This window comes from Balaenoptera acutorostrata, chromosome 6 (assembly GCF_949987535.1).
Source record: "Balaenoptera acutorostrata chromosome 6, mBalAcu1.1, whole genome shotgun sequence".
NCBI lineage: Eukaryota > Metazoa > Chordata > Mammalia > Artiodactyla > Balaenopteridae > Balaenoptera > Balaenoptera acutorostrata.
In genome coordinates this window covers 106,848,439-107,136,796 of record NC_080069.1, presented here as the reverse complement: position 1 = coordinate 107,136,796, position 288,358 = coordinate 106,848,439, and the positions used below count along the sequence as shown (strand labels likewise).

The 288,358-nt window shown below is 39.6% G+C and overlaps 1 protein-coding gene and 1 pseudogene across 1 annotated transcript; one reads left to right on the top strand and one right to left on the bottom strand.

The window, feature by feature from the left end:
• The first annotated feature begins 47,238 nt into the window (after positions 1 to 47,238).
• On the top strand, positions 47,239 to 244,698 carry LOC130708502 (uncharacterized). The gene is made up of 4 exons (XM_057549166.1): positions 47,239 to 47,250; positions 72,870 to 73,335; positions 78,097 to 78,235; positions 243,587 to 244,698. The coding sequence occupies exons 1-4, from the start codon at positions 47,239 to 47,241 to the stop codon at positions 243,723 to 243,725; spliced, it is 756 nt and encodes a 251-aa protein (XP_057405149.1). The 3' UTR covers positions 243,726 to 244,698.
• On the bottom strand, positions 207,894 to 208,369 carry LOC103016795 (acyl carrier protein, mitochondrial-like; annotated as a pseudogene).
• Positions 244,699 to 288,358: the final 43,660 nt, after the last annotated feature.

Sequence of the window (288,358 nt, the reverse complement as noted above, 5' to 3'; positions counted from 1 at the left end):
GATTAAACTGATACTAAGAGAGGAAAGATGGTCAAATCAGGTTCACCTGGCTGGTAGCCGGTAGAACCAAACTTGGAATCTCAGGATGTCTGAATCTGAAATCAAGTCTTGATTGACCAGTATGGGCACTAAGAAAGAAGAGAGAAAGAAAGGCTGAACTAGTTTGGGAAGGCTTTATGAAAGAGATAACATATGCACTAGGTATGAAAGATGAGTAAGAAGAGTTTGGGATGGCCAAAAAGCACAGGAAGAGATGCTCAACATCACTAATTATTAGAGAAATGCAAATCAAAACTACAATGAGTTATCACCTCACACCGGTCAGAATGGCCATCATCAAAAAGTCAACAAACGATAAATGCTGGAGAGGGTGTGGAGAAAAGGGAACCCTCTTGCACTGTTGGTGGGAATGTAAACTAGTACAGCCACCATACAGAACAGTATGGAGGTTCCTTAAGAAACGAAAAATAGAGCTACCATACGATTGAGCAAACCCACTCCTGGGCATATATGCGGAGAAAATCGTAATTCGAAAGGATACGTCTACCCCAATGTTCGTTGCAGCACTATTTACAATAGTCAGGACATGGAAGCAACCTAAATGTCCATCAACAGAAGAATGGATAAAGAAGATGTGGTACGTATATACAATGGAATATTACTCAGCCATATAAAAAAGAATGAAATAATGCCATTTGCAGCAACGTGGATGGACCTAGAGATTGTCAGAGTGAAGTAAGTCAGACAAAGACAAATATCATGTGATATAGCTTATATGTGGAATCTAAAAAAAAGGGTACAAATGAACTTATGTACAAAACAGAAATAGAGTTACAGATGCAGAAAACAAACTTATGGTTTCCAGGAAGTAAGGGGGGGAGGAATAAATTGGGAGACTGTGATTGACATACACACACTACTACCTATAAAACAGATAACTAATAAGGACCTACTGTATAGCATAGGGAACTTTACTCAACACTCTGTAATGGCCTATATGGGAAAAGAATCTAAAACAGAATGGATATATGTGTATGTATAACTGATTCACTTTGCTGTACACCTGAAACTAATACAACATTGTAAATTAACTATACTCCAATAAAAATTTAAAAAAAAATAAAAGAGTTTGGTTTTAGTAGAATTGAGAAAGACAAAGCAACGTAACGGAGGACTTCCTATCCCTTCACAAAACGTACTAACCCAGTTTCTGCATATTCCATGCCTGTTGATACATGGTGAAGAACACCTCCTGAAACTCAGCCACTTGCCTTGCTTCCTAGCCACAGAGGTCCTGCTGATGGCTCATAATATCCTTATGGTTACAAAGTCCAGCTATGACCTCTCCCCAGCTGAGAGCTTGGCTTTGGTCATAACCTCCATTGGGTCCGCCATAGTTAGAGCCACAGGAGCTTAAGCTATGATAGGACCCACACAGCCTTTGGCTCCATAGACAGGCTGGGTGGTCCAACCCAGAGGTAATGCCCACAGGAAGGACTTTTATCAATGAAAAACAGAAGGTTGCAAGGCTGCCAGTAGATAAATGCCTTTTTTCCGTTTTTCCATTCTACCTTTGACAGGCTGTTCTGAGATGTCCTGGTTCCACGTGGAACCTCTCTGGAGAGGTCCTAAGTGGCAAAGCAATCAGCTGCACTTTCATGAGAAGCTGTGACCAACTTGTTAACACACTACCCTGTAATAACTTTCCCTTGAAATACCTACTTTGCTTGTTTCTAGAATATCAAACTCTCCTTGACCTTTCTTGTCCTTTTGATTCACATCTTCTCAGTCTCCTTTGCTAGGTTCTCCTCATTAGAACTTCTGAACATCGAAATGCCCAGGTTTCAGCCTTTGAAACTTTTCTCATCCAGACTCAATTATTTTTTTGGTGGCTGGCGGGGGGGGGGGGGGGTGATAGCCCTATTGCTAATGAATCTCAAACATACTTCTCCAGTCCAGACCTGCTTTGTAGACTTCAGACTTGTGTATTCAGCCAACTGCCTGATCAGTATCTCCACATGGACATCCAATCAGCATCGCAAATTTAACATGTCTAAAACCAAATTATCTGTCTTCTCCACATACACTCCACAAGCAAACAAATCTCTCCTGCACTTTCCCCATCTCAGAAAATAACCTTTCCAACCTGCTGATACTGGAGTCATTTTTGACACTTTCCCCCCTCACCTTTTCTCCGTACCCCCATCCCCATTTCTAATGCGTCAGCTAATACAGAATGAATCCACTTCTCTTCCTTCTTCAGCTTTTATTCTGCAGAACAGTCCAAGGTGCCATTTTCTCTCACTGAATTATTACAGCAGCTTCCTAGCTAGTCTCTTTTCTGCCACCCTCTCCCCCTATTTTCAACTCAGCAGACTGAGTGGTTCTTTTAGAACATAAATCATATGACATCTCTCCTTAGCTTAAAAAACATCTTAAATTTTCCATCCTACGCAGAGCAGAAGCCAGTCCTCGAAATGACCTACAAAGCTCTCTTTGATCAGCCTCCCCAAGACTTCAATATCTTTTTCTTTTCTCTCTCCACAACAGTTCCCTTGGTCTCCTTGACTGTCCTCAAACATGGCCCCCTTGCTTTCATCTCAGGGCCTTTGCACTTGCCATTCCTCAGCCAGAGGAAATGTACCCTAGATATATGCCTGGCTCACTTTCCCACCTCCTCAGGGCTCTGCTCAAACACCTCTTCTCAACAAGGCCCATCGTGACCATCCCACTTAACATTGCCATAGAATCCTTTTCCCCTTTCCCAGCTTTGTTTTTCTGTATAACACTTCTCCGAACCGACACGCTATGTATTTTACTTATTTCTGTGGTTTACTGTCTATATCCAACCCCTAATAGTAAGCATCACGAGTCTGGGGTCCCACTTAACATTGCCATAGAATCCTTTTCCTCTTTCCCAGCTTTGTTTTTCTGTATAACACTTCTCCGAACCGACATGCTATGTATTTTACTTATTTCTGTGGTTTACTGTCTATATCCAACCCCTAATAGTAAGCATCACGAGTCTGGGGTCCTCCCTCACCCTTATATTCCCAGCCCTGTAACAGGAAGGTGCTTGATAGACATTTGTGGAATAAGTGAGCACCTATTTACCCTGCATCCTCTGTGATTTTCTTCCCTTTGGGATCAGTGTTTCCCACCTGCTGAGGTCATGAGAAGGGTGTAGAAAAACGCCTTTGTGGTCATCACTTGCGGCTTAAAGCCCAGGCAGAAGATGCATCTCTCATGTGTAGGAAAATACAGCACATCCTCTGCAACAACAACCACAACTCTCACCAACATGGGCATAGCTTGCAGACTCACAGGGTAGGCAAGGCCTTCCCAAGTAGCCACTATACTGTGCTGGTTGCCATGAATTACAGAGTGCCACTTGTGCATGCAAGAGGAAAGGAGCAGTAGTTGGGAAAGGCTTTACTTTTTCATTTGAGCCAAGTCTTAATGTGGTATTTCAATAAGCAAAAATGAGATGGAAAGGGGGACATTCCATGTGAGAAAAATAAATAAAAGGATTATTGCCCTGGGAAGAGGGGACCTGGCAGGGATGGATCTGGGAAGCCATGGTTGAGCAGCGAGCTTTTATTCAGGTTCTAAGGGCAGCGCTATGTGTGGGCCCCAGGATGAACAAAGGCCTCATAGAGCTGAGTACTGGGCAACAGGCTGTGGGAAGATCACAATCCAAAATTAAGCATCTATTGCCCGTGTCAGCATTCCAGAAGTCTCTTCACTCTGAGAAAAAAAATATATATAGGAAAAAATATAGGAAAAATATGTGTTTGAGGGAAGTGAACATTATGGCTATGTACATGTGCTGGTTAGGGAAGATGGAAAAAAAAAAGCAAGCTTTATTATTATCATTATTATTATTATTACTAATATTTAAATGGCAATTCCTGGCTGTGTTGAGCAAAGGATTCTTGTATGAATGGCCTTCAATAATTATAGATACACATCTGGGCTTTCCTGCCTCACATCAGTTTATAGAGAATCGCACTTATAATTTACTGATCACTACTCCCATCCCCTCACCCTTTAAAGTTTGGGAAAGTTAATGCAATTTCCACAGGACAAACAACTTACCAAAAAATACACAGTGTGGCTCTGCTAGTGAACTGATGCACTAGTGGAAGCAGAGCACGCACAGTTCATCAAAACACAGCCTCTGCCCTCAACAGACAAAAGGATCCAGAACCGGAAGATCTGAATTTTGAACCTCAGCCCTGTTGATCTTTAGCTGTGTGAACACAGGCACCCTTCCTAATCTCAATCTGCCCTTCTGTAAAAATGCGGATCACACTAAGACAATTACTAGGAAGACCCAAAGATGAGAAAGTGCTTTGCAAATTGTTTATCTCAGTTTGTGTTCTTGTTGAGGTGCTCCTTATGCTTCAGTGTTTCTGTCTCCTCCCAACTGTTCCCATTGAGAGAGAGTGGATTTAATGTAGGCTCTGGTTTGAGTTCCCTCTGTCTTCCTCCCAAAAGCTGCAGCAACCTGCGGTCCTCAAAGAAAGAAGAGGAGAAGATAAGGGAGGTGCCTAGAACCACATCTCCAGCTCTCCCTTCAGTGAACACAGTGGATGTTTGCAGGCACAGACATTCATGGAGATTGCAAGGACAAGACCTACATAATCCACATGCTATTTATACCTCCTCAGCCTCTTCTTCAAGGACCAAACACAGTAACAACCTAATACGCCTTTGGGGGAAAATAAATATTTTCACGGGCTTGATACAGCTGTCTTTTAAAAAAATATTTAATTATAAAAAATTCATAGATAAACAGATAAAAGATTGATATCCATAACATACAAAGAACAAGAAAAATTAATAAAAGTAAGTCAATTAAAATGGGCAAAGGTTACGAATAGCTAATTCACAAAAGAGAAAAACTTAATAGCCAATAATGGCCTAAAATTTAGGGAAATCTGCTCTACCTCACCAGTAATCAGGGACAAGTAAAACAAAAACAGAAACCAACATCTATAACATCAAAACAGACCCCTTTACATTCATCAGCTCATCAAAAATCAAAACGTCTGACATATTCTTCTGATAATTCAATAGAGTCTAATCATCCTGAGTCCTATGTATTTTAGTCACTTTAAAAAAAACCTCGGAATCTTCTGTGGTAAAAGAGGTCAGGGGGCACTATGATTTTGTTTACATAAAGTTTTCCATTTACTTGCAAAGTCTTGCCCTTTACTTTGTAAATTATTCACTCCACAGCCAGCTCTGGGCACAGTCAAATTAAAAACTTCACTGATCCCATGTTTGCTTACCAAAGGTTTTTTCTTTCCCCACCCTCAACCTCATCGATCACTCTGGATATTTGTAGGTTAGGAAAACCTAACCGGGGTGTTGTTACCAGTTGCCATGGACTCTGAGGTTTGCCTATTCCATGCATTGAGACAAAAATGAAATTTTTCATTAATAATAATTGATTTTGTTCACATCACTTCAATTTTCCATGTTTTAAGGTACTTTCTAAAAGGACCGTTTTCCCTGCATTAAGAGACACTGGGCTCGGTGACCTCTTAGATTTCTTGCAACTTTATGAGCCGACTCCATAGCTTTCCAAATGCTCTTTTATTATTTTAAACATAGTATTTAATGAGAAGTTAGAGGACTTGGGGGGAGGATTGGCAGAGAGGGAGAGAAGGGTGGAGAAGGTCAAGTGGTCCCAATTGTGTGCTGGAATCCTGTAAAAGCAGCCTTGGGTCCCAGATGAAACCTATAGAGGGTTTAAATAGTAGCATGTGCTTTGCCAGAACACATATCTCAGTCTCCACATCAGGCCTGCAGCCTTGGGAGGTGGGGCCGTTGTCAAAACCCTAGATGCACATGTAGACTTTCTTCCAGAGTCCCCTGGGAACCTGTGCTACAGGATCAATCATCCTGTCCCAACATGGGACATCCCCTCAAAGTCCTGTCTCCCCGGTGTTAGAATGGGTACCACCTGCACAGCCATGCCGGGATACCATTCCCTGCTGCTTAGAAGAGGCTGCTGGGACACACATTTTGCTCCGTGCACATCTGGGGGTTGTGTCAGAGCCTTGGGAGGAAAGATCAAGCTCTTTGAAAACGGGATTATATTTGTGTCTGTTTCCCCAGCTTCCTAGAGAGTGGGGTAGGATGAAAACGGGGAGAGGGAAGACATGGCCAAAGCCAGAATTACTGGATGGGAGTCAGAAGAATTCCTTATTTCCATGAAAAAAATGGGAATAACAAAAGGCTCATCACAATTCCTGGTACATAGTAATAGCTCAATAAATAGTAGTTATTTAAAAATAGCAGGTGGTAGGTAAATCCATGAGGGCAAGGCTGTACCTCTGTACCTTACACATTATCCTTCTTACTGTTATAGGCACTTAATAACTATTCATTGAACAGCTAAATGAATAAACAAAAGAGTATGAATTCTGGACTTCTCTCTGCCAATTAAGTCAACGTGAGACTTGGAGAAAGTAACTTTCTCTTCCTGGGACTCAGCTTCCTCCTCTGTATACTAAAGGAGGACATTATAATCTCATGGCTCCAGACCACAGTCCCATCACAATGCTCCCTGCCCCACTAGTCCGAACAATTCAGTCCTGATTTCTTAGTCTCACTGACAGAACCTTCTACGTCCCTCTGTTATATTTTCCATTTTATTTCTCACTAGCCTCCTACAAGGCGAATCGATCTAATCACGACCTTCTAAATTTCCTATGCATTTCTTGCCCCTAGTTCTTTGGCTCACAGTACTTACCCTAAGGGCTTTCTTCTCTTTTCTTCACACAGCTGACTTTTTCTCGTTATTCAAGTTTCAGCATCAATCACTTTCTTCAGGGAATACCATTCACCACCCTCTCCCATCCTGCATACCTAGGGTGGGATAGAGACGCCTCTATTGTGCTGGCAAAGATCCTGGAGCTGACCCCTAATTTGGCATGGTGCACTTTAATTGTGATTCTCTTTTTGTGTATTTTTTCCTTTTGAGACCAGTGACTATTTTATCCTCCTCTGTGTCCCCAAAGACTTCCCAGTGCCTTTATCATAATAGATGCTCAATAAAGTTTTCCTGAACTCAACTGTTATCTTCTGCATGCCACTGGGAAGAAATTTCCAGTCATTATTTTAGAATGAGTTCACATGAATCTTCACAAAAATGAGTTATTTTTACAAAGTCTTGGAAGACAGTTATATAAAAGACTTTCTTCACACATTGTCCAGATAAAGAAACACATAGGGAATGTTTCAAAGTCTGGATGTTAAAAATAATCTATCATTCTATGGTAAGCCGAAATGATATTACAAAGAAATGTCAATGCATTAAAGTGGAAAGTCAATTATACTTGACATAAATGTGTCTTAAACACAAGCTCTGCCACTTAATTTAGGTCCCTGCCTTCTCTTGGAGGCAGTACTATCCAGTAGAAATAATACTGATTTCGGCATGATGCAAATCTGGTTTCACTTCGTATATGCATCTTCGTGTAACTCTGTGAACACATGAAATGTATTTATATTCTTTAAGCTCAGTTATCTCATCTATATCATGGCCTAATTAAATGTAACACATGGGGTGTTCTAATATTTTATGAAATCCTGTAAAGAATTTAGCATAGTATACCTCATATGAAATTCATATTGCCCCCCCCCTGTTTTTTGAATTGATTTATTTGTTTGTTTGTTTATTTATTTTTGGCTGCATTGAGTCTTCGTTGCTGCATGCGGACTTTCTCTAGTTGCGGCGAGCGCAGGCTACTCTTTGTTGTGGTGCTCTGGCTTCTCATTGCGGTGGCTTCTCTTGTTGTGGAGCACAGGCTCTAGGTGCGTGGGCTTCAGTAGTTGTGGCACGCGGGCTCAGTAGTTGTGGCTTGTGGGCTCTAGAGCACAGGCTCAGTAGTTGTGGTGCACGGGCTTAGTTGCTCCGTGGCATGCAGGATCCGCCCGGACCAGGACTCAAACCCGGGTCCCCTGCACTGGCAGGTGGATTCTTAACCACTGCATCACCAGGGAAGTCCCCCACTCCACCCCCCATTTATAAAATGAAGATCTTGGGGCAGAATGCATCTAAGGCTTTAGCCATGTCTATGAAGATGGTATGCCCAATTACTGGCAATAGATGACATTCAATATACACCTGTTAATGAAAATGGTGGCACTGGTGGTGGTGGTGGTGGCATTGGTGGTGGTTGCAGAGGAGGAGGAAGAGAACAATTAAATTGTTATAGAAAGATGAAAAAATGTAAGGATTTTTTTAAGGAGCATAAAATGTGATACCCATGTTGCTGAGACAAAGCGAGTGCTATCACTGGGAAATATTTCTTAGTGTTTACAGCCCAGAACAGTCCTAGTGGATTTTGTCTGTACCAAAGGATACCATAAGAGGAAGTGGGATGAGGCTGCTTTCATCATGATTTAAAAAGGCGGGTCAACATCTCTTAGGATGAAGTGCTCTATACTTGTGAATTTCTTGGAATTCCAAGGTGGCCATGGCTTTTCTTTCTGTGACCCAAGGCAGCATAACTGCAAGGGTCTCAACTAGATTTCCTGATTTAGGTTCAAAAGTCTGATTTTTTTAAAAAATAGCTCATGAAAGTTAAAAATAGCCAAGACTTGACTTCAGGGAATTGCCCTTTAAAAAGTATTATTTCTTTAGAAAGTGCCACATGTCTGGTTTTCTCCATGTCATCACTGGCATGACCATTTTTGAAGGCTTAGTAATAACACTCCTTTTAAACTTTAGTCTCAGTGATGAGGCTCCTTTAGGAGAGAACCGAAGGCTCCTTATTTAATTCTTAAACTGAAGAGCATGGGGGAAAATTTTTGCTTGATATATGCTACAGAATCAGCTAATGGTGCAGCAAAAACTAGCCTTGAGAGGCAGTCAAGTCTGCTTGTGCACTGGTTTTTAGAATTGGGGAATATGCATGTCAACAATTTAGGACTTTGCTTTGCCTTGACTATTTGGTTTAATAATTTCATCAGCCATTTCTTTGTCTGTTTGATCTCTTCTAATTCATTTTGTGTTTCTTTCACATGTTATGACATTAAAAACCAACATGTCAAAATGGACTATAGATGCCTTAGGCACAAATTTTTCTTTTTCAGTTTTTTTTTCTTGTTTCTGATTATGTAAGGAACAAAGGCCTAATGGAGAAAATGTGAAAAATAAAGGAAAATTTAAGATAAATATAAAACATCCATCTATCACCAACCACAAGCATGTGTACACACATGTACACACCCACCTCTGCTACACACACACAATATTATAAGTATATTGGTCTATTTCTTCCTAGTTTTTATTCTGTGTTTTTTTTTTCCTCTTTACATACTGCTCGTATAATTTTATATTCAGATTTGTCTGCTTGCATTGTATTGGGTTTTTTTTTCTAACCTCAGATGACACATATAATTGAGTCAATATTACTCTTTATTTCATGGTAATTATCATTGATTCTTTCAAGGCTTCATACTTGTTTTATTTTACTTTATATTTTATGTTCCATTCATTTCCTCTCCTTCCTCCTATTCCCTTTCTTCCCCAAGGCATGCAGACTATTGTATTTGATGTTTCCTTAGATATAGAATCAATCTTGAAAAATATTTTGTGTATACATTTTTCATTTACATAAATAAAATTATGAATTTCCTGTTATTTTATTTTATTGTATTTCTTAATTTATTCAATAAATACTATGTTTTCAATAGCTAACATCATTCCTCTAAGGGCATCTAATTTATTTCTTCTGACTGTAACTACTCCATCATGAGTACCCTCTCCTTTTTAATTTATCCAATCTGCTGGTAATTGACATTTAACTTGGCTCTACTTGCCCACAACCACAGATATTTTATGAGTAAGTTTGTCATGTATGTGCCTTGACTGACCTGTGTATTTAGTAGCACTTTTGACCTCTTACATGTTAATTTTTGAGACTGTTCTCTGTGAAAAAAATTCATATTCTTTCTTGGATATAGGTTCTACATATACCTTTTAGTTTACACATACTAAGTATATTTTTAATAACTTAAAAATATTTTTTCTTATTTTCAAAGTCTACTTGATCTATTAGAGGAATATGTTAAAATCTCAACCTACAAAGTATTCCCACATTTATTTCTCCCTATAGTTCTGCTAGTGCTACTTTATTAATTTTGAGTCTCTCTTAGGTGCATTTATGTTTAAAAATATTGTATCTGTTTGAAATGTTGTTCTTTTAAGTAGCCTTTTCTTGAACTCTTATGTCTACTTTTATCTCAAATTATATTTATCTATTATAAAACTGCTATCTCATCCTCCTGTGCAACCCATCTTCCTCATATGCATGTTTCTGTACCTTTGTGCAGTCTTTATATCCCTTTGTTTAAAAATTTTCTCTGAAAGATAACAAATTGGTGGATCTTGGCATAAGAAATATAATCAGAAAATCTCTGGCTTTTAAGCAGTGAATTTAAACCATATACATTTAATCTATCATCATTATATTGATACAATGTCACTTATTTTTGCAACTTTATTTTGTACTTTTTATTTGCCATGCTTTCTTTTCCTTTTCATTTCTCCTTTCAAACTGTCCAATGCTGGATTTTGAAAGTTTTTTTTTTTTTGCTGTTTTTGAAAGTTACACATTCTATTGAATTTTTTCAGATAGTTAGAATCAGTTTATTAAAATTTGTAATTATTTTGTTTTCATTTTCTCATCAATTCTTAAGAATTTCAATGTGTATATCTTCCTTTGATCAAGACAAACACTTTAGCCCATTCTCTTCTTCCTTGAGCTTGCCCTCACTACTCCCTCACCGAATCATATTGAGTTTTAGTCTGAATTACTATATATTTCCCTTTTTCTTCTATTTTTATATGTGAGAGATTTTTCACTAAGAACTTTTGCTAAGGTAATTAATATTGTTCCCCAGTTCTTCCACAGATAAGTAATTATCTACTTGTTGTAATACTGCTTATAAAAGTGTCCTCAAAAAAAAAATGTGTCTTCAAAGGTAGTATTTTTGCATTAAAATTCTGAGCCTTTGTATGCCTAAGATTAAGTGTATTTTATTTCTGCATTTGAATTTGATATACAGATGCTTTTTTTAAAAACACTTTGAAAATATTTCTCCACTCTCCTCTTGAATCTAGTACTACATACAGAATGTTGATTTCAACCTGATTTCCTATTCCCTTGTAAGTCATGTATTTTTATTCTAGAATTGGATAGAATTCTCTCTTCTTCTGAAGTTTTTATTTGCATTGTACTATAACTAGTTATTTCTTTGTTTCTCCTTTGTGTTGATTTCTTTACCCATGTTATTTAGTACTCAGAATTTTCTATTTGAAATACTTCTTTAAAAAATTGGATTTTTTTTCACAGAACTAGAACAAATAATCCTAAAATTTATATGGGACCACAGAAGACCCAGAGTTGCCAAAGCAATCCTGAGGAAAAAGAACAAAGCATGAGGCATAACCCTCCCAGACTTCAGACAATACTGCTAAGCTACAGTAATCAAAACAGCATGGTATTGGCACAAAAACAAACATATTGATCAATGGAACAATACAGAAAGCCCAGAAATAAACCCACACACCTACAGTCAATTAATCTTCGACAAAGGAGGCAAGAACATACAATGGAGAAAAAACACCTCTTCAGCAAGTGGTGTTGGGAAAGCTGGACAGCTGCATGTAAATCACTTAAGTTAGAACACACCTTCACACTATACACAAAAATAAACTCAAGATGGCTTAAAGACTTAACTGTAAGACTTGACACCATAAAACTCCTATAAGAGAACATAGGCAGGCCACTCTTTGACATAAATCACAGCAATATTTTTTCGGATCCAGCTCCTACCATAATGGAAACAAAAACAAAAATAAACAAATGTGACTTAATTAAACTTATAAGCTTTTGCATATTAAAGGAAACCATAGACAAAATGAAAAGACAACCTACAGAATGGGAGAAAATATTTACAAATGATGTGACCATAAAGGGATTAATTTCCAAAATATACAAACAGCTCATACAGCTCAATATCAAAAAAACAAACCACCCAAGCAAAAAGTGGGTAGAAGACCTAAATAGAAATTTCTCCAAAGAAGGCATACAGATGGGCAACAGGCACACGAAAAGATGCTCAACATCACTAATTATTAGAGAAATGAAAATCAAAACAATAATGAGGTATCACCTCACACCGGTCAGAATGGCCATCATCAACTCTACAAATAATAAATGCTGGAGACAGTGTGGAGAAAAGGGAACTCTCCTACACTGTTAGTGGGAATGTAAATTGGTGCAGCCAATGTGGAAAACTGTATGAAGGTTCCTTAAAAAACTAAAGATAGAACTACCATATGATCCAGCCATCACACTACTGGGCATATATCTGGAAAAACTCTAACTGAAAAAGATACATGCACCCCAATGTTCAAAGCAGCTCTATTTACAATAGCCAACACACACACACACACACACACACACACACACTGGAATATTACTCAGCTATAAAAAAAGAATGAAATAGGGCTTCACTGGTGGCACAGAGGTTAGGAATCCACCTGCCAATGCAGGGGACACGGTTTCAAGCCCTGGTCCAGGAAGATCCCACATGCCGCGGAGCACCTAAGCCCGAGCACCACAACTACTAAGCCTATGCTCTAGAGCCCGCGAGCCACAACTACGGAGCCCACATGCCACAACTACTGAAGCCTGTGCGCCTAGAACACGTGCTCCACAACAAGAGAAGCCACTGCAATGAGAAGCCTGTGCACCGCAACTAAGAGTAGCCCCCGCTCGCCACAACTAGAGAAGCCCGCGCGCAGCAACAAAGGCCCAACGCAGCCAGAAATAAATAAATAAATATAAATTTTTTAAAAAAATGAAATAATGCCAATTTCTATGAACCTAGAAATTATCATACTAAGTGAAGTAAGACAGAGAAAGATAAATATCATATGATATCGCTTGTACGTGGAATCTAAAAAATGATGCAAATGAACTTATTTACAAAATGGAAACATACTCATAGACATAGAAAACAAACTCATGGCTACCAAAGGGGAAAGGTGGGGGAGGAATAAACTAGGTGTTTGGAATTAGCAGATATACACTACTGTATATAAAATAAACAGCAAGGTTCTACTGTATAGCACAGGGAACTATATTCAATATCTTGCTATAGACTATAATGGAAAAGAATCTGAATCACTTTGCTGCACACCAGAAACTAACACAACATTGTAAACAAACTGTATTTTGATTAAAAAAAATGGGAGACTTTCTCAATTGTTATTTCTTCAAATATGACATCCTCTCCATTTTTCTTCCTTCCTGGTACTCCTATTATGTGAATATTAATACTCCTGCTTTTTTTTCCTTCACATTTCTTCCCTTAAAATAATATTTTTTATCTTTTATCATTGTCTATGCCTTCTAGGAATTGTCTTTGATCTGATTTTCCAATGAACTACTTTACTCTTCACTGCATCCATTCTGTCATTCACTCATTATGAGAATTCTATTTCAATTATTTTATTTTGCCCACCTGATATCTCAGTTTTTTAAAAGAATTTATTTTCTTGCTTTTGTTCCTAATAGACTTTTACTCTGGGTATGGCGTTTTACGCTCATGTCTACATTTCCAAGCAGCTCCAAGCTTCATGAAGGTAGAGGCCATGTCTTATTCACCCACTTCTATATGCCAGTGCCTGATAAACACAAGAAATTCGAACAATATATCCTAAATTAGCTAAATTTCTGACTGAAAGAAAAGATAAATTGTATTCATTATGTAGCTTTTCAAATGTTTTGATGAATCTTTAGCATTTTCAAATCCCATTTATTAATTAGTGGCAAGGTGTTCTAAAATTTATTCTACTAAAATTTTATCTGTTGATGAGTCTGCTGTACCTAGAATAGTGCCTGACATACAGCAGTGGCTCAAAAGGTATTTTCTGAGTGATATATGAACGAACAAAAGATAATTCCATGAAATTGTTCCATGGTATATACTAGGCTGAATGGTGGCCCTGAAAAGGATATGCCTACTTCCTCACCCCTGGAACCTGTGAATGTTACCTTATAAGGTTAAAAAACAAAAAATGAATACTAACTTATATCACAAAAGATGTAACTAAGTTAAGAACTGGGGAAGGAGGAGCTTGTCCTGGATTAGCTAGGTGGGCCCTAAATCCAGTGACAAATACACGAGTGGGTCAGAGGGACATTCAACAGACACACACGCAGGAGGTGGCAATGGGACCAGGAAAAGCAGGATTGGAGTGATGCAGCCCCACACCAAGGAATACAAACAGCCACCAGAAGCTGGAAGAGCTAAAGAACAGATTCTCCCCTACAGGTTCCATAGGAAAGCTGGCTCTGCCGATACACTGATTTTAGACTTGTAGATACCAGAATTGTGTGAGAATCAGTTTCTATGGTTATAAGCCACTAAGCCTGTGGTAATGTGTTGCAGCCACAGGACACTAATAAGCATGCTAAAATGTTTGGGGAGTCCTTTATACAATGGTCCCTCTCCCCATCATTTTGAAATTTATAATACACATTAACATACTTAAATATCTCTAAAGTCCTCTGAGTTTAAGTCAGTGCTTCCAAAACTTTTTAAAAACTGCTGTGCCTTCCTTCCCTCTTTCCTTATAACATTTACAGCCTGTGTGACTATGGTTTTGCAGAATTCACTTTGAAGAATACTGAATTAAATATTCTTTGCCCTAAGAATAGGTCAAAAATAGTTGCAAAGTCATGACATATTTTTTCTCATTTTTAAAACAATCGGTACGTTGTTAGTGATAACCATTATTGTGGAATTCATGTTTTCAACAGCAAAATGGACTTTGTAAGATATCATACATAAATTGGGACAAAATGAATGAATAATCTGAAAATTTTAGGTGAATTCCATTACTGCTACCTGAAATTTCACAAACGTTAATAACATTCTGTAGAGCACATAGGTCTGCACATTTCTTATAACACTGCCCCAACAAACAAATACTTTTATTACTGCCATTGACCTAAAGACATCAGACTGTTACTCCAAAAAGCAGCTAACTGAAAAGTGCACTTAATCTACATATCCATTACAGTTCACAATAAATTAAGTAGGGATAAGTATTTAAGTAAGGACAAAAACTTCTAATCCCTATTCACTGCATTTTGGGAAGAAGGCGTATTTTAAAGCCAGAAATGTAAAGGATGAAATGCAGCAAAGTGTTGTCAAGCATCTCTTAAATCAAAACAACCGCTTATTCATTCACTTAATATTTTTTTGGACAAATCTTTGTTGAGATGCCCTTCTATATGACAGGCATTGTGCAAGGGTCTGACTTCATAAACAAACGGTGGAAAACAATTTAAGAAAACATTGTCTAGTTAATTCCAAACATTAATGTTTGGGAAAACTGAGGTTTAGACATACAGAGAAACTTGCCAACAGTCACACAGTGATTTAATAGAAAAACAGGCTTGAATTGTAATAATATTAATTTATTAATCCTACTGACATAATGCAGATATAATCAGTTTATGTTAAGGCTAAGAACAGATCTAAATGCTACCCTTGGATTTTACCCAGTCATTTAAAATGTATTGATGCTTTTTTATTGTCCAGTAAATGGCTTATCTTGGTGAACGTCTATGTACACATGAAAAGAATGTGTTTTCTGTTGTTGGGTGGAGTGGTCTATAAATGCCAATTAGAATGACTGTTAATAGTGTTGTTTGAGTCTTCTACATTCTTACTGATTTTCTGTCTACATGTTCAATCAGACTAAAAGAGGAATGTTAAAATCTCCAGCATGGATTTGTATGTTTCTCTCTTCGTTCCTATCAGTTGATCCCGTGCATATTAAAACTGTTATTTCGAGAATGCACATTTAGGATTGTTAAGTCTTCTAGGTGAACTGACTTGACTGCCTTTATTATTATAAAGTGTCCCTCTTTATCTTTAGAAATTTCTGTTTTTCTACAGTCTATATTGACCAATATTAGCATAGCCACTCTAGTTGTCTTATAGTAAATGTTTGCTTTGTATATATTTTTATACTTTAACTTTCATACATTTTACTTATACTTTTATGTTTTACACTTTTAGTTTTTGGCCTATATATTTTTTTAAACTTAAAGTGGGTTACTTGTTAAATAAACTCACAGGACTGGCAGTAAGCAATCGGTTGGATCTTACTTGTTCTAATATGATGATCTCCAATTTTTTATTGGAGTGTTTTTATCTTTAGATCATTTATGTTAAATGTAACTGTTGATATGTTTGGGTTTAAGTCTATCATGTTGGAATGTGTCTTTTTTCTTTTTTTCCTTTTTTTCCTTTTCTGCCTTATCTTGGAGTAAATGAATACTTTTTAGGATTACTTTTTGTCTCCAGTATTGGCTACATCATATCACTCATTTTATTTTCTTTAGTCCTTGCTCTAAGGTTTACAGTATGCCTCTACCTTATTACAGTCACCATCAAATAGTTATTATACCAAGGCACAGTCTCTAGTATCCTTTTCCCTTCTTTACCTCGTTAATTCCTAGCTTTCCTTGAAAACTCAGTTCAGGTATCACTTATTCCTTTCTCCTAAATATAGTCGTTTCTCCTCCTCTGTTTACCCAAATCTTCTTGTACTCATAATTCTAGTTCCTTTGTTTACTGGACATAACCTTGGGTAAATACTCAATCTCTGCATAGTTGGTTCCTTTCACATCTTTAAAACAAGAACACACCCACCTTTTGGGGTCATTACATGTACTGAGGTCAATACAAGATATTCCACTTAAAATGTGTTAGCTATTATTATTATCCTATATTATTATAGACTCTGTTGCATGTATTGTAATTCTATTTACTGCTCTATTTTCTACTTGATATGGACTGCAGTTCTGTGACTTAATTTTGTTGTATCCTTAGTACCAAAATGGGATGGGGTTCAGTAAATCTCACTTCGTAACTCAAGGAGAAGGTCTTCATTAGGAATCAAGAGACCCAGCCTTGTAACTGACCTGCCATGGGATCTTAGTCAAATCACTTCCCTTTCTAGGAATGTTTGCATTGGAAGATGGTTAAGGTCCCTTCTAATTATATGACACTATTAAATACATCAAACTATACAGGATGAGATGTTTTGGTGATTTCATATTTTTTTCAAAGCATTTATTCCAACTCCAGGGTCTGATGTCACCCAAGTACAGGCTTTCAGAAGTTTCCTGGTAAATCTGGGAGCCCCACATGCTGAGTGGAGTGAACGTTACTTAAGCTAATAACTCTAACAGTCTCAGTCCTAACTACTTACCAGTTCAAGACTTGGAAGTACATTGTTCCTGCTGTTTCAGCAAAACCTGAGAGGACTGTTTATGATTTAGGGTTTCAAAGTCACAGATAGGGAAACTGTCATCTGTATTTTTTACACGTAAAAGTGACCACAGGGCTTCCCTGGTGGCGCAGTGGTTGAGAATCTGCCTGCCAATGCAGGGGACACGAGTTCGAGCCCTGGTCTGGGAGGATCCCACATGCCCCGGAGCGGCTGGGCCCGTGAGCCACAACTACTGAGCCTGCGTGTCTGGAGCCTGTGCTCCGCAACGAGAGAGGCCGCGGCGGTGAGAGGCCCGCGCACCGCGATGAGGAGTGGCCCCCGCTTGCCACAACTGGAGAAAGCCCTCACACAGAAACGAAGAGACAACACAGCCAAAAATAAATAAATAAATTAAAAAAAAAAAAAAAAAAGTGACCACAAATTGAGCTGACAGAATGAATAAAGCTCCATTTCTCAGTTATTCTGTGTCCCATCTCCAGCAACCTGAGTTTGTTTGTTTTTTTAATTAAGAACTTCCCTGAACTAAAACTGTTGAGACATTGACAACTGCCGGCAGAAGGGGTATTTTCCAGTGACAGTGGAGCAAAAGATGCAGTTGCCCCTTGTGGAAAATTCCAAGAACTTGTGCATGATATTTTGAATCAAGCAGACCTGACCAAGTTCTGCATGACTGAGATCTGTCACTCAGCGGTTGGGAAATTTATGATCATCTCTATGCCTCGGTTACCACGTCTGTAAAGTGGAGATAATATCTACCTTGTATGATTGCTGGAAGAATTAAATAAAATATATTCAAAAGCTCTTGTCCAACTGTAAATTACCAACAAACATAAATTATAGTTAACTGAGAGAGTCAAACTTTGATTTGCATATTTAGCATCTTTACAAACCACATAATTCCAGTTTTTACTCATGGGATATAGATTATATTGAAATAATGTAAATTTTGTTTAAACATTTTAGAGCTGACAGGGCTTTGGGGACATTTTTGTGAATGGAAATTTTCACTGTCCTGGAATGAAGACAAGCAGAGGGAATTGGGTTTATTCTAATTTTTTTGCTCCACTGTGTTTTCTAGAACTTGAGGTGGGGAGGAGAGCTGTGTTGATTAAACACACACACACACATAATTTTATCCTTCAATTTTATACAGTTGTCCTATTTCTCCTAAACATGAAGGGAAGAAAATCAAAGAAAGCTCTATCATGCCTTGGTTGTAAATCAGAGGCAGTCATCGCAATCCCATATGGTGGTTGTGAGTAATGAATGAGCTGGGTTCATGTGACTAGAGCTTTGTCAACAGTCACATTATGCACAACAGTGCATATGTCGTGGAGGCAGATATAGGGCATGAAGACTCATCAAAGCTCTGACGTAAATACCCCGAGTTCACATCAGCCTCTGCTTCTCTGCCTGATCCTTCTTGCAGGATCCAGGACCTACCTCTTACAGTCTCAAAGTTTCAGTCCCTGTGGCTATAAACTGTGATATTCCCCCTTGCCTTGCAGGACTGTCACGAGAAGGAAGCAAGAAGATGAATATAACCTCGCTCTGCAACTGGCAGGATGTCCTGTAAATGTACGGTAAAGAGTGGGCTCTATGCTAATTACAAGAAAAGCAGAGGGCCCCCTGAAATTAGTTGGGGAATTATTCTCCCCTTTACTGAAGCCTTGAAGAGCCAACAGCAGGGCTCTGCCACCAAAGACACAGAGGCGGAGCCCATCACTAAGCAGCAGCTTTCACACCCTGTCTCCAGAGCACTGCGTTTCTCAGCCTGACGATCTCACAAGTGCAATCAGCCACGAAGAAGAAACAAGCGTTGCTGCAAAGATGAGTTCCTCTGCAAGAACAATCCGGCACTGTTGGTCCATCCTGGACTGACGGCAAGCACCATTCCCTCCCTGAGTCTCAGCTGTGTCGATTCACACAAAAGAAAGGGATAAATGAAACAAAATTTCTGCTCTGAGTCCTCAGCCATCCCTGACTTAAAAAGAGGAAAGGAGGCAAACAAAAGGAAGGATGTAACTAGCCTCTCCGCTGGGAATGCAGCTCTCTTTAATATTCATATGGGTGACATTCATTGGCAATAAATGCAGACACCCATTTTAATGAAATATTAGGAACAGAATAAGAACACCCAGGAACTTGACAATACAAAGGATGTGCTAAGAACTCTGTGTCTGTTATATGGGCTATTTTCTGTCCCATCCATGGAAAACTACTTTAAACCTCTTGCCTTTTGTTTCTGTTTTCTGTGTTTATAGACGCATGATACCTTTGTTTTGTACAATGAGCTCTTCAAAGACCCAGTCCAGGTCTTCTTCACCTCCTTATTGCCCTGCTTAGCACAGGAAAGGGTACGAAGAACTTGCATGGGGGCTGCTACGGGGGACCACACAGTTCTGGCCACCACTCTTCAGAAAGGACACTGGGACACTGGAGTAAGACGGATTTGTGCCTGGAAACCATGTCACGTGAGCAACTAGTGAAAGAATGGAAAAGGCTCTAAACTAGGAGAATGGAAGGTGGGCTGGGGATGACAGGCAGCATGAGAACTGGTCAGCAAAACTCCTTGTGGCTGGAGAGACCTAACCTAGAGCACAGTCAGAGGAAGGAAGGATTCTGTACCCATACCTTGTAAATGGACAGTTTAATTTAGCACCCTCTCCAAGTTTGGTGGGTTTTCATACTATGGGATTTTTACCTGAAGGGATTTTTAAATTTTGGATCAGAAAATCTGATCTGCTGTTGAACATCACTCTGAGAAATGCAGGGTCCCAAGTGAGGTCCTTTGGCTTATATGAGCATTAAAATATACAACAACAACGAAGTTTCATCTGGGCACATGATATGTTTTTTTCATTTTTCCTCCTGAGAATCACTGAATTTTCCTCTGATGGAAGATAATTTTTCTAAAACAGCATGATGGCATTTCTTTCTCCCTCAAGTCCCAACCTCAGAGCTTTCCAAAGAATACACATTCCAGATTCAGTCATCAGGGACCCCTCATTGGACAGCCAATGTTTTGGTACAAAGGAACCCAAACAGAAGCAATGGGGGAGAAGTTTCAATTGCTAACAAGTCTCATGAGGGGAGGGTGTTAGATGATCTAGAACTATAGGATGTCAGGCTTTGAGTGAATTTTAGACACAGGGACCTGAGACCTAAAGAAAAATGACTTTCCCAAGGTGCCTCAGAGAGTGAGGGGATGAGGGGGTATTCCCCGTGTAATATAACAGTAGTGATGTCGCAAGTCCCATCCAGGGGAATGGGCTCTGCCATTGGACTTCAGAAGCCACTTGGCTTCCCCAAGAATCAGAAACAAAGCTGGACCCTGAATTCTGGGGAGGAACCAAAGACGGGGGAAGGAGGAAGGAATTTCAAACATCCTTGTTCAAACCCCACAGTTTCCCTAAGTCAGTGAGTGAGGTAACAGTAAATACATGAAAGCAGAGCATCTACTCAGTACCAAACACAAGGCCAGGCTCCCAGCAGACGCACAGCCCAGCCTCTGGACCTGGTAGGGTCTCAATAACCATGTATTAACTGAATAAATGAGAGATCAAGAGAAAAGTAATTTTTGCCCATTAACTTCTAGAAATCTAGTCTGAAGATGAAAAAACTATAAAGAGGAAGGAACCTAACATGTATTAGGAATCATAAATCAATACTCCATAAACTGATTCCAGGATCTTGTATGTGGCAAGTAAAGTAGGTACAATCCCTGCCCTTGAGGCATTTACATTCTAATTTCTTTTACCCACTTGAATCAAGGAAATTATTCTTTAGAAAATCACACTGATATATTTCATACTTTGCTAAACTGAAGGGATATATTTCATTATCTGGGTACCTAACAATGGGTCATGCATTTTCCTGCCTGATTAGCACTTGAGAGACTTACACTCTACACTGTAACTCCCCAGGCAGGTTACGCCTTGTCTCTGAGCCTCAGTGTGACCATCTGTAGAATGAGCAGATGGGGATATATGTCCTCTTAATTCCCAGGTGTGCAGTGACAGAGCCTCACCTGGGAGCGGGAAGGAGGTTTGCGGTATTTCACTTTAATCTGCAATGCCACCTTGTGGTTATCAACAAGGACGGCACTAGGGACAGGCAAGAGGCTGTGTGTCAGAAGATGACCAAGGGCAGGGAGCGCTTACCCTTCCCTCCCCATGAGACTGGATCCAATGAATGGGATACAGGCATTTTCTTTCAAGTCCAAGTCTCAGAGCCCTTGGAAGGCTCATCCAGCTTAGAAATACTAAGAGTGTCCTCTCATAACAGTTTGGGGCTGCCCGGAGGCTTGGAAAACGTGTCTGCCCCCATCACTCCACACTTACATGCCTTTCCTTATGTCTGCAGGACAATGACAGATGGAACGAGGCCGGGGCAAGACACTGGAGACAGAGACAGAAGGGAGAGGAGCCAGTTCTCCAGGCCAAACTCCTCTCACTCAGGCTATGGGGAAAGTATGTCATTGTTGTTTCCAGGGTCCAGGAGGTCTGAACATTTTCAAGCTTCTGATTCCATTTATTTCTTCTTATAACCACTTTTTTTTTTCTCATGGATACATTATAAAATGGAATTGTTATATCCCAGGAAGGCCATATACCAAGTCCCTGGCCTCAGTCACATACCAGTCAACCCTAATTCTGTGATATCCTAGTTCCAAACACCATGCTGCTGATTAGAATGTACTACATATGAAACTCTCAGTCGAGTGAACTCAAGTATATTTGCATGTGGATAGCAAAGAGACTAGGCTTGGAGGAGGAGAGAGAGCCAGTTTGAAACTATCTGGTCCCTAAAAAAACACAAGAACTCTGAACGTTCATACTTCAGGATGCGAAGTGATATTGCACAACAAAACAACAATGCTGATAACAAAAAAACAGTGAAGGCATCCTCACTCTGTGCTTGGCACTGAGCTAAGCGCTTAACATGCATTATTTTATTTAATCCCCATATTACCATTATGAGGTAACTAGTTTTATTATTCTAATTTTTATAGTGGGAAAAAAAAACAAGGTTTAGTAAGGAGAAAGTAACTTACAGTCTCCCAGCTTGGAAGTGGTGTCACCAGGATTTCAACCGCTGTCTCTTCTAACTCCAGCTCGTAAGCTCTGACGATACCCAGAAGAGCATGAGGCAGGGAATGAATACAAAGACTTCTGTTCTGGTTGTCACTCCATCACCTTGAGAGCTGGGACAATTACTCAACATCTCCAGCCTCTGGTTTCCTTAGATCTAGAAAAGAGATGATGCAACAATAACAGATTGAAGGCAAAACTCTGGATCAGATCATGCTATCAAGTTCTTTCTAAAATCTAGCATCCAACATGATACATTGGTGGGGATTGAGTAAACCAGCACCCTATAAGGGAATTCAGGTTACCAATTTGTTCTCTTTGTTCTGAAATCTGTTAAATATTTGAATTCGAAAAATTGACCCTCCATTTCATCCTGGCTCCCATCTCCCTGTACTGTCTTGTGGCAGGTCAGTTGCCTACCTGAACTTGGTGGACATGTGAGCCTGTGACTCCTGGTTTAAGCCAAATTCAAGGTTTCATATGTTGGTAATCAGAGGGCAGGCCATTGTAGATGATAACCTCACTGCCAAGCTGCCTCTAGTACTGTTTATTATTATTATTATTATTATTATTATTATTATTATTATTAAAGGGCATGTCTCAAACTCTGTTTTCTGCTCTGGGTAGCTTATGAGCAACTCAGGCTGAGTTTATAGTACTGCAGAAAATATTCTGACCTAGATTTCAGAAGACCTGAAATCTACTCTAAATTGTGTGATTCTGGACAAACTTAGGAATCTCCCTGAGCTTCAACTTCCCCATTCATGGGAGGTGTAGAGTAAATCTTGCAATTTTCTGTGTCCCTGAAAAACTGATCCTTTCATTCTGATTGGTTAAGCACTAGCTGTCTATTTTCACTCTACATTTGGGTTGTATTTTTTAAATACCTAGGTCCCACATTTAGACATTTAATGGACTCATGCATCTGTATTTTTTTTAAAGCTCCCCAGGAGATTCTGATGTGTAGTCAAGATTGAGAACCACAGCACTAAAGGGTGCATTTTGAAACAGTTTACCTTTCTCATACAGGACATAGAAAGGTTACAAATAAAACTGCCCAAAGTTAAAAAAAATTAAGTGATATGTTCAAAATCAAACCTAGGGCTGTCTAACTCCAAACCAAGGTTCTTTTCCATTATACCCACCATGGTATAGTACTTAAAGCACCCAATCTTTCCTTAGAACAAACACACTTAAAATACTTTTTAAAATGCTCAACAGTATAAACAATTTGTAGCTTGTAAAAATAGTTATGCTGTGGCTTTTCTTATTTTTATAGCTCCCAGCAGAAATATAGATGATATTCTCTAAGTCAGTCTTTCTAATCCCTTAGGTTTCAGGACTTTATATCCATTTGCTAGACAGTCCTCAAAGTAAAGAGAGAGGCTACAACTAGGTGGATAGAGTGAAGGAAAGGCCTGCTGACTTCCAACAGTTAGCTGATTCTTACATACAAACTGAAAACACAAGAGCACCTTTTAGATTTTCTAATCAATTAAAAGTCCAGATTATCACCATCCAAGGAAAGAGAAATGGCTCAGAAGTCAGTTTCTGCCAACATCTGCAGCTTTCAGCCACTCTATTCCCAGCTTTGGGTTCCAAATCCATCCGTCAAGTCACACCAGCCCATTTGCAAGCGCTACCTGGCTTCACAACAACACTTTTCTTCATCACATTTACTAAGTAATAGAAAATGAGTTATAGTCATTAGAGAATATAAAAATTGTTTTCACTCAAGTGTCCAAATGAGCCTCTTTGGCTAGAACATGAAAAAGGAACCCTGGCTGACTTCTCTCTGTGCCCGACAACTGTGCCAGAAGGTAGGGCGTGTTGGGCAGTCCTTTCTGGAAGATTAGCTCAGCACTTAAGATAATTAAGTTTACTCCTTAAGATTTGTTTGTTGAGCGTCAAATATATGTCTTGCCCTGTGTGAGAACGGTGTGACTTTGGACCAGGTACCTAATGTGTGTGCCTTTTTTTCCTCATCTTTGAGATGGGTATAATAATGTCTATATCACAATGATGTGAGTGACAAATATTAAAGCTCTGTCAAATGTAAAACAACTTTTGCAAAGTATCTTTCACTTATTATACCTTTTCTGTCCCTAGAACTATATTTTAGATGGAGTCATTTTTATGCAATGGACAATTGTCTATCTGATGCAATTCAAAGTTCCTAACTCACAAGGGGGCCTTAAGTTTCCCCCTTGCCATTATGATCGATGTTTTGTTCTATGTGGCCCTGATACAGGCATTAAACATCTATTTTTTGATCTAATCCCTCAGAATCTTGGGCTCCTTTCTTCATCTCCTTATGTTAATTCTCAGTGCAACATTAATGAACCTTAGGGATATAAACCTTTCCAAGGAAGTGGTTTGTATTCACATGGAATTACAGATCTTAGACTTGGGTGACTCTTTAGAGTAACCTGGTCTAATTTTCCACCTACTCTGGAAGAATCTTGGATTGTTTAGCTGGAGAGATAGTCCATTGGAACTATTTGCATATATTTCAAATTTTGATGTCGAAGAGACATCACACCCACTGTCTGAGATGAATGGATTAAAGACTAAGTGACAGATTGTAATCATTAGAACTCTGATATGTTGGCATGGGCTGTTTGGGAATTCATTGGGTCCTCTGTCTCTGCAAATACTTAAGTGAAAGTTATATTAAATTATTAAATTATGTTAGGCATGTTATATGCTGGGCTGAAGTGATTCAGTTGTAACTCACAGCATTCAATATACATATCTTTGGTTTGTCCTTCCAGATACACTTTCTGCTCTTCTCCACCCTTATGTGTGCCCCAAATGTCTTATCTCTCTGGGATTCCTTTCCTTGTCTTCTAGCTTTAGGGTAGATTCATCCAGATTAGAGGAAGAAAGAAGCATGAAATCAGGGAATTGATTCCTCCCTGCTTACAGGCATGGGCTGGCTGTGTTCTCTGGATGATGGCCACAGCTCCTTTCTGACAGCCTTCCCCCTCTGTGTGGGCATCTGTGTCTTAGGACACCCAAAGTACTCTGTCCTCCCACCCCTTCAGTTCTAGGTGTGATGCAGGCACCCTACTGGCACTAGACCCAGAGGGCTGCACTAAAGCTTGGGATTTCCCTATACCCCATCCTCACCTTTGTCAAAAGTTTCTTTATCATATTCTCCTCAAATTACCCATCCTTCTTTCTACCGGGACTCTGATAAAGTAGAATAAAAAATAAAAGGGGAGAACATAGAATCTAAGACATAAGAAGACCTCAAAAGTTTCCCCTTTTCCTTTTAGCATTTTCTCTAAGCCTCATAGGTTACAAGTGAGACCCAGAGAAGAAAAGTGACACAGGAAATCCATGGCAGGGCCAGGATTCAGAATTTATATTTCCTGACCTGAGATCAGATACCTCAAACCTCTCCCCCGATGCCTCTCTGAATACTAAAGAAGAATTTGTTGAAAAGTAATCCATTTCCAACCTGGTAAATGCTACGTAGGCCGGGTCATCAAGGTTAACACCCTCTGTGATAAATCATGTTGATGGCATGCACCCTTTACAGGACGTGATGAGAGTGGCACTTCATCTCTGAGGTCTTCCTCTCCAAAGCCCCAAACCCCAGTTTAACCATGAGAAAAAGATCAGACAAATCCACATTGAGGGACATTCTACACAATGCCTGACTAGTATTCCTCAAAACTGTCAAGGTCATCAAAAACAAGGAAAGTCTGAGAAATTGTCACAGGACAGAGTCATCTAAAGAGACTTGCCAACTAAATGTGATGTGGTATCCTGAAAGGAATTCTCAAACAGGAAAAGGATATTAAGGAAAACTGATGAAATCTAAATAAAGGGTGGCATTTAATTAATAATAATGTACCAATATTAGTTTCTTATTTGTGACAAATGAATCCTAGTAAGAGAAGATGTTAATAATAGGAGAAAATGGGTAAATGACATGCAGGAGCTGTCTGTACCATCTTTGAAATTTTTATGTAAATCTAAAACTATTCTTTAAAAAAGTAAGTTACCACTGTTCTCTGAAATAGGACCTTGATGTGAAGTGCCTGAACACCTCCCCTCCCCACCAAATCAATAAAAGACTATGCAGGAAAAAAGTCAATTTCAAGGTTTAAGTAGGAAAAAATATTTTAGAGTACAAATTCTGAAAAAAATTCTATTTCAGAAGACATTATGAGACACAAAAGCACATAAAAACTCTTTCTAAAGCATAGATCTTTACAAACCATGGATCTAAAATAATGTCACATGTAATTAGTTTTCACTGTTTGGTAATAGTATTATTTTTTTGTAAACTGAAGAGAGAGAATTGGGGGGATGGCAGAGAAATAAAACACATCCAAACCCAGATAACATATATGTCTGTACCTCAGCCTACGAAGGTCAAATATATTTTTATCCATATTTTGAATTCTCAGAATTTGGGGTTTGTATTCTTTAAACCAAAACCTATCAACGTTAACCTTCTGGTGTTAGAAAGGAAAGAAAAAAATTTTTAATGTATATTTTTAAAAGAAAATATCAAATATCCTATAGAAAAATCACATTTTGTGAATTAAATCTAGGGATTCAGTTTCCCTTAAATTGCACCTGGGATTTAAAAAATCAACGGAGAGTGTTTGGCCAAATACATTCGGGATTATATAGAATCTGAAATGAAACCAACCCCAAATTCTTCAAGATGTAGATACAGTTCTGAAACTAGTCTGAATTTCCTTATTTGCCTCTGGCATGAGAAGGTCTAAGAATCCTACAGTTCACCTGCTTGTCTGGGCAAGGAGTGGGGTTTCTATAAATCCAAAAGCGTGGAAGAACGTTGGGAGGAGAAAAGACAAAGGATGGAGGGAGGAACTGTGAAGGAGAGGAGAGAGACAGAATAAAACTCTAACGCCTGACTTGGCAATATGTTATTCAGGTATCTGATGAGTACCTGATATGCCTCTAGGGTTCTGATAAAGGCTAGAGGCATGTTAAGGAGGGTGGGTATATAATCTATCTCTAAAGGAGGAGGTTTCTGAGGGTGAAAGAGAAAGCTACTCATAATTACACTATGGCAAAGATGTAAACCAAAACCTTCTGGAGAAAAGCAAGACATACAGACCCTCTAGGTATAAGAAACAATATATTAGTATTCCTCAAAATGTGAAATAAAAGAGTGCCATTAAGTTTAAAAACACCACTTTGGGGCTTCCCTGGTGGCGCAGTGGTTGAGAATCTGCCTGCCAATGCAGGGGACACGGGTTCGAGCCCTGGTCTGGGAAGATCTCACATGCCGCGGAGCAACTAGGCCCGTGAGCCACAACTACTGAGCCTGCGCGTCTGGAGCCTGTGCTCCACAACAAGAGAGGCCGCGACAGTGAGAGGCCCGCGCACCGCGACGAAGAGTGGCCCCCACTCGCCGCAACTAGAGAAAGCCCTCGCACAGAAACGAAGACCCAACACAGCCATAAATAAATTAAAAAAATAAAAATTAAAAAATTAAAATTAAAATTAAAAAAAAAAAACACACACCACTTTGTCATACTCATCACAGCAACATCCTAGGGGTTGTCAGAAAACCTTCTTCTTTTCCCTTTGATGAAATGCTTTGGGCAGCACGTCCACGTTCCTCATGTAAACTTTGATGGTTTGTGCCATAATGTGTATGTCTCATATATGGTGCAGCATCTGGGCAAGCCACGTGCCTTGATGAGTTTCAGTTTCCTCTTCTCTAAAATGGAACAATAAATCTCTCCTTCTCAGGGTGGCTCTGAGGACCAGTAGCAGTGCTTGTAAAGTTTTCAGCATATTAGGAGGCATGTAATAATTGACAGTTCCCAAGGTTTTTGACAAAGTTGTCACCAAAATCAGTCTGTTCTTTTCATTCATTGATTCATTGCTTCACTCATTCATTCCTCACTTATCCATTCATTCAATGAATATTTACTGGATACAGTCTGTGTTTCAGGGACTATGGTAGATAATGGTGACAAAATGGTGAGTGGTACCATCACAGTTTGCCCGCTGGAGCTCATGTTGCAGACTTGCAAGTTAGTCACTCACTTCATAGGGCTATGAAAGAAAATTAGAGAGCTATGGGACTTTGTGTCAGAGGAGCCTGCCTTAGGCTATGAGAGAACTCTTCCTGGAGGTAAGGAAGACTAAACTAAGATCTGGAAGATAAGAAGGACTTATCTGGGTGAAGTGGGTACAAGGAGAGAGGGATTTTCCTGTCTATAGAACCACTTGGACAAAAGCATGGTAGGAGAGCTTGGTGTCCTCCACCACATTCAGTCCTCTGCCTCTCTGAACCAGCTAACTGGTTATCCAGCAAATCTACCTTAGTAAAAGAGGATTAAGTCACAAAACTGTAGAATTCTAGAAATGAGAAATTCTGTGTTTCAGAAAGGGTATTATACTAAATGGCTATTTAAGTTCCTTTTAATCTTGGAAGGAATTAAAAGACGAAAATGCAATAGGTGAGAAAATTACACGATGGCCATGACATTTTGAGGATTTCAGTCTAACAGTAAAGATGTTACCTCTGAGATGAAGGTAAGGGAGCGACTGCAGGTGGAGAGAATGACTTGGAAGCCGCTGTGATACTGTGAGCATGAAAAGACAAAGGTTTCATCTAGTTCTATGACATTGGAAAGGAGAAGGGAACCACAATTAAAAATACCAAATATGAAGACAATACCATGCTATATACTGTCTAATAACCTTGAGTAGTAACTCTTTATCCTCACTGTAAAATGGAGATATTACTTATCTCATATTTTTTTAAACATTTAATGAGATAACACAACATAATATGATTTAAAATAACCCCTGGCACATAGAAGTTACCTAAACATACTAGCAATTGCAATTTAATATTTTACACAGGACTTTACAGTTTTCAATATATTTACTCCATATAATGCAGCCCTTAATCGTCACTATCAAAACAGTATTAGGCCATTTTACAGGTGGGAAATACGAGACCCAGGTAATCAATAACTTACTTGTGCAGCCTTTAAATGTTATGACTAAGACCTATACGGTAGTCCGCCCTTATCCTCAGGAGCTTTATTTCAAGAGCCCCAGTGGATGCTTGAAACCATGAATAGTATCCTGTATATACTGTTATTTCCTATACACAAAACAAAGTTTAATTTATGAATTAGGAAGAGAAAGAAATTAACAACCAGAATAAAAACATAGAACAATTATAATGATATACTATGATAAAAGTTGTGTGAAGGTGGTCCCTCTCTCTCTCTCAAAATGTCTTACTGTGTTATATTGGTACTGACCCTAATCATGATGATAATGATGATGATGATGGTGATGACGATGATGATGATGATGATGATGGTGATGATGGTGGTGATGATGATGATGGTGATGATGATGATGATGATGATGATGGTGATGATGGTGATGATGGTGATGATGGTGATGGTGATGATGGTGATGGTGATGATGGTGATGATGGTGATGGTGATGGTGATGATGATGATGATGATGATGATGATGATGGTGATGGTGATGGTGATGGTGATGATGATGATGATGATGGTGATGATGGTGATGATGATGATGATGATGATGATGGTGGTGATGATGGTGGTGATGATGGTGATGATGATGATGGTGATGTGAGATGCCACATAATGTAAGAGTTCACCTGTCCTTTCATGTCTCAGGCTCTGGTGCCTCCTTCGCAGTTTTATGAATGAAGTTTCTGATTTCATCACAACTGAAGACTTGGTTTGGATGGTATCCTCTCTCCTTAATTAACTTCAACATGGTGGCAGCAGCTTCTTCCTAGACACACATTGCCTCTCCAGCAATTTTTTAGGTTTCCAGTCCAAACCTATTTCTGAATCTATGTAACCATCCTTAAAGGCTTGGTGCCCCTTGTTTCAGGCAAAACATGTTGCTGTCAATTGGGACTTGTTTTCCGTTTATGTTTTCCATCCACAAATTGCACTCCTTTCCCATCTTAACTAAGCACTTATCATGCATTGTGGCCATAACTTTTGTAGTTTCAGGTATGACAGCCAAACTAGCACAAATTTATTTTTCCTTCTTCACACTTTCATTGATAGAAGATTCATTCTTACTGTAGGTCTTAGCAACCTCAGCATATGATTTTTCTCTTTCCTTATTAAGTCGAGAATTTTAATCTTTTCACTTAATGAAAGCACTTTACAACTTGTCTTTGGCATATTCAAATTGCCAGCATCGTTACTCATGTGCTTCAGGGCCATTATTAAATGAAATAAGTGTTACTTGAGCACAAGCACTGCGATACCGCACAGCTGATCTGATAACCTAGATGGCTACTAAGTGACTAACGGACAGGATACTCTGGATAAAGGGATACTCCAGATGGAGCAGGATGGCCCGATACTTCACCACACTACTCAGAATGGTGCAAAATTTAAAACTTATGAATTGTTTATTTCTGGAATTTTTCATGTAATGTTGCCAAATCATGGTTGATCATGGGTAACTGAAACCTCAGAAAGCAAAACCTCAGATAAGGGAGGACTATTGCAATTCCAAATCTTTTTTCCACTATGCCATTCTGCCTCCCCCAGATCAGAGACATGGGAGTTGAGAATTCTCAAGAATGCCACCATATTATTATATGTTCTCTGGGAACTACATTTAGTAGTTTTACAATTTAATGTATATCAAATTTAATCTCAAATAATCTGCATTACAGCCAAATTTGATTCACATTCAATTCAAGGTTAGTTGAATTCTTGGATGTGCAACCTAGGAATACGATACAAAGGGCTGACCACTATCCAGATTTAGAACATTTCAATCACTCCAAAAATATCCCTTGTGTCTCTCTCTGTAGGCTTAACTTTTCTGGACATTTCGTATGAATTGAACATACAATAGGTGGTCTTTTATGTCTGGCTGTTTTCACATAGCATTTTTTTTTTTTTTTTATAGTTTGACACTTTATGAAGTTAAATATACAACTGCCATATGACCCTCCAGTTCCACTCCTGGGCATTTACCCTAGAGAAATAAAAATTTAAGTTCACATAAAACCTGTTACATGAATAGTTATGGCAGGTCTATACAGTGAATGGATAAACAAATTGTTGCACATTCATACAGTGAAATACTACTCAGCAATAAAAGGAATGAACTTCATACATGCATCAACTTGGATGAATCTCCAAGGCATTATGCCAAGTGAAAAAAAGCCAGTCTCAAAAAGTTAAACACTGTGTGATTGCTTTGATGGTGGCACTCTCACAAAGACAAAACTATACTGACAGATCAGTGGTGGCCAGGGGTAGAGAGGGGGTATGACTGTGAAGGGACAGCCCAAGGGAGATATTCTGGGGTGATGAAGCTCTTCCATATCCTGATTGTGGTTACACAAATCTATCTCTATGTGTATCAACGTCATTGAACTGTACACTAATAAAGGTCAATTTTACTGCATGTTAGATTGAAAATGCAATAAAAACAACGATGTCATCACACACTCACTAGAATGGCTAAAATTTAAAAACCTGTTTGGAGTCAGGTATTTGGATAATGTCCTTCAATTTAGGTTTGTGTAATGTTTTTCCCATACTTAGACTGAGATTACAGGTTTGGGGGAAGAACGTCCAGAGGTGAAGTGCACGTTTCATCACATCTTATCAGGGAGTACATCATGTCAACATGATTTGTCACTAGTAATGTTAACCTTGATCACCTGGCCAAGGTACTGTTGGCTTTTCCTGGGGAGGGATCTGAACCTATACCCCAGTTGGCTGGCAGGGAGCAGGAGAGGTCCCGAGCTTAGCCCTGACATAGCCAGAAAGCGGACAGACCAGAGGCAGTCAGGCCTCATCTCAGAGAATACTCCTGTGAAGGTCGGAAGTGGGGCCCCTTGCTGACACCTGCTCTGCTCACCCCCATGCCCAGCTTCTGCTTTAGGGTGTTTGAGATTCCTGGCAAATCAAGGGCCTGCTGCCTCCCACTCTCCATCCTGCTCTGGGCAGCCAGAGCTACCCCACAATCTAAATCATATCACATCTCTCAGATCGACATCCTCCGACAGGTTCCCATGGCTCTTAGGATGAAATCCAAATCTCTCACTCAGATGTCCAAGCCCTGCCTGGTCCGCTTCTGCCCCCCTCACACTCTCCCTCATGCCTCCCCGACTCCAGCCACAGGGCTCTCGCTCCCGCTCCTGGAACACACAAACCTCTCTCCCAACTCAGGACCTCTGCACTTGCTGCTCCCCTGCCTGGAACTCTTTCATTTCCCGCAGATCTCCCCATGGCTAACTCATCCTGCAAATCTCAGCTCCAGTGGCCCCTCTGCAGAGAGCTTTCTCTTTTTCCACTTCTCCTAGGTGCCCCTCCTTCCTTCTAGTTATTCCCTTCATAGTCATTGGCCCACTCTGAAGTCACCTAGTTTATTTGGCTGTTGATCCTCCATCTCCCCCGTGAATTGAGAGCCACAGCCTTGTCTGCCTTGGTCACCACTTGTTCCCCGGGGGCTGAACACAGGGCCCAGCACACAGTAAGTTGCTAAATTCAAATATGTTCAGTGAATTAATAAATCCTGCCTTCTGCATGCCTGGAACCAATGAGAGGTCCAATCAGGAATATAGTATACTTGCAGCATAATGTTTCTGAAGTTATCTACTTGGTAGTATATATCAATGGTTTGTTATTGCTGAATAATATTCCGTTATACAGATATATCACATTTTGTTTACTCATTCACCAGTTTATAGACATTTCCATTGTTTCCATGTCTGGGCTGTTATTAATAATGCTATTATGGGGCTTCCCTGGTTAAGAATGGTGCAGTGGTTAAGAATCCGCCTGCCAATACAGGAGACACGGGTTCGAGCCCTGGCCCGGGAAGATCTCACATGCCGTGGAGCAACTAAGCCCGTGTGCCACAACTACTGAGCCTGAGCTCTAGAGCCCACAAGCCACAACTACTGAGCCCACGTGCCACAACTACAGAAGCCTGCACACCTAGAGCCCATGCTCTGCAACAAGAGAAGCCACGGCAATGAGAAGCCCGCGCACCGCAATGAAGAGTAGCCCCGGCTCACCGCAACTAGAGAAAGCCCGTGCACAGCAACAAAGACCCAACGCAGCCAAAAGTAAATAAATAAAATAAATAAATAAATTTATTTAAAAAAATAATGCTATTATGAATGTTCACATGCAAGTCTGTGTGACAGATGTTTATATTTCTTTTGGGTATTTGAACCAGAGTAGAATTGCTGGGTTGTCAAAGTAGAATTGCTGAGTCATACAGTAAGTTTATGTATAACTTAAGAAACTGCCATACTGGTTTACAAAGTGACTGCACCACTTGACATTACCAGCAGTATAGGAAGATCTCCATTTTTCCACATCCTCACTGACACCTATTATTGTCTGTCTTTTTGATTATAGACATTGTAGTGGATGTATAGTGGTATCTCATTACGATTTCCATTTGTGTTTCCCTAATGACTAACAATGTTAAGCATATTTTCCTGTGCTTATTGGCCACTTATTTATTTTATTTGATAAAACGTCTATTCAAATATTTTGCCCATTTTAATTGGATTGTTTGTCATCTTATTATTGAGTTCCATAAGTTCTGGAAAAAAAGTCCTTTAACAGATATCAGATTGCAAATATTTTCCCCAAGTCCATAACTTGCATTTTCATTTTCATAATCTTTTCTTGCTGTAAAAATATTTTAATTTTTATGAAGTCTAATTAATTAATTTTATTTTCTTTTATGGGTCATGCTTTTGATGTCATATCTATGAACTTTTTACTCAATCCAAAGTCATGAAAATTTCTCCCTAGGTTTTCTTCAAGAATTTTTATAGTTTTAGCTCTTATATTTGTCTATCGATTTCAAGTTGTTTCTTGTGTGTGATATAAGAAAAGGGTTGAAATTTGTCATTTAGTGGTTAGAGTTATATATTTTTTTTTCCCTCTTTTCTTGAGTCAGCTTAGTTTCATTGTGTTAGTCCTTTCAAGAATACAATTACATCGTTTCTTTGTTTTCATTTTCCTTGTTTTGCTTTTATTTTCTTTCTTCTACACTTTTTCTAATTTTTTTAATTCAATGCTGTCTCATTTGTTTTCAGTTTTACTGAGGTATAATTAACAAAAACTGTATATATTTAAGGTGTACAACTTGATGTTGTGACAGATGTATACATCGTGAAATAAGCACCACAATCATGCTAATTAACATATCCATCACCATACCTAATTACCACTTTCTTTCCTTTCCTTCCTTCCTTCCCTCCCTCCCTCCCTCTCTCTTTCTTTCTTTCTTTTTCTTTTTCTGTGGGAACAATTAATAACCACCCTCTAAGCAAATACAACATTGTACTGTTAACCATAGTTATCATGGTATACATTAGATCCACAGAACTTATTTTTAACTGAAAGTTTATATCTTCTGACCAACATCTCTCTTTCTCCCAACCCCTAGTCCCTGGGCAACCACCATTCAATTCTCTGCTTCTATTTTGACCATTTTAAATTCCATGTATAAGTGAGATCATGCAGTGTTTTTCTTTCTGTATCTGGCTCATTTCACTTTGCATGATGTCCTCCAGGGTCTTCCATGTTGTCATAAATGGCAGGAGTTCCTTCTATTGCATTTATTTATAATCTTCTTTTCTTAATGATGACTATAAATTTTCCCCTAATCACTGCTTTAGCCATATCACACAAGATTGAATAATGCATGTTATCACTGTGGTTTAGTTCTCAGTGTCCTGGTTTCCATTATGCTTTCTTAACTGATAATTTAATTAATTTTAGTTTCCTAAATGTATAAGAAGGACTTTGATTATCTTTTGTTACTGATTTCTATTTGGCTTGCAGTGTGGTCACATAATATGGTTTTTTGATATCAGGTCTTTATACTTGCTTAGAACTCCTGTGTGCACTAGTTTATGAAACATTCTTTAAGGACATTTCATATGCTTATTTATTCTTTTTATTTTCTTTGCTTGCCAGTTTCTGACAGAAGTAAATTAAAATCTCCCACTATAATTATGATTGTATCATTCTGTCATTATTATGTTAATTATTACTTTACATATTTTGAAGTTCTGATGTTAAGGACATACATGTTCAAGAGTCTTATTCTGGGGGATTATCACTTTATTATTAACTAATGCACTTTTTAATCCCTAAAAAGCCTTTTTGCCTTAAAGCTCTTTCCGTGTAAAACTAATTTCCTTATTCCAGCTTTCTTTTGGCTCTATATGCCTGTGTATCTCATTCTATCTTTTTATTACTCACATTCCTCTGTTTTTTGTTTTTTACTTGAATTTCTTATATACAACATTTAGCTGTCATTTTAAAAAATCCATTCTGAGAATTTCTGTCCTTAATCGGGTAAAATAAATATTGTCACGTTAATGGTGATTACTGACTTTTTGAGTTCACGTCTGTTATTCTGCTATGTGTTCTGTATGTAATATGTGTTTCCTTTGTTTTTCTTTTCTTGCTTCCTGCCTTCATTTGGGTTGATGAAATTTTGTTTATTCTCTTATTTCCTCTAATAGTTTTGAAGGTACGTGTGTGAAGGTACATATACACTATATGTATGCGTAAACACTATCTATATGGCATTTCTGTTTTTTGGCGTTTACTTTTAAAATTTAAGATGCATATATAACAACAGTCTAAGGCTTATCAATGTCTTTAAACTCCCACTAAATGATTCAAAGAGCCTAGAATATTTTATCTTATTCATATTATTACCCCATCTTTCATGTTACTGTTTTGGAATAGTTTGTTTTCACCTTATTTCTAATTACCTCAATTAAGTTAATATTGTTTCTGTTTCTTTTTATTTAGATTTATTTACATATCAAGTAACTTCTTTATTCATTATTATTTTTTGTCATCTCTAATTCCTTCTCTACACAACTTGCAACTTTCTGAAATACAATCTTTAGCAACACTTTTTGGTGATGATTTGTAAATCTTCAGTCTTTGCTGAAAATATATTCAATTTATTATCAATCTTGAATAACTCTGAGGTCTTATAGAATCACTGGCTTAAAATTACTATCCTTTGGCATGTCAAATATATTATTTCATTCTAGTCTCTACTGTTGCTGCTAAGTCTACTGAACATCTAGTTTCTGTTTTTGTTTTTGAGATTACTTTTTTCCTTTGCTTTGTAAGACTTTTACTGTGTCTATGGTTTTTAAGTGTATGTTTATTTCAATTTTTCCTCTTTAGGACTCACTGTATTTCTTTAACTTACATCTTATACCTCTCTCTGATTCTGAAAAATTTATAGCTATTGTCTCTTTAATTTTCACTTGTTTTCTTGCCATGGATTATCTGTCTTCTTTTTCTGGGATTTCTATTCATTCATTCATCCTTTCAGCAAATATTTCTAGAGTACCTTCTATGTGCCACATACTATTTTAGACTGTTAATAATATATTCCTAATATAAAATACTGAAACTTCTAATTTTCTGATCCATAACTCTTAACCTCTTTTTTCTTTACTTACATCTACTTATATCTCTGTGCTTCCATCTAGGTAACTTGACCTTTTTTATCTTCCAGGTCTTTACTTCTCTCTTTCACTATGACTAATCTGTTTAACCCAGACATTGAGTTTTTTTAAAATTTAAGATTATATACATTTTTTTGTTTTACAATACCTATTTTTTAATTCTAATTATTCATTTTTGATAAGTTCTTGTTCTATTTTAATTTGCTTCCTTCTATGTTCTCTTTAATCATTTAAAATGTGTTTATTTGATAGCCTCTTTCTTACGTTCTGTAATTTCAGTGTCTTGGGGTATTAATTTTATGCTTTGTTGTTTCTGTTGATCTTCTATGTGGTAGATCATTTCCTCAAGTAATTTGTATTTTCAGATTATGTGTTTGTTTTTCGTGGTGGTCTTTCCCCCACACTCTATCTCCTCTGTCAATGGGAGACACATGTCCTCTGGGTCTTGCAAGTGTCTTCACAGTGTGGTTTCTTTTATTTGTTTCTGCCAAAACCATGGGGTTTATGGTCTTAGAGTGTTTTTTGCATTATTTCCCTCCTTGTGATCCCTACTCCATGTGAATAATGTATATTCTGACCCAAAATCCACGCATGGCACATGCTAGATTTTTCAATTTCTCAATGTAGATGCATTTTTTTCCTCCATGAGCACAGGCAGAAGATGAGTTCTCTTGCTACTTTATTGGACTTGTAGGAAGATTTCTGTCCCCTTATTAGATGGATTCTGCAATCTTTCAGGGCCCTGGCTTTATTTACAGCACATAAAGTTCCCAGTTTCCTGCAGTCATAACTCCATACTTCCTGTTTCTACAGAGAGTTCAATTCCTATCTTGTCTGTTACCTTTTTAAGCCACCACTGCATTAACTTGAAAGCATATGCATTTGGCTTAGATCTACCTCTTAATTCTTATCCTTAAGAATTTATTTCTTTTGATCTTAGTTATTGATTAGCATATTACTGTTGTTGTTATAATTAATGCAGCATCTCTATGTGTTCAGAGTATCTGTGGGTCTCTGAAGGCTCAGCCCATGATATTGCAAGAGGTGGGAAGTCAGGCCAGAAGGAAAAACAAAAAACAAAAAAACCCACTAAGTTTTTAGCACCCTCATCACAGAGCCAGGTCTCCTGGCTCTTGGCTTAGTGTTGGTAATTCCACCATAGAATGAATATCCACATGCCTTATTTACTTTATACTTCCTTCCCCGACAACTTATATTTACTGATGTTTTACATTTCTGCCTTTGTCACCACATTCCTTCCCATTATTTTTTTCAAATGAATGTTTCTTAAGCCAATGCTTTATAAAATTGCAGTGCATAATATTTCATCTTTAAAGCAGTGGTCACAGCTCTGCAGGGTGCTGTGTAATAATGTAATAGCCAGTAATATATACAGTACAATAAGAAATCCCCCAGCTCAGTTCCAGGATGGCACTTGAAAATCTAGGAGAATAAATTTCCAGAAGGCACAGACTATTTGATATGTAATCTTACAAAAAGAGAACTACATTGTCTAATGTAGTAGCCATTATTTGAACATTTAAAGCTACTAAGACTGAGGAACTACATTTTAAAATGGTAATTAATTTTAATTAATTTAAATTTTAAGTTAACAATGGATGTTCAATTCAATTATTGAAAATGTTCAATAATGTTTCAAAGACAAAGTATTTTAAAAAGTATGCAAAATATTTGACATATTGACATACTATTTTAGATATAGTGAGTTAATAATATGTGTTATTAAAATAATTTTGTTTACTTGTTACTTATTTTGCTTGTTTAATTTTGCTTTTTTTTAATGTGGATACTAGAAAATGTAAAATGATATATGTAGTATGCATTATATTTCTAATGGACAGAGTTGATGTAGAACATAGGCCACTTAGTTATTTTTATCTATCTATCTAAGTATCATCTATCTATCTATCCAACTATCTATCAATCCATCTATTTCCTGAGCACTAAAAGTTTAATACCTGGACTTGTAAAATCCTTGAATAAATCATACAATTTTTAATTGATTTTATATTCCCAGTGTCTAACAATTATAATTGTTCATAATTGTCGTCTTTTGAGCAGTTGCTATATTTTAGCCACTTTGCTTTACTATTTTCCTTAATTCTATGTATTCAAGTAGCATTGAACCTTTAAGATAGCCCACTGATATAGGAAACTTTAGTATATCTCAATTTTACATACAAGAAAATTAAGGCACATATGGAAAAAAAACTCTTCAGTCATCATTTTTCTAGTCAGTGATAGAGCTCAGGTCTCCAACCCTGAATGATAATTTTCACCCAGGTGACAGGTGCTCTTTAACACAGGTGTGGTCATCTGGGCTCTGCATGGGCATTTATGGGACGGGAGTTTATAGTAACACACAGGGGCAGAAGTGAGAACAAGGAACAATGGGTCACCTGGACAAGTGTTTTCAATCAGTAAGTGCCAATAAGTTAAATACTCAATATTGTTTTCTTTTTACTTTGAATCTTACATTTAGTGTTTGTGGTGACCTAGCTTGTGTCTAGAGAAGATGCTGGTCTTTCTAATAGATTGCTGCATCTTGGGGTTTGCTGTGATCAAGGAAAACAAAACAAAACAGCAACTTCCCTGATGGTCCAGTGGTAAGGAATCCGCCTTCCAATGCTGGGGACATGGGTTCAATCCCTGGTCGGGGAAGTAAGATCCCACATGCCACAAGGCAACTAAGCCCTTGCACCACAACTACTGAGCCCATGCACCTCAACAAGGGAGCCCGCGTGCTGCAAACTACATAGCCCATGCGCTCTGGAGCCCACGCGCCTCAACTAGAGAGAGAAAACCTGCACACCACAATGAAAGATCCCACATGCCTCAACAAAGATCCCACATGCCACAACTAAGACCCGACACAGCCCCAAAAAAAGAAGTTAATATGTTCCTGATACATAATACATGCCAAAAATCTATGCTAAGTGCTGAGCATGCGTTATTTCATCTCATCTTGACCTAAGACTTGTGGTATTATTATTATCAGCTCCCTTTTATACACAAGAATATTGAAGCCCAGAGAAGTTCAGCAACATATGGAAGACTGTATTATTCCAGGTAGAAGCAGGGTATTAATCTAGTTTCATCCCCTTCCGGAACAAAAATTTTTCTGCTCTCTGATATAGTGAGATGTACCAGATGCTCTCAAAATTCTGGGTGCAATGCATCTGAAACTTGTTTAACAGAGTGTAGCCCAATGTTGATTTAATAAATTGCATCTCCTGGAGGGGGATGTTGCTGATAAGTTGAGGTTCACCCTGTATTAATTTCCTACTAATGCTGTTATAAATTATTACAAACTTGGTAGCTTAAAACAACACACATTTATTTTTCTACAGTTCTAGGGTTCAGAAGTCTGAAATCAGTTTCACTGGGTCAAAACCAAGATGCCAGCATGGTTGTGCCACCTTGGGAAGTTCTCCGGGGAGAATCCATTTCCTTGGTTACCCCAACCTGTAGAGCTGCATTTCTGGGTTCATGACCCATTCCTCCAGCTTCAAAGCCAGCAGCACAGCATCTTTACATCTCTGTTTCATCATCACACCACCTTCTCCTCTTCTGTCTGAGGTCAAATCTCCTTCTGCCTCCTTCTTATAGAACCACTGTGATTACATTTAGAGCACACCTGGCTAATGTGGGATACTCTCTCCATCTCAAGATCCTGAACCACATGGATCAAATCCCTGTTACCATATGAAGTAACGTTCATAGCTTTTGGGGGTTAGGACATGGACATCTGGGGGAGCTGTTATCTAGCCTACTACATACACCTAAAAATAGTACCTATCTGTGCAAGCCCATGATTTCCAAAATAGTCATAAAAGTGAGCATAGAAGAATCTTTTAGACAAGGCTAGATTCTAAGTAGCTGTGCAGAAGTCCATCTATTACATGTCCAAAATATTGCTAAACATCCATGTAAAGTGAAGTTTCACAGGAGAACCAGAGATGTTGACAGCATTAAATCTGAATCTTATTGTTTCCTGTCAACTCTTAAAATATATATCCAAAGATGTTTCCATCTTGGCTGTCTTCATCATAAAATGTAAAAGTGTGCTACATCAGAGTGCATATGACATAAACCAATTAAAAAGAGTATGGATGATTTCATGTGACTATTTCATCTGCTTGGATATAGTCAGTGTACTTTTGTTCTGGTGAGCAGCTTTTTAAGAAAAAAAAAACTATGAACCTATATAATGTGAAATTTCTTTAGTAGAGGAGCTTCTGTACTTGTAACAGTAAACTTGTAGTAAGACACTTATTGAAAAGATGTAGACTGATTATAACACTTAAGATCTTGTCAGGCAAATAAGACATTATGCTTATTCAATCTAGTGAGAAATGCATAATTTATCTTAAACCATCTTGCTCCCATATAGGACTTTTACATGTTTCATGGTACAGTTATGCTATACCCAAATGATCCTCATAAATATCTTTGGTATAGGTAGAACAAATATTATCCCAGTTTGGGGAAAAAAAAAAAAAAGGCTACTAAGAGACAGAAAAATTCAGGTTAGTTTTCACCCAAGGTTTCTAGGCTAGTTACACCCAGAGAGAGACCAGAACACAGATCTTGCAGTTTCTAGTTCCTACTTCTGTATGTTCTCTTTTAAACTTTCCTCCTACTTAAGCCATACTGATGTAACTTAATTTACCGCATATTTTCTCTAGTGTAATTTAAACATTCTGTTTACTTGTCTTAAAGGAATGGGAAGTTCTATTATTAGGGAGAAACAGAGACTCACAGAATTCAATGTATTCAACACAGATATTCACTTGGTCTTTTTATCAATATCTTTATATATTCAGGGGATTCAACTCATTGGCTCAAATATAACCTTCTCAGGAAATCTTACTCAATTTCTTTTCCATCAAGCTTATAGTACTATACACTATGTAGTTTTTGTGTGTGTGCATAAATAGGTTATATATGTATATATACATATACAGATATGTATAATTTATCTGTTGTCTGTGCCCCTATGCTAGAATGCAATCTCCATGAAGGCAGTGATTTTTGTATCTTTAGTTTAATAATTTATTCCACTGTCTAGAATTGAACTTGATCCATAATAGGTACTCAATAAAAATTTGTTTAAAAAATGAATTAACAAATTCAATTTCTTCTACAGATTCAATGCAATCCCTATCAAATTACCAATGGCATTTTTCACCGAACTAGAACAAAAAAATCTTAAAATTTGTATGGAGACACAAAAGACCTCAAAAAGCCAAAACGATCTTGAGAAAGAAAAATGGAGCTAGAGCAATCAGGCACCCAGACTTCAGGCTATGCTACAAAGCTACAGTCATCAAAACAGTATGGTAGGGCCTTCCCTGGTGGCACAGTGGTTGAGAATCTGCCTGCCAATGCAGGGGACACGGGTTCGAGCCCTGGTCTGGGAAGATCCCACATGCCGCGGAGCGACTAGGCCCGTAAGCCACAGTTGCTGAGCCTGCGCATCTGGAGCCTGTGCTCTGCAACAAGAGAGGTCGCGATAGTGAGAGACCCGCGCACTGCGATGAAGAGTGGCCCCCACTTGCCGCAACTAGAGAAAGCCCTCACACAGAAACGAAGACCCAACACAGCCATAAATAAATAAATAAAATTAAAAAAAAAAAGTTTAAAAACAAAACAAAACAAAAAAAACAGTATGGTACTGTCACAAAAACAGAAATATAGAGCACTGCAACAGGACAGAAAACCCAGAAATATACCCACTCACCTATGGTCAATTAATCTATGACAAAGGAGGCAAGACTATACAATGGAGAAAAGACAGTCTCTTCAGTAGTGGTGCTGGGAAAACTGGACAGCTACATGTAAAAAAATGGAATTAGAACATTCTTTTACATACACAAAAATAAGCTCAAGGGCTTCCCTGGTGGCGCAGTGGTTGAGAATCTGCCTGCCAATGCAGGGGACACGGGTTCGAGCCCTGGTCTGGGAAGATCCCACATGCCACGGAGCAACTGGGCCCGTGAGCCACAACTACTGAGCCTGCGCGTCTGGAGCCTGTGCTCCGCAACAAGAGAGGCCGCGATAGTGAGAGGCCCACGCACCGCAATGAAGAGTGGCCCCCGCTTGCCATAACTAGAGAAAGCCCTCGCACAGAAGTGAAGACCCAACACAGCCATAAATAAATAAATGAATTTAAAAAAAAAAAAAAGCTCAAAATGGATTAACGACCTAAAATTAAGACCAGATACTATAAAACTCTTAGAGCAAAGCACAGGCAGGACACTCTTTGACATAAATCACAGCAATATCTTATTTAACCCACCTCTTACAGTAATGGAAATTAAAAAAAAAAAAACAAATGGGTGGGACCTAATTAAACTCAAAAGCTTTTGCACAGCAAAGGAAACCATAAACAAAATGATAAAAACAACCCACAGAATGGGAGAAAATATTTGCAAACAATGTGACCGACAAGGGATTAATCGCCAAAACTTACAAACAGCTCATGCAGCTCAATATCAAAAAAACCAAAAATCCCAATCAAAAAATGGGCAGAAACCTAAATAGACATTTCGCCAAAGAAGACATACAGATGGCCAAGAGGCACGTGAAAAGATGCTCAACATCGCTAATTATTAGAGAAATGCAGAAATGCAAATCAAAACTACAATGAGATATCACCTCACACCAGTCCGAATGGCCATCATCAAAAAGTCAACAAGTGGGCTTCCCTGGTGGTGCAGTGGTTGAGAATCTGCCTGCTAATGCAGGGCACACAGGTTCGAGCCCTGGCTTGGGTAGATCCCACATGCCGCGGAGCAACTAGGCCCGTGAGCCACAACTACTGAGCCTGCGCGTCTGGAGCCTGTGCTCCGCAACAAGAGAGGCCGTGACAATGAAAGGCCCACACACGGCGATGAAGAGTGGCCCCCGCTCGCCGCAACTGGAGAAAGCCCTCGCACAGAAACGAAGACCCAACACAGCCAAAATAAATTAATTAATTAATAAATTAATTTAAAATATATATATATTTTAAAAAAAAGTCAACAAGTAATAAATGCTGGAGAGGGTGTGGAGAAAAGAGAACCTTTCTATGCTGTTGGTGGGAATGTAAACTGGTGCAGCCACTATGGAAAACAGTATGGAGGTTCCTTAAGAAACTAAAAATAGAGCTACCATATGATCCAGCAATCCTACCGCTGGGCATATATCCAGAGAAAAACATGGTCCGAAAAAAAAAAAAAAATCTACAGACAGTTAATGTGGATGAGAACTAACTGCTGATTGTTGAATAAAGTTATAGAACTGCAAAAAACAAACAACAACAAAAAAGATACATGCACCCCAATGTTCACTGCAGCGCTGTTTACAATAGCCAAGATGTGGAAGCAACCTAAATGTCCATCAACAGAGGAATGGATAAAGAAAATGTGGTACATATCTACAACGGAATATTACTCAGCCATTAAAAAGAATGAAATAATGCCATTCCATGTTGCAGCAACATGGAACATGGATGGACCTGGAGATTATCATACTAAGTGAAGTAAATCAGACAGAAACACAAACATCATATGATATCACTTATATGTGGAATCTAAAAAAAAATGATACAAATGAACTTATTTACAAAACAGAAACAGACTCTGATTTAGAGAATGAACTTATGGTTAGCAGAGGGAAAGGTGGGGAGGGAAGGACAGATTGGGAGTCTGGGATTGATATGTACACACTGCTATATTTAAAATAGATAAACAACAAGGACCTACTGTACAGCACAGGGAATTCTGCTCAATGCTCTGTAATAACCTAAATGGGAAAAGAATTTGAAAAATAGAAACATGTATATGTATAACTGATTCACATTGCTGTACACCTGAAACTAACCCAACATTGTTAATCAACTATACTCCAATATAAAATAAAAAATTTTTTAAATAAAATAAAAATAAATTCAAATTCTTATCCAAATAAATGAGTGTGCCTTTGATAGAAATAATAGTTATGCAAATTGTCTCTTAAATTTTAGAGTATTTTACCCTTAAATGACAATTTTCATATAATTTATTCCCACTGTACAAATAAGAAAACTTTTGCTCATAGAAATGAAATGATGACTTCGGCATGGTCACTTGGTCACTCTATAGTTTGGATATTATAATATTTACGATATATGATACATATGATATGCATATGGATATAATATATACAATAATACATTTAGATATGAATATAAATGGTCCCTCCTCCAACTGTCCTTGATGAATGATTAAAAAACTTCACAGTTGTAGAAGGATCTTTTACCTCTTCTACATACAGGGCAGGATTCATTCTTTTATTGAAATTTAAGAGATAAAAGATAATAGTAGTCTAGGGGGCTAGTTTTGATAGTATAAAATAGGTATTTCTATTAATATTTACCATGGAATAATATGAATTTACAAACTTTCTTTGGATCCTTCTCACCTCCATCACCCCAGCTATGCTTAACTGTTTAGATTCTTTCGGGATAATTATTTGAAATAGAACAGAGATAATTCAGCCAATCCTCATCTTGACCCCACTCATACAGTTGAACTGAGGCTCAACATCAGACACTAATTCTTATCTTCTCAGGAAGAACATAGTGAAATGCTCCATTTGCCAACAATGTCCACATTGATTAATCTCCACTCATGTTGTGGTTAGGTCTGGAGAAAAACATACAGCCATATTTGCATAATTGTTTGTAAACTCATCCTACTCCTCAGTGGGTGCATATTTACACCACGGCTTCATTCAGCTGAGATTAATACTCTCCAGACTGACAGCAAAAGAACTGTAATTACCCATGTAGAGCAACTGTGTTCTTCAAGGGGCGACAAAAAGACCCAGCTCCTTCATTTGACTACATTTCAAGTAAAGGCTATTTTTGTGGAAACTTGTGGCTGATGAAGAGAAATGACAATTATTGAATTCCCAAGGATTTAATAAACTCATTTACATCCTTCCATAACCGAGCAAAAAAGCAAAGCAGGTATTATGTGTCTTATTGTACTACTGAGGAAATTGCGGCTCAGAGAGGTCAAATAATTTGTCAACCTCACACAGCTACTATGTGTTGAACCAAGACTTGAGTGCAGATCAAACTCCAAATTATTTATACTACATCTCAATGCCAATCTGTTATTTTCTTTTCTCCCCCTAAATCCACGTATGCTTTTAAAGAAGGGAAGAGGGTCTGGAGGAATTAACATATGCAGTCTCTGCCTAAGAGTAAATATTCAGTAAACATAGCACTGAAAAGTTTTAAAAGAACTTCAAATTTGGGGGGTACATATATTTATTAAGCATTCATGGTGCTTCTATGTATTTCCTACAATACACAGAAGGCAGCAAACTGTCATCTCTCAATGCCTTTGGGAGTACTTGGGTTCCTCGGGATTAGAATACAAATAAACAAACCAAACAAATACAAAGCACCAAAAAGGTGTTTTTATTTTATCCAAGATATACTATGCAAGGGAGAAGTTAACTGACTGGAACTCAGCTATTGGTGTTCATGTTAATGTTCTAGAAATCTGCTAAGAATATTCTTCCTTTTGAGAGAATTCTGTGCTCATATCATACTAAAAAGCCTGTAAATAAGAGAGAGAAATTTGTAAAGTTCTCATTCTCAGATCAAGCCTGGGAAATGGCTTTACCCAGTGAGTGGAAGCCAGCGAATATGATCATGTTGGAATCAGAGATGAAGAGAGGAAGACGTCTGAAGCCATACTCCTTTTACTACCCACATGGATTCCTCTGACTGGATCACGGAGTTATTGAATTCAACCATGAGAAGGAGTAATGAAAACCCAGACCACAGAAAAACTGTTATTGAATAGCTACTCCCTGTACCACCAATACCACTGGCATCACCTGTAAACCACATCAACACCCTTCACTGCACAATTCACATCAAAAACCATGTAAACACAAGAAAGTAAGGCACATAAATGAGGTGAGTGAAAATTGCTATAAAGAATATATAATAAGGTGATGTGGTAGTAATTTGGGGTAAGGTAAATGTTACTTTAGCTAGGTTGGTCTTGGGCAAAGCTCTCTCAATAGGTGATACTTGGACTTGAATGATTATAAGGGGCTATCCAGGAAATTTTCTGGGAGAATTTTCTAATAGGGGGCTTGGCATGTACAAAGTCCCTGAGTTGGGTATAAGCATAATGTATGCGAGAAACAGAAATAAGGCCATTGTAACAAAGGGAGAGGATGAGAGTAGGTGAGTACTGAGACGGGTCATGGGAGACCTGGTAAGTCAAGGTGATGTCTCATGTTTTATTCCAATTCCATTGGGCTTTGTTGGAGGGATTTAAACAAAGAAGATAGGACATGATTTACACTTTTTAAAAAGGTTTTCTGCTGAACAGAAACTGCAGTAAATTATTGCAAGGGGGTAAGGGCAGTCCCCATGACCAAGAGGAAAAAAAAAAAATTTATTTAGGAGACTTGATCTATCCTGGTGAGAGGGGTGGTCAAGGCAGTAGGCTGGCTGAGGAGTGAAGGATTCACAGTACTTCAGTCCAAGTAGAACATGTCAAATGAGCCTTAGGATGCTATTACCTTTTCTTACATGCTATGAAACATTTGTGCCATGACATATTTGTGTCTTGAATTCAGCCATGAATCTACATGGGACTGCAACATGCACACACAAAAAACAGGAGAGTGATATATTGAGAGAGTGAGATATAAAGAGAAAATTTTAGCCACTTCTTTTTGTCTTGAAAGAGCTTTAGAAGGTGTCAGTGGGGGGTCTTAGAGAACCACAGAAAGATCAAAAGCAACCAAGATGGAAGCACTGGGAGAAAGGAAAAATAAAAAATGAACAGCAAGGTGGTTGGGAAGAGGAATAGAAGAAAGAAAGAAGAAAGAACCAAAATGTATGTGATAGGGGACATGATAGATACCTAGAGCAACAGATATAGGAATTCCTACCTAATCTTAAAATAATGTACCTCAAAGGAACCCTAGATGTCAGAGTTTGGAATACAACCCACAAGAACTACCATTTTCCATGTATTTTTAATATAAAACACATTGTGTTAAGTGTTTTCTACGCCAGATGGGGAAACTGAGACTTTGAGAGGAAATTCAACATGCCCAAAACCCCACAGCCATTAATTTTCCAGTATGAGATTCCAATCCAGATCTGTTCAATCCCAAACCGCTTTTCTCACTATGAATTAGATTTGCCTATTTTTGAACTATACATGAATGGCATCGCATAGCATGAAATCTTTTGTGCCTGGCACATTTCCTCAACATTTCCATGGCTTTGCACATTCCTTTTCACTGCTATATAATATTCTATTTTATAAGTATAACATGTTTTAGGGTTGATGGACACTTGGGATATTCCCAGTTTTATTATTACAAGTCATACTGATATGAACATCGCTGTGCGTATCTTTTGGTGCACATGTTCACTTGTTTCTGTTGGTACACACTTAGCGGTACAATTGCTGAATCATAGGGTATACATATAATCAGCTGTAGGAGATACTGCCAAAGGATGTTCCAAAATGATGTACAAAATCCCTTCATTTTTACAGATGGCACAAGTGAGGTCCTTTGAGAGGAAGGACTTACCAAACAAGAGTGAGCTGGGCCCAGGTTGCCAGCCTTCCAAAACTTAGTTCTGTTTCCAGCACAATGGCTCACTCCCCTTCCCTGTTCTGAACCATTCCAATAAAAACTTGCTCATTCATTTCTATCATTGGTCTTCTGCCTAAATGTTTTCCTTCCTCTTCTCTAAAAATTCAGGATAAAATTCTCTAAGTAATTAATTTAAAAACAACAAAACAAAACGAAAACAGTGTAGCCATTTGTGGAAAGGCTCGCTAATGGAAAACCCAGACAGTTATTGCCATAGGTCTTCAATGTACCTTTGAGTCAGCTGGGATTCCTTAGCAAGTTTTGTTATAAAGATGACTCATTGGCTTTTGACTACACTTGACAATAAGTATCATTTTATTAAAGAAGGAGTAGCGTCATTGTATTAAAGACGTCAGTAGCGTCCCCAAAATCCTATTTCCCCACCACTCTCTTTTTTCTGGACACCATGATTTCTGTATTCACCTCAATGTGAGAGAAGCAGCCAATTCCAGTCATTGCCATAACAAGCCAAAACTTTTATCTCAGCACATTACAGTATAATAAACATATACAGTTCAAAGCCCTACAAAAAGGAACAAAACAAAGTGGATAATTTCATTTCCCAGTGTTTTATTGATTACAGGGAAAACAATTCAATGTGCAAGATCCTAAGTGTGGGTGTGCATGTGCTTTCATTTTAGAAACTGTTCTAAGGGTTATTAACTATTAAAAATCCATAAAAATCACATTGATTTTTATGGACAAGTAGGTAGATACAAGTTTTATGGGATCCCCATCCCTGCTCAAATGTCTGACATTTTAATTTTCCTTCTACTGAAAAGTCTACGTACTATTCTGTTTTTATTACAATCAAATGAAATCCTTGTCCAGTTGTTCCCTCTCTCTCTGAATCTCTTGATGTTCCCTTTGATCAGTAATGTCCCTTTTATATCCAAGATCCTCTAGAAGAGTGATTGGTACTTGGGAAAGTGGGTCTAACACTTACCACATTTATTCAGTTGTTTCAGTCTTTCATTCAACAAATAACTGTTGAGCACTTTCTATGTGCCAAACCTCTAGATGCATCGTTATACTAGATTCACATTTGTATGTGTGTGTAAGTTTGCTTTGAAGGAGAACATTGCCTAACGGAGGTCCATCTTTCTTTGTGATAGCACAGTGAGTAGCTTTGGAAATGTTCCCCACGTGTGTTCGCTGTTTAGTAGACTGTATTAAGAAAATATTTTAGGCAACTTTCAGAGTCAGTGAGAACAAGGGCCAGACTCAGTGATCGGCATTATCTGCTAAGAGAAGTGAGTGGATGGAAGTATGTATCTGCAGCACTGTGTAACTGAATTCTTGCAAAGAAGGATTCAAAAGATCACAGCAGATGAAGAGAGAAAAGCCATGTGTGGGTAGTTTAGCAACCAGGGATCAGACTGCATGTGTCCAAGAATCCAGAAAAATCCTCAGCATGTGAAGCTATTGGGTGGGTCCTGGAGGGATTTGGGACATGCTCACCATCACTTTCATTCCATTCCCATCCTATAACTCCCAAGGAAAAAATATCAGCAAACACTTTACTGAGTATAGCACATTGCAAAGCGGAACTGTGTCAGATTAAAAAGAGATCTGGATGTCTGTCTGTGCGACCTTGGGGAAGTCACACCTTCCCTCCCTGAAACCAGTTTTGCTAAAAGAGGGATTGGAACTTGAGGAGCTCTAAAGATTCTGGAGGAAAGCTGCCTGCTTCTTTCATACAGTCTGCTAAATAATTGGAATGAGGGCTTGAGACACACCTTGAGAGCAAGCAAACTTTCCTCTTTCCAAGAGATGATCTGTAGAAGTTCTCATGGGCCCCTTTTGGGGGGAGTGGTCGGCCCTGCTCAGCAGATGGACCCAGATTGCAGTCAGGGGTTGGTGAGTCATTTGCAACACACTTTAGTCATTCAGGTGCATTTGCATTGGACTCCACAGCTGGGAACGGGCCTCAGACTCAGTGTTTGTTTATTTCCATGGACGATGGATGTCCCAGAGCTTGTTGTGAAATAAGAAATTTATAAATTGTTATGTTCTACTGCTGACAGCCTTCTCCCTTCTCTGGATGATCAGCAGCCTTTCAGACAGTCCCTTGTTCCATTCTAGAAGAAGAAAATTTGTTGGACTGAACACTGGCCAGGTTGTCCTGTCCTAAACTGGAAGCTTAATATCAATTATCTCATTTTACCTTCATAACAGCCCTGTTAGAAAGACATAATTATCCTCATCTTAGAGATGTAAGAATAGAGGCCGAGAAAGTGTAAGAGGCCTGGAAAAGTTCCACAGTGAGGAAGTGTGGAACTAAGATTCAAATCCAGAACTGTCTTTTCCAAACCAATGTTCTTTATCCTAGATTATATAGCTTTTGCCCTGGAAAAGATCACACATTCACACGTTATTTCATGTTGGTTCATTCTGGTTCTCACAATTACCTTCTGAAATTGAGAGGCAATACGAACTTACATCTGAAGGCTGGAGAAATTGCAATGAAAGTTAATATTCGCACTTCCTTTTCATTCTGTTTCTTTCTGTGGAGAGAAACCACCACTATTTATGTTTGTAACTTAGGGCCAAAAATACAGTAGGGCTTCAGAAATGTTTGTGGAACCGAACTAAATTAAATTTGCATCCAATAAGAAGATTATTTTAGAGTTTCTGTTGGTGTCCATTATTGGCGTAATTTGATTTATGGTAATATGCAGAAGCAAGGATATGCTTAGGCGATAATTCAAGGAATGTAGAAATAAAAGAAATACAAAGTAGTTATATCACGGTAACATAAAATTTTCAAAAAATCAGCAATTTCATAGTCCCCATCTTTTACAGGAAATAATTACTGAAATCTTGAGCTACTATGTGAAAACTACGTTGAACAGAAGACTTGCTCTCCAGGATACTGAGGCTCATGATGTCTAGAATCTTTATTGGCACTAAGAAATGACAACTTGTTCAAGCAACTCTCTGCACTTACCCCAAGATAGCTAGATCTATGTATATACCAACCTGTCTACCTATCATCCTACCTACTGTGGAAGGTGTTGACAATATTTTTCATTCACGGTATCTACAATGTTTTCTAGCAGTCCCGTGAATGGAAAAAAAGAAAGAAAGAAAAGGGCAGTTTGAGGACAGGCAGTACTAGAACAAGGTTATATGTATTTGGAAACATGGAGTGTAACTTCGTGACAGAAAACGGCTACTGATGAGGCCCCTGAAGGGAAACAGATGTCTTCATGTCTCTGGCTCACATGACCTCAAAAGAAGTCAGCTCCGAGGCAAAGCATCAGCAATATTTGCATTCTGAAAAAATGCCAGCTCATAGCAGTCTTAATATCAAGTAGTGTTTGCCTGCCATACTTCTTTTTTTTTTTTAATCATTTTAGCTATTCTAGGTCTTTTGCTTTTTCATTTGAATTTCAGAAACAGTTTGTTAATTTCTACAAAAATCCATGCTAGTGTTTTGTATATTGCATTGACTCTATAGGTCAAGTTTGGAAGAATTAATGTCCTAACAACATTGAGCTAAAAAAAATTGAGGGACACCCTCTGCATAGGTTTAGAGAACTTTCTCTATGCAGCTAATTCTCTGTTACTTTGTATTGGAAATTCTAGCCACCTTGGTCTTCTGGGATTCTGAGCTCCATCTCAACTCAGAGAGTCTCTTTGGCTCAGACTGGGTTCCATTTTCTTGCTGCTAGGTCTGGAAACTCTCTCAAGGCAGCAAGCTGTGACAATTACAGGGCTCACATTATTTGTTTGCTGTCTCTGAAGTACCACTGCCCTTCATTGCCTGATGTCTTCAAAACCACTGGTTCATATTTTCTGCTTGCTTTTAGTTTCAGTGGAGTAAGGCAAATATGTTACTCCTTCCTTCTTGGTGGGAAACCAAAGTCATTTAATTATATTTGAATTAAATTTAATAAAATTGAATACAAATATTTACTGTTAGCATATATTTACCACCTTCAATATTGTCTATTCCTTTGTACAGAGGCAAATTTCCCTTTGGCATTATTTTCTGCTCAAAGGATTTTTTTTTTTTTTAAAGGATTTTCTTATTTATTTATTTATTTATTTATTTATTTATTTATTTTTGGCTGTGTTGGGTCTTCGGTTCGTGCGAGGGCTTTCTCCAGTTGCGGCAAGCGGGGGCCACTCTTCATCGCGGTGCGGGGACCGCTCTTCATCGCGGTGCGCGGGCCTTTCTCTATCGCGGCCCCTCCCGTCGCGGGGCACAGGCTCCAGACGCGCAGGCTCAGCAATTGTGGCTCACGGGCCCAGCTGCTCCGCGGCATGTGGGATCTTCCCAGACCAGGGCTCGAACCCGCGTCCCCTGCATTAGCAGGCAGACTCTCAACCACTGCGCCACCAGGGAAACTCTCAAAGGATTTTTTAAAGACATGCCTTCCAGAGGTAGTTGGCTAGAGATGAGTACATTCGGCTTTCTTTTTGTCTGTATAATACTTCATTTTGCTTTAAATTTTTAAATATTTTTTCTGGTTATAAAATTCCAGATTGAAGATTGGCTTTTTTCTTTCATTCAATCCTTAATAATGTTGATTTGTTGTGTTCAGAGTTCCACTTTTCCTGAGGAGTTGTCAGTGTTATACTTGTCTTTGACACTCTGTTTTAAATGTGTTTTTTTTTTTTCCTTCTGTTGCTCTTCAGATTTTTTTTTTTTTAACACTGATTTAAGAAATTTGATGGTGATATGCTTTGGTGTAGTTTTCTTCATAGTTCTTCCACTAAGGGTTTGCTGTGCTTCTCAGATATGTGGGTTTATAGTTTTCATCAAATGTGGATAATTTTCAGTCATTTCTTCGAATACTTTTTTTGTTCTCTCTCCTTGTCTTTGGGAACTCCAATTATACATATATAGCTCACTAGTTACCTGATTATGGTGGTATCTGCCATGTTTAGGCATGGAAAGTAACTCCATTTGCAATTAGTAAGTATCATGTGGGGAGCCCTTTGAAATTATTCAAATGTTCTGTTTCTCATCATCCCTAACTATATAGTATCCACGGATGCATACAATAATTATCACAATAGTTTTGCCAAATGGTAATTTTCTATTTACATCATTCCTTTTACATTTATTAAGTGTAATTGTTTGTGATACACAGAATAATAACTCCCTCCCCTAAAGACATTTACATACTAAACCCCTGTGAATTATAATGTTACATGGCAAGGAAGAAATAAGAGTGCAGATGGAATTATAGTTGCTAATAAGGAGAAGATCCTGAATTATCTAGGTGGTCCAGTGTAATCACATAGGTCCTTTAAGTGAGGAAGAAGGAGGCAGAAGAGTTAGTGTCAGAATGATGTGATGTGAGAAAGATTCTACTGGCCATTCCTGACTTTAATGACATTGTGGGGGGGATTGGTACTCCCCCCTAAGGATGCTGGAAGTCTGTAGAACATGGAAAAGGCAAGAAAACAGATTGTCCCACAGAGCCTCCAGAAAGGAATGCACTCTTGTCAACAACTTGATTTTAGCCCACTGAAACCCATTTCAGACTTCTGACCTCCAGAATTATAAACTTTTAAATTTTAAAATAAATTTGTGGTTTTTAACCTTTTAAATTTGTGGCAATTTGTTACAGTCACAGCCACTATGGAGAACAGTATGGAGGTTCCTTAAGAAACTAAAAATAGAGCTACCATGTGATCTAGCAATCCCACTCCTGGGCTTATATCCAGAGAAAAACATGGTTTGAAAGGATACATGCACCCCAATGTTCATTGCAGCACTGTTTACAATAGTCAAGACATGAAAGCAACCTAAATGTCCATCAACAGATGAATGGATAAAGAAGATGTGGTACATATATACAATGGAATATTACTCAGCCATTAAAATACTGAAATAATGTCATTTGCAGCAACATGGATGGACCTGGAGACTATCATACAAAGTAAATCAGACAGAGAAATACAAGTATCATATGATATTGCTTATATGTGGAATCTTAAAAAAAATGATAAAATGAACTTATGTACAAAACAGAAACAGACTCACAGACTTAGAGAATGAGTTTATGGTTACCAGGGGGAAGGGTGGCAGGGGGAAGGATAGATTAGGAGTTTGGGACTGATGTATACATACTGCTGTATTTAAAATAGATAACCAACAAGGACCTACTGTATAGCACAGGGACCTCTGCTCAATATTCTGTAATAACCTAAATGAGAAAATAATTTGAAAAAGAATAGATACAAGTATACATATAATCGAATCACTCTGCTGTACCCTGAAACTAACAAAACACTGTTAACCAACTATACTCCAATATTAAAAAAAAAAAATCTGAAAAAAAATTAACACTCAGAGGCCAACATATCTGCATGCTCTATCTGGCCTAAGGGTCCCCAGAACGTGACCACTATGTTAGACTGACATGGTTTAAAAATATTCCCTCCCCTCTGGACTCTTTGTGTATCAGTAGCTTAGTTATGCCTTATAGTTGAAAAAAAAAAAAAAAAGACAAGAAACAAAGTTATGAGAACAGGAAAGCTGGAAATTGGGGAGACTCAATGTTTCTTAGGTGTCTCTTGGCCAGAGATAGTGAAATTGTGTGTTTGACATGGACAATTCCATCACAATAGGGCTGGGCCTGATAGGAAAAGTGATTGATATCTCTCATGTATGTACACGGTTTCTATCTATGTATGGGTTTAGACATCAATAAAGCATTTATAAAGACAGAAAAAAAAGAAAATTAATGCATTCCTTCACCATAAGGAAGAGTGACCCCTTTCCTCCATTTATTTATGGACTCACTCATTCATTCATTCACTTGTTCATTTATTACATTAGCATTGACTTATGGACATTTATTTTCTTTCATGGCTTATAATTCAATAATCTCATCTTCTATTTGTTGCCCAAGTCATCCCAGATTTGGCCACTGGGAACCTCTTTAAATTGACTCCTATGTCCTTTCTACAGCTCCATCATTTGATGGAGGCATGTTCTTGCCCTCTAGTTTTGCACCTTTTTAAAAAAAATTTATTTATTTTTGGCTGTGTTGGGTCTTCATTGATGCATGCGGGCTTTCTATAGTTGCAGTGAGCAGGGGCTACTCTTCGTTGCGGTGCGCGGGCCTCTCATTGCAGTGGCTTCTCCTTGTTGCGGAGCACGGGCTCTAGGAGTGCAGGCTTCAGTAGTTGGGGCACGTGGGCTCAGCAGTTGTGGTTCACGGGCTTAGTTGCTCCGCGGCATGTGGGATCTTCCTAGACCAGGGCTCGAACCCATGTCCCCTGCATTGGCAGGCAGATTCTTACCACTGCACCACTAGGGAAGTCCCTAGTTTTGCACTTTTAACCCAATGTTATACTGACTTTTGTGAATAAGATCTTAGATATTTAGTTGCTTTTCAGGATTACTGGTAAAATTGATACTGCCAGAAAAACAGTGTAGTCCACAAAAAGGAAAGATATCAAAAGCCATATAAATTCTCACATCTTTAAAAGCATGATTAAAGCTGTTCACAGTCATTTATCTCTAATGTTTGGAACTGACATAAAAGGTAACCCTGAGTTCTTGAAATGTCCTTACTTCACAATTGGAATTGACATCTTGCACCCATAATTTTGTCTCATAATGCCCTCATGTCAATTTACTTATGTCTTTATTTATCCCGAAAGGAAATCAAAATACTGTACTGAATACTGTCCTGAAAGTGAAAAACAGAATGGTTGTATGAGTCCAGAATGGTGTACGTGTATTGGTTGGTTGCTCTCATGACCGTGTGCCTGATGGGGGGCTGCGGCTGCTCTCACTGCCCAATATCACGAGAGAGCATATTCCTAGACCAGGAAAAGTTCAAAATTTAAAATTCAAAGTGCAGTTCCTACTGAATACATACCGCTTTCGCACCATCCTAAAGTCAAAAAATCATGAGTGAAACCATTGTTAAGTCAGGAACAATCTGTATGTATTGACAGTTTATTGAGGAGTTGACAAGGAGATGAGATATTAGAGGTGACTAAAAATATTTTTAAAATTCATACAGTTCATTTCTATAATTAAAATGTATGTAAATGAGAATATGATATTTGATTTACAAATGGCTTCGCAGAAATACAGGTGTTCTGCAGAACAAGATTTACTTGCAAATGAGAGGAAAATACATACTAATACCTCATACGTATGGTGAATTGTAACTTTCGTAGCCTGCCTTCATTAGTTTTTATGCACTTAAGTAATAATGTATAGGTTATTAGCTTATAATTCTTTGACTATTCCTTTGAAAAAATAAGCCCTCCAGATTTTCCAAAATTTTAGCTCAAAAATTTCACTCAGAAGGGTTTAGGTATTTAAATAAGAGGTGACATCATTGACCTAAAGAGAAATGTCCCAAGACAAAGCACTGGTACTTTCTTGGATAAGAAAATGAAAGACAGAGAGCAGGTCCTTTAAGAAACGAGAAAGAGACAAAGAAACAAGACAGTCTTAGCCACCGTCTGAGGACAGGACAGCTCCAGCAGGCAAGCCCAAATTGGATGATGGCAAATTCAGTGTTTTTTACTCCACTACAGCTGAAGAGAGAGGGAGGAAAATATCATAGGATCCATGGGGAGAGAGCATTCAAGGTGGGTCTAAAAGGATAGGGAGGGTTCTCTGTGGCGAAGAATGGCAGGAGCTTGGCATGCCACACAGAAAGTCAATCTGGAGCAAAAGCACAGATGGAAACTTGGGGCAGTTAATTCAGTCTGACAAGGGTAATGTAAGAATAGAAATGATGGGAACTTGGAATTGTGGATTGAAGCTAGACTGTGACCGGTCTTGAATGACATCCTCAGGGGGTGAGGGGTAGCAACACTGTTTGCCTTTCTGGTATCTATTGCACCCTCTATTGCATCCACATGGTTTACGTTGTTTGGCAAGGGGTTTGTACTGATTCCCCTAAACTAACAGAATACAGTAACCCCACATGCCTTCCTACAGTGTTCAACTCAGAGATGCCGTTAATCTCAAATCTAAGGCAATGAGCTTATGACATCTCTTTAGAGTCAGTGATTGCTTCCTAGGTGGGTCCACAGCTTAAGATGGAGCAATTGGAAGAAATCCTTGACTTGCGTTTGTCTCTTTCTAGCTGGATAGTGTGATGTGGATTTAGGATACCTATGACTGCTTTAAACATGTTGCCAGCATAAAAGAAGCCAGCTAGAGAATAAGACTGACATTTGGACAGGAACCAAGAGAGTAACAGAGAAACAGAGCTAAAGTCCTGATCAAATTGTGCCCAAAGCTCAAATCACCTCCGGGTTTTTCAGGTAAGTGAAGCAATATATTCTCATTACCTTTTAATTTGATAGGTTTGTTATTGTTCCTTGCAGTGAAAGGTGTCCTGATAGACATATTATTCAGAAAATAGAACATCTTTGAAGGTTTTCAAACATGAATATATAGTGATCAGTGTGATATTATAGGAAGAACATTCTGATATTTCAGTTGAAGCTGGATTGGAACAGGCAAGTTTGGAAGGAGAGAAGGGGGAGGGGGAAGTGGGGGAGAGGAAGAGGGAGAGTGTCAGAGAGAATGAGAAAGTGAAAGAAAGAGCACATTGGGGATGATATCACACTAGTTTGGATGAGAGATGAATCCTAACTTTAGGTATGGCAGTATGAATATGGAAAGGCAGAGAAATTGAGAAACATTACCAAAGTTAAATGGAAACATCTCTTCAATGTTGACAGCTAAGTGAGAAATATTATTTTACCCATAATTTATGCTCTGCTCATTTTCCCTCATAAGTGGTAGAGCATGCTAACGTGAATTTCCAACTGAACTATGCATAGAAATTGTTCTTAGCATGGTCCTGGCACGAAGTTAATAATACACAGGACTCCATTATTTTATATTACCCATTGTCCAGTTCCTGGGGCCCAACCATGGTGGGGTGTCAACCATAGGAGTGAGAAGGTAAGGAAAAGGAAAAGGAAAAGGAAAAGAAAGATGGAGAGGGAAGGAGAGAAGATAGGTAGACAGGGGATTCAGGGTTGGCTAGCTTCCATAAACATGTTGATCCCAAATCACCTGACTCGAGGGGGCAACAACAACAATAACCAAAAAACAGTGGAAAAGATAATGAAGACATAGTGAAGATGAGATAATAATACGTAATAATGATGATAATCACAACACAACCTATTATTTGTCAAGATGTTACCATGTGTCAGCCAGTGTGTACACAACGTACATGTTCTAACTTATTCAACCTTTACATCCACCCTATGAACTAATAACGACTAGTAATGACAGTCAGTCGTAGCTAGGTTAAGCAATTTGCTCAAGATCAAACAGCTTTGATGAGTTGGAGCTGGTGTTGAGCACAAGTATGTCTGACCATATGGTTGTAGAAGCCAGATTTTTAAAAGATACCATCTAGATCCTTACCTCCCTAGTTGAATCTCTCACCAAATGTTATTCCAGCTCCAACCTGGGACATTTTTCCTCCCTGGTGCTAGTCTCCTCCACCCATTCCTCTCTTTCCTCAGCTTGAATATCACTTCTCCTGGCATAATTTCCATGACTCCCTGGAACCAGATAGCACCCCCTTTTGTAGAGTTTCCTCCGCCCACCCCCATGATGGTAGTAACTGCTGCACTGTCTGCTTTCTACGTCAGACTGTGGTCTCTGTGAGGGCAGAGACTTGCCTGTTTTGCTCACTGCTTGGCACACCATGAATATTCAATAATTGTGTTGAATGAATGAATGAGGTCAGAAGGGGGTGAGCTGAGGACAGAACGCTATATGTAATAAGGAATGTGTGTGTATGCTTGTGTGGGGACCTTGTTTTCAAAACTGAGATCTGAACAACAGCAAGGATGTGCTTTGGTTGTTTTTTTTTTTAATTCCAGCATCCTGGAGCCTGGCTGGGAGAAGGGGATTTCTGCATTGTGTGGTAAGGTACGTTTATCTTTATGATTCCCACACCTCCTTTCAAAAGGCTAGATCTAGCATGAAGATTTCAACTTCAAGTGGTCTCCAAAGACAGTGTTGGTGATGAGAGCAAGAATTTTCTCCGCGAAAGGGAGTGAATGAAAGCAAGACAAGAAACGGTCAAGGAGAGAATGGGCCAGACAACGCAGTCTCCTTCCACAGGCACTCAAGTAATTAAAATAAAAACAATTACTCATATACACATAGAACAGGTCAGCACATTTTTTCACAGAACAAGGGAAATGCACAACTCCTAAGAGGCAATGATATAAATATTTCAGCTGATAGTACGTCCAGGACCAAGAAGGTAAAATAAACTAGATTTAAACAAACAATTTGACACAGGACTGCAAAAAGGCATTGTGAAATTCTGCAAAATTGCAGATCCGATTTCTCTGGAATATACTTTGGCCTAGCAAAACCTTGACAATTATTCATGTTGGAGGACTAGGCAGAAATGCAGACAATGGGAAAACAAACACTCAATCATCAGGTTTCAGAATGCTGCAGTGTCCAGAAAATGCCTATGTTTGCCTCTTTTTCTCTGAAGTCTAGAACTGGCCTCCTGATCCCTATACCTCCCTATATATATCTTGCCACTAACAATAAATATGGGTTCATGGGAGTGAGGCTAGAAGGACTCACTGGTTGCAATAAGCCTTCTGCCCTCCTATTGGTGAGAACAGAGTCTACACACTCTTGAACCTTATACTGAGTTTGCATTCTGATTTTCCTTGTTGAGAAGTTGCTATGTGCCAGGCCCACAGCCACTCAAAGTTTTAAAACATTTGTAATGAGACCCTGAGTTATGAAGTTGTATTTCTATCTACTGGTCAAACATTCAGCTCATACGTTGAAATTGCACATCTGATTCACACCACTGCTTGCCATCCTTCTATGACCTCCCATTGTCTCCAGGAGAAAGTACAGACTTCTGAGCCTACACAAGAAATTCTCATGCCTCTATCCCTGCTTAAGTCTTTAAGCTCATTTCTCAGAACTGTGTGGAGATTCTCAGCTGGCTGGATTGCCATACACCTGTAGCATTATTGTGACTAATTTCCCACCAATCACACCAGCTCTAATACCTGCCTACCCCATTACCCTTGTCCATCTAGCCAGTTCTGTCTAACCCTTTAGTCTGAGCTCAAGAATTATCTTTTTTCTGAAACCTTTTTCTCACTCTACAGGCAGACCTTGGAAGTCTTCTGTATATACCCAACTTTAGGTTGTTCAGACCTCCACTGATCACCTAGGATACCATATCGTTCCTTTCTACTTACAAGTCAATTTCTTTCCCAAGGCTATGCCTCCTAGGCAAAGGCTGTATATTATTCTTTACTGTGGTCCCAGGGCTCAGCATCCTGCTTAATGCAAAATCAGTGCTCAGCAAACAGTTGTTGACTTCAGAGGCTGGAAGTCCTGCTTTACTTTCCTGATAATTGCAACTTTTGTTCAGTTTTCAATCATTCATTGAATAAATGTTTATTGAGTTTCTACCATGCCAGGTACAGAGGACATAATGGTAAATAAAAATAGGCAAGGGTCCTGTTTTTATGAAGCATACTGCCTGGAGGGGAAGTCAGAAATTATTCCGAAGATCCCAGTGATGAACATACGGCTACAAATACAGCCCTAAAGGAAAGGGTTATTACAGCACTGTGATTGGTGGACCAGTATAGGCTCCATGGAGGAAGTAATGATTGCACTTGGACAGAAGCAATGATTAGACATTAATAATTTGGCATAGGGGTGGGGAGAGGGAGATTATTTCAGAGAAAGGAAGTGGTGATTTCAGAAGTCTTGTAATGAGAGGAAGCATGGTACATTTGAATGAACAGGTACCTGGAAAAGAAAGGTCTAGACCGGTAGTTCTCAACCAGGGGAATTTCCCCCAACCCCAGGGACATTAGGCAAGCTGGAGAAATTTTTAGTTGTCATAACTGGGAGTGAGTACTATCTAGTGGGTAGAGACCAGGGACGCTACTAAGTATCCTAGGGCAGCCCCAAAGAATTATCCAGTCCGACAAGTCAATAGTACCAACGCTGAGACACTCTAATGTAGGGGAATCTGATCGCAAAAATGAGCCTGAGGAGACAGACATGGGCAGACCACGAAAGTCTCTGCAGCCCATGTGAAATAGTTTGGTCATGAAGAATAATAGGGAGCTATTAAAGTATTGAGGGTAGAGAGATGGCATCACCTGGTTTCCCTTTCATTAAAATTACCCAGGCTTCAGTACATGCCAGATGTCTGCATGATCTTGGATCAGAGAGAAACAAGAATAAATGGGAGAGAACGGTCAAGAGACTTTTGAGTATTCAGGCAGGATAAAGTGTTTTGGACTAGCTTTCTCACCCCTATTCTTGTTACCATCCATTCCAGTGCTGATGTTAAGCATCTTCCACTGCTCCTATACCTCATTATATCTTTATTTTTATTTCTTCTTTTTCATTCTCATCTTATCCACAAGAGTGATGTCTGGTTTGAAAGGCCACCATGCCTAAATAGATATTATAGAATATCTATCTTATAGCTGGAAAAGGATCTTTGAAGTCATCTAAATTTTAGTCTGATGCTTAAAAACCCTGAATACTGACAACCATAGGGAGCTTAACATTTCCCAAAGCAGCTCTGTCATTGTGGAGGAGCGCAGCTTACACCACATTCTTGCCAGTCAGTGGTTTACAGGAAGCAGAGGGAATGTCTTCACATGGCATTTAAGTGGTTCGTGAGACATCAGCCAGGTACCTCTCCATTCTTCAACAATTCTCTTTGTGTTTCAACTCTGAGCACAAGCCCTGACTTGTAGCTCTCTTAGTATATCCTCCTGCTACACTGCTCTGTAGTTTGCATATGCTTTTCCTCTGCCAGGAATGCCCTCGTTCTGCTACCCATGTCTGCATGGTAAACCACAAAACATCCTCCACCATGATACTCAGGCATGGCCTACTCTGAAGAGCTTCACCAGAAATCTTTTGTTAATTAACCCGCAACACTGTTCATTGTACCTATGTATCAAAGCAGAATGTGATTTGAAAGTAGAACTATTTTTTTCCTTATTTATCTCTGGTTCTCGGTGCTCTTCACATAGGCTCAGTCATCTGAGAGCAACTTTCAGGGCTGGCATAGATTTAAGAAAGTCTCCTTCCTCCTGTGTGCCTTCAGCCTAAGAAATCTCCCTCAATCCTGCCTCTTATTCTTTGCTGCTGACCACGAGGATTGACCTGGTATTGCTAGGGTAGCAGCTGCCCCTTTTTGTCCCATGGAACTTCATGCTCTGGATGGTCACTATTTTCTGGAGGAAATGCCATCCAGGACTCAGGCTTCAGTTTCCCTTTGGTTTATCACCCGCTCCTGAGACCCCTGTAGAGGCCCAGCATCAACTGTCATTTGCCAAGGAGGGAAAACTAGAGAAGAAGCTAGCGTAATCCGTAGGACAAAGTAGGTTACCTATACGTATCTGTAGACCTAGGCTAAAATCCCACTTATACTTTTTGAAAATGCATAGAATCCTGTGTTTTTCTGTATCCTGTGTGTTTCTGTATCCGGACATGATCTTGAGAGACCAGAACATCAAGGGTCATGTGATCATTACAGTTCCCATTGTGGAGTTCTTGAGCAATAGGCTAAATAAACTCTGTGAATTTTGGAAAGACTCTTACCTCTCCAGGTTTCCATTCTGCTACCTGCAAAATGGAAAAGAGGGGTGTGTGTTCCTGGATTGTTTCTCAATTAGGTCTATTCAAAGAGTTACTGGGTGAGAGCTTCTAAGGATGCTCAAGCCATTGTGATCTTGTGAATCAGAATCTTCACAGGTGGGACTTAATCATTTACATTTGGAGAAACATCTCCAAGTCACGCTGGTGGTCAGCCCTGGCAGAAAGTCAGTAAGCAAGAGTATCTCCAGGGTTTCTGTCATGGGCACCTAAGAACAAAGTCCAAAAAGTTCTAGAGCTGACACATGAATAGAGCACTGAAAACATTCATATGCAGGGCCACTGCTGTAAAATTCCACATCCAAAGGATGTAGAAGTGAGACTAATGCCTCAAATTTCTGCATACAGCTTGGATTATCTGTTAAAATTCTATCTTAATTGATTATCATTTCTTATTTGCTTCTCAGTCACCTAAATATTGTGCTGTTTCCCATAAGTTTCTCCGATTAAATTTTTTTTTCCAGGGAATGCAAACATGCTAAAGAAGTAAAATATTATAGCTAAGAAAATGGGCAAAATGCAGCTGAAAAATTATTGAACTCAAACTCAGTTCAAATTCTGGATCCTGTGGTTACGTGCAAAGTGTTTTGTGGAAAATCAATTTACCTCTATGGGCTTCAATTTTTCATCTGTAAACTGGAAGGATTACCATAGCTCACAGGTTCTTAACTAATGTATGGGTTTCAAAGTATCAATGAATGTAGTGAATTTTTTACATGATTTTATGAATAGTGACGTGTGTGCTTGTCTCACTTCAGTTCTATCTGCAGGAGAAGGTTCATAGGTAAAGTTAATTAAAATTAGGGTCTCAATGAAGACAGTAAATTAAACAGCAATACATGAGTTATAGTATTGCTTACTCTATTATATTCTATAGTTACATTAACCTATTGAGTGCTAATTCAGAAAAATCTTGTACTCTGGATTTGATACATATTGTAGTTATGCAATGCACAGTGATGGGAAGATTTCAAAGTTGTACAAAGTCATTTTGGGATATTAAATTATACAATTCAAACTAAAAGTCCTCTTTGGTGCCTAAAATATTCTATATTTTTGTTCCTATCAATTTATATCACACCAACCATATTTTTGTCGAGTCTCCATAGCATTTGCTACAATGACAATAACAGATCAGCATTAGCTAAGTAACAGAATGAATACATGAAAATAAAAACACTTCTTTTGACAATAATCCCACGTAAGCTGGGAGCATCCCCAATTCTTGGAACAGCCTTAAAGATGGAGTGAGTCATGCCTTGTGAGCTCCTTTTAGGATGAAAGAATCCAGGGGTATTGAGAAAGACGGGCTCCAAGTCACACAGAACAACAACACTGGAGCAGTTAGTTTCTGACCCCACAGCACCGTTAAGGCCAACAGATCAATGCCATTCTCTGCATCCTTCTCCATCACGCCAGTAATATCTCTCAGAAAGGAAAAATGTAACATCTTTTTAGGATTCATTGTGTCATAGGCAGAAGAAAAAACTAATTCATGAAAACATTGCCCTCCCCGTCCTTTCTTCTAGTCAGACTCTCTGGGATAGTCTAGTTCTCACTTTCTAGGTGAGAACCATCCACTGAACCTCTTTCAAGTTCAGTGTTTCTTACTTATAAATGGGGGATGGCTGTAGCTACCTCTTATGTTGTTGGAAAGGTCACTTAGGGCAATGTAAAGTCTTTCTACAGATTGACCTCCAGCAGTGGGTAGGGCACCTTCCACATAACAAGTCTGAGTAATTCTCGTCTGACTACATCCTTTGTCCATCTTCAATGACCAGTTGCCTGTAGGAGCCAGTATCAACTCCAGAATGTCACAGAGAGGATATGCGAGAATATGCACTCATGCAATCCTAAAATTCCACACCAAATTGCCTCTTCTTCCCAATTCTCTCAATTTTGTTACCCTCCTAGAGACCTGCTAATCCTCACAGCCACGTCAACCCTTCCTTCTCACGTTCTCTTAGTACTTTCAGCTGTTTTTCCTCATTTCCTATTTGGCTTCCACGTTCTCCATTGCACCTGAAGAAGTCCCCAGTTCATTGGTCATAGAATTTCTCAGGTCATTAGTCCCAGTTTGTGAAGGGTTTCCCACCTAATCTGGTTTTGAGAACCCACAGTTACCTTATAGGAGGATGAGACCAAGTAGCTCTCATTAGATTCAAAAAGCTAGTAGGGAATAGAGGGAAAACACCGGGATTTCTCAGCTCTTCCAGGCCTGACCCCAGTGACTATCCAATCAAAGTACTTTCTGGCCGCATAACTGGAAACACTGTGAGTCATTTCTCCCTAAGGATTAATAGATATATGCTTAGAGTTGATCAACAGTAAAACCATCAGACCATATTATATTTTTAATAGTGAAATTCATAATGGATGAGTAATAATGAGTAAAAGGTCTTCTGCACCTTTCCAAGAAGCTGAAAATATTACTCTGCTCAAAAATGCCAGAACCCATGATTTTTTTAATACCTTAGTTGAACCTGACCCAATTTCTCTATTTTGATTCATTCTTTTCATTTTTTTAATCATTGTTCATTTATGTGCTCATTAAAAAAAATTGGAGGAAGGGGAGACATCTATTTAAACAGACAGTGTTTACAAATAATAAGATATAGTTTTCCTCCAAGGAGGACAGAATTAGTAGGTGCACACAAATGAATATCAACACAGTGAAATATGTATAATAAGAGACGTGTGCATGATACAAAAATGATATTAATGAGTAGGTGGCCATTTCTTATGGCAGACAGTAAGGAAGGAGTTCCTAATTAGGTGATTTGACTGTTTTTTTGAAAATACAATAATCAAATGATGGAGGAAATTGTGCTGGAGAAGCCACCTGAGACATCACTGTAAAACAAGGTGCGTTATGGAGTTTAGACTTGATCTTCTAGGGGATGGGCAGCTACTGGAAAATATTAAACAGGAAAGAAGCCATTCATGTTCACTCTAACAACCAGTGGGGGACACAGATTAGTGGGAAAGATCTAACAGGCAACAAAAATAGTGTAGGAGTGGTAGCAATAGCTCAGGTTAGGGATGATGGGAGTCAGAACCAGGGAAATGGCAGTAGGTATAAAGAGAAGCTGGTGAAATTTAGGGAGTGACATTGATAGGATGTACTGATTGACATATTTGAGAGGTGAGGCAAGGTAAAACAGAGTATGGATCCCATCCTTATGACTGAAATGTGGTTCTTAGATACAAGCATGGCTCACAATGTCCCATTAAGCTGTTTTTAGTCTCTGACAACATTCCCCAACGGACAAAATAGTATCTTTTCTGAGCTGTAACTCCTTATCTTGTCTTGCTTTGGTCACTGGTGATCTTCCCAAAATAAAATTTTTAAAAAATTAATCTGTCCAGTTTACTTCCATCTGTAAATCCCTTTTTGCCACTCCTTTGCCCTCAGAATTAAGTCCAAGATCCTCAACATGGATTACACATTGCATGATTTGGTCTCTGCCTGTCTTCCCAGCCTCACTTACCAACAGCGAGCTACCCTTTTGTTTCACTTCTGTATCATTGAAAATGCAGTTTCCTTTACCAGGAACCACCCCCCGCCCCCACACACACACACACTGTTGCCTGGCAAACTCCTACTAATGTTCAAAGCACATCTGAAATGTCATGTCCTTTGTGCGTCCTCCCCATCACTCCCACCCCTCAGATGCTGAATTTCTTCCACATCTTCTATCCCTAGACCCTTTGCATCTACTCAATTACAACACACGCTACTCTTATATCTGTGAAAAATATTCATGTAGCCAAACACTACGCCAGTGGCTAGGGATATATTGATGAATAGCACCATCTAAGTTACCATCATCATAGAACTTACTCCTGCTGGGGGTCAGGACATCCTACCCCAAGATATGCCACAGTGGCATACTGACACCAGTTACAGCTGGTGTGGGGTGAAATGCTATTAAAAACAGCAACAAGAACAATACTCTGAACCTCTTCTTTTCCCCTGAAAGCAGGAAATAGATCTCCCATCTGAAGGAACCCTCCCTACCCCAGGAGGATAGAAAGCATCCTTATCACCAGAGTTAGGGAATTCAAGGCTAAGAAAACTGTATAAACAAACTTTGTTACTTCTTCATTAGTTTGCAACCCTAAGCACAAACCCCTGTGTTTTGTTAAATCTTCACAAATAATTGTTAAAATAATTTATATAAATAGCCTGCTTTGGTCACTTTGGAGGTCTTGTTTCTCGACACCTCCATACATACAAATTAAATTTGTTTTTTTCACCTGTTAATCTGTCTTGTGTCAATTTAATTAATCCAGCCAAAGAACCAAGAAGGGTAGAGGAGAAATCTTCCCCTCCTGATACTCCCTAGCAGTAAAGACAAATATTAAACAATTACCAGTTGTGTGGGTTATTAAGAAAAACACTTTGCACTTTGAGAGTACAGACTTGAGCTTAACCAAGCCAATGGTCATTTGTACTGGATTATAACATAATATATTATAATTATAATCATGGAGGAGGGAGTTAGGGTAAACACTTTTCATTTGACATAGATCAATTGAAGGCTAAGAAAATACTAGAACTCAGGGACTACACAGCCACCACCAAGGTCATGATCAAGACCCACTCATTTAAGGCAGGGGCAAGAGCCCTGTGAGGCTGTGATATTTTGATTTATAACAAGAAATATATATATATATATATATATATATATATATAAATATATATTTGGTCTTAGACCCTCTTATTGGCACAGAGCTCCTAAAACCCTTGGACTTTCCTGTGATTAGAGCCATAAAGATTTATTTTGTTATGTTAATAAGGTGACTTTCCAAAATCCCTTAGGTAACCTAAGGAAGGGGGCTGGCTTCCAGGGCAACAAACCACAAGGTTAAAGGGTTGGAAGTTTCAGTACCTCCCACCCCTCAATCTCTAAGCGGGGGAAGCGGGGCTGGAGGTTGAATCAATCATCAATGTCCAATGGGTTAATCAATCATGGCTATGTAAGGCAGCCTCCATAAAAAAACAAAATGACAAGGTTCAGAGAGCATGGGGGTTGCAGAACACGTACACACTGGGAGGGTGATACACCTCAACTCCACAGCAACAGAAACTCCTGCACTGGGGACCCTCCCAGACCTCACCCTATGTATGTCTTCATCTGGCTGTTCATCTGTATCCTTTATGATATCCCGTATTAAACTGGAAAGCATAAGTGTTTCCCTGAGTTCTGTGAGCTGCTCTAGCAAATTAATCAAATGGAAACTCCCACCTATAGCCAATTGGTCAGAAGCACAGGTGATAAACTGGGCTTGCAACGGGTGTCTGAAGTGTATGGGTGTCAGGGAAGGCAGTCTTGTGGGACTGAGCCCTTAATCTGTGGGATCTGAAGCCACCTCCAGACAAATAATGTCAGAAGTGAATTAAATTGCAGGACACCAAACTGGTGTTTCAGAGAATCGCTTGGTGTGGGGAAAAGTCTCCACACATTTGGTGATGAGAAGTGTCAGAAGGGAAGTGTTTTATGTGAGTAGCAGAGACTCACAGGGAGGTAACACCCAGCAGTAAGGAACTGGGCTTTCCCTAAGTAGGAAGGAAAAACCTGAGCCCTAAAACTAGGTTGAAGTTTCTGGGCTGATTAATGTCTGATGCAAAGAAACAGAATTTTGATACAAGTCTGGCCTGACTGACATCTAGAAGCTGCTAAAAATGTTGTCCCTGTGTATGAACTAAGAAGCCTGTAGCTACAGAATGGACTCTCCAGTGCATTCTCTAGGTGGAGATCTGGGAAAGACAAAGCCAAAGGAAATAATTCAAAGCTTGAGAAGGAGTCACGGGTGCATTGCTTATCTCTGCTTGTGGCTCTAGCAGAGAGGAAACTTGCACGAAGATATTGTGTGTGTGTGTGTGTGCGTGTGTGTGTGTGTATGTTAAATGAATGAGGAAATGAATTAAAAGATGTGAACAAATACATGAACTGGAGAATCAAAGGATGAGAAAACTGTGAAAAACAATACAAGTGAAAACATAAATGATCACGTGATTGAGAGTCATGAATTAGTTAATGACTGACTTGACAAAATATAAGTTGATACAGGAATATGTGAATGAATACAAATGAATGAATACATATGGGTGAGGAAGGAGAAGTGAATATGAAAGTAAATGAATATGTGATTGACTAAAGGAATCTACACAAGAAATGTATTAAAATCAATTTTTCCACAAGAAAAATAAAATCCTGCATTTTGTAGGAATTAGTGCTCAGAGAAAGGGTTCGATTTATCTGTCTGTATCAAAGTCATAAATTCTGAACTGTATTCTCCCCTGAAGAAGAGTTTAGTTCTGTGAATGTCTGAGGTTTGACTCTTCTATACCTCCTGAGATTGGGACTTGGGGGCTTCAATAAGATGGCCTTGATTTACTAGCAGAACCTCTTTTCCTACCCAGTCCTGCTGAAATGAGAAAAATGGCAGGAACTGTGGGCTGGGTGTCACCAGGTGAGACCAGGTGGGCTGCCTCCCATGAGGTATTAGACTCACAGACATTAACTAGCAAATGTACACAGGTCTGTTGTTTTAAGCCAAGAAATCCTTTTTTTTTTTCATTGTGAAGAGTAATGTCTTATTCAAATTCAAATGAATGTACACTCTTTTTTCTCTTCTCAAATTTTGCCGAAGATTGAGATATAAACCAAGCACCTCGGTATTCATTTGTATTGAGAAATAGTACTGCCTGGGAACTTCAGTATTCTCATGCAGAATAGTGACTATCAAATGTGGTCTTCTAGTCTTCCACTTTATTATCTCTTGGGATTTGTGATAAAAACAGCCCTACTGAGTCAGTATGTTTGGAAGTATAATCTTGAGTCCTACATTTGAGAACTACTAATGTAGGCTGATCTCTTTGGCAAGTTTTAACTGGAAGATTTATATTGTTTATATTCTTAAGAACTGGTCCTCAGCTACGAGAGCTTGGAAGCCCCACTGCACAGAATTCTTTCAAAGGGAGGTCTGTTGGTTGAATGGCTTTTGAATGGATAAGTTCTCCTCCGTAGATTCCTGTTGATTACAAAGCATCCTTTTGCCTTACTCATCCTTGCTCTGGCCCGAGAATCCTACTCTCCTGTTTTGGTAGATTTTGTTTTTGGCTTGTTTGCTTTATTTTGGGGATTTAAACATATGTGCTCTAATTTAATCTCCTCTTTCTAGTGTTTTAGTGGTTATGCTAATAATTACATACATAATTTACACTAAGTCCTCAGTTAACACATATTATTTTCGTTCCCATGCTGAATAACACCATGGACTTTAAAATACTTTTACTCTTCCCACTCCTTCCCAATACATGTGTTATTGTTGTCCAGTATTTAAGTTGCATCTTGGATGGTTTTTACTTTTTCACCTCAAATTAGACACTATTACTGTTTTTCAGATACTCAGCGTTTGTTTGGGTACGACCAAATGTTTGCTGTTTCTTTGCATCATGGACCTTATTACTGGGAATATGTTTTTCCATATGTACATCCTTTCCAAGTTTCTTTTATGAGAATTTATTCATAATCTATTCATTGTTTACATAAAATGTCTTTATTTCAGCCTGATTCTTAAAGGATGGTTTTGCTGACAATACAATCTAACCAACCAATTTTTTTCAGCACTTTGAAAATATTTTCCCATTTTCTTCAATTACTCTAGCCCTAGTTGATTTCTATTTCTTGTCATTATAATTTAAGTGCCAGCATCCATAGATTTATTTTGATTTGAATTCAAAAAAAATTTTTGATTGAAAGCGTCTACCACATTGGAAAAAACTTAGGATTTTGTTACATAAACTCTCTGATCTGGTTTGCTTTCTCTATAAACTGGAGTTATTAATATATTTTTGATAGAGTTGTGAGAGTTAAATTAGGTGAGTTACTGTAGGTATAATAGTTCCTCAACAAATTGTATTTATTATTAATAGAGAACACTGCATATTTCATTGTAATTATTTCATAGTGTCTCTGCAAGAGTGAGTTCATACAAGGTGTTTAATAAGCACTCAATGATGTAATGTTCAAGGAACCCCAAATTAGTACAAAAATATAAGCAATTTCAACTCTGAAGTGGCTGGACATTCCAGATGCTCTGACATAGGGTAAGAGAACAGGCAAGAATGATACATGTAATGCTCATTGCACTGTAAAACCTGGCCTTGTTGAGTAAAGACATCTGTCAGCTTTTGGCTAACCTTTAGCGTGAAAAATTACCCAGGAGTCCTCTCAAAAACACTACACAAATACATTAGGTTGTATTGCAAATATTAAGTAAAATAAACAAGCTGGTGTTTTTTGAGGGCTTTTTTTGTGTTTTCATAAATCACAACATGCCTTTATTGTTTTTAAATTTAGCAAGTATAACTCCCCTTGGCTTTGGAGGATAATGATGCAATGGTAGTGATTAATACCATAATTATGGCTTAAGTTTCTACAATTTCTTATCCCCTAAAGGTTTCAAAAATCTTGGCTTGCTATCATCTACAGATATTCTGACTACCACATACTTCAAAGATCTATAAAGCTAAAAAACAGCTGCTAATAACCGTGCTTTAATGGAGGCCAGAAACAGAAGAGTCAACTTTACCCAAACACAACTGGAGGCCAGAATTTTGGAGCCAGTATATAATTACCTTTGGACTCCTGGCCCAAGGCTCAAGTTTCAGAAAGAATAATTCTCTTATAAAACATGGAACCATGTAGATTTAAGGGCTGGAAATAATGCCATTCCAATCCCTCCTCTCACAAATGGTGACACTGAGACTCAGTGAAGAAAACGGGCTTATAATAAATTAGTGGCAAAGCTGGGAGGTGGACTCTAAGTAGTCTTACTGTCTTCCTGTTTAATTCTTGATTGCTCTGGACTCCACTCATAGCACCCTTCTTATTGAACCCTGCTCTTTGAAGGTTGGTGCAAGGGATTAGATAAGCCATTTATTCAGTTCACACTGACAGGTGCTCGCAATATGTATCAGAAACAATACACATACTGAGAATCAGAGATGAACTGAATAGAAGCTCTGCCTTCAAGGATTGGAATAATAATAGTTGAAATGTACTGAGGGTTTATTATATGCTGAACAGCGCTCTAACTGTATTACTTACACACACACACACACGTATATGTATATATCCATTCAATGTTCACAGCTACCCTACAAAGGTGACGCACATACTAAGTACTCAGTGCATATTTTCAGAATAATATTGTAGTGTTTCAATTACACTTTTTATTTTGAGAGAACTGTAGATTCACACACGCTTGTAAGAAATAATGCAGATTGATCCCGTGTACTATTTACCTAGTCTCCCTCCATGGTAGCATCTTGCAATAACACAACCATGAAACCGCATTGATACAATCCATCTATATTATTCAGATGTCCAAAGATTTATATGTAACCATTGTGTCACCAGCAAAAGCCGTTCACAATTCCCAGGGAAACAAAAATAGAATCCAGGCAATAAAATAAAGTCTAACCTTTTTTTTTTTTTTTGCTTGTTTGTTTTCCTTTGTGCTTCATCTAGTTTCATTTGCTCATAGGATGCTGCATGCGGAGGCCTCCCTCCACCCGGCACTTCAGACCGGAGCTCCAAACGTGAAACGCTGCTCCCGGACGCTGCCGCTCGCGTCGCGTGCAGAAGCCGCGCGCAGAAGCGCTGCGCGCGGCACTGCGATTCAAGATGGCGGCAGCGGGCCGTGTGCAGAGAGGCTGCGCCCGGCACTGTGGTCTGCAGCTGCGAGCAGCTCAGCTGCACAGGACTGCAAGGCGAGAATGCCAACCCCTCCCCCGCTGATGAGACCGCCTACAAAGCTGATCCCTATAAAGCAGCCCCACCTGCGTGCGTCCTGGCAGGGAGAGCGGGGACTCGACAGCGGGAGCTGGCAACTCTGCCTTCTTCAATCAAGGAATCAAGCTTTCCTCTGCTTCGGAACCAAACTCCAGCTCGTTGCATTGGTGCGAGCACCACCTGGCAGGAGGACGCCTGTTGCGGGCCAACTCGAAAGGGTCAGTAACAATTTGTGTGTGTTTAGATGTATGTAATTTTATCACATACGTAGGTCTGCGTATATACCACCACAGTCAAACAGCAATTTGATACTATGTGTTCCTTATATTGTTCTTTTTTTCCCATTATATTGTCCTTTAATAAACACATCTACTTGCCTCCTCCACCATCTCCAGCCCTAGTCCCTGGAAACCAGTAAACAATTTTTCATCTCCTTAAGTTTACCATTTGAGAATATTATATAAATGGAATCATACGGTGTATAGACTTTGGGGATTCTTTTGTTGTTGTTGTTGTTGTTTTTGCTTGTTTGTTTTTTATTTTGAGATTCATCTGAGTTGTATCAACAGTTACTTTTTTCAATTGCTGAGTCATATTCCATGGTATGGAGATGTACCACAGCTGTTACGAATATCCGTGTACAGTTGGTTTTTTTTTTTTTTTTCTTTAATGTGAACATAAGTTTTCATTCTCAGGGATAAATGCCCAAAGCTACAATTGCTGGGTCATATGGTTGTTGCATGTTTAGTTTAATAAGAAACTGCCAAACTGTTTTCCAGAGTGGCTGTGTCATTTCAGATTTTCACCAGCAACATCTGAGTGATCAGTTTCTCCACATCCTCACCAGCATATAACATTTATTATACTGGTTTTGATCATGTAACTGAGATACAGGATGGTCAAGTAACCCCAATTATTCATTCAATAAATATTTGTTGAGCCAAATACCACTCTATGTGCTAAGGATACAGCAGCAAATAAAACAAAAACCTCTGTCCTTGTGGAACAGATATTCCAGTGAGAAAGACCAGCAATGTATAAAACAAAGGCAAATAGTAAAAACCGCAGAATGTTACACAGCAACGAGCTCTAAGGATTATAACCAAGTAGGGCAAGGGGAATGGGACACTTTGGGCAGCCTTTAAATTTTAAAAAGGGTTTTCTGTGAAGGTGACATTTTAGTAAAGATGAGAGGAAGTGGGACTTCCCTGGTGGCACAGTGGTTAAGAGTCCACCTGCCAATGCAGGGGACACGGGTTCGAGCCCTGGTCCGGGAGGATCCCACATGCCGCAGAGCAACTAAGCCCGTGCACCACAACTACTGAGCCTGCGCTCTAGAGCCCACGAGCCACAACTACTGAAGACCATGCGCCTAGAGCTGGGGGTCCGCAACAAGAGAAGCCACCACAATGAGAAGCCCACGCACCACAAGGTAGAGTAGCCCCTGCTTGCCGCAGCAATGAGGACACAACTCAGCCAAAAATAAATAAACAAATTAATTTTTTAAAATGTTTAAAAAAAAAAAAAGATGAGAGGAAGGGGACCAGCCTCCTGGATATCTGAAGGAAGCACAGGAGGCTGGAGGAATAGCAAGTATAGTAGCCATGCCCCTAACTGCAGGGGATATGGTTCAAGACCCCCCAGTGGAGGCCTGAAATCTTGGCTAGTAGCAAACCCTAAATATACTGTTTTCTCCTATACATACGTACCTATGATAAAGTTTAATTTATAAATTAGGCACAATAAAAGATTAACAACAACAATAATAAAATAGAACAATTATAACAATACACTCTGATAAAAGTTATGTGAATGTGTCTCTTTTTTCCAAATACTGTACTCACACTTTTGGTAATGATGTAAGATGATAAAAAGCCTGTGTGAAGAGGTGAAGTTAGGTGAAGGATGTAGGGCTGCTATTGACCTTCTGATGATACCTCAGGAGAATCATCTGCTTCAGGTGATTTCTTTTTTCTTCACAATTTCACAGGTGGAAGGTTTGCTATAATGGTAGATCTTAGCAACCTCAGCATACAATGTTTTTCTTTCCTTGTTAAGTCAAGAACTTTCATCTTTTCACCTAATGGAAGCACTTTACAGCTTCTCTTTGGCATCTCTGAATTTTCAGCGTCACTTCTCTTGCGCTTTAGGTCATCATTAAGTAAAATAAAGGTTACTTAAACACAAGCACTGTGATACCATGGTAGTCGATCTGATAACCAAGAGGGCTACTCACTAAGGGGTGGGATATGTTGAACAAAGGGAGGAGCCAGGTCCCCGGTAGAACCTCGCGAGATTTCATCATGCCACTCAGAATGGTGCACGATTTAAAACTTATGAATTTTTTATTTCTGGAATTTTCCATTTAATGTTTTCAGACCCATGGTTGACCATGGGTAACTGAAACCAAGGAACGTGAAACCGCAGCTAAGAGGGGGTGGGGGTGGAGGGCTACTGTACACAGCCCCAGTGCTGCAGCCACCTTGGTGAGTTTGAGGGACCTTAAGGAGTCTCTGGAGGCTGGAGCGAGGTGATACAATATGGGACGTAACAGGTGGACAGATCCCATAGGGCCATGTTGGTTTGGGGACTGACTTTGGATTTCATTCTGAATGAGACTGAGAGTCACCAGTGAGTTCTGAGCACAGGAATGACTTCATATGACTGTGTTTTTACAGGATCGTGGTGCCGTCTTTACCCAAGATTCTATAACTGAGGAGTAGAAGAGGCTGCAACGCCTCAGGTTTTAGTAGAGAAGAAAAAATAGCATTTTATGACGAGACCACTTCGTAGGGGACACTGTGGAGATTTTATGAACAAGCTGAAGGAGAGACAAGGAAGGGACCATCTCTACTTGGGAGGAGAGGACGCTTCCTTTGCCTCCCATCTGCCTGCTCATCAGCTTCCAGATGTGGAGCAAAAGCAGTCAGTGATCATTACTACTCCTCTCTCTCCTCTGTCCTTTTTCTGCATCCCACTTCTCTCTGCTTCTCCTCTCTGTCCTCTTCTCTTCTATCCTTCCTCCAAGTCTTTTCTTTAAGGAAACAGGGTTTAGGGCAATCTTTAAATCTGTACTCTAAAGGAACCTCTCTTCTTGCTTTTCTCCTTCTGATAACTTTATCAGAGGGTTATATGTATGAACAAGTAGCTTCTCCCGCTGTCAACACTAGAGGCTCAGAGGATACCTCTTTAAGCTTCATTTTTCTCCATTACAAAGACCCTTTTGCAACCTACTCAGACTACTGGACTGTGAAATGAATCAATTAATAATTGATAATATTAATAATCAAATAATCACTACCTCTCTGGGGGTGTAGTGAAGATCAAAGGAGATAGCATGTGTGAAAATGTTGCTAGATGATTACATGTAAAATGATAACTTACCACTATTTTAATAATAATTGACTGTGCAGTAATTTCAAACTTACAGAAAAGTTACAAGAACAATATGAAGAACATCAGTATCCTTTTCACATGGTGGTGTTTTGCTAGGGATGCTGTAACAAAGTACCACAGACTGGACGGCTTAAACAACAGAAGCTTACTGTCTCAGTTCTGGAGAGACAAAAAGCAAGTCTAAAATCTGAAATCAAGGTGTAGGCAGGGTAGATTCCTTCTGAGGGCTTGTGAAAAAAAGGATCTGTTCCAGTTCTCTCCCCTTGGCTTGCAGATGGTGGTCTTCTCCTTATGTCTCTTTACCTTTCTTCCTTCTATGTGTCTATCTGTGTCCAGATTTCCTCTTCTTATAAAGACATCAGTCATAGTGAATTAAGGCCCACCTTAATGACCTCCCTTTAATTTGATTACCTCTTTCAAGACCCTATCTTGAAATAAGGTCATGTTCTGAGGTTCTGGGGGATAGGACTTCAACATGTGAATTTGGAAAGAGAGAACATCATTCAACCCATGGATTCTCTACCTTTACTCTGTCCTCTCTTCTCTCCCCATACCCATTATCATTAGTCTTTTTCTGAACCATTTGAGAGCAATATCTGATTTAACCATGACTCCTTAATTCTCCAGTGTGTATTTCTCCCAAGCAAAGACACTCTTGCCACACCACCAAACAACCCTCCAAGTCAGAAAATCCACCTTGACACAGGACTACCATCCAATCTACATACCCCATGCAAATTTCACCACTGTCTCAACAGTGTCCTATTTGTTCTTCTGGCCAAGGAACCTCTTCAGGAATATGTTGTTTTAGTTGATAGATCTCACCACTCTCCTGCAGCCTGGAACAGTTGCTTGGCCTTTCTCTGTCCTTTCTCTAACAGTTTTTAAGAGCACAATCTGTTCATTTTGTAGAGCAAACTTCAACCAGAGTCTGCCTGTTATTTCCTTGTGACCTAACACAGGCCACGCTTTCTTGTCAGAAACTCCACAGAAATTACACTGTTTTCTTCTCAGTGACTCACATCAGGAGGCACATGATGTTGACTGGTCCACCAATGGTCATGACAACCTCAATCACCTGGTCATAGTGCTAACTGCCAGATTTCCCTACAGTGAAGTCACCATTTTTCCTTTGTAGTTGATGAGTCCTTGGAGGGCAGATATTCAGAAATTATCCTGGCATCTTGTTATTTCCCGGAACCCCACCCACTGCCTGAGCATCCATTGATGACTTCTGCCTAAATCAACCCCGACCAGGGATGATTGCCAAGTCATGATTTTCCTATTTCCATCATTCCTTCTTCATTTATTAGTTGGCATCTCATTCAAGGAAGAAATATCCCCTCACCCTGTTTATTTATATTTTTATTTGTATCAAGTGTGGACTCATGAATTCCAATTAATTCAATGGGTTGTTATATGTTACTGTCACTATTTATTTTGGTGCTTAGATTGTACCATCTTTGGTCATTGGGAGCACCTTCTGACTCCAGTGTCTTTTGGACATGCTTCATATTCTTTGAGCTTTTCCTTACTTTATGGCAAAACAAGATAACCCATGCTCATCTCTTTCCCTTTTTTAGCTCTGGAAACAACAATTTCTCTAAGGACCCATCATTCCTTCTTGTGGAGGAAGATATTTAGAAGCCAAGATCAGCTGGATATTCAGTGTGTTCATCACTATTTTCCTGTCACTGCTCTAGGAACTCTCAAGGGACAGAGGTAGGAAAATATATATGTATCTATGTATTCGTATGCATGTATGTATATACCTGCACATATATGTATACACATGTATACATATATGTTTAAATGTGTATATATACACACATATACAAGTTCATGGCAATCTCCCTGGCTGTTTTTGAACATCCACAAATTTGTTGTCACTCCTTCCACCAAAGGGTAAGTTGATGTCCCCTTCACTTGAACTGGGTTAACCTGTGACTCATGTGTAATCAGATGATTATGGCAGAAATGATGCTGCATGATTTCTGAGGCCAGGGCAGGAAACGCTATGCAGCTTCTGCCTTGTTCACCAGAATACTTCCACACAAGCCCTGCGCTAGCATGTAAGAAGTTCAACTACCCTGGGGATTCCAGATGATTCCAGCCCCCAGGTCAGGTCACCCCCAGCTGAGGCCCCAGACACCATGGAGCAGGGTCATTCTGTGCCCTCTTGTGCTTGCCTGGATTCCTGACCCACAGGATATGCAAACAGGAAAAGTGATTGTTTTATGCAACTAAATTTCGGGAAGGTCTGTCATATAGCAACGAATAACTAGAGCAACCTCCAGTTCTAATACCTCAAAATTCTATCTAGATTTCTCCCTTTTTATGTTTCCAAATCATTTTTCCAACATTGAGAAAACTGGCTGTCATTATTCTCAACATATTGACTCATTTGCTCAGTCATTTGACTTATTTGCTTAATGTAAGCGATCGTCCCACCATCCTGGTTTCATCTTCACCCCTCCCCCATCTGCTCCCTTGGCCACTAGGCATACGGCTGCCTTCATGCACTGCCCCACTGCACACACACACACGAGCACTTCTGGGCAGCCAGGTGTACTCATGCTGCCATGACTCCATCCCATCCCAGCTCTACTTCCTCAGCTGCAGGGCATGCTTTTGCCTCTGTGAAGAAAAGGGAAGAGAAGAGGGAAGAAGGAAGAGACGTTCTCTTTGTTATTTTTATTTTATTCTAGCTGTAAGGAATCTCATGGTCTAGACTTAGACAACAGTCGGCAAGTTACAGCTATACAGACATTGGTAGAGCTGTGCTGTGGTCCACTGTGCTCCAGTATGTAAAGGACATTTAACTGTAAAACTCATCCTGACTGAACTTCACCATGTATTTCCCTAGCAGTGTTCTCTTCTCTCTGACCTTTAGCTCCTTACTTATCCAGGGGTCTGCTTTTCATTTTACTTGCATCCTCTCTCATTTGAGCTGCCTTTCATTCTCACTTTTCAGTTTGTTAGGCTAGTTTCAAACTGAGGGCAGAGAAGGCTGGTAAGGAGAACGTAGTATACTCTCCTTGGATCACCCTCAGACGTACCTGGACAAGTCTCTAGGAGGGACTGGGGATTACGCAACAGTGGCTGGGAATGAGCGCCAAAGGAATTCTTTTTATTACGCACAAAATGACCCTGTGTTTACAACCTAAAGAGAAGCTCATTTAATACATACGCACTTTGAAAAGGCGAGTGTTGTTTATCAAGTGTGTAGTCTTTCAGTGTGATAGAACTGAATTAGAACGCTGGTTTGCTGTCGTAGTCTCTGACAAATCACTTCCTTCTCTTAGCCTCAGGTTCTTTTTTGACAAAATATACTACTTCTTACCTTATAGAATTTGTACCTAGAAAATTACAGAAGTGTTCTTAGACTTTCTAGTGAGTTTCTTTACAAAGAAAGGGTCACTTGATTAAACCATTTAATCATTAAGTGGTCATTAAACCATTTTTTGGTCACTTGATCCCTGTAAGCTCTATATTGTATGGATTCTTAGTTTGTGCTCATGTGTATTTCCCACTGAATGTTGAGACTAGAGATAATAGGTTCTATCCTCGACTCTAGAGTAAAGCCAAATTCTCAGTGTTTGTCTTTGTATAAGACCCTTCCCACTTGAGGCCCTGAGCTTCCCACATTTATATTGAGAGACTAGACTATCTTAGGTTCCCAAGTCTGAATTCCTATTAGAAATGTCTGGTGAAATTTTAAAAAATACAGATTCCCCTGATGTCACCTAGACTTAATGAATCAGAATATGCACAGTTGGGGCCTGCTTGTTTGTTTTATTCAAAAGAGCTCTGATGTGATTTATGATATAGCCACCCAGCCAAGCCCCGCTAGATGATCCAGAGAATCGTCTTAGAGAGACAGCATGACATGGTAACTGAGAGCTCTGTTCAGGGGACAGATGAGCATAGGTTCAAATATCAGCTCCCCCTGCCCCAGATACTTAGCTGGGTGACCTTGGGCAAGTCATTGAAACATCTTCCAACCTTGTTTGTAACATAGAGATAGTAATACTATGATCCATGCATAATCTCTGGGTTAGCTAAGAGTCCCCCAACAAACATACACGCATGTAATACTTGAAATTGATCAAATTGCTTCCAACTCCCAAATTGGCCTATGGAAGTCCAAGTCCTGCTCAAGGTTTATACGAATCCCTGGAAGATATTTTAGTTTCCCTTGATATGATGCTCTACTTACCTCTTCTCCTCACTGCATTGGTTTAAGCATCGTTTTCTCCTTCAGTTTACATTAACTGTAACAACACAGTCACTCACATTAGCATGCATAAGTTTGGGAGACTCTACTCGAGCATTTGGGGGGCTTCCCTGGAAGGCTGCGCGCAGACCTCTGTCATGAGGCTCTCTGCTTCTCCGTTTCTCTCTTTCTTTTGTTCCCACTCATCCCCTTCATCCTGCAAGGCCTAAAAGCAGGGCATTGGCTGCTTTTCTCAGGTTTTAATACCAAACATACCTATCTAAAGCCATTAAGTTTTCAGAAGAACAAAGCTCTTTCTGTCTGACAGGCTTCCTCCTCCTTTGAACGTACTTGTGGTTTGGGGATAGCAAGCAGACACTCTTGGTTTGCTGTCTGCCTTTGTTTTTGTTCTTGTTCCACATGTAAAGCACTTAGCACAGTTCTGGCATCTGTGGTTCTCTGATCATGTGTGACACAGCTACACAGATGCAGCCCAGCCACTCTTGCCTTCTGGGGATGTTACTTCCTCTATGCCCGCACAGGCAAGCCACATTTCTTTTTATTGGAAACCAGCTGGTATCAACTGCTTTCCTCAAATCCAATTTAGTGTATAAATACAAGCATAGTTGGAGAATGATATCTGAGTACGAGGGGTTCAGAAGTCTAAAATCAGACTCTAAAACAGTGATTGCTAACATTAATTGATTGCCAATCAAGCACTTCCTGTATAATTTCTTTCATCCTTTCAAGTATCTCTGCTTTTTTTTTTTTTTTCCCATAGAAGGAAACAGCCTCAGGGAGATAAAATGGCTGAGTCAGAATTTGAATTCAGAGCATGTTGCTACAAAACCTTGGCTTGTCCTACTGCATCAGATTCTCTTCTAAATAATTAATATAGAGGTCTGATCTTTGTTACATTGCAGAGGGGTTAACTGATCCTAAAAGAAGGGTTATCCACACACACAGAGATCTAATAATGAAATCATTGTAATTTAATGATAATAGTTTCTTTGTTCTTCAATAGTTAAAGCGAACTTTATCTGTAACTTCATAGTGCGTTCCCTTGTCCAAAACATAGGCAATTTAAGAAAGAAAATAAAAAAATGATTCAATGTTTCCCTATATCTTAGTGACTTTATAATAGAACTGATCAACTCTGTGTCTGCTTGTCAGAAAAATGGCAGGAAAAATATAGTTGATTCACATATTTGAAGCCTTATGACTCAAGGAGGTAGCTATAAATATTTATGGCAATTCCTACCTTAACAATTCTTAATATAAACTCATGAAGACTAGCATTGTGCTTAAATTTCTCGCTTGTAATTCAATTTGGAAAAATAACATGTAGTGACGGGAATAAAATGGATACAATACATAGAAAATATATATCAGAAAGATTTTGGTCATAGATACAATAGACACTTATATATTACTTAACAGCCTATAAAATACACAGTTATTAACTCATTCCCTCCCTATAACGACGGAAGTCTTATTATCATCACAGAATGGATGAATGGATGAGAGAACTTAGGCTCAGAAAACCGTGCAGTGCTGCTCAAAATGACACAGTTAGTAAAGGACATATCCAGGAATTAACCATGGAGTCTTTTGTCACTAAACTTTATATTCTCGCCATTATGTCATTTTAGAGCAAAGCAGATAAATAAACAAGGGTAAGGTTTGGCTATAATCTATACAATTTTTCATAGGCCAAACCTCAGGTTAATCAATAGCAAAAAAAAAAAAATCAATAGTTCAATCATTCATTCAATTACTATGTATTTAGTTCTCACAATGTGCCAGGCAAATGGCAGGCATATCCAGGAATGCGCAAGACACAAGGTCCCAAGCTGCATGGAGCTTGCAGACAAAAAGGGAAGGCAACAATAAGTAAGCATAGGATCTGCCCATTTGCAGACCCATTAGAAAGAATAGACAATTAATGTTTAGATCTATGTTGATACAAGTTTCCCACTGTTTTTATCAGCAAATTCTGGGATGAGAGGCAAGGCACCTGGGCACCTGGTAACCCCAAGGTGCCCTGAGCAAGAGTCTGTAGCAGTAGAACAGACATCAGTGAAACGCAGCATCCAGCCTCCTCTCTCGCAGCCCGTGGTCTCTGTCGTCTTATGTCTGACAATGCACCTTTTGTTCAAACATACCAAAGACTGATTTACCCGTGGTTTACCAGAGACTTGTGTAACAAAAACACCTGACACTTTATTGTTTCATTTACTTAGTTTTTAGTCAAAGAAAAAGAAACATATCGGAAACTCTGCAGCCAATAGTCTTTAGAGACTTAGGGAAATCTATGTTCCCGTTTCTAAAAACTTCAACCTTTAATACAGATGAGGTTTCTTAGTTTCAAGGTTTTTTTTTTAATTGAAGTATAGTTGATTTACAATAATTTTACATTAGTTTCAGATGTACAGCATGGTGATTCAGCATTTTTACAGATTATACTCCTTCAAAAGTTATTATAAGATAATGGCTATAATTCCTTGTGCTGTATAATATATCCTTGTTGCTTATCTATTTTATACAGAGTAGTTTGTATCTCTTAATTTACCCCTAACTTGCCCCTCCCATCTTCCCTCTCCCCTCTGGTAACCACTAGATTGTTTTCTATATCTATGAGTCTGTTTCTGTTTTGTTATATACATTCATTTGTATTATTTTTTAGATTCCGCATTTAAGTGATATCATACAGTATTTGTCTTTGACTTATTTCACTAAGCATAATATTCTCTAGGCACTTCCACATTGCTGCAAATGGCAGTTTCATTATTTTTTATGGCTGAGTAATATTCCATTATATATCTTCTTTATCCATTCTTCTGTTTATGGACACCTGGGTTGCTTCCATATGTTGACTATTGTAAATCATGCTGCTGTGAACATTGGGATGCATGTATCTTTTCAAATTAGTTTTCTTGTTTTTTCTGGATATATACCCAGGAGTGGAATTGCTGGATCATATGGTAGTTCTATTTTTAGTTTTTTCAGGAAGTTCCATACAGTTTTCCAAAGTAGCTGCACAAATTTATCAAGTTTTTCTTTTAGTATGTTTTCTTTAATAAATGATTATGCATTAAAATACCTTTTAGGTATTTGATACATGCAGAATAATATATGTAAGCTTTACGTATGCTATAACGCATGATAATATAATCAACAGTTTTGAACTCAGCATCCAATTCAAAGACAAGAACATGACCTTTGATTTACATCGACCAGTGTGTTCCTCCCCATCCATCTCACTGGTTTGTTATTTGTATGGAAATATATTTTAAAAGTCAAAGAGTATTATCCAACTTTTAGCAAATAGTAGCAATCCTTTGCCCCTTTTCATCACCGAGTCTTATTTCCCTGAGATTCACAATTTCAACACTTTCAAAATATTTCTTTGGGTGTTTGCTTCCATTTTTATAAATTATGCAATATATATTTTTAGTCTTAATTTTAGACATTATCCATTGACTTAACTATGATGGTCTGGCTACTGTTTTACAATGTGCTCCATGGTCCATCCTTTGTACCAACACATAAGCACACATATTTTCCTTCCCTTAACTTTTCAAGATAGCTCTGTCACACTTTTAATTAAATAAACATTTCAGTGTTTATATTATTAGACTGTGTAAATATTTTCAAAACTGAGCCATGAAATACAGCATAATTATTTCCTTTCTTTGTATAAATTTTCCTCCCCTTGGGTTAAAAATTATCTTAATAATCCATTTGTTCAGGAACTTTTTTAAGCCTCCAAATATCCACCAGAACAGTAAAATTTTTATTATTTTTGTTTAAAAAATCTATGTATCTATATATCAATCATCTATATGTGTTGGTGTATGTCTGTATATGTATGTATGTATGTGTATAATGTATCTGTTTTTTCTCCTTAGAGATCTCCCTCCTGGAGCCCACCATCCTAATACTAATTGCTCTCCAGGCTTTTCAAACAGCTCTTACATTAGTCATTCCCTTTAACATCATCCTAGGGACGCCTTTTGTCTCATCTTCAGTATAAAAGCTGCTATTTTCTGAATCCCAACCTCATCTTGTTTACATTTTGGTGCCTTATTTTAATGGGGCACATGAGCTTCCTGTGTAAAGTTAATTTTTGAGCCCTTGCACATTTCAACCTGTCCTTATTTTACTTTTACATTTGAATGAGAGTCTAGAAAATCTGATGTTAGAAATTCTTTACCAATTTAAACAGCTTGCTCCATTTTGAGAACTGTGATGACATTTTGATCCCCAGTACTTTGTTTATGAACTTGTTTACTCCCTGAAAATTCTAATGGTCTTGCCAACATCCTCAGTGTTCCTGATCTTCACCATGTTGTGCCTTGATTTGTATTTGTATAAGTATTTCACATACATACACACACACACTTATTTCCTCCCCTCCATTACCTCTGGTCCTTCTTTCTGGAACCTCTATTACTTATTTCTTGGATTTTAGAGTTGATTTTCTAATATTATAACATTTTCCTTTCCTATTTTCCATGTATTTATCTATTGTCTCTACTTTCTGGGATATTTTCTCTACATTATTTTTCAATTCAATTTGAAAATATTTTTGAGGGGCAATTGTGATTTTAATTTCTAATAACATTTTTTGCTCTGAGAGCATTTTTTTATAGCATCATATCCTTGTTTTGTGAATATAATAATTTCTTTTACAAGTATTAAGCCTCTGATTATAGTTTCACATTTTGGGTTTTACCTTTCTTTAGAGTCTGCCTACTAATGCCTGGGAATACTTGACTATCCATTTATATTTAAGGATAAAGAATAAAAATGGGTGGGGTTTGTTGATTTATTGGGTTGCCCTCTTTTTTTTTTTTTTTTTTTTTTTTTTTATTGTGAATAATATTTTATTGGGTTGCCCTCTTTGTATGATGACCTAATCATGACCCGGTGGTTTCAGTGGGATCCTTAAAAGTCATTATCTTCTGTTTATTCCTATCGAGCAGTCAGTACCCCCAGAGAAGAGCTCCCTTCAATCTCCTGTCTGCCTTTTAGTTGGCCAAAGAGGGTAGGGAGGGTGTGGTCACCATCAAGAATATTCACTAAATTCTCTTATTTTCAAAGTGGCATTTCATGTCTACCCTCTCCCTTACTGGCCTTCCCCCTTTAAATCATCCCTCATTCTACATCCTCACATGACAAAATGCCTCCTGCTAGAATCATGAAGGAACAGTTGCCTGGCTGCACAGGGCATGCAAGAGCATCTGGGGCTCTAACTCCTTGTATAGATTCTTGATTAGTCTGGGTTTTTCACCCAATACCTTCCAAGCTACCTAACACCTTCCATTTTTGAGCTTTTCCAGGGTTCTGTGATGCAAATCAGCTTTTTTTTTTTTTAATTAATATCCTTTTTGAAAGGCACTTGGGTTTCAGGATTTTCCAGTTTGTTATGTCAGTTACTACTTCTTCACTTACTTTTCATCTTCCAAGAACTTGTTAATGCCTTTTTTCCAGGTCAACTTGTTTCTGATTAATTTTATTATTATCATTTTCTTGGTGATTCAGAAGGAAACAGAGAAAAAACACATATGCTAAATTAACATTTTAACTGAAAGTCTTCTGCTTTATGTTCATGTAGTATTAATTTGTATGATGTAAATTATATCAATACAGGTTATTTGAATATTATGACTATTGACAAAGATAATATAAATGTATACTTTTCAAAATTGCAGAATGCAGTAGAAATCCTGGAACCCATTCCTTTGCTATTATTTCTTAGAACTACTCTATATAGAGATTTTTAGGTCTCATGTACTTTTTTTTTTAACATCTTTATTGGAGTAGAATTGCTTTACAATGGTGTGTTAGTTTCTGCTTTATAACAAAGTGAATCAGCTATATATATACATATATCCCCATATCTCCTCCCTCTTGCGTCTCCCTCCCACCCTCCCTATCCCACCCCTCAGGTGGACACAAAGCACCGAGCTGATCTCCCTGTGCTATGCGGCTGCTTCCCACTAGCTATCTATTTTACATTTGGTAGTGTATATATGTCCATGCCACTCTCTCACTTCGTCCCAGCTAACACTTCCCACTCCCCATGTCCTCAGGTTAATTCTCTACGTCTGCATCTTTATTCCTGTCCTGCCCTTGGGTTCTTCAGAACCCTGTTTTTTTTGGTTTTTTTTTTTGTTTTTTTAGATTCCATATATATGTGTTAGCATATGGTATTTGTTTTTCTCTTTCTGACTTATGTCACTCTGTATGACAGTCTCTAGATCCACCCACCTCACTACAAATAACTCAATTTTGTTTCTTTTTATGGCTGAATAATATTCCATTGTATATATGTGCCACATCTTCTTTATCCATTCATCTGTCAGTGGACACTTAGGTTGCTTCCATGTCCTGGCAACTGAATACAGTGCTGCAATGAACGTTGTGGTACATGACTCTTTTTGAATTATGGTTTTCTCAGGGTGTATGCCCAGTAGTGGGATGGCTGGGTCGTATGGTAGTTCTATTTTTAGTTTTCTAAGGAACCTCCATACTGTTCTCCATAGTGGTTGTATCAATCTACATTTCCACCAACAGTGCAAGAGGGTTCCCTTTTCTCCACACCCTGTCCAGCATTTATTGTTTGTAGATTTTCTGATGATGCCCATTCTGACTGGTGTGAGGTGATACCTCATTGTAGCTTTGATTTGCATTTCTCTAATGATTAGTGATTTTGAGCATCCTTTCATGTGTTTGTTGGCAATCTGTATATCTTCTTTGGAGAAATGTCTATTTAGGTCTTCTGCCCATTTTTGGATTGGGTTGTTTGTTATTTTGATACTGAGCTGCATGAGCTGCTTGTAAATTTTGGAGATTAATCCTTTGTCAGTTGCTTCATTTGCAAATATTTTCTCCCATTCTGAGGGTTGTCTTTTCATCTTGTTTATGGTTTCCTTTGCTGTGCAAAAGCTTTTAAGTTTCATTAGGTCCCATTTGTTTATTTTTGTTTTTATTTCTGTATCTCTAGGACGTGGGTCAAAAAGGATCTTGCTGTGATTTATGTCATAGAGTGTTCTGCCTATATTTTCCTCTAAGAGTTTTATAGTATCTGGCCTTACATTTAGGTCTTTAATCTATTTTGAGTTTATTTTTTTGTGTACGGTGTGAGGGAGTGTTCTAATTTCATTCTTTTACATGTATCTGTCCAATTTTCCCAGCACCACTTATTGAAGAGGCTGTCTTTTCTCCATTGTATATTCTTGCCTCCTTTATCAAAAATAAGGTGACCATATGTGTGTGGGTTTATCTCTGGGCTTTCTGTCCTGTCCCATTGAGCTATATTTCTGTTTTTGTGCCAGTACCATAGTATCTTGATTCCTGTAGCTTTGTAGTGTAGTCTGAAATCTGGCAGCCTGATTCCTCCAGCTCCAGTTTTCTTTCTCAAGATTGCTTTGGCTATTCGGGGTCTTTTGTGTTTCCATACAAATTGTTGAAATTTTTTGTTCTACTTCTGTGAAAATTGCCATTGGTAGTTTGATAGGGATTGCATTGAATCTGTAGATTGCTTTGGGTAGTAGAGTCATTTTCACAATGTTGATTCTTCCAATCCAAGAACATGGTATATCTCTCCATCTGTTTGTATCATCTTTAATTTCTTTCATCAGTGTCTTATACTTTTCTGCATACAGGTCTTTTTTCTGCTTAGGTAGGTTTATTCCTAGGTATTTTATTCTTTTTGTTGCAATGGTAAATGGGAGTGTTTCCTTAATTTCTCTTTCAGATTTTTCATCATTAGTGTATAGGAATGCAAGAGATTTCTGTGCATTAGTTTTGTATCCTGCTACTTTACCAAATTCCTTGATTAGCTCTAGTAGTTTTCTGGTAGCATCCTTAGGATTCTCTATGTATAGTATCATGTCATCTGCAAACAGTGACAGCTTTACTTCTTCTTTTCTGATTTGGATTCCTTTTATTTCTTTTTCTTCTCTGATTGTTGTGGCTAAAACTTCCAAAACTATGTTGAATAATAGTGGTGACAGTGGACAACCTTGTCTTGTTCCTGATCTTACAGGAAATGGTTTCAGGTTTTCACCATTGAGAATGATGTTGCCTGTGGGTTTGTCACATATGGCCCTTATTATGTTGAGGTAAGTTCCCTCTATGCCTACTTTCTGGAGGGTTTTATCATAAATGTGTGTTGAATTTTGTCAAAAGCTTTTTCTGCACCTATTGAGATGATCATATGGTTTTTCTCCTTTGGTTTATTAATATGGTTTATCACATTGATTGATTTGGATATACTGAAGAATCCTTGCATTCCTTGGATAAACCCAACTTGATCATGGTGTATGATCCTTTTAATGTGCTGTTGGATTCTGTTTGCTAGCTTTTTGTTGAGGATTTTTGCATCTATGTTCATCAGTGATATCGGCCAATAGTTTTCTTTCCTTGTGACATGTTTGTCTGGTTTGGGTATCAGGGTGATGGTGGTCTCGTAGAATGAGTTTGGGAGTGTTCCTCCCTCTGCTATATTTTGAAAGAATTTGAGAAGGGTAGGTGCTGGCTCTTCTCTAAATGTTTGACGGAATTCGCCTGTGAAGCCATCTGGTCCTGGGCTTTTGTTTGTTGGAAGATTTTTAATCACAGTCTCAATTTCAGTGCTTGTGATTGGTCTATTTATATTTTCTATTTCTCCCTGGTTAAGTCTCGGAAGGTTGTGGTTTTCTAAGAATTTGTCGATTTCTTCCATGTTGTGCATTTGATTGGCATATAGTTGCTTGTAGTAATCTCTCATGATCCTTTGTATTTCTGCACTGTCAGTTGTTACTTCTCCTTTTTCATTTCTAATTCTATTGATTTGAGTCTTCTCCCTTTTTTTCTTGATGAGTCTGACTAATAATGGTTTATCAATTTTGTTTATCTTCTCAAAGAACCAGCTTTTAGTTTTATTGATCTTTGCTATCATTTCCTTCATTTCTTTATCATTTATTTCTGAACTGATCTTTATGATTTCTTTCCTTCTGCTAACTTTGGGGTTTCTTTGTTTTTCTTTCTCTAATTGCTCTAGGTGTAAGTTTAGGTTGTTTATTTGAGATGTTTCCTGTTTTTTGAGGTAGGATTTTATTGCTATAAACTTCCCTTTTAGAACTGCTTTTGCTGCATCCCATAAGTTTTGGGTCGTCGTGTTTTCATTGTCATTTGTTTCTAGGTATTTTTTTATTTCTTCTTTGATTTCTTCAGTGATTTCTTGGTTATTTAGTAGTGTACTGTTTAGCCTCCATGTGTTTGTATTTTTTACAGATTTTTTCCTGTAATTGATATCTAGTCTCATAGCACCGTGGTCAGAAAAGATACTTGATACGACTTCAATTTTCTTAAACTTATCGAGGCTTGATTTGTGACCCAAGATATGATCTATCCTGGAGAATGCTCCATGAGAACTTGAGAAGAAAGTGTATTCTGTTGTTTTTGGATGGAATGTCCTATAAATATCAATTAAGTCTACCTTGTTTAATGTATCATTTAAAGCTTGCTTTTCCTTTTTTATTTTCATTTTGGATGATCTGTCCATTGGTGAAAGTGAGGTGTTAAAGTCCCCTACTATGATTGTGTTACTGTCGATTTCCCCTTTTATGGCTGTTAGCATTTGCCTTATGTATTGAGGTGCTCCTATGTTGGGTGCATAAATATTTACAATTGTTACATCTTCTTGGATTGATCCCTTGATCATTATATAGTGTCCTTCTTTGTCTCTTGTAATAGTCTCTATTTTAAAGTCTATTTTGTCTGATATGAGAATTGCTACTCCAGCTTTCTTTTGATTTCCATTTGTATGGAATACCTTTTTCCATCCCCTCACTTTCAGTCTGTATGTGTCCCTGTGTCTGAAGTGGGTCTCTTGTAGACAGCATACGTACGGGTCTTCTTTTTGAACCATTCAGCCAGTCTATGTCTTTTGGTGGGAGCATTTAATCTATTTACATTTAAGGTAATTATCGATATGTATGTTCCTATTACCATTTTCTTAATTGTTTTGGGTTTGTTATTGTAGGTCTTTCCTTCTCTTGTGTTTCCTGCCTAGAGAAGTTCCTTTAGCATTTGTTGTAAAGCTGGTTTGGTGGTGCTGAATTCTCTTAGCTTTTGCTTGTCTATAAAGGTTTTAATTTCTCTGTCAAATCTGTATGAGATCCTTGCTGGGTAGAGTAACCTTGGTTGTAGGTTTTTCCCTTTCATAACTTTAAATATGTCCTGCCACTCCCTTCTCTCTTGCAGAGTTTCTCCTGAAAGATCAGCTGTTAACCTTATGGGGATTCCCTTGGATGTCATTTGTTGTTTTTCCCTTGCTGCTTTTAATATTTTTTCTTTGTGTTTAATTTTTGATAGTTTGATTAATATGTGTCTTGGTGTGTTTCTCCCTGGATTTATCCTGTATGGGACTGTCTGCGCTTCCTGGACTTGAATGACTGTTTCCTTTCCCATATTAGGGAAGTTTTCAACTATAATCTCTGCAAATATTTTCTCAGTCTCTTTCTTTTTCTCTTCTTCTTCTGGGACCCCTATAATTTGAATGTTGGTGTGTTTAATGTTGTCCCAGAGGTCTCTGAGACTGTCCTCAGTTCTTTTCATTCTTTTTTCTTTATTCTGCTCTGTGGTAGTTATTTCCACTATTTTATCTTCCAGGTCACTTATCCATTCTTCTGCCTCAGTTATTCTGCTATTGATTCCTTCTAGAGAATTTTTCCTTTCATTTATTGTGTTGTTCATCATTGTTTGTTTGCTCTTTAGTTCTCCTAGGTCCTTGTTAAATGTTTCTTGTATTTTCTCCATTCTGTTTCCAAGATTTTGGATCATCTTTACTGTCATTACTCTGAATTTTTTTTCAAGTAGACTGCCTATTTCCTCTTCATTTGTTTGTTCTGATGGGTTTTTACCTTGCTCCTTCATCTGCTGTGTGTTTCTGTGTCTTGTCATTTTGCTTAACTTACTGTGTTTGGGGTCTCCTTTTCATAGGCTACAGGTTCGTAGTTCCTGTTGTTTTTGGTATCTGCCCCCAGTGGCTGAGGTTGGTTCAATGGGTTGTGTTGGCTTCCTGGTGGAGGGTACTGGTGCCTGTGTTCTGGTGGATGAGGCTGGATCTTGTCTTTCTGGTGTGCAGGACCGTGTCCGGTGGTGTGTTTTGGGGTGCCTGTGACCTTATTATGATTTTAGGCAGCCTCTCTGCTGATGGGTGGGGTTGTGTTCCTGTTTTGCTAGTTGTTTGGCATAGGGTGTCCAGCACTGTAGCTTGCTCGTCATTGAGTGGAGCTGGGTCTTAGCATTGAGATGGAGATCTCTGGGAGAGCTTTTGCCGTTTGATACTACATGGAGCCGGGAGGTCTCTGGTGGACCAATGTCCTGAACTCAGCTCTCCCACCTCAGAGGCACAGGCCTGACACCCAGCCGGAGCACCAAGACCCTGTCAGCCACATGGCTGGCAGGCAGAGGCCCAAGGGCCTCGAGTGTCCTAGGGAAAATGCCACAAACCGCCTCTTGCTGCATTCTGTGCCACAGGGACCACTGCCTGGCTGACCATTGGTGGAGCCAGACCTGTAACCACCTGCGAGGTCTCATGTACTTTTTCAAAAACACATAACTCAAGCATATTGAAGAAGGAGCACGTGATTTGACAAAAATGCTTGTGAATGTTATGCCATTGACAGTTCAGGGATATGTGAGAATAAGTGGAAAGGAGACCTTGGGAACTGCAGGAGGAGAGGCCTTTCTGAGGAAATGAATAATCATTGAGACATGGAGGGTGAGTAAGGACTGGTCAGGATAACAGGGTTGAGCATGTGTGCACGTGTGCATTTACTGAACGTGTTAGAAAGTACTGGGGAATTAAAGGGCTTCACCCAAAGGCTGACATACTTAGAGTAAATTTGAGATGCTCAGTACAGATGAAGAGCCAAGAGGAACCATTGGAGGATCTTTTTAAAAAGAAGCCTGAAAAAATCAGATTTTAATTTTAGAAATGTTTCTCTAACCAATTTGTGGTTGCTAAGGAGGGAGGGGGTGGGGGAGGGATGGAGTGAGAGTTTGGGACTAGCAGATGTAAACTATTATATATAGGATGGATAAACAACAAGGTCTTACTGTATAGCACAGAGAACTATATTCAATATCCTGTGATAAACCATAATGGAAAGGAAAATGAAAAAGAATACATATTATATATATATGTAACTGAATCACTTTGCTGTAGAGCAGAAATTAACACACATTGTAAATCAACTATACATCAATAAAATGAATTAAAAAGCAAACAATAAAGAAATCAATTTGAATAACAATGATAAAAAAAAGAGATATATCTCTAGCTTTAGAGTACAGAATGAACTACAGAGGGGCAAGTGTAGAGGTTAGAAGTTCAGATAGAAGGCTGCTGTTGATATCCAAGAAGAAAAGGATTGGGTCACAGTATGCTTATGGTGTGCTGGACAGAAATGGATGAATTTTAGAAGTATTAGGTAGATGAATCAAAGGGACTTGTTGATGGATTAGATTTGAGATAAGACAGAGAAAAACTGAAGGTTACTCTCCATTCATTCAATCATTCATTTGGCTTAGAAGCCTGAGTGCAAGTTCCTTTTGAAAGGGAACGTGTATGGTAAAGCATATTGAGATGGTAGATTATCAATAATTTCAATTTAGACATACCTGCAGGTCATTCAAGTTGAAATTTCATGTAAGAAATTGGATGTGCTTTGGAGCCAGGAGTTCTTCCAGACTGCATGTGGCTCTGAAATAATCAGCATAACAGGGTGAAATTGGATCCACAAGAGTAGATGAGATCATTCAAGAAGGGCATGACTATTGAGAAGGAATATGAACCTGGAATTCATCTGTGAGGAAAACCAGCATTTAGAGGACAGCTAGAGGAAGAGAAATCTCCAGGGCAGTTTGAGACAAAGTCACTAGAGAAGTGGAAAGAAACCAAGTCACATGAGTTGTCAACGAAAGAAAGAGAATAGCATGTTTCAAGAAGAAAAGGATGGTCGGGCTTCCCTGGTGGCGCAGTGGTTAAGAATCTGCCTGCCAATGCAGGGGACACGGGTTCGAGCCCTGGTCTGGGAAGATCCCACATGCCGCGGAGCAACTAAGCCCGTGAGCCACAACTACTGAGCCTGCGCGTCTGGAGCCTGTGCTCCACAACAAGAGAGACCGCGACAGTGAGAGGCCCACGCACCATGATGAAGAGTGGCCCCCGCTCGCTGCAACTGGAGAAAGCCCTCGCACAGAAACGAAGACCCAACACAGCCAAAAATAAATAAATAAATAAATTTTAAAAAAGAAGAAAAGGATGGTCAATTAAATAAACAATTGAAAGGTGCCCAAAGATTCAGCAACAGAGAGGTCACTGATGATCTTGTTGAAAGAGTTTCAGTGAAGAGGTGGGAGAAACCTAATTGGAGAGGTTTGAAAAGTGGCTGGGAAATGGAGATACGTAAACAGCTAGTGTAGACGAGATTTTCAAGAAGCTTGGCTAAGGAGAGGGAAGAAAGAACTGGAAGATAGAAGGGGAGGCAAGAGGGAGGAGAAAGAGTTGTTCTAGATTGTTTATAGGGAGAGAATTGAACATGTGTAAAATGTTGGAAAAAGCCAGTGGGGAGGAGGAGGTAGAGAATGCGACAGGGACGTGCATAAAGGAAGGGATCTGAAAAGTCAAGAAAGGATTGGGCGTATGTATTGTGTAGCACAGATATAGAAACTTTCTTTTCCTTTCCTTTCTTTCTTTCTTTTTTTTTGAGATGAACAAGGGAAGTTGGATACATATAAAGCTAAATGTACAGGTCAAGTTTTGAACAGTTGAGGACATTTATTTCTAATGTTTTTATGTAGTTGGCTAAAAGGAACTGAAATAATCTTCTGCAAGTGGGGTGGCAGAGAGAATGTAGAAATTTTGAAATAATTATTGTGGAGAAAAGGAAATGAAAACATAACTGAAATTGCCTTGAAGAGTGAAGGGTTAAATGGAAACAGATGATCATAATTTCATAATGACATCACATGTCTGTGTTGTAGAAAAATGTTGGCTTTGCAGCCACAAAGAGCTGGATTTGAATTCTGCTCAACAGCATGACAGTAAATTAATTAAATTTCCTGAGTCTTCATTTTGTCATCTGTACAATGGGGTAATTTTATCTACTTTGCAGAATTGGGCATTGACAGCCCTTGGCACAGAATAGCTATTATTTTTATTAATACATTTTTTCTTTTGATGACTATCCAAGATGTATTTTGTTCCAAGTTTAAAAAACCATATTCTCCAAAAATTACTAAGGACATTTACTTCTTTCCATATGATTATAAAAAGTAGCTCTGTCAGTGTTTTCCAGTGTATGTTCTTCAGAGATATTAATTCCTTATGATGTTACTATTTACTGAGACAGACCACTTTTAGTGATCAAATGTGTTTGGGAAATGTTTCTTTACATTTACGTTACAGTAAAGAAATCTGTTTCTTTAATATGACTTAGTGTCTTTAACATACCCATGTGCATTATGAATGTTCACAAGAAACATATAATGTGTGACACAATACCCAAGGTTTAGGATCAATATTTTCCTTTTGGAGGGGCAACACAAGGGACCAATGTTCTGTAGAAATCTTCAGTAAAGATTCCTTCTGGCCAGAGACCTCTTTTAAGTTGATAGAGAAGATCATTAAAACCTAATTAATGGTAGAAAAGAGATATCTGCAGCATTATTCACAATAATCAAGATACAGAAACAACTGAATTGTCTGCTGATAAGTGAAGGGATAAAGTAAATGTGAGATGAATATATTATTCATCTATAAAAAAGGAAGTCCTGGAACTTCCCAGGTGGTCCAGTGGCTAAGACTCTGCACTCCCACTGCAGGGGGCCTGGGTTCGATCCCTGGTCAGGGAGCTAAGATCCTATAAGTTGCATGGCTGCACGGCTGCATGGCATGACCAAAAGAAAAAAAAAAAAAAAGAATCTCGAGACCTCGCAGGTGGTTACATGTCCGGCTCCACCAATGGGGATCTAATGTACAGCATGGTGACTATAATTAATAATACTGTATTGTATACTTGAAATTTGCTAAGAAAACACATCTTTAGTGTTCCCATACCAAAAAAAAAAAGATAACTATGTGAGGTGATGGATATGTTAATTAGGTTGTGATAATCATTTCATAATGTATAGGTGTATCAAAACATCATGTTGTGTACCTTAAATACACATAATTTTTATTTGTCAATTTTACCTCAGTGAAGCTGGGGGGAAAATAAGTGGTTAGCATGCTCATTCTTACCACTGAGAATCCCTGATGGGAATCATTAATTTCTAAATTTGTTTGCTGACATGTTTATTCTTTCTCATTTGTCTCTCATGCATGCACTCAGAGGAGTACTGAAGCTGGCTTGTATTGCCCCACAAGAGACTATTGTTAAATTTTCAGGAATTTTGTGAGTCAGCTGATGTCCTGTTGATAGCTTGAAAACAACCATGGTGGGAGTATTTACACCACAGAAATTGGCAAACATGACAGATCCGAGCTTCCTTTTCAGACAGCCCATTGTTGAGCATTTACCAGCACACCACTGAAACTGATTTCAGACAGTACAATATTAAAGTGAATCTGCACTCAAGGGCCTTCCTTTCTGGTGAGGAAAAATAAGAAATGGACCCAAATAAGTATAAAACATGATGGAAAGTGATTCTTAACGCTTAAACAAATAACATTGATGGAAACCTTGCTATGTGTTTGGCATTACTGGAAGTGCTGTTTGTGTATTTTCTATCAAATTCTCAAAACTAACTTGGTGAAGTAGCTGATGTTATTATCCTTGTGTTGTTAATAAAGAAGGAGGCATAGAGAGCATAAATAATTTTTTTAGAAACTATGTAGTTAGTAGGTGGCAGAGTCAGAAGTCTAACTCAGGGTGTCAGAATCTGGCACCCAAGCCACAGACATTGTGTTTGATCACATCTTCCACGCACTTAGAGGTGGTCAGCTAAAGTAGTGTGGGTATTCTGACGTGGGGAAAAGGGAGGACAGAGAGCTCAGGAACATGGCAGCCTTTTGAAAATCCTTCATTTGTGCTTGTAACGCATAGACACAGCCCCTTTTCCCCACCTGCACTCCCTGCACGAGTACAAAGGAGTGAGCTGAGGTGAGCCCTGCCATTAGAGGCCTAAACTCCAATTGTCCTTTTCTCTGGCCTGGAGCCAGATCCCCTGCTCTAGTCCGTGTCGTTTTTCTCTGAGGTATGCACAAAGTAGAGGTTACTTGTGTCACATCTGTTCCTGCTTTGTGGGTCCATTCGGAAAAGAGAAAAAAAATCACTGACTTTATTTTCCAAGAGAGACCCTTTAAGAAAGGCCGGATGCAGGGTGGCCAGGAGGGAAACCTGTGGACGTCCTTAAAAGCAATCTTTTCAGCTTTAGCATTCATAAAGCATACCTTGGCACATGTGTTCAGACTCTAATGACTCCTCCCCGACCCCTGTTCAGGTTTAGAATTTCAGAAACGTCACAATGTTACATTCCTTCTCCGCAAAGGAAATCGGACCACTATGTCTATATTACACACCCAGATGCAAAATCTTCACAGATAGGATTGGCTTTTCTATGGTTTTTCACCAGAACAGCTTCCCACTTTAAAGCAGCCTTGTATTTTTGAGTCCTGGTGTTTTCACTAAAAGGCTTTCTCCTGCTAAGAGCCTTTGTTTGAAATGATAGTGTTTTTTAGGGAGCCTTATTTCTTTGATTCTTCCATATCATGTATTCTCTGTTTTAAAATACTCAAGGTACACAGCTGGATATGGTTATAGGCAAATTCTATGTCTACGTGGCAATTCATATTTGAAATTAAACTGAAAAAATGTGGATAATTTTCAGGGCAGTGTGCGCATGACTCCTTGAAATGGGGCATCCTGTCTGGCTATAGGGCTGATTTCAGAAAAACTGGGTGTTCTTTTCCTCTTCTCTTATGGTGGATTTGTAGTAATTCAGTTAGTAAGTAGACAGGTAAAAACCTCATGGCTGTGTAGAGCAAGCTCCTTTATCCTGGCGGGGAACTGCTAAGCAAGGAGAGTCACGGTAAGACCTCTATTTTCATGAGCCCCCCTCTGATAACTCGGTGGAGTTAGTGGGGAGACCCCGAAAGGAGAGATCAGAGAGAAGAAGAGGAAACAGGACATTACTTACATTCATCACCAAATTAATTAGGAGTGAGTCACTGTCACTCTTGACAGCCCTGCTTGAAACAATCTCTTGACTCTGAACTTTTGTGAAGGGGATGGAACATTCCTGCCTCATTGCCCTGGGTAGCTAATTCTCTTTTTCATGCACTCATCTCTTGTCTTCCCAACTATATACTGGAAGTTCTTTGTGGGCAGGAAATATGCTTTGCAATTATACATGTCCTCCTGTTTAGGCCACTGCTTTCTACTCAAGAAGTATTTTTAAAGTTTGTATTTATTTATTTTTGACAGATAAAAATTGTGTCTATTTAAGGTATGCAGTGTGATGCTTTGATATATGTGTACATGGTGAAATGATTGCCACAATCAAACGAACTAACGTAGCCCTCACTTCCCATAGTCACCATTCTTGGGGGTGGGCGATGGGAAGAACATTTGTGATTTACTGTCTGAGCAAATTTCAAGTAGACATGGTTACCAGCTGTAGTCACCAGGCTGTGCACTAGATCTACAGAATTTATTCATCTTATAACTGAAAGTTTGTACCCTTTGATCAATAGCCCCTCTTTCCCATCACCCTCTAGACTCTGGTAGCTACCATTCTACTCTCTGTTGTTATGAGTTTGACTTTTTTTCTTTTTAGATTCTACATTTAAGTGAGATCAGGATTATTTGGTTAAACGATTACTGGTCATTCTCTCTCTCTCTCTTTCCCTTCCCCCTTTCCCACCCTGTGAACAATCTACACAGAACATCCTTGATGATTTGATATCGGGATACTTCTCAGGTCTCCATTTCCATTTATTTGTTCAGACAGATCTACATATTGGAGAGGAAATGTCTGAGTTTCTATATCCACCTTTGAAACCTCTCTCATAGGACTCATGGCAAATCATTAACCAATTTGTTCCTCAGTGTTCTTGTCTGTTAAATATAATTATTAAACTAGATATATGCTAAGAGCTTGGAACAGTGCCTGGCATGTATTAGGCATTTAATACATATAATTTCCCTTCCCAAATTTTCCTGCAACCTTGTGGTCAGTCCCATGCCAGCTACCTCATCACCTTTTGTCTTTTGGTAGCTCTCATCCTTGCTTTCTTATAAGGAAACAAAATAAATAAATACAAAACAATTGTAACTTCATTTTTAAAAAGACATGTTTGGTTGGGAAAGAATGATGTTTGGTTGGGAAAGAATGATGTTTTGTTGTATTGTACCACCTGATTTTGACAGTTGACTAAAATACAGTGCCATGTCTTCATTTATTGAACCAGTTACTTAGACACGTTTGTGTCCTGCAGCAATCTGAAAACAAATTGATCTTCACTAAGTGGGGTGTGGTTTACCAAAAGAAGAGGGCATTTGGAAAGAGAGTTATGGAGTGCCATTCGTCATGTACTCCTCAGTCAGAATAACCCAGAGGATGCCTGTATGGGTTCATTTACTGAGTACCCATTTATCGAACACCTTCAAGGCTCTAGACCAGGCAGTAGGTGCCACAGGTGACTTTAAGGTAAAAGACAGCGTCTTTAATCCAAAGGTACCCATCCAGTAAGGAAGATAGATGCACAAAAGCAAAATGACAATGCAGTGGAAGGGTTTTCTGCTGTGAACACAGGATGCTTTGGGAACACAGGATAGAAAACAAGACACAGAGGAGGTTTCCTAATGGGTGTGATGAGAATATGAATGGAGGAAATAAAAGCTCATGCAATGTCAGCACTGGGACGACCCTCAGAGGTCATGTGGCCCAAACTTTCCTGCTGGAAACCAGGTAACCGAAGGCTAGAGAAATACCCAAGCTCTCGTGACACATTCCAGGAAGCTGGAATGAGAATCTTCTCAATTTACACATAAGTCTGTGGGATGTGGGCAGATGTTGCAGGTTGGGTTCTCTGGGGGCAGACACTGAGATGCAGTTTAGTATGCAGTATGCTTGTTAGGGATCGATACCTGTGAAAGGCAGAGGGAGGCATGGGATTGATTGAGGGAGAGGTTACACAGCCATGCAGGCCTGGCCAAGGCTCCGCCAGGCCAGAAAGGAACTTGTCGGAGTGTCCCACATTAGGCCAATATGGTGAGATGTAGTACTGGCCTGGCTCAGTCTCTGGGTGCAGACTCTCTCAGGGAGGGTGCAGCCTCTACAAGGCAGTTCTCTGCAGCCAGGTGGGTCCAGGGTTGCTGGCAGGTGGAGGCTCTCTGCTGACTGCATCCCCAGCCCCTGGGTAGCATGACCTTCCTTAAAAGGGGACCCGGGGCAGCACAGAACTGGATTCAACTAATACTAATATTTACTGAAAACTTACTATGTGCCAGACACTGTGTCCAGCCATTTTATATACTTTATCTCATTCAAGCCTCCCAGCCACCTTTTGGGGGAAGTGTTATTATGTCATCTGTAAGTTCACAAATGTATGGGCCAGTTTCTTCATAGCCATGAAAATAAAAGCAAAACCGCCTTTCAAGTGAGCATCCCAAGGAGTTTGGGGCATTTACTAGCATCATCTGTTTCTGAAGTCGGCAACAGACGTTGAAACAATCATTTATCTCAGGAGGGAGCTGAGACTGAATCAGGCTACGGTTTTGTTTAAGACAAACTATCGAATCTGAGTCAAAAGGGCCAATGTCCATGTCAGTTCCATTTCCTCACCTGAGGAGCTTATAGTGATCACTGAGGGAACAGACCATTTTTATCATGCAAACAAGCTCCAACTTTGGGAAGATACCCCTAAAACTGGCCACCCTAATCCCTCCATCCAAATCAGAGATCTTGTCTATAATGTTCTAGACAAGTGGCTTGAATGTTTGGACTGGGCACACACAGCCTCACAGTGTAGCCCCTCCTGGTCATGGTTCTGCTACTCTCTGGAGTCACACACAATCAAAGCGACTTCTCTTCCCTTTGGCTGTCTTTTTAGATAAGTGAGAGCAGCTTTCATACAAACTTCTCTTCTTTCCCCTAAATTGCTAACCCTGGCTCTGGCACTAACTCTGACCTTGGTTCACTCACTCAACCCCTCTCAGGTTTCCTTCCTCATTCCTATGGTGGATATAAGTATATCCACCTAATAGGATTGTGGGCTTAAATGAAACACTGCCTACACATGGCAAGCACTCAATAAACAGGGGTCGTTATCATCAATATTATTAGTCTTACATTTATACTCATGGTAATCCTGATGCTGAATGAATTAGAGAGCACGATACTTTAATTCATATGAACACAGTACTTCAGTTACAAAGATCATTAAGGTACATAAATTTATTTCATTCGTGGATTTTTTTCTTCCAAGTGGAATGTGTGGTGGATCTAGCTATGGTGTCCCAGTCTCTGTGTACATCAGATTGTTTATGAGGTTACAAGAACCCTCTGCATGCTATGGCTTTCTATTTGGCATGTTTAAATACACTGGATCATTTGAATTCACGTCCCCGTACTGTGTGGAAGGAAAATGAGACTTGGAGTGATGACCTCCTCCAAAATCACACACATGCATGGGTCAGGGCCAGTACTTGAATTTAGCAGTGCTCTTTCTTATACACCAGGGACACTTCATAATGTACGGGTTGTGGCCTTCTTGGAAAATCTCATGGACACCCTCCCTGGAGGGAGGGGAACTTGAAATACATACACACACATATTCATTTTTGTTTAATTGCAGGAGGTATATCCACCCTAAAATGAAAATTCCTCACTCAAAGACACTATGGTTAATAGTCTTAGTAATTCTGAAATTAAGCTGGTAGGGAATCATTTCTATGATCTGGCCCCTAGGTAGAGAGAGTAGAATTGGCAAAAACAAAAAACAAAAAAAGACTAACTGGGTAGTGGATCCATTGTAAGAGAGTCAGTGAAACTTGTAGGAAAATTTCACATCTCTTCTATATTAGGCGAGGCTAATATTCTTGGAATAAAGAATGAAATCATGGGCACTCAGAACAGAGCTCCTAATTTTAAAGCTAATGCATGTTCTATTAGGTGCATATGTCAGAACAATTCTGATTCATAACTCCATGAGGCCCAGAGCTATCTGTCCCAGGGGACGGCAGAAATAGAAAAGGAAAAAAAGATGTTTTGTGATGTCTTTGGCCAGGCCTAGACACACAGAAATATTTGTTTGTTTTATATGACTTGCAGTTATTTGAACCATCTTATTCTCTCCATACAAACCTACTAGTATTACCTAAATCCAAGGCATCCTTTTTTCCTTTCTTAATTCTCAATTCTTATATATCCTCCATATAAATCTTGCCGGAACTCAGGACCTCTGACAGAGTTTGCATCTGCAGAACTGGTTAAAAGCCACACCATCAAAACCCAGATAAACATAAGGTTTGGCATTGAGCCTAGGCATCTGCATTTATAATTAGTTGATTCACTGTTTCTGTGGCTCAGTCATGTTTGGGAACGTTCTCTAAGGTATGCCAGTTGGCTTCGTACAGTTCTCTAACCTAGAATGTACTGTGCTAGTTGTTCACAGTAGCTCTTTTTCACCGTGAAAGCCTCAGCACCACTATCTAGCCTTTCACGAGCTTCCACAAGAAGTCCTACTACAGCCAACCTTTTTCATTTGTTAAATATTTTACTGAAGATTTATGAGGTTCTGAGAAAGAGTCATGTAGTATGGCAACAGCTTTTCCCTTGAAATAAACCCATTAGACATATCTCCTCTCCTAAGAGTCCCCTCACCTCCAGCCCCATCTAGGTCACTCCCATCTCTTGATACTAACTCTTCCTCCAAGCAGTGCCAATGTTTTCTCTGGTCTTTCTCTCACCTCAGTTATGTAGAGTAGACTCTTTTTTCCTTATGCTACCTGTTCAGGAACCAGGGATGACTTCCACTATAAAGGGCATCTTTTAAAAAGAAGGATCTCTCCTTCCAAAGCAGTTCATATATCAATTGCCAAGAGAATAATAATCCCTGCAGTTCATTATAGGACTATTCCAGTTATATCCTTCACCTGCCTCACACCTTACATGACCCCACCGTAACCTAAATGATTGATTCTTACCTACACCTGCATGTTACATTGATCTGGGGAGTTTAAAAAAATACTGATGCCTGTGCTCCAATATAGACCATTAACTAAATTTCTGAAGATGAGCCACCAGCATAGGTAGTTTTTAACTGTTCTTCAGATGATTTTGATGTACAGCCAGGGTTCATAGCTACTAATTTTAAAACATTCCTGACACCTGCACTGGCCCTGAGTTCCTTTCATGATTCAGCCTCAACATTCATTCTTAGTTTTATGTCCTTCTTGTTGTTTTATCACATTCTATGTATCAGTCATAACTCTAGTAGGTCTCCTACTAGAAACAAACAAACAAACATTGATCTTTCGAGTGTCAATTATAATGCTTCCGTCAAGTCACTCCCAATTCCCTCTATGAGAAAGCAATCTCCTCTTCTGACCCCTCCACCCCTTTCATTTTATTGATGCCACACTCATCACAAGCCTGTTCTATCTCATGTTAAAGTTTTCATATTCATGTATCTTCCTCTCCATTAGCCCACCAGCATTCTTTATTATAAGGCATTAAAATTAGCATTCGTCTATTTTAGTTGCCATTTTAATACAACCTGAATTTGATGAATAGTCTTATTAGTGGGAAATTTACACATCCGTCACACTACATTTACAACACTTAGCTTCCTGTGCCTTATAGGAGACAGCAAAATTAGGTGTAAAAATGGTGAAACCCAAAATAGGTGATTTCAAAATTGATAGAGATCTTTAAACTTTCGAGCTGAGAGGACCTTAAAGATCACTTACTTGGCTCACCTTATATAGATCAACACGACAAAGACCAGTGAGGGAAAGGAATTTACGAAGCTCATCCAGGCAGTTAGTAGAGAGCTAGGATGAGACCCTGGTAAGCACTATGGTGCTCTCTCTACTTTATCAGGTCCAATAATTTTCATTAAAAACACCCATGGGGCTTCCCTGGTGGCGCAGTGGTTGAGAATCTGCCTGCCAACGCAGGGGACACGGGTTCGAGCCCTGGTCTGGGAGGATCCCACATGCTGCGGAGCAACTGGGCCCGTGAGCCACAACTACTGAGCCTGCGTGTCTGGAGCCTGTGCTCCGCAACAAGAGAGGCCGCGATAGTGAGAGGCCCGCGCACCACGATGAAGAGTGGCCCCCGCTTGCCACAACTAGAGGAAGCCCTCGCACAAAAACGAAGACCCAACACATCCAAAAATAAATAAACAAATAAATTAAATAATTAAAAAAATATCCGTAGACATAGGTACTTCATAGCCCAAGAAATTTTACTCTGAAGGCAACTAGATGACATCATACTCTTCCAGAGGGGGCTGAAGAAAAGTCAGTTTTGATACAGGGAACAGCTACAGGTTCTTTGTCCCTGTTATAACCATCACCCAGCACCCTGATGCACTTTGCATAAAATCTTACTCTTGATACAGCATAATTCATCACAAATACATCTGAATGCATCAAGTAAACATGAGTCAAAATTCCAGTTTAACCTGATGCTTTGAAAGCTTTCCTCAGAACTCAGATGGGTTTTGATGTGTTGTGATTTAGGTGCATGATTTAGCATAAAGAAAATAAGATTAATTAGAGCCTCTATGTCCCAAGCATGACACTAGATGATCTAAGGAAAACCAAGATGTCTATGTCATGGTAAGTGCCATCTTAAAACTTCTAATGTAATTTGGGGAAGACCAACACAAATATTTAATTGCTCTAAAACAAGGCCAACTGACAAGTATAAGAATAAATTATCTGTGAATGTGCGGTGAAGAAAAATCTTTGCGATTTAAAACAAAAATTACCTTCTCAAGACAGCAGAATCTAACAAATGAGGGATGTTTCAGTTGTTCTGAGCATCTTAATGGGTCTAATTATACTAAAAAGGCCTGGAGCTGAGTTCAGGGATAAGAAGTATGAAGACCCAAATCACTCAATTTTCCTAGAGAGCAACATTCTTACCTAGAGCTCTTTTTTTTTTTAAATAAATAAATAAATTTATTTTAAAAAAATCCCTAAGCATCAGCCAGAACCTGCCCTGTGTTCAAACTTGGTCCAATGGCCTGGTTTGGGGCCTCATTCTGACCAATATGCCCATCCTATGCCTATTTTCTTTTTTTTTTTTTTTTTTAACATCTTTATTGTAGTATAATTGCTTTACAATGGTGTGTTAGTTTCTGCTGTATAACAAAGTGAATCAGCTACACATATACATGTATCCCCATATCCCCTCCCTCTTGCATCTCCCTCCCACCCTCCCTATCCCACCGCTCTAGGTGGTCACAAAGCACCGAGCTGATCTCCCTGTGCTATGCGGCTGCTTCCCACTAGCTATTTATTTTACATTTGGTAGTGTATATATGTCCATGCCACTCTCTCACTTCGTCCCAGCTTACCCTGCCCCCTCCCCGTGTCCTCAAGTCCATTCTCTAAGTCTTCACGATTTCCTTCTTTTGGGAGTCTTATCAGAAGTCATAGAACCTGCGTTATTTTCTCTTTAAGTATTTAATTGTCATATGAACCCAGAGAAGCAAAGTGAAGACATTAGTTCAGACCTTAAATAAAACAATAACATTTGAGAAGAGATTGCTCTATGTTATAAATTCAATGCACCAAATTATTGCTTGAATTAATTACCCTTTACCTCAAGGATTTTTTTCAGGTGTACTAACCAAGTCTCTTACCAGGGAAGGGTTTTCTTTCTTACATGCCATTTGCCCTTCTTGATGCTTGTTGAGTTTATGAGGCATTATCTGTTATGATCTCTCAATAAAAGCCTCTGCCTCATACACTGGGCTTTAGTCATGGCTGAAAGCACTATGGAAATTGTTTTTTTTTTTTCTTTTCTACCATTATCATTTATCTTTTCCTTTACTGCCCTAAAGAGGTGCTAACATTGACTCTTAGCAGTGAAGGGCAGTTTTTCTTATCTGGGCCTGGGTTTTAGCATGCTAATGTAAGATATTAGAGTGATGCTAAATTATCCCATTTCTTTAAAAACTGACACATAAAAGGTATTTCACATGGCAGCACCAACCAAATCATATCTGACCCACCCCCACCTCCCCAGTGATATTTATGGAGAAACAGGGTTATTGTTGGCTGGTTGCAGAGAGGAAAGTGTCTTTGTCATATAACTGATATCCCCAGATCCTATAAACATCATGCTCTCTAGAGAGCTATGCTATAGATTCGAGTGAGCTCATGTTTTGTTCACAAATTTTAGGGACTTTGCAAGAGGATTTGGAGTTCTGGATATAAGGCAGTCTTTCTGAACACCAAAGATTCAGGACTGGATGTTTGATTTCCTTTGTCTTTATGAATGCAAGCTCAAATGCCAAGATTTGAATCAGATATCTCAGAAGGCTACTTTTGACTCCTTGAAATGAAATAGAAGAGTGAATTTTACATTGAAAACATCCATAGCCCAAGAAAGTTTACTCGAAAAGCAACCTGATGGCATCATCCTCTGCCATAGGTGGCTGAGAAAAAGTCAGTTTTGATACATGAAACAGCTGCAAGTTCTTTGTCCCTGTCATAACCATCACCAAGCATCCTAATGCACTTTGCATGAAATTCTGCCATTGACACAACCTAATTCGTCACAAACACATCTGAATGCATCAAGTAAACATGAGTCAAAGCTCCAACTTAACTCTATTGTGCGTAAGAATCACCCAAAGAACTTATTGAAGCGCAGATTCTTGGACCCCTAACCAAAAAGATTCTGATTCAGTTGGTCTGGGGTGGGACCCAAGAATTTGTCTTTCTTGGAAGCCTCTAGGTGAGGCAAGTGTGCCCATCCACATATACAAATGATGGCATAGATTATTTAAATTTGGTGACAAAATATAATTTGACCCTTCTTTCAAATACACATTATTTATTTTCTTAATCTCCACCAGATCTAGAATCCTTTTGCAAGGGTTGACATTTTTTAGTTGCTTAAGTTAGTCAAGTATATGGAAGCCTCTTAGATTTTGTACCTGTTTCATCTGTCTGGAACCTGTTTATTTATCTGTTGGTGTGGCTCATTTTTCAAGCTTTAGTTTAAAGGACATTTCTTATGAGAAGCCTTTCCTCACTTCTTTGTATTGCTGAGTTCCCTCTACTGTGTTCCTGTAGCATCCTGGATTTTGTCTATTACTCACTGCTCTGTCATGTTGTTTATTTAATTGTATGTCTAACCACTTAGATTGAAATCTTCATGAACTTCTAGACTTTTTCTAGCAAGCTTACTATTATGTCTTCAAAACCAAGCAATGGGATTAACACATGGTAGTTGCACTATAATTATTTGTTAATTGCCTGAAAGATCTCAAAATTCCACTTAAGGGATAGGAGAATAATTGATGAAGTTCTGGAAAAGAAATAGAACAATGACAGAGCCATACAACCCTTCAGAAATTATCTGGTTCAACTGATCAATTGTATTGCTGGGAAACTGAGACCCAGAGGAAAAAAACAGAACTGGTCGAATATGTTTCAACTAGGGCTCACTTCTTTCTTATCTCTTCTCACTAGCCAGAACTTTATAAAATTTGTACCTCCTTAAAGAGCAGACAAGAATTCTGTGTCCAAATAGAAACTAAATTAAATCCAGGTGACAGAGAGGCTAAACACCTGTATTCTCCAGACTTCTCCACCTCAAGAGAGTATGAAGTGAGGGCACATTGCTATTATGACCTGAAACTGCCTAGCTTATCACTCCTTTGGACATGCAAGACCTCAGTTACCTTTGCTCCCCCCAAATCCCCATGTTATTTCTGAGTGTCATAGGTTGAGTGCCCCAAAAAGCAGACTATCACTGGAGGCATGTGGGTGGTTTATTGAGGAGTGCTCTCAGGAACACCAGTAAAGGAGTGAGGGGAGCAGAACTGGATAGAGAAGTCAACTGCATCTTGGTAACATATGAGGAAGAAATGGAACTCAATTCTCTGGAAGTGGTCAGATATAGAGGGACAATCACCTCCCTTGGTATCACCTTCTATTTTTACTTATTTAACCAAATGTTCACAAGATTGTCCCAAATGACACTGCTTTGGAATAGATTCCTAGAAATTAGTGAGGTTCTGGGAACAAAGGTGCCAAGGCTAAATAAAATATATTGAATACTATGTTGTAGGTCATACATGCATTGTCATTTATTTATCACCATAGATGTATGGAGTTGATTTCATAAGATAGATATTAAATAGCTCTAATTAGTTAGGTAAAAAAAATACTGAGATTAACAAAGGTCATGAATTTTTCTAGAATCTCATGCATCTACCAAGTGGAGTAACTAAAAAACTGAATCTAGATATGTCTAATAGTACAAAACCCCATGGTTTTAACTGGAATCAGTGGCCAAAATGGTGAGGAGACCTGAAACCATGCTGTATAAGAAACAGAAAAATAACCAAGGAGCGGTTAACAAGGAGAGGTTCAGGCTTCTAAGAGAAGGGGAGTCATGATCAGCATTTTGAAGTCTTTGCAAGGCTGTCATCTGTGGAGAGAGATCAGTATTGAGGACCAGGCTTGCAGCAAGGCAATTGGAGCTAATACTAGGATTGGCATCCTAATGATTGGAATTGTTGAAAAATGTGTCAGGGATGCCTGTGGGAGGAACAGTTACATAATTATTAAGCCCTTGTTTTCATCACAGGAGACCTGACTGGGAACATATTATGGTCATCTGCTCAGTGAACTTATGGTTTGATAAGGGCCTCATTGCTGTTGTAGACACTCTAGCTGGACACTATATGGTGGCCCTGCTGGTAGAAAAACTAAGTATCCAGAGAGAATAGTCAGTATCAGCACTACCAAATTGTATTCTGCAAAGTCCAAGTGTTTCCCAGTATGTCAGGAGGTGGCCAGAAGGAAAATGGCTCTGCAGTCAAATGAGTTTGGGAAACATTTAATTAAAATCAAATGCAGGTCTTTTCTGCTAGATGCCTCAGAGCTTTGAACATGGGCATTATGGATCGCTAATGTAGAAGGCACTGATTCATAAACTTACTTGATCAGGAAACCCCTTTCCCATGGAAACCTACTAATATCCAGTTGGGGTAACGCTGGTGAAGTGATGATCTCCGAAGTTCTGTCTCATCGTGAAATTCTGTAATTCCTCAAGCACTAAATGAGTCAGGGAACTTAGAATTTAGTACTAATCTTGAAACAAAGTCACTGTGTTTTCTTAAACAATTTCCTTCCCTTTTCTGAGCCTCAGTGTAGTGTCCCTGGCTGAAAAAAATTATCGCTGAGACTTTTCACCTCCAATATTTTGTGGTGTTATGGAGGCTTCAGGGTATCAAAGAGGAGTTTCACCTAGTTTACAGTTCTCCGGAGCCTGCCTTCATCTGACACTAGTGAGTTTCCAACCTGGTGGCTTTGAGTGAGTGTATATTGTTTTTTGGTTCCTGTTCTGCAGGAGAGCAGCTTGAGGATGGGAAGCCAAAAGGACCTCCCATTCTGAAGGTTTCCAAATTCGTTTTGCAGACCTCAGCGATTCAGAGGGTTTGAAGACACGGCAGAGATGTGCAGTTCTGCGGTTGACCCCTCTCAAACAGTACATAATTCTGAAAAACTTGGAGCTCCTCCATAAAGCCATATTTCAGTTGCACATTTTAGGCATGAGATTTCAGCCAAAAGCCATAATATAACACTGGCGAGGATCTTTTTTTTTCTTGCAAAAATATGCATTTGGACAAAACTTAGGAACCTAAAATTACAGGAATCGAATGTACCTTCTGTGTTAACCAAAGTGCTGCAGATCAAATGACAAATCATAGAAATGTAGAGATTTCCTAGTCCGAAGTCCTATCTAAGACTTGAATCTTCCCTATATCTCTGTGAGGTCATTGCTTAGCTTATTGATCACACTTATTATGAAAACGTGCAATTTCTGAGGCTGACCTAACAAAATCATACTTCTTACCATTAGGACAGCCTCTCTTCTCTTAAAGTATGTCTTCTGTTATACCCATCTGTATTCCCTGCTCAGCATTCTGAGGATACAAGGGAAGAAAATCTGTTCTCTACTCTCTAAATTGACATTGATTTTTGAAGGTGAAAAAATGATCTACCATCTCTAAAAAGAGTTGCAATCTTTCAACATAAACATAACCTGTTCCTTCATTGGAAGTAATGTGAACAGCCAAAATAAAGCACAGTCTTTGAATTCAGAAAGTCCTGCAGTTCTAAAACCTAGTCTTCTACCTGCACACTAATGACCTTGAACTCTATTTAGTGTCCATGAGCTCCAGTTTCTTCACTTTTAAATAATAACTATATCACAGGATTGTCACGAGGAATGAATGAGGGGAAGCACAAGAAGCCTTCTCCGTGGTGAGCAATCTTCTTCTTTTCCCCACTCTGCATTAGCTTTTCTTCTCTTTTTTGCAAACCTGACATGATATGATTTGACTTCATACCCTTTTATCATGCAGGGCTTCTGGTTGTCTCCCAGAAAGCCCAGGGTCTGGAGGGAAACATAATTCCAGGTAAACTGCAGAGCTAGAGTCTTACCTCCACGATTTTGGCCATCGCACTTCTATTAAAGGAAACTACTGTGTAATATTAAAACATTTCAGACACTGTAATGCAGACCAAAGACAGAAGACCTTGAATATTTTTCAATACAATATTAATATTGGTGAGAGTGCCCTGGAGGAAGTCAGAGCAGCCAGTGTGTTTGGACAATGACTGATCTCCTTAAGGATTATTTTATTATGCACTCAGTGTTTTGAAATGCCAATATCTGCAGATGCAGTATGATTACACTGCCTTTTTCATTTCAATTATTCTTTAAGAAGGGTGATCATTTTTCATTATGAAGGAAAAACTTGTACGGTCTGGACAAAGATAACGGAACAGAACAACGAAACATCATCTCTCTGTGAGGTCTGACGTCAGATTTAATCATGCTGGAGCAATGCAGGTTCACTGAACTGGGATGCAGGGGCCTGGCTCTGGCCCTGTCTCTGCCTTGAGTTGACATGTGGCTTTGGGAAGCCAAAGTTTAGCCTTTTGTGATCCTCCGTGTCTCTCGTCTGATCATTAAGGGGCAGGACTAGGTGATGTTTCAAGACAATTTTACCTCTTCATTTCCAGGGTTTATAATAGGAAAGAACTGAATCAGAGGAGCTACACTCAATGGCCAATCCAAGGAGCTTCCCATATAAGGGAGCAGAAAACACCCATTCGATCCTAGAGAAACACTGAAACTGCAGGTGGGGGCTGGGTGCCAGGGAGGCAAAAGTTACCTGTTTCTGGTTTTTTTTTTTTTAGTTTGCATTTTTTTTAACATCTTTATTGGAGTGTAATTGCTTTACAATGGTGTGTTAGTTTCTGCTTTATAACAAAGTGAATCAGTTATACATATACATATGTGGACCTAGAGTCTGTCATACAGAGTGAAGTAAGTCAGAAAGAGAAAAACAAATATCGTATGCTAACACATATATATGGAATCTAAGAAAAAAAAAAAAAGGTCATGAAGAACCTAGGGGCAAGACGGGAATAAAGACACAGACCTACTAAAGAATGGACTTGAGGATATGGGGAGGGGGAAGGGTAAGCTGGGAAAAAGTGAGAGAGTGGCATGGACATATATACACTATCCAACGTAAAATAGTTACCTGTTTTTAATCTGAGAGAGGAAAAAGCAAACTGACCAAGATCTTTGCAAAACAAATTACCTGCCAATCAAGAACCAGAACGTCTGCTCTTGCCTCCCAGGACAGCTGTCTCTGTTCTACCCCTTTGCCCCTGGAAACCACTTAGATATGGGCTCCTGCATTTCTCTTGTCTCATCTGTCTACACTTCTGCATCAATAGGGAGTAAAGATGTAGAAAATGCAGCTATGGCATTCATGACATGTCGTCTTAAGGTGTTATGCTGAAACAGGAAACAATGCTTTGAAATTTAGTTCTTACCTTAGATAACTTTTGTATTTGAAAGTATACCCCCTCTCTTAAAATTATTCTAGAACACTATGAAAATTCTCTCCCAAAACAAACTTTTTTGAGCTGTGTGATATAAACTGCAGATCTATACTTTGAACTTCTCTTACAAAACCTGTTTGATTAAAACTATGAAACAGTGTTGTATAATGGAAAAAAACATAGGAGTAAAGGGGATTCAGGATTTGACTGTTGACTCTGAAGGATAGGAGTTCTGTGACCTTGAAGAAAAATTTCATACAAATAAGCCTATTTCCTTATGTAGTAAGGATATAAAAAGCCTCAGTTTCCTTATGTAAAGAGATAAAATTCCCATGTCACAACGTTGTTTTAAGGCTTAGACGGGATATTAAAATTCCTTGCATAGTGCCTGGTGTACACAGAATCTCAATAAATGCACAATAGGTATTGTAAGTGAGATTTGAACCAAAGCAAAATTGCATAAAACACTACTTCCCATGCCCTTCAGTGAGGCTTATTTAAACCATCTTTAGGTGGAGTTCCTAATCCCAAAGATGTATGTGAAAAAATGTTTCAATTACTTGAATATCACCAGTCTACAAATCAGATTCATCTACTCTTCCTACCTTAAAATTCTTTCATATGATACACTTCGACTGCGTTATCAATTTTGTATTTCCTCTTTTTTTCACCCATAAAAAGAAAATTGTAAAAACTTCACAGCTCAATGACATTAGATGAATTCTTTAAATTCACAAAATTGACATTCACAGAGAGTTGGTAAGGGGATGGTAAGATCCAATTCATATCGCTCAGTCCTTGGGCCAACAGGGAATAGGAAAGAGAAATATTCCTGGTACCCCTAAGTATAAGTGAGTCAAAGCTATGTCAGTATTTGAGCGAAGATTGGAACATAAGCTTGCAACAGTGCAGTTGAACTGGTGGGTGGTGACTTGCAACTTTCCGAACCATCTGCCCAATGAGTGGGTTTTTCAAAGCACAACATTCACTGTTTCTTTCCCCTTTAATGCCTGAAAGTTGCAAGAGGGTGAAAAAAAAAAACACTTATAGAGCTCCAGCTCTGTGTCAGGCTCCATGCCAGGTTTTTTACAATCACCATCTCATTAAATCACCACAAGTACTCAGTCAGTTCGACATTTTGTCGCCCATTTTACAGATGAGAAAATGGGAGCTCAGCGAAAGGAAAGTCACTTTTTTCAAAATCTCATAGCTTGAAAATGTAAGTCTGCCTTAAGCTTAAAATGGTTCTAGTACGATTTGAAATCATAATTCTTGGTTTTCTTGACTGGAATTCTGTTATTGAAGGTTTCGAGCCACGGAGGCCTATAATTAGAGACTGATTTTACTGTCCATTTTGCTATTTTGTTGTCTCACGTGCCACCATTACCATGTCCCTGCTGTTGCTAACCCTTGAACCTTCTTCATGTCTTTGCTTAAATGCCACCTTCTCAACAAGGCCTATGTTGTCCACCACATGAAACTTGTAACAGTTTTGCCAGCTTGCACAGCCCACATACCCTGGCTACATTGTCTTGGTTTCCCACAGGTCTTTTCCGTGTCTAACAAGAAATACATTTTATCTTTTATATTTATTGTTCCTTGTGTCTTCTAGAATACCAGCAACAGAAGAGCAGAGACCCATGTCTACTTTTTTTTCACCAGTGTTTTCCACTCATTTACAACAATGCTGAAAACATAGAAAGAGCTCAGTAATATTTGTTGTATGAATTCCTAATTAAGCATGTCGTTCTATCCATTCTTATCGTAGGTGGCTTCTGAATCCTTCTCAACACACCCTGAGGGTTAACCACTACCATTGGATCTGAGTTGTAATTTTAGCTAAAATTTAAATATTGTACCTTTGTTTCCTTTATGTAAAGTGAAAATGGAGGTGTCACAAGCTGTCAGGAGGACTGAGTTAATGTACGTAAAGTACCTAGCACACCGCATGGTCTGTAGTGCCTGGCACTCAGTTCTTTCTCACTGTTAATTTCTGGCTTTCATTTTTCTGGCCTATAGTACATAAATCTACACAGTTCTAGCTAAAGCACATGTAAGAATCTGTATTATCAAGAGAGTCATCTTGATTTTCCAAACCTATTGCAACCCCATTTAAAAAGCCTCCCATAATCTTTCAAGGCAGAATCATTTGTTTACACATCTTCATGCCCATAGGGTCTGGTATCAATAAGACTTCATGTCTTGTTTCCTGTCATCATTAGCTGCTTTATCTAGAAGACATGAATTCTTCCAGGACAGGGTCTATGCCTTGTTACTTTCTCTACTTCATTTCCTCAGATGGCATCTGACATATAGTACACATTTAGTACATATTTATTTTATGATTAACATTGCTATAGCGTGTTGGTGCAGGACCTGAACATGGAAATTACTAAATTCAATATAGCACATAAAGGGATACTGAGGATCAGAGAAGGGAGATGAATTGAGGAAATCATCCAGCTAGTTTTTATCCAGATAAGCCTAGAACCCAGTTTTACAATCTTGAAGTCGTTTCTGGTATAACATTTTCACTTTTTGTTAGATATGCTTTGACATAATTCATTAACTTGCTCTTCAATTTTCATGTTAACTTTGAGGACACACCTCTGTTAAAAGTGAAGTTTGCATCAGTACTTTCTTTTGGAAACAAATTCCAACTGGATAATTCTGCCTGAGAGGATCAGAATAAATAGTACACAGGATGGACAATTTATAATATCTAGCCTGGGACTGAACTGACTAACCTGTGGGGAAGGCTGAGTCACTAAATCTATCCTGGAATCAAAGAATTTAGAGTTGATTATGTGTGCTTAAGAGGAGAGACACTGTCTTCTTTGAACCTGTTTCTCTCCCAGATTACAGCCAGAGTCTTACATGTACCAGACCCTCATTACAGGTTTGCTGCCTTGAATTGCATCTGGCAGACCCTCCCATCAAGTGTGGGAATCTCTACTCCTTGCTTAATTGCCCAGGGTTCACCCGACTTCAGCTTTCATACATCCAGTTACACTACTGACTGCCTCCAAAGAGTCATTGTAGGGCTATTAGCTGCAGTGAATTGAACTGAGGAATGTCTCATGATAACTTTGACCTACTGGCCAGAGTTCTCTTGTCTGGACCACAGAGCACATCACTTCCCCCACTCTTCTGATGACCATCTGATATTTGGAAATGGTGACCACTGGCTCCCCCCTACCACTCCCACCATGCACATACCAATAGAAGTCATCTCTCCTCCAGGCAAAATGCCCTTCTGGCTTAAGCTATTTTCAATGGGTAGCAAACCAAAAATGTTTGGTCCCTTTCTTTTCTTTGATGGCAAAATCCCTTTGATTTACCATAAAAGATAGTTTTGGGGCTCCCAAAATGAAAGGGTGAGTTGACCAATAACAAGCATATCATTCAATGGTGTCTTTCAAAGACAATCTCATTCCACATCATTTAAGTGGTATGTGGGGAAGGAAAAGGAAAAGGAAATAGCATTTATGGAATGCCTGCTATGTTTTGGTCACATCACATTGATAGAGTCCTGGGGTCTTCACAACAGTCCTTTGAAGTACATATTATTATACCTAATTTTATAGGTGAGAAAACTGAGACTCAGCGGTTTTAAGTAAACCAAACATCTAGAAAATGGTAGAGCTGGAATTTGAACCCAAGCCTGTAGAATTCCTCAGGTTGTTCTCCTGGCATAATGCCCAGCTGTCTCCCGTCTCAGGGTCCACAACTGTGGTCAAAACTCTGCTTTTTTTTTTACTTGTGAATGCCTCCCACGAACCATAAACAATGTGGTCTTCCAGTAAATTCAACGTAAATGTACTAAAAGGGTCACAGCTGGCCAGTTGAATGATGCATCTTGCCCAGTGGTCTGTGTCTGAACATGATCCCAAAGGGCAGGACCATGTGATCATTGATTCTGTGCAGAAGCATGAGGGAAACCCCCAAACTAAAATGCTTACTCAACACTTTAAACTGAGTTGTCTTATGCAGTTTTCCTCTCTATGGATGATGTGACCATTGTCTTGTCACTCATCTTTAGCTACACTTCTTCCACACATCTAAACCCTCACTATTAATTTTGCCTGCAAAAGACTTCTCGTATTTGCAGTCTTCTCCTCATCTCTATTGCAATTGTCCTTATTAAAACTGCCCTCCTCATTCATTCATCCTTACTGCTGTAGTACCTCCTACTTGGTCAACCTAGCTACAGTCATATACACTCAAGTCCATCCTCCAAAGTGCATCAAGAGAGAGATTTCTGAAAGAGATCTGAGTGTGTCACCTCCCTCTTCAAAAATCTTCAGTATTGTTGGGGGAGAACAGTCATATTTCCTTTCTCAGGAGACTTCACTAAAGTAACACATTTGTCATTTACCCTAATTTTACTTTCTCCTTCTTATACAGGAGAAATAAGTAAATCAACTTCTGGATGATAGAGTTTGGCCTACATTTCTTGACTGGGTGAAAGACCATGAAAATTTAGAATTTGCTCGCTCTTCTCTTTCTGCCATGGACCAGGGTGATACTTAGGATCACTGTGACTTAGGATATTCTAAGGTAAGAATGTATACTTTGTAGATTAGAGTTGTCTCTTATCCTGTGAGTTTCAGTCAGCAAGGGTATGTTTTGCTGCAGTAACAAAAGACCCCCAAATCTCAGTGACTTAAAACCACTGACGGTATATGTCCATGGCAGGTGGGCAATAGCATATCTTCATGTCATCATTCCAGGAACCAGGCTGATGGATTAGCTTCTATTTGGACCACTGTTGGTCATCAGGGCAGAAGGAAAGAAAACATAGATACAGTGAACCTCTCATTGGCTCTAATATCTTCCTCTCAGATATATCACTCCTGTTTATCCCACTGGACAACCAAGTCTTTTGATCACACCTGAGTTAAAAAGAATGGGATGTTATATCCTGTCACAGTTAAGGGTACCACAGAGAAGAGCATGGAATATAAGTGAATAGTAACACAGAATACCACACCTGGAGCTCTCTCAAAATCTAGACTGGAGGGTTAATAGGAGAGCATTAGCAAGCCCATTTTGTCCCATACCTTCGCCAAGTCACCTAACAGTATTTAGTCATTAAAAAGAAAGCACTGGCATTTTGAGCTGATGCTCAGAAAGGGGAAGTTATTTGCCTCATTCTGCAAAATTTGTGAACTTCAGAGTAAGGACAAGAAGCTAAAGCTCTTTCCACTAAATAAGATTGTTTCTCAAGCTTCACTGCCCATGTCTGGCACAAAGTAGGTGGCTAGTACATGCCTGTAGAATTGAATCAAATTTATATGACCCACCGGTCAATCTCTCCCTGAAATGCATTTTTTTTTTCCTGTTCAATAAACACACCTTCCACCTGTGTTTTATGGGCTAGGAAACTCCACTGCACGCTTAACACAGAACTTCCACAGTAAATAAATCCCCTATCCTTCATCCCGCCAGTTCAGACACACATTTTGATTCCTATATTGGTGTCATATCACCAGACCAAACAATAAATGAAAAACAGACAAATGTCTTAGGAACAGGAAAAGCCTCCACGTGCCACCCCTCATTCTTGGTTTAATGTTAATCCCAATTCCTTGCTTCTGGGCCAAAAATCTTCTCCCTCAATCCCCAATCCCTTCCCTCTCTGGAAGAAAGACTAGGTATTTCTTGAATTCATTTAGTGTGTTTTTCCTTCTCTTCAGTCGTCTTCCCTAGTAACATCTTCCATATGTCTGTGAGCCATTGTGTGGAAGATCTCTGCCCAGAGTCCTTATTTATTCTGAGCGGATTGGAATGGCAGCCTTAAGTCTGGTATTTCCTCACGTTTGACAGCTTAAATTACAGACTTTGGGTACATTTAACGTAATCCATTCATGTGGAATGGCTGTTGTTCCTCTCATAGTAGTTTGAAAATATAAATATTTACAAACCCCTAAGACAAAAGCTCTTACTGACAAGGTTTCTAAAGCGCAGCTCCAAGGACAGGAACCTTTCCACTTAGAGTTTTCCACTGACAGAGTCTCAATTCTCCTGGGTCATGTGCACTCCATTTAATGCTAATGGAATCACAGTGAAATCACTGGAACTTATCTCTCTACGTGTCCAAAGAGGAAAGGGAACAGAGCACGAACATGGGGGACAGGTTTTCTCAGGAGGATACAGTTAGCTAGCTCCTTTAAGGCTAGCCAGAAATGAAGTCCCTGAAATTGAAGAGAGTGTCTGTTCCTATGGGAATTTCTACTACTTGGTGCCTTCTCTGTTCCAGGCACACATACCATAATTTACTGATAACTCATAATCCATATCTTTGATGTAGAAATAAGACTTTGAGAGATAAATGAGTTCATCCAATGTCAAACACCTAGCAAGTGGAGATTCCAGGGATTTGATTGCAGACTTTGTCCTTTCAGATAAGACTGGAAGGAATAAGAGGGTATTATATGTAAGCTGTCTGAATGCAGAGTTAACAGGTAACACTGGAATAATCTACATTTCTGAACAAATTTCCCTTAGCTACAATAGCGATGTTAGATCTCCTCTATTCATGCCAACTTCCTTTAGCTTATCAACACTTAACTCTCTCTATTCATCCTTTTTAAAGATCTCCATCTATATTAATTGTCACTTGTTTCAGTTGTATATAAGGGAAATAAATAACAATACCTCAAAATAAGACAAAACTTTAGCTCTCCTCTATTTTATAAATTTATTTATTTATTTTTGGCTGCATTGGGTCTTTGTTGCTGTGTGTGGGCTTTCTCTAGCTGCAGCGAGCAGGGGCTACCCTTTGTTGCAGTGTGCGGGCTTCTCATTGTCGTGGCTTCTCTTGTTGTGGAGCATGGGCTCTAGGTGCGCAGGCTTCAGTAGTTGTGGCACGTGAGCTCAGTAGTTGTGGTTCACGGACTCTAGAGCACAGGCTCAGTAGTTGTGGCACGTGGGCTCCGTAGTTGTGGTTCGCGGGCTCTAGAGCACAGGCTCAGTAGTTGTGGCACACGGGCTTAGTTGCTTTTCCCAGACCAGGGCTCAAACCCATGACCCCTGCATTGACAGGTGGATTCTTAACCACTGCACCACCAGGGAAGCCCAGCTCTCCTCTATTTTAAAGTGAGTTGTGGGTTGGAGGTCTGAATTTGGTATGGTGGCTCTATTTATGTCAGAGAACAGGGTCCTTTTACCTCTCCTCTCCAACATCCCTTGAGTATGCACCTCATTCCCATGGACCAAATTGGCTGCTGCAGTGGCATGCATCAAATCTTTGCTCCAAGCATCAGGAAGGAAAAAGAGAAAAAGGAAGGGCACATAGCTTCTCATTTAAGAAGACTTCCTAGAACGACCCTCTACACACTACTTCAGCTTACATATCTTTAGCCAGAACTTTATCCCATTTTGCACCCAAATACATAAGAGAAAATTGGATGGGAAAGGAAATCTTATAGGTGGATGGTAATGTGCTCAGCTGACAGGTGTGGCTCAATGCTGCTGGGGCTGGGACTATGAAAACTGGCCAGGTGACAGACATTGGGACCAAAAATAGAAATCCTAACGTTTGCTCTAGAATTTTTGTCCTGGCTAAAGGAAACTTTAGCAGAATGGATATTGGGAGGCAAGTAAAAGTCTTTGGCTCACCGTATTTCATATCTCAAAGTACCCCTACAGGGAGGTGGAAAGACTGCTGGCTTCAACATCAAACAAACTTGGGTTTCATCCTGTTTCTCTCTGGATAAATGGTTAGACAGGGATACAGATATAATTGAACTATTGGGTTAGCCAAAAAGTTCGTTCGGCTTTTTCCATGATTCCAAATGAACTTTTGGCCGACCCAGTACTTGAAGAATGGAGCCAGATATGAAACCTCTCTCCATCTTCACACAAATCCTATGACAATACATGGTGGATAGTAAGACAGCAGCTTTTATGTATGTATGTATGTACTGATATGTATGCGTGTGTATGTATGTATATATATGTATGTATACATATGTTGGTAATCTAAGTGAGTCAAAGGGCATAAATGGTACAATGTGTTAGAGAGTTAGAGTTCAAGGTCCTAAAGAACCAAAATTTCAGTTCACAAGACCCCAAAGAAAGTGAAAATGCTGAAGCAAAGGCTGAGTCAGTGTTTGCCCTGCTCTAGACCCAAGATGTTATCTTGAGGCAGAAGAAAATGAGGAGCTTGCAGATAAGCCCTTCATCTAGGGAAGGTAGAAAAGAAAGTAGAGTCTTTAGGACTTTGTGTTTTTAAAGTGTTCGTGTGAAAACAAGGCACAGAAATGGCCCCATCTGGGAACATGAACTAGGTGTCCAATCTCTAACCGTGGAGGCCAAAGCCGGTCAAGGAAACCAGCCCTGAGTCCTGGCAATAGAAGGTCCTGAGGGTGCCGGACAGGATGGAGGTAGATGACAAACAATTGAGGAACTGAAGTTTGGCCACATCCTGGAGAATCTGTGGTCAGTGATACATTAATCAGCCTTGGCCTCACAAAGTTTTAATTGGAGTCATTTCCCACAAATGTGGCCAAGAAAACTGTAAAAGAAAAGAAGAGGACAAGAAGGAAGAGAAACCAAAATCATTCAGTGGGGGCCCAGTAGATTCCAGTACCAGAGCAGACAGAACGAAAGCCCATGGGATTTTAATGCTTTTTCTACTTGGATTCTGGAGTCAGAGTTGCATTCATATCCTAGCGCCACTACTTGCTAACTGCAGACACTTGGGTAGTTCTACCCTGTCTCTGATCCCTATTTTGGGGATATTTAAAAAAGAATACTTGCCTCATAGGGTGGTTGTGTGCATTCTATGAGATGAGATATCTGAAAGATCTTTGCAAGCTGCAAAACACAATATTCACGTGAGCATCTAATGTAGTTTCATAATATCCTTCCTTCTAATTCTGACGACTCTGTAACCAATAACTTTCTATACCGTGTCTTCATTCTAATGTGGCCAATTTATATTTTGCACTTTTGGTGGTTTCATAACACTAACAAATTCTTTTCAGTTAGTGGAAGTCAAATCATGATGCCTTATAGCTTAGCTCCTTGTCTGTTGAACAACTTTTGTGGAACGGTGTTATGAATGTTGGTCAAGGTGAAAACCAGCTTTCACAAGGTGACAATGAGGCAAAAACTATAAATTCTAACAATTATTCTACACTCTCTGTCTTAGAGAAAAAGGACTTTAGGAGACTCTGCCAAACTTGACTATAAAATGCAACAGAGTATTTCTACACATGACTGCATACCTTACCGGTAACAAAGAGTGAGAACTCAGAAATCCTAATCCTGATTACATTTGAGTTTGGAATCAATAGGCCTTCCCTGTGTTAGGGGAATATGATAATGTGTTAATGATTTTAAGGCATTAATTTGGTAATGAATGTGGTAAAAAATTAAAAAGCATGCTAAACTTCAAAATGAAATTATAGATTGTATTTTAAAGTTGATATACCATTGAGTCAAAGTAACGTGTTTACATTAAGTTCTTCTAATGATTTTCTTAAAGGTAACGTGGGTATATACCAAATCTAGTAATCTGTGATTTCTCTAATATTCAACCTCTCTTGTATGTCACCCAACTTTAGCTCAGAGAGAGAATGGTGACAATGTAATTTGAAGAAAGTATGGAATGGAAAGCTTTGAAATGGAGAGACTGGGCGCATGAGGAAAATAATATGCGAAGTAAAAGATAAAAGTAATATTGGAGTTAACTTTTAAGTCTAGGCTCTCTTATGAATTTGCTGCGTAACCTTGAGAAAGGTATATATCCTCTGTAAGTCTTAATTTTCTTACCCAAAATATCGTATTCACGATACTCAGTTTTTAGTGCTATTAGGAAGAGTAAAAATGATAGGACATACCAAGAGCAGACAGCCTCCCTTTGATTCTCTCCTCTGCCATATATTACCTGTGTGACCTTGGGAAAATTCTTCACATTTCTGTGCCTCAATTTTTTCATTTATAAAATGGTAAAAATATTAACATCCATATTATTTGAATGGTGTGAGTATTAAGCATGTTAATACATATTAATTCTTAGTGGCTGGTACATATTAAGAGCTAAATAAATGATGGTAAATAATGTCTGTAATACAGCACCTGGCATATATTAAGAGCACAGTCAACTGTAAGTATTATATTAATTCAAGAATATGTTTTCTTTTATAATCATAACACAAGATGGAAAAATTAAACCCATTTCATAGATGAAAGACTAAGGTTTAGCAACTGGTATCTATTGGAATCCCACAAATACCTGAGACCATAACCTAATATCTTCTAAATTCCAAAATTAATTATCACTCCATATAAAGTATTTCAGAAGTCAGGCAGACCCTCTGGTTTCTCTAAGAACATACTATTTCCATTAGAGCTTTCTCACCCCAAATTTCAAGCCCCAAATTGAAAAGGCAAGTTACTGCTATAAACTGACAGTTTGGAATTCATTCCACTTGTCTGAGTTCTTAAGTTTCATATATATGTATATGGAAGTTAAATATATTTTCTTGAATGTGATTTATGAGGACTTTCTGACAAGGTTCAAGAGGATCACTCATAATATACCCCTAGACTGCATGCCATAATCTAAATACTGGAAGGAAAGTTTAGGAAAGCAATTCCCCAAACATTCTCACCATCTGTGAAATCACAGTATCTTGTATTTGAAGCATTGGCCTCAATGATTCAACTTGCCTGAGAATTGAAATTGACTAAAGTTATTATAAGTTTGTGGCTTATCTGGTTTACATTAAATACCCAAAGAGAAACGAATACATCTATGGCGTCAGTGGAAGAGAGAAAAATGGTGTCAGGCTCCAAACCCAGGGGAGGTGGCTCGTCTCAAGGAAAGACTTAAGTAGAATTACTTCCTTTCCTTCTGGGGGACAGAGACAGAAGTCAAATGACTAGGCAGGGAATGAGAGAAAAGTAAGACAAATCTCAGCTTAAAACACTGGCTGACTTTCATGGCCTCTGTTTTGGACTACCTTGATTTAATGGTGTTTTGCATTGTCCACTATTATGAGGGTTTCTTTGCAGATTATGGCACTCTTGGGGCTACAAATTTCAGTAGATCCTTATTGCCAACCAAAACCTTAATGTGCCTTCCAAGGAATCTGTATCAATATACTTCGAGTGGCAGGTAATAGCACACTCAAGTCAAACTGGTTTAAACCATTAAGGGGATTTATTGGCTCATGTAACACAAAAGTCCAGAAATAGCAGTGCTCTCATGTGAAGCTTAATCCATTGACTCAAAAAAACGTTAGGACACAGTTTTTCTCTCTCTTCATTTTTCAGTCTTGTTTTCTCAGTGCCAGATTTATTTTTTAAATTTTTTAAAATTTATTTTTCCTCTGGTCCCAAGATGGCTGTCAGAAGTTCCCAGAGCTTCATGTTTCCTTGTTCACATCCAGTGGGAAGAAAAGAGCATGATCCTATAATACACAATGAATAGAAAGAGGTTTTCTTACATAAAGCCAGTAGAAGGGTGTTTTTTTTAACTCCCTGATTGGTGATATCTCTGAATCAATCATTTTGAAAAAGGGAATGGGATACCCTGATAGGTTTAATCTAAACAAGACCTACCCCCATCAACTGGGAGTGGAGCTAATCCCATCAAATTTTCTTTCTTTTTTTTTTTTAAATTAATTAATTTATTTTTGGCTGCATTGGGTCTCCATTGCTGCGTACAGGCTTTCTCTAGTTGCCGCGAGCAGGGGCTACTCTTCATTGCCGTGTGTGGGCTCTAGGTGTGCAAGCTTCAGTACTTGTGGCTCATGGGCTATAGAGCGCAGGCTCAGTAGTTGTGGCACACGGGCTTAGTTGCTCCACGGCATGTGGGATCTTCCGGGACCGGGGATCAAACCTGTGTCCCCTGCATTGGCAGGCAGATTCTTAACCACTGCACCACCAGGGAAGTCCCCCGTCAAATTTTGAAGGCTCAGAAATGTGGTGGTTGGTGGATTGGATACTTGAGAATCAACCTGTTTCTTAAACTTCTGAATCATTCAATTTTTCCATCCTCACTTCCCACTTTGGATTTTACTTTTCATGCATACATGCATACTGAACTATTTCTAGTTTGACAAACACGGCTTGATCTTTCTTCTTCTGCTCCATTCTACTTTCCTCCTGTAATGCCCCTCTCTTGTCATGTTTTCAAAATCATATCCATCCTTTAAGGTTCTATTCAAACAGTCCCTCCTCCATGATGCTCTTCCATATTATTCTCAGCTGGAGGGTCTCTCTCTCTATCATTTGTTTTCCAACAGCAATGTATATGTCTTGGCTTTCTGAGTCTGATAGCTTCCAACCTTGTATTCTACTGTACTGCATATGTGTCTCTTCTGGATGCTGCAAGTTCTCTGAGAAAGAAGATTGTGTCTCCCTTGTCATTGATTCCCCTTAGAGTACCAAGTACCTGCCCTGAATATTGTAGGGAAATTAGCCAGTGGGTTTTGGAGGTCATTTTTCTGGTGACACACATTCTGTACATTTGTAGTAGTGTCAATAATTCCACTCCTACTTCTTTGAGAAGGTCTAAAGGTTTAGCATTCTGGCAGTTTGCTTATCTAGTAGCCAGTTCTTCACACTTCATAGTGAGCTTGTCAGCTGACAGCAGAAAAGCAAAATCCAGGCAGATTAGCAAGTATTTATTTTTTTACTTTTCAAACTCATCCCTAATACAACAGCCTTGGGACATAAGTCGATGATTCATGGATCAGAATAAAGCAACATTTCCTTTATTTTTCATTCTTTTATTTTTCATAACATCACTCTATTTAGATGAATACTTATACCTGAGAAGGAAAGAAAAAAAAAAAAAAAGAGAGTATTGCATGTTTTCAGAAATGAATGCCAGGCTAAAAATCAAGATCCTCATGCAAGAGGTAAATTGGGGTCATAGACAGACTTAAGCCAACAAATGACCTGATCACATTTGTGTTCACCTTGTTGAGAGCCCTACCAATTTTCTTACCACAGGGCAAAGGGTTCCTTTTCACTCTCAGATTGTACTAATCTTATCTTTAACTGTATCATTCATAGATATCTCAAGAGTAGTACATTTAAAATAAAACAGTGGATTTTTCTCCAGAAATATGTCTCTCCCTCACATCTTTATCTCAACAAATGGCTCCACCATTCACCTTGTTTCTCAAACAAAAAACTTGGAGAGATATCCCTGTCTTTGGCTCTACATACAGATCCATGAGTGGTGTAAATTCTATCTCCACACATATCACTGAATGCATTCAGCTCTCTCTCTCTCTCTCTCTCTCTCTCTCTCTCTCTCTCTCGCCTTGCTGATGGCTAGTGTCTTAATCCAGAAGCCCAGGATGGCTGTGATAGTCATCCCTTTGTGGTTTCCAGGTCCGTTGTTGTCCACCTTTAATCCATTGTCCACACATGGCAATAATCTGGCCCCTGACTCCTCCCAATTCCATCCTCTCCGCTCTTCCCCTCATTCAGCCAGCTCCTAAATCTTGTCCAGCTCTTTCCTCCTTCAGAGCCTCTGGAAATGCCATTCCCTTTACTTGACATGTTCTTCCTTCCACCTGTTCATAAGGCTGCACTTTTTTCTCTTTTGGACCTTGGCTAAAATAGTATCTCTGCAGAATGTCCTTTGCTTACTACCCAATCTAAGTGGTGAGCCCCTGTTAGTCTGAACTTTAATTCCTTGTTCACAGTATTTATCACATATTTGATATGTGTACTTGTTTATTGACTTTATTTTTTTTTTGTATGTTCCTCCCATCAGAATGTAAATTCACAAGGTAAGGATCGTGTCAGCCTTGTTCCCCATTTTATCTCAGCCCCTAACACTGTTGCATGGTCAGGGCTGGATTGAATACCTACTGAATGAAAGGAATTTCTTTTAAGTTCTGCCCATCTATTGTATTTCATAGGACGTTTATTGAGTCTAAGCTCCCCCTGAATATGAAAACAGTGGTAGTTTAAACTAATTTACTATCTAAATAACCAAAGTCTTTTTAAAAAAGGATTATTAAGAACTTTGTGAGATTTATGATTCTGTCACAACCAGGAAACATCCTTGATGAAATTGATGAATGTATCTGAGGCATATCTTGAGAAACAGAATGTTGGAATCTGTGAAAAAATGACAGTTTGTACCTTTATATGGCAAACTAGATTTTGCCAAAGTCTCACAAACCCGCAGAGTCCTTGTGGTCTGAGATATGTCCTTGCAATTCACTCAGTGACACTGGACAGTGTTTTCCAGAGGATGAAAGCATAAGCTTCCAGCTGCTTTTCTAGGTCCTCTTCCTTCTAATCCTTTTCCCTAACAGGGGTTTGCCAAGGTCTAAGCCTACACCCCTTTTACTTCTATTATAATTCTATGCTCTATTTTCATGGGAGAAATTACCCCCTTCTCATGCTTCCCAGTTATCAACTTTCAATTGACAAATCTTAAACCCAAATTTCTAATTTCAGTCACAGCTTCTAATCAGGTCTATTTTCCCATCAGCCTGCAGCATGGATTCCTAATATTGTTCTGCAGACTGGATTCAAACCTGAGCTTGACAAATCTAAATCTATCATACCCACCTCTAAGCCTCAGCTGTACAATTTGCTACTTTCTCCCATCAATGTTTTCTTTGCACATGGCCTTGTATTTCCACCGTATTCATTCCTGCTGTCCATATACCAACACGTGGACATGGGGAATGTTTCTCAACCTCATTTCACACAACTGTAAAGACTGTGCACTGCACAACTCTAGAAAGTGCCATTTATGCTGCAGTCTGTGTGAAGGGTGCCCTCTGGAGTTGTGTCTGGAAGTATTCCTGACTCTTCTACATTCTCCCTCTTCTGTGCCAAACGCAAACCTCTCTACTTTATGGCCACCAAGAAAATGCTGTCGACAGCGTGCTTTGGCCAGTGATGAGGAACTAAAAGTGTCAGAGAATGTCAGGTCCATACCCTGAATTTTCTTTACTGGATTTTGTGAAACCTTTGCCATGTCTTTCTCCTCATGTAGGTTGCTCCATTCTGAAAAGAATGTGCTTATGTAAAGTGTCGTCAATTTATCTCTTACTTCCTTGTATAATCCTCCTATTGTGAGGGCATCAAGCTCAACAAAGAAATGTGAAGCCAAAGAGCAATTATTTCCTGATGGCTCTGCCCAGAGATTTGTCATGGTAGTTGTGCAGTCATAAGACATGGGTTCTCTATGCTGAGCACTTAGATAATATATTTACAGTAGTGATTGGCAGAAGGCTCTCACTCAGAGTCACCCAAGAAAGAAACTCAGAAACAACCTCTGTGACCTGTTGCCTAGCCCAGGACCTGATATTTTGAGGGACCCTCCAAACATACGCTAAGTGAATGAGCTAGAATTACCTTTGCAATGGTGGGAATGTTCTTGTGTAATTATCCCAAATCGAGTGTAACTCAATAGAAGAAATCTGGCTGGGAGACTAACTAGATACATGACAATGGGCAAGTCCTATGATTTTGAAGGGCTTCAAGACTCTTTCATTACAATTTATACCCACTTAGATTTTACATACTTAGATTTGTGACTTTGCAGGATTGGGGTTTTATGAATCTATGTTACCACAACATTTAAGGATATCTGTGGTAAAAAAAATATATATATATTTGAGCACTCATTACAACCAGTTTTTGAAATAGTTTGCATATTACATAATTTATTATCAATATATGCATATTAAACAAATTATTAAAAGAATGAATACAGAAAATCTTTTAAAGTTATTTCTTTATTATTTTATTTTACATTTTTTATCTTCTTTACTATTCCTGGTAAAGATCCTGGCGCATGATAAATAGCCAATAACTTCATGAGTTAATAAATGAACCAATGACTAAAAATTGCATGTCCCATGACTGGTCAGAGCTCTCTGAGGCAATATGTATAGCCTCCACAGAGCCGAGGATAGTCTTCGAGCCACTGTAGCTGTTCTGACTATGTCGACAAAAGGGGAGACACGGCTATAACTGGAACCTGATAGCTAACAATTACTGCAATCACATACTAAATTAAGCTCTGAACTTCCTAAAGGTCAAAGCAGAAGGGTGCACAATGGATTAAATGGATCTCATTGTCTGCTCAAAAACCAACAGAAAAAATTCAGTGTGCGAGGTCATAAGGAGAGATCAAGCAAAGAAGTTCATACTGGGGCATCTCCAAGATCTCTTCCAGCAGGAACTTTCTAGGCTATCTGGCTTTATGGTTTAGAGTATGTCTGTATCTATAATGAGACCAACTTGAAGCAGCTCTGTGATTCAGGATATGTCATTTTAACTGCTACTCTCAGTTTTCCCAGACAGACTCACCCCAGTTCCTTTAGAAACGCTCAGGATGTTTCAGTGTTGCTCAACTACCTGCCTGCGTTCTAGTTATGCTCCCAAATGGGTCTCTTCTCATCCCATTTTTCTCCCCCTCACCAAATCTTGTCCTTCCTGGCTCCCTTGATTTCTCTCTTTTTTTTTTTTTAAATTTAATTTTATTTATTTTTGGCTGCGTTGGGTCTTTGTTGCTGTGCGCAGATTTTTCTCTAGTTGCAGCGAGCAGGGGCTTCTCTTGTTGCGGAGCACAGGCTCTAGGCACGTGGGCTTCAGTAGTTATGGCACGTGGGCTCAGTAGTTGTGGCTCACAGGCTTAGTTGCTCCACAGCATGTGGGGTCTTCCCAGACCAGAGCTCGAACCCGTGTCCACTGCATTGGCAGGCGGATTCTTAACCACTGCGCCACCAGGGAAGCCCAGACTCCCTTGATTTCTTTCTCCCTTCCTAACCTTTTCACCAACATCAGTTGAACACCAGCTATGCGTAGGATCCACATCAGGCAAAATGTCAGTCATATAAAGGTCAGTAAGACATCCCTCTCCCCCCAAGGTGTTCCCCAGCCTTTCACACTTGCTGCTAAAATGTTTGTGCTTATAGGCTACACCTCCCAGAGGTGAGCTGCATGAGAATAGGACAGTGGCTATGTGTTAACAACTGTATCTCCGTTACCCATATCAAATTCCTATTTATTGAACAAATAAATCTAAGCTAATGTCTTAATCCAGTGTTTCCCCAATTATTCTGCAAAACACTAGTCTGTGAATATACTGTTTAAAAAAAAATCCATTGGTCTAATGTGTTTGAGCAATACAACATCCTCCATCTCCTGATAAGAGAGCCATGAACTTATTAAAGACTCTGAGAAGTCCTGTAAGAATGAAATCTATGTTTAGCCCAACTTATGCCAAGTTTATTTGACCTCAGAAATGTATGTGTTTAGTATAACGTCATGTTGGAACTTGCAATCCATGGAAAAGGTCATCAGAGTTAGTGAAGCAAACAATGGGAAGCTGATGGTGGACAGATATGAGGACAGAGAACACTGAGCCAGATCAAAGCTATTCCAGAAGCTTCACCCGACCCTATCAAGCTCAAATAAGGTCTTGTCAATAAATGTGGATTTTGGATTGAAATCAGTATTTTATTGTTACTAGATCCCAGCTGTCTTGTATCCTTCACAGTCCCTAGGACAATGCCCTTCTTAAAGTATTACTAAAAATTGGCTGATTGTACCAAATTATGACCATAAACCAGTTTGGAAACTGTTCTAAACCATTTCCTAAGTTAATTACTAAAGGTGTATATTCAGTCAGTGTTTATATATCGGTGTGGCATTCTAAAATATACTATTATTCTGCTCTTATTTATGACTTTGCAAATAATAGGAAAAGCATACATCAGCCATCCACTTCATTTAGCACTGATGTGCTTCCAAAATAAAAGGGCACTTTCCCTCACTGATCTCAGAGTTTATGGCTTAATGTTACTATTTGAATACATAATTTATAGGGAGAAGACATCTGTGGCGAGTATAAGATATATCTATTTCAAGTTAAAGATCTTCACAGATTAAAAATGGCTTTTGTGACTTGTAACTTCATTTTATTTTGTTTATTGTAATTGCTTTTCTGACTTTAGAAGGGGGGGGATATTTAAAATAAAGTATTCCAAATCTCAGGTCTGCAAGCCATTCCAACAAGAACCATTTTGGAGAAAGTTCACTGTAAAGTTAACTTTGAAAATGACTTAGAAGAAAACTGTGTCCCATAAATGGCATGAACAGTGTTTCGGTTTTTTAGCTCATGATCTCAGAAGGATTCTGGAACAAGAGGGCACATTTTATTTCCAGTTTTAGAGGAAAAAATCATATTAGTTCTACTAAGTATTTATTTTCCATTAGTACTTTCAGGTTTATAAACTGTTCTCATTTGATCCTCCCAGGAGCCTGAATGGTTGGCACAGAAGTAAAAATAGCGACTATTTAGCGGAGATTTACCTCATAGACGCTCAAGCAACCCTAGGAGATAAATTCTATTACTACCATTTTGCAGATGGGGAGAGTGAGGCAAGGGGAAGGGAAGCAACTTTCCTAACCCTAACCCTAATCCCTAACCCTAACCCTAACCCTAACCCTAATCCCTAACCCTAACCCTAACCCTAACCCTAACCCTAACCCTAATCCCTAATCCCTAACCCTAACCCTAATCCTTAACCCTAACCCTAGCCCTAACCCTAACAGCTAGTTTGGGTGACAAGCCGAGGTACAAACCCAGGCAGTCTGGCCCCATAGGTTGTGTTCTTAACCAGTGCACTAGATTGTCTCCTGAAACCGCAGTGATGCTCATTCTTCACAACTCGCATAAAGAAAGATGATATGTTGAACCATGAACATGACAGAATGGCCTCTCGATGGGCAAGGTGTAGTGTAGACGACTCACCCCTAACAGTTCAGAGAACTTTGGGGCCTCTTAGCCTAGCTGAATGGGGCCTCCACTATGGACATAGCTCACCAAATTATGTGTCATCTCAAAGAATCACTTTTTAAGTGCAGGTGCCCCAGAAGTGCCATCTGTGGGACTGACATCGACACACTACTACCTATAAAATAGATAACTAATAAGGACCTACTCTGTAGCACAGGGAGCTCTAGTCAATACTCTGTAATGGCCTATATGGGAAAAGAATCTAAAAAAGTGGATATATGTATATGTATAACTGATTCACTTTGCTATGCACCTAAAACTAACACAACATTGTAAATCAACTATACCCCAATAAAATTTTTTTTAAAAAGATATTCATCATAGCACTATTCATCATGGTTTAAAAAAAGAAACATCCTCCATGTCCAAAAATGTAAAAATGGTTAAATGATTAAATATTTGAATACCACACACACAGAAAAAATAGACAGGAAATAAAAGCCTGGAATGATTTGTGCAAGACCACCGACCTCCTGGATGGAAGAGCTGGGCTTGGAAAGTCAGTCTGCAGATCTCTGAGTCTGGTGTGCCCCCCCACCCCTTTCTATGGCTTCCTTTTCCAACGTTTACCTAAGTCTGTACAGCTATAAGTCCTCTCAGTCTGCCCCTGGCTAGACTTGATCTCTGCCCAACTCCTAGTTTTCTCATCAGAACGATGAGGAGAATCAAGCCTACTCTGCTGAGTGGATTTTGAGAATTAATGATGTGGAAAGAAATATTGTAAAATATTGCTATGAAAATGTACACAGAGCATCACTCCATTTTTCAGAATCACGGTGGCATGCTGTGTTCCACAGAATTCGATTTTCCATGTTACTGAACTATTCATCAGATATAAAATAGATAGAATCTCCCAACATTCTCTAAACTTTTTCACTTACAGTCTTTCTGAACTATACCTATACACTCAAGAGGAACAGATACTAGAATGCACATTCCCTACCTTCAAGAGGTTTGTAGTCAAGTAGAGGCAACTGCCTACACATGTAATCTCAGGCAGGTTACTAAGAGAATAACTGAAAACTGGGGGAGGGTTTCAGGAAAGAGGTTATCACTGAACATAGGTATGAAAGATAGAATTTCAGCAGGCTGAAATGAGGCCAGAGAACATTCATTCCTGATGGAAAGGCTATGTGGACAAAGGCAGGGCAGTGAGAAATGTCAGGCGTGCTCAGGGGATAAATATTAATTTAATGAAAAGATACTCAGGGTTGCTGTACTGTCCAGTGGAAATAAAGTCAAAAGCCAGACTTCAGAAGGCCTGGCATGATGAATTAACAGACATGGATTATTGTTCACAGGAAGGCATTGAGGACTGATACGTTTTGTTGAGCAGAGCACAGTAAAAGCAGAGCAGGAAAAGCTCCATAGGATGCAGTAGTCCATCCAGACTTGGGCAGGGAGACTGGGTACATAAGATTACATGCAAATAAGTGTGGACTAGATTCAAGCAAAGGCAGTGGGCTTGGGAATGAGGGAAGAGGTGAATGGGTCTGACTTTCAGGACACTCTGAATGGATGAATAACCCTATCTCTTATCTGTGGGAGGGGTCAATAAAAGGACTCGTGTGTGTGTGTGTGTGTGTGTGTGTGTGTGTGTGTGTGTGTGTGTGTAAGGGAAAAAAGAGAGAGATAGCTTGCAGTTCATTTTGGCGTAACTACCATTTCATGGGAAAGATCTGGATGCTTCACAACATCATCAATTATTCACCTGGTTTCTGGCAACCTTTCAAAACATCTTTTAGGTTTGTATATTATTTACTCCTTTGCCTTAATGCATCTCTCCTCCTCTGTTAACCCTACCTCAACCCTGAAATGAAACGAAACTGTAATTAATTTTATCATAAAGTCCAGGGAAACGTTTCTCATTTCCTGGAGGGCAGGGACTCTCAACTGCCTGAAGAAATGGAAAATGATTTTTACCGTCTCAAGGAGAAGAAAAACAGCAATTTCCAATTAAGCTGTTTGCTTTCTGTGTTCAGAGGGCGGAGTGGACTGGTTTGGACCTCTTTCTATAACACAGAATTCAAATTATGGGGCAAAGTAGAGGGCACAGAAAGGACATGATACAAGATGATGAGTGACACAGGGGTGTAAGTAAAGTGGCCAGTACAGTGCCTGGCACAGTGTGTGTTGGTGTTTTTCTGTTTTTATCACCCAAAGATTCTGAATATGAATTTGTTGGTTCTGGGACTCTGTGGAGGTCAGACAGATAATCCCATTGAATTATAGGAACAACAAAATACTCCCTCAGGATTCTGGCAACAGATGTCATGATCACTTTTTTCTAACTTCAGGGACCTGGATGCATGAGTGAAGTACCTTTTTTTTATTATTATTATTCAGAAAAAAAAATTAAGCATACAATAATTTGAAAACGTAGTACAAAATGTCCCTGTATACTTTTCACCATACTTTCCCAGATGTTAACATCTTACATAACCTTGGTGCAATTATTAAAATTATGAAATTATGGATGCGACTCTATAAAATAGACTACAGACCTTATATGAAGCTTTCCCCTTGTCCCATGGATGTCCTTTCTCAGGCCCAGGATTCAATCCTGTATTGCACGTTACTTTTAGTTGTCATGCCTCCTTAGTCTCCCCCGATCTGGGGCAATTCCACAGTTTTTTAAATTTTTTTTAAATGATTGTGACACTTTGGAAGAATACAGGATACAGGTCAATCATTTGGTAGAAGGTCTATTATCTACTGTTCTCTCATATTTAAATCCAGAAAATGCATTTCTCTTTATACCTTAACCCATTAATTTTAATTTCTATTGATGAACCTCGCCTGCAACAATTAGTGCCATGGTGTTTACTAAGTGATGATATCCAACTATGCTTCTTCATTTATTAATTGGGATTCTGCTAAGCAAAGAGCTTTACTTTTCTTCCGTTTAGCAATTTATAACTATTAACTTAGATACAGATGATACTTTATGAAGTATTTTTGATGCATTATTTTACCGGGCACTCCATTATCCTGTGAGGTAGCTGGAAGAGACCCTGAGGCTCAGCAACTTGCGTATTTGTCTTCCATCCCCACCAGAGATGATAGGTCCTGGAAAGCAGCGCATTGTGTCTTATTTATTCACCTCTCTGATGTCTAGCAGAGCTACCTGGTACAAATGGAGTGAAAAGGAAACATCGACTGGACAAGATTAAATGGTAAATCCAGGACAGATAGCCAGTCAGTGGGGAGGTCAGGAACCCTCAGTGCATTTTGTGATTCAAGCAGTAAGCATTCAACAAGCATTGAACATCTACTGTATTCTTGGTACTGGGAACACAAAGATAAATAAGGAAATGGCTGTGTTCTCAAGGAACTCACCATCAGTGAAGAGAGATGAATAAACATGCAATTGGGATGTGAAGAGTACGCCGTGGCACAGATACCTTTTGGTATGAAACTCTTCCTTCTGTCCCTCTTCTCCCACTGTGTTTCCCCTATTCTCACCTGTATAAGTCATTCTTAGTCTTTAGGTCTCACTTCAGATGTTGTTTCCTCCTTGAGGATGATCCTGATTCTGTTTGGGTTTGAAGATACTCATTTGGAGTTTGCTATCATACTGTATTTTCTACACCCAAGTATTTTTTTTACACTGCCTAAGTGTTGGAGGTAAAAGGTTGCATACATCCCTGTCTTCCTGGAACACTGGTGGAGAAGACATAGACCACATTACTAATCCTCAGTTTTCCCGCTAAGACAGAAGGGACTAGTCATTAGGAGATCTCAAGTCAACTGGCTTGTTTGGAATCTGTACCCTGCTTCTCTCCAGCCGTATGATTTAGGACAACTTGCTTTAAGCTCTTTTTTTTTTTTTTTTTTTTTTTAAATAAGATTTTTTTTTTTTTTTAATTTTATAGCTACTTTATTTATTTATTTATTTATTTTTGGCTGTGTTGGGTCTTCGGTTCGTGCGAGGGCTTTCTCTGGTTACGGCAAGTGGGGGCCACTCTTCATCGCGGTGCGCGGGCCTTTCACTATCGCGGCGCCTCCCGTTGCGGGGCACAGGCTCCAGACGCGCAGGCTCAGTAGCTGTGGCTCACGGGCCCAGCTGCTCCGTGGCATGTGGGATCTTCCCAGACCAGGGCTCGAACCCGTGTCCCCTGCATTAGCAGGCAGATTCTCAACCACTGCGCCACCAGGGAAGCCCTGCTTTAAGCTCTTAAGTGTCATTTTTCTTTTCTGGAATTTGAGAATAAAAATGACACTCCAAGGTTTGTGGTTAGAATTAATTTGAATATAATAAGTGCAAAGTGCTTGTAAGTGTCTTTTACACTTAGAAAATGCCTGCTAGTTAAGAAAGCACCTATCATTATTCTGTGCTTTAACTAACTACTAGACTCTATAAATCACTGTGATATCTCGTCTACCCCAGCCACTCCACGAGATGTAAACCAGTAGGCAGGAAGAGCACTCCAAAAAGTGCCCCTTTGACCCATGAATCTTTCACCTGACTGCTCCCAATTTCACTTCTAGATTATGGCTCAGTGTCTATCTTCTACCTCTCCCCAGAAAGTTTGATTTCAATATTCTGTTTAAGTCATCTCAATTCCATTATCCTGGCCATTAGGCCAATGAAAATGTAGGCCCAATGACATTAGAGCATCCTTTGGATTTTGATAGCAAGTGTCTATTCCAAAAGGAACACAAATGCCAATCCATACATCTCAGATCCCCAGAATATCAGAGTGGGAAGCAATCTTCCCAGAAGACCTTACTTTACAGATGGATAAAGCTGAGGTCATAAAGTCAGTAATATTACCAGGATTAGAACTAAATCTACCCTTTCCAAAGATTGAATTCTTTCCAACCCATAAATGGGTACATGAAAAAAAAAATCAGATCACTGAACTTACCCATTTTAGACAAATGAGTCCAAATTTTCTTTTAGTATATAGATATGGAAATCTTTGGGAAATGTAAGCCAAGTTTGATGTCTCTTTTGGGACCTATCTCTGAGGATAGAGAAATTAAAGAAAATTTTGGAAATCCCAGTGCTATGGACTGAATTGTTTCCCCCTCCACCCTGCCAAGACTTATGTGTTGAAGCCCTAACTCTCAGTGTGATTGTATTTGGAGATAAGCTCTTTTCGGAGGTTATTAAAATTAAATAAGGTCATAAGGACGGAGCTCTAATCTGATGGGACTGTGGCCTTATAAGAAGAGGAAAAGAGCTTGTTCCCTCTGTCTGTCTGTCTTCCTCTGTGTGTATGCTCTCACCAGAACTGATCACACTGGCACCCTAATCTTGGGTTTCTAGCATCCAGAAGTGTGAGAAAATAAATTTATGTTATTTAAGTCACCCAATCTAAGTTATTTCGTTATGACAACCCAAGTTATCTAAGATACCCAGGATTATATCCCATATGCAGAATGAGTACATTTTAAGTCTTTAACCAATATAGCATATGGTTGACTTACTAGAGACCGGGAATAGGGCATGAATTTGCAATGACTTTTTTTTTCCGATAAGTGCTCTTCAATTCTGCAAGAATTGGTATCAGTGAATTCCAAATGGTAATGCTAGGTGATAGGTGGAAGAAGGGAGGGGGGGCTCAGAAATTATGTTATGTTGTGTTCTCACTGAGAGGGTTAGTGCTCGAAATAATCAGAATTGGGGAGACATGCGAGGCAATGATGGAGAGCCCTTCTTGTATTCCAGCAGCAGACGGGTATGTCTCTCCTCCTACCCTCCCACCGGTACAGAACTGCTCCCAGCGGGACACTGGGATTCCTCACTGTGGTCTAATTTTAAGTGAATCAAATGAGGTGGCACTCTGCCACGTCCCTCTGGAAACTATTCAAAAATCGAGCAGATCTCATCCTTTGAAAATGTTCCCTGAATAATGGAAACATGAGGAAGAGGAATATACTAGAGACCCCGGATGCATCTTTCAACCACAGTGGAATGCAATATGCCAGACACACTTTTACAGTGGTCAGGATGGACGTGGGAAAGATTTTGGAGAATATAACAATAAGGTTTGCTGTCATCTTAAATTGCTTTCACTGCTAGATGCTCTCAAGGATTAAATGACACAGTGCCAGGCACACTGGGAGGGACTCAATCCCATTTCAATCCAGGACATGTAGATATTGTTACATGGCTGCTACCATCTAGGTAAGAGACTAGAGTTTTCTACTTTTCATATAGATATTACACTGTGTTGGAAAGTTTCTAAGAGTTCATCTAGTTCTAAATTGATTTGCTCATTTAAAAGATGGGAAAATTAAGCCCGAGTAGGAGTCTAGGGTAAATTCACACCAGTATGGAGTGCCAGGACCCAGACAAGAATCCACTACATCTAACCTCCATTCAGCTCCTTCTTTACCAAATCTGTGCTGCTTCTTTCCCGAGGAAAAAAATCAAATAGTGCATTGATTCTTCAGGGTAAAGGTTTGCGTTTTGTTTTTATAAGCATATATTGAAGAGACCAAAACTTTAGTAGAAAATGTAAAGCTTTTAGATTTGAGATTTCATATTTCTATTAGAAAAATTAGGGCAATATGTATGCTTCTCTCTTTCTGACATCACTGAGTTGGAGTAAGATTCTGGAGCTAGGAATCAGGCAGAACATGTTCCTCTGATCCTAAACAAATGACTCACAGCACCATGGGAGTACCAGGTTGAAAAACATTAGAAATGCCATCTTACCACCCACCCCGCACCCTGCATACACAGAGGGTAGTAATGTAATGACCTCTGAAATATCTGTCAAGTACCTGTCCCATTTTCTGAGGACCCATCGTATACTAAAACCATCATTTCAATGTTACTAATTTAATTCCAACAGCACCTTATGAAGTAATTGTTATTTTCTATACTTTACAAGTGAGAAAATTGATTCTGAGAGAGATGAAATATTTTGTACAAAGTTCAGGGCAAGTTAGTTGTAGAACTGCTATTCAACCAGGCTTGCTTTCCGCGCCCCCCCCCCCCCCCACCGCCCCAGGGGCACAGATTCTGGTATCAGTTAGAATTGAGTTTGGACCCTGAGTCTTTGCTTTTAAACTGTATAGCCCTGGCCTCACAGCCTGTCTCTTCATCTGGAAGAAAAGAAAGAAAGAAAGGAAGGAAAGAAGGAAGGAAGGAAGGGAGGGAGGGAGGGAGGGAGGGAGGGAGGTAGAAAGGAAAGGAGAAAGAAGGGAGGAAGGGAGAAAAAGGGAGGAAGGAAGGAAGGAAGGAAGAATAAAGGGAGGGAAGGAGGGAGGAGGAAGGAAGGAAGGAAAATAGTACCAAACTCTGAAAGAATCCATGAGAATTGAGTTTGTCTTTGTGAAGTGCTTTCCATGGTACTTAACATGATAAGTGCTCAGTAAACCTTAGGTGTTATTAGTAATATTATACCAACCTATTTTTCTGGGCCATGGTTTGCCCGTTTATGAATGAACATATCTGGACTAGAAGTCTCCAGAGTTTTCCAGCTCTGATCATCTCTGGCTAGATGCTCAACTCTCAAGTAACTGTATTGGTACAGCTCTCAAGCCTGTGTCTAAAACAGTGATGTACATGGTTTGTTCAGCATCTTCAGCCTTCGTTCACTTTGGAAACTCATGATAGGAGGAGCTCTTTTTATCTTTTTTTTTATAAAACCCCCCATGGCAACATAGACAAAATCCACCATTATGCTGCCTCAAAATCAGCCCAAGCATTAGGAAAACAAACAGAGGCTTTCGGGTGTTCGACTAATCAAGATTTCTGCCACTCCTGTCTTAGTGGGATAGGTATTACTAATCAGATTGAGTGACCGGCAGTTCACGTCTGTTCAGTGGGTGAGAAAAGAGAGTTCCATCTGGTGCATTTATTCATTCACGGCCAAGAAGAGAATCCCAGTCCAAAGTAAAAGCAATTCTGCCTCTAGTTGTACCTAATCACCCAGCAGCAGAAAGGCATGTGATGGAGGCGCCTGCCCAGTGTCCGAAAGCAGAGCAGATGTTTCCAATTGCTCCCTCCTTTGTAATTCTACCCTGGAAACAAAAATGTAAAACCTTGAAAATAGTAAGAATACATGAGCCTCACAAAGGGACAAACACAGCAGAAGAAGATGAACAGCATGGGATAAGAGAGTGGCTGCACTGAGAGTCATCCCATGGGAGTATTTAGAAATTATTTTTCCAACCAGATCTGTACCCAGGGACACAATTGCCCCCCTAAATACCTTTCACTTGAGAGGAAAGTATGACAGATTCTATTAAATGCATTTTCTTTTAATGGAAAATAAACCGGATTTCTTTATGAGCCAACACTTGTCTGAGAAGCTCTGATATTCTAACAGATTTGGTTTGCAAGAAGAAAACATCGATTAATCCTAGATATTATACGGGTTTAGCAGTAGTGCTTTAGTAGAGTGCTGAAAGATTTCTGAAGATAACTTGGAATCAGTGTTACCAAATATAAGAGCTAGAAAGAATCTGAAAATTTGAGTGATCAAGTCAATGAAACATACCCATTTTACAGATGGAGAAGCTAAGACATGAAGAAGTTAACTTGCCTAAGATTAGAGAATGAGTCAAAGACAAAATACTACACATACCATCAAATTTAGGCAAACCTGAAACATGTGGGTAGATAATCATATTTATTTGTCTCTTATATAGTTGAGTACATTAATTTGAAATGTGATTAAAACCACTCCAATTCCAACTTTCAGGCTTATATGATCAGTACAACAAGGAAAGAGAATGCTAATTCATGATTGTAATGCCATCTTCTACTTACTTCACCCTTGCTCTGGCATAATATTAAGAAAACAGTCAGCCTAAAATGAGTCTTATGTCAGGTAGGATTGAGCACCTTTGAAAAAAAGGCCAACAGGGAAAAAAGTAAAACATTAAATAAATAAAATGTTTACATTTGCTTCTTGAAAAGAGGCAATCGGTGTCCTCACATAGAATGAACTGCAATTTAAAAATTGCTCTAAGTGATTCAGAATATCTATGTAACATCATGGAATCTCATACTTCAGGAGGACCTTAGATGCTCCTTTTAGGGGCATCCCATCCATCCCATCCAAGTGTGGCATTCATGAAGTGCAGCAGCTCAGCTTTATTTGAAGACTTCCATGGAATCAAAATATGTAACATCCAACACATGTAGCTGATAGTATAGTCTTCCTTATTTTCAGCCAGAGTTGGTCTCTCTGGAGCTGTACTTCTTGGTCATTGCAGGGCCTTCAGTGACCTCTAGAAGCAAGTCCCATTCAACAACTGCCCTTCAGGTATTGAAGACCAGAGATCATGTGCTCCCTAAGTCTTCTTCTTTCCAAACCACCACCCAGTTCTTTCCACTTGGAAATCCTCTACAGTAGTTGGTACTGTGATGGTTAATTTTATGTGTCAACTTGGCTAGGCTATGGTACCCATTTGTTTGGTCAACACCAATCTGGATGTGAATGCCTGGGAGGATATATTTTAGATGTGATTAACATTTAAATCACTAGACTGTCAATAAAGTAAATTATTCTCCATCATGTGGGCGGGCCTCATCCAATCACTTGAAGGCCTTAAGAGCAAAGACTGAGGTTCTCCAAAAGTAGAAGGAACTCTCAAGACTAGAAGATAGAAATTCTGCCTGAGTTTCCAGCTTGCAACCCCGCAGAACTTGACTGCAGTATCAACATCAGCTCTTACCTGAATTTTCAGCCTGTCAGCTTGCCCTAGGGATTTCAGACCCAGAGAGCTCCACATTCACATAAGCCAGTTCCTTAATAACTTTCTCTCTTTCTCCCTAGATCTTTTCATAATCATATTTCTAGCTTGTTGCTCATATTGTGGATAAGACAATGTTAGAAATGGCATTAGCTTGAAAGAAGAATGGAGGGTGTTTCATTTCCCTCTGGTGATGGACATGGCAAAAATAAAAAGCCTCCGCATATATAGGGGTTAAGTGTTTATAAATTATTCTCACAAATGTGTTCTCAGGCGAGCTAGACATTGATTCTATTTTATAGATGACAAATGAAGGTCTGGGGATATAAAATGATTTACCCAAGACCTCTAAGCTCATGAGTGGTAGAACTCCAAGTCTGATACTCTCCCTGCCACCCCTTTCCACGTCTTCCTCTCAATAAGTAGACAGAGGAGCTATAGAGGCAATTCTTCTGGGGCTATGATGCACACGCATGGGAATCTGACCCACTGCAACCAGGAAAGGCAAAAGGAAAGACCTCTGCCAAGGTCAGACCACGCATGGCCTGAGGTTATTATTCACCATTCCAGCCTCAAGAACTCTGCAAGATCAATGAAAGCATACACTGGGAAATAAAAGAGGCATGAGAAAATTTTACAAATTGGCTAGTATTTGTTTCCTGTTGGCTTTTCCAGAACATTCTTGGCACCAGATGAGAGTAATGTGGTAATGCGGTAAAACATCCCTGTGAGATGCTATCCATTTAGAGACAGGGGGGCAGTGAAATACCCTAGCCCTTGATGCCCTAAGGGCTCGTCTGCACTTCCTGAGGTTTTCCTAGTAACCAATGTGGTCGACCTTTTGTCATATCAAATAGGTTTACGTTTTAGAGACTCTCAAGGCATCAAGGTTATGGCACTATCTATATTTCTGCTGCTGGCTCTGATTTGGAAATGCCAATAAAGGAGGTTGGCTTCATGCTTACTAAAGAAAATGTACAAGCTCAATCTTGTCTTATCCTGACTGGCAGAACTGCCCATCATAATATGCATTTCACAGGATTAGAATTAGTAACAAGAAGTCACATTGTACCCTATTTTAAAGAAAACAAGTGTCCAGGCCCTGAACCTGGAAGACAGACTCAATAAGGGAGTTAACCCTCACATTTGAGAAGGATTCTCATGTTATGATGTAATAGCAGCAGCTATGATTTATTGAGCACCTACTATGGGCCATGTATTTTATAGACATTATTTACAATTCTCAATTCTCATAACAACCCTGGAAGGCATGTAGGAGAAAATTGATACTTGGTGAAAGGAAGTAAGTTGCTGAAGATCACATAGCTAGAAAATATCTAACTCAGGCAGGCTTGTCTGGCAGATGTTTCTGCTACTACACTGAAGTATTTCTCTCCAGATCGTATAAAAAACATATTATTTTGCAAGGGAGAAATATCTTTCTCTCTGTTACACACACAGACACACACAAAATACACGCATGCACAGAAATTCTTCCTATAGAATGTAAATGAAATCCTGATAAAAACAGCCGTTTTCTCAAACAAAGTGTATTTATCTTTCAGGACCTAGAAAGTGGCTACAGTTATGTTTGGTGTTCAATTGATATTTGTGAAATTAAAAATGCATCATTTATTACAGTTGACCCAAAGCATTTCATCTAAGACCTTTTCTCTCTACCACCCCGTCAGGTATATTTCTAAAAGAAAAGTCACTAATTCTTTCAACAAGCACGCACAGAGCACGTATTCTCGTGGGAGACGTAGTTCTAGAAACCGGGATACAGATTTATAGGAGAGAGCATGCTAGCTTCTAGAGAGGCAACTGTCTTCTAGGACAGACAGGCTTGTAGACGGATCATATCCAACAGTGTCATTAGTCCTAGGCACGTGCACATGGGGCCGGGAGAGCATTGTGGAGGTCTATATTGATAGCTGTAGAAAGAGATGAAAACCCAAACTGCTTCAGTGCTTGGCCAAATGTAGCATTTTCTTGTTCTCTCATGCTTATTCTCATTCAAAGAGGCCTTTAATTATGTGTGATTCTAGGTTTTCCTCTTAGAACCATAGGACCATGGGATTTGGCAGATTTGTAGATCATTTTAAAATAGATATCTGGTTTGGGCCATAGAATGGGCTAGAGAATTGGAAAGCTCTACTGCTATACAATACTTGGAAACCCTAGATATTATATGAGAGGTCCTTTTAAATACACAGCTGAATTCACAAGAAAATAGGAGAAATTTATAAGCGCGCGCACACACACACACACACACACACACACACACACACACACACACACACACACACACAAATGAAGAAGCAGTTGAGATCCAGAAAATAAGCAAGTAAATGGATGCTGTAGCTGTCCTAGGAAGGTGGGGGGAAATGTGGAGGGCTGTTCTTGGGGTCTTGGTGATACAAGGATCAGGAGAGGAGAATTTGGGCATGCTCATGGGTAGGAGTTGAAATTCAGACCTCTGCAGTAAGCCAGGCCTCTCAAAATTCTACACCTCAGTTAAAGGTGAACTGAACTTGAATTTTCCCTCCTGAGCAAAGGTATCTTTTGTGTCAGTCTGTCCCAGCAGAGCCTGGGAAGTTACTACCCAGTCTAAAGTATGCTGTTATCTCCTTTTTGTGTAACCATCTCTACGTGTTCTGTGTCATTTTCCATTAAAGAAAGTTTCTCTCTCTTGTCCTTGGCTCTCAGTTGAAAAAATATAATGAGCAATTTCATAATGATATGAAGTGCTTTTTGATAAACTTGTCCAAATGCTCATTAGAAGGGTTTGTTCCAATTTACATGCTCTCCATCTGTATATGACAAAGCCCTTTGCTGTCTCTCCTTACTAACTTCTGGGTGTGCTACAAAAAGCAATCTTTGCCAATCTGATAGAATGACATCTTTTAAAATTTAAGGTGCATGTAGTTGTTTTCTTGTGAAGTCAAACACCCCTTCATGTGTGTTTCAGCTGTGTCACTTGTGAATTATTGTTACATGTCTGTGTCAATTTCCATTTTTCAGTCTGACTGCTTTTGTGTTTGTTTTTGTTGTTGATAATTATACTTAATATTTACACAGCATTCATGTCAGTGTCAAGCACCGTTTTCAATGCTTGACTTGCTATTATTCATTTAATCCTTATAATAAATCCTATAGGATAGGTACTGTTGTCCCCATTGGTACAGAGGACAACTTGGAACATTTCATATAAATGATATCATACGTGTTTTTTATGACTGTATTCTTTCACTTAGCAAAATATTTTTATATTACTTTCTCAGCATGAAGATTAATGGACAATGCTAGTTATATAAATTAAATCTTCATACCCACATGATGCTCACATCCATATTTATGGAGTCTGGGGTTGTTACCAATTCCAGTTTCTTGTACCTAGTGGGAAGGCTATTGTTTAGCCAAGCCTCCAAGATGGGAGGCACTGGGAGGGCATAAAGCCCCATAAAAATGGAAAAGGGGTAATCCTCATTCTAAGCAGTGGTATCATTCATAGCAATTTGTTCTTGTGGGTAGTTTGGGGACTGGGAAGTTAAACCCTGGTCTAGGATGTACTGTGTTATCCCTTTCTTTAAGTAAATATCTTTGCATATTTATGTTTTTTTAAAATTAATTAATTAACTTATTTATTTTTGGCCACGTTGGGTCTTTGTTGCTGCGCACGGGCTTTCTCTAGTTGCAGTGAGTGGGGGCTACTCTTCATTGCGGTGCGCGGGCTTCTCATTGCGGTGGCTTCTCGTTGCAGAGCACGGGCTCTAGGCACACAGGCTTCAGTAGTTGTGGCACGCAGGCTCAGTAGTTGTGGCTCATGGGCTAAGTTGCTCTGCGGCATGTGGGATCTTCCCAGACCAGGGATCAAACCCGTGTCCCCTGCATTGGCAGGCAGGTTCTTAACCACTATGCCACCAGGGAAGTCCCTCTGTGTTATTTTTCATTAAGATATCTTTACATTCTCTGGGTCCATTGGTGTCTTTCCTATATGTGTGACAAGCCCAGTGTGAGAATACGAAATATTTTGATGACCTAATTAGCAGATTAATCTGATAGTCATGACAACCCTTATCCAACAATTGGTGAATACCCATTTGTTCACCATTCATTTCTTTGTTAGGTATTTATTTAGCCCCTTCTACTATTAGTCAGTCTTGTAGGAGTATGGGCTATGTGATTGAATAAAATCAAGATCCCTGGCCCAAGAAACTTAAGTTCCAGTGGAAGGAACTTACTTTTTCTTTCCAATTTCATGTGGAACAATTAAACAAATTGAAGTTGTAGAACCTAGCTGACCAATTTAAAGATAGGAAAATAAAATAGAAACGTGAAATGTCATACCCAGAACCACAGAGCGCTCCACCCAGATCTTCTTATGTCTGTCTTACCTCTGGCCACTGCCCGGCACAAGCAGAGAGTCAAAAGTACCTGGGAGTTCATAGCCTTCTCGGGAGGCTCTTACCAGTGACAGACAGGGATGACAGTGTGAAAAATCCAGCTCCTTTGCCTTGAGTGAGGACAAACTGAGGAGTAATATGCTCCAGAGCTCCCTGTGGGATCAGGCTGAGATGGGGACTCACTTGACATCTCACCCTTGCTTGATTTCATCCCATCCCTCTCCTACTTCTCCCTTATCATTCTCTCCTGGGAGCATGTCCTTAATAAATAACACATGCATGAATCCTCATTCCAAACATTGCTTTTGGGAAAGCTGACCTAAGACATAGCATTAGTAAATGGTGGAGCCAGAATTTCTGTATCCGATTTCTGTATCAAAATTTCATACAGTCTCCATACAGAGTGAAGTAAGTCAGAAAGAGAAAAACAAATACCGTATGCTAACACATATATATGGAATCTAAAAAAAAAGGTCATGAAGAACCTAGGGGCAGGACGGGAATAAAAACGCAGACCTACTAGTGAATGGACTTGAGGACACGGGAAGGGGGAAGGGGAAGCTGGGATAAAGTGAGAGAGTGACATGGGCATATATACACTACCAAATGTAAAACCGATAGCTAGTGGGAAGCAGCTGCATAGCACAGGGAGATCAGCTCGGTGCTTTGTGACCACCTAGAGGGGTGGGATAGGGAGGGTGGGAGGGAGGGAGACACAAGAGGGAAGAGATATTGGGGATATATGTATATGTATAGCTGATTCACTTTGTTATAAAGCAGAAACTAACACACCATGGTAAAACAATTATACTCCAATAAAGATGTTAAAAAATTAATTAATTTAAAAATAAATTTAAAAAATTTTTCATACAGTCCCTTTTATACCACAGAGGGGAGGAAAATAAGAGTTAGATAGTTTCCTGTTTTTTGCTTAAGGCCGTGTATCTTGTAAGGGACACAAATCTAGTATTCAAAAACCCAGTGATGTCAGCTGTACCCCATTGCCTTTTAAAACCTATTAGACTTCGAAAACAAACTTATGGTTACCAAAGGGAAACATGTTGGGGTTGGGGGGAGGGATAAATTAAGAGTTTGGGATTAACAAATACACACTACTATATATGAAATAGATAATCAACAAGGACCTATTGTATAGCACAGGGAACTATACTCAATATTATGTAATAACCTATATGGAAAAAGAATCTGAAAAAGAATAGATATATGTATATGTATAAGTGAATCGCTTTGCTGTACACCTGAAACGAACACAACATTTTAAATCAACTATACTCTAAAATAAAATTTCAAAAGAAACTTATCAGAGGGAAGTAAATTTATATCAATGAGCTGCAAAGATTTCTCACAGTCTCCCAATCAGAATTATGTTTATACTCTGAGTCTCAGTTTCTCCATCTATAGCATTAGGACATTGCTGTTTACCTCAATATATTTGTTTATTTAATCAAGTGGAATAACACATGGAGAGTGCTCGGTATAGATCTTAACACACAGCTAGGTGCTCAGAGTATGTTGTCCTTCACCGAAGAGCCAGGGTAAAGAAAAATTAAGCAAATAAGGGCTCCAGTGATCAAAATTGTTTTAACCAACCACAGGATTTTCTTGAAGCAAAGCTGCTATTTCCGGAAAAGTACTGAAAATAACAAATAATCCTGTCAGTTCCCCACACAAAATGGACTGCATCAATGTCTCCACGGACATGATGGGTAAATAAAGGAGCTCATATGTTCAGAAGATTTCTTAATAAACCTCAGCCCCTTCCCAAAGAAGAAAAGCCACGGAAGACAGGCCTGCCACGTTAAAACTGCTGTGACCCCGCCAGCCCTTCCTAACTGCTAACTAGGCAATTCTCAGGAGCCCAGGAAGGAAATCCAGAAGTATATAAACATGAAATGAACCAAGCGTGCAATCGATTTTCTGTTCTCTTTTCTCCCCTTCTGTTTTGTTTTGGTGTGTGTGTGTGTGTGTGTGTGTGTGTGTGTGTGTGTGTGTATGTGTGTGATATTTATTTATTTTTATCATCATCAGGACATTAGTACTCAGAGGGAGGAAAATGCCTCTTGAATGAGATGTTTGTAGGGAAAATTACAAGGGAGAGGATGCTGACTTTGACCGAGCAATGCCCTCTGAGGATTGGGGTGGATCAGAATGGCTTCTCATGTTTTTTCTGCTCCCCTAATGGAAGTAAAATAACAAGATGAAATAGAGGGGATGGAACAGTCGGCAGGAGGATAAATACCAAGGAAGCGATGTAAACACAGCCCCCAATTTCCCCAGCGAGCAAGAGAATGAGGAATGTGTAATTTATCTCTCTTTGCAACCTCTAAGGCAGAATATGGAGCTGCCTTCCTTTGGGAATATCCTCTATAAATAATCAAAGAATTGCAGGACCGGGGTTTGAATGAAGGGAAAGGAACCCAGGAGACTGAAAATTTCTCCAGATTCCAGATCTTCCTGTAACTCTTCTAGGAAGTCTCTCTTGATCCTCCCAAGCAGTGAAAGAACAGGAAGAAGAAGCCCTTTAAAATAGAGGTGCCTGAGTTGTCATTGTGTGTGTCCACTCCCCTTGTTATTTTAGGTTACAAAAATTGATGGCAACTATAGCTAAAATGCTTATTAAGCTTGCCCTGAACTTGCAAGTGAGTATGTAGTGTGGGTTCTAGAATTAAACCACCCAGTTTAAACACTGCATTTATTACTTATTAAGTGTGTTACCTTGAGGAAGTTACTTAACTTCCCCAAGCTTCCGCTTCCTTATCTGTAAAAACTGGAGTGAAACTCATAATAATTCCTGTTTAATGGGATTAACATGGTAATTTACATGAAATTCTTAGCACAATGCCTAGAATGTATTAAGAGCTCCATAAAGCCTAGAGATTAGTCTCGTTGTTATTGTTGCTGTTTAAGTCATTAAAAAAAATAGAAGTAGAATCTATATTCATGTCTCCCATCTTCAAGTTCACCCTTCGTTTTTTCACCACTCTGTCATTTCTAATCTCTTGATTAAGATTTTATGTTTTTTCAGCAAATTTCACTGTTCCAATATATAACACCTGGCGATCTATCTATCTATCTATCTATTATGTATATCTATGAAACAATTAGGTAATAGGTTGCCTGTAGAACTTCGTAGACCAGGCCTCAGCTCATACAAATCCAACATGCTTTAATAAATGTTAACCAGATAAACATGGACCTTTTTCATCCGTATAAAGAATACAGATGGATTTGTCTCAGCAAACGGAGTCAAACATCTCTGACAAAGTGTTCGCTGAATATGAATTGAAATGAGACTGTATTTTTGGAGGGAAGACTTGATCTTCTTTTAGAAAGTGCAGGGCTAAAATGATAAGGGAAGACTTGTGGCCTTTGTACTGGGACTTGAAGAACATGTGGACCTTAGATGAAGGAAGAAACAAAGAGGGCATTCCAGATGGGCCAGCCACATAAGCAGAGGTGTAGAGGGCTAGCAGAACTTGCCCATAAGAATATTCTTTAATCTTTAGGCTTCCGTTTAAAAGTCATTCAGTCAGAAATGCTTTCCTCCATGCCTCCGTTCAATAGTGTTCACCTTTTATTTTCCCCTCTCCTAACATCTTAGAGTTTTCCTTTAAAGCACGTTATTATTATTTAAAACTGAATATATATCCACGTATGTTGAGAAGAGTACAGTGGAGTTTACATGTTTTCAGTTAACAGCAGTCTCCTTCGTTTGCTTTATGAGGGTAGAAATCAGGCCTATTTTTATGTATAGTTGACCTTGGTACCTAGCACCATGACTGCTTGACACATTGTAAGTGCTATTAGACATTTCTTTCCTGAATGAATAAATGAGGGAATGTATTAATGGGACAATCAGGAGACTCACCTGCATAGAGGGAGATGTCGTGATACAGAGAAATTGAAATGGATGAGGAGAAAAACAGATCACTCTGCCCCTGCCCCCCACAAGGACCATAAATAAATCCCTACTCTACTCTGAGTCTCCAGTGTCTTTTATGTAAAGTCAGAGTTGGAGCCTAAGCCAGTGCATGGGTTGTTCTAGGTTTTTATGTTTCTCTAATTCTTTACTTAGAAGTTTTGCACTTTACTAGCTACTACTCATTGGCAAGAACACAGATATGATAGTGCTTTCTAATATGCAGATAGAGGGCAGTGGAGAGTTTCTTTCTTTCTCCATTATACAGGGATCCATTGAGCATCTGCTGTGTACAAGGTCTCAGGGGAGGCAGAGTTGAGTAAAACATGGCCCCTGACTTTGGGTAGCAGAGACAGAGCATGAAAGAGGAGGAAAAGCCTGTGGATGAAAAAGGACAAGAAGAAAGAGGAGGTGGAAGAGAAGGAGAAGAATGAGGGTGAGGAGGAGAAAAAAACATTTTATTGAGTGCGGTGCCAAGTATTTTACCCATCTTATCCCGTGTTACAAATGTTGAAACAGATGATAAACTATGAAGCTGTTGATGGCCTGGATTTATACCAAATCTGACTGCTCATGGCCTTGACCTTGGGGCCTGGACACCCCCCTGCCTGATGAAAACACAAGCAGGTAAAGCGGCAGCTACAGTGACTTGATGAGAACCTTGACCAAGAGCTGTATTATTTGTGTTTTCAGTCCGAGACCAAAGCCCTGCTCCCTGATTCCTCTGGGATCTTCCCCCCAATGCCTCAGCGTGCTCACCCTTCCCCTGCACTTGCCCATAAGGAAAAGGAAAGAAGAACTTCTCACGGCCAACTGCAGGGACAAAGACTTTTTCCCCCGAAAAGGGACCGAAAGAGAGGAAGCTTGCAGAGGCTTGGGCCAAAGACACGGTGGGGAGATGGCAGGAGAGGATCCAAATGAAGCCTGAAGCATTTTGGCTCCACTCCTCAATTCTTCCTTCTCTTCTTTTGCAGCTTTTAAGTTTCATTCACGGGCTTCCCTGGTGGCACAGTGGTTAAGAATCCGCCTGCCAGTGCAGGGGACGCGGGTTCGAGCCCTGGTCCGGGAAGATCCCACATGCCGCGGAGCAACTAAGCCCGTGTGCCACAACTACTGAGCCTGTGCTCTGGAGCCCACGAGCCACAACTACTGAGCCCACGTGCCACAACTACTGAAGCCTGCGTGCCCAGAGCCTGTGCTCCACAACAAGAGAAGCCACCACAATGAGAAGCCCGCGCACCACAATGAAGAGTAGCCCCTGATCTCTGCAACTAGATCTCTGCAACTAGAGAAAGCCTGCACACAGCAACAAAGACTCAACGCAGCCAAAAATAAATTAATTAATTTAAAAAAATTTTTCATTCACTATTTCAGTGGGATGTGGGGATTGAATTGAAGTTGCAGTAATAGAGGTGCCGGAGGCAAACTAACTGTAACTTTTCAGCTTCCAAGGAAGACAATTACCCTAATCTGGTCTGCCATCCCAGCTTCTCCCCCATCAGTGGAAATTCACTGGGTTCAGAGAGCATTCTTGTAGAGGAGAAAAGACACATTGCTTTGTGTGGCTACACTTTGCCTCAAATTCTCCTTTTTCCCATTCATTTGATTTCCCATTGGTTTATCAAGCATGTACCATGCTTCATACAACTAACATTCCTTGAGCCCTTGCTAGATGCTTAGTCAAGAGCATTCGATACATTTGTTTCATTTCATCTGCGCAGTGACCCACATGGAATGTGTGATCATAATCCTTACCTGTCCCAGAGAGTGAAGTAACCTCCTCAGAGTCACAGCTATTAAGAAGAGGAGCCAATATTTGAACTTAGGTTTCCAACTTCACAGCCTGTTCTCTTAATGTGTTAGTATTATACAACCTCTCAACCACAAGCCCTGTGTGTTCATTACCATTCTGTCATTTTTATAAATCTTGAAACCAAGGCACAGAGAGCTGAAGTGATTTGCTGCAGGTTACACAGCTTGAAGGTGGTGTGCCCGAGACAGGAGGTGAACTCTAGACCGTCCAATCTCAGTGTTCATGTGTCCCCATCCCGCCACACTCCACGTGGAAGGTGCTGTGTCAGGGCGGAGGGTGTCCGGGGAGGTTTGTATCTTAAAGAGACCATCCTGACTGGCGCGGGGAGCACCGCCCAGCGCAAGCAGCTTGGACCCTGGGAAGCCAGTCCTTCTCGCCTCCACACCAGGGCAGGGCTGCAAGTTTCTCTTTTCTGATTTCTCCCCACTTCCGGCATGCCCCCAGGTGTTCTTTTCGGTCTGATTTTCACTGTGCGATAAGAAGATGAAAAGGTGTGACTTGACTCAAACACTGAATTCCCCTAGGGATCACCCAAGCGCTTTTGGAGACTCTTGCATTTCCATGATTTCAAGAACTTAACGCTTTTAAGGGCTCTGAAGTAGAAATTAGATGGTCAGGTATGGACCTTCCTTCTTCAAAATTGTTACCAAATCAACATTTGACTTTTAGGGAGGTCACTTTCTGGGTTTCAGTTTCTCAGAACCATTAGGTGAGGGGATTGGATCACATTTGAGCAGTGTTCCTCAACGTTCTGGTAGGCACCAGAATCACCTGGTGTGTGTGTGTGTGTGTGTGTGTGTGTGTGTGTGTGTGTTTTCAGTGTAGATTCCTGCAGCCCCAATTGAGGCTTACTGATCAGAATTTCTAGGACTGAAGTATAAAAATCTGCATTTGAAATAAGCAGCCCAAGTGAGGCCCACTGAAGTTGACCTAAGGACTTAAGAGTCATAGAACGTCATTAATCAACAGAAAGGAAGAAGGAAGAAAAGGAGGAAGGGATCAAGGAAGGGAGGGAGGGAAGGAGGGAGAGTGAGAAGGCAAAGGAAGTTAAATTCGTGAAAATCTTTTCCTGTTGCACCTATGGAGAGAGAAATGGTAAGGTAAGATGGTCGGTGGAGAAGTAAGTAGATGGCTATGAACTGATGAAATTTTTTTTTAAAAAATATTTGTTTATTTATTTATTTTTGGCTGTGTTGGGTCTTCGTTTCTGTGCAAGGGCTTTCTCTAGTTGTGGCAAGTGGGGGCCACTTCATCGCGGTGCACGGGCCTCTCACTATCGCGGCCTCTCCTGTTGCGGAGCACAGGCTCCAGACGCGCAGCCTCAGTAGTTGTGGCTCACGGGCTTAGTTGCTCCGCGGCATGTAGGATCTTCCCAGACCAGGGCTCGAACCCGTGTCCCCTGCATTGGCAGGCAGATTCTCAACCACTGCGCCACCAGGGAAGCCTCCTGAACTGGTGAAATTTTAAGTGTGTGTGCATATATACTGATAGAGAAAGCGGATGTGTGTATATACATATACGTACATGTAGTTCTTAGCGTGGTGTACAAAGCGTAGGAGAGGCAAAGGAAACTGTGGATTTGGCCACTGGATTGGTGTTTCTCAATGACGATGTACTTGGAGCCTCCACGTCCAATTGCCCTCCACCCTCAGACCCTTTTTCAGGACTGGTTACATAATTTGTGGGGCCCACCCAGTGCAAAATGAAAATGCATGGCTCCTTGTTCAGAAATGATTAAGAATTTCAAGCTGACTGTGGCTTGAAATTCTTAGCTCTGCACTTAGCTCTGCACTAAGCATGGGCCCTCCTAAGCCAGGGCGCTGACTGCCCAGGTTGCATATCCCAGAAGCCAGCCCTAGCCCTATTAGGATCAATCATGTCTCATAGCATTTGATGATAACAGTAACAAAGATGCCATTGAGACCATTTTTTTGTCTTTTGTTATATAGAACTCTACCCCTTCTTTTAGATTATTAACTACTTGAGAACAGAGAGGGTTTGCTGTAGTAGTTGTAGACCCAGAACACAATGTAGAGCTTCACATCACAGCTTCTAAATAGGGCTTTGCTAGATTGACTCACAGCAACAAGGGGATGGGAAAAATTACAGCGTGCAGGGTGATTTGAACTGGTTTCTAAAAAGTCTTAAATGCTAGGTCTGTGTGTCTAGATTGTATCCAACAGTCGATAGAGGTCCGTTAAGGATTATTGTCTTGGTTTTGTTTACATGGCTTGAATAGAGTGTAGACACTTTTATTTTTCTGTTTTTCTCCAATGACTAATGATATTGTGATTTATAGGAAAAAATATATCTTTGGTCTTCATCCCTGCCCCCTACTTTCTGGCACAGAGTTCCTAAAACCCTTGGAATTTCCTAATAGATCAGAGTGATCAAGGTATATTTTGTTATGTTAATAAGGTGACTTCTGACCACACCTAAGGGTGGGGCTGACTGCAGTGAGAACTGGCCAGGAGATAAGAGGGTTGGAACGTTCCATCCCATTCGCTGACCTCCTGGGAAGAGAGAGGGGTTAGAGCTTGTGCTCAATTGCCAGTGGCAAATGATTTAATCAAACATGCCTCTGTATTGAAGCTTCCATAAAAAGCCAGTGGACTGGGTACCAAGGGCTTCCAGTAGACTGGGTTCCGAGGTTGGTGAACAAGTGGAGATTTGGGGGCAGAGGCGTACTCTGAGCGCAGGGAAGCTTGTGCCCTTGCCCTGTGCATCACTTCCATCTGGCTATTCTTGAGTTATATTCTTTTATAATAAACTGGTAATCCAGTAAGTGAAATGTTTCTCTGAATTCTGTGAGCCACACTAGCAAATTAATAGAACCCGAGGAGGGGTCTTGGGAGCCTCCTGTGTATAGCCAGTCAGTCAGAAGTACAAGGAACAGCCTGGACTTGCAACTGACTTTGAAGTCCAAGGAGAACATCATGGGAGTCTGCATCCTATAGCCAGTTGGTCAGAAACGTGAGGAATAACCTGGGCTTGCAACAGACATCTGAAGGGAGTCGGGGGCAGTCTTGTGGGACTGAGCCATCAACCTGTGAATCTGATGCCATCTCCAGGTAGAGAGTGTCAGAATTTAATTGAATTATAGGACACCCAGCTGGTGTTGGAGCACTGCTTGAATGTGTAGGGAACCCTGCCCTCCACACATCAGAAATCAAGTACAGGAACCCAGGAGAAAACCTCTGATCTCTTTATATATATAAATGTTTAAATTGCATGCATTATTTTTTTTCCTCTGATATAACTGATATATAGGTTAATTGAACAAAATATAGAACATAGATCAACTATAAAGAAGAGTATAAAAATCACCCATAATCTCACATGAGAACTGTTAATGTTTTAGATTATTTTCTTAAAAAAATTGTAAATACATATACTATTGTATCAGACTCACTCCAGAGATTTATTAACGTCCATTAAGTTAATAAGCCCCTGATGCTATTAATCCTGGAATATGTAACACAGTGTCGGCCAAATAAGAAGCAGCTGGATCCCAAGTCTACTTTGTAATGTAGAGTGTCCTCCCTTGTGACTTTTTTTTTAACCTCTGTTTTTTTTTTTTTTGGCGGTCTTATTTCCCCGACCAGGGATTGAACCCGAGCCCTTGGCAGTGAAAGCGCCAAGTCCTAACCAGTGGACAGCCAGGGAATTCCCTCCCTTGTGACTTTTAAAAAACACTTATGTAGCACTATCCATGAGCCAGCCCTGCCCTCAGTATTTTGAAAATAGTAACTCATTTAACACTAATAACAATTGCATGAGGCAGGTACTATTACTTTATAGATGAAGAACCTGAGGGCTGAGTGGGCTTAAGTAACTCACCCAAGTTCATACTTTAAAGCTCTCATATTTGTTACCATTTTTCATTTTCTCCATCTATGGCATCCTGTTAAGGATAGTGTGGTAGGCAGAATACTAGAAACCCATCGAAGATGTCCACATCCTAATCCCCAATACCTATGAACACATTACCTTACATGGCAAAACAGACCAGAAGTAATAAAAGGATCCTGAGATGGGAAGTCCACCCTGGATTACCTGGGTGAGTCCCATGAAATCATGAGTCTTTATAAGAAGGAGGCAAGAGTGTCAAAGTTAGAGAAAACATGTGATGACAGAAGCAGACGTTGGAGTGATATGGGACCATGAGCCAAGGAATGTAGACAGACTCTAGAAACTATTGTAGGCAAGAAAACAGATTCCCTCCTAGAGCCTCCAGAAGGAATCAGCTCTAGTCACACCTTGATTTTAGCCTTGTAAGACCCTTTTTTCAGATTTCTGACCTCCAGAATATTAAGGTAATAAATCTGTGCTGTTTTAAGTCACTATGTTGGTGGTAATTTGTTAAAGCAGCAATAGGTAACTAATACAGGCAGCACCTAGAATTAATATCCTATGTCTTTGAGTTGTAGGCAGGGCCCCTAAGTGACATTCACAGGTGCTACATAAATCATATTTTATTTTATTTTATTTTATTTTTTAAATTACCACTGACAGCTCTATGAAACCATTTATTATTTTATTTTATTTTATTGATATTTTATTTTATTTTTTTTTTGGCCGCACCACATGGCTTGTGGGATCTTAGTTCCCCGACCAGGGATTGAACCCGGGACCTCAGCGGTGAAAGCGCAGAGTCCTAACCACTGGACCACCAGGGAATTCCCCATAAGTCATATTTTAAATGAGAGGATCTCAACAATATCCACCACTCCTCCATCTCATCTGGTTCTATAAGGACAGATATAGATGATAGATCAATCGATAGATAAAGTATATAGATACACACATATACACACAATATGCACATATATACATACATTCAAGTTTATATGTTTATCTGTCTTTCCATTTATTATTACTTGAGAATTTACTCATGTCATTAAACATTATGTACCAAGACATTTCCTTATGTCTTTAAGTCTCAGCAGATGCTCCAAAGGCCCAGATTATCAGTTACCACCTATTGATGTTGGATAGAGTAAGAGCTATGGAACTGGCTTTGCCACTTGGTTTATCCTCCAGGTGTGGGTACAGAGGAGATGCTAGAGGATTGATTCAGATGGAGGAGACTTCAGAAAATCATTTAAACATCCTGGACTTTGGTGAATATGGAGACAGGAATTTGATTAATTCCTGAAAGGGCCTAACAGGGAGAGACTTGCTGAGGAGTCTTTGGCAACTGGGTGTGGGGCTGGCGTGGCTATGGAGTTCCACTTCCTAGATGGAAGAAGGGCTGTCTGTCCCTGGGGCAGACAAGGGAATAAGCCTCCAGATGTCCTGAAAGGGATTTTATTCAAAGACCTCCTGCAGCATGAGGAGACCCAACAGAGGTGGTCTGTGTTGGGTGGAGGTTTGGGTTGCAGGACTGAAGTGTGGTCAGAAATATTCAGCCATTGGAATCAGAGATCAACAAACGGGAGGGTCCTAGAGTGGGAGAATGCCTAATAACTCCCAAAGCACCTCACAAAGGAAAGAACCAGTCTTTGAACACCTGCCGCCTTTAGTCCAATGTCAGCTTTAAATTGTACTGGTCAACAAGGTTGCCTCTATCCCTATATACCTTGTGAAAATTCTGTAAAAGACATACCCTTCTTCTGGAGGCAGCACAGAACCAGGTGATAAAACAAGGTGATAATTTATAAAAATGTTTCCTTCCCTCAGATGGATGCAGCTCCACACCAGAGTACTTGGTAAGTGTAGCTTCCCAAGCAGAGTGAGCTAGATTCCATGTTCCATTGGCTGGGGACCCTTGTGCAGTATGCAACCTACACAACTGTGTATGGCAGCCCTGGTGGGCAAGTAAGGCATTCTTTGCCTCTTTCTTCTGTCACATCACCCTAGCCCTCTCCATTACAGGAGAAGTCATAGGAGTTATAATAAGTGGGGGAAGTGGAATAGAAGAATGTGATGGGGAAATGGGGAAGAGGAAGATGACAAGTCTGTTTCCTTTTCCCTACATTTTCCAATTTTGTGGACCAAAGCTTGGGAAAAGGAAAAATTTTTTAATTGGCTGAGATTGGCTTTAGTTCCACAATGAGCTGGGAAACAAGATTATTTATTAATACCTGAGAAGGACCAGAGAAACTCTAGAATCCCCCTAGATACAAACCAAGAGTATGAGAAAAATCAGTCTATAGCGTAAGTTAAAGAGGTAATGATAAGAATTACTTTCTACTTGTATCTACAGATCAGTACATTCAATAAAGCAGTTACAAATATTGTAAAACAGATCCTTTTAAATATATTATGAAGAGCTATCAGAAACTATAATGTGTTAATGGCTTGGTCTCCAGGTCTCTTGTTCCCACTTCAGCCACTGCAGGTCTCCTATTATCAGTTTTATTTACTGCATTGCACTTAAATGAAGATTTTCACAGTTGAAAGTATTTGAACATCATTAGCTTAAGACAGAGGTCCCCAACCTTTTTGGCACCAGGGACCGGTTTTGTGGAAGACAATTTTTCCACGGACGACGGGAACCGAGGGTGGGGGGGCGCGGTATGGTTCAGGCGGTAATGCGAGGGATGGGTAGCAATGGGGAGCAGCCGATGAAGCTTCGCTCAGTTGCCCGCCACTCACCTCCCCTGCTGTGCAGCCTGGTTCCTAACAGGACCGGTACCGGTCCGTGGCCTGGGGGTTGGGGACCCCCAACTTAGGACATAATATTTTAACAGCTGCATATGATTAAATATGCCTTTTATTGTAGTTGACTATATACATATTTAACAATCCCTACTGGACAGTAAGATTCTTTTAAGAGTAGAGATTTTATTTTATTTCTCTTTGTGTTTGCAAGACTGACTAGAACATAGGAGATCTCTATACGCTCATCGAATGATTGAACAGTTCTGCTCTGACCTGCCCCATTGGAGTTACAAACGCAATGACAATTTATTTTTTGTCTTTAGGTGTTGAAAAAATTTCAGCTTGATAAGAAGATGGGCTAGATTTTAATCCTTATATTTAATTACATGAAAATAGAGTTTTAATCCATATTCTCTCTAGATATCGGATTTGGTCACACAAAGGCAAGCAGCCTAGGCGACGATAACTCATAACGACTCCAAGTGCCTCCCGGTACTAAGTGTCACTTGTAGCAGGAAATTGGTGATTTTCGGTTGACATGAAGTGGAAAATTATTTCATATGAATTGATGCTGGATGGCTCCATTTTTACTAAGCGCATGCAAAATGGCTCAGTGTGCAGGAAGCATTTAACGCTAAGTGAGCTGACATCGATTGGGCCGTAGGGCAGAGGTTCATAGAAGAATGTGGAAACTGAAAATGACAAGGAAGACCAAAGTTGTCACATCAGATGAATCCAGCATGCCTGCCTTTCAGCCTCTAATTCCTGTGGGATGCCCCGGTAGAAGGGAATGAAGAGGCTCAGCCTCCAAGCTGGTTGTGGAATGTTGTAGAAAGCAGGTGTGGAATTTCATTCTTGTAATTACCCTCCCTCCAAATTCTCATGCCATTGTGTAATCTGGCTTGGGGTTTGCCACTAACCCACTGTATGACCTTGTCCAATTGCTCCTCCTCTCTGGGCATGTTTTCTCATCTGTGCAATATAGGAACTCAAATTGGCCCTTTCAGTGAATTTTTTTTTATATAAACCCTGTGCTAAGTGCTCAAGAAACAGCTTATTAAATGCTCCCCAAATCCCTGCTACATGGGTCCTATCCTTTTCATTTTATAGATGAGAAAATTGTGGCTCAGAGATGTAAACTGATTTGTTCAATGTCAAGTGGCTAGTGCGTGGAGGAATAAGCTTCTAAATCCATGTGTGCCGTATCTTACAGATTGTATTCATCCCAAAACATCATTCTACCCTTAGGATTGACCAAAATGCATACTTGAGCTGCATGCATTTTTTTTCATAGTGGAAGGAACTTGAAGTTAGAAATCTCACTCCTGGATTCAAATTTAAACTTTATTTATTGATCATGGACAAGGCATGCTGATCTGAGCCTCAGTTTTCTCAACTGTGATAGGCAGAAGAATGTCCCCCAAAGATGTCCAGCCCCTAATTCCCAGAGCCTATGAATACATTCCAAGGTAACACGGCAAAAGAGACTTTATGTGATTAAGGTTAAAGATCTTGAGGTGGGGAGATTATTCTAGATGAGTCCTTAGGAATAAAGGAGGAAAACAGAAGAGTAGGCAAGAGAGATACAGTGTAGCAAGATTTGACACCCTGTAGCGGTTTCTGAGACGTGGAGGTCTAAGAGAAGTCCCCAGCAAGGAGACAGAGATCTAAGTGCTATAACCACATGAGACTGAATTGATTCCCCCCCTAGACTATCCAGAAAGGGACACAGGCTTTCAACACCTTGATTTTAGTCCTGTGAGACTCATACCAAACTTCCAACCTGTAGACTGTAAGATAATAAATTTGAGTTGTTTTAAGCCACTAAGGTTATAGTAACTTTTTACAGCAGCAATGGAAAAGGGATGCATCACCTCTAAAGTGAAAATATCAAGCTATCAGAGTCTTCTAGTTTACTAGGGCAAGCATGAGAGCAGGAGTGAGAATGAGAGCCGATGAACTCAGGAGTGAGAGACAGAGAGAGAGAGAGGGCAAAGAGAGCAAGAGCTCTGCTTATGGAGGAAGAGACTTGTGGGAACATCCTGTGATAATAAAACCTAAGGTAACATGGGGCCAGAGGGTTCCTGAATGCTTGTGTTGTAGGAACACTTTCTACTGGGCAGAGTCTAAAAGAAGGACATCATGGCTTATTTTTGGAACTGATTTGAAACAGAAAAGTTCAGAAATAAACTCAAAATCCCTTACCAAAGACAAATTAAATGTGACAAGTAATCTCTAAATTGCTTTTAATCTATCCTACTCTCCCAGGTAGTGACACTGAAGTCTGAACTGAATTACGCTGGATGAAGTTGCCAGACGTGGGAAAAGACAAACACTAATGAATTTAATGTTATTTTTAAAAATTAGGGAAATTTTCTCTGGTTTGAGGAAAAATGAAATAAACTGTAGGTTCTATCATTATCCTTAGCTATAATCCTTTAATTATTTTTTTAATCAAAATATAGTTAATTTACAATGTTGTCCTAGTTTCTGGTGTACAGCAAAGTGATTCAGTTATACATACATATATTCTTTTTCATATTCTTTTCCATTATGGTTTATCACAGGATATTGAGTATAGTTCCCTGTGCAGTACTGTAGGACCTTGTTGTTTATCCATTCTACATATAATAGTTTGCATCTGATAATCCCAAACTCCTATTCCAGCCCTCCTCTAACTCCCTCCCCTTTGGCAACCACAAGTCTATTCTCTATGTCTGTGAGTCTGTTTCTGTTTCGTAGATAGGTTCATTTGTGTCATATTTTAGATTCCACATGCAAGTGATATCATATGGTATTTTTCTTTTTCTTTCTGACTTAACTTCACTTAGTATGATGATCTCTAGTTGCATCCGTGTTGCTGCAAATGGCATTATTTCACTCATTTTTATGGCTGAGTAATATTCCATTGTATACATACACCACATCTTCTTTATCCATTCATCTTTTGATGGGCATTTAGGTTGCTTCCATGTCTTGGCTATTGTAAATAGTGCTGCTATGAACATAGGGGTGCAGGTATCTTTTCGAATTACAGTTTTGTCCAGAGATATTTCCAGTAGTGAGATTGCTGGATCACATGGCAACTCTATTTTTAGTTTTTTGAGGAACCTCCGTACTGTTTTCCATAGTGGCTGCACCATTTTACATTCCCACCACTTAGCTGTAATGCTTTATTGGCTTTGAACCCAACTGTCCAGGGACCTAGAATGGCTAGTGGATGTTTCTAGAGAGAAGGTAGTGTTGCTGTAACAAAGAGTGCTCTGCAGTGGTCTAAGCTCATGCCCAGAGAACCTAGTAGACCTTGGCCTGGCCTCTACACCTCCCTGCCTTTTCTCACTCAGTCCCCTTTGCATTTACATCCCTTGTCCATATTCTCAATCATTGGCAAAATCCTACTCATCCTTCAAGAATCAGTTCAAATGGTACCTGTCTCTGAAGCTTATCAAGTATCATCTAAATGCTTATCACTCCTGAATTTTATCTCTAGCCCAAACCTCTTTGGGAGTCAAATCCATATACTCAATATTCTTTTTGATATCTGTACTTGGAAGTTGCAAAATGTTCATGTCTAAAATACTGACTCTTATTTCACTTCCAACATATTCTACTCCCAATCTCTGCCATTTTAGTAAATGAGGACAAAACCAACTCAGTTGTTAAAGCCAAAATCCTTGAATCATTCTTCATTCCATCTTTTTCTTCACTAGCCACAATCAATCTATTGGTAAGTTTTAATAATTCCCCATTCATTACTTACTCTAAATTGCCTGCATTTCTAATGCCATCACCATAGCCCAATCCAATAACATTTCTTATCTGAACTATAGGCATACCTTGGAGATATTGTGGGTTCAGTTTGAGACCAGGGTAATAAGTGAGCCATATGAATTTTTTGGTTTCCCAGTGCATATAAAAGTTATGTTTACATTGTACTGTAGTCTATTAAGTGTGCAATAGCATTATGTCTAAAAATTAATGTACATGCCTTGATTAAAAAATATCTTATTGCTAAACAATGCGAACCATCATCTAAGCCTTCAGGGAGTCATATAATCTTTCTGCAATAACAAAAGATTATGTTACTTTGCAGTAACATCAAAGATCACTGATCACAGATAACTATAACAAATATAATAATAATGAAAAAGTCTGAAATATTGCAAGAATTACCAAAAATGTGACACAGAGACATAAAGTGAGCAAATGCTGTTGGAAAAATGGCACTCGTAGAATTGTTTGATGTAGGGTTGCCACAGATTTTCAATTTGTAAAAAGCACAGTATCTTAATTTATTATTGCAAAGCTCAGTAAAGTGAAGCACAATAAAATGAGGCACGCCTGTATTTCAGTGGTCCCCAATATTTTTGGCACCAGGGACTGGTTTTGTGGAAGACAGTTTTTCCACGGATGGGGGCAGGAGGGGGATGCTTCAGGTGGCAGTGCAAGCGATGGGGATGAAGCTTTGGGGATGGGGATGGCAGATGAAGCTTTGCTCTGTCCGGCTGCTCACCTCCTGCTGTGAAGCCCGGTTCCTAACAGGCACCGGTCTGAGGCATGGGGGTTGGGGAGCCCTGCTGTATTTGATTAGTCTCCTACCTACCCCTTCTGCTTCCTCGAATGTCCTCTATGATCCATTGTCTACACAGAAGCCAGAGGGACCTCATAAAATATTCATCAGGTTATTTCACTCTTCTGCATAAAATCTTCCCTTGAATGAATGAACTAACCAAGCAAAATTAAGTGATTCCTCCTCTGTTTCTTCTACAGAACTTTCTGTTTGTTGTTCATCTAGTGTTTGTGTAGAAAGCTGACGCTTTGCAATCCCCTTGCAATGTCCTTTCCAATTGTATATCCCTTAGCCCCTGTACTAAGACTTTCAAAGTTGATAGATCTAGCTTAGTGAAAACAAGACTCAGGTGGGGAGGGTTTATAGTATGGATAAGGAATCCAACCAAATTGGTGGAAAATGAAATCCACAGGGTCAGACAGAAAGGTAGCAGCTATACTAGGACTGGCATCTGAGCCTCCTGACTCCCAGTCCAGTGCTGTGCCCACCACACCTCACTAATCCCTGGTCAAAAAGGCATCAGGCAACAGAGTCTTCACCTTAGTGAGTGACATCATGCCTTAGTTCTAAGAGGGCCACCTGTCATTTCCTTCACCAAACACCCAATTCTGTGCTAGTTTCCATTCCAATTAGACACTGTCTGGAAAACATGAAAGGGTGGAATGTTTCTGCACAAGCCCAGAACTCCAAGTTTGTCAAGGAGAATGTGTCCAAAGCACTTAGGTTGTCTGGAAAACACACATAGGTGCTCAAAAGTGTGTGTTTTCAAGGAAAAGGATGGAGGTTTTGGAAGTTGGTTTAGTACAATGGAAGTTTTTGCAAAAAATATGTGGAAAATGATAATCTATGAAGTATCAGAATGAGCTCCAGAGAGATATCTTTCTTATATATCTTTCTCATGGTTTCTGAGAACCATGTAAGCAAGATACCAGGCCAGTTTTTCCAAGGGGCTTCTATTGGCTTTATAAAGTCAATCTTAGCTCCTTAAGACTGTCTGGTCATATATGATTTTATGCATATTCTCAAATGTGACATTCCAGTCAAAGCCTTGGTAATATAACCATGTTTCCAATTGTGTCCTGTTATAAGGAGAACAGATTCTTATTGAACTTATGTGAATAACTATATTGCTATTGAAAATAAGACTACTCAACAAGTTTCTGAATTCTAGAAGGATCAAGTAGGGAGAAAAAGTAAATGTTTCAATTCTATTTATAGAGATATACTTTACAAAATTATTGTAAGTCATAGATAGCTTAAGAGAAAAAGCTTTCCTTAAATCTGGAAAAATAAAACATTAAGGAACCAGCAATGTTTCAAGAAAAGGTTGTGAAAAAAATGATAATCATTCTCATAAATTTATTCAATCCCATATTTTTAATTCTTGTTCTGCTTGAATCAAGTTTTTTCATTATTTCTGGAAATTACTAGGCAGTTCAGTTTTATGATCTTAAAGTTGTCAGAAACCTATATTCTAGAGTACCTGTCAGAGTCCTTTCCATGAATCTCTCTGAAGATGAAGCACCTTTGCAAAAGTATCAGAGTAAAACGATAACTGTCTATAAATGACAAAGACTTTTAGGGACTTCCCTGGCAGTCCAGTGGTTAAGAATCTGAGCTTCCAATGCAGGGGGCACAGTTTCGATCCCTGGTTGGGGAACTAAGATCCCACATGCTGTAGGCTGTGGCAATCAATCAATCAATAAAACAAAATAAAATACTTTTAAAAATGGTCATGGTTAAAGATCTGATGAGAGTTCTTTTGATAAGAAAATGTACTTATTTTCATGACATATGATAATTTAAGATAATAATAGGACAATGAGAGTATTGACAGATTTCTAGAAACTTGAAACAATTTCTGGAATACCTATATTGGTAACATACATCTATGCACATATAACCCAAGAAAGTTAATCATCACTTCTTATTTAACGGTGCTTCCCATGTAATTTAATGTTCCAAATAAACCTAATTATTTTAACATCTCTCTTATATAAGGTGAGAGACAAAACCTTTGAGATGTTCCAGGAGCTCTCTGGGAAATCTCAAAGTTCTTTTGAGGTTAAAAAAAAAAAAAAATCTCCATTTAGAATTTGATTTGGGCAAGTTGTCAAATGTCAAAAGGTTTGAACATTTGACCAAGTAACATCTCAGATAATTATGAAATGATATTTAACTATCTATTTAACTATGACAACAGAAGATGTTAAAGGCAAATACAGAAGGTTACACAGCTATGAATAAAACTTACCTCTTCTAATATTGAGAAGACTGGGCTTTCTTAAGTAATCAAACACCTGATAATGACAACATGAAGAATGATACATTATTTTGATAAGACACAAAATCTTTGCTTTCCGGGTAGATTACCCAAAAGGTAAATACAAAAACAAAAACAAACAAAAAAACCTTTCATAATCTTTTATCAAGAGAAGACCAATAGTCCAAAGGCATGTTGTCATTTTAACAGAGAAAATCAAACTCTGATTTTTGCACCAGTGTACTTTTGATAATAAAACTCATTCTTCAAAAACTTAAATAAATCCATTCCAATTTTAGTCAGCTTGAGCCCACAAACAAACAAACAAACCAAAAAAAAAAAAAAACCCCTCCTTTTTCACAAATCTTCTACAGCTTTTTTTCTCCATTCAGGTTTTGTCCTGTGTTTTTTCTCTCTCTCTCATTTTGGAACAGCTGGTCATTCTACTTTCCCCACCTACTTTTCATACATGGTTGTTTCCTTTCACCCTTATTATTTCTAAATCACTTTAATTAATTTACGTATATTGATTAGAATTCTTAACCATTAGAATCCTTTATTCCTAGTGAAAACCAAGAAGTAAGCAACTGGGGACTGTCTGCTACACTAGCATTCTGTGGATTGGCAAATTATAAATATATTTCACGATTTCTAGAAGTATATTCTTCCTCATAGTAAATTTTTCAATGTGGTACAAAACATTTTTACTAATAGATCCAAATATCTTAAGTTTCTAGGTAAAAGGAAACCTAAAGTGGATAAAACTGTATTCACTAATTAATGTCTCAGTTTTTTATCTTATTTGGAAATAATCTAGATATTCAATGAATACTCATCATTTAACTTATCTCAGTATAACTTTAGAGTTTTAAGTTACCAAAAATATTTTGGAAAATAGTTTAAGTAGACACACCATAAAGACATACCAAACCACACCATACAATCCAGCCATATTTAGCCACAAGTGAGGTACAACCCGTATTTCTGTTTGGCAATACTTTGGGGGCCAACACCATGACAGATGCCAAGCCAAGTTCTCAGGACACAAAATGAGACAAACAAGAAGGCAGTAGCTGTCCTTGGGAAAAAAAAAGCATATATAACTAATGTATTTTTTGTTTGTTTGTTGTTTTCTTTCTTCTTTTTCTTTTTTTCTTTTTTTTTCCCTGCCAATGTGAAATTCTCCCCTCCTCTCTCAACCAGGCATGGCTTTGGTAAGAATTCTTTTCCAGCTTCTGCCAAGTTTTCCAGGATGCCATCTGCAGGCTCCAGGGCAAGTGGGGTGTCCTAGTGGATGTCATCCTGGTCAACAGAAACTGTAGAGGAAGCAATATATTTCTTCCCTACCCTTCATAGTGAGTGCCTAGCTGAGACACCTTTTTCTCTAGGGTACCTTGTAAATGGATAAGCTTATCTAAGACTATTAAAAGTTCTTCTCTGTGGCCACTGTAATTTGAGTATCTTTGGTAAGGATAACCCATTTAAGGTTAGCCTTAAAACAAAATTTTATTCACCTGAGCCTTCACACTGGACCCAGTCGAATTTAATTCAGATCTGGTCCAGTTTCTAAGTTTGACCCAGTCTAACCCCAGACCCAGTCAGGTTTCTAAGTTGGAACCACTCCGACCCCAGGCCTGGTCTGGTTTTTAAGTTGGACCCAGTCCAACTCCAGTGGTTGCTGGACTCTGTCCAGAAAAAAAAAAATAAAAGCACAAATAAAGTCTAAAAATTTATGATGAAAAAGCTGTGGAGCTAGGATCCAGGATCTGAGAGGAACTTACCCACCACCTCCAGAGGCATCAAGGAAGCAGTGAGTTCAAGGAGCTCAGCAGGTACTTACGCCTTGTTGCTCGTTGCTCCTGGGGGCTCTTCAGAGTCTCTTTAGGTTCCTTCTTCCATCACTAGGACTGTTAAAAGATAAACTGATGCACATTAAAATTTTCAGCATTTATTGGAGCAAAAGTCAAGTCAAATTGGGCAGCTCCAAATCAGAAGTAGTTAGGAACGCTCCACCAACAGGAGCTGGGGAGAGACATTTATAGAGAAAAGGCAGAAGTGAAGTAAAGGAATTATTGATTGACTATAGCTTAGAACCTAGTTGGCTATTTGTAATTGAGGGCCTTAACATTTTCTTTCATAAACTTAAGGCATTTACAGGCTTAGATTTTGCTTTGCTTACATAGACTGTCACAGCATTAGAGCCAATTCAGTCTATGTAATGACCTCCTTGTTTACTTGATTTAACAGTGACCACACTTCAGCCAGATGGAGAATAATAAAACTTTGGACTAGAAACTCAGAGACAGCCCTCAAGTTCTGCTCCTATATACCTCAAGCAAGTGACTCAAATTCTCTGAGCCTCTGATCCCCCACTTTTAAAATGAGGAACTCAAACTGTGCCAGAACTCCACAGAGCACATCCCTCAGGACAACACTTTTCAAGACGCTTAAGTACAGAATCTGTGGTAAAATGAGTTTGGTAGATATAATAACACACATAACACTATATGATTCATGATGCATATTAACAATCAAAATCCCTGATAAATCCTTTAGCAGTGAAACTCATTTTTTCCATGGAACCACTTAAAAGCATCCTATAGAAACAAAGTCCTGTAGAATTCTTTGGGAAATGCTGGATGAAGTATTTTCAAATATTTCTTTGGGATTTAATCTATGTCACTGTGAAGAGTACACATGCCTTATGACTTGAGGTTCCAGATACTTAGCTCACATTCAGCATTGGCACTTTTCCAGGAGTTTTTCTTTATTAACCCGACTTTCCACTCTTAGCTAACTGTACCATATATTCACTTCTTTTACATGTATTAATCAGGACCCCTTTAGTCTCTAGTTACAGAAACCTAATTAAACCTATTTAAAAATTCCAAGTGGGATTATAATCTGTCATCTCTTTGACATGGGCACAAAGGTAGAACAATACGTAAATTTCTGGGCAAACACATAAATTGTGCCAAAGGTGGAAAATATTTCAAACAGGTCTGGACATCCATCCATTTGTCCACTTAGTCATTTGGAAAATACGTATTAACAGAATTAAAATAAATGCATTTTGTATTTAGAATGACTTGGTTCAAACTCCGACTCTGGGATGTATAAACAGTTTGATTTTGAGTAAATCAGTTATTTTATCTGATCCCAGCGTCATTTTCCTGAAAGTGAGGGTGATCATACTTACTTTATAGAATTGCAATAAAGACGAAATGAGATATTTGTAAGGTACTGGTGCAAAGACAGGAACAAGTGAAATAGTTTGAACTTATCTTACATGAGGAGGAAGTTGGATGCAAAGATGGAAAAGTTGCTTCCTTTGTCCTTGAGGATCATACACACTTCGGGTGGGAGAGAACCCAAATCACTATGATGCTTAGCAGAGAGAGCCAGATAAATGGAAGGTTTAGGTTGCAGGAGGGCTAATTTCACTTTCTGCAGAAGGAGAGAAATGAGTGCCATGACAGACGTGGGGAGTGCATGTAAATTGCAGCCTGCTTTACCTGTGGAAGGATGGTCAATAGTGAGCCATCACTATGATGTGTTTAAGGTGTGTCAAACAGTGAAAGTTAAACCTCAAACGTGGAACAGGGATTAAAAGACTGAGAATCTTTGAATTGAACTGAGGTGGAGTCAGCAAATGGAACTAATGTATGTCACTATTATGCCTTCTGCTGCTTTGACAGACCTTACTATCAAATCACAGTGTTCTTTTTTATTGATCCAAGATGTAGCCTCGAGATCTTCAGTGACTTCAGTATCAAATGAATGTGATATCTTAGAAGAAATATACCTTTTTAAAGCCTTTTGTTTTAGATAAATATGGAGATGGTAAGTTAAGTTTCCATTTGGTTACCAACTTCAATTAAATGGTAGTGGCTACATCACGTTGTAGAGGATTCTGGAGTTTTGCTCAGGCTTTCGAGAAAGAGAATCATTAGCCTGTTCTAGTGTATTTTCAGAGGTCCTGGGAAAGCATTTTTGTACCCAGATTTGTCTCTCACAAAGCCTAACATCAAATGATTCATTTATTCAAAATGACATGTGCAGCGCTAACTCAATAAACTGAAAATTCTATTCAACTTAGTAAGAGCAACCATAGAACTAATCATGAGATGCCATGAGGGAAACAGAGTGATATCACAACTAGTTTACAGAAAGAGAATGTGTCACAGGATGCTTCAAAGGGAGTAACAGATGAACTGAGCCTTAGAGAAGGAGAAGGGGGAGAGGTTTACGAGATGAGAGAGAAGGAGAGGCATAGTATTCTAGACAGAGGGATTGTCTGAGCAAAGACCAGAAGCCAGAAATACCACAATGTATGAGAGATGGCAGGAAAAGCCAGTTGTGCTAGCTCATAAAGGAGTGGTAGAAATAAAGCTACAAGTAAGCAAGGGCTCGCATCAAAAAGGGTCTTGAATGTCATGCTAAGTGTTTGTACCATTCCATAAAGATGGGAATGATGTAAATAATTAAGGACAGAAGTGACATGATCAGAATTGTGTTAGGAAAAAGATATCACTATGTACAACACACACCAAAGCACCAATTAGAGGGAATAATGGATCTGGAAACAGCAGTCTGGGCTTCTGATTCCTGTTTTGGGACTAAATTATTGCATGGCATTGGGAGGATAGGTTTTCCTTTCTGGATCTTAGTCTCCTCCAATGGAAAATGATTGAGCTGGACAAGGTGATTTCACTGGGCTCTTACACATATAATATTTTATACCAATCTTTGGTAACTGGCTTATTTAATTATCTGTTCCTCAATTTCATCATTTAAATAATAGAATCATCTTTGGGTTTTCTCCCGTGTACAAAGAAAGTTCATGCTATAAATAAGGTTAAAATCATTCTGAAGAACGAGAAAAGCAAAGATGGCAAGTTATCAGTTTGTCTTCTAAATAAATAGCTAGCTCATAGAAAATGGGGAAACTTCAGGTTTAACACGACAAAGAGAGAGTGAGGAAAGAACTGTGTCACCTTTTTCTCAATTTAGAGGTCTGGACCCTCAGAGTCTCAAGAAACTTTATAGACCCCTAGTCCTATGGTTTTTAGTTTCTCTTCCACCATAACCTGGTGGAAAGATAGTTCTTTTATCTCCCGCAGTCAGGGAAATCCCAGTTTTATATACATTTTGAGTACTGAATATCTCTCCTTCCATCCTTCCTTCCTTCTTCTTGCCTCCCATGTGGAATATTCCCTTTCTCACTCCGTGTTATTTTAACAGAACTGGCAAGCATGCAGCCTTGTCTCTTTAACAACAGAGATATGCCATTTCATTGGAATCTCTCAGAATGAAAGAGATAGCGAGTAAGGGTGGGAGGCAGAACTGTTCTCCCTCCCTCTGTCTTCTAGGACCATTTTGCAACCACACGTTGAAGGTCTGGCTGAGAATGAAGCCAAGTAGTTACAGGTACATGAGAGGTGGAGTGATGGATCTCTGATGACAGCTTTTGATCCCTGACTCAGCCATATGTGACATGTTGTACTTTTTTTTTCTCCTGTTTTACTCTCAAGCTTGTTTGAATTCCATTTCTGCCACTTGTAATGTAAAAAGTTTTGAGAAGTCTTTATGTATGAGGATTTCATGTATGACTTTATTTAAGGAAAGATTTTTTCCACTCTTTCTCTGACAATTTGGGAACCACTGATCTCATCCAATGTAACTGCTTACAGAGGAGGTAACTGAAGGAAAATACAATATCATTTTCCCAATGTTACACAGCAAATACATGGCAGAGCTGGTTCCAGAAGGCAAGGTCCATATTTGTTTTATCCCCCATGGCATTCGGAGCTGCTTGTCTCACTGATGTACCTGATACATGCATAGTTCTACCACCCATCTCTACCAAACATCATTGTGACTTACCAAATATTGAGAAATATTTCCACTGTCCAATAGGGAAATATTTGAGGAGGAACATTTATCCATCCCAACAGAGATCAAGCAAAAGACTTCTCACATTAGCCGCACACAGAGTTGTGTTTAGCAATAGAGGAGGAAAACGTGCCCAAATCAACCAGACAGTGTGGAAATGACCTTGCAGGATTCTTGGAAGCCCTTATCCCCAACAGGGGCAGTACTCCTTGGACACTGTTAGTGGCTGTATCATCGTGGTACTGGAGCACCACCTCCTGGCTGTGTTAGAGGTTTCGTTTGCCTTTCTTAGTCAAAGAAGGTCCAATACTTACTAGCAATTTAGGACCTTAGAGCTAGAAGGGCCTTTAGGAATGACCTAGTCTGTTATTTCTATTTTATGGGTGAGGAGACAGACTCAAGAGAGGAAAAGTACCCTTCCCATGACCATAATAGTCAATGAAGAGCAGCCATTGCCTGAGAATCCAAATGTATTGACTCCCTTCCTAGTACCTAATTCTGTGGTTATAAAAATTGAGGATTATTAAGTTTAAGAAACTAAAGCTAGTCCTGGGGTGGTGGTAAAAGTATGTGGGGACAACTTGTAAAATTGAGAGGTGAGTTGGACAGTTGGATCAGAAACAAAAAACAATTGGAATCTATGTAGAAGGAATGGTAGGCATTCTCTTTAGGACACCATCCCAATTCATTATAAATCAGCTTCAAATGTTTCCCAGTCTCATATTACTTTACTCAAAATTTAAATCCCAAGGAGATAAAGACTGATTGGCCTAGCTTGATACACTTGCCAACACATGACAAGAAAGTATGAGCCTCTGACTGATGGTTCCTTTAAGACATTTTAGGAAATACCTCTATAGGGAGAAGTATGTTCCCAAAGGAAAATCGAGTGCTAGTCCCAAAAGAAGGGAGAAGGGAGACAAAAACAACAGATGTCCACTGCAGGAACAAAGCCAAGGATATGACTCAGGCATTTCCAAAGTAGAGCCGTGAAGCATCTACTCATAGGCCACAGCATGTATTCACATTGGGAGAGCTCCCTATGCATCGCAGATGCCTTAGCTCCAAAGCACGGAAAGCCATTAACTGCGCACCTCTAAGTATCTGATGTACTTCTTCCTCAGTATTGTTTGCTCCATTGATCTCCAAATAAGGGCTATTTCACTTTCAACTACAGTTAATGCTTGAACAACTGGGGGAATAAGGGCACCAACCCTCTGCACAGCTGAAAATCCGCATGTAAATTTACAGTTGGCCTTCCCTGTCCACAGTTCTGCATCTGTGGATTCAACCAACTGCTGATCGTGTAGTACTGTCGTACATTTTTGTTATATATGTAGACCTACACAATTCAAATCCATGTTGTTCAAGTGTCAACTGTATTTTAGGACCTGGGGACCAGGTATTATATATAAGACCATTGAATTAATACCTGTGCTGTGGTACTAATAGAAAATGTGAAGGGCTTAATGGAAATGCTCCACAACCACAGTATTTTTTGGGTCTCCTCCTCCAAAAGAGGGATTTATTTACTATGTATAAGACCCCGTTAGGTCAGGGCGTCCCTGCTTTGGCACTGTTGACATTAGGGGCTGGATAATTGTTTATTTTGAGAGGCTGCTCTGTCCCTCGAAGGACATTTAACAGCATCCCTTGCCTCCCCCGACCAGATGCCAGTAGCAACCCCTCAGTCGTGACAGCTAAAAATGTCTCTAAACTTTATCAATTGTCCCCTGGCGGTGGGGGGGTGGGGATGGGAAGGAGATTAGTCCTAGTTGATAACTATTGATCTATATGTTTGGAGATGATCCCAGGGATTCAGGAAATCAATTTAATTTCTGCCTCGGAGGGAGCATTTTATCAGTCAATACCATTCAATAATGGTAGAATGTGTCCTTGAAAGGAGAGAGTTCACTCCATCTCTTGGGATATTAAGCAGAACCTGGGTAAATACTAGTTAGAAATGCAGTAGGGAAAAGAGGGATGTCAGGTAGGTGGGTTTTTTGTTTGTTTGGTTTCATTAATTCCTATAAATGAAAAAATTCAGAATCAGTCATGAGATCATTTTACTTCCGTTCGTTCAGTAGATATGTTCAGTTCTTTTGATTATAAAGAGTCAAATGAGACCCAGTTTAACTCCAGGTAAGCAATTCATGTGTACAGGAAATGGGGGGAAAATGTCATTAAAAATCAAGGTATTTTATAGGGCTTAATACTCCCTCCATCACTCTCTTGCCTTCAGGGAGCTTAGAGTCAGTCTTTGATGTCTTTCTGACCTTTCGGGCTCCCTTTGCTTACATACAGTTATGACTTCCTTAAGAGTTGAATTTGTCCATGACTCATTAAGGCAACTCCAAACTCTTTCTCTAATTAGTAATCTCAGGGATTTAGCTCCTAACTTAAATTTTTCTTCTTTCAGTAATTCCAAGTTCTAATTTCTGAAGAAAAGGAAAAAAAGAAAGAATCTAAAAGGTCAGTTCATGATTTGCACTAGGCAGCTACATAGAAAATTGGTCTGTGTATGGATTGATGGTTGTATTTGTTACTGTGTCTTTGGTTACAAATAACAGAAAACCCTGATTCAATTGACTTAAACAACAAGGTAATTTTACTATCTAGTCATATGAAGTCCTGCAGTAGGGCTTCTCCTGAGTCCTTTAATTCAATATCTCTTTGATGACCTAAGGATCTGGATTCTTTACTTCAGTCTGTTTTGCTGTTCTTGGCATGCTGGGTGTGTTCTAAGGCTACCTCCCCTTCATGATCTTTGTTGTAGCCAATCTAAGCATCTCAACCAAACATGGCTACATCCTGTATAAGAAGACACTAAGTTTTGCTTATAAAGAATGAAGAAACTTTTCCCAGAAGTTCATCAGGAGACTTTCCCACATCGACTTGACATTTCATTTACTGGAATTATGACACATGCCATGCCTAAACGAAATGCTGGCAAAGAGAATGAGATTACTATGATTGGCTTAGGTTTTACTTCTGAGCAGTAGATATAGTCAGCTTTCCTAAAGGACTGATACCTGTACAAACATCAGACTGTGTTACCAAGGAAAAACAAGGTGGACTGGATGTTGGTGGTAATTGTATCTGATTCAGCCAGCTTTGGGTTGAGTAGCCACTTCCTGTCCTTTCTTCTACAGCCAGGCAAGATGAGATGCCATGACACATCCTTGCTGTCCAGCTAACCTATGGATGTGTCTACCCTTGGGTCTGGTACCCACCATAAATCTAGTAAATTGTGCTCGAGGGTTCACGTGGTAGAAAAGGCAGCTTTCTCTGTGGCAGAAACTGTGAATGGGGCATTTTTCTTCAGATGGGGCTTGAGGAGTTGTTAGAACCATGATCCTGTGCCCAGTACAAAATTTTCTCTCCCACTCATTTTCTACATGTCCTCATCTTTCTCATTTATTCAATTATTTGTTTATTAAGCCTGTGTTGAGTACCTACTATGCCAAGCCCTTTGGACACAGAGACGAATAAAACATAGGGCAGAAATAAAGCAGTCCGTGGTCTTGGTGTGGATACAGAAGTGTAAGGGGAGATTTACAAAGGCACCTTACGGTGCTAGTGCAGAAGTATGTCAAAGTGCACATACAAAATTAAAGAGGGCCAACTTTTACAGAGAAGAAGAACCTAGGTAGTAGAGCAGGAGGAAGGCAAAGGTACCAGGACTCCTTAATTCAAGGAATTCTTAATGGAGGTTGCAATGATTAGTAATAGCTTAATGTAGCTAACTACACCAGAAATGTGCAATTCTAGCTAGGATGTTAGCAGTGAACTGGCAAACAGTGGTATTTCTGGAAAAAATAATGAGTTGGTTTATAAAAGATGGTCTTTTTTTTTTTTTTTTTTGCTTCAGTTTTCAGTCTTTAATAAGGCTAAAAGTAATAATGGAATTGTTTTGCATTCTAATACTGCCTCATCATGAATTTTCATATCTGTTAGCAGAATTCATGTTTGATTCAACCCTATGAGTACTACAGCAGAGCTATCTTTATCCCCATTTAAGGTGGTTCTAGAAATGAGATTAATCCCCATCTAATCTAAAATGCGTGCAAGGTAACATAACACAAATAAACACATGAACACGGACTTGAACCCAAGACCTCTGGTTTCCATATCTACTCTTTGTTCTATAACACATGCTGCTTAAAGCACTGTTTCTTGCTTGATAGAAGCAAAGTTAGAGGTTACTAAGTGGAACTAATTGTGACACTCAAGGCCTGTCCAGTTAGTATCAATATTTTAAAAGTTTGATAATTATAAAATCAATGCAAATTGACTTCTTTCAGAAACACATGCGTTGGGTCAAACTCAGCTAAGTGTCCTAGGTAGAAATCATCGGGGTCCTGCTATACTCAATAGATAAAAATAATCTGTAACTAGCATGTCATATCTGTATGTATAAATTGTGTTTTAAAGATATTGGGAGAAAGTTTGCTCTCTTAAAGAGGTTAAATATTGCTGCCTGCCATCCTGTTTACACTGTTAATTTGCTTTCCAAATCCTTTTAGCCAGATAAAGCAAAGGTAAACTTCAGAATAGGCCCTGTACAAATTATCACCAATTCTAAATTAATGAGCTTTTTGCTTTATCTGAGTTGCAGAAAGACTAAACAAATGTGCTGGAATCATATGTTTTCTCTCCATCTGAAGGGCTATCTTCCCTTTTTAGCACTATTTCCTCTCTCAGGAAATTCAAGAGGTCCACTGGTTTAAAAAGTCCAGTGTTTCAGTACGAAATGGACAGCTAGTCCCACCCACTGACTTTCTTTCTTCTACATCCTGACTTTCTTTGTCCCACCCAGTAGGTGACGAAGCCTCACTTATTGATTTAATCTAATTTTTCCATTTCCAAATTCATATTAGACATCATCAAGCACTAATGTAATTGTGTGTGAGGTCTTCTTTTCTCTACATTTGTGTGATGAGAGGAAAAGCTCTTCTCAGTGGAAGTGGCGTCCTACATAGTTTAACTAAAATAGCAATAATTTATTGTGTTCCCTAGCCCATCATCTGGCCCAGTTGAGACCAGCTAAATCCCATTTGTATACTGTTCTTTACCTTCATTTGTGCTAGGACATTGGACCCACTTTTTCCAATTTAGGTATTTTGTAGCAGAAAACATTGGCTCCAGACAGATCCTGCTTTGATCCCAGCTCTGCACCCTCAGGCACGTTACTTCCCCTCATTAGACTCAATTTCCCCATATGTAAAATGAGAGTATTCAATGTGATTAAGATCTCTTCAAAATGTTTTACTTCCACTTCACTAAATTTTTTGTCAAAGTAGTATTAATTGCCCACATAATCACAACTACTCAAATATTGTTCAAGCATTTCCCAGAGCACTTTAGAAAAAGCAGCAGAAATGGTTATCTGCTAAACCCTAGGCCACAGGCATAGGACCCAGTTTATGGTATTCTTTTGCAAAATGTCTCATGATATCCACAGTATAGAAAGCGAACATTGGTTTTGTGGCAGAAAGCAGAATAAACCCTTCTACAGGTGTACAGCAAAGTGATTCGGTTATACATATACATATATTCATTCCAAAAGCAAATTCTTAAAACCAATCAACCACCCAACCAATCGCCAACACTGCCACCAACAACAGAAAACACATCGCTTCAATCACCACCTATTGCACAGGACTTTAACTCCATAGACCCAGGCCAGATTGCTCTCCTGGGCTTCAGTCTTGTGTGCTTGGTGCCTCTCAAATATTTCTACCTGAATATCCCACAAGTACTCCTAACCAGAATGCTCAAAACTGAACCAATTTCTATTCAAACCTCCTCCGTTATCCATGGTGACTTGATGAATGACAAAAACAAGACAAAAGTGTGGGGAATTATTCTTGAGTCCTCTTTCTGTTGCACCTTTTACAAAGAATCATTTCCCAAGTCTTTACACTCCTAACACCTAACATTCTCATATATTTTTATTTTTCTTCCATCTCTAGTATATATATTACCACCATCATCTGTGCAACTGGCTTCTTAATGGTGCCACTCTGTTGATCAGTGAGTTCTCCATATGGCAGCCTCAGATGTGAATGGGATTTTGTTACTTCTCTGCTTAAAACTTCTCAGTGGTTGCAACTGCCTTTTAGATTAAATCCAACTCATTTACATGGCTTTCAGGTCTTGATGAAATCAAGACCTAATCTCTAATTCAGTGTTCTCAAACCTGGCTACACCTTAAAATCACCTGGAAATGTTTGAAAAATAGAGTAAATAGATACATGCCTCCCCTCCTATGCACAAAAATGATGATTTAGTTGGTCTGGGATGAAGTCTCTCATCAGTAGTTATCGAAAAACTCTTCCCTGGTGATTCTGCTGTGCAACCAGGATTGAAACCACTTCTTGAGATCCAGCCTCCTCAGAGCAATTTCAGTTTCCAAACACACTAAGTGTTCCTTTGTCTCTGCATATGCTTTCTCCCAGAACCCTCCTTTCATCCGACTTACTCTTTCTCATGGCTGGACCTCAGATGGAAACATTATACAATGGATATTTATTTATTTACAAATGCAGACAGGCAGGCAGGTAGGCAAGCTGGGCAGTATGGAGAGAAATAGGGAAGTGGGTTAAAAGAGAATAAAAAAGATCTGGACTTGAACCCCCATTCTGTCAGACAGTAAGTGTATTAGGAATATTACTTAAACATACTGAAGCTTGGGTTCATTATTTGTAAAACATAGAGAGTACTCTCTGTTACATAGTTTCTATGGTAATTAAATTTGATAGAATATGTACATTTCACAAAATAGGGACTGGAAGACAACTTTGCTAAAGAGCAATGGCTTTGAAATCATCCAATGCACATAATCAAGTCTTAAGTCATATGCCTAATAGCAATATCACCTATTTTAAGCAAGTTGCCTAAACTCTCTCAGCCTCAGTATCTATAACTCAGTTTAGAGATACCATTATTCAAACATAAAGTTCATAACAAGGATTCAAATATTAATGGAAAACATTTAAAATACATAATAATGTTCTCATGGTCTTTGGTATATGTATTATACATCATTAAAAAGTTAAAAAGAATGTACACGTTTTAGATATTATAATGATTATAATGGAATCCATTATTGTCATTATTATATCCTTATTTGCATAATTTACCCCCACTTTTTTAATATCCTATGTCATTTTACCATAAGAACCTATAAAATATCAGTTACTTGTTTTATGTGAAGCTTTCCACTATAAAGGGAAGTATTTATCCAGCAACTAGTGTTTTTTCGTTGTTGTTGTTTTTTTTTTAATTCGAGTAAAATTGCTTTACAATGTTGTGTTAGTGTCTGCTGTACAATGAAGTGAATCAGCTATATGTATATCTCTATCCCCTCCCTCTTGGACCTCCTTCCCACACCCCCATTCCACCCATCTAGGTCATCACAGAGCCCCGAGCTGAGCTCCCTATGCTATACAGCAGGTTCCCACTAGCTATCTATTGTACACATGGTAGGGTATTTATGTCAAACTTAATCTCCCAATTTGTCCCACCACTAGTGTTTTAACTTGGTATCAGTGGAAGCTCCAAGCAAACATTCTGATGATCAATGCTAGGTTCTGTATCAGACTTCTTATGAAGTCTCTTTATTCTTTTTATCTGACTACTCAGGCTGACTATTAGAGACATTTGAAACATCAATCAGATATTAATACCATCTAGAGATCATGTTGGCTCATAAAATATGTCATTCTTAAAATGACTCAATGTTAAAAGATGCTTGTATGTTGTTTCTGATGTCACATGTTGTGAAATTGGCTGGTTTTCTGGTTGTGAAGTAATGCATTGGTCATGCCCTTGACGCATAACAAGTGGTCTTATTTTTCTGGATTTACAGTTTTTAGAAACTATAAATACACTCTATATGTGTACCTTTTTTTTTTTTTTACCAGATTATGGGAGGAAAATGGAGATGCTTAGGTGTGTATTACAAGATAGTACTTCAAGATGGAGAGTTACACTTTAGATGAAAGGTGTGCTTAGCCAATTTGTAAATGACAGTTTTGTTTGGAAGATGTAGAGAAAATGGTTAGCCATCAGAGTTAATATCCAGAGAAATAGGAATGGAGTGGGACAAGGATAAATCTGTTTCTAACAGAATAATATTTAGCAGAAATAAATTTGAATTCCTTCTGTCAAGTACAAATAAGTGATTCCACAAGAACTGTTTGAGAAGTTGTCTCTAAGCAGGAACACTGATAGAGAGGGCTATGATTAGTTGACACAATCTCAACAAATCAACTGTACCATGTGCCACCAAAAGAATGGGACACAGACATTTATTGTGCACTCTGTTGGATTATTACCTACACTTTATTTAGTCCTCAGAGCAACCATTTGAGACAAGTTTTATTTTATCTATCTTACAGTTGGACAACTGAAGTCTTCAAAAGAGAAAAAAAAATTTACAAGCTTACAGAGTAAGTGGAAAAATCAGAAATAAAAATCCAGTTAAACCTGATCCTTAAATCCTTTCATTCTACTTGGTTTCCTTCTCCTGACAGTCTGATATCCACTTCTAGCAAAGATGGAGTACTAGAGGCACTAAAACAACAACAAACAGACAAAATACATGAGATCATGGTTTTCAAGACACTGGACATTAGGCCAAAAAAATTAGATGAGTCTTATAGTTGCCTCAGTTTACTGTCCTGAGAAGTTTTCTAGGTCATAGCACAAAGAGAGGAAACACAGACAAAGCCCAGTGAACTCTCTGAATTGAGATAATAGACTGGTGAATCCAGAGAGACCAAAGTGGTTAGTGTTCATGGAACAGAATATTGATGAGGAGAGAGCAGTACATGGAGAGAAATTCACAGACATGCAGAGGATCCTTGTCTAGTATTTAATTGACTACTGAACAGGGCTTTCATGTAAAGAAACTACTGAAAGCTGGGAGAAAACAACCAAAAAATTTAGAAGGAACAGTAGTAGATATTCATTCAGGACCAGAAATAGTGCATTTTCCCATTAGCCAGAATAGAAAATCTTGTGATTCATGGGACCTTAGGTAGAAAACAAAAAAGGGTGTTGCCACAGTAGTGGGAAATAATTAGATCTAGACTGAAGATTGTTCTTATCTCAATCAACAAATCTTAAAAGCAAGACATAGCAGGATCATAATATTTCCAACTAACTTAACTGTATCTCAGAAAATAGCTAAATAATATTTACAAGTATATAAATATAACCAGCCCCCAATAAGGTAATATTTACAATGTTCAGAATCCAGGATAAAACTACCAAGCATAAAATGAAACAGAGGGACTTCCCTGGTTGCACAGTGGTTAAGAATCCGCCTTCCAATGCAGGGGACATGGGTTTGAGCCCTGGTCCGGGAAGATCCCACATGCCGCGTGTGCCACAGCTAAGCCCGTGTGTCACAACTACTGAGCCCACATGCCACAACCACTGAAGCTTGTGAGGCTAGAACCCGTGCTCTGCAACAAGAGAAGCCACCGCAATGAGAACCCCACGCACCGCAACAAAGAGTAGCCCCCGCTTGCCGCAACTAGAGAAAGCCCACGAGCAGCAACGAACACCCAATGCAGACAAAAATAAATAAATAAATAAATAAATTTTTAAAAATGGAAGCGAAAAATATGGCTCATAATGAGGAGAAAAATCAATCACCTGAAACCGGTCCAAAACTGACACAGATTTTAAAAGTAGCAGGCAAAGACACTAAAACAGTCAGAAGTCATGCAATAAGACAGGAAAGCAACATCTTTAAAGTAGTGAAATTATAACTTTTAAAAAGTTATAATTTTTAAAAATTATGTCAACCTAGAACCTAGAATTTTATGCAGAGTGAAAATATCTTTGTAAAACAAAGGAAAAATAGACATTTTCAGGCATAGAAAAGCTGAAACAACTCACCACCACTAGACACGAATTAAAAGAAACGTCAAAGGAATTCCTTTAGGCGGTAGGACAATACCAGAAGGAAATATGGATCAACACAAAGGAATGAAGGACACTGGAAATGGCAGCTACATATGAGTTTTTCTTACTATTGAATATTTAAAGCATTTTAAATGATCATTGATTTTTTTTTTGATCATTGATTTTTTTAAACAAAAAATAATAATAATATAATAATGGGATTTATGACATGTAAAAGGAAAATGTATGCCAACAATAAATAAACTTCAGAAGCAGAAAAGTGATACAATATCACTTGAAGGTAGACTGATATGTTAAAATATATATTATACATCCTAAAATAGCAAATTATTATAATTTATGTCAATAAAGGAAATAAATACAATCATAAAATATTCAATTAATTCCAAATAAAGGCAGGGAAAAAAAAAGGGAGCAAAGAACAGATGTGACAAACAGAAAACAAATAGCAATTTAATTAGCAATGATCAATTTAATACTAATCATATCAATTACAGTTTTAATATAAATGATCAAAATACCCTCATTAAAAGTCAAAGATTATAAAACAGATGAGAAATCCTATAAGAAACACAATTTATTAAATATAAAAAGACAAATATGTTAAAATTTGAAAGATGGAAAATGACATACCATGCTAACACTAATTAAAAGAAAGCAAAAGTGACTATATCGATATCAGGATAAGTAGATTTCAGAGTAAAGAATAGTGCAAGGGATAAAGAAAGTCATTCCATACAAGGGGGGATTCATCAAAAGAACATAATAATCCTAAACCTAATAACAGATCTTCAATATACGCAAAGCAAAAATCAAAAGTAATGCCATAAAAAGTAGACAAAAAAGGCAAACAATAAAAACAAAAGAAGCAAACAAAAAAAGAAAACAACCAAACACAAAACCAAAAACCAAAACAAACAATAAAAATACAACTAACAAAAACAAAAGCAAAAGAAAAAAACCACAAAATAAAACAAAAACAACAGCAAAAAATACAGGAAAGAAGCAATAAATAAATAAATAAATTTAATTAAATAAAAAATAAAATAAGAAAGATAAAAATTAAAAAAATTTTTTAAATGTTTAATAAAAATAAATACAATAAATAAAACAACAAGAACAAATTCCTTGGGACCTCCACTACCAGTGTCTTTGCCCCCATGGTGAGCTACAGCAAACCCCCATCTTCCCAGAAGACCCTCCAAACCTCTAGGGAAGTCTCTGGACCCATTGTGGACACTGTGGGGGAAGCTCAGACTCTCACCTGGCCCAACCCCTACATGTACATGCCCACAAAGTCCACAGCTGCTATAGCTAGACGCATCTCAGTTGCGGGAGCACTCACTGTCCATTTAGATGTTCTGCAGGTGCTGAGTTTACCAAGCCAATTGTGGGGGTTTAATCCATGGCTGTGCAGCTTCAGGGAGAGATTTCAGTTCTTCTTCCTTAGTTGCACAGCCCCTGGGGCTTAGCTTTGGTTTCAGCCCCACCTCTGCATGTGGGCCACCCTTAGGTGTCTGCTCCCCTGGGCATATATCTGGAGAAAACTGTAATTCAAAAAGATACATGAACCCCAGTGTTCATTGCAGCACTATTTACAACAGCCAGGACGTGGAAGCAACCTAAATATCCATCAATGGAGAAATGGATAAAGAAGATGTGGTACATATATACAATGGAATATTCCTCAGCCATAAAAAAAGAACAAAATAATGCCATTTGCAGCAACATGGATGGAGCTAGAGATTCTCATACTAAGTGCAGTAAGTCAGACAAAGACAAATATCATATGATACTGCTTATATGTGGAACCTAAGAAAGGGTACAAATGAACTTATCTACAAAACAGAAATAGAGTTACAGATGTAGAAAACAAACTTATGGTTACCAGGGGGTAAGTGGGGGAGGCATAAATTGGAAGATTGGGATTGACATAAACACATGACTATATATAATATAGATAACTAATAAGGACCTACTGTATAGCACAGGTAATGGTCTATATGGGAAAAAAATCTAAAAAAGAGTGGATATATGTATAACAGATTCACTTTGCTGTACACCTGAAACTAACACAATGTTGTAAGTCAACTCTACTCTAATAAAAAAATTTTAAAAAGTAGACAAATCCACGATTATACTTAAAGATATCAACACTCATCTCTCAATAATTAATGGAAGTAGTTGACAGAAAACAGGAACAGATATAAAAGATTTGAGCAAAACTATCAACCGACTTGACTTAACTAACTGACTTTTACAGTACACCACTCAACAACAGAATGATAAACATTCAAGTGCACAAAATTTTTTACCTAGATGGAATACATTCTGGGCCATGAAATAAGTCTCAATAAATTTTAAAAGATTAAATTTATACAAAGTATTGTCTTTTTTTTTTTTTTTTTTTGGATTTTTTGTTTTTTATTGGGTATTCTGGGAAAGTAGAGTACAGAGATAGAATTCACAGTTAACTACTGCTTTTGAAATATGGATGAATTGGTGTCCTGTTTTATATTTGTATATTGATAATTCTTATAACATTATTTGGAAGACAAATCATTGTGTTCACTTGCTGTTAATCTGGAAGTATGCCAAAAATTCATGTATATACACATGTACATGTTAATCAATCGAAACAATTATAATAAGCCATTTGCTTTCTCTAAAGTGATTTCTTTTTTTTTTTTTTCCACACACACACACTGTATTTTATTTTTACAAGAGATAAATAGACTGACACCAAGCATTGTACATGGATGACCACAACAAAAGCAACAATGATTGCAATTACCAAACATGAAACACACTCATACTATGTCATAATATTGACATTCAGTTCAGTAATCCTCCACTGTAACAGCTCCTTTACTTTGCAGTGAAAATTGATTTGTATATTCTTTGCCTCTGAGTCCTTGTGGGATTTTTTTTTTTTAATTCAGACAGAAAGTCACAAAAATTATACTCATCCTCATCAGTTCACTCAGTCCCATGTAATTAATTGTTTTTTTCATCTTGATCTTTTGTTAGCACTTTTATGAGTTCATCAGTTTTTCATTAGAGTTCTGAAAATGCTTATTCATTCAGTTCAGCAGTACAGTCAGTTACCAGAAACCTGTACTTGTCAGAGTCTTTTCCATGAATTTCTTGAAGATGAAACCCTTTTATAGGAACATATTTGCACAATCATCAGAGTACACCCAGAACTGTCTGTAAATGACAGAAGACTTAAAAATGACCATGGTTAAAGATTTGATGAAAGTTCATAATAATGCAGTTGACAAGAAAATTAGTTATTTCTGAGATATACATTTTAAAGTAATAACTAGGATTATTACTTATAACATTATACCAGAACATATAAGATTTTTAGAAGTTTCCTGTAATATCTGAAACATTTATATTAACATATTTCCATACATATTTCCATACAAATACAAATATAAGATTTTTAGAAATTTCATGTAATGTCTGAAACATTTATATTAACATATTTCCATACATATTTCCATACAAATACAAATATAAGATTTTTAGAAATTTCATGTAATGTCTGAAACATTTATATTAACATATTTCCATACAAATAACCCAATGAAAGTTTAGTATTAGTTGTTTTGTTTGTTTTTTTATACTGCAGGTTCTTATTAGGCATCAGTTTTATACACATCAGTGTATACATGTCAATCCCAATCGCCCAATTCAGCACACCACCATCCCCACCTCACCGCAGTTTTCCCCCCTTGGTGTCCATATGTCCATTCTCTACATCTGTGTCTCAACTTCTGCCCTGCAAACTGGCTCATCTGTACCATTTTTCTAGGTTCCACATACATGCATTAATATACAATATTTGTTTCTCTCTTTCTGACTTACTTCACTCTGTATTACAGTCTCTAGATCCATCCACGTCTCAACAAATGGCTCAATTTCGTTCCTTTTTATGGCTGAGTAATATTCCATTGTATATATGTACCACAACTTCTTTATCCATTCGTCTGTTGATGGGCATTTAGGTTGCTTCCATGACCTGGCTATTGTAAATAGTGCTGCAATGAACATTCGTGTGCATGTGTCCTTTTGAATTACGGTTTTCTCTGGGTATATGCCCAGTAGTGGGATTGCTGGGTCATATGGTAATTCTATTTTTAGTTTTTTAAGGAACCTCCATATTGTTCTCCATAGTGGCTGTATCAATTTACATTCCCACCAACAGTGCAAGAGGGTTCCCTTTTCTCCACACCCTCTCCAGCATTTGTTGTTTGTAGATTTTCTGATGATGCCCATTCTAACAGGAGTGAGGTGATACCTCATTGTAGTTTTGATTTGCATTTCTCTAATAATTAGTGATGTTGAGCATCTTTTCATGTGCTTCGTGGCCGTCTGTATGTCTTCTTTGGAGAAATGTCTATTTAGGTCTTCTGCCCATTTTTGGATTGGGGTGTTTGTTTCTTTCATATTGAGCTGAATGAGCTGTTTATATATTTTGGAGATTAATCCTTTGTCCGTTGATTCATTTGCAAATATTTTCTCCCATTCTGAGGGTTGTCTTTTCGTCTTGTTTATGGTTTCCTTTGCTGTGCAAAAGCTTTGAAGTTTCATTAGGTCCCACTTGTTTATTTTTGTTTTTATTTCCATTACTCTAGGAGGTGGATCAAAAAAGATCTTGCTGTGATTTATGTCAAAGAGTGTTCTTCCTATGTTTTCCTCTAAGAGTTTTATAGTGTCCAGTCTTATATTTAGGTCTCTAATCCATTTTGAGTTTATTTTTGTGTATGGTGTTAGGGAGTATTCTAATTTCATTCTTTTACATGTAGCTGTCCAGTTTTCCCAGCACCACTTATTGAAGAGACTGTCTTTTCTCCATTGTATATCTTTGCCTCCTTTGTCATGGATTAGTTGACCATAGGTGCGTGGGTTAATCTCTGGGCTTTCTATCTTGTTCCATTGATCTATGTTTCTGTTTTTGTGCCAGTACCATATTGTCTTGATTACTGTAGCTTTGTAGTATAGTCTGAAGTCAGGGAGTCTGATTCCTCCAGCTCCATTTTTTTGCCTCAAGACTGCTTTGGCTATTCGGGGTCTTTTGTGTCTCCATACAAATTTTAAGATGATTTGTTCTAGCTCCGTAAAATATGCCATTGGTAATTTGATAGGGATTGCATTGAATCTGTAGATTGCTTTGGGTAGTATATTCATTTTCACAATGTTGATTCTTCCAATCCAAGAACATGGTATATCTCTCCATCTGTTGGTATCATCTTTAATTTCTTTCATCAGTGTCTTATAGTTTTCTGCATACAGGTCTTTTGTCTCCCTAGGTAGGTTTATTCCTAGGTATTTTATTCTTTTTGTTGCAATGGTAAATGGGAGTGTTTCCATAATTTCTCTTTCAGATTTTTCATCATTAGTGTATAGGAATGCAAGAGATTTCTGTGCATTAATTTTGTAACCTGCAACTTTACCATATTCATTAATTAGCTCTAGCAGTTTTCTGGTGGCAGTTTTAGGATTCTCTATGTATAGTATCATGTCATCCGCAAACAGTGACAGTTTTACTTCTTCTTTTCCAATTTGTATTCCTTTTATTTCTTTTTCTTCTCTGATTGCCGTGGCTAGGACTTCCAGAACTATGTTGAATAATAGTGGTGAGAGTGGACATCCTTGTCTCGTTCCTGATCTTAGAGGAAATGCTTTCAGTTTTTCACCATTGAGAATGATGTTTGCTGTGGGTTTGTCATATATGGCCTTTATTATGTTGAGGTAGGTTCCCTCTATGCCCACTTTCTGTAGAGTTTTTATCATAAATGGGTGTTGAATTTTGTCAAAAGCTTTTTCTGCATCTATTGAGATGATCATATGGTTTTTCTTCTTCAATTTGTTAATATGGTGTATCACATTGATTGATTTGCGTATATTGAAGAATCCTTGCATCCCTGGGATAAATCCCACTTGATCGTGGTGTATGATCCTTTTAATGTGTTGTTGGATTCTGTTTGCTAGTATTTTGTTAAGGATTTTTGCATCTATATTCATCAGTGATATTGGTCTGTAATTTTCTTTTTTTGTAGTGTCTTTGTCTGCTTTTGGTATCAGGGTGATGGTGGCCTCATAGAATGAGTTTGGGAGTGTTCCTTCCTCTGCAATTTTTTGGAAGAGTTTGAGAAGGATGGGTGTTAGCTCTTCTCTAAATGTTTGATAGAATTCACCTGTGAAGCCATCTGGTCCTGGACTTTTGTTTGTTGGAAGATTTTTAATCACAGTTTCAATTTCATTACTTGTGATTGGTCTGTTCATATTTTCTGTTTCTTCCTGATTCAGTCTTGGAAGGTTATACCTTTCTAAGAATTTGTCCATTTCTTCCAGGTTGTCCATTTTATTGGCATAAAGTTGCTTGTAGTAGTCTCCTAGGATGCTTTGTATTTCTGCGGTGTCTGTTGTAACTTCTCCTTTTTCATTTCTGATTTTATTGATTTGAGTCCTCTCCCTCTTTTTCTTGATGAGTCTGGCTAATGGCTTATCAATTTTGTTTATCTTCTCAAAGAACCAACTTTTAGTTTTATTGATCTTTGCTATTGTTTTCTTTGTTTCTATTTCATTTATTTCTGCTCTGATCTTTATGATTTCTTTCCTTCTGCTAACTTTGGGTTTTGTTTGTTCTTCTTTCTCTAGTTTCTTTAGGTGTAAGGTTAGATTGTTTACTTGAGATTTTTCTTGTTTCTTTAGATAGGCTTGTATAGCTATAAACTTCCCTCTTAGAACCGCTTTTGCTGCATCCCATAGGTTTTGGGTCGTCGTGTTTTCATTGTCATTTGTCTCTAGGTATTTTTTTATTTCCTGTTTGATTTCTTCAGTGATCTCTTGGTTATTTAGTAACGTATTGTTTAGCCTCCATGTGTTTGTCTTTTTTACGTTTTTTTCCCTGTAATTCATTTCTAATCTCATAGCGTTGTGGTCAGAAAAGATGCTTGATATGATTTCAATTTTCTTAAATTTACTGAGGCTTGATTTGTGACCCAAGATGTGATCTATCCTGGAGAATGTTCCGTGCACACTTGAGAAGAACGTGTAATCTGCCGTTTTTGGATGGAATGTCCTATATATATCAATTAAATCTATCTGGTCTATTGTGTCATTTAAAGCTTCTGTTTCCTTATTTATTTTCATTTTGGATGATCTGTCCATTGGTGTAAGTGAGGTGTTAAAGTCCCCCACTATGATTGTGTTACTGTCGATTTCCTCTTTTATAGCTGTTAGCAGTTGCCTTATGTATTGAGGTGCTCCTATGTTGGGTGCATATATATTTATAATTGTTATATCTTCTTCTTGGATTGATCCCTGGATCATTATGTAGTGTCCTTCCTTGTCTCTTGTAACATTCTTTATTTTAAAGTCTATTTTATCTGATATGAGTATAGCTACTCCAGCTTTCTTTTGATTTCCATTTGCATGGAATATCTTTTTCCATCCCCTCACTTTCAGTCTGTATGTGTCCCTAGGTCTGAAGTGGGTCTCTTGTAGACAGCATATATATGGGTCTTGTTTTTGTATCCATTCAGCCAGTCTATGTCTTTTGGTTGGGGCATTTAATCCATTCACTTTTAAGGTAATTATCGATATGTATGTTCCTATGACCATTTTCTTAATTGTTTTGGGTTTGTTTTTGTAGGTCCTTTTCTTCTCTTGTGTTTCCCACTTAGAGAAGTTCCTTTAGCATTTGTTGTAGAGCTGGTTTGGTGGTGCTGAATTCTCTTAGCTTTTGCTTGTCTGTAAAGCTTTTGATTTCTCCATCGAATCTGAATGAGATCCTTGCCGGGTAGAGTAATCTTGGTTGTAGGTTCTTCCCTTTCATCACTTTAAGTATATCATGCCACTCCCTTCTGGCTTGCAGAGTTTCTGCTGAGAAATCAGCTGTTAACCTTATGGGAGTTCCCTTGTATGTTATTTGTCGTTTTTCCCTTGCTGCTTTCAGTAATTTTTCTTTGTCTTTAATTTTTGCCACTTTGATTACTATGTGTCTCGGCGTGTTTCTCCTTGGGTTTATTCTGTATGGGACTCTCTGCGCTTCCTGGACTTGGGTGGCTATTTCCTTTCCCATGTTAGGGAAGTTTTCGACTATAATCTCTTCAAATATTTTTTCGGGTCCTTTCTCTCTCTCTTCTCCTTCTGGGACCCCTATAATGCGAATGTTGTTGTGTTTAATGTTGTCCCAGAGGTCTCTTAGGCTGTCTTCATTTCTTTTCATTCTTTTTTCTTTAGTCTGTTCTGCAGCAGTGAATTCCACCATTCTGTCTTCCAGGTCACTTATCCGTTCTTCTGCCTCAGTTATTCTGCTATTGATTCCTTCTAGTGTAGTTTTCATTTCAGTTATTGTATTGGTCATCTCTGTTTGTTTGTTCTTTAATTCTTCTAGGTCTTTGTTAATCATTTCTTGCATCTTCTCAATCTTTGCCTCCATTCTTATTCCGAGGTCCTGGATCTTCTTCACTATCATTATTCTGAATTCTTTTTCTGGAAGGTTGCCTATCTCCACTTCATTTAGTTGTTTTTCTGGGGTTTTTTCTTGTTCCTTCATCTGGTTCATAGCCCTCTGCCTTTTCATCTTCTCTGTCTTTCTGTAACTGTGGTTTGTGGTCCACAGGCTGCAGGATTGTAGTTTTTCTTGCTTCTGTTGTCTGCCCTCTGGTGGTTGAGGCTATCTAAGAGGCTTGATGGGAGGCTCTGGTGGTGGGTAGAGCTGACTGTTGCTGTGGCGGTCAGAGCTCAGTAAAACCTTAATCCACTTGACTGTTGATGGGTGGGGCTGGGTTCCCTCCCTGTTGCTGTGGCGGTCAGAGCTCAGTAAGACCTTAATCCACTTGACTGTTGATGGGTGGGGCTGGGTTCCCTCCCTGTTGGTTGTTTTGCCTGAGGCAACCCAACACTGGAGCCTACCCGTGCTCTTTGGTGGGGTTAATGGCAGACTCTGGGAGGGCTCACGCCAAGGAGAACTTCCCAGGACCTCTGCTGCCAGTGTCCTTATCCCCACGGTGAAACAGAGCCACCACTTGCCTCGGCAGGAGACCCCCCAATACCAGCAGGTACGTCTGGTTCAGTCTCCCCCAGGGTCACTGCTCCTTCCCCTGGGTCCCGATGCACACATTACTTTGTGTGTGCCCTCCAAGAGTGGGGTCTCTGTTTCCCCCAGTCCTGTCACAGTCCTGCAATCAATTCCCACTAGACTTCAAAGTCTGATTCTCTAGGAATTCCTCCTCCCGTTGCCGGACCCCCAGGTTGGGAAGCCTGACGTGGGGCTCAGAACCTTCACTCCAGTGGGTGGACTTCTGTGGTATAAGTGTTCGCCAGTCTGTGAGTCACCCACCCAGCAGTTATGGGATTTGATTTTACTCTGATTGCGCCCCTCCTACCGTCTCACTGTGGCTTCTCCTCTGTCCTTGGACATGGGGTATCCTCCTTGGTGAAGTCCAGGGTCTTCCTGTCAATGATTGTCCAGCAGCCAGTTGTGATTCTGGAGCTCTCGCAAGAGGGAGTGAGAGCACGTCCTTCTACTCCGCCATCTTGGTTAATCTCTAAAGTGATTTCTTATACTCAGCTCTTAACCATCTACCACAAAGTATTGTCTTTAACCAGAATGGAATTAAATTAGAAAGATCTCCAGAAAATCCAAAGACATTTGGTAAATAACTCACTTCTAAATAACCATAGAAGAAAGAAAAGTAAAAGGTAAATTGGAAAAATTTTGAGCTAAATAAAAATAAAAACACAGTATATCAAAATATGTGAGTTACTTCTAATGCAGTTCTTCAAGGGAGATTTATGGCACTAATACCTTTATTAGGAAAGAAGAATGATCCCAATACCATGACATCATTTCCAGTATTAAAAACTAGAAAAAGAAGAGTATATTGAATCTAAAGTAAGTTGGAGAAAGGACATACTAAAAATCAGCACAGAAATCAATAAATTAGAAAACAGAAAAATGACAGAGATAAATCATTGAATCAAATATCTGCTTCTTTTAGAATATCAATAAAATTGATTAATAACTAGTAAGACTGAAAGATAGAGATAGAAATAGAGAGACAGACACACATCATTTGTGAATGAGAAAATTGACATCATTATAGAGTCTACTGATTTTAAAAGGTCAATAAGGAAATATTATAGCAACTTTATGCTAACAAATTCAACAATTAAATGAAATGGAAAAATTCCCTGAAAGAAAATTCCAAAGTTCATTCAAGAAGAAAAAAGGAAATAATCCATATCTATTAAATAAATTGACTTTGTAGTTAAACATCCCACAGGGAAAACCCCAGTCCCCAGTGGTTTCACTGATGATTCTACCAAACATTTATGGGAACAATAATTGCCATTCTACATGACCTCTTCCAGAAAATTGTAGAGGAGGGACTGTTGCCCAACTCATTCTATGAGGCAAACACTATTCTTATCCAAAAACCAAAAAAGGACATTACAAATAAAAGGAAAACTGCATTCCAGTATCCCTGATGAATATAAATGCAAAATTCTAAATAAATGTTTAGTAAATCAAACAAACAATATGTGACAAAGACAGTGCACAATAACCAAGTGAGGTTTATCCCAGGAATGTCAGGTTAGTTTAACATTTGAAAATAAACTAATATAATTTTTCATATTAACAGACTAAAGGAATAAAAAATATGATCATATCAGTACATGCAGAAAAAGCATTTGACACAAGCATCTATTCCTAATTAAACAAAAGAAAACAAAAACAAACAAACCTCTAAGCAAACTAAAAATAGAAGGTAACTTCCCAATCTGATAACAAATAAAACAAACAACCCTGAAGCTAATATCATACTTAATGGTGAAAGACTGAATGGTTTCCCCTAAGATCTCAAACAAGATAACAATAATTACTCTTATCTTTAATGTTTTACATTGTAGTGGAGGTTGTATGTAGCAAGTGAAATAAGACAAGAAAAAGAAAATAAAAACTCCTAGATTAAAAGGTGAAAATAAACTGCTTAATCTACAGATGACATGATCTTTTAAGTAGAAAATTCAACAAAATCTACACACCCCCATATTTTTTTCCTTTTTAAAATTTATTTATTTTTTATTTATTTATTTTTGGCTGCATTGGGTCTTCATTGCTGCATGCGGGCTTTCTCTAGTTGCGGCGAGCGGGGGCTACTCTTCATTGTAGTGTGCAGGCTTCTCATTGCGGTGGCTTCTCTTGTTGCAGAGCATGGGCTCTAAGTGCACAGGCTTCAGTAGTTGTGGCTCACGGACTCTAGAGCACAGGTTCAGTAGCTGTGGCGCATGGCCTTAGTTGCTCCGTGGCATGTGGGCTCCTCCTGGACCAGGGCTTGAACCTGTGTCCCCTGCATTGGCAGATGGATTCTTAGCCACTGCACCACTAGGGAAGCCCCCCCTTCTATATTTTTTTAAAACTTGAACTTAATAAATTAGATTAGCAAAGTTGCAAGATACAAGAAAAAGGTTTAAAAAATTATATATATATATGAGTGTGTGTGTGTGTGTGTGTGTGTGTGTGTGTGTTTGCAACAAACAGGAATTCAAATTAAAGAAATACTACCATTTACAATACCATTTAAATATGAAATACTTACGAATGAATCTGACAAAAGACCTGTATGCTGCCACTTCCACAACATTGCTGAGAAAATTAAATAAGAACTAAATAAATATAGAAATAATTGTGTTCTGGGTCAAAAACTCAATGTTATTAAAATGTCAGTGCTCCCAAATTGATCTGTAGATTCAATACCATCCCAATAAAAGTTCTAGCAAACATTTTAATAGAAAAATATTTTATAGAAAATATATTTAAATTTATATAAAATTGACAAAGAGGAATTAATTTACTTTGTCATAACAATTCAACTTATGGTTTGGCATTTAAAAGATGTTTTCTTAGTAATTTAATATTTAAATGACAAACTTATTAAGAGCAATAAATTGACATGAAGACAGATTTAAATTCATTAAAAGGCATAACTTTGTCACAGTTGCTGATGACATGTTAGACTTCTTTGAGGTGTTCAAGTTCATATCAGAGGAGACAAGTATTATAAAATATTAGAAGTGGAATCTAGGTGATGGGTATATTGGTGTTGAATTAAAAACTCTTTAAATTTGTTATATTTTATCCTATTTTATTCTTAATTTGGTATTTATATTACTCAGGGTTATCCAGAAAAACAGAACAAATAGGATAGATAGATAGATAGATAGATAGATAGATAGATAGATTTATTATAAGGAATTAACTCATGCAGTTATGGAGGCTGGTAAGTCCTAAGATGTACAGGATAAGTTAGCAAGTTTGAGACCCATGAGAGCCAATGGTTTAGTTCCAGTCTGAGTATCAAGGTCTGAAAACCAGTTAAGCCAGTAGTATAGTTTTAGTCAGAGGGCAGCAGGCTTGAGACTCAGGAAAAGACAATGTTTCAGTTTTTGTGTCTGAAGACACAAAAAAGCAGATGTCCTAGTTTGAAGAGTATCAAGCAGGAAAAGAGCTGATACCCTAGTTCAAAAGCTATCAGGCAAGAAGAATTCTCTCTTATCAGGGAGGATCAGCCTTCTTATTTTATTCATGCCTTCAACTGATTGGATGAGACCCACCCATGTTAGGGAGGGCAATCTGCTTCACTCAGTCTACAGATTTAAATGTTAGTCTCATCAAAAATGCTCTCAGTGGGCTTCCCTGGTGGCACAGTGTTTGGGAATCCGCCTGCCAATGCAGGGGACACGGGTTCAAGCCCTTGTCCGGGAAGATCCCACATGCCGTGGAGCAACTAAGCCTGTGTGCCACAACTACTGAGCCCATGTGCCACAACTACTGAAGCCTGCATGTCTAGACCCCGTGCTCCGCAACAGGAGAGGCCACTGCAATGAGAAGCCTGCACGCCACAACAAAGAGTAGCCCCCGCTCACCCCAAGTAGAGAAAGCCCGCATGCAGCAATGAGGACCCAACACAGCCAAAAATAAATAAATAAATAAATAAATTTTTAAAATGCCCTCAGAATAATGTTTAAGAAAATATCTGGGCACCCCATGGCCCAGTCAAGTTGACTCATGAAATTAACCATCACAGGACTATTAAAGAGACCACCACGCAGTGCCAGGATGCTCTTAAGATGTCATATTTGAGCAGAAACCTGAATGCACTGAAGAAATGAGCCGTGAGACTCTTATGGAAAGAGACTTCCATTCAATTAGAAAGGAAACAACAGTTCCAATGACTGTGAGTCAGAGAGTCCTTAATATGCTTTAGGAATAGCAAGAAGACTGGAGTAGCTTGTATGGGAATGAGTACTGGAAACGGTGATAAAAGAAGTCAGATATAGCCGGGGGTCAGATCATGAATGGCCTTGTAGGACATCAAAAACACATGGATTATATTCTATTTCTGAAAAGTCGGCACTAGAAGATTATGAGCAGAGAAGTGACATGAAGTGCTTTGAGAAAAGACATAAGGGTGAGAGACAAGAACAAAAGCAGGGCGCTCCCTTGAGAGCCTGGTTCTATAATTTAGTTTCATTTCCTTGAAAGGAGAGTACAGAATACACCCTGCTAGTTTGCAGCAAGTGTCCCGGTTTGAATGAGGCTCACCACATGGACAGCCTAGTGTCCCATGTACACCTTCCTTCAGGATTCTGCCCTGAAACATGGAAGTTGACATATGTCAGGGTCATTGACTGTCCTGATCTCAGAGGGCCGTTGCTAACTACCCTCAGGAATTCTTTTGCAACATCAGAAGCTGTAGGCTCATTAGACTCAAAGCATGTGAACCACCACCACAAGTCAACTTTGATTTAGAGCAAAGGAGCTGGCATTGCTTGAAGGTGAGGTCACTGGAATAGGAGCCTTGATGAAGTTTCTCAGAAAGAAAACATTGTGCTGTGTTTGTGTCTCCCTCACATTCCTCCTTCCCTCTTGCCTCGCTTCCCACCACATGTGGGTTGGCTGTTCCCAAGGCCCCAGGGATTGAAGGAAAGTTATTGAGTTTGGAGCATATCAAAGCATCTACACAAAACCAGAGAGAAGCCCCCTTAACCTGGGCACAGTTTTCTAAGGAAAAATACTCCATGTTTGATGGAAGAAAGAGACTGAAAGAGGTAGCAACTTCAGCCTGTTACAGAAAACAACACTTGGTGTGTACTCATGGAATTCACTACATAATAAGGAGGCTAATTCTCCAGCTGTGAGTCAGAGTCTGGCTGATGTAAAGTGATGGAGGGAAAAGCTCCTGGGAGTTTATACACAGGGAGATTTTCCAGGACTCTTTGTCTTATTGACAAAGGCTGGGACCGCAGTTTCAAGATACCTGTGTTTCAGGATCCAGCGGAGTTATGTAAGCCTGAAATGGTCACTTTGTTCCTTTGGCTTCAGTTTTCTCTTCTGTAAAATAAGGGTTGCAATACTATTTCTTCTGTAGGGTGAAAGTGAGGATCAGGATGGGAAAGTGCTTTGTAAACTACAAAGTCGTTGCCAGTGTTGAGTTTGCTTTACTCTCATACCGTTCAACTAATATGTGTCTATATTTATCTTCAAGACTCACTCTGTGTATGGCCCTGTTCTAAGTCTGGAGACTGAACCACAGTGAAGTGCCCAGTCGAGACAGAAACTTAAAATTGTTTTGTTTGCTTATAAAGGTGAAAATAGTGGTAATTTGAAAGGTATACACAGTTTCCCTGGTTCCTTTGGCCTCACCTTAGGAGGCAGTTACTCATTATCTAGCCGCACTCCCTCCTCCAGTCTTTCCATCTCAGAAGATGCTTTCACATGACACCTACCCAATTGCTCAAGTCAAAATTATAGGAGTCATCTTTGATTTCTCTTTCCTTTACCTCTTGCACATCTAGTCTATCACTGAGTCCTGCTTCCTTCACCTGCAGAAAATATCCTGAAATCTCTCCTCCCTGGCCAACTCTACTGCTACCATTCAGACACGAGCCATACTCATCTCTCACCCTGCCTGTCATGATGGCTTTCCAACTGCGTCCTCTGTTTCCACTATTATCATCTACCGTATCTTCTCCAGAGCAGTCAAAAGGATCTTTTAACTATACCATGCCATTTTCTTGCTTAAAAGCCTCAAATTATCTGGATTTCAAGTTCCTTAACATGGCTACTCATGCCCTGCAGGACTGGACTCTGTCTCTAGTCAGAGCTCAGCTCGTCCTCCACATTTTCACTCTGCTCTAGTCATACCAACATTCATTCTGTTCCGTAAGAGCTGATGATTCCCATCTCAGGGCGTTTCCCTAGCTGTTTCCTTTGCCTGAAAGCTTTGAGCCCAGATCTTTGCATGGCTGCCTCCTCTTCTTCTTAGTCAAGTCTCAGTCAAACATCTTGACCTCAGAAATGCTTCTCTGACCACCCAGTCTAAGGACTACCAGCCTAGTCACTTTCTCACTATGCTACCTTTTATTTTCCTGGCATTCATCATTATCTGCAAGTTATCTGGTTTATCTGTTTACATCTTTGTTGTCTGTTTCCACCTATACCAGAAACTCCATGAAAACAGGAATCTTTCTTATTTATCTACTTCCATACTCTACCTGGCTGCCAGTCTCACCTTGACACAGGCATGGAATAGCATCTAGTACAAAAGAACCTCCCAATCAGTTTATTTAGAGTGGATGAAGTAGACCCTTTTATACTGAGAAAATCACTTTATAGCCCCTTTTAGGTATCCACGTAAAACAAAAACTCCAAAAGTCACTCCTAGTTATTCAAGATGACCTCAATTGAACACCACCAACCACCTAATGTAAATTCCTCAGATTTAGATGACAAGTTGATAAGCGCACATATACATACATAATATTTATATATATTTTAAATAAAATCAGGCTTCAGAAAGTTACTTCCCTGGAAAAAATATTCTCCTAAATCATAGAGTGTTCTTGTGGAATTATGAGCAGCTGCATATAGGAGAAGCAGAGTAGATAAAAAAGAATTATAAATAAGGGGTGTGTAGATCTGATAGATTCATCATATTGATCTAGTGGGAAGCTTGTTAGAGAGAGAGAGAGAGAGAGAGAGAAAGAGGACAGAACGGAACTCAGCAGTACAGAGAACATAGAGTGAATTACCCTCACCTAGTATTATTTACCAGTGCATAGAAAAGTACCAAACAATGAAGACTGTCTACTCTACATCAAGGGGCCATAATAACCACTTGTGGGCGAACGTGAAGTTTTCCCTGAAGAGAATGTATAATCCCCTTTGTCAGTCATCCGGGGAGCGATCTAATCCTGTTGCAGAAGATAAGGACTGGGTCAAGAACTCTTTAGAAACTAGGAGGGAAACGTTCCCACTTTTATACGGAGGCAGGCTTCATTAGACTTGGCTGTGATGGGGAGATGCTTAGCAACCCCAGGCAACTGGGATGTGATGGGTGAGGGGGGCGTGCCGGGAACCGGTTCCTGCGTAAGACTGAGAGCTAGGCAAGCATGCCTACATAAGGGACCATCAAGTTGTACTTGACCAGTGGATTTTGAATGAAGCCACTTCTTGGAGCAATTATATGTTACACTCTGTGTCCTATGTCCATTCTGTTATCCTCAATGTCTAAGAGTGTTTCCTCATCCTTGGTCAGAGCAGGAGGTAGAAATGAACCTAGCCCAGTGAGGACAGCTGTGCCCGGTAGAATGGCAGCCTAGTGAGGGTCAAGGCAACCTACAAAGTTAGATAATGTCGCAACCAGATGGTGTGGAAGAAGGAAGGATTTCCCTCTGCCTGTACGTATCAGAGTATAACCTGCAAAGGTCTCTTCAACAGCCAAGAAACACTAGGTGGGGTGGTGTACCACTTTGGGGGTTTAGACTGGTTGGAGTACAGGCTACAATCATTTGGGTATAAAAAGAAGTGTTGCTAATTTTGGAGTCACAGGCTGCTTGTCCAGAGGTAAACAGCTCACATAGAGATGAGAGGACACAGTGACCTTTGGGGAGCTCACCGTTGGCTAAGTAGTTTCAGTCTCTCAGAACCCTCACAATCCTTCCTATGTCCCTCCAGGAGCGAAGTGCAATAGTTGGAAAATAGCTGAGTCCTTCCTAGAGCCTAGCAGAACTCCACATGGAAAGGGGCTTCTGGAAACGTTCCCTAATCCCAGGGAAACACGTTCTTTAGTCTGGAGGGGAAGATCAGGTAAGTCACATCCCAGAGGAGGTCAGTTGCTGGACGTATGTTTAGGCTTATGTTGCTGGTGGGCTCAGCTCCGTGCGTGTGGGACCAGTGCGGCCACGCAGACCCTGCGCTCGGAAGGGCCGCACAATCTGGGTTTAATGCTCCCCAGTCACTGTCTTGAAATCCTTAATTTTTTGTTTGGATTTGTACTGCATAAGTGAAGTCTGATGAGACAATAGATCATGCACCAGGGGCTTGGAGCCTGAGCTCCAAGCAGGCCTCCCCCTCCCAGCCCTGTCCTTTGCCCTCATCATCCAGAATGATGACCAGGTAGTGATGGGCAGGGTGAGGCCCGTGTCCCACTGTTACCCTCTACCTCCTGCGGGGTCCTGAGTGCAGGATGTTTAGGGGTCAAGCACACAGGCTCCGTGGTGAATCTGGGAGGGGCATGGCAGCAGCCTTCCCTGCCCCAGGTTGGCAGCGTCTCTGCCCATTCTGCAGGTGAGTCAGTGGTGGGGGTGAGCCTCTCACCCACCCATGATCCAGGTACCAAGTGTGACCCAGTGTGGAGGTTGCAGTTCTTTGATGGCTGCACACCCCCGGGTGTTGGAGCAGGGGACCCTGGGAAGGGAAGGTTGCATCTCAGCGTCCAGCCAGGGCATGCTACATCAGGCTGGAGGATCCTGCCAACAGCCAGGTGAATACAAAAATGTGTAGCGTGGGGCTCTGTGCACCCAGGAAGGTCTGCGCTCACACTGTGAGTGTCCTCCTGCCAGAGGGAGTGCAGCATTCAGTAGCAAACATAAAACATCCTGACAGCCTGGGAGAGAGACTGTGGAAGAAAGGAAGCTATGTTTTTGTACCTTTAATGGCACTTGTGTCCTGATTTTGAACAAGAAGCCCCACAAATTATATAGCCAGCCCTGGTTGCATGCATAGTTTTTTGACTGTCCAGATCATCTCTGCATTCCTACCCCCAGACTTTACCTGCCCAAGAAGGCAGGGAGACCATTTCTCAAAGGCAGTGACAGGGTTCAGAAGAGTGGTGGGTGAGCAATTGGCAGTTGGGGTTGGAGGATCTCAGCTGAAAGTCTGAAAAGATAAGAACTGTCCCCAAAATTTCGCTTTAGCCTGCTCACTGCACTTTCCAGAAGTGGATAGGAGGGGCGCCTAACTAAAGTCTATCCCTAAAAACAAACCTTCAAAACTATGTGAAGTCAAGACGGTGGCTAAATGTTTCCTTTCCTGTTGGACTGTAGGAATTTTGGGGTGTTTTCCCACCCAGTTATTCCCAACGCAATCTAAAATGTTATACTTGTAAAACTCCAGAATGTCAGAAAAAGGGAAGAAATCAAAGGTTTTCTAGTTCAACTCATGCAATTTACAAACGGGGAGAGTAAATTCTGTACCACTAAGTGAGACAAAACCGTTCAAGGTTGTTAGAATTCATGGGTGAGTAGCAGAATTTAGATAAAGGACTTCTGAGACCTAGTCCAGGGCACTTTCTACTAAATCGGAGTATTTCTTTCTTCCTTTGGAGTGGCTTTTATTTCATGAATATTAGATGTGCCAAAGCCAGCATTTATTTTAAAAAAATTGTCACCATGTATTGAGTGGCTAGTGCCTGGCAGGCACTCATTATTCATGGTTTCTTTTAAGGTCACAACAATCTTGTAAAGATATTATCATGGCAACATTTTACAAGTGAGGATGTGATTTCTTCAAAGAGTAGAAGTTGGGCTTCCCTGGTGGCGCAGTGGTTGGGAGTCTGCCTGCCAATGCAGGAGACGCGGGTTCGAGCCCTGGTCTGGGAGGATCCCACATGCCGCGGAGCGACTAGGCCCGTGAGCCACAACTACTGAGCCTGCGCATCTGGAGCCTGTGCTCCGCAACAAGAGAGGCCGTGACAGTGAGAGGCCCGCGCACCGCGATGAAGAGTGGCCCCCGCTTGCCGCAACTAGAGAAAGCCCTCGCACAGAAACGAAGACCCAACACAGCCAAAAATAAATAAGTAAAATAAAGAATTATTTAAAAAAACAAACAAACAAAAAATACAAACATAATTAACATAGCATTAAAAAAAAAAAAAAAAAAAAAAGAGTAGAAGTTGCATAGTTAGTGTATAAGCTGGGATTCAAATCCAGGTTAGTATAACTCTGAGAGCATTGCAGTAGGTTGAATGGAACCCAAAGGATATGTCTACCTGGAACTTGTGAATGTGACCATATTTGGGAAGAGAGTCTTTGCCGATATAATTAAGCTAAGGATCTTGAGATGAGATCATTCTGGATTACTGGTGAATCCTAAATCCAATGGTAACTGTCCTTATAAAGAGACACAAAAGAAGACACAGACACACAGAGGAGAAGGTGGTGGCAAGATGAAGGCAGAGATTGGAGTGATGTGGGTATAAGGCGAGGAGTGTGAGGTTGCTGGCAGCCCCCTGAAGCTAGGGGAAAAGCCTGGAACAGATTCTTCCTCAGACCCTCCAGAAGGATCCAACACTGCCAACACATTGACTTCAGACTCCTGGCCTCCAGATCTGTAGAGAATAAATTTCTGTTGGTTTAGACCACCAAGTTTGTCATAATTTGTTTCAGCAGTCCTAGGAAATGAATACACCTGTGCTTTTTTTTTCCACATCTTATAGCTTCTTCTATATACTTTTCTTTCTTTAGCTTACTTCCTAGTCTCAAGTAGTCCCTCAACAGGAAGATTCTCTAGGTACCGGTTAGAAAAAGTATTAAAAGAAAATAGCTGATAACTGATGGCTATTTTGCAAGCCCTATCTGGATCCATTGATTCAATTAAACAAGCAAGAGTTCTTAAAATACATTTCCTTGGAAAAATTAGGGGAAGCACCTACGGTGAATTGCAAACCATCGTTCCAGTTGCTTTTTGTAAAAAATGACACAGGCCACTGAAATGATTCATAAATCATGTGATTTTTAATATAGATGATACCGTGCAGAGCTTCTTTGTTTACCAGGACCTTTCTTTCACATGCATGATCTCATTTTGTTCCCATGTGAAGCCTGTATTTCTCATGTTATTTTATTCATGAGAAGACAGTAGTTCAGTGAGTTATCTGCCCAGGATACCATAGCTAATACGTGTCAGAACAGAGACCTAAGCCCAGCTTACTTGCTAAAATGCTTTTACCACTATGAAATAAAAGAATCACTGGCCTTTATGGTACAACCCTTGTTTTAGTGGTGGAGAAGTGACTTGTGCGTTGAACTCTTAGTAGAAGCAGAAGAGAGATCAAAAGACAGCTGAAAGGATTGCACACCAGGCTCTTGCTTTTCTTATTTGGTCTGATGCAGAGCATTTTCTGGATAAAGAGAGATGATTGTGTGAGGCATTGTGGAATTTTAAATTGGGATTCAAGTCATAAAACACCCAGATGTTTTGGAGCAAAGCCTCCGAACATGCTAGAGAATGTATAGTGATGACCACAGCCCAGCCACATTTGAGATGCAGATTTGAAGAGGACCCTCACTTTTCTAGTTTGTTCCAATGGCCAAATTTGGGGTAAAAACTCAAATGGGAGTGGGGGTACACTTTAAAAACGTGTAATATTTATAACATCTTCTATTCATTTTACGTCTTTGCATCCCTATAGCCCTGAGACATAGAAAGTATTGTCATCATTTTTTAGAGGGGACCAGTGACTTACCCAAAGTGACACAGCAAGAAAGATGTAGTAAGACTGGGATTCTAACCCAGATTTACATACCCCCCTTTCCATCAGACTTTGTAATAAAATTGTACTGTAGAGGTGAATTTGATTCCTGCCAATGGACCAGGAGTTTTACAATGTGTCATCTGCAGCGTTGGAACTCAGTGCCCACAAGGAGCTCTGAGTCAAGTTGGGAAAAGGCAGAAGAAAAAAGAAGCCTTAATACAACACCTAAATTACAACTACCATTCTGAATACTTACAATTTCAAAAGGCCATACTTGAGTGTTTACCATGAGCTCTCCACAAGTAAACACTTATTGTGTACCATCCAGGGTGCCAATTAGAAATAAGCAAGTTCTGACTAATAGTCATTAAAACAATACAGGTATTTATTAACTGATTTATCAAGAAGTCTGGTAGTTGACAATTCCAGGGCTGGTTTTGTGGCTCAGTGATGCCATCAAGGACCCAGGATTTCAGGACTTCCCTGGTGGCCCAGTGGTTAAGAATCCACCTGCCAATTCAGGGGACACGGGTTTGAACCCTGGTCCGGGAAGATCCCACATGCTGCAGAGCAACTAAGGCCGTGCAGTACAACTATTGAGCCTGCGCTCTAGAGCCTGCAAACCACAACTACTGAGCCCACGTGCCTAAAGTCCGCACTCTGCAACAAGAGAAGCCAGTGCAATGAGAAGTCTACGCACTGCAATGAAAAGTAGCCCCTGCTCGCCGCAACTAGAGAAAGCCCGTGCACAGCAATGAAGACCCAACGCAGGCAAAAATAAATAAATAAAAATAAATTAATTAATTTAAAAAAGAAAAAAAAGGACCCAGGATTTTATCTATGTGCTTGCTATCTCATGATTTTAAAATGGTTTCTGTAGCACCAGGCCCCAAATGCTCACACTAGTGTCCTAAGGCGGGGGAAAGGGTTCTGTAAAAGGCTCTGTCTTGGGGGCTTCCCTGGTGGCGCAGTGGTTGAGAATCTGCCTGCCAATGCAGGGGACACGGGTTCGAGCCCTGGTATGGGAAGATCCCACATGCCACGGAGCAACTGGGCCCGTGAGCCACAACTACTGAGCCTGCGCGTCTGGAGCCTGTGCTCCGCAACAAGAGAGGCCGCGACAGTGAGAGGCCCGCGCACCGCGATGAAGAGTGGCCCCCGCTTGCCACAACTAGAGAAAGCCCTCGCACAGAAACGAAGACCCAACACAGCCATAAATAAATAAATAAATAAATTTATTAAAAAAAAAAAAAAAAAAAGGCTCTGTCTTTTTATCAGAGACTTAACTCTGTGTCAGGCATTGTGTTTATCTCATTTAATTTTCACACACACACATGCAAATAACATTGAAAAAGTTATAATATTGTCTACACCTTACAGATAAGGCAATCTAAGGATTATTTAATTTGCCCAAGATATGGGCCCAGAATTAAAGCTCAGGTCTAAAATATTCCAAAGGGTGGGCCTTTAACCACCAGAGTGCTATAAAACCACTTTGCTGAAAGCTATAATCCTTCCACGGTGAAATCCAGGCAGCCGTCAGGTGTTTGTAGCCCTGTGACATAGCAGTTGAAACTACTTTTCCCCTTCATTTAGCAGATGAGGGCCCTGCAGCAAAGAAGACAGGGAGTCCTCCCAATTCATCCCACCCTAGACTCCAGCTCAGGTCTCCTGCTCGGCTGTGTAGAAACTTCTCTCTTTATCCCTCCTCAACTTAATTCTATTTCAGTCTAGGAAAGGACAAGACTAAGACGAGCATACACTTTAAATATTCCAGTGGGCAGGTGAGGTGATAGAGGTGCAGTGGGGTGCATTTCTGTCATATCTCAGGCAAGGCTAAAATACCAAGAATTTTCCTCCTTTTCCCATAAAAACATGCCATGAAAGAAACCACTTCAAGATGCTGTTGTCTTGCTATGCAGGAGTCGGGAGTGGGGGGTGGGAGGGAAGAATAAAGGAAGAAAAGAAAGTAAAAGAGCCTAGAATGTCTTTCAATGTATATCAGCAGCAAAACTCCGCCACTCTCTCCCTTTTTTTTTTTAAATTTATTTATTTATTTGTTTTTTTAATTTTTGGCTGTGTTGGGTCTTTGTTCTGTGCGCAGGCTTCTCACTGTCGTGGCTTCTCTTGTTGCAGAGCACAGGCTTTAGAGCGCAGGCTCAGTAGTTGTGGCACACGGGCTTAGTTGCTCCACGGCATGTGGGAATCTTCCCAGGCCAAGGATCAAACCCGTGTCCCCTGCATTGGCAGGCAGATTCCCACCCACTGCGCCACCAGGGAAGCCCCCACTCTCTCCCTTTTAACCACTGCTTACAGCAGAGACTGTTTATCAGTTATCTTGGCTTCTTTCGTAAAGACCTTGACTCCTCTGGCTGGACAAGGGCAAATGAGCCAGAACGGTTTGTTTATGTTTGCCCTGCCTTTAATGTGTCTTCATTTCATTTTCCTTTTTTCTTGTTCTTGGCTATGCTGTTGTCACTTTCTCTGCACCAGATTTTAATACCTTCAAGACTCGTGATTGCTTTGTTTTGATAGTAATATTCAATTAGCGTAGCCCCTAGGGGCCCTCTCCAAAGTCCTGTCTTTCTTGGTGCCTCATCAAATGTAATTTAGGAATTGGGGTGGGTGACGGGGTAGAAGCTAATAAAGAATTATACCACCATAATGGAAAACTTAAGCCAATCATATTTTCACATAAGTTCTGAAAATTTTGAACTATAGGGAGATTGTAGCAGGCATATTGGGTTCTTAAATCAGCCTAATTTGCCAGGCAAATTAGATAATTAACAGAGATCTTCTTAAAGGGTTATTAGCAAAGTTAGAGCTGAACATGTGACAATTACAATACATGTTTTCCTCATAAAACAGCCAACATGATGACTAGTAATTAACCTAGGAGCTGACAGAGCATTATTTCTTCTGTTCCTTTCCCAAATGGAATTGTGCCACAATGACAAGGAAAGCCCAAGAGATGTTGATTTGTTCATATATTTATTATTTATGCCATACCTTTGTCCAAAAACATCTATCTGGCACTCCAATGTTAATAACATCAGTATCAAGAAATCTTATTTATTTCTCATAATCTGTGGTGAGATGATTCCAAGTAATGTCTCCTAGTTGTAGAGACGATATGTCTAGATGTTTTTTCTTAGAACAGGAGGTATAGATGATATTTTTATTAAACGGAAAGTAACTAGTGTTGAGCACATACACTGTGCCAGGCATGGGACTAAGTGTCTTCTATTTATCTCATTTAATTCTTCCAACAACCTTATGAGGTAGTTTTTATTAATCCCATTTTGTGGAGAACGCTGAAGCTTAGAGAAGTAAAATGATTGGAATCAGATTTATCTGATTTGCAAGGCTATGTTCTTCTACATGACAGTGCATATGCACACACACACAAACACACATATGTGTCAATTTGTATTTGTGCTGAAATTCTTCTGATTTGACATAAGGTAGAATATGATGAATGATCCATTTAGTTGCGTTCTTCCAGGATCACACATCTAGAAGTCACCACACACAGACCACACCATTTTAATTTGTGATCCTTCCAGAATACCTAAATGTGTTGGTGAGACACATAAGTTGTCCCTTTTTTCCTAATAAAATGTCAAGTATTTTTACCCAAGTTTACAAAGGGGTCCCATAGTGCAGTAGCTAATGAAGCATGTCTCAAGATGGCTTTGCCCTAATGAGACAGATTTTAGGGACCATTCTCAATACAGATAAGGTACTGCCAGAGCTGAGGATATCACCAAATTCTTGTTACACATCAAAACTTTTATACTCGGGGTTTATATTTCCATCCCCAGGTATAGAAAGACCAAACATTCCCAATATATACTTTCTTTTTGAGGGAGTTTACAAGTAACAGTTGTATATATTTAAGGTGTACATAATGGTTTGATGTATATATGCATAGTGAAATGCTTACTACAGTCAAGCTAATTAACATATCTCCCCACTTAGTTACCCCTTTTTCCCCTTTTTTATGCATAGAGCATCTGAAATACACTCTCTTAGAAAATCTCCAATATTAAGTTTATTATTATCTATAGTCATCATGCTGTATATTAAATCTTTATACTTATTCATCCTACACAGCTGCAAATTTGTACCCTTTGACTAATATCTCCCCATTTCCCCCAACTCTCTGCCATTGGTAACCACCGTTCTACTCTCTGCTTCTATGTATTTGACTTTTTATGTTCTACGTATAAGTGAGATCATGCAGTTTTTTCTTTCTTTGTCTGGCTTATTTCAGTTAGCATAATGTCCTCCAGATTCATCTATGTTGTCACAAATCGCAGGATTTCCTTCTTTTTACAGCCTGAATAATATCCTATTCTAGCTAGCTAGCTAGCCAGATACAAATATTACATTTTCTTTATCCATTCATCTGTGAAGGTACACTTAGATTGTTTCCATATCTTGGCTACTGTGAATAATGCTACAATTAAAATGGAAGTGCAGATATCTCTTCAATATAGTGATTTTATTTCCTTTGGATATATACCCAGAAGTGGGATTGCTGGATCATATAGTAGTTCTATTTTTAAGTTTTTGAGGAACCCCTATACTTTTCCCATAATGGTTGTACCAATTTATATTCCTACCAACAGTGTACAAGAGTTCCCTTTTCTCCACATCCTCACGAACACTTGTTATCCTTTGTCTCTTTGATAATAATCAACCTAACAGGTATCTCATTGTCATTTTGATTTGCATTTCCCTGATGGTTAGTGAGCATCTTTTCATATACCTATCGGCCATTTGTATGTATTCTTTGGAAAAATATCTATTCAAGTACTTTGCCCCCTTTTTTTTTGTTTGTTTGGTTTTATAGATTTATTTTCAAAGGGCAAAACACTTAAGACGATTTAAGTACAAGTCTAAACAGAATTACTCCATCAAAGTCAGCAATGATGCAGAAATGTGTTCTCACTTCCAGACACTCACCAGCATCTTCTGAGTCTTCTCTCAGTGAAGAAAAGGGGTGTGAAACCCACAGCCAATATCATTCTCGATGGTGAAAAACTGAAAGCATTTCCTCTAATATCAGGAACAAGACAAGGTTGTCCACTCTTGCCACTGTTATTCAACGTAGTTTTGGAAATTTTGGCCACAGCAATCAGAGAAGAAAAAGAAATAAAAGGAATCCAAATCAGAAAAGAAGAAGTAAAGCTATCACTGTTTGCAGATGACATGATACTATACATAGAGAATCCTAAAGATGCTACCAGAAAACTACGAGAGCTAATCAATGTATTTGGTAAAGTAGCAGGATACAAAATTAATGCACAGAAATCTCTTGCATTCCTATACACTAATGATGAAAAATCTGAAAGAGAAATTAAGGAAACACTCCCATTTACCATTTCAACAAAAAGAATAATATACCTAGGAATAAACCTACCTAAGGAGACAAAAGACCTGTATGCAGAAAACTGTAAGACACTGATGAAAGAAATTAAAGATGATACAAACAGAGCTATACCATGTTCTTGGATTGGAAGAATCAACATTGTGAAAATGACTATACTACCCAAAGCAATCTACAGATTCAATGCAATCCTATCAAACTACCAATGGTATTCTTCATAGAACTATAATAAAAAATTTCACAATTTGTATGGAAACACAAAAGACCCCGAATAGCCAAAGCAAACTTGAGAAGAAAAACGGAGCTGGAGGAATCAGGCTCCCTGACTTCAGACTATACTACAAAGCTACAGGAATCAAGACAGTATGGTACTGGCACAAAAACAGAAATATAGATCAATGGAACAGGATAGACAGCCCAGGGATAAACCTACACACATATGGTCACCTTATCTTTGATAAAGGAGGCAAGAATATGCAATGGAGAAAAGACAGCCTCTTCAATAAGTGGTGCTGGGAAGACTGGACAGCTACATGTAAAAGAATGAAATTAGAACACTCCCTAACACCATGCACAAAAATAAACTGAAAATGGATTAATGACCTAAATGTAAGGCCAGATACTATAAAACTCTTAGAGGAAAGCATAGGCAGAACACTCTATGACATAAATCACAGCAAGATCCTTTTTGACCCACCTCCTAGAGATATGGAAATAAAAATAAACAAATGGGACCTAATAAAACTCAAAACCTTGCACAGCAAAGGAAACCATAAACAAGATGAAAAGACAACCCTCAGAATGGGAGAAAATATTTGCAAATGAAGCATCTGACAAAGGATTAATCTCCAAAATTTACAAGCAGCTCATGCAGCTCAATATCAAATAAACAACCTAATCCAAAAATGGGCAGAACACCTAAATAGACATTTCTCCAAAGAAGATATACAGATTGCCAACAAACATATGAAAGGATGCTCAGCATCACTAATCATTAGAGAAATGTAAATCAAAACTACAATGAGGTATCACCTCACACCAGTCAGAATGGCCATCATCAAAAAATCTACAAACAATAAATGCTGGAGAGGGTGTGGAGAAAAGGGAACCCTCTTGCACTGTTGGTAGGAATGTAAATTGATACAGCCACTATGGAGAACAGTATGGAGGTTCCTTAAAAAACTAAAAATAGAACTACCATATGACCCAGCAATCCCACTACTGGGCATATACCCTGAGAAAACCATAATTCAAAAAGAGTCATGTACCACAATGTTCATTGCAGCTCTATTTACTACAGCCAGGACATGGAAGCAACCTAAGTGTCCATCGACAGATGAATGGATAAAGAAGATCCATATATACAATGGAATATTACTCAGCCATAAAAAGAAACGAAACTGAGTTATTTGTAGTGAGGTGGATGGACCTATAATCTGTCATACAGAGTGAAGTAAGTCAGAAAGAGAAAAACAAATACCATATGCTAACACATATATATGGAATTTTAAAAAAATTTTAAAAATGGTTCTGAAGAACCTAGGGGCAGGACAGGAATAAACATGCAGACGTAGAGAATGGACTTGAGGACATGGGGAGGGGGAAGGGTAAACTGCGACGAAGTGAGAGAGTGGCATGGACATATATATACTACCAAATGTAAAATAGATAGCTGGTGGAAAGCAGCCGCATAGCACAGGGAGATCAGCTCGGTGCTTTGTGACCACCTAGAGGGGTGGGATAGGGAGGGTGGGAGAGAAACACAAGAGGGAGGAGATATGGGGATATATGTATATGTATAGCTGATTCACTCTGTTATAAAGCAGAAATTAACACACCATTGTAAAGCAGTTATACTCCAATAAAGATGTTAAAAAAAAGGGGGGGGTCTGATATTTTATTCATATACATCCTTCTTATCTGCAATGTAATCTACAATTTCTTGTGGGCACATTAACTTCTCTGCATCTACATCAGGAATTTCAAACCCAAATTTATCTTCCATGACCATCATAATCTCCACTTGGTCCAAACTGTCTAAGCCCAGGTCTTTCATAAAATGGGAATTTACTGAGAGCCTTTCTGGGTCAATCTTGTCATAGAGTTTCAAGACGTAAAGGACAGGGTCCTTGATTCCCTCTAATGTCAAAGGAGTGTGTCACTATACTGGGGGCACAGCTATGTAACTCCACCTGGAAACTGCACGAGCAGCAAGGCCGACTGCGGAGCCCCAGGCCTCCTCTGGGCCCCGCGGGGAAAAGGGTAGTGCTGAGTGGCTGGGCCGTGGCCAGCGTGGGGAGCCTGGGCAGTGGCGTGAAGGCCACAGGCAGTCAGCGGACACAGGCGCGAAGGACACGAGCTGCCATGGCTATGCCGACCCAGGATGCCCACTTTTTAATTGGGTTGTTTTTTGCTATTGAGTTGTATGAGTTTCTTATATATTTTGAATATTAATCCCTTTTCAGATATATGGTTTGCAAATATTTTCTCCCAATCATCATTGCCTTTTCATTTATTGATTTTTTCCTTTTCTGTGCAGACCTTTTTAGTTTGATAGAGTCCCATTTGTTTATTTTTCCTTTTGGTATGTAAGCATTTGATGTCATATCCAAAAAATCATTGCCAAGACCAGTATCAAGGAGCTTTTACCCTATGTTTTCTTCTAGAAGTTTTATGATTCCAGGTCTTATATTTGTCTTTAATCCATTTTGAGTTGGTTTTTGCTCATGGTGTAAGATAAGGGGCTGATTTCATTCTTCTGCACATGTGTATACACTTTGCTCAGCACTATTTATTGAAGGCTATCCTTTTGTCATTTTATACTTTTGGTACCTTTGTTGAAAATTAGTTGACTGTATATGCACAGGTTTATTCCTGGGCTCTTGATTCTGTTCCATTGGTCTATGTGTCTGTTTTTATGACAGTACCATACTATTTTGATTACTATAACTTAGTAATGTAATTTGAAATCAGGAAGTGTGATGCTTCCAACCCTGTTCTTCTTTCACAAGATTAATTTGGCTATTTGGAAACTTCTATGGTTCTATATAAATTTTAGAATTTTTTTTTTTTATTTCTGTGAAAGATGCAATTGGAATTATGGTAGTAATCACATTGAATCTTTATATCGCTTTGGGTAGTATAAATTTTTTAACAATATTAATTCTTCCAATACATGAAAGTGGGATATCTTCCCATTTATCTGTGACTTCTTCAATTTCTTTCCTCAGTGTTTACAGTTTTTAGTGTACCTATCTTTCACCTCCTTGATTAAATTTATTCCTAAGTATGTTATTCTCTTTGATGCTGTTGTTAATTTTAGCATGATATCTCTCATTGTATGGTCTAGTTGTGAATCCCTCTAAATAACATGGAGAAGAAATGATTAACAAAGAATGACTTGCATCTTATCCATTTTCTTAGGTTGCCTTTATAATTCTTCCTCCAGGAACCCTTCCATCTGCAAGGTGGATATGATTTCTTTTTCCTCTGAATTCTGTTTTGTTAAGAACAGTGTTGCTCTAATGTTCATGTGCCTTTGAATTACCTGGAAAATGTGTTAGAATGCAGCAGATCTAGGGTGGGATCTCTGATCCTCCATTGCTATCAAGCTCCCAGATGATACTGGTGTTGCTGGTCCATAAACCACCCACTGAGTATAGCAAGAGTTTTTGGAGCACTGGCCACTTCTTGCCTTATATTATAATTACTTGTTTGTGCGTCTGACTTCCTCAGTTGGACTGTAGTAATTTTATTGATGATCTGATTGTAGCTTCTACAGTTACTTCTCAAGAATTTCTCTAACCAATCTAAACAGACATTCAGTGACTCTCTATCACCTAAGCTTGTTTTAATCGCCTAACAGGACTTATCCCCTTTGTTTGTCTACCCCCTTTATTATAAAGTAAGAGCATGATCCTTTCGGCTGGAACACAAGCATTAAAATATTACCTGGCATAGAGTCGGTACTTGGTAAATACGGTTTATGGAAGTGATGAGCAAACTTTTTTTTCTTACTTCCGAGTTCATCTCCCTTATATTTAATGGCAGATACAACCACAATGGAGTAATTGTGATGGCTTTCTGTGTTAAAGTTCATCATTTTCTGTAATTCATAGGCACTATAGGAAGGCAGTTAGACTGAATTGAAGGTTGCTAACAAGACAGTTTTAAACAAAAAGCCTTTGGGTATCAGTGTGAGTGTGTGTAAGTGTAAAATATATATAATATAAAAATATAAAATAAATAATACATGTTTTCCTTTTCCCAGTTGAGTCCCTCTTCCACCTTCCCACCTGTGATTTTTTTTTTTTTTTTTTTTTTGAGAGTCTTGATTAGAATCAGGTAAAGAACAATCTCTTTCCTGGGCAGCAGACACCCAGTATTGATTTTTCTTTATTGACCAATCATACATTGCAGTATAAATATTTATGATGGTGGCACATAATAAAAAAATAAGTTAAATACCACAGAGGAAAATGAAATGTAAATGGGAAAGGATTTCTCGTGGGTAATACATCACTTTATAATCTTACGTTACTCTGAGAAGCACCCAAAGGCTTTCTAGGATCAATGCTCAGATTACAAGACCTCCATCATCACAAACAGACATTTGCAATTTGGTCTCGTGTCCTCTTGGGGATCACTCACATCAGGTTTATTTGGTGATTTAGCAAGTGAAATACAATATATATGCAAAGCTCTTCTAAAGTGGTCAGGTGTTTAAATGGAACTCTTCTAATATCTTGGAGCATTTTTGTAGATTCCCCCAAATGTCAGAGTTGAAAGGAGCCATGGAGATCATTATTCCAAGCCTCTCATTTTATGGTGAGAGGAACTGAGGCGCAGAGAGGAAAAAAGCTGGCCTCGGGTCGCATAGCACGCTGCTAGATGAACAAGAATTTCATGCAGCTCCTAGTTCAGCTGTTTCTCCCGATCGTGTCTCCATTAATTCTGGAGAAGGAAGGTTTGGGGAAGGTAGGCAGGGATGCAGTAGGAGTCGAGTGTGGGCAGGTCAGATTAGAAAAGGTGTTATTCTGCTTAAATACTCAGCCAGACAGTTTAAAAATCTCAGAGAACACAGCAAGCAGCAGCTCATTCTCTTCTGGAGTTATTACTGACTTGGTTAGAATTTATGGAGACAGCCATTTGTTTTGACATCAATTTCCCTTTTATTTACCTCAGAAGGGTGGTGACTGATACTGAAAGGTTTTGAGGTCAAAAAAGGTCCTTAAGTGTTAGTGACAAAGATCTTTAAGGAAAGGTGAATCCTCCCCACCACCCTCTTCCCCATTCTTCAGTCTCCTAGAGGCAAGTAGCTTCCATTTTTGTAGACACAGATCATTTTTTGATAATTCAGAATGCTGGAAGATGGGAAACCCCAATAAATAGCATCGACAGAATTAGAGATAATTAACATACAATGTGTGTGCGTGTTTGAATGTGAACAATATTAGTAAAATAAAATTTATTTTGTACAGCTAAAAATAAACTATGCATTTATCTTCTATACTACAATTTACAGGAAAGAGAAAAAGAGCATAGGATTTTCAGTCTGTACCTTTGCCCTTTTTATTAACCTTCAGTCTCTTCACAGTGATTGTAGTAGGAAGTGTACAGTGTCTTTCTTTGTCATTAACCACCCAAACACACTTACTGAATATGATTCCCAAAGTGCAAATGGGTATGAAGAGACCTCAGTGAGAGAACATTAGGGATCAGACATACATCTAGACTGGGTAGATATTTCAACCTCCTTATTCAAAACTGCTATATTTGTCCTCAGAAAGAAATGCCTTTTCAGTGAAATATATGTATGTGTGTGTGTATGTGTGTATATATACATATATATATATGTATATATACACACATATATATGTACGTATATGTATGTTTTTTGGTTTTTGTTTTAAGGAAAGGACAGAAAGAAGTAACAGCTGCTTTCATGCATTGAAAATGCAGCTATTCAGAGTAACCTGAGTATTCATACCAGATCAGCGATCCAATGCAGTTTGAGATTTGACAGAATTCCCTCAATAGCTCTAAAACCAGAGTCCGGATGATGAGAAGGATACCTGATGTTTGAATTGCCTCTGCAACTACATTTTTTAGGGCTTTCAAATTGCTGCTTGCTAACATTTACAGTTCTCTGCAGCCATAATGTACCACCATGGGATTTGGGAGGAGATCAAAGAAGCAGGAAAGAAATTGCTATTCCCAAATTCTTACCAGTAAAAGATCGGTGCATGTCAAGTAGCTTTTAATGTCCACAAACCCAGTTCGGTATATACACAAGGCCATCTCCATTAGCAAAGCCTACACTTTCTTCATCGAAAATCTGTTCAACTCCAGAGAGGAAAGCAACTCTGCTGTGAATCTTAATAGTCCTAGACCTTAGCCTTCAAAGGAACTTCTTAACTTTTCAAGTCCTTTTCACATTGGTTACAAAATATAAGTGTGCCTTTTGTTAAGAAAACTTGCCCTACACAAACCCCTACTTTTGCTTAAATAATTGAGGTAGGTGCAGGAACATAGAATGTCTCAAAGGAAGGATTCTTCACTTCTGAAATAAGGCTTGACAAGGTGCAGAACAGCATGTATAGCACATGTTACTTCTTATCTAAGATCCACATATGCACATACATAAAAATAGAAGAATAAGCAAAAATAAGCAAATTAAAGCAGTTATCTATAGGGAGGAGGAGGGAGACAGGTAAAGGTTAAAATAAAATCTAACTTTGTCTGAATATATCATTTTGTAAACAGGACTTTGGAGCCATGTAAATATTTTAAATATTTTTTTAAAAAATCAGAAATAAAAATGGCAATCCATAAAAATCAAATAACAATCCATCAAAAAGTAAAATGTAACAAGTGGATCTGTGTGTTAAGTCAGTGACTTAGCTACATATGGAAGACTCATTTTAATTGACTATAAATAGGATAATGTGGTAACATATACCAAGGACAACATGAACTGCCAGAACAATCTTGCTTGCAACAATGATAATGATAGTAATAGTATTGGCCTCCTTATTCCAATACTATTATCTTATAGTTGGATAAAGCAAATAAGTATTTAAAACTCAAAATTTTTTCAGCAGATGAGATAAAAATTTAAAATCAAGATGTTAACCAAACCACAAATTGTCTACATGTGGTTGGAAATAGAAAAATATTTTCTCTTAAAAATATATATATTTCCTAGCTCTGTCCACTGAAAATACTGAGAAGCAATGTCCAATCCATAATGACTAGCAGTGACGATCACTGTTAGTTCCCAGATGGTGTTGTTTCAAAATGCCATTTCCCACCAAAAAAAGAAAAAGCGTACCTTGGAGAAATAATTAATTCCTTCCAGGTCTTGGGTCAGGAACATGAGAGGAGCCTGGGACATCTTATCACACTAGATGGGTAGGATGGGGGTGGGTGGGAGGGAGGTCCAAGAGGGAGGGGATAGAGGTATACATAGAGCTGATTCACTTCATTGTACAGCAGAAACTAACACAACATTGTAAAGCAATTATACTCTAATTAAAAAAAAAAAAGTAGGTCTATCAATGAATGACATTGGATCAAAAGGACTCATGAGCTGCCATTGGCCAAAAATAGAACATTTGGGCCACAAAGAGAATAATAAATGAAATAGATTTAAACATATAACATATTTTATAATCCATGAGCTCATAAAGATATTTTTAAACAAAAATCCCAAACTCTCATTTTTTGCCTTTATAAGTGTCAACTTACTCTGAAAATTGTTAAACATGGGGAAAGAATCAAGCATTAACATACCTTTCCTGTAAGAACTGTACCTCACGTATCCAAATAATGTGAAAAGAAAAGCTTTCTTTATAGACCATTTACAGCTATTAAACACAGGAGTAAAAAAATATCAACATTTTAGCACCTTTAATGAAATGATGAACGATCATCAATGGATTCTCAAACCTTAGGTAAAAAGCTGATAAGGAAGTTTAAAATAGATGGATCCAGCTGAAAACACCTGAATGTACTGATCACTCTTAACACCACTGGAAGAGACATTATCAGACATTAATTTTCTTCTGATGTGATGCAACAGAAACTATAGAATACCTCCATAAAGTATTCTTGCCTAAGAATTAAAGTAAACCTTATTAGTTCATAGAAAATACAGGACCAGAGTTAGATATGAAGCAAGAGTGCAGTCTAAAAATCCAGAATAAGGAAAATTCTGTGGGAGCAAAGTGCGAGTTTCTTCAACAAATACGTTATACACAGGCTCACATGTATGTGCACACACATATACACAGAGGGATGGGGAAACTGTAAATTAAATTCAAGAAACATTAATAGCAATTGTTTTAGGTATTGTTTGGATCTTGCTTTGAAAAAATATGGTAAAATGACATTTATTAAGCAATCAGAGAAATTTAAACATTGTGTATTTGGTAATGTTAAGGGGAAAGTTGGTATAATCTTAGTATCATGGTTATATTTTTAAAAACAGTTCTTAACTTTAGAAATACATAAGTGTTTTTGTGTGAGATATATAGTATATTAGCAATATTCTAAAACTTGTTAAAGCTGAGAATTCCTTATACTAATCTTTCAATTTGTGTATATATTTGACTATTTCCATGATAAAAAGTTTTTAAAATGCTAAAATAGGGCTTAACACAGATTCTTTAAAATATTAAACTACTTTAGGATATTAGTACATTTTTGAAAGCAAATGAGAGAAACCCACTCAAACTAGTTTAAGGGGGGGAAAAAAAGGAAATATATGTGTTTATATTCCTGAAAATTCCAGAGATGGAGCTGTCTCAGAAACTCTGAAGATTCAAATGTCTAGATGTTCCATTTCTTCCCCTTCTCTCTGCCCATCTCCATCTTCCCCTCCCGCAGTATCTCCATCCCTCCTGTCTACCTCTACCCCTTTCTCTCCTCTAGACTCCACCTCACACAAGTATTACACGATCCTAGTTCAGCCACCCCTGTAAAAAAAAAGAGAGGCGCTCTCTCCCAGTGAAGGTCTTATGGTTTCTGGTACAGAAAGTTGAGTTGACTTGATCACACTCCCCAGTCACAGCTCAATCACTTCTAGTCCATTTAAGGACCCTCACTCGTTTACTTTATCCTAATTTATATCTCTTTCATCCCTAATTCCTACTAGCATTTATGTCCCCTGATCCTCAGCAAAAATACTGATTCAAAGTTTTTGTTATGTATCCTTTTGTTTATGAGTAACTTTATAAAATACTTACTGTGGTTTTGAATGCATATATACATGGCTGTATATCTCATCTGAAACTAATCTTTTTGCCTTTAAAACTATATATTTTTAAAAAATAACTAGTTTTATTGGGGTCTGTTTACATACGGTAAAACACACAGATCTTAAGCATATAGTTAAATAAGTGTGACAAATGTATATTTCCATGTAATGGACACGCTGATCAAAACATAGAACATTTCCATCTCCCCAGAAAGTTTCCTTCTGTCCCTTTACAGTAAATCCCCAGTTAGATGCAACCACTGTTCTGATTTCTATCACCAAAAATTATTTTGCATGTTCAATGAACTTCATAAACTTGGAATCATAAAGTATGTACTCTCTTATGTCTGACTTTTTTTATTCAACTTAATATCTGTGAGATCCATCCAAGTTTTGCCATATATTAGTACTTTTAAAATTATTTTACTGCTAACTCATATTCCACAGTAAGAATATAACAACATGTTTTAAAGATAAGTATGTGTGTATCTAGTCATTTGCTTCTGGCTGCTTCACAGTATTCTGCAATATGCGTCTTCCATATTTTACTCATCCTGGTCATGAACTCTTAGGTTGTCTTCCATAAACTGCTAGCGCAAATAATGCTGTGACAAACAACCTTGAGTGTATTCCCTTTGAGAGCTGTGTGATAGTTCTCTGGAGCTTATAAGCATCCTTAATTTCATTAAGAACTGTTGCACTGTAGAATGCTCACATCAGTTTACATTCCCTTCATCAGTGTTTGCAGGCACCATTTCCCAATATGATGGCCATGTATAGCATTACAATAAGGTAAGTAATGTTAACCAGTTTTCAATATTTAGAGCAGCGCTTTCCAATAGAAAGTTTCGTGGTGATGGAAATAGTCTGTATCTTCATTGTCCAAAATAGTAGCTCCTAACTACACATGGTTATTGAGCACTTGAAATGTGGCTAGTGTGACTGCGGAACTTCATTTTCAACTTTATGAGATAGTAATTAATTTAAATGTAAATTAAAGAGCCACATGTGGCTAGTGGCTACCGTATTGAACAGTGCAGATTTAGAGTCAACCAGGATGATGAGATTGGACTCAGTTTCTGAGTCTAGTTGGAAGTCACTGGAAAGGGATTCAAGGGAATGCCATGATACAATTTGTGTCTTAGAAAGATCATTCCAGCTGTGATAAGGCATAGGTGGAATGGGGTTCAATGGAAGTCAGGAAATATTGGTTGGGATGATATTATAGTGACCTTAGCTTAAAAAGATGGTGGCTTATGTAAGAGCAGTGGAGACTGAGAGAACAGAGAGAATCAAGAGCTTAGGTGGAAGCACTGATAGGACTTGGAAACTGACTTGAAATAGTAGATTAAAAAAAAAAAAAAAAGAATAAGCAGCAAATTTCAAGTTCCTTGCATGGACAATAAGATACATGGCTATACATAGTTTCTGATGAAGAAGTTCCTGGAAAATTTACATGGAAAATCACCCATCAACCAGGAGTGGTGACGGAAATTTAGTCAAGGTCCTTTGAGTCATGGAAAGATTGTGTGGAGCCAGATTGTCTCCGGGTCTGGAACCCCATCTGTTACTGCTCTGGTTTCACCAAGGCTCATGCCAAAGGTCGCCTGGATCCATCCCATACCATCTTTTGCTCAGTCATGGGCTGACAGAGTTCAGCACAAGAGGAATGAAACGACCTGGAGAAATCTGTAAATATCTGGAAGCTCTGAGGTTGACACAGAAGGAAAAGTCTGGGAACTGATACGCATCCATTGTTTAATGTTGCAGGCAATTAGTGATCAGGAGCAGCTGCTATGGTTAAACTGTTAAAAATTCCAAAGTAAGTGAAACAGAACATATGGGATAGGTTTTATCTCCAAAATACTGCTTTGAGGATAATATTGACATAATTTGCCTATCACATTTTCCCCCTTTGAAATGATTTGTATAACATTTCCTAGAAATAGGCTCCATATGTGTGTTAGCAATTGGTGGAAGAAACTCAAGCTCATTGAAGGAGAGCCAGCTACAAGAGGAGTCATGAATCTACCACTGGGGCCAGGCAGCATTTCTCTTCCTGGAAAAGGTAGATTGTCAACAGAAAGCCAATAGAGGGAAAAGGAGCTAGTAAATGGACAGTTAGTGAGTCCTTTCTGTATGCTAACCACTGTATGATAATACTTCCTAGGTATTTATTAACAGCTCCATTTTATAGATCTGAAAACTGAGACGTAAATAGAGGAGACGGTTTGCTCAAAGTCACACAGATAGAGAGTGCCAGATCTGGAATCCAGACCACCTTTATTTGACTGAAAAATAAACTTTAGACAAAAAATCCGCCTCTGGATTTGGACAAGTGTAGTGATTCCCAAAGTATTATCTCTGGACTAGGAGCATAGACCTCACCTGAGAATATTCTATGAATATGAATCAGTTCAGACCTATTGAATCAAACATGCTGAGGGTGAAGCCCAGAAATCTGTTTTAACAAGCCCTCCGGGTAATTCTGATGCCCACTACTGCTTTGGAATCACCGGATAAGTTGGTATTTAATCAATTATATAAGAGGCAGTTACTCAGGAAGGTTACAGTCTGAGGAGGATGTAGCTGGGAGGATACAAAGAAATATAACACATGTTTTCTACACAAAGAGTAATTTAAAAACTTTTGGGGAAATATACATTACTGAAACAACTCAGTTTAGTGGAAAGTATGCTAGATAATTTTGAAAACTTGTTTCCAGTCCCAGATCTGATACTAATAATACAGGTTGGCTTTGGACAAATCATTTAACTGCTATGTATTTCCTTTTAATCCCAATTAAAATGATAATAGTGGTGGTGGTAATGGTACATTTTCAAGGCCCTTAAGCATTTATAATGCCTTTATTTTAGAGGTAGGCAGGACAGTAATTAGCCAAAAATGAAAGGTGTTTACTTAGAAAATCTCCAATATTCCTTACAGCTTGACTTTCTAGTAGACTTCTCATATTAGTACACTGAAAATATACAGAATAATAGATGGCCAAGTCAATGGTTCTCAAACATGATTGCACTTCAGAACCACCAAGGAGCTTAATAGAAAGTAAAAGACATCCAGGCCTCTCTCCCCAGAGCAATACAGTCTGCTCACATCCCTTATATGTGGCATATAGGGAGAGAAAGAGGTGATTAATTGGCCTTTGAGTGATTCTAGCATGCTTCTAAAGTTGAGAATTATGGCTCTAAATATTCAGTGAATCTAGATGAAGGAGAAGTCCAGGCAGTCAACAGTAATTTGGGTCTAGCCACCCATTTTCCATGACTCTCCATCATCTATGGGGAAAATCTAGTTTACTTAGCCTGGAATTAAAAGTCTTCTATGCTTTACTTCCTGAGGACATTTCCTGCTTCTGTTCCGTTAATCACTTCTATAAACCTTTGCTTTAGCCAAATTAGACTCCTTGCTTTTCTCCAGCTATTCCCAGATTACACATCCTCTCTAGTTTTAATAGTGTTATTTCCTATGCCTGCTTTTGTCTATTGAAAGAATATCCTTCCTCCACAGCATAATTCAAGTGTTGTATCCTTCATAAAGCCTTCCCTTGTGCCATCAACTGGAGAGCATCTCTCCTTCCTCTGATGGCATGTCACATTTTGGATACTGTATCTTTTTAGAATGTTGTCAACTGCACAGGTATAAACCACTATCCTGAACAAGCTGTAATACATATTCACCTTAGTCCTAAAGGGAAAAACCAAAATACCAGACTCTTGAACCAGAAGCATTATTTTGCATTTGAGTTACTTTTCAAATGGGCAACTCCATGTAAGGTGCTCTAGGGCAGGGCACAGAGGGATTTGTGTGTTTAATGATGGATGACAATTTCTTTAAAGCAATAAACAATTGAAAAAAAAATAGAATATTGTCGACTGCAGAACAGAATGCCTTGTCTCAAATAGTTTCACTCATAAAGGCAATGCACCTCAATCCTGAGTTAGGACAGCTGCAGGTCAGTTCATTGAATAGCTCAACAATATCGTAAAAGACACAGGCCCTTTCCACCTTCCTCATCTTCCATCCTAGCTCTAGTTCCCTTGGTAAATCTAAAACAGCCACCACAGTTCTGTCACTTACAGACATAAACATGTCCAGCGGGTGAAAAGAGCTTTTGTTGATGTTGGTTTCTTTTTAAGAACGAGGGAACCTTTCCAAGAATCTGACCATCAGACTTTTTCTCATGTTTCACTGGCCAACATTATGTCACATGCTCATTCCTAAACCATTCACTGGCAAGGGAAGTGCAGTTTCCGGGACTGGCTCATTGAAGCACATGTTTAGTAGAAGGATTTCCTGAACAAAACTGGACTGCACTTAGAAAGGAGGAGTCATGGGTGTTGATGAATGGTGCTTGACTAAGCTGCTAATCCTTCTCTCAAGCAAGTAAGCCCTTTCAATGTATATTACAGTTGTCTGTTCCCATGTTTAATCCCCTATTAAACTTAAGTCTCCTTGAGGACAGGTTTTTTTTTTTTTTATGTTTAAAGGCATGAGCTTTGGAGTCAGACAAACCTGGGTTGAAATTAATGTGACAAAGTCATTCCAATTTGCCCCAGACTTTCCTGATTTTAGCATCCAAAGTCACATATCCAGAGAAAGCCCTTAGTCCCAGGTAAACCACGACAGTTGGTCACCCTAGTTGAAATCTCATCTCTACCATATACTAGATGCACAATCTGGAAGTCACTTATTTAATCCCTCCATGTTTCATTCAAGAAGTACTCCTTGAATGCCCACCATGTGCCACACACTGTTTCAGAAAGTCCGCCTTGTTTTTCTGACCACCTTGGCACTAACTCTCTCGTTTCCCGCAATCGTGCTAAGGTTGCCCTGGGATTGCCTCGTGTGTGACCCTCTCGCTGCACCGCATCACTCAGAGATGATGTCAGAGGAAGCCTGGCCATCTGACGAATGGGGCTTGGGAAATCCCCAGGAGTTTTCAGACACTGTTTCTGGCTTGAAAAACAAAAACACCCACAAAACAGCCAAGGGTCCCAATCTACTCAGGGAACATGCTGTCCTCTCCTGTTTGCAGGGCCATTTCTTGGACAAGCAGTGGCTCTGTTTGCTGGACTTTTGGCCCCGTGCAGTCACTGTGAGGCAAGGCACATCTCGCACAAACAGGCCAGTGAAATGAGGTAATTGCGGCTTTCGATGAATGCTATTTCTGTCTCCTGGGCTATGCTGGCTGGGATGTGAAGAGCGAGAGCTAGTCTATCAGACATGTTATGGCTCTCCTCACAGAGTGCAGATAGATAACCCAGGAGTGGGAAAGCTGCCTCCTGTTTCTCCTCCTAATGAGTGACTACTGCACACATGCACCATTTTCAAACAAGACCTGCTCCATGTTGGAAATCCCTTCCAAATGCCAGAACTTTTCCATTTGCGCATCGAGTCTGTCCTTAAATGTGATTTAATGGAGCTGTACTGAACATAACATGTGCCAAGCATGTTATAGATGCCATCCATTTCCTCTTCACAAGGACCCTCAGAAATAGATACAATTAGTATTCCAGCTCTAGAGAGAAGCAAAGTATGACTCAGGATGGTGAGGCCCCCTGTCACAGCAGTAGCATGTGCAAGGCCAGCGTGAGCACATAAGTCTACTCTTCCCATAGCTAGAGCTGTTCCATTGCACCACTGTTAATTTTAGCCATTTGTGTTGGATTTTTGTCCCCTGACATGTATTTCATCCTTTCATGCTACTTCGAAATGGGAAATAGAATAACAAGATTTCTTTTTAACACTTTTCACGGCCACGTTCTGTACCAAAGTACAGTGACAACTTCGACTGCTTGTCCTAGAACCCAATTTTTTCACATTCGATTGTTTGTTTGGACTGTGTTTTTTGTTTTGTTTTTGTTCCTTTTATCTTCACTCAGAGGTATTCAGTTTCCCGACACTTGTTGAGGTTGTTGATGGATCTACTTCTCAGATTCCCTTACCACCATTCCTCATTAAATGTTTAGTTTTGGATGTTTTAATAAATCAACCAAATAGTAACACAAGTAAATTGTTATATAAAGTCTAAATAGGCTCTCCTCTGGAACCCAAGGGACTATTTTATGGTTAAAGGATGGAGACTTGGTTTAGTAGGCACTTTTGGTTATCTAGAGAAAGATGCTTCTGGTTAAAACTATTTGGTGAAACTATTATTCAACATAGTTTTGGAAGTTTTAGCCATGGCAATCGGAGAAGAAAAAGAAATAAAAGGAATCCAAATAGGAAAAGAAGAGGTAAAACTGTCACTGTTTGCAGATGACATGATACTATACATAGAAAATCCTAAAGATGCCACCAGAAAACTACTAGAGCTAATCAGTGAATTTGGTAGAGTAGCAGGATACAAAATTCATACACAGAAATCTCTTGCATTCCTAAACACTAACAGCAAAAAATCAGAAAGAGAAATTAAGGAAACACTCCCATTTACCACGGCAACAAAAAGAATAAAATACCTAGGAATAAACCTAACTAAGGAGACAAAAGACCTGTATGCAGAAAACTATAAGACACTGATGAAAGAAATTAAAGATGATACAAACAGATGGAGAGATATACCATGTTCTTGGATTGGAAGAATCAACATTGTGAAAATGACTGTACTGCCCAAGGCAATCTACAGATTCAGTGTAATCTCTGTTAAATTACCAATGGCGTTTTTCACAGAACTAGAACAAGAAATTTTACAGTCTGTATGGAAACACAAAAGACCCTGAATAGCCAAAGCAATCTTGAAAAAGAAAAACGGAGCTGGAGGAATCAGGCTCCCTGACTTCAGACTATACTACAAAGCTACAGTAATCAAGACAGTATGGTACTGGCACAAAAACAGAAATATAGATCAATGGAACAGGATAGAAAGTCCAGAGGTAAACCCACACACATATGGTCACCTTATCTTTGACAGAGGAGGCAAGAGTATACAATGGAGAAAAGACAGTCTCTTCAATAAGTGGTGCTGGGAAAACTGGACAACTACATGTAAAAGAATGAAATTAGAACACTTCCTAACACCATACACAAAAATAAACTCAAAATGGATTAAAGACCTAAAAGTAAGGCCAGACACTGTAAAACTCTTAGAGGAAAACATAGGCAGAACACTCTAGGACATAAATCACAGCAAGATCCTTTTTGACCCACCTCCTAGAGTAATGGAAATAAAAACAAAAATAAACAAATGGTGCCTAATGAAACTTAAAAGCTTTTGCACAGCAAAGGAAACAATAAACAAGACCAAAAGACAGCCCTCAGAATGGGAGAAAATATTTGCAAATGAAGCAACTGACAAAGGATTAATCTCCAAAATATACAAGCAGCTCATGCAGCTCAATATCAAAGAAACAAACAACCCAATCCAAAAATGGGCAGAAGACCTAAATAGACATTTCTCCAAAGAAGATACACAGATTGCCAACAAACACATGAAAAGATGCTCAACATCACTAATCATGAGAGAAATGCAAATCAAAACCACAATGAGGTATCACCTCACACTTGTCAGAATGGCCATCATCAAAAAATCTACAAACAATAAATGCTGGAGAGGGTGTGGAGAAAAGGGAACCCTCCTGCACTGTTGGTGGGAATGTAAATTGATACAGCCACTATGGAGAACAGTATGGAGGGTCCTTAAAAAACTAAAAATAAAACTACCATATGACCCAGCAATCCCACTACTGATCATATACCCTGAGAAGATCATAATTCAAAAAGATACATGTACTCCAGTGTTCATTGTAGCACTATTTACAATAGCCAGGGCATGGAAGCAATCTAAATGTCCATCAACAAATGAATGGATAAAGATGTGGCACGTATATACAATGGAATATTACTCAGCCATAAAAAGAAATGAAACTGAGTTATTTGTAGTGAGGTGACTGGACCTCGAGTCTGTCATACAGAGTGAAGTAAGTCAGAAAGAGAAAAACAAATACCGTATGCTAACGCATATATTATGGAATCTAAAAAAACGGTACTGATGAACCTAGTGGCAGGGCAGGAATAAAGATGCAGACATAGAGAATGGACTTGAGGACACAGTGTGGGAAGGGGAAGCAGGGACGAAGTGAGAGAGTAGCATTGACACATATACATTGCCAAATATAAAATGGATAGCTAGTGGGAAGCAGCCGCATAGCACAGGGAGATCAGCTCGATGCTTTGTGATGACCTAGAGGGGTGGGATAGGGAGGGTGGGAGGGAGGCGCAAGAGGGAGGGGATATGGGGATATATATATACATATAGGTGATTCACTTTGTTGTACAGCAGAAACTAACACAACATTGTAAAGCAGTTATACTGCAATAAAGTTGTGAAAAAAAAAGAATATTTGGTGAAGAATGGGCTTTTTGGAATCAGTGTGCTAGAGCAAGCTCCGTCATATTCTAACTCAGAGACCTTTGGCATCCATTTAGCCTTCCAAGATTTAGTTTCCTTATCAGAAATATGGCAAATATGTATGTGATTTTGGCATATATAACAAGATATAATGTATGAGGAAGAACTCAACAAAGTGTCTGATGCCTTGTGCAAGCTCTGTCTATGACAGCTATGCCTTATTATTGAGAATTGCTATTTATATCTTTATGTCAGCTACTCAGAGCCTTTCATTGCCTATCCGTAGGTCATGGACTATGTTAGAAATTGTTATTTTTGAATAAGTGAGATATTGTGCTTATAAATGTATCTGCATGTTCATAGCACCATTTCCATAAAGACATCCCATGCTCTTTCTCGTCCAAGGAGAGGTGGAGATGGCCATTGTGCCATCAGTTATGGTATTTGGATGACCTGAGTTCAAGCTTCAAGCTTCAGACATGCTCAGGATTCAGTCTCTAATCCTTTGCCACGTTGCTCTTTCCCCTCACTTCTCTTCTCTCATGTATTCCTCAGCTTCACTGATTTTCCAATACTGAGCAATTTATGAATCTCTTTTATTTCCTGACTTTTTCTAACCATGTCCTCAGGGTCTCACCTTCCACTGCAAGGAGTTAATCAGGGTACTTTAATAGACAAACATTTCCCACCCCAGGAGGGATTTTCTTGCCAACTGTTAGGTTAATGTATATATTTCTTCCCTCTACAATTAGAACAGAAGGATGTACATAATCCAAGAGGTTACTAACTACCTGAGCCACATTTAGAGGCAGGTGGGGAAGTTAGAGACGGCTTCACTAAGCATATATTATTTGAGCTATTTGAGCTGAACCTTGAAGGATGAGATAACCAGGTAGCCAGCCCTAGGTCACTGCTCCCCTCAGCGCTATTTTAGGCCACAATGAGATAGACCCAATGAGGTGAGCTCCCAGCAAGCTCAGAGGGAACATTCACCACCAGCAAGGACCATTAGAGTTAATAGAAGTTGCAGACTCAGTGAAGGGCTCATGAAGGGTGAGGAAGGGACATGCTCCTGGATGTTTGCTCTGAGTTGGAAAATAGTGTTGTGTGTTCATTAAGACAACATCAAAACAAAAGATCCTCTGGGAAGTCCTGGTAACCAAGGTCATCAGTATTAAGAAGGCAGAGCCCTAGTCCCTGGGCAGATGTTCTGTCGTGAAAAAGCCTCATTTAGAAGTATTGATGAATTGATCTATATCGGGTTTTTTTTGTTTTTGTTTTTTTAATGTTTAAAACACTGGTGGTATGTTTACATAATTGGAAGGAGGAGGCAGGAAATGGAAGGAAAGCCACATTATTCACTTGGAAAGTGCTTTTGGATGAGCAAAACAAGGGCAAAACCTTGGCAAGGAGGGTTTCAGGAGTTTTGCTCATAGAAGCACCAGACTAGGAGAAGGTTTTATATTTGGAGAGGATATCAAAGTAAATCTCAAGAAGTATAGCAGCTAAGGACGGACATATTCCTGTAAGTCTGGCATTGTATCCATGTCAGCCAAACAGCAGACGCTATGCCTACTCAGGTCCAGATTCCCTCTTACCCACCCAGTCAGCCACACTTGTAAACTTCTGTATCATCTTCGACTCCCCTCATCCCTCCCCACTCTCACTCTAATCTCCTAGTTCTTTATCTCTCCTAAATATGTCTTTATTCTGTTGAATTCACTCTCCCTACTGCTATTACCCTGGCACAAATCACATTTATATTTTTGCTTTATTGCCCTGGTCGTACCTTAAAATTTGACTTGCATCCAAAGGATTCAAGCATCTTGTTAAATTGCAGATTGTGATTCAGTAGCTCTGGGATGAGGCCCAGGATTATGCATTTCTAAGAAACTCCCAAGTGATGTCTATGCTGTTGGTCGGAGAACTACACTTAGAGTAGTGAGGCACTAGGGGCAGAACCAGGTCTTGAACCCTCCGTAACCCATGTTCCTACACTACCCCAGGCAGCCTTCTAAAGGGTGTGGGGAGTAGACTTTTCTAGGGGACCCCAGAAGATGAAACAAGAGCTGCTGGATGGAATTAAAGCAAAATCTTGATAACTGGAAGATGATTCTGACATCAAGAGCTGATGGACGATAATATGGACTGTATTATGAGATGAGTACCCTTCATTATAAATATTCAAGCAAAGACCAAGGAGTATTTTTCTAACATTTTACTAAGAACATTTCAAACATAAAAGTAGCATGGATAGCACATGCCTCTGTCCTGGATTCTAAAATTAGCGTCTTACTATACTTGCTTTATCCCATAACAATTCATCCATTCATCCCTCTGTTTACCTGACAATGCAGTGTTGTTTTTCATGCATTTCAAATTAAGTCGCAGACATCGATACACTTCCCTCTAAATATTTTAGACTACATTCCTTTACTGAAGTTCAGTATTTGTTTCTTTTTCTGTGGGGTGAAATTCACATGCAGTGGATGCGCAAATTCAAAGTGTACCGTTTGATGAGGTTTGACAAATGCATATACCTGTGTGACCCAAACACCTATCAAGATATAAAACAGTACCATCACACCAAAAAGATTTTTCATCCCACTCCACAGTCAATCCTCACTTCTATCACCCTAGATGCAACCATTCTTCCAAATTGTTTTCACCATAGTTTAATTTTGCCTCTTCTAAATTTTCACATCAGTGAGATTATAACGTATCTACTCTTTTGTGTGAAACTTCTTTCACAGTAAATTTTTGAGTTTCACCTGTGTCATTACATGTATCTGTAATTTGTTCTTTCTCTTTTTTGCTGTTTTTAAAAATTTGAGATATATATAATATACCAAAACTTACCCTTTGAAAGTGTGCAAATCAGTGGTTTTTAGTGTGTTATGCAACCGTCACCACTCTCTAATTCCAGAACATTTTCATCACCACCAAAAGAAGTCCTGTACACATCAACAGTTACATCCAATCCCCCTTTCCACCCCAGACTCTGGCAACTTTTATTCTACTTTACGTCTCTATGGATTTGCCTATTCTAGACATTTCATATAGTATTCTATTGTATGAACTTATCACAGTTTATTTTTCCATTATCCTGTTGACATAAACCTGGGCTGTTTCCAGTTTTGAGCTGTTTTGAATAAAACTTCTATGAATATTCATGTGAAAGGTGTTTTGTGGACATATGTTTTCATTTTCTTGGGACAGTGCCTATGATTAGGATTACTGGGGGACAGTATTAGGTGTATGTTTAGTTCTATAAGAAACTGCAACAAGTATTTCCAAAGTGGTCCTACCATTTTATATTTCCATGAACATTGTATGAGCATTCCAGTTGCTCTACATGCTCAGCCACCTGGTGTTGTCATTTTTTTTTTTAATTTGGGCTATTCTGGTGGGTCCAACAATATTTAACAGGCATATAGTAGCAAAGATCCCTGTAGAATGAGGAGCTTGGACAAGAATGTCTCCACAGAGCTCAGAGCTCCTGGGGATCCAATCCAAGTTACATGCATCCCTGTATTAGCTTTATATTGCTACTATCAAAAAACCTACCATGCACATAGTGAATTAAAACAGCACATATTTATTATCTCACTGTTCTCTAGGCCAGAAATCTGGGTAGACTCAGCTGTTTCTCTGTCTCAGTTCTCACAAGGCTGAAATCAAGTTGCCAGCTGGCTTGGGCTCTTATCAGGAGGCTCCAAGGAAGAATTCATTTAGGTTGTTGGCAGAGTCTAGCTCCTTGAGGTTTTAGAACTAAAGTTCATATTTCCTTCCTGGCTGTCAGCCGGAGGCCACCTTTAGTTCTTCAGGGCCTCTTTTTAGCCCTCCCACCTGGCCCCCTCCTTCACAGAAACTAGCTGTTTTGGGATTGTTCTCATACTTGCAATCTCTCTAACTTACCCTTCTGCCACAACTCTTCTGCTTCTAACTGGAGAAAGTTCTCTGCTTTGAAGAGCTCACGTCATTAAGGCCAGCCAGGATAAATCAGGATAATCTTTCTATCTTAAAATCTGTAACCTTAATCACATCTACAAAGTCTCTTTTGCCATGTAATGTAACATATTCACATGATCCAGCATTTAGGACATGGACTTCTTTGGGGAGCCATTACTCTTCTACCACAGCTCCTTTAGGTGACTAATGCCCAGACCTCTGGTAGATGAAGAGGTTGGAATCTGGGGTTTCACCTCCCACAATCTGTTCCAGTTTTCCCCTCTCTATCAACATTTTTTCAACTCTGATTAAGTGCTTCTGGCATTTTATGTGACCCAATCAAGAACAATTTAATATGGACTATTTCAGTTTCACTTGGTAGTTATGAGAGTGCTACTTCATAAGATTGTTATAAGAATTCAATGGGTTAATCAATGCAAGTAAATACATATGGGATAGTGCCTGCCACAAAGTAACTGCTCTATAAGCAGGAGCTGTCATCTCAACTCTGCTAAGGAAACTTCATATGGGCAAGCCAATTTGCCATTCCTCCCCAAGCCTCAGTTATGATGCATTTGTTGAGTAGTCTTCCTTTGCATCACCACCCTTTCCCCTTTTCCCCTCTGCTCTCTGAGCTGAGAGACAGACCTCTACATGCTGTATCAGTGAGGTCCCTTGCCCATTGATGTTCACTTGGATTTGACCACTGGGAAGAACAGATAAGAGATTGAAGGGAAGGAGATGACTGAGATTGGGATTTTATTCTTCTGCTCCTTGTCAAGCCACATATGAGCAGTGGCTAGTCCTTCATCTAAACCCCACAGCCCCTTTAAGAGGTCATCTCCTACAACAATAGTCTGCTCTCTCTAGACTCCAGTAACACTGTTCCCTCTACTCGTCCCATCAAGCCTAAGGGTGCTAGTAGCTCCCCACTATTGCTAGCTTTGTGGTGCTGCACCATCTCTTGCTGGTTTCTCTGACCCTGGTCATGCCTTCATAAATCATCTCTTCATTAACCACTCCTGCATTATCCCTCTTATGTGTGCCAAGTTGATCCTGCCTGGAAAAAAACGGAGATGTATTGGATCATTTCTGTGGACCCTTATCTATTTAGAATGTTGTAATTCCTTGATTCTCAGAATGCATGAACTCTTTACAATTTGAAATTTATTGAGTGGTTAGTTTTGGTAGAAATGTTGAAGAACACAAAGAAGTAAAGACACATCAAGAGTCTTTGAGACTCTTGCTCTTTCAATAATTCATTCAAAAATATTTAATTGTGAACATGCCAAGGAGAGATAAATGTCTTAGCCAGCTCTTAAGTCTTCTTATCACCTCCTTTAAAACAACCAATTTCCTTTTCCTCTGAAATATTATGTCAAAGAAAAAGAGACATATGATGAATATTTATATCTGCCAGGTGCTTTAAACACATCTCTTCAACAATTCTTCCAGGAACCCGTAAGAGAAGGGATCACATCCTTTAATCAAATGAGGAAATTGAGGCTCATAGAGATAAAATAACTTATTTTTCCAAATTCATAATGCTAGTGAGAATTCAGATTCAGCTCTCTTTTCCTCAGTTCTGCAGCCTTTCCTTTAACTAGGTTGTCTTTAAGTCCTCAGCTATTAGGAGGAGGATTCAGTGACCCTTGCCTTAAAATCATTGTTGATGTGCAAAATCATCAAGGGACCATGCACACGGATGCAGTTAAGATGGTTTGAATAAATGAATGAATGATTGAAGCAATCAGTGGATGAATGAGCGAACAAATTTTTGCAGGGGAGTTTCGCTTTCATAAAGAAGTCAGAAGCAGACACAGATTGATACAAAAGGTGGCCAAAGCCAGGGGCTAGGATATTGGCTGGAACTCCTGGGTGGGAGTGTCTCTAGGAAGAGAAGGTACTTGATGCAAGCAGGGTTCAACAAGCCTCCACTGCTGCCCTTTGAGCTCTTTCCTACTGCCAGGCACAGAATGTTCCCATGGAGGGGAATTACCCATGTTTTAGCATTCTTCAGGATTACATCTGTTGTTAGGTGGATCGACGAGGATTATGCATGTTGTTATATGGCTATGGAGAGAATGCCTGGACAAAGCACTGTTCTCACCTAGAATGATAGCATAGAGGAACAAAATCTGACTTCACCCCAGAGAAGCAAGGAGTTTCCCAAAGGTAACAGTTTTCCCTTTCTGAGTAATGGCCATATTAAGAAAATGCATTATGTTTTCCATAGCTTATTATATTTAAGCTTCATAACTGCTGTATGAAGCAGGTATTATTTTTTAAACATCTTTATTGTAATATAATTGCTTTACAGTGGTGTCTTAGTATCTGCTTTATAACAAAGTGAATCGGCTATACATATACATATATCTCCATATTTCCTCCCTCTTGCAACTCCCTCCCACCCTCCTATCTCAACCCTCTAGGTGGTCACAAAGCACCAAGCTGATCTCCCTGTGCTATGAGGCTGCTTCCCACTAGCTATCTATTTTACATTTGGTAGTATATATAAGTCCATGCCACACTCTCATTTTGTCCCAACTTACACTTCCCTCTCCCTGTGTCCTCAATTCCATTCTCTACATCTGCGTCTTTATTCCTGTCCTGCCCCTAGGTTCTTCAGAACATTTTTTCTTTTTTAAGATTCCATATATATGTGTTAGCATATGATATTTGTTTTTCTCTTTCTGACTTACTTCACTCTATATGACAGTCTCGAGGTCCATCCACCTCACTACAAATAACTCTATTTCGTTTCTTTTTATGGCTGAGTAATATTCCATTGCATATATGTGCCACATCTTCTTTTTCCATTCATCTGTCGATGTACATTTAGGTTGCTTCCCTGTCCTGACTATTGTAAATAGAGCTGGAGTGAACATTGTGGTACATGACTCTTTTTGAATTATGGTTTTCTCAGGGTTTATGCCCAGTAGTGGGATTGCTGGGTCGCATGGTAGTTCTACTTTTAGTTTTTTTAAGGAACTCCATACTGTTCTCCAGAGTGGCTGTATCAAATTACATTCCCACCAACAGTGCAAGAGGGTTCCCTTTTCTCCACACCCTCTTCATCATTTATTGTTTGTAGATTTTTTGATGATGGCCATTCTGACTGGTGTGAGGTGATACCTCTTTGCAGTTTTGATTTGCATTTCTCTAATGATTAGTGATGTTAAGCATTATTTCATGTGTTTATTGGCACTCTGTATATCTTCTTTGGAGAGATGTCTATTTAGGTCTTCTGCCCATTTTTGTATTGGGTTGTTTGTTTCCTTGATATTGAGCTGCACTAGCTGCTAGTAAATTTTGGAGATTAATCCTTTGTCAGATGCTTCATTTGCAAATATTTTCTCCCATTCTAAGGGTTGTCTTTTCCTCTTGTTTATTGTTTCCTTTGCTGTGCAAAAGCTTTTAAGTTTCATTAGGCCCCATTTGTTTATTTTTGTTTTTATTTCCATTTCTCTAGGAGGTGGGTCAAAAAGGATCTTCCTGTGATTTATGTCATAGAGTGTTCTATCTATGTTTTTCTCTAAGAGTTTAATAGTGTCCGCCCTTACATTTAGATCTTTAATCCAGTTTGAGTTTACTTTTGTATATGGTGTTAGGGAGTGTTCTAATTTCATTCTTCTACATGTAGCTGTCCAGTTTTCCCAGCACCACTTATTGAAGAGGCTGTCTTTTCTCCATTATATATTCTTCCCTCCTTTATCAAAAATAAGATGAGCATATGTGCATAGGTTTATCTCTGGGCTTTCTATCCTGTTCCATTGATCTATATTTCTTTTTCTGGTGCCAGTACCATGCTGTCGTGATTACTGTAGTTTTGTAGTATAGTCTGAAGGCAGGGAGGCTTATCCCTAAAGCTCCATTTTTCTTTCTCAAGATTTCTTTGGCTATTCAGGGTCTTTTGTGTTTCCATACAAACTGTAAAATTTCTTGTTCTAGTTCTGTGAAAAATGCCATTAGTAACTTAACAGAGATCACACTGAATCTGTAGATTGCTTTGGGTAGTATAGTCATTTTCACAATATTGATTCTTCCAATCCAAGAACATGGTATATCTCGCCATCTGTTTGTATCATCTTTAATTTCTTTCATCAGTGTCTTATAGTTTTCTGCATACACGTCTTTTGTCTCCTTAGGTAGTTTTATTCCTAGGTATTTTATTCTTTTTGTTGCAGTGGTAAATGGAAGTGTTTCCTTAATTTCTCTTTCAGATTTTTCATCATTAGTGTATAGGAATGCAAGAGATTTCTGTGAATTAATTTTGTATCCTGCTACTTTACCAAATTCCTTGATTAGCTCTAGTAGTTTTCTGGTAGCATCTTTAGGATTCTCTGTGTGTAGAATCATGTCATCTGCAAACAGTTATAGCTTTACTTCTTCTTTTCCAATATGGATTCCTTTTATTTCTTTTTCTTCTCTGATTGCTGTGGCCAAAAGTTCCAAAACTATGTTGAATAATAGTGGTAAGACTGGACAACCTTGTCTTGTTCCTGATCTTAGAGGAAGTGGTTTCAGTTTTTCACCATTGAGAATGATGTTGGCTGTGGGTTTGTCATATATGGCCTTTATTATGTTGAAGTAAGTTCCCTCTCTGCCTACTTTCTGTAGGGTTTTTATCATAAATCGGTGTTGAATTTTGTCAAAAGCTTTTTCTGCATCTTTTGAGTTGATCATATAGTTTTCTCCTTCAATTTGTTAATATGGTTTATCACATTGATTGATTTGCATATATTGAGGAATCCTTGCATTCCTGGGATAAACCCCACTTGATCATGGTGTATGATCTTTTTAATGTGCTCTTGGATTCTGTTTGTTAGTATTTTGTTGAGGACTTTTGCATCTATGTTCAGCAGTGATATTGACCTGTAGTTTTCTTTCTTTGTGACATCTTTGTCTGGTTTGGGTATCAGGGTGATGGTGGTCTCGTAGAATGGGTTTGGGAGTGTTCCTCCCTCTGCTATATTTTGGAAGAGTTTGAGAAGGATAGGTGTTAGCTCTTCTCTAAATGTTTGATAGAATTTGCCTGTGAAGCCATCTGGTCCTGGACTTTTGTTTGTTGGAAGATTTTTAATCACAGTCTCAATTACAGTGCTTGGGATTGGTCTGTTTATATTTTCTATTTCTTCCTGGTTCAGTCTTGGAAGGTTGTGCTTTTCTAAGAATTTGTCCATTTCTTCCTGGTGTCCATTTTATTGGCATATAGTTGCTTGTAGTAATCTCTCATGATCCTTTGTATTTCTGCAGTGTCAGTTGTTACTTCTCCTTTTTCATTTCTAATTCTATTGATTTGAGTCTTCTCCCTTTTTTTTTCTTGATGAGTCTGGCTAATGGTTTATGAATTTTATTTATTTTCTCAAAGAACCAGCTTTTAGTTGTATTAATCTTTGCTATCGTTTCCTTCATTTCTTTTTCATTTACTTCTGATCTGGTCTTTTTGATTTCTTTCCTTCTGCTAACTTTGGGGGTTTTTTATTCTTCTTTCCCTTGTTGCCTTAGGTGTAAGATTAGGTTGTTTATTTGAGTTGTTTCTTGTTTCATGAGGTAGGATTGTATTGCTATAAATTTCCCTCTTAGAACTGCTTTAGCTGCATCCCATAGGTTTTGGGTCATCGTGTTTTCATTGTCATTTGTTTCAAGGTGTTTTTTTATTTCCTGTTTGATTTCTTCAGTGATCTCTTGGTTATTAAGTAGTGTATTGTTTAGCCGCCATGTGTTTGTGTTTTTTACAGATTTTTTTCCTGTAATTGATATCTAGTCTCATAGCATTGTGGTCGGAGAAGATACTTGATATGCTTTCAGTTTTCTTAAATTTACCGAGGCTTGATTTTTGACCCAAGATATGATCTATCCTGGAGAATTTTCCATGAGTACTTGAGAAGAAAGTGTATTCTGTTGTTTTTGGATGGAATGTCCTATAAATATCAATTAAGTCCATCTTGTTTAATGTATCATTTAAAGCTTGTGTTTCCTTATTTATTTTCATTTTGGATGATGTGTCCATTGGTGAAAGTGGGGTGTTAAAATCCCCTACTATGATTGTGTTACTGTCGATTTCCCCTTTTATGGCTGTTAACATTTGCCTTATGTATTGAGGTGCTCCTATGTAGGGTGCATAAATATTTACGATTGTTTTATTTTCTTCTTGAATTGATCCCTTGATCATTATGTAGTGTCCTTCTTTGTATCTTGTAATAGTCTTTATTTTCAAGTCTGTTTTGTCTGATATTAGAATTGCTACTCCAGCTTCCTTTTGATTTCCATTTGCATGGAATATCTTTTTCCATTCCCTCACTTTCAGTCTGTATGTCCCTAGGTCTGAAATGGGTCTCTTGCAGACAGCATATATATGGGTCTTGTTTTTGTATCCATTCAGCCAGCCTATGTCTTTTGGTTGGAGCATTTAATCCATTTACATTTAAGGTAATTATCAATATATATGTTCCTATTACCATTTTCTTAATTGTTTTGGGTTTGTTATTGTAGGTCTTTGCCTTCTCATGTGTTTCCTGCCTAGAGAAGTTCCTTTAGCATTTGTTATAAAGCTGGTTTGGTGGTGCTGAATTCTCTTAGCTTTTGCTTGTCTGTAAGGTTTTAATTTCTCTGTCGAATCTGAATGAGATCCTTGCTGGGTAGAGTAATCTTGGTTGTAGGTTTTTCCCTTTCATAACTTTAAACATGTCTTGCCACTCCCTTCTGGCTTGCAGAGTTTCTGCTGAAAGATCAGCTGTTAACCTTATGGGGATTCCCTTCTATGTTATTTGTTGCTTTTCCCTTGCTGATTTTAATATTTTTTCTTCGTATTTAATTTGATTAATATGCACCTTGGTTTGTTTCTCCTTGGATTTATCCTGTATGGGTATCCTCTGTGCTTCCTGGACTTGATTGAGTATTTCCTTTCCCATATTAGGGAAGTTTTCAACTATAATCTCTTCAAATATTTTCTCAGTCCCTTTCTTTTTCTCTTCTTGGACCCCTATAATTTGAATGTTGGTGCATTTAATGTTGTCCCAGAGGTCTCTCTGACTGTCCTCAATTCGTTTCATTCTTTTTTCTTTATTCTGCTCTGCAGTAGTTATTTCCACTATTTTATTTTCCAGGTCACTTATCCGTTCTTCTGCCTCAGTTATTCTGCTATTGATTCCTTCTAGAGAATTTTTAATTTCATATATTGTGTTGTTCATCATTGTTTGTTTGCTCTTTAGTTCTTCTAGGTCCTTGTTGAACGTTTCTTGTATTTTCTCCATTCTATTTCCAAGATTTTGGATCATCTTTACTATCATTACTCTGAATTCCTTTTCAGGTAGACTGACTATTTCTTCTTCATTTGTTTGGTCTGATGGGTTTTTACCTTGCTCTTTCACCTGCTGTGTGTTTCTCTGTCTTCTCATTTTGCGTAACTTACAATGCTTGCGGTCTTGTTTTCGCAGGCTGCAGGTTCGTAGTTTCTGTTGTTTCTGGTGTCTGCCCCCAGTGGCTAACGTTGGTTCAGTGAGTTGTGTAGGCTTCCTGGGTGAGGGAACTAGTGCCTGTGTTCTGGTGGATGAGGCTGGATCTTGTCTTTCTAGTGGGCAGGACTGCGTCCAGTGGTGTGTTTTTGGGGTGTCTGTGACCTTATTATGATTTTAGGCAACCATTCTGCTAATGGGTGCGGTTGTGTTCCTGTCTTGCTAGTTGTTTGGCATAGGGTGTCCAGCACTGTAGCTTGCTGGTTGTTGAGTGGAGCTGGGTCTTAGTGTTGAGATGGAGATCTCTGGGAGAACTTTCGCTGTTTGATATTATGTGGAGCCAGGAGGTCTCTGGTGGACCAATGTCCTGAACTTAGCTCTCCCACCTGAGAGGCACATGCCTGACACCAAACTGGAGCACCAATACCCTGTCAGCCACATGGCTCAGAAGAAAAGGGTGAAAAGAAGAAAGAAAGAGGGGGGGGGGGAGGAAGGAAGGAAGGCAGAAAGGAGGAAAGAAAGGAAGGAAGGAAGGAAATAAAAAGAAATAAAGTTTTTAAAATAATAAAAAATTATTTAAAGTAAAAAAATTAAAAAGTTATTGAAAAAAAAAAGAAAAAAGAAAGAAAGAAGAGAGCAACCAAACCAAAAAACAAAAACACCAGTGATAACAAGCGCTAAGGACTATATTAAAAAAAATCAAAAACGGACAGACAGAACCCTAGGACAAATGGTAAAAGCAAAGCTATAAAGACAAAATCACACAAAGAAGCATACACATACACACTCACAAAAAGAGAAAAAGGAAAAAAATATACATGTCTTTTGGGAAGTCTGAGGTCTTCTGCCAGCATTTGGTAGGTGTTCTGTAGGAGTTGTTCCACTTGTAGATGTATTTCTGATGTATTTATTGGGAGGAAGGTGATCTTCACATCTTACTCCTCTGCCATCTTGAAGGTCCTCTGAAGCAGGTATTATTAAACCCACTTACAGATTGAAAAGCTATGACTCAAGGTTCACATGATTCAGGGTCACAGAATGGATAAGTAGCTGAGATCGTACTGAAAAGCAGACCTGTCTGACTTCAAATGGCTTTCTCTTTACCCTCAAAATACCACAACAGTACTGGTTATTTGGATCTGCTTAGTGTTCTAGTACAAGCATTATGTTCTGCCAATCCTTTTGGCAATTCTTATAGAACTTAATTCCTTTTCCAGACAAATAACACTTTGATGACTGGTTCATCTAAAATGTGATTCCTCACTGTCTTCTGTCTCATTATTTTAGTTCCAATTTATATTTTATTTCTCTGAATTCCAAAAGTGCATCTAACTAGCATAGTGTATTAGCCAGAGCTCTGCATTTTAAGTTAGAAAATAGGGGCCATAGTCCCAACCTGCAATTTACCTGTGTAACCTTGAGTGAATAATTTCAATGATCTGAGTATCAGTTCAATCACCCACCAGGTGGGGGTAATTTTCCCTGTCCAACTCAGTTCAAGGGACTTCAGGGAATCAGATTAGATAATGGATGTGAAAGTAGTTTGTAAACTATAAAATACAATGAAGATGGTGTAGGTTTTGTTTGTGTGTGTGTGTGTGTGTGTGTGTGTGTTCTCTCTCCATCTCCCATCTATCCTATGAATTAGGTAGAACAAATATGCTTACGTTATTTGCAGATTTCTTCCTTCCTTCTTTCCTTCCTCCCTTTCCTGCCCTTGCATTTTCCTCCTTCTCTACCTCCTTTCTTCCTTCTCTCTATTGTTTCAATGAACCCCTTTTTATGTCTTACCATGAACTTGGCACTGTGACACAGCACACAAGGCCAGTTAAGGCATAACTCCATCATAAAGCAGCCTCAAACTGGGCACAAGGAGTAGACAGATACGTGACAGGACCAAGGCAGGAAAAGTGGAATAACTGAAGAAACCAGCCAGAACCATCAGTTTCAAATTCCAAGATAGTGTTCTCTCTACCCGTTTATATGATTCTTCTGGGGAAAGTACCACTTCTAAGCCAGTGTTTCCAAGAGCAGAATCTTGTTTAAAGAAAAAAGAGACCACTGAGAGTCCGCTGAGCATGTATACATGCAGAACATCATGCTACCTTTTCATGTTCCCCCAAGTACCTTTATTCCATACATTGGGACAAAAGGTCTAGAAAAATGCTTCGTCCTAGATCATAGAACTAGAAAATGGCATAGCTCTGTTCCCACTCCAGGCCAGTTGAACTTCAAATGTGTCAAGGCAGAGGTGTCTTTAAGCAATATAGAAGTTAAGTGAAAGCAAAAGTCTAGATTTTATAAGCTAGTAGAGTCTATGCTTCATAGTGTTAGGGCCTCTAGCCTTTTATATTTGCTCCATTAATACAGCCTGTGATAACTGTTAATATGGCCATTTTAGCCAATGTTTCCCTTCTTTGGAGCTATTCCATTTGGTGCCTGTCTGGAGATGCAATTACATGGACCTGTCCATGTCCTTTGAAACTGTCTAAAGCCTCCTCTTCAACTTGAACAGAAACTCACTCCAGTTCAAAGGAGCAGCCTATGGAAAATTCCTGACACTGTATGTTCTCGTAATTTTTGAAACACTGTAAATATTTGAGTCAGTAGATCTTAATCCATAAACACAGCTGTACTTAAAAAACCCTGATGGGGAGTTATTATAATTTAAACAGTTGGGTAACAAAACAAATCAATGTTAATCATTTTCGTTTTCTAAGGACAATGGACTCAGAATTCTCATAAAAATGACATGATGAGCTTTGCAGTTGCATCCACAAATAAACTTACAAATGCTAAGATAAACCATTCTCAATTTTTTAAGAACATTATAAAAAGAAAGTGGGGTAAGGGAGGGCCAGGAAAAAGAAGAAAAACAAAACAATTTTGAGCAAGACCAAGACTCTCATAGCCATATTTCACATGAGGCCTCTAAAGATAAACAGTAAGGGAGAAAACCCTCTCTGGGTTTGTCATTTCTCAGTCTAAATTACGTTATGAATTACCATTGTTCAGGGATTATTCTTGTTCTATGAGAGCTACCTTTGGCTGTCTTCACAGACTTCCTCTTTGCTGCAATTTACAGAAAGCACTCAGAATAACCAATTCATTCCCAGGAGGTATATTGGGTTGTTATGTGTCAAGCATCATGGTAGGCACTGGGGCTGATGTTAGGAATCAGATATAGACCCTGCCCCCAAGAGGATCATATTATCAAGTCAGAGACAAAAAATTGTCACAAATGAATTTTTTAATAAATTAATTTACCAATGTTTTGCATGAGGAAGGGAAAACAATGGAGTACAAAGACTTTGGAAGACATTTCCAGCTGGAAATGGGTGCTGTTTGGGGATGAGGTTGGATAACCATTGGGGTCTTCATGGAAGAAGAAACATTTGAGCTGAACATGTAAATAAGCATAGTTTGGAGATGAGGGCAGGGAGGAACACAGCCAGAGGGAGCTTTTGGTCAAAAGAGCAGTACCAGCAAACAAAGACAATAGCTTGGCTCAAGTTTAGGGAAGGTAAAGGAGACAAGCAACTGGTAATGTTGACAAGGGCAAAGCATTAACAGTTGTGAAGGGCCTGGGATTTCAGGCTTGGGAGTTGAGTTTGTAACCTCTTCTATAGTTGATTGGGAAGCATAACCTAATTTTGGTAAAAACTTGACCAGCACTGGGATATAAAAAGATTCATCTGGGACAGTATAGCAATAGATTGAGATAGAAAGAACCAGAAGTGGAGAGACCTAGGGAAAGGTTCTGAGATCTTGGATCATGACAATAGCAAATAGATGGAGAGGAGAACAACTGATGGGCGAGGTATTTGAAGGGTAAAATCGGAATGATTTGCTGAGAGACTGTATGAGGGGAAAGCCAGGTTTTATAGACCAAATAGAGACAAAAGGTTTCAACTGGAAGAGACTGTTAGGATTAGAACATTTAGTATTTGAATTCATGCCAAAGCACTATTGGGTTTCCAAGTTATTCTTTTTCTACATATAAGTAATAAGACCTTATCTTTCTCTGGGGTTTTAATGAATGTCCTTTCTCTTCCTTCTACTCTCCTCATTTCCTACAGGACTGGGTAGCACAGATGTCATGAAAAGATTCACAATAGACGGACAGTCTAGTGTATTCTCTCACTTGCTTTGTTTCCTGTGACCACCTTAGCTGATCTGAGAATATATGGATAAGGTCTTCCTGTCCTTACGTTACAGAAGACAAAACAGAGGTGCACAATAAACACCCGAGTGCCTAGACTTGGGCCACGTATTTAGAGACACAGTGAAGATGAAGCATTGATATGAGTGGTGGAGATGGAAGGGGATTGGAGATGAGGAGTTGGAGATAAAAGGGACCAGAGGGGAAGAGGCCTAGACCAGTAAGACAGTTTGGGTTCTTGTTCCAGTATTATCACCAAGTAGCTAAGTGACAGTTGAGTTGCTCCAGCTTTCTGAGCCTCAGCTTTCTGACATCAATATGCTTTGTAAAAGAGACCAAGGAATATATATATGTAATTATTAGCAATATTGTTTAATTTTGACATTCTGCCTGGGATCTTCTGGTGTGTGTACCTTACCTAACAATTTAGAATAATTTTTCCCTTAGATGATAGTATCAATGATTATCTGAATTTAAAAACATGGAAGGGAGGCAAAGGTTAAGAACTTTTACTCAATACCCTAGGACTAGGCACTTTTCCATGTACTGCTTCATGCAATTATCATAATGCCCCATTAAACAAATGAGAAAACTGCGGCCTGGGTATGTGAAGTTCCCACTTCCCATAATACCTCTCTTACAGTAGAGGAGTCTGAGGAGTGAACAAAGAGCAACACTTCAGTGGATTCTTCTGAGTCAGTTGCCTCCTCACACAGCACATTGAACTTTGCATTTATTAAGAGGCTACTGTAGGCAAAGCTCTACTCAGCAGTGGACCCGTAAACACATGCACAGCCCTAGACTAGAGTCTAGCATCCTTCATCTCACTTACAAGGCCTTGCACGATCTAGACACTGCTTAGCTGTCCTGCCTCAACTCTCACCACTCCCCCCGCCACCCTGATATTCCCTACAACTTCAGCTGAAGTTTCTCCAATGTTCTCTTGCATTTGTGGGGTTTACTCATTGATTTTTTGCTCTTCCTAGAACAAATTTTGCTCTTTTCAGCTGGCTGAAATCTATTCATCCTTCATCTCTCAGTCAAAATGTGACTACACAGAAAAAGCCATCCTAACTCTCCCACACAGATTAGGTCCTCAAGTAAAATTTTCTTTGTGCTTCTCTTTCACAATGCTTGGGACACTCGAATTTTTGTAATTGTGTATTATTTTTTGAACTCCTCTTTTGACTATAATCTCATTAAAGGCAGCAAACCACCCTTCACCTCCCTCCTTCCCTCCTTCTCCTCCTCCTTCTCCTTCTTTCTCTCCTCCTCCTCCTTCCCCTCTTCCCCCTCTCCTCCCCCTCCCCTCCCCTCCCCCTCCCTCACCCCTCCCCTCCCCTTCCCCCTCTCCTCCTCCTCCCCCTCCCCTTCCCTCCCCATCCTCCTTCTTCTCCTTCTTCTTCTTCTTCTTCTCGTCCTTCTTCTTCTCCTTCCCTTCTTCCTCTTCCTCTTCTTCTTCTTCTCCTTCTCCTTCTTCCCTTCTTCCTCTTCTTCTTCCTCTTCTTCTTCTTCTTCTTTTTTTCTTCTTCTTCTCCTCCTTCTTTTCCTTTTCCTTCTCCTTCTCCTTCTTCTCCTTCTTCTCCTCCTTCTCCTCCTTCTCCTCCTTCTCCTCCTTCTCCTCCTTCTCCTCCTTCTCCTCCTCCTCCTCCTTCTCCTCCTCCTCCTCCTTCTCCTCCTCCTCCTCCTCCCCCTCCTTCTCCTTCTTCTTCATCCTCTCTCCCTCCCTCTCTCTCTGTATGTGTATATATACATATATATATATGTGCATAGTAGAGTCACAAAAATATTTATTGACTCTCTGAATGACAGATTCAATGTGCAGTACAAAATGTGACCAAGGCCAAAATACTGAGGCAGAGTTTTGCTGGGTTCTGGCACGATGAGGAACCAGTAAAGTTTCCTGGAAAATATGTTGAAGTTGGATGGAGAAACACAGGCCAGAAAGCAATAAGCACAGCTGATCCAACTATTAATAACTGCAACATTCAATAAGATTAAAAATCAATCTGAGACCTTGTGTGTAGATGCTTGTTTCCCTCATTCCATGTACATTCTAGAGCCAAGTTCTAGCCTTCTGTCTCTCCATTTGGTGCTCTTTCTACTACCTCCTACATCCATGAATACTCTAATCGGGATATAGAAATGAGGGATCACTACAGGGTAGACCAGGTGTCTACAGAGAATCTAGAGTTGGCAATTAAGTCATGACTTTGCCTCAACTGGGACTTCAGTGTCCAGAGGAATGAGCACATTAGAAAGGCTGAGTGCAGATGGTGCCTTGCATAGCCCAGAATTTGCAAAAGGAGGAGGAGTAGGATGTTGACAGCATCTCCTAACCTGCCCAGCAGACTATCTCTGAGACGTAGCCAGAGGCTCTGTGTCCAAGCCAATTCCTGGAAGCCCCAGTACTAAACTCTTTTCAACTTGTGGCAGCTTTGCTCCTTCCTCCTGTAGACCTGGCTGTGCCTCACCTGAGGAAGAAAACCATTCAGAAGCTACAAACCATTTCATCCCTCAAATATGCAACTATTCCATGTCACTCAAGGCCAAGCCTTTTCCTACCACTGAGATTAAAGAGGGCTCTCCAAATCCATCCCTGCCCTCTGGCACTGACATCCTTTATTCCTCTGCTTCATTGCCTCTCCATCTGTGTAAATCACATTGGAAGACATCACCTCTTCTCCCTCGTCGTGGACTCAGGATTCTCTTTTGGCTGCCAAGCTGTGATCTGGGGCACTAAGTGATGCCGCCATGTTCATTCTGAGATAGCACATTAGATTCATGCAGTGTTAATGGGGTGAATTCAAGTGACTAAAAAAATTATTTATTGTCAAGTTTAGTTTTGGGATTTGGGGAAGAAGAAAAATTACTCTTATACCTTTTAAGTCTTTTTCTGGGGTTCTGTATTCATTTTCTTTTGGTCTGTTGTTTGGTCCAATACATGCATGTCTGAGATGCTTTAAAAAATTATACAATGGGAAAAATCCAAAGATAATATCAGATAATAACAGAAGGGAAAGTAGGTCTGTATAGCACAGTGAACATAGTCCTGGTTTAAGAGTCAAAGCAAGATATGGGCCATTCCCTACCTCTCTTGTCCTCAGTTTTTTCCCACCTGTAAAATAAGAAAGTTAAATATGAGACGGTATGAGAGTTGAATTAGCAGACATCTAAATTCACTCAGTACTTATATTCAATATTTCTATTTTTTCCAGCATTTACCAGTTGAGTAATCTTAAACAAATTGCTTAGTTTCTTCATGTCTCAGCACAAAGGTATATATAAAGAGTGATAAATGAATTAACATATGTGAGATGCTTAGGACCCTTTTGACACTCAATAAAAGTTAGTTCTTGGTGGTTTAGTAGTGTGGTGGGTACCAGTACTGATGGTGATGGTGGTGGTGAGGTGATGGTTGTCTAGTCCTGGTGTTGGTTTGATGGGACTGGTGGTAGCAGTCATAATGGTAGTGCAAAATTATTGGTGGTGGTGATGGTGATTGTGGTAGTGTTAAACTTTGGCAGTAGTGGCTAGGCAATGGTGGTGATGATGAGGTAATAATGAGAGTGGTGATGGTGTTATCCTCTAAAAGGAAAGAAAAACTCAACAAAGATGGACTTAACCTCCATCACAGTCCACAATTCTGCTGGCTCTGCCACAAGATTGCAACTCAAATAGAATAATTAGGGCTATTCCATAAGACCTCCTTCTCTCTATTCCAGAAAAAAGAATGTAAAGTAGGTCTTCAAAGAGTTGTGAAAATGATTGAGGATCCTTTGAATCAATGGGTAGCTATTGAAGGGGGCACTCCCTCATAGGTTCCACAGATTTCAACCAGCTCTGAGTTGGGGTGTTAACATATCTTCCAGATTAAGGACATTCTAAGCAAAAGCAACAACATGTGCAAAAACACAAAAAGACGAAAGGCTGTAGCACATTATAGGAAAGGTGAGGAACTCAGGAGATGGGAACACAAAACAGACGGAGAAGCAGTAGATGGAATTGAAGAAGTTGATTGTGGCCAAATCATGGATGGTCTTACAAACAGGCTAAAAAACACCAGTTCTCTGTTTGAGAGCAAGCAGGAGCCTTTGTAGGGGGGTAATCTGATCTTCACATTTTCAGAACATTATTTAAGCTGCAGTGTGGAAAAGAGGTTCATTGGTGGAGGGGGGGGGGACTGGAAAGACAAAGACCAAAATGTCATCATGGTTAAAATGAGAAGTAATGCATTCCAAACTGGGAAAAGACCCTGAGGGGAGATTTGAGAGACATTTTGGAGCTGAAACTAACAGACTTTGGAAACAAGGGATGAAGTTGGAAGAGGGTGTAGGAAATAAGAGAAAAAGAGAACCAAAGAAATCATGGCTATTTCTATTTTAGGCATCTGCTGCAATTAAAGAAAAGAAAGTTGAGGAACACTGTGATGCAAGAGATCTGGCAGCAAACCTACAGGAGCTCCAATTGGCCAAAGCTGAACAATTTGAGCAACAAAATAGAAAACGATAGTATTGGATTATAATCCATAGGCTAAAATACATATCCATGAGTTTATGAGGATATAAAGATATTTGATTAAATAGATAGACAGGAGTGAATGGACAGTCCTCCCTTACAACAGAACTCACATTAATGTAAGTAGAAGGAAAGGGAGATGGAAAGTCAGTAGTGAGCGAGCAGCATAGCACTTGTTGCATACAAGTTTTACTAATGGATGCTAAACAGTGAGTGAAAGTTTGAGGAGAAAGAGGAGAGATATCATCTCAAAGTACGTCCTCTGAGATATTTGCTTACTACAGGGGCAGGGATGGGAAGGATAACAACGTTATAGTGCAGCAACCCAGCAGAAACCACCTTTCCCGAGGGATTAAGGTTACTTCACCAGTGATAAGGCACGTGGATATCATAAGCCGGGTGACATGGTGCACTAAGAAAGCAACAGCATCACTTCTGTTATATTCTTGCCCCAGATGCAGAGCCTCGGTCCAGTCGTGTGAAAACTCTAGGCAAACACAAACCGAGGGACAGTCCCTCAGTTCATCGGTCATGAAATAACTGACCGATACCCTCCACAGGTGTCAAAGTCGTGAAAAAAGACTAAAGAACTGTTATAGACTGTAGGAGACTAAGAAGAAGTAACAACTAAATGTAACATGGGATCCTGATAGGATTCTGGAAAAGAAAAAGCACATAAGTGGACAAACTGGTAAAACTTCAGTAAAGCCTTTGGTGAATGGTGTTGTACCTATGTTCATTTTCTGGTTCTGATTGTTGCACTCTAATTATATAAGATGTTACTCTCAGGGGAATTTGAGTAAAGGGTATATGGAATAAAGACGCAGACGTAGAGAATGGACTTGAGGACACGAGGAGGGGGAAGGGTAAGCTGGGACGAAGTGAGAGAGCGGCATGGACATATATACACTACCAAATGTAAAATAGATAGCTAGTGGGAAGCAGCCGCATAGCACAGGGAGATCAGCTTGGTGCTTTGTGACCACCTAGAGGGGTGGGATAGGGAGGGTGCGAGGGAGGGAGACGCAAGAGGGAGGAGATATGGGGATATATGTATATGTATAGCTGATTCACTTTGTTATAAAGCAGAAACTAACACACCATTGTAAAACAGTTATACTTCAATAAAGATGTTAAGAAAAAAGGATATATGGAAACTCTGTGATCTATTTTTGCCATTTTTTAGTAAGTTTAAAAGTAGTTCAAAATAAAAAGGTTTTTTGTTTGTTTGTTTTTAAGATATCTGACAGCAAACTGGCTGTTTATTCTGCGTCATTTTCTTGAAGACAAGGGTCCTGGTTCCAGTACTTGCTCCTCTGCTCTCTTCTTCTCTGCATGATTTAGGGCACGTCACTAACCTTTTCTGGTCCTCATTTTCCCCATCTTTATAATGGGATGATGCTTATTTTACCTCTGCACGAGTAGCAGGCTGGCTCAGGTGGTCCACAGAGGTACTTCACTCAACTTAGGAATCTATGCAGTCCTGTTCAATTTGAGGTAATATTGAACTCAAGTCTAGATCCTTCTACTGGCTAGGACTCCTCACTTACTGCGAGGACTTGGGCAAGTTATTTAATCACTGAATGATTAATTTTTCCTAATCTTTAGAAGGAAGCTAATAATAGTACTTAATCCATAGAGTTTCCCTGAGGAGTAAATGAGATAACAAATAGGGAATGCTTAGCCCAGTGTTTTGTACGTGGAGAATGCTTAAAATAGCAATTATTAATATTTTCCAAATGGTATGCCCCTAAAAGAAGTTAAAGGAAAAGAGTACTGAATCATACGTATGCACAGAGACTCAAATGGTCATTTTGTTAAACTCCGTTTGAAGAAAGCAGCTTGCCTGTAGTTAGTCACTGTTGACCAAGTGAGGTTTCGGGCGGAGGGGAGTTAGGAGTTTATGCGCTAATCAGATTGGCTACAGGAGCTGCCCGTATTTTCTTCTCCTAGGCTCTTTGCCGTCATCGCCCTCATCCCGCCCTGGCACACCCTGACATTATACATTTTGAGTAGAAAACAACCTCAGACAAGGTACTGTGCCCAAACGTGGTTAAGGAGTTAAATTTAGAACAGACGGACAGCCTGACTTCATTTGGCTCCTGAGCTTCAAGTCTCACATCCAAACCACAGAGGTTCTCTATGCATTCCCGAAATCCAGGGGTGGGGGGAGACGAGCGTTGAGAAACTCCTACCTGACACGTCTGTTCTCCTCCTGCAAGCGATGGTCCCTAGGGGCCCAGCATCTGAGCTCACCATCCTTCACGGGTGCTGACCCTCAGGTCCACAGAGCAGCCCTGGGGTGGATCAGGGTCTCGGTGGTCAGGTTTCTACACCAAAGCATGAAGGCCAGACTGGCGACAAGGCTAGAGACAGCTGCCCTTCCAGCCTCCAAGTGGGTTAGGACTCGCTGCTCCCCGTGCCCAGGGCCACTGCCCGAGTCCAGCTCACAGCGTCCCTCTGCAGAGCCTCTTTGCAGACCTCCCAGTGTCCAGTTTCTCTCTCTTCCCTCTGAATCCCACCAGTGACGGTGCCAAGAAGTGGTTTTGGGAGAGCCCCCAGGATACCTCATCACTCATTCAAGCCCAGCCTCCCAAATCATTTCCAAATCAACATACAGTCTACATAAAGCCAGCTCATTAGCTGAGCGTGTGCTCCAGAGAAATATGTACGTCACCGCTGTTCTTCACTTCACCATGCAAACCTGATCTGACACTCTGGTCCCCGCCGCCTTCAGGATACAGCCCTGTTTCTGTAACCTGAGGTCTAAGGCTCTGCGGATTGCCCCCTGCCTGTGTTCCCAGTCTCTTTTCTCGCTGAGGCCCACCCCACTCCGTAGACACATGCCCAGTACCCCAACAGTATGGAATTATTTTATTTCTCAACGTAACTTGCTCTCTTGCTCCCACCCTGTGTATGTGCTGAGCCCTCCTCCTAGAATGCCCTTCCCCAATTTATGACTATACTCATGGCCCAGGGTTCAAAATCTGTACACAGAGTCCATTCTTAAAAGATATCGGGGAGTTCTTAGAAACCAACTGGCCTACAACATGCAACTCACAAGCACTTTCATCCAGAGGCGGCTAATAATAGTTCATTAGTACCGCACCAGCTGCCAGGCATCATGCTAATCATTTCACATGCATTAGCTCACTCAATACTCACACAAATCCTGCAGGGAACTGAGTCATATTGTTCCCATTTTATAGCTAGAATAATTGAATTTGAGTGAGGTTAAGTAACTTGCCAAAGAGCATACGTCTAGAAAGGAAGGACTTAGGATTTAAACTAAGCACCAGAACCTTTGTATGCTGTTATCCAATGCCCATAATGACTCAGATCAGTGCCATATTTGCCCCCTCATTTACAGTTGGGGCAACTGAATCCAAGAAAAGGAAATGTTTTTCTCAAGGATGAACAGTGAGCTTATGAAGAGAAAGAGTAAACCCTGTGTCTCCCACTTCCCAGCCTATGTATGGACTTCTCACTAGACAGTTTCTTGGAGGAGAGGACATCCACAAATGACTTACCGGGCATTGCCTTTACATTACCATTATTTGCGTAGCTGGGTGCCCCATGCAGTAGAGAACTTGAAAGGAAGAAATGCAGTCATCTGATATCTGTGTAGAGTTCACGCTGTGAATACCTAATGAAGGCATTCCCGTAAAAGGGGCCATCTCAAGAGTAACAATAAAAGAGCACACGATCCAACTTCATTTCCCTGAGCTTCCAGCCCTTACCTACCAAATGGAAGAGGCATGGCCTCTTTCAGGTTGCTATGAGGATTCAGTGAGATACTGCCCATAAAGCCCTTAGCATGAAGCCAGACAACACACTCAATGAAAGTAGCTACCAGCCCATAGGGTGCCGTCCTTCCAAGGCCTGGGCCTACGTAGTCATGGAAAAAAGACAAAATAGAAAATTTCAAAACTGAAGAAACCTTAAAGATTTTTTGTTCTGAATTCTTCCTTTCACAAGAGCAAAACTGAGGCTGTAAGAGAAAAAGATAGAATAGGTCTAAGTCTACAGGTAAGTGGTGGCAGAACTCAAAGGCCTGGAAACCTGGTCTTCTGACCCTGGGCCCGTAAGCTTTCTAGCAGAGCATCTTGCATCTAAGTGCTCCCAGACAGCAGAGTCCTAAGTGGCCAGGGAGAAACATAACTGCGTCCAGTTCTGGTCTTTTCTCTGAACCTGAGAAAATGAACCTGAATGTGAAACTTAAGAAAAGTTTCCAGCAGATACTGCTGCCTGCAAAGTATATATATCGGAAGATAAAAAATGTATGTGTGTGTGCATGTGTGTGTGCGCGCATGTGTGTGTGTGTGCCTATGTGTGTGTGTGTAGAGAGAAAATGACGGCAGGAAGCTGACGTGCATCTGTGTAAAGTTGGCATGAATTCATAGTAAGCCCTGAAAATAGAAGTCTTTGTCACATACTCCACTGAGTGTGTTACAAGCACCTCCATTGTTAATTCAGAAAGTTCTGGCCCTTCGTCTTGTCCCTTTCACATGCCAAGGCTCATTTGCATGACAGCCCTTTGTGTGCACTTTCCATAAGGCAGGATTTAGGGGCACCAACATGATTTCTTTCTTCTCCTCTTCCTTCCTCTTTCTTTCTCCGCCCCCTCCACATAGACCCTCCTGTTCCTCCTCTCCCTATGGCCTCCACCCCTCCCTCCTTGTCTTTCTTTTGGTCCAGAAAGATTCAGAGTCTGGCCTTATCTTTCTTTCTGGGTGATTACCCAAGGACATGCCTTGCAAGCAGCAAATGAAGTGGTGGTTCCTTGATGCCTTCATTGTTTTTGTTTAGACTTTTGAATAGTAGCTATATTCATTCAACAAGCATTTATTGAGTCTCTACTATGCCTCAGGCACAGCACACATTGCTTGGGATATAAGAATGAATATGATTGTCTCACCATTAATGTTTAAAATCTAGGTGGGAAAATTCTCTATGCTATATTCACAGATTTATTAATTTTAAATGTTGATTATTGCCCATTCAAAGGTTAAGACAAGTGATAGGCACTGTAAATAGATGACTAATGTATGTTTCCAAAGAGCTCACAATGCAGGAGAAAGGGATCAAACCATCTCCTCTAGTGGGTTCAGTTTGTTAAAAGCCCACAGTGAGAAAAATCACAAGAATATTTGCCCCCTCTCCAATGGGGAAATCATCTGTGGTACCTCCTGAATCTCAGGAGGATTCCTGAGAAAACATAGCACTGGTTAGGCTGTGAAGAGAGTTCTGGACTATTTGAGCTAGGATTAAAAGTTTTCTTTTATTTCTTCTTGTATAAAGTGGAGATAATAAAGCAAACATGCTCTGTTTAACTACCGAGATGACAGTAAGCATCCAGAAGGACCTACCTGGGGTCCTGAGAGGGAAGCAAGCTTGGAATCAGAGGGTCTGAAGTGTGTACTCTCTCTCTTCTTGGGTTATCTTGACTTAACTCCCCTGGACCACGGTCCTCTCAACTATAATGATAACACCAACATTAGCTCCATTGACAAAGCCATTCCATAGCATTCTGTGCCCTGCTGGACACTGTATGTGCACTGTCTATCTAAGACGTTTATGAAATAACTCCATTTAGTAGATGAAGATCTTGGATCTTTGATGAAATTGGATAAATTACCTGCCTCAAACTATCCAGCAACTAAGAGGTAGAACTGAGATTCAATATGTAAATACATTGGTTGACCTATATGAACTCTTCAATATGATTCTGTCATTAGCAAAATATCATGCTTAATAATCCATGTGACACAAGATGCATTGAGTAAAAGAGCTAAGATTAATAAAAGCCAACTTGTATATTCTCTTTATGAAAATACACAAGCACATGTTAAAGTTTTTTTAACATTGTTAAAAGTAAAAATTACTGCATCATCGTAAGAAGTATATAATCAAAGCTGTAAAAAGAAAAAATACTCTTTTCCCACCCCCTTGCTCCTCCTTTCTTCCTCAGCACCCTTGAAGTAACCAGCCTTAACAGCCTGGTGTTTGTCCTTATTTTTAACAGTTAACATTTCTTACTCACATAAGTCACCACTTAAGAACTCCTAAAAGTCACAACCTGTCAGGGAAGATTCAAGTTACAGTCTGTGAATGAACTGGGCATCAGCCAAGAAAGTAAGATGTAAATCATTCATGAAAAACAAGAGATGACCTACAAAACCAGGGCCTAATTTGTCTGCACTGGAGCCTGCTAAGAATCCTTCTTACTCTTTCCAGCAGGAAATGTAATGTGGCCATTACCAGATGGAGTGGCGTGGCTTGAGGGCAGTCTATAAGGATTGTGTACAAGGAGGTCTTGTGTCTAGGATATTTTAGGAGCACTCACACTTGCTTCCTTGAATCAAACTGCACAAATCTCCATAGAGCTGATGACCATAATGATAGTTGTAGGACAGAATCCTTATTGCCTCCTATACCCCAATGTCTGCTACCAGTGTAGCACGATTTATTAAAATAACTAGTTTCTACTTCAGCTCCCTTCCTTGGCCGCTTCCTGTCTTTTTCTAAGGTGTTTATTAATATCAACTTATATGTCACTGTTTTTATACCATGCCAATTGATTTCCAGGTAGATTCCAGGAGCTACCATACTTTCTTGGAATGAGTTATAAACATGTTAGCATCACCAAGCCTGAGAAAGTGTCTTCAGTTGCAATCAGTTTCCCACCAGGGTGGTAGAGAGCTCTCAAAGAGTTAATGGGCCCCATTCCTAATGGGGCAATCAGGAGCCTGTTTGATCCCACTTCTAATCACTTCCTAAGTCGCCATCCCATCACATGGACAAATGAATGTGTTGGGGCCTGAAGTTTGCTGCAGAGGGCAAGTGAGTCATAGACGAACTTCCTCCCTGAAAGGTTCATTGAGAGAGCCAATTAGCCAGGGGGGAGGTGCTGTTCTGCATGCTCTAATTACCCGGGGATGCGAGGGGTCAGATCAGAAGCCTGACCCCCGCAAGTAACCACACAAAACTTCTCAATAGACTTCTTGAGGCGGGAAAACTTAAAAGCAGCCCTCACGTCTGCCTCAGCAGCCCTTTCTCAAGAATCCAACAAAGGTTGAAGCCTCGGACAATGGCCTACGTCCTCCCATGGACCACCTCAGGGACAAAGGGGGAATGCAATTGCTAAGATCCAAGGAGCCGAAGCTGCCGCCTGTTCTGAGGGAGGGTGGAGAAAGTGTGGCAATTTCTAAAACCTGATTTTTTCCCTTGCTCCAAAAGGGGACCTTTTGATCTCCAAAAACGGGTGGGGTAAGGAATACCACAAACAAAAACACAAACATTTCCAAATGGAAAACAAAACAAATTTATTGGCTTGCCCTATCTATCTATCTAATTTATCTATTTTTACCAAGACATTTAATCCTGGGTCTTCAAAACTTATTTTTAAAAAAAAGAAAGAAAGAAAAGAATTATCACAATTCTGCAAAACTTAGGTTGGAGCTCCCTAAAATGCACCTCTACTACCTGGTTATACCTCCTTTCGGTAGTCGACTTGGTTTGTACATTTGATAATCCAAGGTGGTCAGTTAGAAAAGAGAGCATTCTCAAATACAACAACCAACTGAGAAGTACACTGGACTTCCAGGGTAAGATGAAAGCTTAGAGCAATCTAGCCAAACCCTCTCATCCTTAAGGGCTTAAAGTCTGAGACAAGAAACGTGGACTCACTTGTCCAGTGTTCAAAAGCAAGTCGGTTGCCAATAAGAAGTATGTTGTGGAATACACACACACACACACACACACACACACACACACACGGCCCTAAAAATATATGCAAAGATATTAGTTTTATAAGTCTGGAACGTATTTGTTGGTTGACTTCCCTCTGTTGAGTTCTTTCTGGAGAATGTTCCAGGGTTTAATTTCAGGATTGGAAAAGAGAGCAATCCATTTGGGGGAAAGTTAGATGGTTTTGAAGTGGATAAAGAAAGTAAGATTGATGAGCATCTTTTGAAGCCCCCAGGTCAGGAACCTGGGGGTAAGGTTAACAGAGCAAAAGTGGCAAGTCAAAATACTTGAGGTCACTCTGATATATTTCCAAGCAGAAGATGAGCTAGGGCTGGTGGGCTAGAGTGTATCAAAGGGAGATTGACAGCCAGAACAGCCTTTGCCTCCACCCCCTTGCCTTGTGCCTCAGTTTCCTCATGTGTAAAATGGACCAAGGATACTAGATGACTTCTAAGGGTGCTCCTATTCAATCCGGTTTAGCTTTTCGGAAATAATTCAGAGTTCTACTCAACACTGGCAGTTTAGGAAGCTAAGTTGAGGTAATTCTGGATAGTGTACAACCGATCCACTCCTTTACATTCTCTCTGAGTAGAGGGCCCTCCTCACCCACGTGAATCTGACCAGCATCATGACCGCCTCTTCCCTGACTCTACAGCCCACCTCTCAAGATGAGGATGCATCCAGAGATAAGAGAGGATAAGGAGGCTTTATACAAATAGACAAGGGGCCAGAGTAAGAAGTGAGGAGGAGATGGTGTAACTGGGGGAAGGACAAAAGGAGAAAAGTGGGATTTTATTTATGAATGTTGCCCGCATTCATCTTGACTATGGTCCCAGGAGCACATGGTGGAGTCCTGAAGTGTCACCTTAATGACCACGGGGTCAAAACACATGTCAGCGTGCAATTCAGAGAGGGAATGGCATTGTATTCTTCTCCCTCTCCTCTCCTCCTCTGCCTTAGCATTACTCTAATATTTTTATTTACTTATTTGTTTGTTTATTTGTTTAAAAGAGGCAGCATGCTGCAATAATGATGATGTTAACAACTTTAATATTTACAGTCTTTAGTATGCTCATTTGTTGCTAAGGACTCTGTTCCCTCTGGGTAAAACCATCCCAAGCACCCTACACGCCTTCTTTTATAGATGAAGAAGTGAAGGCTCCCCGGGTTAAGTAACTCATCCAAGGGAACCTAGCAAACAAGCAGCAGAGCCAGGAATGTTGAAAGAGTTTAGACTCTAAATCTCAAAGGCCTGTTGGAGCCACTGGTTCTCTACAACTTGCTAGCTGTGCGAACATGGGTTTGTTATTTAAACTATGGCAGTCTCACTTAATGTCCTTACTTGGACAGCAGAGAATAGCTCCCTCTCAGGACGTAGGTAAGTATGAGTAAAGATACTAGCATGTGTTTGGCACATAGCTGGTGCTGATAAACATTAGTTCCTCCTTTCTCTTTGCCCTTCACTCTCTAAAATCTGATTTTAAAATGATTGGTTCTTTTACACTTTTGATCCTGCAATTCTATAATCGGAACACTTTCCTGGTGCTGAATCCACACCCAAGAAGCCTCAATTTCCCCAAACCTCTGTCTCTACTAAACTCAGACAATACACACTGTTTCCAGTCGTTGAAAAGGATATGGCTTTGGAGTAATAAGAGGGAAAATATATCGTGAGTAATATTAACAAGAACCCTCCATAAAAATTGGCCCATAGCTTCTAAAATTCTTGTGGTTCATCTTCGAAATGGAAACTTGGTCCCCCTATGGTGGATGGCAACATTTTAGGGCTCACCTTCTACAAGTCACTAAGGATTATTGATGGAAAAAATTATAAGATATCATTTCAGCCGCGGATAGAGACACTTAAAGAAATTTCCCCAAAGAACATCAAGAAGCAATATAATATCAGCAGGACATCAAAGACCTCGTAATTCCTATTTGTGAGTGGAGAATATGGACCTGAGAGAGGTTTCCAAGTGTCTATTAATTCAGTATTTTCTGAACTGAGTGGCAAGGCAGTATGCATTGCCACCATCCGTCTGAGAGCCTTTTATCTCAGCTGGCTTTTGAGAGAAATACATCCTGCCCTGAAAAATTGAGTAACAGATTAGAATCCTTTTCAACATCACTGTTTCTTTTTCTAACACCCCTGATTTTTTTCTTCTTCTTCTTCCTGCTGCTGTTGTTAGAAAGAGAAGAAAAGTAATTGGTGGTTCGGTTCTTGGTTGTGAGATATTTAGTGCCTATCTCCTTTGGAACCCAAAGCTTCGCTTGCTCTCTATGAAGTAGATGCCTAGAATTTCCGATCGAGAAGAGGAATGAGTGACTGGTCTGATTCCCACCCAGGCTCTCTTTTGGCAGGTTAGATGATGACATAAAGAAATTAGCTCTATAGGCAGTTTTAGAACTCAGGTTTTCTGACTCCCAGCTCAATGTCTTCTCTATATACTGCTGTTTTCTCGGAGACTAAATTATTTAGCTTAGTATTCGAGAGCCTACAGCCAGTTTATAGGAAAGTTACTCTCACTACTCCATAACTTATGAATTCCGTCCACCAGAGCTCTGACTCATTTTCTCATGGGCAACTTGTTATGCCTTATCTGATATGAATGGGAGCAAGAGTAGACTCAGTTAATCAATAGGGCTCATTTTTATGGAGAGGATCTAATTAATATGACTCATGATATATTTTATTTATCAATATGTCCAAGGCCATATCCCTATTGGTGACTGGACATAGTGTGAAAAGGGGAAGTTGGTCCTGATTACAATTGGCTCCTGCTACATTTCCATTGCTTTAGTTCTGGCTCAGATTAGTAAAGGCCTGGACTTGTTCTAGAATGCTGCACCTCTGTCTCCCATTCTTTATGCAATCATTCATTAACTAACGTTATGGGTTCAAGAGGTATGCTGGTATCCAAATTCTCCCCTCCTTCTCTCCATGGTGCCCTGACAAATGGAGCACTCAAAGGAATAATAATTCAATCATGGAGAAAGTGCGTCTTTAGTCATGGTTCAACAAGTGATCCACTGAGGTTGCATGGGTACAGAATTTGCCTCAACACAAGAAAAAAACTTTTACTTTATAGCTAGTATTCAAAATTGGAAAGGAGAGCCACCTGGTGAAGTAGAGGGCTCCAAATAAGTGGAAGCATTCAAGTAGAGACTGGATAACCACCACTTCAGTGGGAAGGAGAAGGGGTTGTTAGTATGTTAAGAGCTCACGCTTTGAAGTCAGACAGAAGAGGCTTTAAATCTGCCACATCCCAACCTTGAGACGTTGCATTAGTTACCCATCCTATGCTAGCATCACCTGAGAGTTTGTTAGAAATGAAGAAACTTGGGACCCGCTCCAGACGCAGAGTCCGAATCTAGATTGTAACAAGGTCTTCAGGCCATTCACATGCACACTGGAGTTTGAGAAGCACTGACCTAGGTTTTCTAAACCTTGGCTTGGTTATTTATTTATTTAAAAAGTGAAAATAATACCTACCTCTCAGGTGTGCTTCAACAATAAATCAGATCGTGTTATGGAAGGTTTCAGCAGAGTGCCTAACAGTTAATAAATTGTAGGCGCTATTATTAGTCTCTCTACAGACGAATCCAACACTGAGTTGGAAGTTGAGCTAAAGTACTTCTATAGTCTCTTTATTACTCTAAGACCATATGATTCTATAGTTTTATTTCACATATTTTGACATTTTGGGGTCAAATCGTTACTCCAACTCCCACACCAAGAATATAAATATATTTGGAAAAATCATGGTATGTCTGTTAGGCAGATGTTCTTCCTGTCCCCCACCACACACACCCACGTTGTAAAGAGACTGCATCGAACATGCTTGACAGCAGCCATTGCACTTCACTCATCCATACATATGGGTTTGGTGGGGAGTGGGAACATTGCATTCCATCAATTTTACTTAGTCTGGGAACCAGAGATCCTCCTTTCTTGCTGCTACTGAGTGATCCTATACTGTCTTCAATCTATCATTCTCCAGTTGAAATTTACATTTGTCATGCTTAATGCAAAAGCATTGTATTCAGCGCCATGTAAGAAAGAGAAATTTAAGCACACAGTTGATCTCAAAGGGTCCACAGGATCAGAAACCTGATGACTTCACTCCTCTGCTTAAAGCCCATTAAATGATTTGCTGCTGTTCTAAAAGTTCCAACATCTTAATGGGACCTACAAATCCCTACATGATTTGACTCCTGCCTACTTCTCCAGGTTTAGTGCATGCCCCCTTTCCTCTTGTATCAGTCCTCTATTGCCGTACAGCAAATTACCCCACAGCTTAATGCCTTAAAACAGTAAGTATTTATTATCTCACACAGTTTCTCACACAGCTCAGCTGGGGAGCTCTGGCTCAGGATATCGTGAAGTTGTAGTCAAGATGTCATCTGGGGTTGCAGTTATCTAAAGGCTGGGCTGGAGCTGGAGGATCTTCTCCAGTGGAGCTGACTCATATAGCTGGCAAAGGGAAGGCTTATTGTTGGCGGAAGGTCTTGGTTCTTCCTTATGCGATCCTCTCCATAGGACTACTTGAGTGTCTCCATGACATAGCCATTGGCATTCCCCGAGACTGACTGATCCAAGGAAGGACATGGTACAAACTGTAATGTCCTTTTGACCTGGCCTTGAATTTCACACACTATCATTTTCAAAATATCTTAGTGATTACACAGATTCACCCTATTTAATGCAGGAGGAAACTACACAAGAGTATAAATAAATACCAGGAGACTAGAATCACCAAAGATCATTTTGGAGCCTGGCTACCACACCTCTCTAAGTATTTCAGTAGGTCAGTTCACATTGAGGTCTCAGAAGCACTATGCAGAGTTTCCTCTGCAGAGATCTAGTTTAACCCTTTCTCATCCTTCATTGCATACGTTAGATGCCATTTTTCCTGAGGAGTCTTGCCTAAATCTTTTCCCAGGCAGTTCAGGGACCCCTCCTCCAGGCACCTGGTATCTCCCACATCCCAGAACTTTTCACAGGAGACTGTAATGTTCTCTTTTCAACAGTTCTTCTTGCCAGACTTAAATAGCGTGAGGAAACCATACTATACCCAGAGCCTTGCCCTGTACCAAGAATGAGGAGATGCTCCATAACTACAGATCATCTCACAAATGGAAGCACGGGTGAAAAACAAAGGTGACAAAATTAGGTTTGTCTTGAAAAATGGGTAAGACCTGAATTAGAGGGGAGAAAAGAAAGGATCTATAGTATGGGGAATGGGGTGAGGATTGCTCTGAGCAAAAATACGGCATCACTCTCCACTAGAGGGGAATAATGTCCAAGCTCCTAAACTTCACTTTCAAGGCACTCTGAAACCTACCCTTAATCTTTCTCTTCAAACTTTTGCTTTGTTTTGGCAATGGGGGTGTGGCATGTATCAATCCATCTTTAATAACTAAGGTTAAGAGGTTTTATCTAAGGAGATAGGAATATATAAGAGCGAGAAAGGAGAGGTAGAGAATCAGAGGACGGGGGATAGCTGAACAGAAGGGAAGAATGGTTGATAAATGGTTGTTCAGTTGATAGCCGAACAGAAGGGAAGAATGGTTGATATCAAATGGTTGATAAAAAATGGTTGATATATTTTGGCGAAACATAGGATTCAAAGAGAAAAATGCTTTCTCAAGGCCCCTCTTTAAGTTATGGGCTTTGATATTCTCCATCCATGAGATGCAGATGCCTCCAATTATAGTTGCACATCTCAGATCTGTCTGAGACAATCATCTGAGCTAGCATTTCCTGGATTTTTGTGTCACCTCAGCTCTGGACATCTGAGTGTCTGAGCCTTCCCCAGAGGCAAGGACCGGGATGCTGCATGGCTTCTGTCACCCTCCATTGTGACGTGGGCTCCAGCAGCTCCAGCATCCAGCTCGCTCGGGTACCACAAACTGATAGATGCTCTGACTGCTACAGCAGTCTCTGGAGGTGTCAGACGATGCTAACTGGAAATGTTGGAGAATTAACTTCTTTGGAGAACATTATGACCGGTGAGATACAGCACAAGTAGACTAAACAGATAAATTGCTTTCCCTTCCTCTTCCCTCAACCCTCAACTGTTCTGATACATAGTGATTCTATATGCCTCTCCAGAGACAACCTCCATGAGCTAGCCCTCAGTTGGACGTTCTTGTGAAGCTGTGGATAACTCCGTAATTCATCCTCCTGTCCTTGCTTTGCTTTTGTCTCTGCCTCACTTCCCTCCCCCCGTCCCTCCTTTGTGGTGGAAGTTGCAAGAAAGTGTTAGAACGTAGGCATTGCCTCAGTCTCTCGTGTTTGAAGGAAAGAGGCTTTTCAGGGACCCAACTAAATGTAACTCTAAAGACAGTCTAAGGAAAATAGAGGAAGTTGCAACATTGTGAAGAAAGTAGAGAGTGAAGGGGCAGACCCTGGAGAAGTAGCAGAGTGAGCCCTGGAAGAGTTTCTATCCATAAAAACGAGAGTTAACTGCAAAAGACCTTATAGATTATACTTTTGCATGGAAAACAATGAAAGAGAAAGCACCAAGCCCTGTTTTGTCCACAGGCCCTCTGCAATCAACCATGGTGACAGTGCCTAAAAGGCTCACATCATTAGTAAAACTTAGCTAGGAAACCGGGATATCCTTCCTTGATTTGTTGGTAACTCACTGTATGACCTTGGGATATGCAACCTCCTGACTCTTCCCTATGATTTTCTCCATTTAAAAAAACAAAAGAGATTCGGATAAATCAGCAGTGTTTCCTCATAGTCTGAATTTTCTTTCCTGATATACTTTAAAGCCTCCAAATGCTCATGATTAACATCTGCATGGCCAGGCTTCAGATGTGTTTCAACGAATAACACAGAGACAGTGAGTGATTTCTTCTTCAGAGCATAATGGCTTCTTCAACAGGGTCAAATGCACAGCACTGCTCTCCATCCTGGTGTGCCATTCGCGAACACCCAGGGAAATACCAGTACGAAGGGGCCCCACGTGGAGACCTAATTTCACTCCCGTTTAAAATTCAACAGGAACTCACTTCAGAGGCAGGACACTGGGAATCTGAGCCAGCAACTGACAAATCCAAACCAGCCTATCCGTTCCACCACCGCCAAACACATGCGTGGAGTCATCCTGCTGCCTTTCCTCCCTCTTTCTTTCTCTCTTTCTTCCTTTCTCTTTCTGTCTCTTGTTCTTTCCTCCTTCCTTCCTCCCTCCCTCCCTCCCTCTTTCTTTTTTCTTTCTTCCTTCATTCCTTCTTTCCTTCCTTCCTTCCTCTCTTTCTTTCTTTCTTCTTTCTTTCTTTCTTTCTTTCTTTCTCTTTCTTCCTTTCTCTTTCTGTCTCTCTTTCTTTCCTCCTTCCTTCCTTCCTCCCTCCCTCTCTCTTTCATTTCTCTTTCTTCCTTCATTCCTTCTTTCCTTCCTTCCTTCCTCTCTTTCTTTCTTTCTTCTTTCTTTCTTTCTTTCTTTCTTTCTTTCTTTCTCTTTCTTCCTTTCTCTTTCTGTCTCTCTTTCTTTCCTCCTTCCTTCCTTCCTCCCTCCCTCTCTCTTTCATTTTTCTTTCTTCCTTCATTCCTTCTTTCCTTCCTTCCTTCCTCTCTTTCTTTCTTTCTTCTTTCTTTCTTTCTTTCTTTCTTTCTTTCTCTTTCTTCCTTTCTCTTTCTGTCTCTCTTTCTTTCCTCCTTCCTTCCTTCCTCCCTCCCTCTCTCTTTCATTTTTCTTTCTTCCTTCATTCCTTCTTTCCTTCCTTCCTTCCTCTCTTTCTTTCTTTCTTCTTTCTTTCTTTCTTTCTCTTTCTTCCTTTCTCTTTCTGTCTCTCTTTCTTTCCTCCTTCCTTCCTTCCTCCCTCCCTCTCTCATTTTTCTTTCTTCCTTCATTCCTTCTTTCCTTCCTTCCTTCCTCTCTTTCTTTCTTCTTTCTTTCTTTCTTTCTTCTTTCTTTCTTTCTTCTTTCTTTCTTTCTTTCTCTCTCTCTCTCTTTCTTTCTTTCTTTCTTCTTTCCTCTTTTTTCTTCTCCAAAATACAGAGATCATCAATGTAATGGAAAATAGTGGACATTTAGTATTGCCTCTGAAAAAATTGGTCAAATGAATGCATATTATTGGTTTCCGTGATTCATGGACCATCCCATCCCTCAAAATGCACTCACAAACTTACTGAGATGCTAACTGCCACTGGATCCAGGGTAAATGGAAATCATTTTTCTGGCCTTTTATCCTCGAGTGTCCTTAGAGTTGTCAGAACAGCTGAAAGAGCAAAGGATAGGGAGTCCACAGACCTGGGCTCCAGCTCCGTGGCTCCGTTACGGAGTGAGTGGTCTTAGGCACGTCTTTCACCCCCGACCTCCTTTTTCTTCGTAAAGAAATGGGAAACTTCACAACAATGTTCAAATGCAATACCAACCTTGTTGGCAGAGATGTTCCTTGTGGGACTCTGCAGTCCTCCCCGGAGTGATGAAAGCTATTTTAGTTATGTTAAAACTTCTAACTAAGTAAACACTGGTGGAAGCATATGATGGGGGAGAAAAGTACTGATCCATGTGTTTGGTTTTACAGGCACAGTGACTGCTAGTTTATTTGCTTTGCCCTTTGTGGGGTAGGAGGCTTCCTGAGGGATTGGCGAGAGTGAGTCTTGTTAGTGGGACCCACACTTCTTTCACCTTTCCAGGAAAAACAGAAAAAGCAAGAACCACAAAACTTCTTGGGAACATCTCTCTTCTTCCAAGAGAGTCAAAGACGATGTGGGGTGCAGACTCAGAGTGTCCTCAAGTGAACAGCTAGAGAAGAAGATAGTGGAGAGATCATGGAGACAAGATGAAACCAAAAAAGCTTGTTCGTAGATGATGTGTAGACAGCCCAACTACATTTCATTATATCATATCATAAATTATATGCCATACCGTATCCATCGACTGGAGCAGAAAAAATTCTGATCATTCCTGCAATGTGGCCTTTTGGTTATTTCTTTCCTCCATGCAACACTTGACTCAGAGAAATAAGATTTAGCTTTTTTGGGGTTTTGTTTTGTTTTGTTTTTTAATTTTATTACAATGGAGTTGTTTCACAATGTTGTGTTAGTTTCAGGGGTACAGCAAAGCGATTCAGTTATACTTACACATATATCTATTCTTTTTCAAATTCTTTTCCCATGTAGGTTATACAGAATATTGAGCAGAGTTCCCTGTGCTGTACTGTATAGGGAACTGTATAATCCTTGTTGTACAGTAGGTCCTTGTTGGTTATCTACTTGAAATATAGTAGTGTGTACATGTCAGTCTGAATAGCAGGCCCTTCACTCTGAGTGGAGGACCTCAGACAGGTTACTGTACCTCTCAAGCCTTCACCAAGGATCTACAATGTGCAGACTGCTTCTAGAACCTACAGTGTGCATGACTGCTGCTAGGGCCTTTGAAACTAAGGGTGAATAAGACGCAGACTCTGCACTCAGAAAGGAAGCAGAGGAAAAAAATGCAAAAATAAAACTGGAGTGAAATAAGGGCAACAGTAGAGGGAAACACAAAATACTGTGAAAACCTAGTAGAGACAACTTGGAAATACACTCAAGGAAGACCTCCTGGAGGAGGTAGTGTGGAAGTTGAAGGCACACGAATGTTAGCCAGACAAGAAGTGGGGAACACAGAGGAGTGAGGCATGGGTAGAAGTGAGACATTTCAATCTGGTTGAAACAGTCACATAGCTTGGGATATGAGCTGTAAAATGGGCTAATATGGGAATCTAATAAAAAATGAGACTAAAATAGAATAACTACTACCAATTTTCAGATGACAAATGATCAAGTATATGAATTTTCCCTCTAGGCCCATGAAACCAAAGAAAGTTTCAACGTCCAGGAGGGAGAAAGGGCTATGATCAGACTTTCATATTACAAAGAACACTCAGTCTGTTGTGTAAAATGGACTGGGGAGGGGGGACCAAACTCAATATACAGAGGTTGGTTAGGAGGCTGGCAATGATGGCAGCTTAGATTGGGTTGGAAACAGTGGAGGAATCTTTTTGAGATTATAAGAAGGAAGAATCTATACAAGATGGTAACTTATTGGATGTGGGGCTGCAGAGAGAAAAAAAAGGGGGTCTCTCTCTTGGATGAATGGATGAATAGCAGGGGCTTTCCACTGAACCAGTACCAGGAGAAACTAAGAAGGGGAAAGAGGGAGGGATGAGAGGTGATAAGGCCAGTTATGGATATGCTGAGTTTGAAGGGCCCATGGGTTATCATGGTAGTGATGTCAAGTAAGTAGATGGATATGTCCCAAACTAAAATTGAAAGCAACACAAAATAGAAAACATCCAGAAGAAAATATTCGGGGAATCATCAGCTCGTAGCTTTTCTTGGATCTCAGCTTTAGTAAATGGGGAAAATACTATTTACCTATTTACTTCATGAAATTGAAGTGCAGAGTGAGTGAGGTAGTGAATCTGAAGTTAGTTGGTAAACTCTATGGTGCTATACAACTGCAAGGTGTTTCTTATTAACTGTAGAGCCCTGGGGCATAATTTTATTAGATTTATTACATCATCTCTACCAACAGCACTATTTTCATATATGACCCTTGGCTAAAAGAAGCTCTTTAGAACTTAGTCTGGGTTTGCAAATAGAATCAGAGGGAAGGAACTGGGTCAGAAGGAAAGGAAGGATAAAAAAGAAGACAAAACCAGAAGGCACATATAAGAAGATACAGAGCACTTGGTACCCCAAGCATTTGCTGGCTACCTTCATAGGCATTTGCTTAACTGTCAAAGAGGTCCTGATGAACGGAATGAACATTGCTGCCTGATTTGTTGCCCAAATAGATTCCCTTCTCCCATCCTCACCAAAAGAAAATCTAAGTTATCTGGACCAGTTACATACCGTCGGTTATTTTCCTACTCAGTTAGTTGGTGCAGGACCCTTCTGGATTTTGCTTGGGGACAAGAGCCGTGACCTCCAGCATCACTACCACCCTAGAGTGGAGCGAGACTGCTCAATAAACACCTTTCCTCTGCATACTCATAACATTCTGATGAGAAGGAGGGGGTGACTCAGCCATAGACTAAGAGATGAATAAGTATGGCCAGCTCCACTCAATTACGGGGCCAGAGGGAAAGGCAGTGTTTGCAAAAGTCAAAACAGATTTTTGAAACAGTTTCTCTTCCAGCCTCTGAAAAACCTGCTCATTCAATTCCATTTCTCTTGATGACTTTGGCTTCTGAGACAAGGCCTTTCTCTGGCGGCCCAGAGCTCTGACAATCCCCCAAATGTCAGGGGCTTGGAGAGCTCCTTGGGGTAAGGTGTCCAAAAGGACAAGGCTCCCAAGCCTCAGAATCTGTGCTGAGCTCCAGAGTTTCCAAAACTTCAGGCTCCTACGGAGACACTGAGTTGTAAATGTGAATTGTTGGAACTCCTCAACCACAGCCTCCTGGGTGTTCTGACAGCTTGAGCTCCTTCTTTGCTGCCTTGTAGTGATTAATTACAACCAGCCAGCCAGGTTTCATGGGACCCCACTTCCACAGCAGCCACAATTGACTTAACTTGGCCATTTGGAACAAAAGACCCAGCTCAGGCCCTCAGTGCCCTTCACTAGCCCACCACAAAAAGGCGGATTTATTATAGAAAAGGAATTCCCATCCTCTCCTCTCCAATTCATAGTAAATAAGGAGAGATGGGTTAAGGCTGGAAGTGTGATGGACAGGGCCATTTGGTCCAGGCCATAATTGTGATCCTGGCTTAGACCCCCTACTGCCTGTGTGATGCGGGTAGGTAACTTCTCTGAGCTCTAGAAACCCTCAAGATATTATGGGGAGGGGTCCATGCTCTATCACATGATAGACGGGAGGCAGCTTGACAAAGTACCCTTGACTTTCTTTTCTTCAAAGCTGTGCACAACATCACATAAAGTAGGTGATGGTTTGTCACAAGACCTTTCATCTGGCACCCCTATTGGAACAGTGGTAGTTCCCTACACATGTATGTATTACCCATCTTTTCGGTTATTTTTGCTCAAACTCTTCCCTTTGCCTGGAGGGGTCCCCCCTCCAAATACATCTGCAACATCACCTCTTTCACCTGCAGCCTCAGTATCATCAGAAAATGTTCCTCCTCTGTGCTCCCAAAGCATCCTCTGCCTATCCTAATCTTGACCCTCACCATTTATCACATTAGCTGACCATTATCTCTTTGTTTCTCTCTTTGCCATTAAAGCTCAGTTAATGCTTGCTTATTTGAATAAACTTGGCTCATTTCAAGAATAGACCTTTTTTTTTTTCTATAATCATAAAATAGCTAACTTGAGTAACCCTCCAGCGTTTACAAAGCACATTTACAAATATTTCTTCATGTGAGCATAAGGGCACCTTTATAGGACAGGTAAGGCTAGCCCCATTTAATAGATACAGAGACCAAGTTTCTGAATAAACTTGCATGGCAAGCACATGACAGAATGGTAATATAAACACAGTTTATCTGGCTCTAACTGCAGAGACCTTCCTTCAAGGGCTGCTCAGAAGCACTCTTAAAGGGCAAATGATTGTAGCAGTTTTTGTTTTTGTGTTTGTTTTGGGTGTCTGCTATGCACTAGGCACTATGCTAGGTATGGGGGAGCAAAGATTAGTTAGTCAACTTGAACAAGACTCATAGTTGAGTAAAATTAATAAAACAAAACTCATTCACCTATTCAATTCACCTCTCCAGAGAACCTGCAGCGTTCCAGGCATCAGGCTATGTGCCGATTCTAAGAGCGTTTATACTGTTGTGAGAGAATGTGAAGGACATCCTGGCACAACCCAAGGTAGGTCATATGGATTCTACATTTGTGTAAGTCTGAATTTTATGTAATGAACATATATTCATTTGTAATCAGGGAAAGCAAGTTAGAGGGGAAAAAAGAACAAGATAAGGCATACTGCTCACCTTTATCTGTTTATACATCTGTCTTTCACCATTAGCTTATCATCTTTAATCTATAAACCAAAAGAGCAATAAAGATAAAGCAGTGCAGAATTTCAGAAGAGGGAGAGTGTCCATTTATCTGGAGAATCAGTGAAATCCTCATTTTATTTGTGCCATAGTTCCATCTATGAGCAGATGTTTCCAGGGGGAATTTTTCTTTTTTTAAATTTAAATAGAGGCTAGAGAATGGACTTGAGGATATGGGGAGGGGGAAGGGTAAGATGTGACAAAGTGAGAGAGTGGCATGGACATATATACACTACCAAACGTAAAATAGATAGCTAGTGGGAAGCAGCCGCATAGCACAGGGAGATCAGCTCGGTGCTTTGTGACCACCTAGAGGGGTGGGATAGGGAGGGTGGGAGGGAGGGAGATGCAAGAGGGAAGAGATATGGGAACATATGTATATGTATAACTGATTCACTTTGTTATAAAGCAGAAACTGACACACCATTGTAAAGCAATTATACTCCAATAAAGATGTTAAAAAAAAAAAAAAAAAACTGAACCACGGCATGGGGTGGGGGGAAATTTAAATAGAGGAAAAGGCAGAGTGGTGAAACAAATGTTTTTTTATTTGTGCTTTGTTTTCTTTCTCTTTTCGTTTGTTTGTTTTCTTGTCAGACATCTCAGAATATTCAACGAGCACATGTGTCTTGAAATAATGAGTAAAGGATGGGGAGAATATTTAGGATTTCTTAAAAAATTATTATTCTGAAAATTAGCATTGAGACTAGTGTCCCCGGGAAAACACATTGATACATATTGTCCTTTTGGACTCTTAATATCTCTTTGACTTCACCTATGGAATGTTGATAACTACTCAGGTGAGTCTGGGCAAGGATGAGAAAAAAAGGGGATGTCTAGAAGGTACTTTGGCAACACAACAGTTAAGCAAAGGCAGGTCAACTCCACCTGAACATTGTTTCCCCTATGGAAACAGTAACAACCCCACTTGATATAAAAAAAAAAAAGAAAAGTTTCATCTTATTTGCAGCTAGGAAACCTTCCTTGGAAGGTTGATGCATAAACTGGGATTTGAGAATCATCTTCTCAATTCCCATCAGGCTTCAACAGTGGAGATACTGTGACAATGTCTTCGTGGACACAAGATCACTTTGTGGAACTATAGACCTCTCTCCATTTTTGAACCATCAGGAGCCACCTATTGTCTGGAAATAGCATGATATTTGGAGTCAGTTTCTCCATCCAACAAATGGGGATAATAATGTGTTCTGCAGGGTTGGTGTGAGGATTATGTGGGCTAATTCATGAAAAGAATCTGACAGTGCTAGATACATTATAGGGACTCAGTAACAGAAGCCCTTATTGGCTGCTACTTCCACAAGAAGTTGAAACTCCTTCCCCGTTTGTAAGATGAAGCACCATCTTCTGACAGGACAGAGCAATACAATTTAAAAGCTCCTGCAGAGAAGGAAAGTCCAGCATTCACCTTCAGTCATTAATACATGCCCTGGGGGATGCTTGGATTGGAGATGGGAGGGCGGGGGACTGTTTTTCCTTTTTGATTGAGTGTCTTTTGTATCCAAAGCTATTCTGAATGTCATGGAGAGTTAATGAAGACGTGTTGTACACCCACTGCAAATGCAGTAAAAGAGCAAGTACAACCGATTCTGCCACTGTCTGAGCAGATTAAACCCTCAGTTACACTGGAAGTGCAGGGGAAGAAATGAAAGCCGTGTTAGGAGACGGATGCAGATGATGCTGGTTACAAAGGCAGAAAGGACGGAGGGCAAATCCTCCTCCATCTTTCCGCATTTCTCCTGTTACTTTTTCTTCCTACTTCAACTCCCCCTCCTCCGCTGGCTAGGGACGAGGAGTGGGCACATGGTGTCTGCACCTTCTCTAGCATCAGATCATAAAACCAGCATAATTCAGTCTTACTAGTGTGTACAGAGTGATGATCTCTGGGCTTTTCTTATCTAGCAGGCTTGCCGTGGATAATCTAAAAAAAGAAAAGCAATACCTGTTCCATCAGTAGCTCTTGCTGCCCAAGGGCGGGCGTCAAATAACAGATGTGCAGTCCTCCAGATTAGCAGCCGTTCACAACACTTGAGATATCCAACTGGGAACACTCTCCCAGCGTTGGGATAAACCAGATGATCTAATGCCTGAGGACTCCCCCCACCACTGCCACCCCTCTCTCATGTATATGATACATCTGAGAAATGGTTGAATATGTTCTCCCCAAAAGGCTGGGTAGGGCACTCCTTCTTTCGTGAGACAGCAGTTTGGAGGGACCCCAAGGGGGCAGCTAAGGAGGTTAAGAAACTCTGCAGAATTGTTTGGAATCCTCTAGAGAAATGTTTCCTGCATAAATCTTAGCAATTATGACTCTCTCTTAAAGAAAGAAACAAAGACTGAAAAAAAAAAAAAAAAAAAGTGAAACAAACCCTAGAGTGATTTCTACAGTGTGGCTTATAAAGCAAGCTTTTTTTCAGGGGAACAAAGTGATCTCCATTTATAGGGAATTTTTAGTTCCCCTCTGTTCTTCTAGAAAGGATCTGGTATACTTCAGATGAGTTGAATCATTAAAAGTGATGGCTCTGCTTCATCCCAAAGCAATCCCCAAATAGAACACTACAGTTACGTCAGACAAGGAAATTCTCTCCAGAAGAGGAAAGGGTGCATAGTTACAATCTAGTGCTTTTCTGCACAGGTTCAAGAGTCAGACAGTACTGAGTTCAAATTCTGGCTCTTCCCTCATGCAACTTACTTAACCTCTCTGAGCCTCAGCTCCCTCCTTTGTCAAGTGATGATGATAATAATAATAAATAACCCCTCCCTCATGAGATTACTTATTTGTGTTATTATCTTTGAGGGAACTGTAATCATTAATTTGCTGTATCTATATTGGCATACACTATCCGGTGTTTTAATGCTCCAGTTCTACATGGTAACAAAAGTATAGGATGTGATCTCTGTGTCAATTGCATTGAACTGTTTCTGTCATCTTGAGATGCATTTGACCACCCTCATAAAAAGCAGATTTCATAAAATCAACTCTCATACTTAAGATCCCAGAGTCAGTAAGCTGCAGAGGAAGGGATCAAACCCAGGTCCATCTAAATCTAAACTCTTTACCATTTTCACTTGCCAGTGCTGTCTTAAGCTGGGAATGTATTCATTCATTCATTCATTCATTCAAAAAAATTTTATTGAGCGAATCTGGGGAAACATAAAATAAATAAAAATATTTAAAAAACTAAAGTCCTATGTGAATGTAAGGTGTTATAATGAGGGGTTGAAAGCATGTCTGTTCTCCCTGGTACTGTGAATCAGAAACATAACCCAAATCCACATCCCCTGATACCTTGTCTTATGGCATAAAAAGAAAAAACCTGCATTATAACCCACTGCTGATATAATCCATCTCAAAACCATTGGCTCTTCAACAGATTCAAAGTGTGGCCTCTTGGGTTAATTGTATCACAGCAATGGGGACAGCAGTCAGGAAAGCCAAACAAACCTCCTATTCACATAACCGCTTGGGAGTCAGGTAGACCTATGTTTATGCTCTGCTCCTTAGTGAAGTTATGTAACTTTTTGTAGCTCTATTTACTCATTGGTAATGTGTGTTTAATAAACAGGATGCCATATGCAATTCTGTAAGCATCTTAGCAGATAAGTGCTTAACTAATGAACCGTATTTTTACACTTTGGGCATAGTGGCTTTCCAGTGGCTGAACATCTCAGAGACACTCCAGGACTGAATCAAAGGATCTAAATTGAAGTAAACATAGGTTTAGCCAAAAATGTTCGTGGAGTATTTGGAGTCCCATCAAAATGTCTTCATAATAGGACAAAGTTTTCTACACATGAAAGATTTTTCATCAATTTTAATATAAATTCCTTCATTTTCTAGATCACAAAACAAAGGCCAGTAGAGAGGTGATTTGGCCAAGATCACATAGGGAATTGTGGGAAGAATAGGAACTTGAATATAAGTGTCCTAAATGCTAGTTTGAATTTTTTTTCCCTCATAGCGAGTTGCATTTTTTCCTTCCAAGTATACTTCCTGTATAATTTTCAAAATAAAGGAGGGTTAAGAGATGTACAATTTAATATTCCAACTTTAGGGATTAAAGATTTCTTCTAGGGCTTCCCTGGTGGCACAGTGGTTGAGAATCTGCCTGCCAATGCAGGGGACACGGGTTCGAGCCCTGGTCTGGGAAGATCCCACATGCCGCGGAGCAACTAGGCCCGTAAGCCAAAATTACTGAGCCTTTGTGTCTGGAGCCTGTGCTCCGCAACAATAGAGGCCGCGATAATGAGAGGCCCGCGCACCGCGATGAAGAGTGGCCCCCACTTGCCGCAACTAGAGAAAGCCCTCGCACAGAAATGAAGACCCAACACAGCCATAAATAAATAAATAAACAAATAAATAAATTAAAAAAAAAAAAAGATTTCTTCTAGCATGTAGTGCTGATTGGCTAAGAAATATCACCAGTCTTTGTGGATCTGTATTAATCAAAAAAGATGCCTTGGGCTTCCCTGGTGGCACAGTGCTTAAGAATCCGCCTGCCAATGTAGGGGACACGGGTTTGAGCCCTGGTCCGGGAAGATCCCACATGCCGCAGAGCAACTAAGCCTGTGTGCCACAACTACTGAGCCTGTGTTCTAGAGCCTGCGAGCCACAACTACTGAAGCCCGCGCGCCTAGAGCCCGTGCCCCCCAACAAGAGAAGCCACTGCAATGAGAAGCCTGCGCACAGCAACAAAGAATAGCCCCTGCTCGCCGCAACTAGAGAAAGCCTGCGTGCAGCAACGAAGACCCAACATAGCCAAAAATAAATAAATAAATAAATAAATAAATAAATAAATAAATATTTTTAAAAAGATGCCTTTATGACATATTCTTACAATAAACTTGAAGTAATAAAGAAACATCCCCTAGGTTTGTTTTGTTCCTATTTTATCCTAGCAACAATTAACACATTAGTTAAGAGAATAGACTTTGGAGCCAGACAGATAAGGATTAAATTCTGGCTCCTCTATGTGACCTTGATTATGTTATTACATTTCTGAACTTCCATCTTTAAAATAGAGATGATTAAGATACAAAATTCTTAAGGTTTATAGAAATATAAAATTAAATACCATGTGTACTTCATAACAAAAAGCTTGGCTAGTAATAAACCTTCATTGAACTGTAATTATTGTTGTTGCTGTCGCTGTTATATTATATTCTTTTCTTGGGAAATCAATAATTCATGGTTCCCAGGTAGGGGCTCGGCACAGAAATAAGGTAATATTGAGTCCTTTTGAATGGACATGAGGAAACCTGGTTCCTTCTATGTCATACTTATAACATTGTGTGATTGGATCAACATATTCCTTCTCTGGCGCCAAGTTGTCCCTATTTCAGATAGAGCATTTTCTATTGCGTGGGACAAAAACCTGCTCTCAAGCTGTCTTAAACTAAATGTGGATGCTACAGGTTTAGGTAGTTGAAACCTCCATGGGTAAGCTCTCCTTGAGGCTCAGTTTGATCCAGGACTCAAAATATGTCAAGAAATCTGTTTTTCTCCACTGCTGAAACCTGTTCTCCTCAATGTTGGCTTCACTCCCAAATTCCACGTGGGGGCAGTATGGTTGACATCAGCTCCAGAGCTAAATGCCCTCAGCTTCGATTTCAGTGAAAAGAGAGCACTTTTCTTTCCTAAACAGATCCAACAAAAGAACTCGGCCTGATTCTCATGGGCACAGATTGGCTCACATGGTCGTCTTGAGCCAATCCTTGTGGACAGGAGGAGGTAACGCCGTGTTTAGCTTAAGCTTGGGTCACATGCCATTGCCCAAATGGAGGTGAGATGGCCCTGTTCATATAACCAACAGTCGAGAAATGGACCCTGTATTAGTTTCTAGTGCTGTATAAGGAATTAGCACCAACGTAACAGCTCAAACAACACAATTTTATTATCTCACAGTTTCAGTATGTCAGAAGTCTGGGCAATGCATAAATACATTCTCTGCTCAGTCTCACCAGGCTGAAATCAAGGTGTCAGTCAGCCTGGGCTGTGGTCTCACCTGAGACTCAGAGTACTCTTCCAAGTTCACGTGGTTGTTTGTAGAATTCAATTCCTTTTGGATGTGTGACCAAAGACCCTATTCTCTTGCTGGCTTTTTGCCAGGGACCTCTCTCAGCGCTTAGAGGCCACCCTCAAGTCCTTGCCTCATGGCCCAAACCTCACAATATGGCAGTTTTCTTTGTCCTCAAGTCAGCAAGAGTGTCCCTCTGGCACTTCTTTTAAATGACTTTTTTTAAAATGACTCATCTGATTAGACCGGGTAATCCAGGATAATCTCCTTTTTGATCAACTCAAGGTTGACTGATTGCTAATCTAATTATGAGAGTGATATACCATTATATTCCATTGGTTCTGTTACACATAGAATGTACACAGGAGCAGGAATCTTGGGGGCCATCTTCAAATTCTGTCTACTGCAAACCAACCAAAGGAATATGGGAGTCTGGTTAAAAAGAGGACATTAAATGTTGGGGGACCAGGAAAACAAAATCCCCCACTTCCCTTCAGAAAAGCAAAAGCTCTGAGTTTGGCCCAGATTATCTCTAACATTGCTTCCAATTCAAATCATGCTTAATTTTTTGAAATCAAACATAGAATCTAAATATTTCCAATGCAGTTGGGGGAGTTAACAATAACTTTGTATGAAAGTCACTAGAAATAGAGGGCAAATTCTTTAGAAATGTCATCTTACTGAGTGTTTCCTCAGCAATTTCTACAATTCTCCCCCTTTGGGGGGCATCTCTTGCCCACCTCATTAATATTTTCTGACTTGCTGTTGACAACCCATTTTTTACAAGACTGGAAGGACACGGTCTAATCTAAGACCCAAGGGGGTGGAAGCAGCCTTCCTAGAATATGGCCCTGACCCAGCAAGCGAGTCACCTTCTCCAAATTCTTAGAGCTTGAGCTATGGTTTATCTCTATCCCCTTGTTTTTGGCAGTGGAAAAGGAGGATGTGGTTAGGATCACAGAGGCATTACTCAGAGCCAATTTGGTCCAGAGGAAAGAAATAAGACTGAGATCTATTCCTGCATGGCTCCATTTCTGTCTGCAAAAGATTCCCAGAGGACTGCCTTCAGGACCTTGGCCTTAGTTAGGAGCTGACTGACCAGCAGGGTTTGAACACAGATCTCCCAGTCCTGGCCCTTCCCCATGAGTAAGTGGAAAAGAAGACGTGGGAGAGAAAACAACCTCTTCCTTGGGAACAAAGCTCACTACCATGTCTCAGGTTCACTGTGCTGAAGTTTTACAAGTGATGGAGCATCTGCTATGAGTCGAAGCAGCATCTACATCCTCTATATCCTGACTGTATATAGTGGAGGACCAGAGAAGGCCTCTGTCATGGAGGAGCTAACAGTCTACTGGCTGAAATTCATAAGTGTGTTTGGATAATTCCAGCAAAATGTGAAATGTTATGATAGAGGGAAATGCAAGGCATAGAACCAAATGGAAACCAAGACAAAGGAATCAGGGAAGGCTTCCTGAAAAAGGTAGTGCCTAAGTTGAGCTTAAGGAATAGAATTATGTTAGCTAGGTGAAGGATAAAGGTCAGAAAGGTATTCTGAGATGAGCAAACAGCAGAAGAAAAGGGTCTGATGTGTAAAACATCCAAGTGCATTCAGAGGAAAATATAAGTAGATTGATAGCATTGGGATATGAACTTGGTTATGGTGGGAGAGAGGTGAACAGGTGGAGAGAGCTATATAAAGAGGTGAGTGTGGGAAGACCAGCGGAAACAAGTCCTAAAGAGTCTTGCATGCTACATTGAAGAGCTTGGTCTTTGTCCTCTGGATGATAGAGAATCCCTGACAGGTTTTGAGCTGAGGTGATATTTGTTTGTTGTGAATTCCTCTGTCTGTGGTGTATGGAACACATTTAATGCTGCACAGTTGGGGATATAAAGCTCTTCGTTCTTGGCTGTTGCAGTGATTCAGCTGAGAGATGGTAAGAGCCTGAACGATAGCACTGAGACTGGAGAAAAAGAAATAGGCTTAAGAAATATTTAGGGCATAATATCTGCAAGATTGATGATGGATTGGCTGTGGTGTCTGATGGAGAGAAGAGCATCAAGAACAATGCCCAAACTGACTTGCTATAATGTTTCCTTTTGTGTGTGTGTGTGACTCAGATTAAATTCCACCAATGCTTGTTGAGCACCTATTATGTTCCCAGCCTGTTTTAAACCCTTAAGTATACATTATCCCATCTTACTTCCCAACAAACAACTCTATGGGACAACAGATAAGGTAATGGAATCTTGAAGAGAGCACCAACTTGTTTAAGATTAGCTAGTAGCAGAGGTAGAAGTAGTTTGTATTTGTTTCATGGAATAGATGGACTTCGCTTGAGTCCTAGACCATTGAAATGGGATTGTATAAACTCGAAATGCATATTTAGATTTATTCCAAAGAGAAGCATAGAGGAATGAAGATGATACCTTTTATAGACCACTGTCTTTGTGTCACCAACCGGAGTAGTTAAGGTTAGAGACCTCCGGACCATTGTTTTTCCACCTTATCAACACATTGGAATTACCTAAGTAGCTTTAAAAAACACTGCTGCCTGTGCTCCATTCCAAAAGACTCTGATTGAGTTGTTTGGGGGTACAGCCTGGGCATCAGGACATTTAAAATCTGCAGGTGATTATCATTTATAGCCAAGACTGAGAATCATAAAGCCATGCTGCAAAGCAAGCAGCAAATGATCTTCTCTGCTGAACTCTGTCCCTGACCCTGTCTCCCTTCTTCTGCCTTAGGTTGTCTGACTCTCACATGAGAATCTTTCCCAGCATAGCCATCTCCCTCTGCTTCAGCCTCCCCGCTGCTGGTGGTCCCATGTTCTTGACACAGATATATCTGCTACCTAATTGCCTGCTTATTTGTCAAGTGGTTGTCCCCCAGCAGATGTTCCCATGTGGGAATGTGAAGGCCAGCATCTGTACACAAACAGCTGATTGCATCACTGTTCTGCTTTTGATCTAGTCCTGATGGGGCACCACCCAGGCCAAGGATGACCCTCAAAAACTGACCTGAGCGTGAATTTTCTGGTTCTCTTTTTTCATCCCAAATCCTTTCTTTCAATCCTTCCTGGTTTTAGAAGTTCTGCATGTGTATTCCTGGATCTCTTTCTCCCTCTGCTTTCCCCTTCTTCCTCTTCCCCTCCTCCTCCTTCTCCTTCTTTTTCTTCTCCTTCTCCATCTCCTTCTCCTCCTCCTTCTCCTTCTTCCTCTTCTTGCTATTGCTATTGGTGTTTCTCTTTGAATAACAGTACTCGACAGGAACCTCAGTGCCTTCATGGTACAAACATGCTAACTAGGACCCAGAGAAGAAGAGGAAATTGGTCAGGAACAGGATACAGCCATTCAGGGACAGAGCTGAGTTTTAGTTCTTTTATCTCTTACCTTCCTTCATTATCATATACTCAGACTCACAGAAATATCCATAGGGTCGATGGCTGGTTCTAAAACCTCCTAGCTGTGTGACTTTCAACAAGTTACTTCCCCTCAACTTGCAAGAGAGTGATCAGCTATGACTCTCAGCATCATTTAAAATTCATCATTAGTGAATTTTTAAAATATTGTTCATGAAGTACATAGCGCCATGTTAAAAGAGCTGTTTAGAAAGCAGGGACTTCCCTGGTGGCACAGGGGTTAAGAATCTGCCTGCCAATGCAGGGGACACAGGTTCGAGCCCTGGTCCGGGAAGATCCCACATGCCGCGGAGCAACTAAGCCCATGCACCACAACTACTGAACCTGAGCTCTAGAGCCTGTGAGCCACAACTACTGAGTCCACATGCCACAACTACTGAAGCCCACGTGCCTATAGCCCGTGCTCCACAACAAGAGAAGCCACCACAATAAGAAGCCCACGCACCACAACTAAGAGTAGCCCCTGCTCGCCACAACTAGAGAAAGCCCGCGCACAGCAACAAAGACCCAACGCGGCCAAAAATAAATGAATAAATAAATAAATTTATAAAAATAAATAAGTAAATAAAAAGGTATGCAAACATGATAGAAAATGGATTATGATGATTAAGTGCACAAGCATACGCGTTAAATATTTCCAAGTTTTAATCCCTGTTACTGCTACTCATTAGCAGAGTTTCTTTGATCGAGCTACTTTGTTTCTTTAAGTCTCCATTTCTTTATTTAAAAAGTAAGAATATAAGTAATGTTAACCTCACATGGTTATAATAATGTTGAGTGCTTATTACATAGCCTGGTACATAGTGAGCATTACGGATAACATTGAATATTAGGGATGATGATGAGAAAGAAGGAAAAGGGAAAAGAAAAAGAAAAGAACAAGACAACAACATTTTCTATCATCTAGAAAGAGCATGAGTCAGGACACCTAATTTTTAATCTTAGCTCTGAAACTAACTTGCTTTGTGATTGCTGATAAACTCCTTTTTGTAGCTATGCTTCAAGGGTCTTATGAGGAAGACTAGATGGTCTTTGAGGATTCTTCCATACTGTGATCTTCTGTATCTCAACAAAGTTCTCTGCTTATCCCTCAATTCTCTCATCAGCCAAAGGATGTGACATGCCAGAGTCCTTCTGGTTTCATAAAATCACCTGCCTTTGATATCCCCTTCCTTGTCTTCCTAGCCTTTGTGGCATGGCCTCATTCCCACTGCCTTTGAGTCTGTACAGAAGGAGGCAGCCTTGCCCTCTCCCAAGACCCCTTCCTTAGATGTAGGGAGAAGGACCCAGGAATCCAGCCTTGAAGATGAACCACTAAATGCTTTCAGAGATAAGCCATGAGCTCCTGAGAAGGCAGGGCTGTCAAGTGGAAACACTGACAGCAGCCTTGGTTCCAGCCACGTAAATAGTATTACTGCAAAAACATATATTTAGCATCTATGACATCAGCTTGATTTACCTTGATTAACGGAGCAATTTGCTGTACATTTTTCCAAATGCTGTAATCAATTAGAACTCAAAATAGATTAGAAAACCCTCTATGGTGTGGCCATAGTCCAAAAAGGCTAATCCATTGTAAAATATATGTATATATCCTTTTCCAACCATGCAGTGGATAAAGATTTGTGTCCTGGAGGAACTCAGAGTGGTTCAGGTTTGTACAGTTGGGCACCAGGTACTTTTTCCTTCAGCCATTACTAAAGGCAAATCAGGGGAAAAGGATCTTTGTGAATGTTACTCCAGTTTTGTGTAGCTTCCTGGCATCTCCCTACTTACCGACTCTCCCCTGCCTAAACCCACAACGTGTTTATAAAAGACCCAACTGGTTAGAGACCCCTTGTAGCAACAGGATAGATTCTAACCCTTTAGAATGGCACTGACAGCTCTTTAAAATCTGGACCCATATTACTCTTTCAAATTCATCTCTTCCTATGTCCCTATGCATATACTTTATCCTCCTCAGAGTTCCCCCCAAACATATGCTACACTTCCTCACAACTCTGTATTTGCTCTTACAGTTGTCTCTGCTTGTATTAGAATGGAGAGTTAGTGTTTACTGAGTATTTATTGTAGATGAGGCACCGTGCTAAATGTTCACCATACATTATTGCTCTTAATCCTCTTAACCATCCCTTAAGACCCAAGAGTTAAAATACTTGCCTGAAGGTATACTCACATAAGTGGCGGTACTAACATCAAACCCAGGTCTGATGCCAAAGCTCTCGGTCTTTCTGCCTCTCTTACTTATCATTCCTTCATCTTTCACTCTTTGATTTCTTCTCACTTCTTCCCTATATCTCAAACTCTCAAAGTACTCTTGTGTCTAGGAGGAAAGTTATTTCTTAGACTTAGTGACAGTTAGATGTTAGGGGCTGAATGTATAGCCCATTCATAGATTAAATGAATCCATGTCCAATCTGCTCATTCTACAATAAGTGTTTGAGTTGCTACTGGAGGAAAAATACTCTTCTATGTCCTATACATGGCACAGTGGGCTGGAGTGTTGTTTGAGGAATGGACATGATAAAGTGCTGATTGACAAATGACTTAGGATTAAATTCTAGATCTTCTACTAATCAAGTATATAATTTTGGGTCTCTCAGAATATACACTTCATGGTTAATGAGTAGGAATAATGTTTTATACACACACGCACATTGCCATCAATATCAGTTGAACTGATATGAAGATATGAAAGTGCTTCATCAAGAGTTGTTTACCTGGCACCTGGCTATAAGGAACTTATGATCTAGGAACTCGTACTTTAAACTGCATGTAAAACTACACAATAAGCTACAAAGCAGCGTTAATAACCTGTTAATTTTTAGCAAGAATTAGAGGAGAACTGACTGTAACATTGTTTAGATGACTACGTGGTTCTTCATGACTCCCCAGGACTTTGCCAAATGCCTGAGCCGTAACTGGCCCTCAGAACACGCATCCCGAATGAATAAATACTGTTGCTGTTGCAGAAGAACCAGACTGGGAAGTAGGAGCCCTGGGCTCTGACCCCAGCTCTACTCCTCCCAGACATTAGTAAGTAAATTCAACCACTTGTGGCCTCAGTTCCTTTATCTTTAAAAAGAGAATATTAAACCCCTGACTTCATAAGATTGTTATGTGGAGCAAATAAAACTGTCCACATGGAAGTGACTTGTAAACTATAAAGAAATGTATATGTTCAAGGGGATGAACAGGGCTGACTTGCATTCTTAACGGAACACATAGGCATGTGAGTGCTGTGCTTTGAGGCTCTCAGGGGATTCCCATCCAAAAGTCTGCAATTCAAAGTCCAGTGGTTTATCCCATTTTTACAAATGACCATTCATCTTCTTGACCTGACACTTAGCAAATGAACCACATAATCCTCCAATCTACTGCTTAGCATATTCTTGGCAGAAAGGACATTAGAAACCAATGAATCTACCACCCTCCCCCACGCCAACACTCACCATTGTCTTGATGAGGAGTTGGACCTGCAGAGGGCAGGGACTTATCTTCCCCTCTTCCCTAGCACCTGGCACAATGCTTCACCTATTGTATAATCATTAACTATCTGTTGAATAAGCGAATGAAAAAATAAATTAAATGATTTGTTCAAGATATCCGCACTACCTATCATAGTACCTGATCCATAATACGTGCTGATTTGTTTATCCAATGAGTGGATGAATAAATGGTCATCCAGCAAATTGGTAGTAGCTCTGGGACTCAGACCTCTTACCTTGCAATTCATTTCCCAAGACATCACAAGTTAGTGTTCATCCTGGCTTACGTTTGTTACTAATTGATTGAAGTTTGTGCATTTTACCTCTATATCTACAGTTCCAAATTATTAGAAGAAGCAAGGGACCATGTTTTCTGCTACTGTTTCTCTTGGAACATGGGGCTTGGAATTGGTCATCCAGTAGGTAATCAATAAATACATCTTGATCATTTGAACCTGGACAAATTAAAGAAGCTATTTGGACTGTGACTTCTGAGGAAGAGACTGGGTAGGAAGTGCTTTGTGTGGTCTGATAATGTATTTATTTATGAGACTAAATGTTTATCTAAGTCTCCAGAAGATCTCTGACTTCATTTCGGTGTCTGTGTGCATTTGTGTTATTTTCCATGGTCACAACAGCCCCATCCTTCTGGGGTCCAGCTGGGCTACGGAGTAATAAACAATTTTTATAAATTGGCTCACTCCATGACAAGAAGTGGGAGCAACCCAAAACCTTTAAAAAAAATTCTTCTCTGAGTCATGAATGCACCAGCATCCAGCTAGTTCAAGTAGGGTTCAAGTAAGCACTCTAACTTCGTGAAAGCTATTTATGACCAACACCGTAAAACCTCTCTACCCATTCAGGCACTGGGCATTTGAGATGTAGTTGTTTTCCTTTCAGTCTGTTCTTTGACAGCATTCAACAACAGCGGGTTACTCTGACAACTTCAACACCCAGTGCAGTGTATGAGCAAGTCTCCCCTTTTGTTTCGTTCGTCTATCCCTTTGCTATTTGCTAATACAAATCAATGATCGTGCTTCATTCTGAATAGCTGAACTGAGTAAGTTCAAAACCACCATCGAAAATATCTTACAGGATATTTCTTAGAAGCCAAATCACTTTCCAAGGTTCATCACATCTCATTGCTTATGACGTTTCCTTTGGAAAGAATACCACATAGTTCAGAAAATCACTATCCTGACATAGTTGAGTTGCAACGGGTAGGCCATTCATTTACCAACCTGTTTATTGTATGAGCACCGACTACATCAACCCAGGCCAACAGATAGGATGAGAGGTAAAAGCTATGGTCTGTGCCCTCCAGGAGCTCATGTCCTGGCATGACAACCGAACCCTGAGTATCCATTTCAATGGCACTAGTTAGACAGTACTCACTGACACCAAAGAGGACATATGGTGCTCTGGAAGCTCAGAGGAAATGGTGGCCACGTCTAGAGGTGGAAAGGAGGAAAGAGATGGAAAAAGAAGGCTTCATGGGGCAGGAAACCCTTGAGCTGGACCAGAAGTGTGTATGCCCTACTAATCAGTTGTAAGTGAGGGAGGGAGGTGGGAGCATTGCCCATTCGGAGGAAAGCATGGTCTTCACCAGCTCCCTGTGCCTTCTTGTTCCACGGAAGTCCCATGGCACAAAGCAGCTGCCCTTGCCGGGCCACTCTTGGAAGAATAATAGTAACCAAAATTGCTGTGTGCCAGGTATCATTTGAAGTACTTCGCCCTCACTAGCTACTCACCACAAAGGCATATGAGGAAGGTATTTTTGTGGATGTGGAAACTGGAGAAGAGATAAAATATGAGTCATTTGTCCAACATCGCAGAGTTAGTCAGCGGAGCAGTTGGGCTCCATCCCAGTTGTCTTCTACTCCTTAACCCACCTTCTTAAAGACCGTGCTCACCACCTCCTTGGGCAGATGGCTTCAATGTTCCATGGCAGAAAGGAGGTAAAGAGAGAAGGGAACTTGTGGAAGCACTTGGGGAGAAGTCCCCTTGGATCTCCCCCAGGGTCATGCATTTGCTCTGTAGCTGTGCTTGGATGAGACAGAACCCCCAGTCCCACCATCTGAGCCCAAGATCAAAGGAGACTGCAGACCCTCACATCTGTCAAGTGCTTATTCTACCCCAGGTGGCTGTGGTGTTTTACTTCACTCTCTCAGGTTATCCTTACAAGAAGCCTTTAGACCACTGATTTTTTCTCCTTCAATTTGTGGATGAGAAATCTCAGGTCTTGTGTAGTTTCAGGATTTGCTCCATTTCCCACAGCCAGTCCCTACGCGGGCCAGGATTCACAAGTAAGATATTTCCCTCCGAAGTCCATTTTCTTTTTTACTCCCTTCCTCTGTAGACTGTAAAGTGTCCTAGAGCTGTGGCATAATGATCATGGTGAAAAAGGAAAATAAAAGAGGGCAGGGAGGAAGAAGAAGGAAAGGAAGATACAAATGGAGGAGGAGGAGGAGGAAGAGGAGGAGCGAGAGAAAAGGTAACTGGAATGTGCCTACACTCAAGTTACTTACCGTAAAGGAGCTCCAGATATTGAAGAAGACCCACTAAGACAGGACACAGATGTAGACATTCAGGGGACCTGTTTTGAACTGGATTTTGAACAAGGACCATCGCATGAGAGTGAATAAAGTTTTCAGTGTTGTGGGATGCCAAATTGGGCCAAATTGGACACAGGAGGGAAGGCTGCATGACTAACCTGGAGTAGCAATGGTGGTGGTTATTACATAGCAATTTGCTGAAATACCCTCAGCATGACTACATGGTCCTCTTACCCTGAACGTCCACCCCCTTTGTTTATTGAATTCAATGATGAATAAAAGGTTCAGTCTTTTTTTCCATCAGCCTAGGGGATTTATTAGTCAAATAATAATTGCCCTCACCTCAAGTTATGTTTTCATTGTATTTGTTACGTGTCTTCTGGGCTCCAGCTTCCTTGGAATGAAGTTTGCATCTCTGCAAGATCCGTTAAATCCCTTTACTTTGCAGACAGCAAGCAGCTCAGAAACATTAAAAAAAAAAAGTCTTGAATCTGTAACACATTTCCCTGCCTCCTTCCTTCCTTTTCCTCTCCTCTCTAACCCCTCCCCTAGAGAACGCCAGAGAAATAAAAATAAAGTCGTAATTAAGAAAAGGACTAAGAATAAATTCCATGCATTTAAGCAAAGTTCCATCTCTGGACCCAGGAGGATTGGTGCATAGCTGTGGTTGTGCAAGAGGGAGCGCTCAGGGAACTCATGCTGTGCTTTCAACACAAATACAGCTCATAAGGAATAGTTTATCACTTCCACCATCTCTTTAATTCTGCAAAGGCAAGACCTCAAGAAGGACTCCGATACCACCACCACTGCCACTGGGGTCTCCCATTTCTGGAGTCCCTCTGGCCCAAATAGCTCAGAGCAATTCACAAACATTTACTGACGGAACCCCATGACCCATCCCCCAAGTGAACACTTTAATATCCCTTTCTGCAGAGGGCAAAATGGTAACATGAAGAAGTTCAAGAAGGCTCTTGGCTGCCTGCCATGCAGAGAAAACGAAATAGTGGCTGGACTCTGAAAGAAAAGCATCGCCAGGTGCACAGTGGATTATTCAAGAAATGTGGTGAAAAGAGCAATGGGCTGGGAGTCAGGACACTGGGCTCTCATCCCAGCTCTGTCACTCACTCACTGGGGGACCTTGCCTAAGTCACCTCCCCGCTATGGGCCTCAGTCTCCCCAGCTATAGAAGGAGAGGTTGAGCTAGAAGACCTGAAAGCCCCTTCTCTCTCTGAAAATGATGGAGCTCTACATCCTTGGAGCCAGGGCACTGGGCAGACTTTCTTATCACGGCGACACCTAAACCACACAATACTCATTCCTGCTGGAAGGATTCCTCTGTGCCTTTCCGAATTCAACCCTCCATTCAAGGCCTGGTTCCACCTATCCTGTTGCTGGTGGTCCTTGATTTGTTGCTGCCCATAGGAATTCTGCCATCTTTAGAACTCTTGATTGCTTACTTTTCCCCATAGAAGGAGCTCAATAAATATTTACTAAATTACCAGATTCTGTGTAGCTTAATCTTTAATTCATCTGCCTTCATCTGACCGGTGAGGCAGTAAGGATCTTGAGCTCAGGATAAGGAGAATGTTTGTTAAACCGTAAATGTCTCAAAAGCTCTTAAAGCTTAAATATCTATTAATAGGTGCCTTTTCATACCCATCTGGATTTTAAAACCTTGATGATACGTGTGCAGGGAGGTGGTCTGTAATGGGTAGGTCCAATTCAATGTAATTCAATTTGGCAATTAATTATTGATCATCTACTCTTTGCCAAAAACTAAACTAGCCTCCGGAGTTACAAAGATTTGTAAGATTTAGTTCTTGTCCTTGGGGATATTCTGCTCCATGGGGGAATCAGGCAAAGAGAAAGACAACCATGATACACTGAGGTGAGTAAATAGCAGAAGTGTGTACAAGGCAAATAGAGGCTACGAGACAAATGAAAAACAAAAGGGCTAATTACAGCTCAGATTTCTTAGGCCCTAAAGTAAAAAAGTTATGACATACAGATTTCAACTCTGATGAGATTTCACAGCACAAAGTTTTTTTTGTTTTTTTGTTTTTTTGAATTTTATTTTCTTTTTTTTTTTTATACAGCAGGTTCTTATTAGTTATCCATTTTATACATATTTGTGTAGATATGTCAATCCCAATGATATTTTATTTGGTGATTAGGCATATGGGTGGGGGGAAGCAGCTGCATCCTTGGAAAACTTATATGAGACCCTGTTTTAAAGGATAACGCAGTTGGCATGAACATAGTTTCCATACTAATGGATACCAAGGTGAAGACTGGCTTTTGTGAAAAATAGGTCATCTGAGATAATCCCATGGTATCACATTTAAGAATACTTCTCCTTCCTGGCTTGGTTTCCTTACATATAAAGAGGGTGGTTAGATGAGATAATCCCAATCATCCGTTCCAGCTCTGGTGCTCTGTGCATGGGACACAGACATGTCTCCTCTGTTGTCTCCTACAGCATGTACTGTTGGGCTGGGTACTAGGATGGAGGATGGGACAGAGGCAGAGAGGAAGGGAGGGAAGGAGAATGGGAGTTTCCCTCCAGGGACTCTGAATTTTGGGGAGAGGTGAAATTCAGAGACAATAAGAAGAGTAAAGGAATAGCAGTAGAGGAACTGTCATTGTAAATGACAGGATGTCATACAGGTTTTGAATCTCACGCAGTGACATGTATACGATACTGATAATCAGAAGTCTCGGGTTTGAGTTCTAGCATTTTAATTGAGTAGCTTGGAGATTTTTAGGAATTCACTTACTCTCTTGAGCTCAATTTCTCCTCTGTAAAATGGAATAAATACCCTGTCAATTCAGGTGTGTTAAATACAATAATTGAGAGAGCTGTGCTTTGTAAACTACGCAAGACGATATAGAGGTTGGTTATCCTTGCTATGTTATTGTTATGATTACTATATAAAGGAGTACAATGCCTTAAACAAATGGTGGTATCATAGACATTTGTAACAGGCTACGAGGGGAAGAATTTGGGGTAAGGGAGTCATCTAACCTCCTGCGATAGCCTGCCCTATCCTCGTATCAGCTGTGAGCCTACCCATATTCCGTGTCTCATTCCATAGAGCAGTAAGCAAAAGCCATGAAGTCCTGATGGGCTCTCCTGGGCCCATCGATCTATACACGCCGAGAAAAAGCTGCTAATAATTCCCAGTTCACCCTGGAGCAGAGACACACATAGCACTGTGATGGCTCATGGCTATTGAGGGGCCTCAGCTAGTGAATTTATAGAGGGTTGGTCTGCATTTTTAAGCAAGATAACTAAGCCTCCAGAGTTCACCCTGAATATTTTTTTTTAAATCTTTACAAGTAAATGAGTCTCACAAGCTGGGATTTATGTAGAGATTTAGATCTGTTCATGCAGAAGGTAAATTTTTAGTTCACACGGAAGATGGAAACCAAAGTAAACCAAAGCTAGGGTATCGGCACCATCTAGTGGGTGTACGTAGCCAATGCACACGCTACAGGAGAAAAAGGTGAGCAAAGGAAAAGTGTACTCTTTCAGCTTTTGGGAGGTTCTGCAGTGGTAACAGCCCCTATAAGGAGGAACATTAGGCAGTAGCTCTGGTAGTCAGCATAGGTCAACAGGTCTATACCACAGCTAACGGCATCACGAGGCATTAGACTAAGGACATGATCCTGTCAGAAACCAGACACTGTCCACTTTGAGACTCTGTGCCTCTGGGCAGGTAACTTAAACTCTCTAACCCTCAGTTTCTTGGCCTGTAAAATGGGAATGATAATGTCTGATTTAGAAGGTGGATGATGAGATTGTATTATAGCATTAATCTGTAGGCATTTGGAAAAGAGTCTGATATGGAAAATAATAATCAGTTTGGTATCTACCGACTTGATGCTGCTTCACATCCCTTGTCATCTTTAGATCTCAACACAAGTAGCCATCAGTACCTTAGTTTTCCAAATAAGAAACTGAAGTTCAGTATGAGTTGATGACAAGTCCAAGGTCACACAGCCTATAGGTGGCAGAACACCTATAGGCTGTGTTCTGTGTTCATATCAAATTTGAGCACAAATTTGATATGTTCTAAACTCTTGTTGATTCCACTTCCCCTAACTGCAGGTCTGTACCAGTTAGTAGACACACAAAGTTTGCTTTTTCTCCCTCTCTCTGTTTTTCCTTAAGATGAATATTTAGTCACTGTCATGTATTTGGCTTCATGCATGCATTATTTTATTCAACTGAAATGTAGGTATCCTCACTTTCTCTGTACAGATGGAGAAGCTGAAGCACAGAGAGACTAAATAATGGAACAAACAACAGCAATGAGTGAGAGAGCTGGGATTCAGACTTCCTCATTGCAGACCTAATGCTTCAGTCCACCCTCAACTGACTCATTCACTCATCATTCATCTCTAATTGTGAAGTATGGTTCTGTTCATATTTATATCCCCAAAGATACTTGTTTATTTAAAGACATCTGCATTTATTAAGGTCCCTGGCTCATCTAATTGTGATCTGTTTTCCTGCCCACAGGGAAGTGAGGGTTAGCTTTCATGTACAAAGTCCCCTACAGCTCAGAGAAGCATGAACTGCCTCGTGAGGATGGAGTTCTCACTGGCTGGATGGAGAGAAGGTCAGTTCTGAGTCCACTGAGAAGCCGTTGCTCTATGGTTAGCTTTAAAAATGGAGACTGAAGGGTCTTACAAAGGCAGCTACTGGGAATGGTTAGGAAAAGAAACACAGAGGCCACTCGTTTCTTTTAGTCACTGTACTATGTGCCTAGAGGGACCCAGAGACACAGAGAGCCCGAAACCAGTTTGCTCAAAGTCAGAGAAAGAGCTTGACAAAAATCAGCTCCCATTTCTCCAAAATCCTGATGCAACTAGACATTTGCTCAAACCCTTGAAGCCTCGTCCAGAGAGATGAAATGTATCCGTGTTGTAAAGGGACTGCTCTGTCTTGTGGTTGCTGCCCTCTAGTGGTCATATTGCCTTCAAGCAAGAAGATGCTTACAATGGCATCTCAGAATTAAGAATCGCAACATAAAAGTAGAATGCTGTTTCACAAGGACCTGTCTGGTGTGGTTACACAGAGAGTCTCAGAGGAGGGTGATAACAACAGCAACAATAACACAAAATACTGGGAGTTACTTGTATTCTGGTCTTTGCAAAAGTGTGTTGTCTGAAATATACATTAGAGGAAAACTTTTTTTAATTAAATTTTTCTAATCTAAGATTTGCGTGTGCACGCACGCACACACACAGGCACACAGACAACACATGCTCCTTGGAACACAATTTGAGAAGTGCTGATCTAGTGCTCTTTTTCCTGTACTAAAACATTCATTTCCATTTTAAGATGAGACCATTGACTCACAGAATGACAGTCATCATGCAGTGGTCCGATGTAGTGCTTATACAATGACAATGTCTTCTGGAAGTATGTATCCAGACAGAGGCTTCATCAACCTCTGCACCTGCATGAGCTGTGCTCAGCAGACGCCCGTGGCAGCCCATGACGGCCTGCAGTGAGAATATAAGAAATCAACTCTGTTAAGTCACTGAGAGCTTTGGGTTATTCACTACTATAGGAGAACCTTGCCTATCCTGAGTAATAGGTCACATCTTCCACTTGCCAGCTTCTGTTGAGCTCCCCTCTGGGTTAAGGGGTGCTGGGGGCAAGAAGACTGGCCATTTCTCATGCCTGCTGGACTTCTCACTCTCCAGGTCTAGTAGAAAATTGCAGCTTTTTTTTTTTTTTCTCTCTCTTGAGGGTAATTTCCCTCACTTGTCAGAGTTTCCATGTTGAACACCTCTCCCTGCAGTTTCCTTGACCCCAGGCTTCTCCAGCTCTATTCTGGGAGGTCTCTGGGGATCTGTCCTTATTCCACAGGCTTTCAAATGTCCACCACCAGCCCCTTTTTGCTGAGTTTTCCTTGTTCCTCCACACGCCTATTGGACAAGACCCACCAAGAAGACCCCACTTAACTCTATTTCTCACTTGGCCCACATATGTTCCTGGGGAAGTAGTCCCCCTGCCCTGACAAACCTAACTGCAGGTCTGTCGCGATGCAACAGCTCCTCCTGGCTCTGATCCACAGCAGTTAGCCCTCCTTTTCCCTTCCACGTTTACTGGGTTGAATCCAAGCCTCATTTTCAATAAATCCCTTCTTGATTTTGTTAACTTTTTTTATCTGTGTTTAAGTTTCATTTTTTAATTCATATCATTATTAATTAACTCATTAATTCTATTTTCTTTAGTCTTACTTGTTATTTTGTAACTTGTTAGATGCTTGCATTGTTGATCCATAGCCATTTCCCTTTTCTATTATTGAGGCGTTCATACCTCTTGAAATAGTGTTTTCACCATATCCCCCAGTTTTGACAAGTTAGTGTTTTATTACACTAATGCATGTGTAATTTCCCCATGTAGATTGTGTGTGCCTGGTGGCTTTAGTGGAAGAGCTGGAGCTGAAGCGATTATGGGCTGGGGCTTTTCCCTGGGTGCGTCAGAAGCTGCCACCTTGGCAGGGGTGGGCTGAAGCCAGAAGGGCCAGAGCTGGAGATACGTCCTCCCCAGGTATGTCAGAAGTCACCGCCTTGGCAGGGGTGGGTTGGAGTCAGAAGGGTAGAGTTGGAGCTTAGCACAGGCTAGAGCTCCTCCCTGGAAATGTCAGAAGCCACCGCCTTGGGGCGGGGGGTGAGGGTGGAGCCAGAGTCAGGTGCGGGCTGGGGCTGTGCTGCAGCAGACTTGGCAGGCTGGCTAGAGTGTCAGGCACTTTTCAGTCTGCAGCCTGTGAGTGGGACTTGGAGCAAGTAAGTTTTGCACACATCCTTTAAAAGCAGAGTCTCAGTTTCCTACAGCCCTCAGGTTTTCCTGGTTGTAAACTCAGCTGGTTTTCAAAACCAGTAAAGAGGGCTTGTCTTCCTAGTGCCCGTCCCCAGGGCTGTGGTGCCCAATGTGGGGCTCTAACCCCTTGCTCCTTAAGGAGGACCTCTGAGTTTGTGATATCCCCTTCCTCTTTGGGTCACCCACCAGTGGGTGTGTGTGGGGTGTGTGTGTGTGTGTGTGTTTTATATCCTTAATTGTAGAAGAGCTATTCTGCTAGTCTCCAGGTCATTCTCAGAGAGAGTTGTTCTATATGGAGTTGTAGCTGGTGTGTTGCTGGGAGGAGGTGAGCTAGGGGGGTCTTCCTGCTCTGCCGTCTTCTTCATTCTCTTTCTTGGAAGAGAATTCGGTAAGTACACACTTACACACTTATGTGTTCGCATTCGGTACATATTTGTCTTTTCTCACTACTTTGAAGTTATTTTGCCAACATCCTTTGATTTTTGTTGTTGACAAGTCTATTCTTAGTCCATTCGCTATTCCTTTGTAGCTAGGTGGCTTTTCGGTATGGCTGCTTTAAAGATGTTCTTTGCATTATTATGGTGGAATTGTTCTTCACTTGCAAAACAGTGTGTATTATTAGACCATTTTATTCCATTCCATTCTCTACGTCCCTTTAACCAATTCTGTTATGGTACATCTCTGTTTCTTTGTGTTGTACTCAAGCATTATTTTCAGAACTACTTTATAATAATTTTCTCTTGAGTTATACCTGATATGCTGTTTCATCCATCTACTAAGGTTTTAATTTAATGATTTTAATTTTCATTTCTTAGAGTTTTAATTTGTGGGTAAGACTTTTAAAAATGTTCTTAGTCATTTTGTTTCTACATGTTTTGGGAAGGGGCGAAGACAACAATTGGTCATTTTTAATAGTTTTTTACATTTTGAGTTAATTTTTTTACATGGTGTATGGTAGAAATCTAAATTAATTATTTCCATGTAAATATCCAGTCATCCCAGCAACATTTGTTAAAGAGACTATTTTTTCCCATTTGAATGGTCTTGGTACACTTGTCCAAAATCAATTGCCCTCAGATGTTTAGGGTTTATTACTGGGTTATCAGTTCTATTCTTTTGGTGTATATGTTTAGCTTTTTATCAGTGCCACACTGTTTTCATGACTGTAGCTTTATGGTAAACTTTGAAATTGGAAAGTGCAATTCCTCTAGCTTGGTTCTTCTTTAACAATATACTTTTGGTGATTCTGGGCCTTTTGTCATCCCATATGAATCTGAGGATCAGTTTTTCAGTTTCTTCAAAAAATGCTGTTAATTTTAATGGAAATTGAATTGAATATGTAGGTCACTTTGGGCAGTTGTGCCATCTTAACAGTATTGTCTTGTAATCCGTGAACACAGGATCTTTCCATTTGTTTGTTCTTTTAAAATTTCTTTCAGCAAAGTTTTGTTGATTTCAGTGTAAAAGTCTTCCACTTCCTTGGTTCAATTTATTCCTAGGTATTTTGTAGTTTTGAATGCTATTGTAAATGGAATTGTTTTTATAATTTCCTTTTGGGGTTGTTCATAGTTAGTATATAGAAATATAACTGATTTTTG

Bases quoted from the DNA above. Each gene is read 5' to 3' on its own strand.
- LOC130708502 (XM_057549166.1), top strand. The intron at 73,336-78,096 runs GTCAGTAACAAT...TCCCTTTTTTAG, and splicing joins TTGCGGGCCAACTCGAAAGG to CTCTGGAAACAACAATTTCT. The intron at 78,236-243,586 runs GTAGGAAAATAT...TTTCTATTTTAG, and splicing joins GGAACTCTCAAGGGACAGAG to GCATCTGCTGCAATTAAAGA.